The sequence below is a fragment of the Anolis sagrei genome, chromosome 13 (genome assembly GCF_037176765.1).
Source record: "Anolis sagrei isolate rAnoSag1 chromosome 13, rAnoSag1.mat, whole genome shotgun sequence".
Lineage (NCBI taxonomy): Eukaryota > Metazoa > Chordata > Lepidosauria > Squamata > Dactyloidae > Anolis > Anolis sagrei.
Genome location: NC_090033.1, coordinates 12,633,307 through 12,921,664, shown reverse-complemented (window position 1 = coordinate 12,921,664; position 288,358 = coordinate 12,633,307). Strand labels below are relative to the sequence as shown.

The 288,358-nt window shown below is 44.0% G+C and overlaps 2 protein-coding genes across 10 annotated transcripts; one reads left to right on the top strand and one right to left on the bottom strand.

The window, feature by feature from the left end:
* Positions 1-28,885: 28,885 nt before the first annotated feature.
* On the top strand, positions 28,886-69,629 carry DHRS3 (dehydrogenase/reductase 3). Of its 2 annotated transcripts, XM_060758806.2 has the most exons (6): positions 28,890-29,885; positions 49,775-49,918; positions 54,465-54,584; positions 57,347-57,585; positions 57,752-57,877; positions 68,702-69,629. In XM_060758806.2, exons 1-6 carry the CDS (start codon positions 29,664-29,666, stop codon positions 68,784-68,786), a joined length of 936 nt encoding a protein of 311 aa, XP_060614789.2. In that variant the 5' UTR covers positions 28,890-29,663; the 3' UTR covers positions 68,787-69,629. The 2 variants fall into 2 exon arrangements, with proteins under 2 accessions (XP_060614791.2, XP_060614789.2); XM_060758808.2 differs by lacking the exon at positions 68,702-69,629 and having other exon boundaries at positions 28,886-29,885; positions 57,732-57,870.
* A 32,972-nt stretch (positions 69,630-102,601) lies between these two features.
* Positions 102,602-285,748, bottom strand: VPS13D (vacuolar protein sorting 13 homolog D). Of its 8 annotated transcripts, none has more exons than XM_067472783.1 (70): positions 285,649-285,746; positions 281,597-281,759; positions 279,604-279,678; positions 277,616-277,806; positions 274,818-274,898; positions 274,517-274,633; positions 272,026-272,130; positions 270,555-270,725; positions 268,580-268,680; positions 263,459-263,627; positions 261,173-261,265; positions 258,000-258,231; positions 253,665-253,817; positions 251,495-251,625; positions 251,078-251,150; positions 250,342-250,524; positions 247,769-247,899; positions 244,076-244,208; positions 241,803-243,998; positions 237,991-238,139; positions 235,349-236,392; positions 233,074-233,164; positions 232,820-232,946; positions 231,351-231,531; positions 230,952-231,134; positions 229,429-229,633; positions 227,468-227,678; positions 225,216-225,387; positions 223,953-224,059; positions 222,066-222,275; positions 218,320-218,591; positions 214,112-214,245; positions 211,929-212,084; positions 209,948-210,182; positions 209,624-209,698; positions 207,583-207,792; positions 207,351-207,440; positions 202,819-202,959; positions 200,701-200,823; positions 198,109-198,183; positions 195,517-195,622; positions 194,921-195,073; positions 193,657-193,792; positions 191,847-191,894; positions 189,793-189,943; positions 185,315-185,525; positions 182,900-183,147; positions 179,677-179,868; positions 179,359-179,485; positions 179,125-179,267; positions 176,081-176,211; positions 173,917-174,092; positions 173,266-173,389; positions 170,249-170,484; positions 164,212-164,320; positions 162,704-162,867; positions 161,832-161,940; positions 159,364-159,543; positions 157,623-157,730; positions 155,674-155,823; positions 155,378-155,527; positions 153,590-153,686; positions 148,363-148,511; positions 147,880-148,014; positions 146,784-146,951; positions 136,797-136,929; positions 133,517-133,712; positions 110,330-110,461; positions 104,644-104,884; positions 102,602-104,426 (listed from the first exon to the last, which is right to left on the bottom strand). In XM_067472783.1, exons 2-70 carry the CDS (start codon positions 281,691-281,693, stop codon positions 104,295-104,297), a joined length of 13,158 nt encoding a protein of 4,385 aa, XP_067328884.1. In that variant the 5' UTR covers positions 281,694-281,759; positions 285,649-285,746; the 3' UTR covers positions 102,602-104,294. The 8 variants fall into 8 exon arrangements, with proteins under 8 accessions (XP_067328884.1, XP_067328885.1, XP_067328886.1 ...); XM_067472784.1 differs by having other exon boundaries at positions 195,517-195,619; XM_067472785.1 differs by having other exon boundaries at positions 250,342-250,512.
* Positions 285,749-288,358: the final 2,610 nt, after the last annotated feature.

The window sequence follows — 288,358 nt, the reverse complement described above, 5'->3', positions numbered from 1 at the left end:
TAAACAAGCACCTAGGTCTCCCTACGAATTTCCCAATCCTCAAACACTCTCTGCTTCATTCGGACGAATGCTGCACTTGCAGAGCTCAGGCGGTGTTGTATTTCAGTGTCAATGTTGACGTCTATAGACAGTCCACATCTCGCAAGAGTATAGCAGGGTTGGGAGGACATTGGCTTTATAAACAAGCACCTAGGTCTCCCTACAGATGTCCCAATCCTCAAACACTCTCTGCTTCATTCAGAAGAATGCTGCACTTGCAGAGCTTAGGCGGTATTGTATTTCAGGATATAGACAGTCCACGTCTCGCAGGCATATAGCAGGGTTGGGAGGACAATAGCTTTATAAACAAGCACCTTGCTATCCCTACAGATGTCCCAGTCCTCAAACACTCTCTGCTTCATTCGGACGAATGCTGCACTTGCAGAGCTCAGGCGGTGTTGTATTTCAGTGTCAATGTTGACGTCTATAGACAGTCCACGTCTCGCAGGCATATAGCAGGGTTGGGAGGACAATGGCTTTATAAACAAGCACCTAGGTCTCCCTACGGATGTCCCAATCCTCAAACACTCTCTGCTTCATTCGGACGAATGCTGCACTTGCAGAGCTCAGGAGGCGTTGTATTTCAGTGTCAATGTTGACATCTATAGACAGTCCACATCTCGCAGGCGTATAGCAGGGTTGGGAGAACAATAGCTTTATAAACAAGCACCTTGGTATCCCTACAGATGTCCCAGTCCTCAAACACTCTCTGCTTCATTCGGACGAATGCTGCACTTGCAGAGCTTTGGTGGTGTTGTATTTCAGCGTCAATGTTGACGTCTATAGACAGTCCACGTCTCGCAGGCATATAGCAGGGTTGGGAGGACAATGGCTTTATAAACAAGCGCCTAGGTATCCCTACGGATGTCCCAGTCCTCTAACACTCTCTGCTTCATTCGGACGAACGCTGCACTTGCAGAGCTCAGGCGATGTTGTATTTCAGTGTCAGAGTCTTTGCAGTTTGATCTTTCAATCCTCACATCGTGTCAGCTTTTCCAGTTGTTTCTCTGCAATTATTATTATTATTATTATTATTATTATTATTGATGGCCTAACAATAATAACCATTAAAACATTCTTGGGAGCTGAAGCGCTCCACTCCGTCTTGGGAGCTGCGGAAGTGAAATGCAAACTACGGGGCGCATAATAGTGCAACCCCGCATTATGTGGCGTGGCTGAGCCATTGCAGGAATGCATCGCTTGCATTGTGTGCACAATGAGGAACTTCCTGAGCCACTTTGCTTCATGGAAAACTGGTCGCTCCACTCGGGAGGAGCTAGATAAGCTCTACTTGTGTCGCCAAATACCTTCCCACCTCAAAGTGGTTTTGTAGGTCACAACCCCAACAACGTTCCCCATTAACATTACAATAAGCAACACAACTTTTCTTCCTGGGTTGTAAATGTTATAATCCAATCCGTTCTATCACAAAACATGGGGAAAACTAGAGCCAATTGTGCTGCACGATGTCCCTGCCGCCAAAACATTATATATATCATGTTTTGGCGGCAGGGACATCGTGCAGCACAATTGGCTCAAGTTTTTCAAGTTTTTCTAGTTTTTCCAAGCAGAACAACTACTTTCAAAATATGGACTCCACCATTGAACAGAAATTACTCTGGACTGTGCTTTGACCTGCAAGAAGCACTGCTTGGATGTTAGAAACACCCAAGCATACACAGACTGGGCCACAGCAACGCGTGGCAGGGGATGGCTAGTCTATATATATAAAAATGGAAAGGGTGTTCAACGGGACACCAAAACGCGAAAACCCCCCGACGAAAACTCACCAAATTTGCCGTGCACATACCTCAACCCACAAGGTATGCACAACACTCATCAAAATTCCAAACAACATTTCAACAAACTCACAATTACAAAAACCAACTGAGCATGCGCAGTGCCCAGGGGAGGAAGTACACACGCAATGCACTCTGGGAACTGTAGTTCTAGAACGCGGCCTACCCACTGACGCTGAAGCCCCGGCATGGGAGTTGGAGCTCTGCCGGCTGTGCTCGCTGGGGGCACGCCTTCGGCCACCGCAACGCCCGGCCCAGGCCACCCCCGCACACCGCCGTCTGGCTCCGCCATCAATGATGAAGGGGAAGGAGGGAAGGAAGCGGGAGAGGGAAGGAAGGACGGAAATGAGGGGAAGCGGTGTAAATAGCAAGGAAGGAAGGAAGGAAAGAAGGAAAGAAGGAAAGAAGGAAAGAAGGAAAGTGGGAAGGGGAAGGGAAGGTGAAGGAAGGAAGGAAGGAAGGAAGGAAGGAGAAGTTGAGAAGGTATATGAAACAAGAAAGGAAGAAAAGAAAGAAGAAAGGGAGAGAAGGAGGATGGGAAAGAAGGCAGAAAGGAAGGAAGGAAGGAAGGAAGGAAGGAAGGAAGGAAGGAAGGAGAAGTTGAGAAGGTATATGAAACAAGAAAGGAAGAAAAGAAAGAAGAAAGGGAGAGAAGGAGGATGGGAAAGAAGGCAGAAAGGAAGGAAGGAAGGAAGGAAGGAAGGAAGGAAGGAAGGAAGGAAGGAAGAAGAAAGGAGGGAAGGGAAGGTGTATGAAGGAAGTAATGAAAGAGAAGTTGAGAAGGTATATGAAAGAAGAAAGGAAGGAAGGAAAGAAGAAAGGGAGAGAAGGAGGATGGGAAAGAAGGGAGAAAGGGAGGAAGGGAAGGAAGGAAGGAAGGGAGGGAGGGAAGGGAGGGAAGGTGTATGTATGAAGGAAGGAAGGAAGGAAGGAGAAGTTGAGAAGGTATATGAAAGAAGAAAGGTAGGAAAGAAAGAATACAGAGAGAGAAGGAGGATGGGAAAGAACGGAGAAAGGAAGGAAGGAAGGAAGGAAGGAAGGAAGGAAGGAAGGAAGAAGAAAGGATGGAAGGGAAGGTGTATGAAGGAAGTAATGAAGGAGAAGTTGAGAAGGTATATGAAAGAAGAAAGGAAGGAAGGAAAGAAGAAAGGGAGAGAAGGAGGATGGGAAAGAAGGCAGGAAGGAAGGAAGGAAGGAAAGAAAGGAAGGAAGGAAGGAAGGAAGGAAGGAAGGAAGGAAGGAAGGAAGGGAAGGTGTATGTATGAAGGAAGGAAGGAAGGAGAAGTTGAGAAGGTATATGAAAGAAGAAAGGAAGGAAGGAAAGAAGAAAGGGAGAGAAGGAGGATGGGAAAGAAGGGAGAAAGGAAGGAAGGGAAGGAAGGAAGGAAGGAAGGGAGGGAGGGAGGGAAGGGAGGGAAGGTGTATGTATGAAGGAAGGAAGGAAGGAGAAGTTGAGAAGGTATATGAAAGAAGAAAGGTAGGAAAGAAAGAATACAGAGAGAGAAGGAGGATGGGAAAGAACGGAGAAAGGAAGGAAGGAAGGAAGGAAGGAAGGAAGGAAGGAAGGAAGGAAGAAGAAAGGATGGAAGGGAAGGTGTATGAAGGAAGTAATGAAGGAGAAGTTGAGAAGGTATATGAAAGAAGAAAGGAAGGAAGGAAAGAAGAAAGGGAGAGAAGGAGGATGGGAAAGAAGGCAGGAAGGAAGGAAGGAAGGAAAGGAAGGAAGGAAGGAAGGAAGGAAGGAAGGAAGGGAAGGTGTATGTATGAAGGAAGGAAGGAAGGAGAAGTTGAGAAGGTATATGAAAGAAGAAAGGAAGGAAGGAAAGAAGAAAGGGAGAGAAGGAGGATGGGAAAGAACGGAGAAAGGAAGGAAGGAAGGAAAGAAAGAAAGGGAGGGAGGGAAGGTGTATGTATGAAGGAAGGAAGGAAGGAGAAGTTGAGAAGGTATATGAAAGAAGAAAGGTAGGAAAGAAAGAATACAGAGAGAGAAGGAGGATGGGAAAGAACGGAGAAAGGAAGGAAGGAAGGAAAGAAAGGAAGGAAGGAAGGGAGGGAAGGTGTATGTATGAAGGAAGGAAGGAAGGAAGGAAGGAAGGAAGGAGAAGTTGAGAAGGTATATGAAAGAAGAAAGGAAGGAAGGAAAGGAGAAAGAGAGAGAAGGAGGATGGGAAAGAACGGAGAAAGGAAGGAAGGAAGGAAGGAAAGGAAGGAAGGGAGGGAGGGAAGGTGTATGTATGAAGGAAGGAAGGAAGGAAGGAAGGAAGGAGAAGTTGAGAAAGTATATGAAAGAAGAAAGGTAGGAAAGAAAGAATACAGAGAGAGAAGGAGGATGGGAAAGAAGGGAGAAAGGAAGGAAGGAGGAAAGGAAAGAAAGATAGAAAAGAAGAAGAAAGGGAAGGGGAAGGGAAGGTGTCAGAAGGAAGGAAGGAAGGAAGGAAGGAAGGAAGGGGGATTTGGGAAGAGGAAGAGAGGGGGGAAAGCGAAGGAAGAAGAGAAAGGGAGGGAAGAAAAGAAAGAAAGAAAAGGAAGTCTGGAAGTCAAGAGCGAAGGAAGGAAGGAAAGAGATAGAGAGGGAAGAAAGGAGAGAAAGTGGAAGGAAAATAAAAAGGGAGGAGGAAGGAAAGAGGAAGAGAAGGAAGGAGGAGAGAAGGAAAAGGGAAGGGAGGAAACCCGGAGCAAAGGAAGAAGAGAAAGAAGGAGAGAAAGAGGGAGGGAAGGGAAGAAATAAAGAGAAGGAAGGATGGGAGCAAAAAGCTAAGGAAGGAAGTAAACAGGTAGAGAAGGAAGAAAGGAAAGAAGAAAAGGAAATGAAGGAAGGAGTGAAAGAAGGAGAGAAAGAGGGAGAGAAGGTTGGCCACAGCAATGCGTGGCGGGTAAAGCTAGTCATCTATATAAATGAAAATGTCATCTTCGTTTGTGGGATTAACATAACTCAAAAACTACTGGAAGAATAGACACCAAATTTGGACACAAGACACCTACTAACCCAAGGAGTGACCATCACTAAAAAAAATTGATTTTGTTACCTAGGGGTTGTAGTTGCTGGGATTTATAGTTCACCTACAATCAAAGAGCATTCTGAACTCCACCAATGATGGATCTCAACCAAACTTGGCACAAATATTACATATGTCCAAATATGAACCCAGATGGAGTTTGGGGGAAATAGACCATGACAATTGGGAGTTGTCGTTACTGGGATTTATAGTTCACCTACAATCAAATAGCAAGAACTCCACCAAGGATGGAATTGAACCAAACGTGGCACACAGAACTGGCATGACTAACAGAAAACATTAGAAGGGTTTGGTGGGCAGTGACCTTGAGTTTGGGAGTTGTAGTTCACCTACATCCAGAGAGCACTTTGGACTCAAACAATGATGGATCTGGACCAAACTTGGCACGAATATTCCATATGCCCAAATATGAACCCAGATGGAGTTTGGGGGAAATAGACCTTGACAACTGGGAGTTGTTGTTAGTGGGATTTATAGTTCACCTACAATCAAATAGCATTCTGAACTCCACCAAGGATGGAATTGAACCAAACGTGGCACACAGAACTCCAATGACTAACTGAAAACACTAGAAGGGTTTGGTGGGCATTGACCTTGAGTTTGGGAGATGTAGTTCACCTACATCCACAGAGCACTTTGGACTCAAACAATGATAGATTTGGACCAAACTTTGGCATGAATACTTAAAATGCTGAAATATGAATACTGTTGGAAATTGGGGAAAATAGAACTTGACATTTGGGAGTTGTAGTTGCTGGGATTTATAGTTCACCTACAATCAAAGCACATTTTGAACCCCACCAACAATGGAAATGAACCAAACTTGGCACACACACTCCCATGACTAACAGAAAACACTAGAAGAGTTTGGTGAGCATTCACCTTGAGTTTGGGAGTTGTAGTTCACCTACATCCACAGAGCACTGTGGACTCAAACAATGATGGATCTGGACCAAACTTGGCACAAATACTCAATATGCCCGAATGTCAACACTGATGGGGTTTGGGGAAAATAGACCTTGTCATTTGGGAGTTGTAGTCGCTGGGATTTATAGTTCACCTACAATCTGAACTCCACCAACGAAGGAATTGAACCAAACGTGGCACACAGGACTTCCATGACCAACAGAACACACTGGAAGGGTTTGGTGGGCATTGACCTTGAGTTTGGGAGTTGTAGTTCATCTCCATCCAGAGAGCACTGTGGACTCAAACAATGATAGATTTGGACCAAACTTTGGCACGAATACTTAAAATGCCGAAATATGAATACTGGTGGAAATTGGGGAAAATACATCTTGACATTTGGGAGTTGTCATTGCTGGGATTTATAGTTCACCTACAATCAAAGAGCATTCCGAACTCCACCAATGATGGAATTGAACCAAACTTGGCACACAGAACTCCAATGACTAACAGAAAACACTAGAAGGGCTTGGTGGGCATTGACCTTGAGCTTGGGAGTTGTAGTTCACCTACATCCGGAGAGCACTGTGGACTCAAACAATGATAGATCTCGACCAAACTTGGCACAAATATTACATATGCCCAGATATGAACCCAGATGGAGTTTAGGGGAAATAGACCTTGACAATTGGGAGTTGTCGTTACTGGGATTTATAGTTCACCTACAATCAAATAGCATTCTGAACTCCACCAACAATGGAATTGAACCTAATGTGGCAGACAGAACTCCCATGACTAACAGAAAACACTAGAAGGGTTTGGTGGACATTGTCCTTGAGTTTGGGATTTGTAGTTCACCTACATCCTGAGAGCACTTTGGACTCAAACAATGATAGATCTCAACCAAACTTGGCACAAATATTACATATGCCCAGATATGAACCCAGATGGAGTTTAGTGGAAATAGACCTTGACAATTGGGAGTTGTAGTTGCTGGGATTTATCAAATAGCATTCTGAACTCCACCAAGGATGGAATTGAACCAAACGTGGCACACAGAACTGGCATGACTAACAGAAAACATTAGAAGGGTTTGGTGGACAGTGACCTTGAGTTTGGGAGTTGTAGTTCACCTACATCCAGAGAGCACTGTGGACTCAAACAATGATGGATCTGGACCAAACTTTGCACAAATACTCAATATGCCCAAATGTCAACACTGATGAAGTTTGGGGAAAATAGACCTTGACATTTGGGAGTTGTATTTGCTGGGATTTATAGTTCACCTACAATCCAAGAGCATTCTGAACTCCACCAATGATGGATCTCAACCAAACTTGGCACAAATATTACATATGCCCAGATATGAACCCAGATGGAGTTTGGGGGAAATAGACCTTGACAATTGGGAGTTGTCGTTACTGGGATTTATAGTTCACCTACAATCCAAGAGCATTCTGAACTCCACCAATGACAGAATTGGGGCAAACTTCCCACACAGAACTCTCATGACCAACAGAAAATACTTAAGGCCATCCAGTCCAACTCTGTTCACTGGGGTAAGAAAATGCGCAAAAACGACTCCCTCAGGAAACAGAAGACAAAATAGCATATCCACACTCTCTTCCAGACTACAGCTCCCAGCATCCTCTAGACCAGGCATCATCTGAATTATCTCCTCTCTCTCTCTCTCTCTCTCTCTCTTTCTCTTTCTTTCTTGCCGTATTCAAATCCCAGATTTTCTTGGCGTGTTTGTTGCCAGTTCATAAATGAGGCGGTCCTTTTTTTTTTCCACACCAAAACACTAGACTTTTTGTATAAGTTTTTCCACCTCTTTGGGTCTGTTGAGTCTGAGCTTCGAAAAATGTTTGGCCAGGTGGTCCCAGCTCTAAAAATAGTGCAAGAAAATGCATAGAAAGTGCCCCGAAAGGCCTCTGAGGGTGTTGATTCCAAGCTCTAAAAAGGCCTCCAAAGTGCCAATCTCTAGCTGAAAACTACTTACAAACTATCTCCATTCCTAAGCCGCTCACATCCGTGGATTCTGAAATCCAAGTCGAACCCTTCCCAAGCGTCTAGGACTGTATTTTCGAATGATGCGCACAGATCCAAGTCAGGTGGCGTTTTTTTGCAGTGGACATGACGTTGAGGGCATCCCAGACCGCTGCCTTCAAGCTGATCTTCCACAGTTCCTGGATGCCAAGTTGGGCCAAACTGATGAAATGTGCCCCAGCAGCAGCCTCAACCAGGGACTTTACAGTCGTATGCTCTCTCCTAGGCCTGTTTGATCAAGAAAAAATTTGTTTCTAAAATCGATTTGTAATTGGGATGTTTTTTTGTTTCGATATTTAAAATATTCACAAAACTTTCCAAAAAAATGTTTTGTTATTTACGAAATTTCATAAATATTTACAAAACATTTTAGAAACAATTTTTTTCTTGATCAAACAGGCCTAATAACCACAGCTCCATACCATTGAAACAGGAGTTAAAGCAGTATCAAATTGCATCAACTCTACAGTGTAGATGCTCCTCCAGACTCTGCAGGGTGCTAATCCCCCTCCTCCCCATTTTTCCAACCCCATTTCCACGTGTTTTGGCCCCTCACCGCTATCCTTTGCAGCATCCTGCCCCGGAAGCTCCTGCAGGCCGCCTTCACACGTGCTTTGCCAGAGTCCCGCGAGTCACATGATAGCAGGACGGCAACCAATAGCCATGCAGAGAGGCCGCAGGGCGCGGTGGGAAATGTAGTCCAGAGACCTACACGCTTTTGTTTTGTATGTAACTGCTTAATCTAGTCTCAGACATACTTTTTCTCTCTCTTGAATTCCGCCCAAGGTCTTCAGCCTCCTCTGCCAAAGAGTGCTCGTACATCACCTAAGAAGTGCCGGGAGGGGGAGGAGGAGGGCGCAGGAGCGCGCGCGCCATCCGATCGGCTCCGGCTGCTGCGCCCTCCTCCTCCTCCTCCCCCTCCTGGCACTTCCTGCAATACAGCTGGGAGGAGGAGGAGGAGGAGGAGGGCGCAGCAGCCGGAGCCGATCGGATGGCGCGCGCGCTCCTGCGCCCTCCTCCTCCTCCTCCTCCCAGCTGTGTTGCAGGAAGTGCCGGGAGGGGGAGGAGGAGGAGGAGGGCGCAGGAGCGCGCGCGCCATCCAATCGGCTCCGGCTGCTGCTCGCGCCGCCCCTTCGCCCCGCCCACCCCATTTACTGCTGGGGTGCTTGGGAGCGCCGGATTGGCTCCCAGGCACCAGCAGCACAGCAGCCTCCATCCCATTAACGAGACGAGCTGAAGCTCGTAAAAAAAATGGGGCTGCTGTTTCGATATTTTTAAACCCTTCCGGGTTTGAAAATATGTTTTGATATCGCGTCGGATATGGTAAAAATAACGATTAAATTACGAAATAACGAATTAACGAACTAAAACCGACAGGCCTACTCTCTCCTTTCACTCCTTTACTAGCCCCAACTCTGTAACCAATCCCTCAATAAAGATTAATCAAATTGTAACTTTTAAACTTTCCAGCTTGGAAGTCAGATATTATCAAATTCATTTGGAAAAACAAAAAAGCAAGAATTAGTCATAAAATCCTCACAGATGAAAAAAAAAGAGGCGGATTAGGACTACCAAATTTAAAACTATACTACGAGGCATGCAATTTAGTAGCCATCAAAGAATGGTGCACCCTCCAAAACCCCAAATTACTAGCATTAGAAGGCTCAGACCTCAGATTAGGATGGCATGGATATATTTGGTACGACAAAAGAAAAATAGAAAAATCCTTCAACAACCACTACATAAGGGCTGCCCTAATTAAAACATGGGAGAAATACAAACCACGACTCTACAATAAAACCCCCATGTGGATCTCACCAATAGAAGCATTACATAAGAGAGAGATAGGCGGTGAAAAATGGTTAACCTATAACCAAATCCTGAAAGTGGGCGAGGATCAAAAACTACACTTAAAATCCATAGAGGAAATAAAACACCTGAATCCCAAATTTACATGGTTACAGCACCACCAATTATTCCAACATTTTAAAAAAGATGAAAAGATAGGGTTCTGCCGGAAACAAGGAATTTGGGAAACAATACTACAAAAAGGAAAAAAAACTAATTAAAATAGTATATAAACAACTGCTAGGCTGGGAAACGGAAGACGAACAAATTAAGGACTGCCAAGTAAAATGGGCCAAAGATATCGGCCATAACATTTTAACAAGACAATGGGAGGAAATATGGAACACCAAATTAAAGTACACAGTAGCAAGCGATCTCAAAGAAAACTGGCATAAGATGTTTTTTAGATGGCATTACTCACCAGTGAAAATCTCTAAATTCAGTAAAAACTTATCTAATAAATGTTGGAAGTGCCAAAAAGAGACAGGAACGTACTTCCACCAATGGTGGGCGTGCAAAAAAGTCAGGAAATACTGGAGAGGAATACACCTAGCTATACAAAAAATACTAAACATTAATTTCCCACAACTCCCAGAATTGTATCTTTTAGGTATCCCCTATGCCAAATTTAATACCAACCAGGACAAAGTATTTTTTCTACTAAGCACGGCAGCCAGAATAACGCTAGCCAAGCTATGGAAGAAAAAAGAAATACCCGCAACGGAAGATTGGATCTTAAAATCCTTTGAAATAATCCAAATGGACTGCCTATCACAACGTTTAAACAACTCATCTAAGAAGACAAACTGGACGGGCTTTAAGGAATACATCGAAACGAACAAGAAACTAACGCTGTCAATTGACCTAGCCAGCATCTGAGAGAAACACTAAACTTTCTTAAGTCACGCCGTATTATTTCTTCACAAGAAAACAATACCAAAAGACTCTTACCTTTGAAGACTATGGGAAGTCAACCCACTCTGGGACAATCCCCTTCCCCTTCCCCCCCCCTCTTTCTTCTTTCCCCTTCCCCTACCCCCTCCAATCTCAACCCTCCCCCACACCTTTCTCCCTCCCCTCCTTTCAACCTCCTCACTTCCATCTCTTATCCCCTTCGCACCCCCTCACGCCCCATTTTATGTTGTATATATTAAAATCTTCTGCAATAAAAACTATTTTAAAAAAAACTTTCCAGTTTGATACTTTGTGTCCCTTTCTTGCCTGAAACTATCAAGATGCATGAAACTAACCTTTTCCAGGCCGCGGGAGACTGCAGGCCTGCCCAGGATGCCTCCCTGGCCAAACCTGCGCTCCTCCAAACCGCGGATACGGAAACCCCTCGGGGGCCCGTATCCGCGAGATGGCGTATCGGCTCCATTTTGGCGGCTAGGCTTGGGTAACCACGGAAAAATTTGGTTCTAAACTCGTTTTGTTTTTAGTAGGCCTGGGTAACAACGCAAAAATTTGTTTCTAAAATCGATTTGTAATTGGGGTTTTTTTTGTTTCGATATTTAAAATAACTACAAAATTTTCCAAAAAAAAAGTTCGGTATTTACGAAATTTCGTAAATATTTACAAAACATTTTGTAAAGATGGCGCCCTTTTTTTTTCAATGTTTTTTAAATATTTTTTTAATTTAATTATTAATTTAGTAGAATAGGGAGGAGAAATTAAAATTATTATTAAGGAGGGAAGGCAGGCACTCACTCTGGCGGGCCCTAATCCAGGCCTGTCTAATCTAATCCAGGCCTGTCTCGCCCCTCTCGCTCACCGCTCGCTCGCCCCTCTAACAGGCAGAATGGATGAAAAGCGCAATGCATGATGCAGAGGTCCTCCTCTGTCCCAAACTGGTCTCGCTCGAAAGGCTGCCGTGCGACCCCTCTGAGGCCGAGAGAGTGTGATCTAATCCAGGCCTGTCTCGCCCCTCTCGCTCGCCGCTCGCTCGCCCCTCTAACAGGCAGAATGGATGAAAAGCGCAATGCATGATGCAGAGGTCCTCCTCTGTCCCAAACTGGTCTCGCTCGAAAGGCTGCCGTGCGACCCCTCTGAGGCCGAGAGAGTGTGATCTAATCCAGGCCTGTCTCGCCCCTCTCGCTCGCCGCTCGCTCGCCCCTCTAACAGGCAGAATGGATGAAAAGCGCAATGCATGATGCAGAGGTCCTCCTCTGTCCCAAACTGGTCTCGCTCGAAAGGCTGCCGTGCGACCCCTCTGAGGCCGAGAGAGTGTGATCTAATCCAGGCCTGTCTCGCCCCTCTCGCTCGCCGCTCGCTCGCCCCTCTAACAGGCAGAATGGATGAAAAGCGCAATGCATGATGCAGAGGTCCTCCTCTGTCCCAAACTGGTCTCGCTCGAAAGGCTGCCGTGCGACCCCTCTGAGGCCGAGAGAGTGTGATCTAATCCAGGCCTGTCTCGCCCCTCTCGCTCGCCGCTCGCTCGCCCCTCTAACAGGCAGAATGGATGAAAAGCGCAATGCATGATGCAGAGGTCCTCCTCTGTCCCAAACTGGTCTCGCTCGAAAGGCTGCCGTGCGACCCCTCTGAGGCCGAGAGAGTGTGATCTAATCCAGGCCTGTCTCGCCCCTCTCGCTCGCCGCTCGCTCGCCCCTCTCGCTCGCCCTCTCGCTCGCTTGCTCAGCCGGCACCGAGAGAGGAGAGCTCCCAGCAAGCATCGGCAGGCGGCCATCTTACGTATTTCCGAAATGGACGGAAATACAAAATTTTTTGGCGCCTGCCGTTTTGATATTTAAAAATACTTTCAGGTTAAAAAAAAGTTTTGTAATCGTTTCGTAATTCAAAAATTAACGAATTATTTAACGAATTACGAATTAACGAAACAAATTGACCAGCCCTAGTTTTTAGGGGGCCCTTGCGTTTCGTTTTTTAAAGAATTCCGAAATTTTCCTTTAAAAAATTTCGAAATTTACGAAATTTCGTAAAATTACGAATCGATTCGTTAATGGCGGACGAGATTGCACAATATGCTAAAAAAAAACCTCCAAATGGGACAGGAGGAACTTCTGAAGCTTCCCTCTCCCTCTGTTGTTGACTGTTGGTGTGATAAAACAAACAACAACTATAAAACTTGCACCAGGCATGCGGAAATAATTACGAAATAAATTGAAAAAATTGTTTCGAATCTTAATTACTCCTCACACTATTCCTGCATGGCTCAATATTGGATCGTAAGCTAATTTAAATACAAATTAATAACAGTCTGGCCTTGGGGCTTCAGGCTTTGGAGGGATCTATAGTTTCCCAAGGACCAAGGACTAGCCTCGATCTCAGCACTGCAGGACTTCATCCTTTGGCTCAGTGGATATCACCAAACTCCTTTTTGTGACTCTGCACTTTCTGCCAAGTGTTTTGGACTTGTTTTCACCTATGAATTTCCCCTGAATGAACTATGGACACATCTATATATATAAATTTGTTAGGGGCATCCAACGAGGAAACAAAACTCAAAAACCCCCCAACGAAACTTAACCAAAATTCCCATGCCCATAACACAACCCACAAGGTACAAACATATCTACTCAAAATGAAAAACAACACAACAACACACTCACAAAACGGCAAAACAACAAAACTCAAAAATCCCCCAATGAAATCCCCGTGCCCATAACACAACTCACAAGGTACAAACATATCTACTCAAAATGAAAAACAACACAACAACACACTCACAAAACGGCAAAACAACAAAACTCAAAAAAAACCCAACGAAACTTAACCAAAATCCTCATGCCCATAACACAACCCACAAGGTACAAACATATCTACTCAAAATGAAAAACAACACAACAACACACTCACAAAACGGCAAAAGAACAAAACTCAAAAATCCCCCAACGAAACTTAACCAAAATTCCCATGCCCATAACACAACCCACAAGGTACAAACATATCTACTCAAAATGAAAAACAACACAACAACACACTCACAAAACGGCAAAACAACTGAGCATGCGCATTGGCGCCCAGCCGCAAGTTCCCTGGCGCGCGCACATGGCCTTCTGGCCAACGTTCCCTCTGCGGAAACCATGCCCACTCCAAGCCCCGCCGCGCCGCTTCCCACACACACACACCCCCTGCCGCACACACACACGCAACCCCACGCTCCATCACTCCCCCCGCCACCGCATACACACACGCAACCCCACTCCCCCCGCCGCCACACACACACACACAACCCCATGCTCCATCACTCCCCCCACCGCCGCACACACACAAAACCCCACTCCCCCCGCCGCCGCACACACACACAACCCCACTCCCCCCGCCGCCGCACACACACACGCAACCCCACACTCCATCACTCCCCCCGCTGCCGCACACACACACACACAACCCCACGCTCCATCACTCCCCTGCCCCAATCTTACCTCCTTTTACTTCACGCCACCTCCAAACCCCACCCCGCCCCTTCCCGCCCTGTCAAAATCTAGGAAAGACAGGAAGGAAGGAAAGAAGGAAGGAAGAAAGAGAAAGGGAGGTAAAGAAAAAGGGGGAAGGAAGGAAAGTTAGAGGAAGAAGAAAAGGAAAGAAAAGGAAAGATGGAAGGAAAGAAAAGAGAGACAGCAGAAGAGAAAGAAAAAGGGGGAAGGAAGGAAAGAGATAGAGAAATAAGAGGAGAAGGAAAGATGGGAAGGAAGGAAGGAAGGAAGGAAGGAAGGAAGGAAGGAAGGAGGGAGGGAGGGAGGGAAAGAAGGAGAGAAAGAGGGAAGATTGGCCACAGCAACACGTGGCGGGTAAAGGTTGTTATTTCTATGATTATTATGGTGCTATTGTTCCTATGAGACCCTTTTAGGGGGAACGGGAGAGGTGTCAGGTCCCAGAGGCAATGCATTGCATTATTGTTATTGTTATGATGGTGGTGAAATAAAAGGAAATAAAAAGCGAAAGAAGGAAGCAAACAGGCAGGGAAGAAAGGCAAAGGAAGAAAGGGGGAGGGAATGAAGGAAAGAGAGAAGGATGAAACCAAGTAGTGAAAGAAGGAAAGAAAGAAAGAGGTAGAGAAGGAAGAAAGGAGAGAAAGGGGGAGGAAAAGGGGGAAGGAATAGGTAGGGACCTCTCTTTCATGATAGTCCAGATATCTACCTCAACTTTGATAAGTTTTACTATAGGCCACAGCAACGCGTGGCAGGGCACAGCTAGTGTTTTGCTGAAATTAAAACTTTAATCAATTTCTCTGGTAGGTGGCAAAGGGAGAGGGTGGCTGATATGATTTTCTTGTGATTCCTATATTTCCACATGTATTTCCCCTCATGTTTCTGACCTTGCACTGAACCTTTTGCCCCCTTCCCCTCTCTTTGGGGGAAGTCAACAAAGAAGCTGCCCTGGCTCTGAAACGGCAATCAGCAATCACAAAAGAACTCTTATCTTAAAACATGTTTGCATGGAAAATAGAACAGAACATCCCTTTTTGACATCGGAGTTGGGCCATCAAATTGGGGTTTCGCTTGGCAAACTTCTAATCACATAACAATGGGGGCGAGACGACCCTCGAAAAGTCTCTTTCCCCCAACTCCGTTTTATTCATTCAAATCTCTCCACAATTGACATCCACTCCAGCCTCCTCTTTGTGTCATATCTGATTGCGACAGGAAAACCCGGATTAAGTAATCATTACTTATCGCAAACCCATCTAAGGACAATAAAGCTAGTTTCTTTAGAAGGCCGATTCCGGACTCAAGAAGCCCCAGGACATTGAAATCCTATAATCCACGCAAGAAAGCATTGTTTCTTTTCATCCCGCCTCCCTTCTTCCTGATTCGCCAGAACGCCAAGGCGGTAGGAGCTTCCTGATAGGCTCCAGCGCACCGGAGGAGCTCTGTGATTGGCTCTGGCGCAGGGAGGGCAGCTGAGCCTCCTCCCAGCTGTTATCATGCCAGCCAATCACCACCGAGCCGGGAGGGCGGGGAGCGGGAATTTTGAAACTCACAAGCCTGTATTTCCTATAAAAATGCCTCTGTTTTCTGTAATCACATGCTCTGCTTGGTGAATGATTGCTGCATTGCATCCTTTTCAGCTGAATCACTAATAAAAACATCTCGGTGGTTGAGTTTCTCCTGTTGTTTTTCTTCAATGCGGCTGTCACCTGGAATGGCGACATCAATCATTCAAACTTTTTTTCTTTTCCACAATCGTGATGTCTGCTGTATTGTGTTCCAAAACTTTGTCAGTCTGGATTCGAAAGTCCCTCGGTATTTTTGCGCGTCCATTTTCCACTCCCTTTGCAGGTTGATGATCCCTTTACCAGGTCTTTACGACTGGCAGGTGATCCTTGTAACATAAGTTTCAAGTACCTTGGGAAGTCTGATCTGGCCACGGTGGTCCTGTCAGGATTAATTTAGTTATGTATGTGTTTTAAATGTGCTTCTATGTATTGCCAATATGGATGCCACTGTGAATTAGAAATGCTGTTCCGAATGTTTATACTATGAGGCTGTGATTAAGTGAACTTGAGAAAAGTAAGATAAGGTTTGCTCTTTCTGGGAACAGAAGGGAGTAGCCAGTCTCAGCAAGAGAAGATAAGCACATGTGAAGAGGCTTTCGTTTTGACTAGTTCCTGAATTGTAGCTCGCTGTAGTAAGACGTGTCTTTTGAATGTTCTTAGTAAACTTAGTTTCTTTCGTAACTCAAAGCCTGCAGAGTCCTTATTTTGCAACTCAGTGTCTGCTGATCTAGCATTCTTTCCACTGGGCATCGTCTGACTCTGACAGGTCCACACACTGGTTACATCCCAAATAGATTACTGCAACATGTTGTACATGGGGCTGCCTTTGAAAATGGTTCGGAAACTTCAGTTAGTTCAACGGGCGGCAACCAGATTACTAACTGGGGTGGCATACAGGGAGCATACCACCCCCCTGTTATGCCAGCTCTACTGGGTGCCGGTCATCTCCGAGCCCAATTCAAAGTGCTGGTTTTGACCTATAAAGCTCTATACCAGTGGTTCTCAACCTGGGGGTCGGGACACAAGGGGGTGACAGAGGGGTCACCAGAGACCATCAGAAAACATAGTATTTTCTGTTGGTCATGGGGGTTTTGTGTGGAAAGTTTGGCCCAATTCTATCATTGGTGGGGGTTCAGAATGTTCTTTGATTGTAGGTGAACTATAAATCCCAGCAACTACAACTCCCAAATGTCAAGGTCTGTTTTCCTCAATCTCCACCAGTGTTCCTTGTTGTTCATTCGTTCAGTCGTCTCCGACTCTTCGTGACCTCATGGACCAGCCCACGCCAGAGCTCCCTGTCGGTCGTCACCACCCCCAGCTCCTTCAAGGTCAGTCCAGTCACTTCAAGGATGTCATCCATCCATCTTGCCCTTGGTCGGCCCCTCTTCCTTTTGCCTTTTACTTTCCCCAGCATAATTGTCTTCTCTATACTTTGCTGTCTCCTCATGATGTGGCCAAAGTACTTCAGCTTTGTCTCTAGTATCCTTCCCTCCAATGAGCAGTCGGGCTTTATTTCCTGGAGGATGGACTGGGTGGATCATCACCAGTGTTCACATCTGGGCATATTGAGTATCCGTCCCAAGTTTGGTCCAGATCCATCATTGTTTGAGTCCGCCATGCTCTCTGGATGTAGGTGAACTACAACTCCAAAACTCAAGGTCAATGCCCACCAAACCCTTCCAGTATTTTGTGTTGGTCATGGGAGTTCTGTGTGCCACGTTGGGTTCAATTCCATCGTTGGCGGAGTTCAGAATGCGCTTTGATTGTAGGTGAATCCTAATATATCCCAGCAACTACAATTCCTAAATGATAAAAACAATCTCCCTCAACCCCACCAGTATTCAAATCTGGGTGTATTGGGTATTTGTTCCAAATTTGGTCCAGTGCATGAAAATAAATCCTTCATATAGAATTCATAACAGTCGCAAAATTACAGTTATGAAGTAGCAATGAAAATAATGTTATGGCTGGGGGTCACCACAACATGAGGAACTGTATTAAGGGGTCGTGGCATTAGGAAGGTTAAGAGCCACTGCTCTATACTGTTCTGGCCCAGCTTACTTGTCTGAACGCATTCACCCCTACGTCCCACCTCATAAGCTAAGATCATCTTGCAGTTTCTCAAGTCGCTCCTGACACCAGCTCTCTGTCACCACTAGATGGCTTCCAAGGATGGCAAACGAGAAGGGAGAAGCGCTGGTGGGTAAGAGGCCCTTCCTGCTCTTCTCTCCTTGCCATTGAATTCATCCAGTCCCAATAGACTTCTCTCAGTCTCATGTTGTGATTGACACAGATTGCATCCACACAGCCGCATGAACACAATTTGCTCCCACTCGAACCTCCATGGCTCAGTGCTACAGAATGCTAGGAGTTGGAGTCCAACAAAGTCTATCCGACTAACAGATAAGGGTCCTTTCTCCCACCCTCAACATTATTCCAGAGGTATTTATACACTCCACTTGCCTCATTCTGAACAAACTTCTGACGATGCCATTAGCCACAGATGCAGGCGAAACATCAGGAGAGAATGCTACTGGAGCATGGCCATGTAGCCCAAAAGCTCACAGCAACACATATGTTTTGGACGATGGCTCTAGCAAGTTGGCACACTAGTATATGTTTTGGATTACAGCTCTGGCAAGTTGGCACATTGGTTAATACAGTGTTTCCTCGCTACTTCGCGGTTCGCTTTTCGCGGACTCAGTGTGTGGTTAATGTATGGGAATATAGTGTTCCCTCGCTACTTCGCGGTTCGCTTTTCGCGGACTCAGTGTGTGGTTAATGTATGGGAATATAGTGTTCCCTCGCTACTTCGCGGTTCGCTTTTCGCGGACTCAGTGTGTGGTTAATGTATGGGAATATAGTGTTCCCTCGCTACTTCACGGTTCGCTTTTCGCGGACTCAGTGTGTGGTTAATGTATGGGAATATAGTGTTCCCTCGCTACTTCGCGGTTCGCTTTTCGCGGACTCAGTGTGTGGTTAATGTATGGGAATATAGTGTTCCCTCGCTACTTCGCGGTTCGCTTTTCGCGGACTCAGTGTGTGGTTAATGTATGGGAATATAGTGTTCCCTCGCTACTTCACGGTTCGCTTTTCGCGGACTCAGTGTGTGGTTAATGTATGGGAATATAGTGTTCCCTCGCTACTTCGCGGTTTGCTTTTCGCGGACTCAGGGTGTGGTTAATGTATGGGAATATAGTTTTCCCTCGCTACTTCGCGGTTCACTTTTCGCGGACTCAGTGTGTGGTTAATGTATGGGAATATAGTGTTCCCTCGCTACTTCACGGTTCGCTTCTCGCGGACTCAGTGTGTGGTTAATGTATGGAAATATAGTGTTCCCTCGCTACTTCGCGGTTCGCTTCTCGCGGACTCAGTGTGTGGTTAATGTATGGGAATATAGTGTTCCCTCGCTACTTCGCGGTTCACTTCTCGCGGACTCAGTGTGTGGTTAATGTATGGGAATATAGTGTTCCCTCGCTACTTCACAGTTCGCTTTTTGCGGACTCAGTGTGTGGTTAATGTATGGGAATATAGTGTTCCCTCGCTACTTCACGGTTCGCTTTTCGCGGACTCAGTGTGTGGTTAATGTATGGGAATATAGTGTTCCCTCGCTACTTCGCGGTTCGCTTTTTGCGGACTCAGTGTGTGGTTAATGTATGGGAATATAGTGCTCCCTCGCTACTTCGCGGTTCGCTTCTCGCGGACTCAGTGTGTGGTTAATGTATGGGAATATAGTGTTCCCTCGCTACTTCGCGGTTCGCTTTTCGCGGACTCAGTGTGTGGTCAATGTATGGGAATATAGTGTTCCCTCGCTACTTCGCGGTTCGCTTTTCGCGGACTCAGTGTGTGGTTAATGTATGGGAATATAGTGTTCCCTCGCTACTTCGCGGTTCGCTTCTTGCGGACTCAGTGTGTGGTTAATGTATGGGAATATAGTGTTCCCTCGGTACTTCGCGGTTCGCTTTTTGTGGACTCAGTGTGTGGTGCCTTTCAATCTTTCCTCATTTCTGCCTCACCCTCGGAACTCAAAACACATATATATATAGCGTCCCTACTTCGCGGATTTTCACTTTTTGCGGGTGGTCCTGAAATGTAACACCAGTGATAAGTGAGGGAATACTGTACCGCTCTGGCAGGTTGGCACATTGGTTTAAATATGGGAGGGTGGCTTTGGCAAACTGGCACACCAGTAGACTATGGACTGATGGTATGCTTCTTTATGTGTTAGATTACAGTGTGGGTAAGTTGTCACACTGGTATAGGTATGGGACTACGGTTCTGGCAAGTTGATACACTCATCTACGTATGGGACTACATCTCCGGTAAGTTGGAATAATACTAATTTATCTATGGGACGATGACTCTGCCAGGTTTACGTGTCAGCCTATGGTTCTGGCAACGAAGGTTAGAAGGGAGATACCTTGATAGTTTCCCCTTTTTTGAAAAGTGTGATCATGGTGGCATCCTTGAAATTTGCTGGGATTTTCTCGGTCACCCACACTTTTTGAATGAGATGGTGGAGTTGTTGTGTCAGCTCAGGTCCATCCTCTTTAAAAATTTCAGCAGGGATCCCATCAGGTCCACTGGCTTTGTTATTTTATTTTTTTGTTGGCTGATGGCGTTGCTGACTTCTTTCAAGCTAGGCAGTGCTACAAACATGCCAAGAGAAAGGTGCCTCAAGCCAATCCCGACCGGGATTGCCTTCCACCTGGAAACCAATGCCCTCACTGCAGGAGAACACGCAGGTCAAGAATAGGGCTCCACAGTCACCTACGTACCCACCGCCAGGACACCACACTTGGAGGACAATCTTACGAGCGATCACCTAAGGGAGGAAGGAAGGAAGGAAGGAAGGAAGGAAGGAAGGAAGGAAGGAAGGAAGGAAGGTTCTGGCAAGTTGATACACATACTTAGGTACTATACTACGACTCTGGCAAATTGGCACACTGATAGACTATGGAACAATGGTTCTGGCAAGTTGGCCCAAAGGTTTATATGTTTATATAAAGTCTACAAGTTGGCACATTGGTTTACGTATGGGACCATGGCTCATGGAAGTTGACACACTGGTTCCGTTGTTGGACTATGGCTCTAGTCCAGTGGTTCTCAACCTGGGGTCCCCAGATGTTTTTGGCCTGCAACTCCCAGAAATCCCAGCTAGTTTACTAGCTGTTAGGATTTCTGGGAGTTGTAGGCCAAAAACATCTGGGGACCCCAGGTTGAGAACCACTACTCTAGTCCAACCGGGTTGTGACGTGGCTGGTTGGGAGTCAGTTGAATTAAAATCACTACGGACCGAAAGGTCATGAGTTTGGAGCCAGCCCAGTTCAGAGTAAGCTCCATTTGTCTAGCTTGCTGTCAACCTTTGCATCCCGAATGATAGTTGCATCTCTCAAGTAGGAAATTTAGATACCGCTTAGGTGGGGAGGCTAATTTAACTAATTTACAACGCCATAAAATCTCCATCAGTATGCAAAAGAATGAGGAAGTACTGGGTTGTTGTGGGTTTTTTCGGGCTATATGGCCATGGTCTAGAGGCATTCTCTCCTGACATTTCGCCTGCATCTATGGCAAGCAATGAGGAACTGCTCAATCGGTGTCCCAAGTGGACAGTGAAGCGATAGCTCCCCCGGTGGCCGGAATTTGAAGCATACCCTCATAAAGCTGGAAAGTTAAATAGCCTCTGTGTGTCTGTTGTGTGTCTATGGCATTGAATGCTTGCCATGTATGTGTGCATTGTGGTCTGCCCTGGCATGTTGCTGGAAGACTGGCAGATTGGTGCAGGTATTGGACTATGAGGGTTGAATGAAAAGTAATGCCTCCACCTTTGTTCCTTGGGTTTGGATGGGAATATTTTAATAAATCAAACGCAGAAATAATCCTTAGAAGTTGCTCTTTAACTACCACTATTCACTTTTCCACATAATCATCAGCCAATTGGATACGTTCCTGCCAAGAGTGAACAAGTTTTCTGAAGTCGTTGCGGAAGAAGTCGACACTCTGTTTCCACAACCAGCGTCTCACAATTCTCTCATCATGGGTACTCATCGTGCACAGATCTCTCAATGTGTTCATCAGAAGCATAACTATGTCCCCGCAAATCTTTCATTTTCGGGAACAGATGGAAGTCAGACGGTGCTAATTCTGGACTGTATGGAGGATGCCGTACGGTGGTGAGATCCAGTCTCTGAAGTTTCAAGTCTGTGCGCTTTCATTTCAGGCGTCGGCATCCTGAGTACCCATCGTACACAGATCTTCCGATAGCCAAGCAAAGCTATAATGTGACTCACACGTTCTTGTGAAATGCCGATTATGCTCGAAATTTCTCTACAATCGTCCTGAATGAAGTGTCAACCTTTTGCTTGTGAAACTCAGTGGTTGCTGTCACAGGACATCCAACTCTTTGTTTATCACGCAAGTCAGATGTTCCCACCTCGACATCTTTAAACTTACTCGCCCAATGACGCACAGTACTCACATGAACACAATCCCCATAACCAGCTTGAATTCTCTGATGAGTCTCTTTTGGGGTTACACCTTCTGCTGTCAAGGATTCAACGACTGCACGTTGCTTATGTCGCATTGATAGACTGTCTGCGCAGGGTTCCATACTTTGCACTTTAACAACACAACCGTTCAATGCCAAGGCTTCCCGCCAAAATGGAACTGTAGAGGAGAGTCTACTGGACAAGCCAGTACCTGCTGTGTACCCAGGGGCAGCTCAACCCTTATGCAAAGTAAGCATTTGCAGTATAGTTGATTTTACCCAGGGGAGCTCTTGAGGCGCTCTTGGGGGAAAATAGACCTTGACATATGCGAGTTGTAATTACTGGGATGTATAGTTCACCTACAATCAAAGAGCATTCTGAACTCCACCAATGATGGAATTGAACCAAATATGGCACACAGAAGTCCCACGACGAACAGAAAATATATATCAGTGATTGTTTGGGAGGGGGGGGCACCAAAATACTGTTTGCTTACCGTTGAAAATTACCTCTGTGTGTACCAGTACTGCCATCTGTTGAGGAGCTTCGAAGGTGGAGGCATTACTTTTCATTCAACCCTCGTATAACTCTGGCAAGTTGACACTCTGCTTTAAGTATGGGACCACGGCTCTGGCCAATTGGCACCTTGCTTTATGTGTTGGGCTACGGCTCTGGAAAACTGGCACGTTGTTTTACATCCGGGATTCCAAATCTTTGGACTGCTGAAACTACGTGTCTTCTATTCTGAACTAATTGTCTAAGCGAGGCAATTCAGGGACTATATTCCAGCACAGGCAACGTTGTCAGTGCGAGAGGCCAAGGTCTCGTTTTCCTCACCTCAACCAGATTCGATTCAGGGCGGAAAGGAGAGGAAAGGCCCCCTGAAAACCCTAGGCAAAGCAACCAAACAAACAGGATTGGAGAGATACCTATTGCAACACAGCTTCCCCTTCACCCAGAAAAACAACAAAATCCAGGGATTGCAAAAGAGTTTGCTGCACTGTTGTAACACAGTTGCTGAAAGCTTCGACACAGAGGTGGAGATTATATTTATGGGATTGCAGCTCAATGCTATGGAGAACAGAGTTATGGGATCATATCTCAATGCTAGGGAAACATTGAGAATGGAGTTATGGGATCAGATCTCAATGCTATGGAAGCATGGAGAATGGAGTTATGGGATCACTGCTCAATGCTATGGAAATATGGAGAACAGAGTTATGGGATCACTGCTCAATGCTATGGAAACATGGAGAACGTGGTTATGGGATCCTATCTCAATGCTATGGAAATATGGAGAATGTGGTTATGAGATCACCACTCAATGCTATAGAAATATGAAGAATGGAGTTATGGGATCATAGCTCAGTGCTTTGGAAACATGGAGAATGGAGTTATGGGATCACCAATCAATGCTATGGAAACATGGAGAACGTAGTTATGGGATCATATCTCAATGCTATGGAAATATAAGGAGAACATGGTTATGGGATCCTATCTCAATGTTATGGAAATATGGAGAACATGGTTATGGGATCCTATCTCAATGCTATGGAAATATGGAGAACGTGGTTATGGGATCATATTTCAATGTTATAGAAATATGGAGAACGTGGTTATGGGATCCTATCTCAATGCTACGGAAACATTGAGATAGGAGTTATGGGATCCTATCTCAATGCTATGGAAACATAGAGAATGGAGTTATGAGATCCTATCTCAATGCTATGGAAACATGGAGAACGTGGTTATGACGTCACCACTCAATGCTGTAGAAATATGGAGAATGTGGTTATGGGATCCTATCTAAATGCTATGGAAATATGGAGAATGGAGTTATGGGATCCTATCTCAATGCTATGGAAACATGGAGAACATGGTTATGGGATCCTATCTCAATGCTATGGAAATATGGAGAACGTGGTTATGGGATCAGATCTAATTGCTATGGAAATATGGAGGACGTGGTTATGGGATCTTATCTCAATGCTATGGAAACATGGATGCTGCTGATGCTAAAGACAAAGGAGGAAAGTGGGAGGAAGGAGAGAGAAACCAGAAGAGTAAATGGGAGTGTTGCAATGCATGTGTTGTTTTGCATTCAGTGGTGCTTATTGTATCACCTTATTCTCCCCTGGCCTTGAACTCCAGGCAGCCGACAAACATTCAAACAGACAGCCATAAACGTTGGCATCATGACAAACAGCCAGAAGTTAAAATGTAACTAGAAGGTCAACAGAGTCCGAACCACATCCATGTGGAAGACTCCCGATTTGGCTGAAGGTTACGGGTTGCAATAACACTATGTAACATTTCCTAATTGGTTCTGTCGTAAAAACACCGGGAAAAATTGATTAAACTGCAGAAACTTTGTTTTTGCAAGGCATCCAAGTGATGGCATTGATAACCCACGAACAAAAAAATGTGTTGGATAGTGTAATATACTATAATTATAATACATAATAATATAATATAATATAATATAATATAATATAATATAATATAATATTATAATATAATATAATATAATATAATATAATATAATAATATATATAATATAATATAATATAATATAATAATATTATAATATTATAATATAATAATATTATAATATTATAATATAATAATATAATAATATAATATAATACAATCTATATAAATAAAAATGCAATGTTCCTTTGTGGGATTGACATAATTCAAAAAACACTGGATGAATTGACACCAAATTTGGACACAGTCTAACCCATAAGAGAGAGAGAGAGAGAGATTCCTAGTTGGAAGAGACTTCAAGGGCCATCCAGTCCGTCCTATTAGGAATAGAGAGAGAGAGAGATTCTGAGAGTTGGAAGAGACCCCAAAGGCCATCCAGCCCAACCCATAAGAGAGAGAGAGAGAGAGAGAGAGAGAGAGAGATTCCTAGTTGGAAGAGACTTCAAATCACCCCTGACAGATGGCCATCCAGCCTCTGTTTAAAAGCTTCCAAAGAAGGAGCCTCCACCACACTCCGGGGCAGAGAGTTCCACTGCTGAACGGCTCTCACAGAATCAAAGAGTTGGAAGAGACCTCATGGGCCATCCAGTTCGACCAAGAAGCAGGAATATTGCATTCAAATCACCCCTGACAGATGGCCATCCAGCCTCTGTTTAAAAGCTTCCAAAGAAGGAGCCTCCACCACACTCCGGGGCAGAGAGTTCCACTGCTGAACGGCTCTCACAGAATCAAAGAGTTGGAAGAGACCTCATGGGCCATCCAGTTCGACCAAGAAGCAGGAATATTGCATTCAAATCACCCCTGACAGATGGCCATCCAGCCTCTGTTTAAAAGCTTCCAAAGAAGGAGCCTCCACCACACTCCGGGGCAGAGAGTTCCACTGCTGAACGGCTCTCACAGAATCAAAGAGTTGGAAGAGACCTCGTGGGCCATCCAGTTCGACCAAGAAGCAGGAATATTGCATTCGAATCACCCCTGACAGATGGCCATCCAGCCTCTGTTTAAAAGCTTCCAAAGAGGGGGACTCCACCACACTCCGGGGCAGAGAGTTCCACTGCTGAACGGCTCTCACAGTCAGGAAGTTCTTCCTCATGTTCAGATGGAATCTCCTTTCTTCTGGTTTGTTATTTAATAAATTATTAAATTTATTATTAAATTTATTATTAAATTTATTATTAAATTATATTATTAAATTATATTATTATTAAATTATTATTATTAATAAATTATTATTATTATTAAATTTATTATATTATTATTATATTATTAAATTAATAATAACAAGAATTTATTATCATTAAATTTATTATATTATTATTAAATTATTATTAAATTATACTATATTATTATTATTATTATTATTAATTAGGCCAAGAAGAGACCCCTTCCCTCCTTGTTTGGGTAGGGGGCTGCTGGGTGCTGCAGTCCCCATTCCACCTTCCCCAGCCTGCAGAGAAGGAGGTGGCAGCCTGGACTTTGACACCTCGGGAGGGAGGGGAGCGGGAGGGAAGCCTGACACCTCGGGAGGAGAGAGAATTATTATTATTATTATTATTATTAATAATAATAATAATAATAATTAGGCTAAGAAGAGACCCCTTCCCTCCTTGTTTGGGTAGGGGGCTGCTGGGCGCTGCAGTCCCCATTCTACCTTCCCCAGCCTGCAGAGAAGGAGGTGGCAGCCTGGACTTTGACACCTCGGGAGGGAGGGGAGAGGGAAGCCTGACACCTCGGGAGGAGAGGGAATTATTATTATTATTATTATTATTATTATTAATTAGGCTAAGAAGAGACCCCTTCCCTCCTTGTTTGGGTAGGGGGCTGCTGGGCGTTGCAGTCCCCATTCCACCTTCCCCAGCTTGCAGAGAAGGAGGTGGCAGCCTGGACTTTGACACCTCGGGAGGAGAGGGAATTACTATTATTATTAATAATAATAATTAGGCTAAGAAGAGACCCCTTCCCTCCTTGTTTGGGTAGGGGGCTGCTGGGTGCTGCAGTCCCCATTCCACCTTCCCCAGCCTGCAGAGAAGGAGGTGGCAGCCTGGACTTTGACACCTCGGGAGGAGAGGGAATTACTATTATTATTAATAATAATAATTAGGCTAAGAAGAGACCCCTTCCCTCCTTGTTTGGGTAGGGGGCTGCTGGGTGCTGCAGTCCCCATTCCACCTTCCCCAGCCTGCAGAGAAGGAGGTGGCAGCCTGGACTTTGACACCTCGGGAGGAGAGGGAATTACTATTATTATTATTAATAATAATTAGGCTAAGAAGAGACCCCTTCCCTCCTTGTTTGGGTAGGGGGCTGCTGGGTGCTGCAGTCCCCATTCCACCTTCCCCAGCCTGCAGAGAAGGAGGTGGCAGCCTGGACTTTGACACCTCGGGAGGGAGGGAAGGGAGAGGGAAGCCTGACACCTCGGGAGGAGAGGGAATTATTATTATTATTATTATTATTATTATTATTAATTAGGCTAAGAAGAGACCCCTTCCCTCCTTGTTTGGGTAGGGGGCTGCTGGGTGCTGCAGTCCCCATTCCACCTTCCCCAGCCTGCAGAGAAGGAGGTGGCAGCCTGGACTTTGACACCTTGGGAGGAGAGGGAATTACTATTATTATTATTATTAATAATAATTAGGCTAAGAAGAGACCCCTTCCCTCCTTGTTTGGGTAGGGGGCTGCTGGGTGCTGCAGTCCCCATTCCACCTTCCCCAGCCTGCAGAGAAGGAGGTGGCAGCCTGGACTTTGACACCTCGGGAGGAGAGGGAATTACTATTATTATTAATAATAATTAGGCTAAGAAGAGACCCCTTCCCTCCTTGTTTGGGTAGGGGGCTGCTGGGCGTTGCAGTCCCCATTCCACCTTCCCCAGCTTGCAGAGAAGGAGGTGGCAGCCTGGACTTTGACACCTCGGGAGGAGAGGGAATTACTATTATTATTATTAATAATAATTAGGCTAAGAAGAGACCCCTTCCCTCCTTGTTTGGGTAGGGGGCTGCTGGGTGCTGCAGTCCCCATTCCACCTTCCCCAGCCTGCAGAGAAGGAGGTGGCAGCCTGGACTTTGACACCTCGGGAGGAGAGGGAATTACTATTATTATTAATAATAATAATTAGGCTAAGAAGAGACCCCTTCCCTCCTTGTTTGGGTAGGGGGCTGCTGGGTGCTGCAGTCCCCATTCCACCTTCCCCAGCCTGCAGAGAAGGAGGTGGCAGCCTGGACTTTGACACCTCGGGAGGAGAGGGAATTACTATTATTATTATTAATAATAATTAGGCTAAGAAGAGACCCCTTCCCTCCTTGTTTGGGTAGGGGGCTGCTGGGTGCTGCAGTCCCCATTCCACCTTCCCCAGCCTGCAGAGAAGGAGGTGGCAGCCTGGACTTTGACACTTCGGGAGGGAGGGAAGGGAGAGGGAAGCCTGACACCTCGGGAGGAGAGGGAATTATTATTATTATTATTATTATTATTATTATTAATTAGGCTAAGAAGAGACCCCTTCCCTCCTTGTTTGGGTAGGGGGCTGCTGGGTGCTGCAGTCCCCATTCCACCTTCCCCAGCCTGCAGAGAAGGAGGTGGCAGCCTGGACTTTGACACCTCGGGAGGAGAGGGAATTACTATTATTATTATTATTAATAATAATTAGGCTAAGAAGAGACCCCTTCCCTCCTTGTTTGGGTAGGGGGCTGCTGGGGGCTGCAGTCCCCATTCCACCTTCCCCAGCCTGCAGAGAAGGAGGTGGCAGCCTGGACTTTGACACCTCGGGAGGAGAGGGAATTACTATTATTATTATTAATAATAATTAGGCTAAGAAGAGACCCCTTCCCTCCTTGTTTGGGTAGGGGGCTGCTGGGTGCTGCAGTCCCCATTCCACCTTCCCCAGCCTGCAGAGAAGGAGGTGGCAGCCTGGACTTTGACACCTCGGGAGGAGAGGGAATTACTATTATTATTATTAATAATAATTAGGCTAAGAAGAGACCCCTTCCCTCCTTGTTTGGGTAGGGGGCTGCTGGGCGTTGCAGTCCCCATTCCACTTTCCCCAGCTTGCAGAGAAGGAGGTGGCAGCCTGGACTTTGACACCTCGGGAGGAGAGGGAATTACTATTATTATTAATAATAATAATTAGGCTAAGAAGAGACCCCTTCCCTCCTTGTTTGGGTAGGGGGCTGCTGGGGGCTGCAGTCCCCATTCCACCTTCCCCAGCTTGCAGAGAAGGAGGTGGCAGCCTGGACTTTGACACCTCGGGAGGGAGGGGAGCGGGAGGGAAGCCTGACACCTCGGGAGGAGAGGGAAGGAAAGGAGGGAGGGTTTTGGGACTCCCAGGAGTGTCTTTCTGGTTTGGGGAGCTGGGGCGGAGGCTTGAGCTCCAGCCCCAACGTGGCACCAACGAGCAAGTACAGGCTGGCAGGGAGAGAGAGAGAGAGAGAGAGAGAGAGAGAGAGAGAGAGAAGGAAGGAAAGAAAGAAAGAAGAGAGAAGCCGCCTCTGTTTGCGCCTCGGGAGGGGTGGGGAAAGAGAGAAGGAAAGAGAGGGGGAGAGAAAGAGAAGTTGGAGCCACTCAGAGAAGCGGGACCCCCCTCCTCCTCTTCCTCCTCCTCCTCCTCCTCCTTTCCCTCCTTTCCCCTCCAGCCAACTCCACCGGGTATAAAACCCTAGTGAAGCCCAAGTCTGGCTCGTGTGGAGCCAAGAACTCTCCTTTCCTTCCCAATCGAGGCTTCCCAAACCGAGCCTGGCTTGCCGGAGACAGAGCCCGAAAACTGGAGGAGGAAACGTGGAAGGAGAGCCAGGAAAGGCAGGAGAGCCTTTGAGCACATTAGAGAACCCTCGGTGCTTTTTTTTGCGAATAGACTTCACTTCGCCGCCGGGGATTGCTTCGCTTTCTCTTCCCCCTCCCAATCGGATTTGGTTCTTTTTCCACCCTTCTCGGAGGGGAAAGTCTTTGGAGAGTGGGGTCTTGCGCAGAAGGGGGCGTAAAAGGACGTCCCAACTTTCCCCCACCAACTTGGAAGGCACCACTGTTTGGGTTTGGTGAAAGGACTCCTCTGCTTCTGCCTTCTGCTTCTTCGCTTCCTTTCTGCGCGGGGATGATGGGCCCCGGGCTGCCCCGTCCCCGCGGGAGGACGATGGCGTGGGCGCTGCTCCTCTTGGTGGCCCGGGTGGTGGCCCTGGTGGCCAAGGCGGCGCTGGCCTGGCTCCTGCCGCCCAAGAGGAAGGACCTGCGGGCCGAGCACGTCCTCATCACCGGAGGAGGCAGGGGCATCGGGAGAGCCCTCGCCCGGGAGTTCGCCAAGAGAGGAGCCAGGAAGGTGAGGCAACCAGGGGACCTGGGGGGGGGGGGTAGGGGAGGGGAGACCCCAAGGACCAGCCAACACATGGCTTCATAGAATGGGGAAAACACCCAGCCCAACCCTCATCATCCAATGGAGGATTATAGCATTGGAAAGGGTCCCCCAAAAGCCATCCAGTCCAACCCTTCCTGGAAGGATCATGGCCCCATAGAATGGGTACAACATCCAGCCCAACCCTCATCATCCAATGGAGGATTATAGCATTGGAAAGGGTTCCCCAAAATCCCTGGAAAGATAATGGCAGCATAGAATGGGAAGGACATCCAGCCCAACCCTCATCATCCGGTGGAGGATTAGAGCAATGGAAGGGGTCCCGCAAAAGACATCCATTCCAAACCTTCCTGGCATCATAGAATGGGAAGGAAATCCAGCCCAACCCTCATCATCCAATGGAGGATTATAGCATTGGAAGGGGTCCCCCAAAAACCATCCATTCCAAACCTTCCTGGCATCATAGAATGGGAAGGAAATCCAGCCCAACCCTCATCATCCAATGGAGGATTATAGCATTGGAAGGGGTCCCCCAAAAGCCATCCAGTCCAACTCTTCCTGGAAGGATCATGGCCCCATAGAATGGGAAGGACAGCCAGTCCAAGCCTCCTCATCCTGTGGAGGATTATAGCATTGGAAAGGGTTCCACAAAAGCCATTCAGTCCAACCCTTCCTGGAAGGATCATGGCCCAATAGAATAGGTACAACATCCAGCCCAACCCTCATCATCCAATGGAGGATTATAGCATTGGAAAGGGTTCCCCAAAATCCCTGGAAGGATAATGGCAGCATAGAATGGGAAGAACAGCCAGCCCAACCCTCATCATCCGATGGAGGAGTATAGCATTGGAAGGGGTCCCCCAAAAGCCATCCAGTCCAACCCTTCTGGAAGGATCATGGCCTCATAGAATGGGAAGGACATCCAGCTCAACCCTCATCATCCTCATTGGAAGGGGTTCCCCAAAAGCCATCCAGTCCAACTCTTCCTGGAAGGATCATGGCCCCATAGAATGTGAAGGACAACCGGCCCAATCCTCATCATCCAGTGGAGGATTATAGCATTGGAAGGGGTCCCCCAAAAGACATCCATTCCAAACCTTCCTGGCATCATAGAATGGGAAGGACACCCAGCCCAACCCTCATCATCCAATGGAGGATTATAGCATTGGAAAGGGTTCCCCAAAATCCCTGGAAGGATAATGGCAGCATAGAATGGGAAGGACATCCAGCCCAACCCTCATCATCCAATGGAGGATTATAGCATTGGAAGGGGTCCCCCAAAAGCCATCCAGTCCAACTCTTCCTGGAAGGATCATGGCCCCATAGAATGGGAAGGACAGCCAGCCCAAGCCTCCTCATCCGGTGGAGGATTATAGCATTGGAAAGGGTTCCACAAAAGCCATTCAGTCCAACCCTTCCTGGAAGGATCATGACCCCATAGAATGGGTACAACATCCAGCCCAACCCTCATCATCCAATGGAGGATTATAGCATTGGAAAGGGTTCCCCAAAATCCCTGGAAGGATAATGGCAGCATAGAATGGGAAGGACATCCAGCCCAACCCTCATCATCCGGTGGAGGAGTATAGCATTGGAAGGGGTCCCCCAAAAGCCATCCAGTCCAACCCTTCTGGAAGGATCATGGCCTCATAGAATGGGAAGGACAGCCAGCCCAACCCTCATCATTCAGTGGAGGATTATAGCATTGGAAGGGGTCCCCCAAAAGCCATCCAGTCCAACCCTTCCTGGAAGGATCATGGCCCCATAGAATGGGTACAACATCCAGCCCAACCCTCATCATCCAATGGATCATTATAGCATTGGAAAGGGTTCCCCAAAATCCCGGGAAGGATGAGGGCAGCATAGAATGGGAAGGACAGCCAGCCCAACCCTCATCATCCAATGGAGGACTATAGCATTAGAAGGGGTCCCCCAAAAGCCATCCAGTCCAAACCTTCCTGGCATGATAGAATGGGAAGGACATCCAGCCCAACCCTCATCATCCGGTGGAGGATTATAGCATTGGAAGGGGTCCCCCAAAAGCCATCCAGTCCAACTCTTCCTGGAAGGATCATGGCCCCATAGAATGGGAAGGGCAACCAGCCCAACCCTCATCATCCAGTGGAGGATTGTATAGCATCAGAAGGGGTCCCCCAAAAGCCATCCAGTCCAACCTTTCCTGGCATCATAGAATGGGAAGAAGATCCAGCCCAACCCTCATCATCCAGTGGAGGATTCTAGCATTGGGAGGGGTCCCCCAAAAGACGTCCAGTGCAATCCTTCCTGGAAGGATCATGGCCCCATAGAATGGGGAGGACATCTAGCCCAACCCTTATCATTCGGTGGAGGATTATAGCATTGTAAAGGGTTCCTCAAAAGTCCTGGAAGGATAATGGCAGCATAGAATGGGAAGGACATCCAGCCCAACCCTCAACAACCAGTGGAGGATTATAGCCTTCAAAGGGGTCCCCCAAAAGCCATCCAGTCCAACCCTTCCTTGCATCATAGAATGGGAAGGATACCCAGCCCAACTCTCATCATTCAGTGGAGGATTATAGCATTAGAAGGGGTCCCTCAAATGACATCCATTCCAAACCTTCCTGGCATCATAGAATGGGAAGGATACCCAGCCCAACCCTCATCATTCAGTGGAGGATTATAGCATTAGAAGGGGTCCCCCAAATGACATCCATTCCAAACCTTCCTTGCATCATAGAATGGGAAGGATACCCAGCCCAACCCTCATCATCCAGTGGAGGATTATATAGCATCGGAAGGGGTCCCCCAAAAGCCATCCATTCCAACCCCTCTGGAAGGATCATGGCCTCATAGAATGGGAAGGACAACCAGCTCAACCCTCATCATCCTCATTGGAAGGGATCCCCCAAAAGCCATCCAGTCCAACCCTTCCTAGAAGCATCATGGCCCCATAGAATGGGGAGGACATCCAGCCCAACCCTCATCATCCAGTGGAAGATGATAGCATTGGAAAGGGTTCCCCAAAAGTCCTGGAAGGATAATGGCAGCATAGGATGGGAAGGACATCCAACCCAACCCTCATCATCTAGTGGAGGAATATAGCCTTCAAAGGGGTCCCCCAAAAGCCATCCAGTCCAACCCTTCCTGGCATCATAGAATGGGAAGGACACCCAGCCCAACTCTCATCATTCAGTGGAGGAATATAGCATTGGAACGGGTCCCCCAAAAGCCATCCAGTCCAACCCTTCCTTGCATCATAGAATGGGAAGGACACCCAGCCCAACCCTCATCATTCAGTGGAGGATTATAGCATTAGAAGGGGTCCCCCAAATGACATCCATTCCAAACCTTCCTGGCATCATAGAATGGGAAGGACATCCAGCCCAACCCTCATCATCCAGTGGAGGATTATATAGCATCGGAAGGGGTCCCCCTAAAGCCATCCAGTCCAACCCTTCTGGAAGGATCATGGCCTCATAGAATGGGAAGGACACCCAGCCCAACCCCCTTCTGTCATTGGAGGAATTGTAATGCATAGAATTGGAAGGGGTCCCCCAAAGGCCACCCAGTTCCAACTCTTTCTCCTGGAATCATAGCATCATTGAGTTGGTAGGACATCCAGCCCAACCCCCTTCTGCCATTGGAATTATAGCATTGGAAGGGGACCTCCAAAAGCCATCCAGTCCAACCCATTCTGAGGTGATCATATCATAGAATGGGGAATCCATCCAGCCATAGGAAGGGAATCCAAAGAGCTATCCAGTCCAACCTGCTTCTCCCATTGTAGATTCATAGAATTGGGAGAGACCCCCAAGAGCCATCCACTCCAACTTTTCTGCAAGAATCATAGAATGGGAAAGCCATCCAGCCTTTGGAGGGATTATACCATTGGAAGGGCCCCCAATAAGCCATCCAGTCCAACCGTTTCAGGGGGGATCATCACATCATAGAATGGGAAGGCCATTCAACCATTGGAAAAATCCTAGCATTGGAAGGGGTCCTCCAAAAGCCATCCAGTCCAACCCTTCCTGGAAGGATCATGGCATCATAGAATGGGAAGGACATTCAGCCCAACCCTCTTCTGCCAGAGGAGGAATTGGAGATGAACAGAATGGGATGGGATCCCCAAAAGCTATCCAATATAACCCTTTTGGGAAGAATTGTTGCATCATAGAATTGGGACCCCAAAGGCTATCCAGTCCAACAACACCCCCCCCCCCCCCCGAGGAGATCCAGCCCAACCCCCTTCTGCCATTGGAGGTGCAACCCATCTCATCTATCTATTATCTCTTGTGGGTTGGACTACTATGTTGGCCCTAGGGGTTTCTTCCAACTGTAGGAATCTCTCTCTATCTCTATCTCTCTCTCTCTCTCTCTCTCTCTTATGGGTTGGACTGGATGGCCCTCAGAGTCTCTTCTGACTCTAGGTCCTCCCCCCCTCTCTTATAGGTTGGCCAAGATAGACCTTGGCATCTCTTCCGCCTCTAGGAATATCTATCTATCTATCATCTATCTATCTATCATCTCTTGTAGGTTGGACTATGATGGCCCTTGGGGTTTCTTCCAAATGTAGGAATCTCTCTCTCTTCCTCTCTCTTATGGGGTTGGATGGCCCTCAGGGTCTCTTCCGACTCTAGGAATCCCCCCCCCCCCCCCGTCTCTCTCTCTTATAGGTTGGACTGGATGATCTTTGGCATCTCTTCCACCTCTAGGAATCTATCTATCATCTATCTATCTCTATCTATCTATCTATCTATCTATCTATCTATCTATCTCTACTTACCTACCTACCTACCTACCTACCTTACCTATCTACCTATCATCTCTTGTGGGTTGGACTATGATGGCCCTGTAGGAATCTCTCTCTCTATCTATCTATCTATCTATCTATCTATCTATCTATCTATCTTCCTATCTCTATCTATCTATCTATCTCTACTTACCTACCTTACCTACCTACCTTACCTATCTACCTATCATCTCTTGTGGGTTGGACTATGATGGCCCTGTAGGAATCTCTCTATCTATCTATCTATCTATCTATCTATCTTCCTATCTCTATCTATCTATCTATCTCTACTTACCTACCTTACCTACCTACCTTACCTATCTACCTATCATCTCTTGTGGGTTGGACTATGATGGCCCTGTAGGAATCTCTCTCTCTCTCTTCCTATCTCTCTCTATCTATCTATCTATCTATCTATCTATCTATCTATCTCTACTTACCTACCTTACCTACCTATCTTACTTATCTACTTACCATCTCTTGTGGGTTGAACTATGATGGCCCTGTAGGAATCTCTCTCTCTCTCTCTCTTCCTATCTCTCTCTCTCTATCTATCTCTACTTACCTACCTTACCTACCTATCTTACTTATCTACTTACCATCTCTTGTGGGTTGGACTATGATGGCCCTGTAGGAATCTCTCTCTCTCTCTCTCCCTATCTCTCTCTATCTATCTATCTCTACTTACCTACCTATCTTACTTATCTGGTTATCATCTCTTGTGGGTTGGACTATGATGGCCCCCAGGGTCTCTTCCAACTCTAGGAATCCCCCCTCCCCCATCTCTCTCTCTTATAGGTTGGACTGGATGATCCTTGGCATCTCCTCCACCTCTAGGAATCTATCTATCTATCTATCTATCTATCTATCTATCTATCTATCTATCTATCTATCTATCTACCTACCTACCTACCTACCTATCTATCTCTTTAGGGTTGGACTGGATGGCCCTTGGAGTCTCTTCTGACTCTAGCATTCAAACCCAGCTTCCAGCCCCTCCCCTAACCCTCCACCCATCCCGCACAGCCCCAGGGGAATTCTACAAACACTCCTCCACAAAAAGAAACTGTGTGAAGTTCTGGGCGTGGGGCTCGGATGCCAGATTCCCAGGACGGGTGTGAACTTGCAAGCTGCCTTGTGCCCTGGAGACTATACGCTGCACACACCTTTCCCAAAGAAACCAACTCTCCATTTTTTAAAAAAAAAATAATCTAAATGCGTTCTGATCACACTAGGTAACATTTGAAAAATGTCCTGTTCCTGGTTTGCATGTGATATTTCCTATTTAATTGCATGAAAGTAGTTGTTCTACTCCAGAAACTTTGTTTTTGTGGCTGCCGCATTGAAAAAAACTAGAGCAAAATGTGCTGCAGGTTGTCCCTCTCGCAAAAAGTTTTTGCATTTCAGTCCACTTTTCCCATGTTTTTATGACGGGACTAATTAGGAAATGACCTTGATCACTCGGGAAGAAAAATTATGTTATTTATTTACCGTATTTACCGTATTTCTATCTCGTCACTTCTCAGCCCCCGAAGGGGGACTCCGGACGGCTTACAATGGGCACCGTTACGATGCCACTACATAACAATTACAATAATAAAACCGCAATTAAACATAAGTCATAGTTAAAAACAATACATAAGCAATCATTAAAACCATGTTAAAATAATGTACAGTGTTCCCTCGCTATTTTGTGGTTCGTGTTTCGCGACTCGCGTTTCGCGGACTCGCGTTTCGCGGACTCGCGTTTCGCGGACTCGCGTTTTGCGGACTCGCGTTTTGCGGTTTTCTTAAAAAAAAGATGAATTTAAGATATACAGTACAAATAGCGAGGGAACATTGGATGGATGGATCCCCGCGTGGCCTGGATCCAGATCTGGGAGACTTCACAAGGCCGAGCTGGTGGTGGCGGCGGTGGCGGCGGTAGTGGCGCCATAGGCTCAGCCTCCTCCTCCTCCGCGCTTCCCTTCCCACCAACAGACCCCGACGTGCTATTCCCTCTGACGCTTGGGTCTCGCGATGCCTCCGCCACCTCCTCACTCAGAGTGGCAGTGGTCGCCGCGTGTGCTGCTGCTCCAGAAGTCCCCGGAGTGGATGGTCCCGGCGGAGGAGGCTCGTCATCGCCGCCTGAGCCTTTGCCTCTTCTGCCGCTTCCGCCACCCACCGAAGGGAGCCCCCGGAGGGAAGAAGAGCCACCCAAGGAAGGTGGGCCGTGGCCTTCGGGAGCTGCCCCTCCGTGACATTACTACCACCACTACATTCTAGGCTTGGTTGATCAAGAAAAAAATGGTTCTAAACTCGTTTCGTATATAGGGGGCGCTGGCGTTTCGATTTTAAAATTATTTCCCAAATTGGTGATGGGGGGTGGGGCCCCCATGTGACATATGCAGGAGACAAGTTGAAACTGTTCCCTGGTGCCCTCTCTCTTCATTCTGACCCAGAGCGGCAGTTGGAGATGGGGGGAAGGGGTCCCCAACTGATGACATATGCAGGAGACAAGTTGGAACTGTTCCCTGGCCCCCTCTCTTTTCATTCTGTCCCAGAGCAGCTGTTGGTGATGGGGGGAGGGCCCCCCAAGTGATGACATATGCAGGAGACAAGTTGGAACTGTTCCCTGGTGCCCTCTCTCTTCACTCTGGCCCAGAGTGGTAGTTGGTGATGGGGGGAGGGCCCCCCAACTGATTATATATGCAGGATACAAGATGGAACTGTTCCCTGCCCCCCCCCTTCACTCTGTCCCAGAGCAGCAGTTGGTGATGGGGGGAGGGGCCCCCAAGTGATGACATATGCAGGAGACAAGATGGAACTGTTCCCTGGCCCCCTCTCTCTTCACTTTGGCCCAGAGCGGCAGTTAGTGATGGGGGCAGGGGTCCCCAACTGTTGACATATGCAGGAGACAAGATGGGACTGTTCCCTGGCCCCCTCTCTCGTCACTCTGGCCCAGAGCGGCAGTTGGTGATGGGGACAGGGGTCCCCAACTGTTGACATATGCAGGAGACAAGTTGGAACTGTTCCCTGATGCACTCTCTCTTCACTCTGGCCCAGAGTGGTAGTTGATGCTGGGGGGAGGGGTCCCCAACTGATGACATATGCAGGAGACAAGATGGACCTGTTCCCTGCCCCCCCCCTCTCTCTTCACTCTGGCCCAGAGTGGCAGTTGGTGATGGGGACAGGGGTCCCCAAGTGATGACATATGCAAAAGACAAGTTGGAACTGTTCCCTGGTGCCCTCTCTCTTCATTCTGTCCCAGAGTGGCAGTTGTTGATGGGGGGAGGGTTCCCCAACTGATGACATATGCAGGAGACAAGACGGAACTGTCCCCTGCCCCCCCCCCTCTCTACATTCTGTCCCAGAGCAGCAGTTGGTGATGGGGGAGGGGCCCCCAAGTGATGACATATGCAGGAGACAAGTTGGAACTGTTCCCTGCCCCCCCCCCTCTTCACCCTGGCCCAGAGTGACAGTTGGTGCTGGGGGGAGGGGTCCCCAACTGATGACATATGCAGGAGACAAGTTGGAACTGTTCCCTGGCCCCCTCACTCTTCATTCTGTCCCAGAGCAGCAGTTGGTGATGGGGGGAGGGCCCCCCAAGTGATGACAAGTTGGAACTGTTCCCTGGTGCCCACTCTGGCCCAGAGTGGTAGTTGATGCTGTGGGGAGTGGTCCCCAACTGATGACATATGCAGGAGACAAGATGGAACTGGCCGCCTCTCTCTTACTCTGGCCCTGGCCCCCTCTGTCTTCACTCTGGCCCAGAGCAGCAGTTTGTGATGCCGTCTACGGACCCAGGCACGAGACACCACTTCTGGAAGGCCATCATCCTCAAGCTATGAGGGATTGCCTAAGTAATTAAGTTTGCTGCAAGGTCATGGGGGGACTCTGTTGAAGGCCTTCCTAAAATCAAGATATATTGCATCCAGAGCATTCCCGGCATCTACCAAGCTTGTAACTCTATCAAAAATAGAGATGGGATGACTTGTTTTGGAAGAATCCATGCTGACTTTGAGTGATCACAGCATTCCTGCCTCCTTCATGATCTGCTCCAGGATCTGCCCTGGCTTTGATTGAGAAGATCCTGGCGCTGTCCTTGCCGTCTTGATGTCTTTTCTCTTTCGCAGGGATTATGTAACCGCAGCAATGGGCTGGATGTCTCGAGGCTGGCGATCTGTTTTCTTTTGGGGCTTCCTGCTGATTCGCAGCAGGCAGGAAAGCTGGTCTTCTAGGCAAGGCTGGGAGTCGGGCCAAGGAGCCTGCATTCAATCTATGGAAGGCGGGGGGATAAATAACACTGTGTAACAACATTTGGGAAAAAATGTTCTGTTCCTGGTTTGGAAGTGTCATTCCTGTTTCATTGTGCAGTCCTTCCTTTGAATGTAGTTGTTCTACTCCAGAAACTTGGTTGTTTTTGTGGCTGCTACCAACTCGATGAGATGAGATGACCGGAGTGAAGCGAGGGGGGCGGGAAGACAGCTCCACCTTGTCTCCTGCACTGTGCTAATCATATAATATATTACACTATATTATATGATTAGCACAGTGCAGGAGACAAGGTGGAACTGTCTTCCTGGCCCCCTCTCTTATATATACATACTAGTTGTACCCTGCCACGCGTTGCTGTGGCCTATAGTAAATCTTTTCAAAGTAGAGGTAGATATCTGGAGTATTATGAAATAGAGGTACCTACTTATTCCTTCCCCCTTTTTCTCCCCCTTTCTCTTCTTTCTTCCTTCTCTTCCTCTTTCTTTCTTTCTTTCTTTCTTTCTTTCTTTCCTTTTTTCGCTCTTTGGTTTCATCCTTCTCTCTTTCCTTCATTCCCTCCCCCTTTCTTCCTTTGCCTCCTTTCTTCCCTCCATGTTTCCTTCCTTCTTTCATTTTTTATTTCCTTTTCTCCTTCCTTCTTTACCTCTTTCCTGCCTTTCCTTCCTTTTATTTTTCTTTCCTTTCTACTTTCTCTTCTTCCTTCCTTCGGTACCTCTTTCCTTCCTTTTCTGTCCCTTTCTCCTTCCTTCCTTCTCTTCGTCTTTCCTTCTTCCTTTTTTCTTTTCCTTCCCTTTCTCTTTCTTCCTTCTCTGCCTCTTTCCTTCCTTCCTTCCTGTGGTTTTTGTTTCCATTCTTCCTTTTGTCTGTCCTTCCTTCCCCCCTCTTTCTCTTTCTTTCTCTTCCATCCCTCTTCATTTCCTCTTTCTCTCTTTTCTTCCTTCTCTACCTCGTTCCTTCTTTCCTTCACTCTTTGCTTCCGTGTTTCCTTCTCTTTTCCTTCCTTCCGGGGGGGGGGGGGCGAAGGAAGGGGGCGTGTCTTAGCGGAGGGGGGTGGGAGGAGGGAAGGATTGACTCAGGGAGGGAAGGGGGGGTGAAGGAAGGGGGCGTGTCTTACCGGAGGGGGGTGGGAGGAGGGAAGGATTGACTCAGGGAGGGAAGGGGTGTGGGGGGCGAAGGAAGGGGGCATTTCTTACCGGAGGGGGGTGGGAGGAGGGAAGGATTGACTCAGGGAGGGGGAGGAGGGATGGTTTTGACAGGGCAGGCTTGGAGGTGGCGTGGGCGGGGTAAGATGAAGAAGGGGGAGGAGGGGGAGGAGGGCAGGGGGAGGGAGGGGCTGTGGTGTGGGGTGATCGCGCGTGCGTGGCGATGGAGGATGGGGCGTGGCTTGTGCAGAGGGAGCGTTGGCCAGCAGGCCATGTATGCGCACCAGGGAACTTGCGGCTGGGTGCCATTGGACATGCTCAGTTGTTTTGTCATTTTGTGAGTGTGTTGTTGTGTTGTTTTTTTATTTTGATTCGATTTGTTTGTACCTTGTGGGTTGTGGTAGGTGCATGGGAATTTTGGTTAATTTTCGTTGGGGGGGGTTGAGTTTTGCTGTCCCGTTGGATGCCCCTTACAGATTTATATATATAGATAATATTAATAATATTATAACGTAATACAATATAATACTACTACTAATCATACGGTATTATAGTTATATATTTTATATTACATGTAAAATTACTAATAATACTACAGTATAATGGTGTAGAACAATATAGTAATATATAATACTAATATTGTGCTATGGTAATACTATAATAGTACTATATAGTGCTATATTCACCAGAGTGAAGAGAGGGGGCCAGGAAGACAGTTTCACAATATAATACTACTACTAATCATACTAGTACTAATAATACTACAGTATGATGGTGTAGAACAATATAGTAATATATAATACTAATATTGTGCTATGGTAATACTATTATAGTACTATATAGTACTATATTCACCAGAGTGAAGAGAGGGGGCCAGGAAGACAGTTTCACAATATAATACTACTACTAATCATACTAGTACTAATAATACTACAGTATAATGGTGTAGAACAATATAGTAATATATAATACTAATATTGTGCTATGGTAATACTATTATAGTACTATATAGTACTATATTCACCAGAGTGAAGAGAGGGGGCCAGGAAGACAGTTTCACAATATAATACTACTACTAATCATACTAGTACTAATAATACTACAGTATAATGGTGTAGAACAATATAGTAATATATAATACTAATATTGTGCTATGGTAATACTATAATAGTACTATATAGTGCTATATTCACCAGAGTGAAGAGAGGGGGCCAGGAAGACAGTTTCACAATATAATACTACTACTAATCATACTAGTACTAATAATACTACAGTATAATGGTGTAGAACAATATAGTAATATATAATACTAATATTGTGCTATGGTAATACTATTATAGTACTATATAGTACTATATTCACCAGAGTGAAGAGAGGGGGCCAGGAAGACAGTTTCACCTTGTCTCCTGCACTGTGCTAATAATATAATATACAGTATAATATAATATATTGTGTATACATATAATATTGATAATATTATAATGTAATACTATATAATACTACTAATAATAATACGGTATTATAATTATATATTTTATATTACATGTACTATTGCTAATTATATTACAGTATAGTGCTATAGTACAATATAGTAATATATAATCTTAATATTGTGTTGTGCTAATATAATATACTGCATACACATATAATATTGATAATAATATGTAATACAATATAATACTACTACTTATAATACAATATAATAATTATATATTTTATATTACATGTAATGTTACTAATAATATTACAGTACAGTGGTATAGTACAATATAGTAATATATAATACTAATATTGTGCTCTGCTACTAATATAATATATTATATGTACATATAATATTGATAATATTATAATGTAATACAATATAGTAATAATAATACAATATAATAATAATATATTTTGTGTTACATGTAATATTACTAATAATAGTACAATATAGTATAATATATATAATACTAATATTGTGCTGTGCTAATGATATAATACATTATATACACATAAAATGTTGATAATATTATAATGTAATACAATATAATACTAATAATAATGCCATATAATAATGTTATATTTCATATTACATGTAATATCACTAATATTATTACAGTACAGCGGTATAGTACAATATAGTAATATATAATACTAATATTGTGCTGTGCTAATAATATAATATATTGTATGTACATATAACTTGTAAGCCACTCTGAGTCCCCTTTATTTATTTTATTTATTTACGGGATATAAATGTCGTAAATAAATAAAATAAATAAACAATAAATATTATAATATAATAATTAATATAATAATTAATATAATATAATATAACATTTATTATTATATTATAATAATAAATATAATATAATAATAAATATAATATGATATAATATTATAATATAATAATAAATATAATATAATACATTCCATAGTATACAATATAATGATGATGGAGATGATGATGATTATGTTGTTGTTATTGATGATGATGATGATGATATTTGTTGATTTTTATCTCACTTTTTCCCATGAGTGGAATTCAAAGTGGGGACTCGGGGTGGATTACAATGCACATATACATGGCAAACATTCAATACCATAGACATACAACATATATAGACAGACACACAGAGGCTATTTAACATTCCAGCTTTCCGGCTTCATGAGTGTATGCTCGATTCCAGCCACTGGGAGAGCTGCTTGATGGAGTACTTCCTCATTCTTCTGCACGCTGCTGGAAAGTTTTATGGTGTCGTAAATTAGTTAAATTAGTTAAATTAGTTGAATTTTATGGTGTCGTAAATTAGTTAAATTAGTTAAATTAGTTAGTTAAATTAGTTAAATCAGTTAAATTAGTTAAATTAGTTAAATTAGTTAAATTAGTTAATAAAGCGGTATCTAAATTTCCTACTTAACAGATGCAACTGTCTTTCAGGCTGCATAGGTCAACAGCAAGCTAGACTATTAATGGTCCACTTGTGACACTGATTGAGTACTTCCTCATTCTTCTGCACACCACTGGAAGGTTTTATGGCATTGTAAATTAGTTAAATTACCCTCCTCACATAAAGTGGTACCTAAATTTCCTACTTGACAGATACAACTGTCTTCCAGACTACAGAGGTCAACAGCAAGCTAGGCTATTAATGGTTGGGAGCTCACTCCGACCCAGGCTGGCTTCGAATGGATGACCTCTCGGTCAGTAGCGATTTAATGCAGCTGGCTACTAACTAGCTGAGTCACAGCCTTCTTCCCAACTAGAACAACGTCTCCACTAGGCATGGTTCTAAAGTACTTACAAAACTAAAATTCTGGTGGTGAAAACTAGGGGGCACTGGTGCTTTGCTTCTACAGTGTTGCTAAAGTTCCAGTGATGAAAATTTCAGAACTCTTTCAAAATTTGTTAAATCTGTACATCCAAAGCGATATTTCATAATTATTTCGGGAAAAAAATCATTATTATTTTGTTAGATTTCTGAAATTTTCACCACCAGAACTTTAGCAACACTGTAGAAGCAAAAAAACCAGCGCCCCCTAGTTTTCACCACCAGAAATTTAGTTTTGTAAGTACTTTAGAACCATGGATTGCACATGCCTAGTCTCCACACTCTGGACGTCCAACGGGGCCTTCTGTCAAACAGAAAGGCTGGAGTCGTCTACGAAGTCAGTCCAAACGTGGCGTAGTCGTCGTCGTGAATCCAATCCGGGTCGAAGAGGGAGAAGGCAACAAACTCGATAAACCAGTCCAGGTCTTACACAGAGCCAAAACGAAGAACGGCAGCACAGCAGCTAATGCATAAGATCAACACAAAGGCAGTCCAGAGAAAACCCCACAGTTCCAACCCCCACAGCCAAGGATAATCTGGATTAAACTTACGCCCACAGAAGTCTTCCCAAACACGTCTTCTCAAACAGCTCTCACACGAATACCCATCAACACTTTGCCGACTGCAAGAAACCCCATCTCCCAACCCCACTTTTATTCACAAATCATCCTCTGAACTGGAAGCAGCCGACACTCTGTTACCAGCTGACACTCCTACCCCAATTCCTCCTCAGAACTGGAATCAGACAACGCCTCACCAGACCTCCTTTCAGCTGAAGCCCTTTGCTGATCCCTCCAGTCTCGCCATCTTCTATCCAGACCCATAACTCCCCAGGACTCAGCCGGATGCCCACTGTGCCAACCAAAGAACCCTACAAACATGTCGCTACTTGTGGGCTCTTCACAAATGTTCTGAACCTCCTGCACCTTAGTCCAGTCCATTTCTCCATCCTCTGAACTTGCCATACCACTCTCCTCAGTTTCACACCCATTATTCCCTGCGAAGCCCTCAAATGATTAATCATCACTGGATTCCATAAGTATTTCCCTGATCCGCTTTCTCTGTTGCTCCTCATCGGAGACTTGCTCACAAGTAGTCTTTCTTCCCCTCCTAATACTCCCAGTAGTATCACTACTCAAAGACTCCATCACAACACCGGTCCTTTGCTTTGCTTTTTGCCGTAAAAATCAAACCAACTTTGGGAGGGAGCCTTCCGGGATTTACCAAATACAAAAATATATGGGGTAAGCTTCGATTATAACGTTTTTGGGCCACGTGCCGGATATCGCTTTGGACGTACATATTTAACAAATTTCCTTACGACTTACAAAACTTCCGAAAATTTCGCATATTCCCACTAAGGAAGAAGCAGGGTTTGCACAGTTTGCACTTAGACTTGGCGCGGAGGAGGAGGGACCCGGCAGCAGGGATTAACTGCCTCGCTGGGCTGCTGCCCTCGCCAATTTTCTGGTCAGTAACTTCTTGAAACGGAGAGCGTGTCTGCTGCGGTGGGAGGGAAAGAGGGAAAGAAAGAGACAGGCGGGGAGAGGGAAGAAGAGGAAACCTCAACGCTTTCCAGGAAGTCGCGTTTTCCGACCCAATGATGGGCATCTAGAAAAGGTGAAGTGAAGCATTGTGGACTGATGTGGGGAGACCACGTTTGGTTCCCTGTCACGGGAGACATGGCGTTGTCGCTCGTAGAAGCATGTTGGGTCTGGTCACTCACGGCTATAAACTTGGGTACACTTTGGTGTACATGGTGATATACAACCTGATTGACTTCTATGCATAATGCAGGGTGTTATTTTTTATTGATTATATATATATATATATATATATATATATACCAAAAAACGACAATTTTTTTAACAGTAAAAGTGGGAGAACATGATCTTTGTAAATAGAAAAGGAGTAGAAAGAGAGATTTGGGAAGAGAGAGAAGGTGGACGGGGGGAGGGGGGAGAGGGGAGAGGAAGTCCTAATATGATAAAAATAAATCCAAAGGGGGAAAAAATAAGTAAGGGAAAAATTGAAAAAAAGGAAAAAAATTGGAAGAAAAATCCTTTAGGTTTTATGAGAAAAAAAACAAAACAAACAAAAAGAAAGAAAGAAAAAAGGCGACTTCCATCTAGTCTTTGAAGATCTTTAATGTCTTTTTCAATGTATTTGTAAAAAGTTTCATTGTTGGTTTTTCTTTAACTGTGATTTACTTTTTTAAAAATAAATGATCTCTCTTTTCCATTGTCTGAAGTTTTTTTTTACCGAGTCCCAGTTTGTTTGTATCTTTGGAATTCCTTGGTTTGGTGTTAGCCAATGCAGGGCGTTGTTGTTGATGTGTGCTACGATGGTTACTTTTAAGAAAGGAAATAACATATCTATCTATTAGGGCTGGGTAACAACGGAAAAATTTGTTTCTTAACTCGTTTCGTTTTTAGGGGGTCCATTGCGTTTCGTTTTTTAAAAGAATTCCGAATTTTTCTTTTAAAAAATTTCGTTATTTACGAAATTTCGTAAATTTCGAATTGATTCGTTAATGGCGGACGCAATTGCGCAATACGCTAAAAAAACCTCCAAATGGGACAGGGGGGACTTCTGAAGCTTCCCTCTCCCTCTGTTGTTGACTGTTGGTGTGATAATTTATTTTTTTATCACTGATAAAACTAACAACAACTATAAAACTTGCACCAGACATACGGAAATAATAACGAAACAATTTCGAAACGATTTCAAAACGATTTCGAAACGATTTCGAAACGATTTCGAACCAATTACGAAACAATTACGAAATAAATTGAAAAATTCGTTTCGATTTTTAGTTGCTCCTGCATGGCTCAATATTGGATTGTAAGCTAATTTAAATACGAATCAATAATGAATTACGAAATTAACGAACGAAACCACCCAGCCCTACTATCATCTATCTATCTATCTATCTATCTATCTATCTATCTATCTATCCCTCGATCTATCTATTAGGATTGGATAGGAAAAAAAACAAAAATGGAAACTCGGAAAAAAACGTACAAATTTGGACATCCGAATCGGGTTTTGAACCATGTAGGAAAGGAGAATCCGAATTTGAACCACTTTTTTCGGAAATATTCTATAATGTTCGGATGTCTCCCAATGTTATTTTAATTTTCACAACCATTAAAGTTTGGTAAATAGAAGGGAGTTTTTAAAATCTCAGTCTTTCCGCCAGCGCTGCAAGAAGGGAAGCGGTGGGCGTGGCTAATCACAGCCATCGTAACTGTAGTTTGTGAAGGCCAGGACCCCAATGGTAGAGATTGCAAAAGATCTTGCTGTTAAACTACATTTCCCACAATGCACGCCTGCTCATTAGCCAAAATGGCTGAAGGACCCAAAAATAGCTGTCTGTAACAGTCTTCATTTAAATTTTATTTATTTATTTATTTTTATTTACTTTATTTTTATACCGCATTTTTCAGCCTAATTCGGCGACTCAAATCTATCTATCAATCTGTATCTATCATTTATCTATCATTATATCTATCGCAGTGGTTCCCAACCTGTGGTCTGTGGACCACTAGTGGTCTGTGGACCACTAGTGGTCTGCAAGAACTAAAATATGGTCCGTGGCCTCACCATTACTATACCATTGCAACAAGAGCGATTGGTCTTGTGAAGCCCTCTTATAGTGCCGCGACTTATTAAACATGGCGACTACTGGATGGCATATGTTCTGTATCGGAAACTAGAGCTGATGTGGTCTATCCAATGCAATTTTCTGAATCAGCACCCCCAAATAACCAGACCAAATCTCAAGTTGATCAAAAACTGATTCGTAACCCTTTTGGTACTAATGTTGGAGAGTGGTCCCTAGTCAAAGTGGTCCCTGGTCAAGTGGTTCCTGGTCAAAGTGGTCCCTGGTTAAGTGGTCCCTAGTCATGTGGTCCTTGGTCAAGTGGTCCCTGGTCAAGTGGTTCCTGGTCAAAGTAGTCCTTGGTCAAGTGGTCCCTGGTCAAAGTAGTCTCTGGTCAAGTGATCCCTAGTCAAATGGTCCCTGATTAAGTGGTTCCTGGTCAAAGTGGTCCCTGGTCAAAGTAGTCCCTGGTCAAAGTGGTTCCTGGTCAAAGTAGTCCCTGGTCAAAATGGTCCCTGGTCAAGTGGTTCCTGGTAAAACCGGTCCCTGGTCAAAGTGGTCCCTGGTCAAGTGGTCCTTGGTGAAGTGGTCCCTGGTGAAGTGGTCCCTGGTCAAATGATCCCTGGTCAAGTGGTTCCTGATTAAAGTACTCCCTGGTCAAGTGGTCCCTGGTCAAAGTAGTCTCTGGTCAAGTGATCCCTAGTCAAATGGTCCCTGGTTAAGTGGTTCCTGGTCAAAGTGGTCCCTGGTCAAAATGGTCCCTGGTCAAGTGGTTCCTGGTAAAACGGGTCCCTGGTCAAAGTGGTCCCTGGTCAAGTGGTCCTTGGTCAAGTGGTCCCTGGTCAAGTGGTCCTTGGTCAAGTGGTCCCTGGTCAAGTGGTCCCTGGTCAAGTGGTCCTTGGTCAAGTGGTCCTTGGTCAAGTAGTCCTTGGTCAAGTGGTCCTTGGTCAAGTGGTCCCTGATCAAAGTGGACCCTGGTCAAGTGGTCCTTGGTGAAGTAGTCCCTGGTTAAGTGGTCCCTGGTCAAGTGGTCCCTGGTCGAGTGGTCCTTGGTCAAGTGGTCCCTGGTCAAGTGGTCCCTGGTCAAGTGGTCCCTGGTCAAAGTAGTCCCTGGTCAAGTGGTTCCTGGTCAAAGTAGTCCCTGGTCAAGTGGTTCCTGGTCAAAGTGGTCCCTGGTCAAAGTAGTCCCTGGTCAAAGTGGTCCCTGGTCAAGTGGTCCCTAGTCAAGTGGTCCTGGGTCAAGTGGTCCCTGGTCAAGTGGTTCCTGGTCAAAGTAGACCCTGGTCAAAATGGTCCCTGGTCAAGTGGTTCCTGGTAAAACTGGTCCCTGGTCAAATTGGTCCTTGGTCAAGTGGTCCTTGGTGAAGTGGTCCCTGGTTAAGTGGTCCCTGGTCAAGTGGTCCCTGGTCAAGTGGTCCTTGGTCAAGTGGTCCCTGATCAAAGTAGTCTCTGGTCAAGTGATCCCTAGTCAAATGGTCCCTGGTTAAGTGGTTCCTGGTCAAAGTGGTCCCTGGTCAAAGTAGTCCCTGGTCAAATTGGTCCCTGGTCAAGTGGCCCCTAGTCAAGTGGTCCTTGGTCAAGTGGTCCCTGGTCAAGTGGTTCCTGGTCAAAGTAGTCCCTGGTCAAGTGGTTCCTGGTCAAAGTGGTCCCTGGTCAAAGTAGTCCCTGGTCAAAGTGGTCCCTGGTCAAGTGGTCCCTAGTCAAGTGGTCCTGGGTCAAGTGGTCCCTGGTCAAGTGGTTCCTGGTCAAAGTAGACCCTGGTCAAAATGGTCCCTGGTCAAGTGGTTCCTGGTAAAACTGGTCCCTGGTCAAATTGGTCCTTGGTCAAGTGGTCCTTGGTGAAGTGGTCCCTGGTTAAGTGGTCCCTGGTCAAGTGGTCCCTGGTCAAGTGGTCCTTAGTCAAGTGGTCCTTGGTCAAGTGGTCCTTGGTCAAGTGGTCCTTGGTCGAGTGGTCCCTGGTCGAGTGGTCCTTGGTCAAGTGGTCCCTGATCAAAGTGGTCCCTGGTGAAGTGGTCCTTGGTGAAGTGGTCCTTGGTCAAGTGGTCCTTGGTCAAGTGGTCCTTGGTCGAGTGGTCCCTGGTCGAGTGGTCCTTGGTCAAGTGGTTCCTGGTCAAAGTGGTCCCTGGTCAAAGTAGTCCCTGGTCAAAGTGGTTCCTGGTCAAAGTAGTCCCTGGTCAAAATGGTCCCTGGTCAAGTGGTTCCTAGTAAAACCGGTCCCTGGTCAAAGTGGTCCCTGGTCAAGTGGTCCTTGGTGAAGTGGTCCCTGGTTAAGTGGTCCCTGGTCAAGTGGTCCCTGGTCAAGTGGTCCTTGGTCAAGTGGTCCCTGATCAAAGTGGTCCCTGGTCAAGTGGTCCCTGGTCAAGTGGTCCTTGGTCAAGTGGTCCTTGGTCAAGTGGTCCTTGGTCAAGTGGTCCCTGGTCAAGTGGTTCCTGGTCAAGGGGTCACTGGTCAAGAACCATCAAGAAAGTCAAATTACCCTGCATGACATTGAGAGAAGGATAGAAAAGGGGATGAGAAAAAAATGAAGAAGGAAGGAGGGAAGGAAGGAAAAGAAAAGGGGAAAAGATACAAAAGAAGGAAAAGAGAAAGAAAGGACCAAAACAGGAAGTCTTGGATTGTTGAAGGGCGTTGTTAGGATAATAGTCCGCTTCCGTGGATAACTGCATACATTTATTCTGCATTGTCTTGGCTGGGAAACCAATCCAATATTCTACTGATGTGCAAATATCCCAAACCACCCCCATAATGACTTTCCAACCCTTTCTTTGCAGATCATCCTCTGGGGCCGAACAGAGAAGTGCTTGAAGGAAGCCGCCGAAGAGATCCAAGCCATGGGCACCGAGTGCCATTACTTCGTCTGTGACGTGGGGAACCGGGAAGAGGTCTACCGGCAGGCCAAAGCGGTCCGTGAGAAGGTATGTCGGGGCCTCTTCCCTGGAGGGAGGCTGGAGCTCTGGGTTTGAGCCTGCCACTTTTGGACTCTTGCTTGCTGAGGTGTTCTAGCAAGTGTCTCTGTAGATCTTAGAAAACTATTTCTTGATTTAAGTCGTTGACGTGCTGGCTGATACCCAAACAAGGGATGAGCTGGAGATGTCTCTGCCTTGGTCCTTTCACTATTGGCTGCTACTCCTCGGAGAATGTCAGGTGGTGCGATACCGGCTAAATAGTGTAATTTCTCCAGTGGTGTAGGGCACAGACACCCCGTGATAATGCGGCATGTCCCATTAAGAGCCACATCCACTGTTTTAGCGTGGTGAGATGTGTTCCACACTGGGCATGCATACTCAGCAGCAGAGTAGCATAGCACAAGGGCGGATGTCTTCACTGTGTCTGGTTGTGATCCCCAGGTTGTGCCAGTCAGCTTTCGTATGATATTGTTTCTAGCACCCACTTTTTGCTTGATATTCAGGAAGTGCTTCTTGTAGGTCAGAGCACAGTCCAGAGTGACTCCCAGGTATTTGGGTGCGCTGCAATGCTCCAGTGGGATTCCTTCCCAGGTGATCCTCAGAGCTCGGGATGCTTGTCTGTTCTTGAGATAAAAAGCACATGTCTGTGTTTTGGATGGATTAGGGATCAGCTGTAGTAGGCAGTAAGAGCACCTAGAGCTTCGGAGAGCTTCTGTTCTACCATCTCAAAGCTCCCTGCTTGAGCGGTAATGGCACGATCATCAGCATAGATGAAGCTCTCTGTCCCTTCTGGCAGTGGCTGGTCATTTGTGTAGATGTTGAACATGGATGGAGCAAGCACGCTCCCCTGAGGCAGGCCGTTCTTCTGTTTCCGCCATCTGCTTCTCTGGCCCTGGAACTCAACAAAAAAGCTCCTGTTTTGTAGCAGGTTTCCTATGAGGCGAGTGAGGTGGTTGTCCTTTGTGATACTATACATTTTTCTCAGGAGGAGGTGGTGGTTCACAGTATCATAAGCTGTGGACAGGTCTATGAAGACAGCTCCGGTGATCTGCTGCCTTTCAAAGCCATCTTCTATGTGCTGAGTCAGGTTCAGCACTTGCGATGTGCAGCTTTTGCCTTTCCTGAAGCCAGCTTGCTGTGGGATCGGATAGGGGTCTATTTTTTCCGTAATTCTATGCAAAATAAGTCTCTCCAGAACTTTGTAGAGGTGGCACAGCAGGGAGATAGGTCTATAGCAGTGTTTCTCAACCTGGGGGTCGGGACCCCTGGGGGAGGGGTCGCAAGGGGGTTTCAGAGGGGTCACTGAAAATCATCAGAAAACACATATTTCTGATGGTCTTAGGAACCCCTTTGGCATAGTTGTTTGAGTTCACAGTGCTCTCCGAATGTAGGTCAATTCATACCAAATCTGTCCAGTATTTTCTGTTAGTTATGGGGATTCTGTATGGGAAGTTTGGCCCAATTATATCGTTGGTGGGGTTGGAAGGCTCTTTAATTGTAGGTGAACAATAAATTACAACAACTATAACTCCCAAATGTCAAGGTCTAGTTTCCCCAAGCTCTACAAGTGTTCACATTTCGGCATATTGAGTACTCATGTCAAGTTTGGTCCAGATCCATCATTGTTTGAGTCCACAGTGCTCTCTGGAGGTAGGTGAACTACAACTCCCAAACTCAAGGTCAATGCCCACCCTTTCAGTATTTTCTGTTGGCCATGGGAGTTCTGTGTGCCAAGTTTGGATCAACTCCATCGTTAGTGGAGTTCAGATTGCATCCCAGTAACTACATCCCAGTAACTACAACTCCCAAATGTCAAGGTATATTTTTCCCAGGCAGTATTCACATTTGGGCGTATTGAGTATTCATGCCAAGTTAGTCCACATCCATCATTGTTCAAGTCGACAATGCTCTCTGGATGTAGGTGAACTACAACTCCCAAATGACAAAATGACTCCCCCTTCCCCGATCCCATCAGTATTCAGATTTGGCCATATTGGGTATTTGTGTCAGATTTGGTCCAGTGAATGAAAATATATCCTACATATCAGGCATTTACATGACAGGAGCAAAATGACTGCTATGAAGTAGCAACGAAAATAATGTCATGTTTGGGGGTCACCACAACATGCGGAACTGTATTAAGGGGTCGCGACATTAGGAAGGTTGAGAACCACTGGTCTATAGCTTTTTGGGTCATTACGGTCTTTCCCTTAGGTATTGCATCATGATATCTCTTGTTCTTGCAAAAAATCAGTCATCAGATAGTCACATACAACATAGGCAGATATTCACACTGAGTCACACAGGAGAGTGAAAGATGGATACGTTCATCTATATCTATAAATTTCCTACTGGCGTCCAACGGGGAAGCAAAACTCTAAAACCCCTCCACAAAACTCCACCAAAATTGCCATGCCCCAAGGACAACCCACTAGGTACAAACTAATCCAGTCAGAAATCAAAACAACACAACCACACACAGAAAAAACAGCAAAACAACTGAGCATGCGCACTGGCGCAAAGTCCCCAGCACGCACGCACACATGGTCGAACGGCCAACGCACTTCCCTCCCTCCCTCGCCCCGCCCAGCGCGAACACGTCACCGCACTTCCCCACGGCACACACACACACACAAACAACGCAACTTCCCCCCGCCCCCTTCCCTCCACCCCCTCCTTCATCTTACTCCTCCCATGCTGCCTCCAAGCCCCGCTCCGCACACTCCAAGCCTCGCCGCATCCCCACCGGAAAGACACGCCCCCTCCCTTCGCCCCACCCCTTCCCTCCCTGAGACACTCCTGGAAGGAAAGGGGTGGGGCGAAGGGAGGGGGCGTGTCTAACCGGAGAGGGAGGGAGGAGGGAAGGAGTGAGTCACAGAGGAAAGGGGTGGGGCGAAGGGAGGGGGCGTGTCTTCAAAGTCGCCCCCTCCCTTCTCCCCACCCCTTCCCTCCCTGAGACACTCCTGGAAGGAAAGGGGTGGGGCGAAGGGAGGGGGCGTGTCTAACCGGAGAGGGAGGGAGGAGGGAAGGAGTGAGTCACAGAGGAAAGGGGTGGGGCGAAGGGAGGGGGCGTGTCTTCAAAGTCACCCCCTCCCTTCTCCCCACCCCTCCCCTCCCTGAGACACTCCTGGAAGGAAAGGGGTGGGGCGAAGGGAGGGGGCGTGTCTAACCGGAGAGGGAGGGAGGAGGGAAGGAGTGAGTCACGGAGGAAAGGGGTGGGGCGAAGGGAGGGGGCGTGTCTTCAAAGTCGCCCCCTCCCTTCTCCCCACCCCTCCCCTCCCTGAGACACTCCTGGAAGGAAAGGGGTGGGGCGAAGAGAGGGGGCGTGTCTAACCGGAGAGGGAGGGAGGAGGGAAGGAGTGAGTCACGGAGGAAAGGGGTGGGGCGAAGGGAGGGGGCGTGTCTTCAAAGTCGCCCCCTCCCTTCTCCCCACCCCTCCCCTCCCTGAGACACTCCTGGAAGGAAAGGGGTGGGGCGAAGGGAGGGGGCGTGTCTTCAAAGTCGCCCCCTCCCTTCTCCCCACCCCTCCCCTCCCTGAGACACTCCTGGAAGGAAAGGGGTGGGGCGAAGGGAGGGGGCGTGTCTAACCGGAGAGGGAGGGAGGAGGGAAGGAGTGAGTCACGGAGGAAAGGGGTGGGGCGAAGGGAGGGGGCGTGTCTTCAAAGTCGCCCCCTCCCTTCTCCCCACCCCTTCCCTCCCTGAGTCCTTCCCTCCTCCCACCCCCTCCGGAAAGACACGCCCCCTCCCTTCGCCCGACCCCTTTCCTTCCAGGAGTCAATCAGGGAGGGAAGGGGTGGGGCGAAGGGAGGGGGCGTGTCTTTCCGGAGGGGGTGGGAGGAGGGAAAAAGTGACTCAGGGAGGGAAGGGGTGGGGGCGAAGGGAGGGGGCGACTTTGAAGACACAATGATGGATCCGGACCAAAGCATTCAATACGCCCAAATATGAACACAGATGGAGTTTGAGGGAAATAGACCTTGACATTTGGGAGTTGTAGTCACTGGGATTCAGAGTTCACCAACACTCAAAGAGCATCCTGAACCCCACCAACGACAGAATTGGGGCAAACATGCCACACTGAACCCCCATGACCAACAGAAGAGACTCAAGTTTACACACAAGCATAAAGAAGGGGGAGGACGGAGGGATGCCAGAGAGAGAGAGAGAGAGAGAGAGAAAGAGGGGAAAGGAAGGAGTGTGAGAGAGAGAAAGAGGGAAAGAGGGCGAGTGAAGGAAGGAAGAGAGGCCAGGCACAGACTTCAAAACTCTTACTAAAGGCCACAGCAACGCGTGGCAGGGCACAGCTAGTTTTCTTTATATAGCTACTGGCTAACAGGACATCAGTAAGGGACACTGGCTGATCCAACCCCTTTGCAATAACCCTCACATGGTTGGTTATGATTCAGCCATTAACACATTCCCTTAGGTATTGCACCATGACATTCACAGTCAGTACCTATCAATATTCCACATGTCCATCAAAAAGCATTTTTCCATGACTAGAAATGTTGTGTCATTTCAATCTAACACGAGTCTCCTGCTTTCTGCCCCATCCCAGGTGGGAGACATCACCATCCTTGTGAACAACGCAGCCGTCGTTCACGGCAAGAGCCTCATGGACAGCGACGACGACGCTTTGCTGAAGTCACAGCACATCAACACGTTGGGACAGTTCTGGGTATGAAGACATCCGTCCTCCGCCTCCCAGTTCACACAACATTTCCCTACTTTTCCCCTAGCATTTTCCAACAAGGAAGACCAGTCAGATCTTGTGCCTACAAGAAAGACCCTACAAAATGCACGAGGTCACCATAAATCCACAAGTGACTACTTGTGGATTTATGGTGACCTCATGCATTTTTTAGGATCTTCCTTGAACAAGGAAGACTCAAGGGTGGTTTTGCCAATTGAGCCTATAGTATCTTGGATGCATTGGTGGTCCTTGTAGGCTTCCAAAAACGATGATCGTTTTGGACCATGATCATGATGTGTCCAAAGTAGGATAGTCTCAGTTTAGCATGATGTGAGCATGGGCCCACAGTCCTGGGGACCTTGATTTGGACTCGTCCTTTCTGTTGAGGCCTAATTTGAGGAGGAAGAAGGCGGTCCTTTGGTGGGGTCTTGTGCTCCTGAATTGGAGCCCATCACTTCTGTAGTGCCTCAGGGAGAAAGTCGTTCTTTCCTGGATGATGGGCATTGTTTTACAAACAGATCTGCTTTTAGTGAGGATGTTTCCCATGAAACGTTGCCAGAGGCTCTTCTTCCAGAGGCTCTCCCTGACCCTGGGAAAGATATATATCTTGTAAGCCGCTCTGAGTCCCCTTCGAGGTGAAAAAGGTGGCATATAAATGTCGTAAATAAATAAATAAATCAAATAAATAAATGTGAAGGAGGTGGAAGATGCTAGATTATTGCCCATAACTCATTGTATTCAGTTACGGTGACATAGTGCCAAGTGGAGGTAATTAATAGGCTTGGGCGGTTTCGTTCGTTAATTTCGTAATTCGTTATTAATTCGTATTTAAATTAGCTTACGATCCAATATTGAGCCATGCAGGAATAGTGTGAGGAGTAATTAAGATTCGAAACAATTTTTTCAATTTATTTCGTAATTATTTCGTAATTATTTCGTAATTATTTCGTAATTATTTTCGCATGTCTGGTGCAAGTTTTATAGTTGTTGTTTGTTTTATCACACCAACAGCCAACAACAGAGGGAGAGGGAAGCTTCGGAAGTTCCTCCTGTCCCATTTGGAGGGTTTTTTAGCATATTGCGCAATCTCGTCCGCCGTTAACGAATCGATTCGTAATTTTACAAAATTTCGTAAAAAAGGAAAAATTCGGAATTCTTTAAAAAAAACGAAACGCAAGGGCTCCCTAAAAACAAAACGAGTTTAGAACCAAATTTTTCCGTGGTTACCCAAGCCTAGTAATTAAGGTTTTCCCAGTGTTTGAAAGATAAACAGAGGGATTCCGGGTGTTAGTATTTCATTTGGATACCATTCTTGGACTAAGTTTTGTAGATTTTGGCTTCTCTGTCAGTGCGGAACTTTATGTATTGCTTGTTCAAGAATACTCTGACTTGAGTAGCTTATATTTTGGAATGCGTTTTGGAGCCTATAGTTTGGATGTACTTTCACTTTTCGCCTTTTACGTATACCTTGGGAATACTGTTGTACTTTTTACCTCGGAATGTATTTTTGAACTAGGTTTTTTTAATGTAGAACACTCTTTTCTTTAATAAACTTTTAATTAGTTGATTGATTCCTGTTAGCTGAAATATAGTTGGGCTAATTAATAGGCTTGGGTAACCACGGAAAAATTTGGTTCTAAACTCGTTTTGTTTTTAGGGGGCCCTTGCGTTTCGTTTTTTTTAATAATTCCGAAATTTTCCTTTAAAAAAATTCGAAATTTACGGAATTTCGTAAAATTACGAATCGATTCGTTAATGGCGGACGAGATTGCGCAATATGCTAAAAAAACCCTCCAAATGGGACAGGGGGAACTTCTGAAGCTTCCCTCTCCCTCTGTTGTTGACTGTTGGTGTGATAAAACAAACAACTATAAAACTTGCACCAGACATGCGAAAATAATTACGAAATAATTACGAAATAATTACGAAATAATTACGAAATAATTATGAAATAATTACGAAATAATTACGAAATAAATTGGAAAAATTGTTTCGATTTTTAATTACTCCTCACAGTAGTCCTGCATGGCTCAATATTGGATCGTAAGCTAATTTAAATACGAATTAATAACGAATTACGAAATTAACGAACGAAACCGCCCAAGCCTACTAATTAACTCTTAATTTTGGGTGAAAAGCAGAAATTGTACTAGGCTTAAATTGCCTTGAACAGGCAGGATTATTAAATATATATTGCTATTGTGATTTTTATGCTTATATTGTTTTGTTAATTTTATGCTTATGTTGTTTACTCTGTATGTATTGATGATGTCACTTGGAAACCGCTCTGAGTCCCCTCGGGGAGATAGAGCGGTATGTAAATAAAGTTTTGTTGTTGTTGTTAGGCTGTAGTACTTCCATGGAAAGTCATAAAGTGACTACAGTGTTCCCTCACTTATCCTGGGTAAGTTCCAGGACCACCCGCGATAAGTGAAAATCCACGAAGTAGGGATGCTCCTCTTTCCCCTCCTCCTCCTCCTCTTCCCCCGTCCTCCTTCCCTGCTCATGAAGGGAAGGAAGGAAGCAAGCCCTCCTCCTCCTCTTTACCCTCCTCCTTACCCGTGAAACACCGAGTCTGCGGAAAGCGAAACACGAAGTAGTGAGGGAACACTGTATTCTTTCAGCATCGGCCTCTGAACATGCCAAGGAAATAAACAAGTCGAAAGCCAACCACAAAGTCCTGGTTTCTCATGGGGGTTAAGCCTGCTAGATCTCACCCACGTTCCTTGCTGTCTCCCGACCCGCAGACGACCAAGGCCTTCCTGCCGCGGATGCTGGAGCTCCAGAACGGGCACATCGTTTGCCTCAACTCCGTCCTGGCTTTGTCCGCCATCCCCGGAGCCATCGACTATTGCACTTCCAAAGCCTCCTCCTTCGCCTTCATGGAGAGCTTGACGCTGGGGCTGCTGGACTGCCCTGGAGTGAATGCCACCACCGTCCTGCCCTTCCACACCAGCACGGAGATGTTCCAAGGGATGCAGATCAGGTCAGAACCAACACGGGGGACGCCACGCATACTTGGAGATCAGACCTTTCTGTGTTCAAGCTCAGTGAAGGGGGTTGAGGGAGATCTTCCAATCCGTCCTGGGCGGGAAATGTCCTTTGAGAACTTGCGCTTCATCTCTCTTTCAGGGGCTGTGTTTCTCTTTCAGGTTCCCCAACCTCTTCCCCCCTTTAAAGCCAGAGACGGTGGCCCAAAGGACGGTGGAAGCGGTTCGACAGAACCAAGCGTTCCTTCTCCTTCCGTGGACGATGCACATTCTCATCATCTTGAAAAGGTAGGCTTTGGTAGCCTGGTCCTAGTCTTTATAATCTCCCCTTTGTGCCAAAAGGTGAAGGAATAAGAAATATAGTAGGCCTCTATAGTGCTAGAGTGCTGGGATGGAACGAGGATTCAAAAGGTTCAAAATATCCTGTTTGTATTCCTGTGTGTGGAACATTGCTTTTAAGAAACTCAAGTTATAGATCATCCGGAGTTTCGGAGTCCGATGTCATCTGTACGCGGATGATGTCCAACTCTGTCACTCCTTTCCACCCGCTACTAAGGAGGCTGTCGAGGTCCTGAACCGGTGCTTGGCTGCTGTGACGGTCTGGATGGGGGCGAACAAATTGAAATTGAATCCAGGCAAGACAGAGGCACTCCTGGTCAGTCGCAAGGCCGAACAGGGTATAGGGTTACAGCCTGTGTTAGACGGGGTCGCACTCCCCCTGAAGACGCAGGTTCGCAGTTTGGGTGTGATCCTGGACTCATCGCTGAGCCTGGATCCCCAGGTTTCGGCGGTGACCAGGGGAGCATTCGCACAGTTAAAACTTGTGCGCCAACTGCGACCGTACCTTGGGAAGTCTGACTTGGCCACGGTAGTCCACGCTCTGGTTACATCCCGTCTTGACTACTGCAACGCTCTCTACGTGGGGTTGCCTTTGAAGACAGCCCAGAAGCTCCAATTAGTCCAACGGGCGGCAGCCATGATACTAACAGAAGCGGGGCGCAGGGAGCATACAACTCCTCTGCTGCACCAGCTCCACTGGCTGCCAATCTGCTACCGGGCTCAATTCAAAGTGCTGGCGTTGGCCTTTAAAGCCCTAAACGGTTCTGGCCCAACTTATCTATCCGAACGTATCTCAACCTATCAGCCCACCAGGACCCTAAGATCTTCTGGGGAGGCCCTGCTCTCTATCCCGCCGGCTTCACAAGTGCGGCTGGCGGGCCTTTTCTGTGGTGGCCCCTCGGCTTTGGAACACCCTCCCCATAGAGGTAAGATCAGCCCCCTCGCTGATGGTGTTTCGGAAAAGATTGAAGACATGGATGTTTATACAAGCATTCGGTTAATCCGTTGCAACGAATTATGATGACTAAAGGATTGGTAATCATGGACGATGAATTTGGATTGCGACTCCAGTTACGAGATGCATTGGATGGTTATTGGTGGCCCAATAATTTGTATTGTATATGTGTTTTATGCTTTTAAACTGAATATTGTTGTTTTTTAAGTGTTGTAAACCGCAATGAGTCGCCGATTTAGGATGAGATATTAGCGGTATACAAGCGCAGTAATAAATAAATAAAATAAATAAATAAATTCTCTGTAAAGTAAAGCCTGCCAGTTTACTGAAACCATTACGCATCTTTACTGTTTAAGAACCAAATAACTTATTTCTTGTTTTATTTCACCCGAAGACTTTTCTTGAACATTCTAGTGACGGAGGTGGGCTATGAATCAATAAATGGTGGCAGCAAGAGAAATCTTAATTAATAATTAATTGATGGCAGCAAGGGAATATATAATATACAGTTGTAGCCTCCCTCTGTCCTGTCTTGTGTGCTCGAGTGTGTAGGTCCTTTGTCCCTTACGGCCTTGGCTGGGCTATCTGACATCCAGTCATTATTCTAATGAGACATTCAATTCATTGAAAAATTATTGCTGCTGATTTTATCATTGTATTTTTGAAAACTTAATAAAAATATTTATTAAAAAAAGAAAATTAGTCAGAGGAATAAGTTTATTTATTTATTTATTTGCTTTATTTCTATACCACGTTTCTCAACCTAATTAGGTGACTCAATGCGGTTTACACAATGTAAATTAACACAACAATAACAACTAAAACACATCAAACACAATAACAAACTACACAATTACTCATTCATACATAATGCCTCGATCACAAAGCAAAATCCAATCTCATAATCCTTGTGCCATTCCTATGTTCAATTTACCGTCATCCTATGTTTGATTGCGCTGATTAGCCAAACGCTTGCTCAAAGAGCCAGGTTTTAACCTTCTTTCGAAACGCCAGCAGCGAAGGGGCCTGTCTGATGTCAATGGGTAGGGCATTCCATAGCCGAGGGGCCACCACCGAGAAGGCCCTGTCTCTCGTCCCCGCCAGCCGTGCCTGTGATGCAGGCGGGACCGAGAGCAGGGCCTCCCCGGAAGATCTTAGTGTCCGCGTCGGTTCATAGGTGGAGATGCGTTCGGAGAGGTAAGTGGGGCCGGAACCATTTAGGGCTTTGTAGGCTAGCGCCAGCACCTTGAATTGTGCCCGGTAGCAGATTGGCAGCCAGTGGAGCTGGCTCAACAGAGGAGTGGTATGCTCCCTGAGTGCCGCTCCTGTTAGCAACCTGGCTGCCGAGCGCTGGACCATCTGAAGCTTCCGGGCAGTCTTCAAGGGCAGCCCCACGTAAAGCGCGTTGCAGTAATCTATACGGGATGTGACCAGAGCGTGGACTACCGTGGCCAAGTCAGACTTCCCGAGGTACGGGCGCAGCTGGCGCACGAGCCGGAGCTGTGCAAATGCTCCCCTGGCCACCGCCGCGACCTGGGGCTCCAGGCTCAGCGATGAATCCAGGATCACACCCAAGCTGCGAACCTGCGTCTTCAGGGGGAGTGCGACCCCGTCCAACACAGGCTGTAACCCTATACCCCGTTCGACCTTTCGACTGACCAGGAGTACCTCTGTCTTGTCTGGATTCAATTTCAATTTGTTCGCCCTCATCCAGTCCGACACAGCAGCCAAGCAGTTGAAGATAGTTCAAAATCTGTTTTATCTAGGAATGTAACAGTCCTTTTAGAGAAAAGGAAAAGGTTGAATGAAAGTTATACTGAAACATTGTTCTGTAACCACCAAGCATTTGTACCTTTGTAACCATTACGCTCTTGCCTCAAAATGCTACAAATAAAACAGTTATTGTTTCATTTAAAAAAATTATTGCAAAGATGTGCTATAGGAGGATGTCCCACCAAAACGTAAACTTTCCCCATGTTTTTACGACAGAAGCAATTATTCATTTATTTATTTACAGTGTTCCCTTGCCACTTCATGGTTCGCTTACCGGGGATTCGCTGTTTCGCGGTTTTTTCTGCGCGGCCCCCGACATTTTCTTCATGTCCCCCGAGGCAAGCCCAGCGCCCCCACATCCATTCTCCTTCTCCTCACCTCCTCCTCACCTTCCCTCCCACCGTTCTTGCCTTCCTTCTGCGGCCATGGTGCCAGCGGGGCTCCTTCTTCCCAGCCGTTCCCTTGGTGGTGGGAGAAGTTCCAGTGGGGTGGCCAGCCAATGGTAAGCAGACCCTGCTCTCTCTCGATTGGCTGGGCTGGCCACCCTCGAGAGCTCCGGGCCACCTCCAAAAGGCCATGCCAGGCAGCGTGCCTTCCTTGTGTCCAGCACTGGTTTCTCCGGCTGAGGCTGGAAGTGGGTTTGTTAATGTTACAATTAATATAGTGTCCCTACTTTGCGGATTTTCACTTATCGCGGGTTTCTCTGGCTGAGGCTGGAAGCAGTTGGTTAATATTACAATTAATATAGTGTCCCTACTTCGCGGATTTTCACTTATCGCGGGTTTCTCCGGCAGCTGGAAGCGGGTTTGTTAATGTTACAATTAATATAGTGTCCCTACTTCGCGGATTTTCACTTATCGCGGGTTTCTCCGGCAGCTGGAAGCGGGTTTGTTAATGTTACAATTAATATAGTGTCCCTACTTCGCGGATTTTCACTTATCGCGGGTTTCTCCAGCAGCTGGAAGCGGGTTTGTTAATATTACAATTAATATAGTGTCCCTACTTTGCGGATTTTCACTTATTGCGGGTTTCTCCGGCTGAGGCTGGAAGCGGGTTTGTTAATATTACAATTAATATAGTGTCCCTACTTCGCGGATTTTCACTTATCGCGGGTTTCTCCGGCAGCGGCTGGAAGAGGGTTTGTTAATATTACAATTAATATAGTGTCCCTACTTTGCAGATTTTCACTTATCACGGGTTTCTCCGGCCGCTGGAAGCGGGTTTCTCCAGCAGCTGGAAGCGGGTTTGTTAATATTACAATTAATATAGTGTCCCTACTTCGCGGATTTTCACTTATCGCGGGTTTCTCCGGCAGCTGGAAGCGGGTTTGTTAATATTACAATTAATATAGTGTCCCTACTTTGTGGATTTTCACTTATCGCGGGTTTCTCCGGCAGCAGCTGGAAGCGGGTTTGTTACTATTACAATTAATATAGTGCCCCTATTTCGCGGATTTTCACTTATCGTGGGTTTCTCCGGCAGCTGGAAGCGGGTTTGTTAATGTTACAATTAATATAGTGTCCCTACTTTGCGGATTTTCACTTATCGCGGGTTTCTCCGACCGCTGGAAGCGGGTTTGTTAATGTTACAATTAATATAGTGTCCCTACTTTGCGGATTTTCACTTCTCGCGGGTTTCTCCGGCAGCTGGAAGCGGGTTTGTTAATGTTACAATTAATATAGTGTCCCTACTTTGCGGATTTTCACTTATCGTGGGTTTCTCCGGCAGCGGCTGGAAGAGGGTTTGTTAATATTACAATTAATATAGTGTCCCTACTTTGCGGATTTTCACTTATCGTGGGTTTCTCCGGCTGAGGCTGGAAGCAGGTTTGTTAATATTACAATTAATATAGTGCCCCTACTTCGCGGATTTTCACTTATCGTGGGTTTCTCCGGCAGCTGGAAGCGGGTTTGTTAATGTTACAATTAATATAGTGTCCCTACTTTGCGGATTTTCACTTATCGCGGGTTTCTCCGACCGCTGGAAGCGGGTTTGTTAATGTTACAATTAATATAGTGTCCCTACTTTGCGGATTTTCACTTATCGCGGGTTTCTCCGGCAGCGGCTGGAAGCGGGTTTGTTAATGTTACAATTAATATAGTGTCCCTACTTTGCGGATTTTCACTTATCGCGGGTTTCTCCGACCGCTGGAAGCGGGTTTGTTAATGTTACAATTAATATAGTGTCCCTACTTTGCGGATTTTCACTTATCGCGGGTTTCTCCGGCAGCGGCTGGAAGCGGGTTTGTTAATGTTACAATTAATATAGTGTCCCTACTTTGCGGATTTTCACTTATCGCGGGTTTCTCCGACCGCTGGAAGCGGGTTTGTTAATGTTACAATTAATATAGTGTCCCTACTTTGCGGATTTTCACTTATCGCGGGTTTCTCCGGCAGCGGCTGGAAGCAGGTTTGTTAATGTTACAATTAATATAGTGTCCCTACTTTGCGGATTTCCACTTATCGCGGGTTTCTCCGGCCGCTGGAAGCGGGTTTGTTAATATTACAATTAATATAGTGTCCCTACTTCGCGGATTTTCACTTATCGCGGGTTTCTCCGGCACTGGAAGCGGGTTTGTTAATGTTACAATTAATATAGTGTCCCTACTTTGCGGATTTTCACTTATTGCGGGTTTCTCCGGCTGAGGCTGGAAGCGGGTTTGTTAATATTACAATTAATATACTGTCCCTACTTCGCGGATTTTCACTTATTGCGGGTTTTTCCGGCTGAGGCTGGAGGCGGGTTTGTTAATATTACAATTAATATAGTGTCCCTACTTCGCGGATTTTCACTTATTGCGGGTTTCTCCGGCTGAGGCTGGAGGCGGGTTTGTTAATATTACAATTAATATAGTGTCCCTACTTCGCGGATTTTCACTTATTGCGGGTTTCTCCGGCTGAGGCTGGAGGCGGGTTTGTTAATATTACAATTAATATAGTGTCCCTACTTTGCGGATTTTCACTTATCGCGGGTTTCTCCGGCAGCGGCTGGAAGCGGGTTTGTTAATGTTACAATTAATATAGTGTCCCTACTTTGCGGATTTTCACTTATTGCGGGTTTCTCCGGCTGAGGCTGGAGGCGGGTTTGTTAATATTACAATTAATATAGTGTCCCTACTTTGCGGATTTTCACTTATTGCGGGTTTCTCCGGCTGAGGCTGGAAGCGGGTTTGTTAATATTACAATTAATATACTGTCCCTACTTCGCGGATTTTCACTTATTGCGGGTTTTTCCGGCTGAGGCTGGAGGCGGGTTTGTTAATATTACAATTAATATAGTGTCCCTACTTCGCGGATTTTCACTTATTGCGGGTTTCTCCGGCTGAGGCTGGAGGCGGGTTTGTTAATATTACAATTAATATAGTGTCCCTACTTTGCGGATTTTCACTTATCGCGGGTTTCTCCGGCAGCGGCTGGAAGCGGGTTTGTTAATGTTACAATTAATATAGTGTCCCTACTTTGTGGATTTTCACTTATCGCGGGTTTCTCCTGCTGAGGCTGGAAGCGGGTTTGTTACTATTACAATTAATATAGTGTCCGTACTTTGCGGATTTTCACTTATTGCGGGTTTCTCCGGCCACTGGAACCGGGTTTCTCCAGCAGCTGGAAGCGGGTTTGTTAATGTTACAATTAATATAGTGTCCCTACTTTGCGGATTTTCACTTATCGCGGGTTTCTCCGGCAGCGGCTGGAAGCGGTTTTGTTAATGTTACAATTAATATAGTGTCCCTACTTTGTGGATTTTCACTTATCGTGGGTTTCTCCGGCTGAGGCTGGAAGCGGGTTTGTTAATATTACAATTAATATAGTGTCCCTACTTCGCGGATTTTCACTTATCGTGGGTTTCTCCGGCAGCTGGAAGCGGGTTTGTTAATATTACAATTAATATAGTGTCCCTACTTCGCGGATTTTCACTTATCGCGGGTTTCTCCGGCAGCTGGAAGCGGGTTTGTTAATATTACAATTAATATAGTGTCCCTACTTCGCGGATTTTCACTTATCACGGGTTTCTCCAGCAGCGGCTGGAAGCGGGTTTGTTAATGTTACAATTAATATAGTGTCCCTACTTCGCGGATTTTCACTTATCGCGGGTTTCTCCGGCTGAGGCTGGAAGTGGGTTTGTTAATATTAAAATTAATATAGTGTCCCTACTTCGCGGATTTTCACTTATCGCGGGTTTCTCCGGCAGCGGCTGGAAGCGGGTTTGTTAATGTTACAATTAATATAGTGTCCCTATTTTGCGGATTTTCACTTATCGCGGGTTTCTCCGGCAGCGGCTGGAAGCGGGTTTGTTATTGTTACAATTAATATAGTGTCCCTTCTTTGTGGATTTTCACTTATTGCGGGTTTCCCCGGCTGAGGCTGGAAGCAGGTTTGTTAATGTTACAATTAATATAGTCCCTACTTTTTGGATTTTTACTTATCGCAGGTTTCTCCGGCAGCGGCTGGAAGCGGGTTTGTTAATGTTACAATTAATATAGAGTCCCTACTTTGCAGATTTTCACTTATCACGGGTTTCTCCGGCCGCTGGAAGCGGGTTTCTCCGGCAGCTGGAAGCGGGTTTGTTAATATTACAATTAATATAGTGTCCCTACTTCGCGGATTTTCACTTATCGCGGGTTTCTCCGGCTGAGGCTGGAAGCGGGTTTGTTAATATTACAATTAATATAGTGTCCCTACTTTGCGGATTTTCACTTATTGCGGGTTTCTCCGGCAGAGGCTGGAAGCGGGTTTGTTAATGTTACAATTAATATAGTGTCCCTACTTTGCAGATTTTCACTTATCACGGGTTTCTCCAGCTGCTGGAAGCGGGTTTCTCCGGCAGCTGGAAGCGGGTTTGTTAATATTACAATTAATATAGTGTCCCTACTTTGCGGATTTTCACTTATTGCGGGTTTCTCCGGCTGAGGCTGGAAGCGGGTTTGTTAATATTACAATTAATATACTGTCCCTACTTCGCGGATTTTCACTTATCGCGGGTTTCTCTGGCAGCGGCTGGAAGCGGGTTTGTTAATGTTACAATTAATATAGTGTCCCTACTTTGCGGATTTTCACTTATCGCGGGTTTCTCCGGCAGCGGTTGGAAGCGGGTTTGTTAATGTTACAATTAATATAGTGTCCCTACTTTGCAGATTTTCACTTATCACGGGTTTCTCTGGCCGCTGGAAGTGGGTTTCTCCGGCAGCTGGAAGCGGGTTTGTTAATATTACAATTAATATAGTGTCCCTACTTCGATGATTTTCACTTATCGCGGGTTTCTCCGGCTGAGGCTGGAAGCGGGTTTGTTAATATTACAATTAATATAGTGTCCCTACTTTGCGGATTTTCACTTATTGCGGGTTTCTCCGGCAGAGGCTGGAAGCGGGTTTGTTAATGTTACAATTAATATAGTGTCCCTACTTTGCAGATTTTCACTTATCACGGGTTTCTCCGGCTGCTGGAAGCGGGTTTCTCCGGCAGCTGGAAGCGGGTTTGTTAATATTACAATTAATATAGTGTCCCTACTTTGCGGATTTTCACTTATTGCGGGTTTCTCCGGCAGAGGCTGGAAGCGGGTTTGTTAATGTTACAATTAATATAGTCCCTACTTTTTGGATTTTTACTTATCGCAGGTTTCTCCGGCAGCGGCTGGAAGCGGGTTTGTTAATGTTACAATTAATATAGAGTCCCTACTTTGCAGATTTTCACTTATCACGGGTTTCTCCGGCCGCTGGAAGCGGGTTTCTCCGGCAGCTGGAAGCGGGTTTGTTAATATTACAATTAATATAGTGTCCCTACTTCGCGGATTTTCACTTATCGCGGGTTTCTCCGGCTGAGGCTGGAAGCGGGTTTGTTAATATTACAATTAATATAGTGTCCCTACTTTGCGGATTTTCACTTATTGCGGGTTTCTCCGGCAGAGGCTGGAAGCGGGTTCGTTAATGTTACAATTAATATAGTGTCCCTACTTTGCAGATTTTCACTTATCACGGGTTTCTCCAGCTGCTGGAAGCGGGTTTCTCCGGCAGCTGGAAGCGGGTTTGTTAATATTACAATTAATATAGTGTCCCTACTTTGCGGATTTTCACTTATTGCGGGTTTCTCCGGCTGAGGCTGGAAGCGGGTTTGTTAATATTACAATTAATATACTGTCCCTACTTCGCGGATTTTCACTTATCGCGGGTTTCTCTGGCAGCGGCTGGAAGCGGGTTTGTTAATGTTACAATTAATATAGTGTCCCTACTTTGCGGATTTTCACTTATTGCGGGTTTCTCCGGCAGCGGTTGGAAGCGGGTTTGTTAATGTTACAATTAATATAGTGTCCCTACTTTGCAGATTTTCACTTATCACGGGTTTCTCTGGCCGCTGGAAGTGGGTTTCTCCGGCAGCTGGAAGCGGGTTTGTTAATATTACAATTAATATAGTGTCCCTACTTCGATGATTTTCACTTATCGCGGGTTTCTCCGGCTGAGGCTGGAAGCGGGTTTGTTAATATTACAATTAATATAGTGTCCCTACTTTGCGGATTTTCACTTATTGCGGGTTTCTCCGGCAGAGGCTGGAAGCGGGTTTGTTAATGTTACAATTAATATAGTGTCCCTACTTTGCAGATTTTCACTTATCACGGGTTTCTCCGGCTGCTGGAAGCGGGTTTCTCCGGCAGCTGGAAGCGGGTTTGTTAATATTACAATTAATATAGTGTCCCTACTTTGCGGATTTTCACTTATTGCGGGTTTCTCCGGCTGAGGCTGGAAGCGGGTTTGTTAATATTACAATTAATATACTGTCCCTACTTCGCGGATTTTCACTTATCGCGGGTTTCTCTGGCAGCGGCTGGAAGCGGGTTTGTTAATGTTACAATTAATATAGTGTCCCTACTTTGCGGATTTTCACTTATCGCGGGTTTCTCCGGCAGCGGCTGGAAGCGGGTTTGTTAATGTTACAATTAATATAGTGTCCCTACTTTGCAGATTTTCACTTATCACGGGTTTCTCTGGCCGCTGGAAGTGGGTTTCTCCGGCAGCTCGAAGCGGGTTTGTTAATATTACAATTAATATAGTGTCCCTACTTCGATGATTTTCACTTATCGCGGGTTTCTCTGGCAGAGGCTGGAAGCGGGTTTGTTAATGTTACAATTAATTTAGTGTCCCTACTTTGCGGATTTTCACTTATCACGGGTTTCTCCGACCGCTGGAAGCGGGTTTTCCGGCAGCTGGAAGCGGGTTTGTTAATATTACAATTAATATAGTGTCCCTACTTCGCGGATTTTCACTCATCGCGGGTTTCTCCGGCAGCTGGAAGCGGGTTTGTTAATATTACAATTAATATAGTGTCCCTACTTTGCGGGTTTTCACTTATCACGGGTTTCTCCGGCCGCTGGAAGCGGGTTTCTCCGGCAGCTGGAAGCGGGTTTGTTAATGTTACAATTAGTATTGTTTCCCTATTTTGCGGATTTTCACTTATCGCGGGTTTCTCCGACAGCGGCTGGAAGCGGGTTTGTTAATGTTACAATTAATATAGTGTCCCTACTTTGCGTATTTTCACTTATCGTGGGTTTTTCCGGCAGCGGCTGGAAGCGGTTTTGTTAATGTTACAATTAGTATCGTGTCCCTACTTTGCGGATTTTCACTTATTGCGGGTTTCCCCAGCTGAGGCTGGAAGCAGGTTTGTTAATGTTACAATTAATATAGTGTCCCTACATCGCGGATTTTCACTTATTGCCGGTCGTCCTGGAATGGAACCCCTCCAATAAGTGAGGGAACCCTGTATTACGGAGATTTCTTTGCCCTCTTTCTCCAGGACGGACCCAGGGCGACTCACATCACATTAAAAATATACATACAAATAATTACAAACGATAACTAAACAAGTATTAGAGATTCAATAAATCCTTAAAAAACCTTCTGCATTATTAAACATTAAAAGTTAAAATCAGTCTCGAAAATTGACATTGATAACCCAAAAATCACGTTGCCTAGTGTCATGGTCGCAATTTCGCGGAAACGCCTTCTCTGTCTTCCATCTGTAAGGAAATACTTGGCTCATCCTCTTCTTTTCTCCTTGCAGCATCCTTCCGCAGGCCGCCCTCGAGGAAATCCACAAGTTCTCTGGGAGCTACACCTGCATGAACACTTTCAAAGGGCGCTCTTAAACGCCACGAATGGACAGAACGGCATCTTGGGAAGAGCGTCAGCCGGCCAGCCATCTTGCCGCGCCGCAACGAGAGCCACCGCAATGCGGACAAAACGGCTCGCTCGCAGTGAGGCCTTCAAACCGTGGGGCACTTTGGGTTCTAATCCTTTAGGAACGGAACGCTTCCATTTGCAACGTGTTTCCCGATGTATGGCAAACGGGGCCTGTCACGGATCTAGACCAGAAATAGGTCTTTCGGGAGTTTGGGAATGTCTGCTTCTCTTTCTTCTTAAAGGCTTATATGGGAAGATCTGCCAAATTCATATCTGCTTCCCCGTTGTACGTGACTACATATCCCAAATTCGCACATCTTTGCAGCTCCTACACAATGGAAAATGACTCTTTTGTATGTGGACGCAGTGGGTTTGTGGGTACAGGAGACATACAGTTGGCCTCCCCGTTATCCGGGATTGGACATAGGATGTGCATCGGATTCCACTGAAATGGGGGCTGTGCTTGATTTCAAGGGGTCTCCTCTAAGTCTGGATCCAGTCCTTAGGTCTGTGGAGCTCTTACGTCGGGGACAATTGGGTCGCAATGCAAAATGGGTCTTTGTAATGCTGTTCAATGGATTCTGGGTTCCTTCGTCCTCAAGCATAAAGTACTCCAAAACCTATCATCTCGACATTCTTTTGGGTGTCAAGAGACCTTCTCATTTTTACGGAATGGCAAGTTATGCTCAATTTGTCTCTGACAGGCAGTTGGTGGATGGTTGCATTTGTGGGAATTGTCAGGAATGAGGCCTTCATGTCAAACGCAGATGAATAAATCCTTCCAGGAAGACGTCCTGGAGGAGTCTAAAGCTTGTTTGGCTTTCTTTTCTTGCTGCCATTTAGTATGTAATTCCTCCAGACAAGCACAAATCCGTTGGATGGTTGAAGCTGATATAAAGGGTTCGCCAAACAATGCCAACATTGTCTCCGAGTCGACTTGTTTCCTCCAAAAATGCAGGTCACAGCCCAAGTATTCAACGTAGGATTGAATGTCGGGCGTTTCCGCGAAATTGGGACCATCACACTATGCAACACAGATTTTTGTTCCTGAGTGATCAATGTCATTTCCTAATTGGGTCTATCATAAAAACATGGGCAAAGTGGATTAAACTTCACAAACTTTGTTTTGGTGGGATGTCCCGTACAGCACATTTTGCTCGTTTTTCGATAAGAATCTCATCATAGGCCACTGTTTCTTCACCATTATAATACCACGACCCCTTAATAGAGTTCCTCATGTTGTGGTGACCCCCAACCAAGTCTCTACGACAGCATTTCTCAACCTGGGGGTCGGGACCCCTGGAGGAGTCTCAAAGGGGTTTCAGAGGTTCCTAACGCCATGACCCCTTAATAGAGTTCCTCATGTTGTGGTGACCCCCAACTAAGTCTCTACAACATCATTTCTCAACCTGTGGATCGGGACCCCTGGAAGGGTCTCAAGGGGGTTTCAGAGGTTCCTAATGCCGTGACCCCTTAATAGAGTTCCTCATGTTGTGGTGACCCCCAACCAAGTCTCTAGGACAGTATTTCTCAACCTGGAGGGGTCTCAAAGGGGTTTCACAGGTTCCTAATGCCACGACCCCTTAATAGAGTTCCTCATGTTGTGGTGACCCCCAACTAAGTCTCTAGGACAGTATTTCTCAACCTGTGGGTCGGGACCCCTGGAAGGGTCTCAAGGGGGTTTCAGAGGTCCCTAATGCCGTGACCCCTTAATAGAGTTCCTCATGTTGTGGTGACCCCCAACCAAGTTTCTACGACAGCATTTCTCAACCTGGGGGTCGGGACCCCTGGAGGAGTCTCAAAGGGGTTTCAGAGGTTCCTAATGCCACGACCCCTTAATAGAGTTCCTCATGTTGTGGTGACCCCCAACCAAGTCTCTACGACAGCATTTCTCAACCTGGCGGTCGGGACACCTGGAAGGGTCTCAAGGGGGTTTCAGAGGTTCCTAATGCCATTACCCCTTAATAGAGTTCTTCATGTTGTGGTGCCCCCCAACCAAGTCTCTAGAACAGTATTTCTCAACCTGGGGGTCGGGACCCCTGGAGGGGTCTCAAAGGGGTTTCAGAGGTTCCTAATGCCGTGACCCCTTAATAGAGTTCCTCATGTTGTGGTGACCCCCAACCAAGTCTCTAGGACAGCATTTCTCAACCTGGGGGTCGGGACCCCTGGAGGAGTCTCAAAAGGGTTTCAGAGTTTCCTAATGCCACGACCCCTTAATAGAGTTCCTCATGTTGTGGTGACCCCCAACCAAGTCTCTACGACATCATTTCTCAACCTGGGGGTCAGGACCCCTGGAGGGGTCTCAAAGGTGTTTCACAGGTTCCTAATGCCGCGACCCCTTAATAGAGTTCCTCATGTTGTGGTGACCCCCAACCAAGTCTCTAGGACAGTATTTCTCAACCTGGAGGGGTCTCAAAGGGGTTTCACAGGTTCCTAATGCCGCGACCCCTTAATAGAGTTCCTCATGTTGTGGTGACCCCCAACCAAGTCTCTAGGACAGTATTTCTCAACCTGGGGGACGGGACCCCTGGAAGGGTCTCAAGGGGGTTTCAGAGGTTCCTAATGCCATGACCCCTTAATAGAGTTCCTTATGTTGTGGTGACCCCCAACCAAGTCTCTACGACATCATTTCTCAACCTGGGGGTCAGGACCCCTGGAGGGGTCTCAAAGGTGTTTCACAGGTTCCTAATGCCACGACCCCTTAATAGAGTTCCTCATGTTGTGGTGACCCCCAACCAAGTCTCTATGACAGCATTTCTCAGCCTGGGGGACGGGACCACTGGAAGGGTCTTAAGGGGGTTTCAGAGGTTCCTAATGCCGTGACCCCTTAATAGAGTTCCTTATGTTGTGGTGACCCCCAACCAAGTCTCTAGGACAGTATTTCTCAAACTGGGGGTCAGGACCCCTAGAAGGGTCTCAAGGGGGTTTCAGAGGTTCCTAATGCCGTGACCCCTTAATAGAGTTCTTCATGTTGTGGTGACCCCCAACCAAGTCTCTAGGACAGTATTTCTCAAACTGGGGGTCAGGACCCCTAGAAGGGTCTCAAGGGGGTTTCAGAGGTTCCTAATGCCGTGACCCCTTAATAGAGTTCTTCATGTTGTGGTGACCCCCAACCAAGTCTCTAGGACAGTATTTCTCAACCTGGGGGACGGGACCCCTGGAGGGATCTCAAAGGGGTTTCAGAGGTTCCTAATGCTGTGACCCCTTAATAGAATTCCTCATGTTGTGGTGACCCCCAACCAAGTCTCTAGGACAGCATTTCTCAACCTGGGGGTCGGGACCCCTGGAGGAGTCTCAAAAGGGTTTCAGAGTTTCCTAATGCCACGACCCCTTAATAGAGTTCCTCATGTTGTGGTGACCCCCAACCAAGTCTCTACGACATCATTTCTCAACCTGGGGGTCAGGACCCCTGGAGGGGTCTCAAAGGTGTTTCACAGGTTCCTAATGCCGCGACCCCTTAATAGAGTTCCTCATGTTGTGGTGACCCCCAACCAAGTCTCTAGGACAGTATTTCTCAACCTGGAGGGGTCTCAAAGGGGTTTCACAGGTTCCTAATGCCGCGACCCCTTAATAGAGTTCCTCATGTTGTGGTGACCCCCAACCAAGTCTCTAGGACAGTATTTCTCAACCTGGGGGACGGGACCCCTGGAAGGGTCTCAAGGGGGTTTCAGAGGTTCCTAATGCCATGACCCCTTAATAGAGTTCCTTATGTTGTGGTGACCCCCAACCAAGTCTCTACGACATCATTTCTCAACCTGGGGGTCAGGACCCCTGGAGGGGTCTCAAAGGTGTTTCACAGGTTCCTAATGCCACGACCCCTTAATAGAGTTCCTCATGTTGTGGTGACCCCCAACCAAGTCTCTATGACAGCATTTCTCAGCCTGGGGGACGGGACCACTGGAAGGGTCTTAAGGGGGTTTCAGAGGTTCCTAATGCCGTGACCCCTTAATAGAGTTCCTTATGTTGTGGTGACCCCCAACCAAGTCTCTAGGACAGTATTTCTCAAACTGGGGGTCAGGACCCCTAGAAGGGTCTCAAGGGGGTTTCAGAGGTTCCTAATGCCGTGACCCCTTAATAGAGTTCTTCATGTTGTGGTGACCCCCAACCAAGTCTCTAGGACAGTATTTCTCAACCTGGGGGACGGGACCCCTGGAGGGATCTCAAAGGGGTTTCAGAGGTTCCTAATGCTGTGACCCCTTAATAGAATTCCTCATGTTGTGGTGACCCCCAACCAAGTCTCTAGGACAGCATTTCTCAACCTGGGGGTCGGGACCCCTGGAGGAGTCTCAAAAGGGTTTCAGAGTTTCCTAATGCCACGACCCCTTAATAGAGTTCCTCATGTTGTGGTGACCCCCAACCAAGTCTCTACGACATCATTTCTCAACCTGGGGGTCAGGACCCCTGGAGGGGTCTCAAAGGTGTTTCACAGGTTCCTAATGCCGCGACCCCTTAATAGAGTTCCTCATGTTGTGGTGACCCCCAACCAAGTCTCTAGGACAGTATTTCTCAACCTGGAGGGGTCTCAAAGGGGTTTCACAGGTTCCTAATGCCGCGACCCCTTAATAGAGTTCCTCATGTTGTGGTGACCCCCAACCAAGTCTCTAGGACAGTATTTCTCAACCTGGGGGACGGGACCCCTGGAAGGGTCTCAAGGGGGTTTCAGAGGTTCCTAATGCCATGACCCCTTAATAGAGTTCCTTATGTTGTGGTGACCCCCAACCAAGTCTCTACGACATCATTTCTCAACCTGGGGGTCAGGACCCCTGGAGGGGTCTCAAAGGTGTTTCACAGGTTCCTAATGCCACGACCCCTTAATAGAGTTCCTCATGTTGTGGTGACCCCCAACCAAGTCTCTATGACAGCATTTCTCAGCCTGGGGGACGGGACCACTGGAAGGGTCTTAAGGGGGTTTCAGAGGTTCCTAATGCCGTGACCCCTTAATAGAGTTCCTTATGTTGTGGTGACCCCCAACCAAGTCTCTAGGACAGTATTTCTCAAACTGGGGGTCAGGACCCCTAGAAGGGTCTCAAGGGGGTTTCAGAGGTTCCTAATGCCGTGACCCCTTAATAGAGTTCTTCATGTTGTGGTGACCCCCAACCAAGTCTCTAGGACAGTATTTCTCAAACTGGGGGTCAGGACCCCTAGAAGGGTCTCAAGGGGGTTTCAGAGGTTCCTAATGCCGTGACCCCTTAATAGAGTTCTTCATGTTGTGGTGACCCCCAACCAAGTCTCTAGGACAGTATTTCTCAACCTGGGGGACGGGACCCCTGGAGGGATCTCAAAGGGGTTTCAGAGGTTCCTAATGCTGTGACCCCTTAATAGAATTCCTCATGTTGTGGTGACCCCCAACCAAGTCTCTAGGACAGTATTTCTCAACCTGGAGGGGTCTCAAAGGGGTTTCACAGGTTCCTAATGCCGCGACCCCTTAATAGAATTCCTCATGTTGTGATGACCCCCAACCAAGTCTCTAGGACAGTATTTCTCAACCTGGGGGGCGCGACCCCTGGGGGGGTCTCAAAGGTGTTTCACAGGTTCCTAATGCCGCGACCCATTAATAGAGTTCCTTATGTTGTGGTGCCCCCCAACAAGTCTCTAGGACAGTATTTCTCAACCTGGGGGTCGGGACCCCTGGAGGAGTCTCAAAAGGGTTTCAGAGGTTCCTAATGCCACGACCCCTTAATAGAGTTCCTCATGTTGTGGTGACCCCCAACCAAGTCTCTACAACATCATTTCTCAACCTGGGGGTCAGGACCCCTGGAGGGGTCTCAAAGGGGTTTCAGAGGTTCCTAATGCCATGACCCCTTAATAGAGTTCTTCCTGTTGTGGTGACCCCCAACCAAGTCTCTACGACAGTATTTCTCAACCTGGGGGTCGGGACCCCTGGAAGGATCTCAAGGGGGTTTCAGAGGTTCCTAATGCCAAGACCCCTTAATAGAGTTCCTCATGTTGTTGTGACCCCCAACCAAGTCCCTACGACAGCATTTCTCAACCTGTGGATCGGGACCCCTCGAAGGGTCTGAAGGGGGTTTCAGAGGTTCCTAATGCCGTGACCCCTTAATAGAGTTCTTCATGTTGTGGTGACCCCCAACCAAGTCTCTAGGACACTATTTCTCAACCTGGAGGGGTCTCAAGGGGGTTTCAGAGGTTCCTAATTCTGCGACCCCTTAATAGAGTTCCTCATGTTGTTGTGACCCCCAACCAAGTCTCTACAACAGCATTTCTCAACCTGGGGATCGGGACCCCTGGAAGGGTCTCGAGGGGGTTTCAGAGGTTCCTAATGCCGCAACCCCTTAATAGAGTTCCTTATGTTGTGGTGACCCCCAACCAAGTCTCTAGGACAGTATTTCTCAACCTGGGGGTGAGGACCCCTGGAAGGATCTCAAGGGGGTTTCAGAGGTTCCTAATGCCATGACCCCTTAATAGAGTTCTTCATGTTGTGGTGACCCCCAACCAAGTCTCTAGGACACTATTTCTCAACCTGGGGGTGAGGACCCCTGGAAGGGTCTCAAAGGGGTTTCAGAGGTTCCTAATGCTGTGACCCCTTAATAGAGTTCCTCATGTTGTGGTGACCCCCAACCAAGTCTCTAGGACAGTATTTCTCAACCTGGGGGTCAGGACCCCTGGAGGGGTCTCAAAGGTGTTTCACAGGTTCCTAATGCCGCGACCCCTTAATAGAGTTCCTTATGTTGTGATGACCCCCAACCAAGTCTCTAGGACAGTATTTCTCAACCTGGGGGTCGGGACCCCTGGAGGGGTCTCAATGGGGTTTCACAGGTTCCTAATGCCGCGACCCCTTAATAGAGTTCCTCATGTTGTGGTGACCCCCAACCAAGTTTCTACGACAGCATTTCTCAACCTGGGGGTCGGGACACCTGGAAGGGTCCCAAGGGGGTTTCAGAGGTTCCTAATGCCGTGACCCCTTAATAGAGTTCCTCATGTTGTGGTGACCCCCAACCAAGTCTCTAGGACACTATTTCTCAACCTGGGGGTGAGGACCCCTGGAAGGGTCTCAAAGGGGTTTCAGAGGTTCCTAATGCTGTGACCCCTTAATAGAGTTCCTCATGTTGTGGTGACCCCCAACCAAGTCTCTAGGACAGTATTTCTCAACCTGGGGGTCAGGACCCCTGGAGGGGTCTCAAAGGTGTTTCACAGGTTCCTAATGCCGCGACCCCTTAATAGAGTTCCTTATGTTGTGATGACCCCCAACCAAGTCTCTAGGACAGTATTTCTCAACCTGGGGGTCGGGACCCCTGGAGGGGTCTCAAAGGGGTTTCACAGGTTCCTAATGCCGCGACCCCTTAATAGAGTTCCTCATGTTGTGGTGACCCCCAACCAAGTTTCTACGACAGCATTTCTCAACCTGGGGGTCGGGACACCTGGAAGGGTCCCAAGGGGGTTTCAGAGGTTCCTAATGCCGTGACCCCTTAATAGAGTTCCTCATGTTGTGGTGACCCCCAACCAAGTCTCTAGGACACTATTTCTCAACCTGGGGGTCGGGACCCCTGGAAGGGTCTCAAAGGGGTTTCAGAAGTTCCTAATGCTGTGACCCATTAATAGAGTTCCTCATGTTGTGGTGACCCCCAACCAAGTCTCTACGACATCATTTCTCAACCTGGGGGTCGGGACCCCTGGAGGGGTCTCAAAGGGGTTTCAGAGGTTCCTAATGCCGTGACCCCTTAATAGAGTTCCTCATGTTGTGGTGACCCCCAACCAAGTCTCTACAACATCATTTCTCAACCTGGGGGTCAGGACCCCTGGAGGGGTCTCAAAGGGGTTTCAGAGGTTCCTAATGCCATGACCTCTTAATAGAGTTCTTCCTGTTGTGGTGACCCCCAACCAAGTCTCTATGACAGTATTTCTCAACCTGGGGGTCGGGACCCCTGGAAGGATCTCAAGGGGGTTTCAGAAGTTCCTAATGCCATGACCCCTTAATAGAGTTCTTCATGTTGTGGTGACCCCCAACCAAGTCTCTAGGACAGTATTTCTCAACCTGGGGGATGGGACCCCTGGAAGGGTCTCAAGGGGATTTCAGAGGTTCTTAATGCCATGACCCCTTAATAGAGTTCTTCATGTTGTGGTGACCCCCAACCAAGGCTCTAGGACAGTATTTCTCAACCTGGGGATCGGGACCCCTGGAAGGGTCTCAAGGGGGTTTCAGAGGTTCCTAATGCCGTGACCCCTTAATAGAGTTCCTCATGTTGTGGTGACCCCCAACCAAGTCTCTAGGACAGTATTTCTCAACCTGTGGGTCAGGACCCCTGGAGGGGTCTCAAAGGGGTTTCACAGGTTCCTAATGCCGCGACCCATTAATAGAGTTCCTTTTGTCACTTGGGAGTTGTAGTTGCTGGGATTTATAGGGCACCTACAATCAAAGAGTACTCTGAACTCCACCAAATGATGTAATTGAACACAGAACTCCCATGACCAACAGAAAACACTAGAAGAGTTTGGTGGCTGGAGTTTGGGAGTTGTAGTTCACTGAAATTCAGAGAGCACTGTGGACTCAAACAATGATGGATCTGAACCAAACTTGGCACAGGTACTCAATATGCCCAAATGTGAACACTGGTGGAGTTTGGGGAAAATAGACCTTGACATTTGAGAGTTGTATCTACTGGGATTTATAGTCCACCTAGAATCAAGGAACACTCTGAACTCCGCCAACGCTGGAATTGAACCAGACTTGGCACACAGAACTCCCATGACCAACAGAAAATACTGGAAAGGTTTGATGGGCATTGACCTTGAGTTTTGGGAGTTGTGGTTTACTACATCCAGAGAGCACTGTGATGGATCTGGACCAAATTTGGCAGGAGTACTCAATATGCCCAAATGTAAACACTAGGCTTGGTGGGCTTTGCGAGGTGGCCGTGTCGCCAGGGAGGTAGCCACGGCCACCTCGTAAAGCCCACCTTGCAAAGCTGCCGATGCAAAGAGGAAGGAGGTGGGCGTAGGTAAGAACAGTTGTTCCTGAAGGCCACACCCCCAGCATTTACGATTCACTGGCGGAAGTCGTAAGGAAGATGGCGGACGCGCCTTCGATATGGCGAAAACACTTCCGGGTTGCCAAAACGCGTCGGTATCGCTTCAAAAGGTAATTTATTTACGATTTCATTACGAGTTAAGAAACATACGACTTGGATCAACCAACCCTAGTGAACACTGGTGGAGTTCGGAGGAAAATAGACATTGACATTTCAGAGTTGTAGTTGCTGGGATTTATAGTCTACCTACAATCATTGAGCCTTCTGAACCCCACCAACGATTGAATTCCGGTCAGCCTCACGTCGATACCGGGCAAGATTCTGGAAAAGATTGTTAAGGAGGCGGTCTGCAAACACTTAGAAACAAATGCAGTCATCGCTAATAGTCAACATGGATTGATCAAAAACAAGTCATGCCAGACTCATCTGATCTCTTTCTTCGATAGAGCTACAAGCTGGGTAGATGCGGGGAATGCCGTGGATGTGGCGTACCTGGATTTCAGTAAGGCCTTCGACAAGGTCCCCCATGACCTTCTGGCAAGGAAACTAGTCCAATGTGGGCGAGGCAAAACTACGGTGAGGTGGATCTGTAATTGGTTAAGTGGACGAACACAGAGAGTGCTCACTAATGCTTCCTCTTCATCTTGGAAAGAAGTGACAAGTGGAGTGCCGCAGGGTTCCGTCCTGGGCCCGGTCCTGTTCAACATCTTCATTAATGACTTAGATGAAGGGCTAGAAGGCAGGATCATCAAGTTTGCAGACGACACCAAATTGGGAGGGAGAGCCAATACTCCAGAGGACAGGAGCAGGATTCAAAACGATCTGGACAGATTAGAGAGATGATTGGCCAAAACTAACAAAATGAAGTTCAACAGGGACAAATGCAAGATACTCCACTTAGGCAGGAAAAACGAAATGCAAAGATACAGAATGGGGAACAATGCCTGGCTCGAGAGCAGGACGTGTGAAAAAGATCTTGGAGTCCTCGTGGACAACAAGTTAAACATGAGCCAGGAATGTGATGTGGCGGCAAAAAAAGCCAATGGGATTTTGGCCTGCATCAAGAGGAGCCTAGTGTCTAGATCTAAGGAAGTAATGCTACCCCTCTATTCTGCTTTGGTTAGACCACACCTGGAATATTGTGTCCAATTCTGGGCACCACAATTCAAGAGAGATATTGACAAGCTGGAGTGTGTCCAGAGGAGGGCGATTAAAATGATCAAGGGTCTGGAGAACAAGCCCTATGAAGAGCGGCTTAGGGAACTGGGCATGTTTAGCCTGAAGAAGAGAAGGCTGAGAGGAGATATGATAGCCATGTATAAATATGTGAGAGGAAGCCACAGGGAGGAGGGAGCAAGCTTGTTTTCTGCTTCCTTGGAGACTAGGACACAATGGAACAATGGCTTCAAACTACAAGAGAGGAGATTCCATCTGAACACGAGGAAGAACTTCCTGACTGTGAGAGCCGTTCAGCAGTGGAACTCTCTGCTCTGGAGTGTGGTGGAGGCTCCTTCTTTGGAAGCTTTTAAGCAGAGGCTGGATGGCCATCTGTCAGGGGTGATTTGAATGCAATATTCCTGCTTCTTGGCAGAATGGGGATTTCCAGATTTCTATTTTGTTTCGTTCTGCTTCACTCTACTTGAGAAATATATATGTATGTGTGTTTGTACATATATATCTCTCTCTCACAAAAATCCCCAAAAAGAGAACATTCCCTCATTCTCGCAATAGCGTAACGGCACCATCTTGCAGCCAGATGTCAACCACATCTGGAAGAGATTGGAGCCAAGGGGTTTTTATGTTGATTGCTTCTCTGGGAGAGAAAGAAAGGCAAGACGAAGTGCCCGACTGCGTATACGAGCAAGAGGGAGAGTGCTCGGGTGTCTTGGTTCCATTGTGCAAGAGTGCCATTCAACGCAGGCGCTGCACGATGTCATGTCTGTTCGCCACGAATGCATCACTATATATGTTCAAGATTTCCAACGTAGGATCTTGGGAAAATTACACATGTTGCGATATATATCGCTGTACCTGCCACGCGTTGTTATGGCCAACCTTCCCTCTTTCTCTCCTTCTTTCCCTCCTTCCTTCACTCCCTCTTTCCTTCCTTCCTTCCCGTCTTTCTTTCTCTTCTTCCTTCCTTCTCTCTTTCTTTCCTCCCTTTTTCTTTCTCTTCTGCTGACTCTCTTTTCTTCCTTCTCTCTTTCCTTCCCTCCCTCCTTCTCTACATCTTCCCCCTTCCTTCGCTCCCTCTTTCCTTCCTTCTTTCCCGTTTTTCTTTCCTTCTCTTCTTCCTTCCTTCTCTAACTATCCTTCCCTTTTCTTTCCCTCCCTCTTTCCCTCCTTTCTTCCTTCTCCACCTTTTTCCTTCCTTCCTTCCTTCTCTCTTGGCTTCCATGCTTCCTTCTCCCTTTTCTTCCTTCTTTCCCTTTTTTCTTTCCTGCTCTTACTTTCCTTCCTTCCCCCTTTTTCTTTCCCTCCCTCTTTCTCTCCTTTCTTCCTTCCCCACTTCCTTCCGTCCCCACTTCCTTCCTTCCTTCTCTTTTTGCTTCCATGCTTCCTTCTCGTTTTCCTTCCTTCTTTCCTTTTTCTTTCCTTCTCTCCTTCCTTCCTTCTCTAACTTTCCTTCCTTCTCTTTGCTTCCATGCTTCCTTCTCCCTTTCCTTCCTTCTTTCCCTTTTTTCTTTCATTCTCTTACTTTCCTTCCTTCCCCCTTTTTCTTTCCCTCCCTCTTTCTCTCCTTTCTTCCTTCCCCACTTCCTTCCGTCCCCACTTCCTTCCTTCCTTCTCTCTTTGCTTCCATGCTTCTTTCTCATTTTCCTTCCTTCCTTCCTTTTCCTTTCCTTCTCTCCTTCCTTCCTTCTCTAACTTTCCTTCCTTCTCTTTGCTTCCATTCTTCCTTCTCCCTTTCCTTCCTTCTTTCCCTTTTTTCTTTCCTTCTCTTACTTTCCTTCCTTCCCCCTTTTTCTTTCCCTCCTTCTCTTCCTGTCTTTCCTTGCTGAGACTAACTAAAAATGGCTCCCTTCCCTTCCCAATTGCCCTGAGCAAGGGGCGGGACCAAACTTAATGATGATGGACAGGTGACTTGCCCTATGACTGCAACCAAAAGAAGTCACCTATCTGCAGAGTCCCTGAAACCCAGGACTGCAACCAAACATTTACTACAAAGCAAATAAAGTTGGAGCTCCTGGTACAGCTGTACCAGAACAATGATATAACAATATAATAATAAAGACAAAAAAATCCGATGAAGACAAAAATGCGCTGCAGCGTGACGTTGACTTCGTCTGCGTTTCCGGCCTCCGGGAACAGTGGAAACACTGACATGCCACACAAGGTTTTGTGGCTGGGCATGCCTTCCATTGGTCGCAAAGCACGGTGTGTGTTGGGGCCCCAGGTATCCATCCAGTTCTTTCCTCCGAAATCTATTTCGTTTGGAAAGTCTGGCAGGCAGGCCAGCAGCCTGGACGGCCTCCAGCGCTTTGGGGAGATGGAAATAGAAACACACTCTGTGCTTACGATAATAACAGCCGTGGCCCGTTTTTCTCTGCACCAGGTCGACAGCAAGCTGCATTAGTTTCCCCAGCTCTCTTTCTTTAAGCAAGGCTTGTCCAACCCTCGTCCTGTGGGTTTCCGCATTGCACCGTTTTTGCTGAAGCGCCGCTGGAATCCTCTACAATGGAACTGTAGAGGAGAGTCTACTTAACAAGCCAGTACATGCCGCATAGCAGTACTGCCATTTGTTGAGGAGTTAAGAAAGTCCATTCAATGCTAAGGCTTCCCGACAAAAAGGAACTGTAGAGGAGAGTCTACTGAACAAGGCAGTACATGCCGCGTACCAGTACTGCCATTTGTTAAGGAGTTACAAAGGTACGTTCAATGCTAAGGCTTCCCACCACAATGGAACTGTAGAGGAGTGTCTACTGAACAATACCAGTACTGCCATTTGTTGAGGAGTTTCAAAGGTCAATTCAATGCTAAGGCTTCCCGCCAGAATGGAACTGTAGAGGAGAGTCTACTGAACAATACCAGTACTGCCATTTGTTGAGGAGTTTCAAAGGTCAATTCAATGCTAAGGCTTCCCGCCAGAATGGAACTGTAGAGGAGAGTCTACTGAACATGCCAGTACATGCCGCATACCAGTACTGCCATTTGTTGAGGAGTTAAGAAAGTCCATTCAATGCTAAGGTTTCCCGACAAAAAGAAACTGTAGAGGAGAGTCTACTGAACAAGCCAGTACATGCCACGTACCAGTACTGCCATTTGTTAAGGAGTTACAAAGGTACATTCAATGGTAAGGCTTCCCACCACAATGGAACTGTAGAGGAGAGTCTACTGAACAATACCAGTACTGCCATTTGTTGAGGAGTTTCAAAGGTCCATTCAATGCTAAGGCTTCCCGCCAGAATGGAACTGTAGAGGAGAGTCTACTGAACATGCCAGTACATGCCGCATACCAGTACTGCCATTTGTTGAGAAGTTACAAAGGTCCATTCAATGCTAAGGCTTCCCGCCAAAATGGAACTGTAGAGAAAGTCTACTGAACAAGCCAGTACCTGCCGCATACTATGACTGCCATCTTTTGCGGAGTTACAAAGGTGGAGGCATTACTTTTCATTCAACCTTCGGAAAATGGAATGTTGGAGGACAGGAAAAGAGATTTCAAGATGGGCTCAAAGCTAGCCTTAAAAACTGTGGCATAGACACCGAGAACTGGGAAGCCCTGGCCTTTGCGCACTCTAGCTGGAGGTCAGCTGTGACCAGCAGTGCTGCAGAATTGAAAGAGGCACAAATAGAGGAGAAAATAGAGAAATGTGCGAAGAGAAGGCACGTCAAGCCAACCTTGACCAGGACCAGCTTATGTTTGGAAACCGATGTCCTCAATGCAGGAGAACATGCATGTCAGGAATAGGGTTCCACAGCCACCTACATACCCACAGCCTGAAAATACAACACTATGCGAAGCTCCCTAAAGGGGATCTGGCCCGTTTCCCAATTCTCTGGCCCACTTTGAGCCCCTTGGCCCATTCCTTGTTGGGCTTGGCCGGAGACGGAGAGAGAAGGAAGAGCAGAAAGGAAGCGAGGAGGCAGCCGTGGCTGCTTTGGCCAGCTGCCTCTGCCCTGGTTGGCCCATTACTCTTGTTGATTGACACTTTAATGAGGGTACGAGGGGTCACCCCCCTGCCGGGGGGCCGGTTCATGCCCCGTTTATCTCTCTCGCCGCCCGCCCACCCGAGCCCAAAATAGCCTCGCTTCACCGGCCTGTGACCCGGGAAACCTCCCATGATGGATTGAGTGGCTGAGGCAAGTTGGCAGCTAAAGTGTGGAGGAACAGTTTCTTTCTGTCAGCACAACACAATGGATGGTCCGGTCCCCAGGCTTTCCCTCAGAGGCCGCCTCCACCAGCTGGACTGGAGAACCTATACTGGATAGAAGGATGGAAGGAAGGAAGGATGGATGGAGAGGTGGATCAATAAGGAGATGATAGAGAAAGGAATGGATAGGGAGATCAGTAGAGAAAGAGAGGAACATATTGGTGAATGGATGGATCCATGATCAGATGGATGGGTTGGTAGATAAATAAGTAGATGATAAAGAAAGACAAGTGAATAGACAACCTAAAAGAGAAGAGGATGGATGGAGAGGTGGATCAATAAGGAGATGTTAGAGAAATGAATGTATAGGGAGATCAGTAGAGAAAGAGAGGAACATATTGGTGAATGGATGGATCCATGATCAGATGGATGGGTTGGTACATAAATAAGTAGATGATAAAGAAAGGCAGATGAATAGACAGATAAAGAGAGAAGATGGATGGAGATGTTGATCAATAAAGAGATGATAGAGGAAGACAGAGAAAGACATGGATAGGTAGATAGATCAGTAGAGAAAGAGAGGAACGTATTGGTAAATGGATAGATCCATGATCAGATGGATGGGTTGGTAGATAAATAAGTAGATGATAAAGAAAGATAGAGAAATAGACAGATAAAAAGAGAAATATATCAGTGAATGGATGGATGGAGAGTTGGATCAATAAGGAGATGAGGAAGACAGAGAAAGGAATGGATAGGTAGGTAGATCAGTAGAGAAAGAGAGGAACGTATTGGTGATTGGATGGATCCGTGATCAGATGGATGGGTTGGTAGATAAATAAGTAGATGATAAAGAAAGACAAGTGAATAGACAACTAAAAAAAGAAATGGATGGATGGAGAAGTGGATCAATAAAGAGATGATAGAGGAAGACAGAGAAAGACATGGATAGGTAGGTAGATAAGTAGAGAAAGGGAGAAACGTATTGGTGAATGGATGGATCCATGATTAGATGGATGGGTTGGTAGATAAATAAGTAGATGATAAAGAAAGACAAGTGAATAGACAACTAAAAAGAGAAATGGATGGATGGAGAGGTAGATCAATAAGGAGATAATAAAGGAAGGCGGAGGAAGAAATGGATAGCTAGGTAGATCAGTAGAGAAAGGGAGAACCGTATTAGTGAGTGGGTGGATCCATGATCAGATGGATGGGTTGGTAGATAAATAAGATAAGATAAAGAAAGACAGACGAATAGACAGATAAAGAGAGAAATGTATCAGTGAATGGATGGATGGAGAGGTGGATCAATAAGGAGATGATAGAGGAAGACAGAGAAAGGAATTGATAGGTAGATAGATCAGTAGATAGATCCATGATCAGATGGATGGATCCATCCATCTGATGGATGGATGGAGAGATGGATCAATAAGGAGATGATAGAGGAAGGCAGAGGAAGACATGGATAGGAAGGTAGATCAAGAGATAAAGAGGGAAATGTATTGGTGATTGGATGGATCCATGATCAGATGGGTGGGTTGGTAGATAAATAAGTAGATGATAAAGAAAGACAAGTGAATAGACAACTAAAAAAGGAATGGATGGACAGAGAAGTGGATCAATTAGGAGATGATAGAGGAAGACAGAGAAAGACATGGATAGGTAGGTAGATCAGTAGAGAAAGAGAGGAACGTATTGGTGATTGGATGGATCCGTGATCAGATGGATGGGTTGGTAGATAAATAAGTAGATGATAAAGAAAGACAAGTGAATAGACAACTAAAAAGAGAAATGGATGGAGAGGTGGATCAATAAAGAGATGATAGAGGAAGACAGAGAAAGACATGAATAGGTAGGTAGATCAGTAGAGAAAGGGAGAAACGTAGTGGTGAATGGATGGATCCATGATCAGATGGATGGGTTGGTGGATAAATAAGTAGATGATAAAGAAAGACAAGTGAATAGACAACTAAAAAGAGAAATGGATGGAGAGGTGGATCAATAAAGAGATGATAGAGGAAAACAGAGAAAGACATGAATAGGTAGGTAGATCAGTAGAGAAAGGGAGAACCGTATTAGTGAATGAGTGGATCCATGATCAGATGGATGGGTTGGTGGATAAATAAGTAGATGATAAAGAAAGACAAGTGAATAGACAACTAAAAAAAGAAATGGATGGATGGAGAGGTAGATCAATAAGGAGATAATAAAGGAAGGCGGAGGAATAAATGGATAGCTAGGTAGATCAGTAGAGAAAGGGAGAACCGTATTAGTGAATGGGTGGATCCATGATCATATGGATGGGTTGGTGGATAAATAAGATAAGATAAAGAAAGACAGACGAATAAACAGATAAAGAGAGAAAATTATCAGTGAATGGATGGATGGAGAGGTGGATCAATAAGGAGATGATACAGAGAAAGGAATGGATAGGTAGATAGATCAGTAGATAGATCCATGATCAGATGGATGGATCCATCCATCAGATGGATGGATGGAGAGATGGATCAATAAGGAGATGATAGAGGAAGGCAGAGGAAGACATGGATAGGAAGGTAGATCAAGAGATAAAGAGGGAAATGTATTGGTGAATGGATGGATCCATGATCAGATGGATGGGTTGGTAGATAAATAAGTAGATGACAAAGAAAGGCAGATGAATAGACAGATAAAGAAAGAAATATATCAGTGAATGGATGGATGGAGAGGTGGATCAATAAGGGGATGATAGAGGAAGACAGAGAAAGGAATGGGTAGGTAGATCAGTAGAGAAAGGGAGAAATTGGTGAATGGATGGATCCATGATCAGACAGATGGGTTGGTAGATAAATAAAGAAAGACGGAGAAATCGACAGATAAAGAGATAAATATATCAGTGAATGGATGGATAGAGAGGTGGATCAATAAGGAGATGATAGAGGAAAGCAGAGAAAGATATGGATAGGTAGGTAGATCAATAAAGAGAGAAACGTATTGGTGAATGGATGGATCCGTGATCAGATGGATGGGTTGGTAGATAAATAAGTAGATGATAAAAAAGACAAGTGAATAGACAGATAAAGAGAAAAATATATCAGTGAATGGATGAAAGAGGAAGGCAGAGAAGTGGAGAGGTAGATCAATAAGGAGATGATAGAGTAAGACAGAGAAAGGAATGGATAAGTAGGTAGATCAGTAGAGAAAGGGAGAAACATATTGGTGAATGGATGGATCCATGATCAGATGGATGGGTTGGTAGATAAAGAGGAGACTAGGACACAATAGAGCCATGGCTTCAACTCCAAGAGGAAGACGCGTCAAGCTAACCTCGACCAAGACCGCCTTCCACCTGGAAGCCAATGCCCTCACTGCGGGAGAAGTTGCAGATCAAGAATAGGGCTCCACAGTCACCTACGGACCCACCGCCAGGACACCAAACTTGGAGGACCATCATCCTCGGACTATGAGGGATCAACTAAGCTAACCCCGACCGAGACCGCCTTCCACCTGGAAGCCAATGCCCTCACTGCAGGAGAAGTTGCAGATCAAGAATAGGGCTCCACAGTCACCTACGGACCCACCGCCAGGACACCAAACTTGGAGAACCATCATCTCGGACTATGAGGGATCAACTAAGCTAACCCCGACCGAGACCGCCTTCCACCTGGAAGCCAATGCCCTCACTGCAGGAGAAGTTGCAGATCAAGAATAGGGCTCCACAGTCAACTATGGACGCACCGCCAGGACACCAAACTTGGAGGACCATCATCTCGGACTATGAGGGATCAACTAAGCTAACCCCGACCGAGACCGCCTTCCACCTGGAAGCCAATGCCCTCACTGCAGGAGAAGTTGCAGATCAAGAATAGGGCTCCAAAGTCACCTACGGACCCACCGCCAGGACACCAAACTTGGAGGACCATCATCCTCGAACTATGAGGGATCGCCTAAGTAAGTAAGTAAGGCTTCAAACTACGGGAAAGGAAGGAGATTTCACCTGAACATGAGGAAGATCTTCCTGAATGTGACAGCTGTTCAGAAGTGGAACTCTCTGCCCCGGTATGTGGTGGAGGCTCCATCTTGGGAGGCTTTTAAGCAGAGGCTGGATGGCCATCTGTCGGGGGTGCTTTGAATGCAATTTTCCTGCTCCTTGGCAGAATGAGGTTGGATTGAATGGCCCGCCAGGTCTCTTCCAACTCTAGGATTCTAAGGCTATAGCCCCGCCCCCTCTCCCCATGATAGAGAATGCAAAAGGTCCTGCCTTGACCTACATTTCCCAGAATGCAGTGTTCAGTATCAGAAAGCCGCAATGGCACCAGTCGTTTAGAGTCAGTCTAATAATAATAAATAAATAAAAATATTGAATCCGCAAAGCAGACTAAAGTATAGTTGGTGAAAAATTCACTCCTGTAACGAGAGTAACGAAATTTTGTGGGGAAACTTCATGGGCTCCTTTCTCCCTCATTTTTAAAGCTATTGGGGTGAAACTTGCCACAATGATAGAACACATTGACCACTGTTAGCCCGCCAAATTTCAGAATGTTTCACTTACATACTAATTTTTAGTGTGTAAGTAATGGTATAAAGCTGTGCTAAGTTGTAGTTCTGTGGTTGTGTGTCATAAAGACAGACAGGCCTTCAAGGGGGTTGTTGTTCTCGCTTTTTTTTGGGTGGGACGGGGGGGGGGGAATAAATTGTTTTGTTCTAAACTTTTAAAAAACTTTTTAAAATCCCCAAAAAATCTGTTGATGTGTGAAACTTTCTGAAACTTCCAGGGATGGATGCCCTGGGAATCTTGATACAAAATTCAAGAAGATCCCTCTTGTAGATCTTGTTTATAAAAACTTTAAAAATTCGCCAAAAATCAGTGTGTACACGAAACATTCTGAAATTTGGTGGGCTAACAGTGGTAAATGTGTCCTATCATTGTGGCAAGTTTCACCCCAATAGCTTTTAAAATGAGGGAGAAAGGAGCCCATGAAGTTTCCACACAAAATTTCGTTACTCTCGTTACAGGAGTGAATTTTTCACAAACTATATTATTTATTTTATTTATTTAGAACTTTTATATACCAGTCTTCTCAGCCTCTGCAGAGGGACTCAGACCGGTTCACAACAAAAGATTCATAAACAATAGTTGAAAACATCACATCCCACTAACACATTAAAATACAATCATATAATTATATAAGGCCAAGTCATCAGAATGAGATTCATCACCATCCGTCCGTGTGGTCAAGAGTTATTGACTCACTCATCAAATGCTAAATTCCAGAGCCAAGTTTTCACCAGTTTTCTAAAAGTCAGGAGAGAAGGGGCAGTTCTAATCTCCAGTGGGAGAGAGTTCCAGAGCTGGGGGGCCACCACCGAGAAGCCCTGTCCCTCGTCCCCACCAGACGCGATTGCGAGGGTGGTGGGACCGAGAGCAGGGCCCCTCCAGAAGATCTTAACAACCTTGATGGTTCATAGGGGAGAATCCGTTCGGACAGGTAAACTGGGCCGGAGTCGTTTAGGGATTTATAGGTCAACACCAGCACTTTGAATTGTGCTCGGAAGCTAATTGGCAGCCAGTGGAGCTGGTGCAACAGAGTAGTAGTATGCTCCCTGTACTCCACTCCTGTTAGTAACCTGGCTGCCGCTCATTGGACTAATTGCAGCTTCCGGGCAGTCTTTATTTATTTATATTTATTTATTACTGTGCTTGTATACCGCTATTTCTCAGCCTAAATTGGCGACTCAGTGCGGTTTACAACACTATAAAAATCACAATATTCAATTTAAAAGCATAAAAAACACATATACAATACAAATTATTGGGCCACCAATAACAATCCAATTGCATCTCGTAACTAAAATCGCAATCCAATCTCATCGTCCATGATTACCAATCCTTTAATCATCAAACTCATTGCACCGGGTTAACCGAATGCTTGTTCAAACATCCATGTCTTCAATCTTTTTCGAAACACCATCAGCGAGGGGGCTGATCGTACCTCTATGGGGAGGGCGTTCCAAAGCCGAGGGGCCACCACAGAAAAGGCCCTGTCTCTCGTCCCCGCCAGCCGCACCTGTGAAGCCGGCGGGATAGAGAGCAGGGACTCCCCAGAAGATCTTAGGGTCCTGGTGGGCTGATAGGCCGAGATACGTTCGGATAGATAAGTTGGGCCAGAACCGTTTAGGGCTTTAAAGGCCAATGCCAGTCTTCAGAGGTAACCCCACGTAGAGAGCGTTGCAGAAGTCTATACGGGATGTAACCAGAGCGTGGACCACCGTGGCCAAGTCAGACTTCCCAAGGTATGGGCGCAGCTGGCACACAAGTTTTAATTGTGCAAAAGCACCCCTGACCACCGCCGAGACCTGGGGTTCCAGGCTCAGCGATGAGTCCAGGATCACTCCCAGGCTGTGAACCTGCGCCTTCAGGGGGAGTGTGACCCCATCAAGCACAGGCTGTAACCCTATGCCCTGTTCGGCCTTTTGACTGACCAGGAGTACCTCTGTCTTGTCTGGATTTAGTTTCAATCTGTTGTCCCTCATCCAGTCCGTCACAGCGGCCAAGCACCGGTTCAGGACCTGGACAGCCTCCTTAGTAGCAGGTGGGAAGGAGTGACAGAGTTGGACATCATCTGCGTACAGATGACACCGCACCCCGAAACTCCAGATGATCTCTCCCAACGGCTTCATGCATATGTTGAACAACATAGGGGACAGTTAGGGCTGGTCAATTCGTTTCGTTAATTCGTAATTCGTTAAAAAATTCGTTAATTTTTGAATTACGAAACGATTATAAAAATTTTTTTTAACCTGGAAGTGTTTTTAAATATCGAAACGGCAGGCGCCAAAAAATTTTGTATTTCCGTCCATTTCGGAAATACGTAAGATGGCCGCCTGCCGATGCTTGCTGAGAGGGGCGAGCGAGAGGGGCGAGCGAGCGGCGAGCGAGAGGGGCGGAAGCACTCTCTCCTGACATTTCACCCACATCTATGGCAGGCATCCTCAGAGGTTGTGAGGTCTGTTGGAAACTAGGCAAGTGGGGTTGATATATCTGTGGAATAATGTTCAGGGTGGGAGGAAGAACTCTTGTCTGCTGGAGGCAAGCGTGAATGTTGCAGCTGGCCAGCTTGATGAGCATCGAATGGCCTTGCAGCTTCATGGTCTGGCTGCTTCCTGCCTGAATGTTGCAATTGGCCAGCTTGCTTAGCATTGCCTATTAATAATAATAGCGAGCGGTGAGCGAGAGGGGCGAGCGAGCGGCGAGCGAGAGGGGCGGAAGCACTCTCTCCTGACATTTCACCCACATCTATGGCAGGCATCCTCAGAGGTTGTGAGGTCTGTTGGAAACTAGGCAAGTGGGGTTGATATATCTGTGGAATAATGTTCAGGGTGGGAGGAAGAACTCTTGTCTGCTGGAGCGAGAGGGGCGAGCGAGCGGCGAGCAAGAGGGCCCGCCAGAGTGAGTGCCTGCCTTCCCTCCTTAATAATAATTAATAATAATTAATCCCTATTCTACTAAATTAATAATTAAATTTAAAAAATATTTAAAAAATATTGAATAAAAAAGGGCGCCATCTTTACAAAATGTTTTGTAAATATTTACGAAATTTCGTAAATACCGAAACTTTTTTTTGGGAAAGTTTTGTAATTATTTTAAATATCGAAACAAAAAAAAACCCCAATTACAAATCGATTTTAGAAACAAATTTTTGCGTTGTTACCCAGGCCTAGGGACAGTACTGAATCCTGCGGGACCCCACAGTACAATGGCCATGGGGTCGAGCAGGAGTCCCCTAGCGACACCTTCTGGGAGCAACCCTCGAGGAAGGACTGGAGCCACTGCAAAGCAGTACCCCTGAGGCCCATTCCCATGAGGCGTCCCAGAAGGATACCGCGGGCGAAGGCTGATGAGAGGTCCAGCAGAACCACAGGGACACACTCGACCTGTCCAGTTCCCGGTGAAGAGAGATGGGCCAAAACTAACAAAATGAAGTTCAACAGTGACAAATGCAAGATACTCCACTTTGGCAGAAAAAATGAAATGCAAAGATACAGAATGGGGGACAATGCCTGGCTCGAGAGCAGTACGTGTGAAAAAGATCTTGGAGTCCTCGTGGACAACAAGTGAAACATGAGCCAACAATGTGATGTGGCGGCAAAAAAAGCCAATGGGATTTTGGCCTGCATCAAGAGGAGCCTAGTGTCTAGATCTAAGGAACTAATGCTCCCCATGCTCTATTCTGCTTTGGTTAGACCACATCTGGAATACTGTGTCCAATTCTGGGCACCACAATTCAAGAGAGATATTGACAAGCTGGAATGTGTCCAGAGGAGGGCGACTCAAATGATCAAAGGTCTGGAGAACGAGCCCTATGAGGAGCGGCTTAGGGAACTGGGCATGTTTAGCCTGAAGAAGAGAAGGCTGAGAGGAGATATGATAGCCATGTATAAATATGTGAGAGGAAGCCACAGGGAGGAGGGAGCAAGCTTGTTTTCTGCTTCCTTGGAGACTAGGACGCGGAACAATGGCTTCAAACTACAAGAGAGGAGATTCCATCTGAACATTAGGAAGAACTTCCTGACTGTGAGAGCCGTTCAGCAGTGGAACTCTCTGCCCCGGAGTGTGGTGGAGGCTCCTTCTTTGGAAGCTTTTAAGCAGAGGCTGGATGGCCATTTGTCAGGGGTGATTTGAATGCAATATTCCTGCTTCTTGGCAGAAGGGGGTTGGACTGGATGGCCCATGAGGTCTCTTCCAACTCTTTGATTCTATGATTCTATGATTCTAAGATGATCCAGTAAGGCGACCAAGGCTGTCTCAGTACCATGTCCCAGCCTAAAGCCAGACTATAATTTAGAAACACTTTAGAAATGAAATGCCCTCCAGTTTTGTAATGACCTCTGAACCATTTTTTTTTTACGGATCGCACATCCCAAATGACTGGTGCACTCCAATCCCAAAGTACAATTGATACCCGGCTCGTTTAGGAGCCAATGGCGATGGGAAGTTCTTGCAGTCTTTCCTCCCATCCATCTTTGTTCGTCCTCCTTCTGCATCCACTTTCCTTTCGGCCCAAAGGTCAGAGGTCCGGCGGAAAACCAGGGAGGGTTTGGCAGACGCCTCCGGGTTTGACATGAACTCTCTCAGGAGAGGTGCCTCGGGTTCAGAGCAAGGTTAGCCAAAGAGCAGATAAATTAACTGGGAGGGACAGGCAGCCGAGCGTGCTGTGCCGCGGCGGCTGCTGCTGCGGGTGAACTTTTCACCGGAGCTCGGCAAACTGCTCCCTTCTTGGCCTTGCCGGAGTCGGAGAGAGACGGGACCCCTTGCCGTCTCTCCGCTTTCCTCTGAAATCAAAGCCGAGGCTCAAGCTGGGAGGACAGGAAACATGTTATATCAATATATCATACAATACTACTATTATCTATAATAGTAGTATTATAGATAATAGTAGTATTATCCATAATATTATCCATAAACTTTGACATACGACAACAGCTATGTAAATCGGAAGCCCATCCACCCAGGCTTTATGGACTCCCGAAAATCCATAAGGACTCCACCCCACTCAGACCCATCGTGAGTGCCATTGGATCCCCCACATACGACCTAGCAAAATTTCTTGCTGCACAGTTACAAAGCCATATTGGGCTCACAACACACTACATCAAGGACTCAGCCCACTTCATAGAAAAAATCAGCAATCTCAAGCTAAATACCAACGACAAACTGATCAGCTTCGACGTGGTATCTCTATTTACCATGGTCCCGGTAGCAGACACCATGGCACTCATTAACCAGAGGTTCCCAGAAGACATCACGGCTCTGTTTCACCATTGCCTTACCACCAGTTACTTTCAGTGGGACAATGAATTCTACGAACAGAAAGATGGAGTAGCTATGGGGAACCCTCTCAGCCCGGTCATAGCTAACTTCTACATGGAACACTTTGAAGAACAAGCCCTGGAAACAGCAACCAAATAGCCCACGATATGGTTCAGAGATGTGGATGACACTTTCACCTTTTGGAGCCATGGAGAAGAAGAACTCAACAGGTTCCTGGACCATCTGAACAGCATCCACCCAAACATATGGTTCAGATATGTGGATGACACTTTCACCTTTTGGAGCCATGGAGAAGAAGAACTCAACAGGTTCCTGGACCATCTGAACAGCATCCACCCAAACATATGGTTCAGATATGTGGATGACACCTTCACCATTTGGAGCCATGGAGAAGAAGAACTCAACATGTTCCTGGACCATCTTAACAGCATCCACCCAAACATATGGTTCAGGTATGTGGATGACACCTTCACCATTTGGAGCCATGGAGAAGAAGAACTCAACAGGTTCCTGGACCATCTTAACAGCATCCACCCAAACATATGGTTCAGATATGTGGATGACACCTTCACCATTTGGAGCCATGGAGAAGAAGAACTCAACAGGTTCCTGGACCATCTGAACAGCATCCACCCAAACATATGGTTCAGATATGTGGATGACACCTTCACCATTTGGAGCCATGGAGAAGAAGAACTCAACAGGTTCCTGGACCATTTTAACAGCATCCACCCAAACATATGGTTCAGAGATGTGGATGACACCTTCACCATTTGGAGCCATGGAGAAGAAGAACTCAACAGGTTCCTGGACCATCTGAACAGCATCCACCCAAACATATGGTTCAGATATGTGGATGACACCTTCACCATTTGGAGCCATGGAGAAGAAGAACTCAACAGGTTCCTGGACCATCTGAACAGCATCCACCCAAACATATGGTTCAGATATGTGGATGACACCTTCACCATTTGGAGCCATGGAGAAGAAGAACTCAACAGGTTCCTGGACCATCTGAACAGCATCCACCCAAACATATGGTACAGATATGTGGATGACACCTTCACCATTTGGAGCCATGGAGGAGAAGAACTCAACAGGTTCCTGGACCATCTCAACAGCATCCACCCAAACATATGGTTCAGATATGTGGATGACACCTTCACCATTTGGAGCCATGGAGAAGAAGAACTCAACAGGTTCCTGGGCCATCTGAACAGCATGCACCCAAACATATGGTTCAGATATGTGGATGACACCTTCACCATTTGGAGCCATGGAGAAGAAGAACTCAACAGGTTCCTGGACCATCTTAACAGCATCCACCCAAGCATATGGTTTAGATATGTGGATGACACCTTCACCATTTGGAGCCATGGAGAAGAGGAACTCAACAGGTTCCTGGACCATCTTAACAGCATCCACCCAAGCATATGGTTTAGATATGTGGATGACACCTTCACCATTTGGAGCCATGGAGAAGAAGAACTCAACAGGTCCCTGGACCATCTTAACAGCATCCACCCAAGCATATGGTTTAGATATGTGGATGACACCTTCACCATTTGGAGCCATGGAGAAGAAGAACTCAACAGGTTCCTGGACCTTCTTAACAGCATCCACCCAAACATATGGTTCAGATATGTGGATGACACCTTCACCATTTGGAGCCATGGAGAAGAAGAACTCAACAGGTTCCTGGACCTTCTTAACAGCATCCACCCAAACATATGGTTCAGATATGTGGATGACACCTTCACCATTTGGAGCCATGGAGAAGAAGAACTCAACAGGTTCCTGGACCATCTGAACAGCATCCACCCAAACATATGGTTCAGATATGTGGATGACACCTTCACCATTTGGAGCCATGGAGAAGAAGAACTCAACAGGTTCCTGGGCCATCTGAACAGCATGCACCCAAACATATGGTTCAGATATGTGGATGACACCTTCACCATTTGGAGCCATGGAGAAGAAGAACTCAACAGGTTCCTGGACCATCTTAACAGCATCCACCCAAGCATATGGTTTAGATATGTGGATGACACCTTCACCATTTGGAGCCATGGAGAAGAGGAACTCAACAGGTTCCTGGACCATCTGAACAGCATCCACCCAAACATATGGTTCAGATATGTGGATGACACTTTCACCATTTGGAGCCATGGAGAAGAAGAACTCAACAGGTTCCTGGACCTTCTTAACAGCATCCACCCAAACATATGGTTCAGATATGTGGATGACACCTTCACCATTTGGAGCCATGGAGAAGAAGAACTCAACAGGTTCCTGGACCTTCTTAACAGCATCCACCCAAACATCCAGTTCACTATGGAAAAAGAAAATGAAGGAAGACTGCCTTTTCTAGATGTCCTAGTCATCCGCAAACCAGATCAACAATTGGGTCACACCGTCTACAGAAAACCCACACACACAGATAGATATCTACATCAAAACTCCAACCATCACCCAAGTCAACAAAGAAGCACCATCAAAGCCTTGGCAGACCGGGCAAAAAGAATCTGCGAACGCCAACCTCCTCCAAGATGAACTGAACCACCTCAACTGGGCTCTCCAGGCCAATGGAGACTCCACCTCAGACATCAGAAGAGCTGCAAGACTGAGAACAAGCCACGAGAGTCAAGATGAAGATCCACCAGAGGAAAAGTGTTCTTGCTATACATCAAGGGAACCACTGACCGCAGAGGGAAGCTGATGAGGAAACACAACATACAAACAATCTACAAACCCACCAAGAAAATCCAACAAATGCTTCGTTCAGCAAAGGACAAGAGAGATCCTCTCACCTCTGCAGGAGTCTACCACATACCATGCAGCTGTGGACAAGTCTACAGAGGGACCACCAAACGCAGCATTGCCCAGACACAAATCAAGGAACATGAAAGGCACTGCAGACTACTCCAACCAGAGAAGTCAGCCATAGCAGAGCACCTGATGAACCAACCTGGACACAGCATATTATTTGAGAACACAGAAATGCTGGACCACACCAACCACCACCATGTCAGACTACACAGAGAAGCCATTGAAATCCACAAGCATGTGGACAATTTCAACAGAAAGGAAGAGACCATGAAAATGAACAAAATCTGGCTACCAGTATTAAAAAAACTCTAAAATTATAACAGCTAAACAACAGAGAGGAAAAAACCAGGCACAGATTAACACCTCCCAGCAACAGATTTTCCCAGGCTCAGGCAGGCCTTTAAATGCTAATGAAGGTGATCAGCTAAACATTCACACCTAACTGCAGCAGGGAAGAGCTCTTTGCCCCACCCCAGTCATTCCACAGATATATAAACCCATTTTTCCTACTTCCAACAGACCTCACAACCTCTGAGGAAGCTTGCCATAGATGCAGGCGAAACGTCAGGAGAAATGCCTCTAGAACATGGCTCTATAGCCCGAGAAAACCCACAAGAACCTATTATCTATATTGTGGCATAACAATATAGTACAATATAATGTACGAGGGTTGAATGAAAAGTAATGCTTCCACCTTTGTAACTCCTCAACAGATGGAAGTACTAGTATGCGGCAGGTACTGGCTTGTTCAGTAGACTCTCCTCTACAGTTCCATTTTGGAGGGAAGCCTTAGCATTGAATGGTTGTCTATTTATTTATTTATTTACTTTGCTTATATACCGCAATTCTCAGCCCAGGGGCGACTCACTGCAGTGTACAACATAGAAAAACAAGGTGCAAAATACAAGACACAGTATAAAATAATCCACAGTTCATCAATATCAAAAAACATCCTCATCAAAAACATCATCGTTCCTACAAAAGCCATTCCGTGTCGTCTCATCGTCAAAACCACAATCCAGTATCATTTTCCGTTGTTCCATTCCTATGGTCAATTACCAATTGTAAAGAGGAGCGTATATGCCACCAATTTGTAACGTCTTAGGAGAGAGGAGGGACGATTTATCATTTATTACTCTTAATGGTGCCACCAATGTGTGATGTGAGGCACTATTGGGAGATATGGCACACTGGACGCAGAATTAATGGAGGTGAGGCAGTCTTCAAACAAAAGTTAACAAGTTTATTGAGCACAAAGCGTGTGGTTGCAAATTGTAACTTTTCTTATAGAACTCAGAATAATGCTTGGTTAGTTGAATGTTACACTTTTTCAGGTTATACAGTATCTTCCTGAGGTCAAGCACTTATTACAGAACAAAGTTCCAATACAGGGATGTCTCCCTTATCTGATCCTCCCTTGATCAGATACTTAATAAGCTTATTCTTTAGCCTTTCTTTAGACTAACGGAATACTGGTTATGTTTCCCTTATCAGACTCTCTGGCTAAGAAACTTCCAGTAGCTTAATCTGGCTTTCCAAAGCCTCGAAACTTTGCTTCACAATTCACTCTTTTACAGCTATAACCTCCTAATCTTTCCTCTACCAATTCCTCACCCTCCAATCTTAACTCCTGACTGCTCACTCCTCTAACCCTAAACCCTAACTCTGACTGTTCACTCCTCTGAACCTAAACTCTAACTCTGACTGAACATAAACTGACGTTTTTTAAACTCTCCCCTCTAAGCTCCTCCCACTTCTCTACAGCATCGTCTCCATGGTAACACACTCCTCTCAGCTAGGCCGCTCCAGCATTAGTGCAGCCAATCTAAACACAAATACAGTTAAAGTCATACAATTTATAATCAACTTCTTTACACCAATCATTGCACTTCTTGTTCGAACGCCTTCTTAAACAGCCAGGTCTTTAATTTCCCGCGGAATATCATCAGAGAGGGAGCTAGTCTGATGTCCACGGGGAGGGTATTCCACAGCCGAGGAGCCACCACCGAGAAGGCCCTATCTCTCATGCCCGCCAGCCATGCCTGTGAAGCAGGCGGGATTGAGAGCAGGGCCTCCCTGGAAGATCTCAAAGTCCTCGTGGGCTCATAGGTCGAGAGGCGGTCAGTTAGGGATCTTGGGCCAGAACCGTTTAGGGCTTTATAGGCCAATGCCAGCACCTTGAATTGAGCCCGGTAGCAGATCGGCAGCCAGTGGAGCTGGTACAGCAGAGGAGTTGTATGCTCCCTGCGTCCCGCTCCTGTTAGTATCATGGCTGCCGCACGTTGGACCAGTTGGAGCTTCCGGGCCGTCTTCAAAGGCAACCCCACGTTGTGTTGTTAAAGTGCGAAGTATGGAACCCTACGCAGATGGTCGGTCAATGCGACGTAAGCAACGTGCAGTCATTGAATTCTTGACAGCAGAAGGTGTCGCCCCGAAGGAGATTCATCAGAGAATTCAAGCTGTTGATGGTGATTGTGTTGATGTGAGTACTGTGCGTCGTTGGGTGAGAAAGTCTAAAGATGTTGAGGTGGGAACATCCAAGTTGCATGACAAAGAGTTGAACGTCCTGTGACAGCAACCACCAAGTTTCACAAGCAAAAGGTTGACGGACTGATTCAGGACGATTGTTGTATCACTCAGAGAGAAATTGCAAGCATAATTGGCATTTCACAAGAACGCTTTGCTTGGCTATCGGAAGATCTGTGCACGATGGGGACCCAGGATGCTGACGTCTGAAATGAAAGCGCACAGACTTGAAACTTCACAGACTGGATTTCCATAGAGTCCAGATTTAGCACCGTCTGACTTCCATCTGTTCCTGATAATGATGGTAATGAAAGAAGATCTGCGGGGACATCATTATGCTTCTGATGAAGACGTTGAGAGTACTGGGAGACGCTGGTTGCGGAAACAGAGTGTCGACTTCTTCCGTGACGACTTCAGAAAACTTGTTCATTGTTGGCAGAAATGTATCCAATTGTCTGGTGATTATGTGGAAAAGGGAATAGTGGTTGTTCATTGTTGGCAGAAATGTATCCAATTGTCTGGTGATTGTGTGGAAAAGGGAATAGTGGTTGTTCATCATTGGCAGAAACGTATCCAATTGTCTGGTCATTATGTGGAAAAGGGAATAATGGTTGTTCATCGTTGGCAGAAACGTATCCAATTGTCTGGTGATTGTGTGGAAAAGTGAATAGTGGTTGTTCATCATTGGCAGAAACGTATCCAATTGTCTGGTCATTATGTGGAAAAGGGAATAATGGTTGTTCATCGTTGGCAGAAACGTATCCAATTGTCTGGTGATTGTGTGGAAAAGAGAATAGTGGTTGTTCATCGTTGGCAGAAATGTATCCAATTGTCTGGTGATTATGTGGAAAAGGGAATAGTGGTTGTTCATCGTTGGCAGAAATGTATCCAATTGTCTGGTGATTGTGTGGAAAAGGGAATAGTGGTTGTTCATTGTTGGCAGAAATGTATCCAATTGTCTGGTGATTATGTGGAAAAATGAATAGTGGTTGTTCATCGTTGGTAGAAATGTATCCAATTGTCTGGTGATTGTGTGGAAAAGGGAATAGTGGTTGTTCATCGTTGGCAGAAATGTATCCAATTGTCTGGTCATTATGTGGAAAAGGGAATAGTGGTTGTTCATCGTTGGCAGAAATGTATCCAATTGTCTGGTGATTGTGTGGAAAAGGGAATAGTGGTTGTTCATCGTTGGCAGAAATGTATCCAATTGTCTGGTGATTATGTGGAAAAGGGAATAGTGGTTGTTCATCTTTGGCAGAAATGTATCCAATTGTCTGGTGATTGTGTGGAAAAGGGAATAATGGTTGTTCATCGTTGGCAGAAACGTATCCAATTGTCTGGTGATTGTGTGGAAAAGGGAATAATGGTTGTTCATCGTTGGCAGAAACGTATCCAATTGTCTGGTGATTGTGTGGAAAAGGGAATAATGGTTGTTCATCGTTGGCAGAAACGTATCCAATTGTCTGGTGATTGTGTGGAAAAGGGAATAGTGGTAGTTAAAGAGCACATTCTAAGTTGACCAAAACTGTAATGTTTTTAGTCCCTGGTCAAAGTGGTCCCTGGTCAAAAAACCTTTTTGGTCTCTGGTCAAAAAAAAAGGTTGGTAACCACTAGCCTAAAAAGAGCATTGAGAGCACAAATACAAAACTGCAATCCGGATCAGTGACAAATAAATTACTAGGAAACCAAAATCATGGTATTGGTCAAAAGACCCAAGAGTCATTCCTGGATCATAGACAGACATAACATCAAGTGCGTCCCATGTCTCAAATATCTGGGTGACCTCTCCTTTGCCCTCCATTCGGTCGTGGAAACCATCCAGACCACGTTTTCTCAGCCTCGGAGGGAAAGCACAGGCCGTACAATCACCTTGGAACAAACATGATCCAAACCATGGGCTATATAGTATACTCGGGGAGGTGGGCGGGGCTAGCCAGGAGTAAAATGTTTTTTCTTTCTATTCTAGAAGGTTCCGAAAGCTGTGCTGCGCAGGCGCAGAGATACCAAATGTGCGATTCACAGGGACTGCGACAGGAAAATTGTGTTTCCACAAAATTGCAACCATAAAATTGCTATGAAATACAGAACCCTTTTTGGGGGGGGATTCGTGCATACAAAAGTCATTCCAAAGAACACCAGAGGTCGGAAATGACTCGGATTCCTTTTGCACCGAGAGCGATGGGGTCGGGCTTGGGGCAAACCGGCTTAAGCAAACAGGCTTCTCGATCCCCGCCGCCATCGCTTTCTGCAAAAATGTATGATTCGGGCAAAAAGAAAAGCTTCGCTGTGAGGCTCCTGTTGATCTTGGACGGGAGCTCGGTCCCATTGCTTAAGCGAATCAGATTCCAAGGCCTGTTGCTTAAAATATCTCCTCCTCTCCAAACTTCACCCAACCCTCCCATTTTCAACCCATTTTTTCCCTTCAGGAAATATGTCGTATTTGGTTTCTTCTCCTCTCTCCGCAACCAAAAGGCAATTGCACCGGAGCAGAGCTTGCCAGACGAAAACCCAAAGCCATTGCAAACGAACGAATTGCCTTCGCCACAGCCTATTGCCGAATGTTATATACTCGTAATTTATTACGAGCAAGAGATCAGACAAACACAGCTCACTGCGTTTTGTAAAGGTCTGTTTCTGTTGGCCGGCCATTAGATTATCTATCTATCTCCAGTGTTGCCTGGGTGTCTTTGTGGGCCACTGCCTGTCTGCTTTCCCCCTTCTCCGGCTCTAGGAAAGCCTTCCGCTCAATGTCTGCATGCCAAATCTCTTTGGAACAGCTCTCTCGGTGGCTCTTTCTTTTCTTTCCTCCACACACTTTCTCCCTTCCTTTCTTGGCTTTCCCTTATACACTCCCCTCATCTTTCCTTTCTCTGCCCTCCTTTTCCTTTCTTGCTTTTTCCTTCCCTCCTTTCTCTTTCTTCCCATTATCTTTCTCTGCCTTTTCTTTCTTTCTTTCCTTCTCCCTTTCTCTCCTTCTTTTTCCCTCTTCCCTCCCGTCTTTCTCTTCCTTCCCTTTCTCTCTGCCCTTCTTTTTCTTTCTTCCTCACTCCCTTTTTTTCTTTTCTCTTCCCTTCTTTCCCCCTCTTTGCTACCTTTTGTGGCCTTTTTCTTTTTTCCCTACTCCCTCTTCCCTTCTTCCTTTCCTTTTTCTATCTTCCCCACTCCCTCTTCCCTTCTTCCCTCCTTTTCTCTTCCTTCCCCATGCCCTCTTCCCTTTCCCTTCTTTTCTCTTCCCCTCTTCCTTTCCTTTTTCTTTCTTTCCCACTCCCTCTCCCTTTCTTTCCCCCTCTTTCTTCTTCCTATGGTTTTTCTTCCCCACTCTTCCTTCTCTCTTCCTTTTCTCCTTCTTTTCTCCTCTTCCCTCCTTTCTCTTCCTTCCCTTTGTCTCTCTGCCCTTTTTCTTTCTTCCTCACTCCCTTTCTTCTTTCCTTTCTCTTCTCTTCCTTACCCCTCCTTGCTTTCTGTGGCCTTTTTCTTTCTTCCCCACTCCCTCTTTCCTTCCTTTTTCTTTCCTTCTTTCCCCCCTTCCCTCTTTCTTCCCCACTCCCTCTTCCCTTTCTTTCTCTTCCCCTATTCCCTTCCTTTTTCTTTCTTCCCCACTGCCTCTTCCTTTCTTTTCTTTTCTCTTCTTTTCCCGTCTTCCTCCTTTCTCTTCCTTCCCTTTGTCTCTCTGCCCTCCTTTTTCATTCTTCCTCATTCCCTCTTCCCTTTCCCTTCCTTTCACTTCCCTTCTTCCTTTCCTTTTTCTTTCTTCCCCACTCCCTCTTCCTTTCTCTTTTCTTCTTTTCCCCTCTTCCCTTTCTTCTTTCTATGGCCTTTTTCTTTCTTCCCAACTCCCTTTTCCTTTCTCTTCTCTTCCCCTCCTTTCCTTTTTCTTTCTTCCCCACTCCTTCCTCTTCCTTCCTCTTTTCTCTTCCGTTTTTTCTTCCCCACTCCCTCTTCCTTTTCCCTTCCTTTCTTCTCCCCTCATACCTTTCCCTTTTCTTTCTCTTCCTTTCTTCCATTTTTCTTTCTTTTCCCTCCCTTCCATTCCCTCTTTTCTCTTTTTTCCTTCCTCCTTTTGCTTTCCCTCACTCTCCCCTTTCTCCTTCCTTTCTCTTCCCTTCCTTTTTCTTCCCTCCCTCTTTTCCTTCTTCCCTTTATATCTTTCCCTTCTTTCTCCCCTTTCCTTCCTTCTTTCCTCCTAGCAACAGTCAATCCACTTCCCTCCCCTCTGTCATAGAGGGCCACTTCACCTAGCAACAGCCTATCCTTCAGCTAGCCATACCCAATTGCTATAGGTCAACAACCAACAACAACAACAATTGAAGGCAAAATAGCAGCAGTAGTATTTTATTAATCCACAGACTACAGGACTGCAGAATTCAACTTTATAAACTCCCAATTCCATTCACCGATGTTGCGATTGTCGAAATCTTCCTCTTCTGCCCCATCCCTTTGCTCTTTAAAGAAAGGAACTCTGGTCCAATTGATTTTTAAGGCTAACACTTTGTGCGCGTTTTGTGTTTAATGCTTCCCCGCTTTCCTGCGCCGAAAGACGAAGCTTCAAGGCAATGGTTCCTTCCCACTGCTGCTGTATAAAGCGAGCAGAACACATCGGACATTCAATTTTCCATATATATATATATATATATATATATATATATATAGAGTGGACCTACTGTCGCAATCTTCCAGTGTGGATCGGCACCTCAGTACGTGCAAAATAATAGTATTTATTATTCTATATGTATGTGCTGTTTGGAAACACTTCAGTGCAATAGAAAACTCCATATAACTCTTCCACAGGATAGACCTTTATACACTTCCGCCAAAACCCTGTGCCCTTTTCTTATTTACACATATCGCAATTGTACACACATATACATATATACGTATGTATAGAGAGATATATATATATGTAGAGGTATGTATATATACAGACACACAAAACAGTAAGAAAATACAGGGCTGAATGTATACCAAAGGAGTCTTTTGAGCGTAAAAAGTGCCAAAACTGGGGTCTCTTCAAGTTATATAAGATTGCAGAAATATTCCGGATCTATTCCGGACATCCGAGAAATAATCCGGACACCCAAGAAATATTCTGAATCTGTTCCAGGCACCCGAAAAACATTCCGGATCTATACTGGACACCCAAGAAATATTCCGAATCTATTCCGGACATCCGAGAAATATTCCGGACACGCAAGAAATATTCCGAGTCTATTCCAGACATCCGAGAAATATTCCGGACACCCAAGAAATATTCCAAATCTGTTCCAGGCACCCAAAAAACATTCCGGATCTATTCCGGACACCCAAGAAAAATTCCAAATCTATTCCGGACATCCAAGAAATATTCTGGACACCCAAGAAATATTCCAAATCTGTTCCAGGCACCCGAAAAACATTCCGGATCTATTCCAGACACCCAAGAAATATGCCGAAACTATTCCAGACACCCCAAAAATATTCCGGATCTATTTCAGACGTCTGAGAAATATTCAGAATCTATTCCGGACACCCAAAAATATATTCTGGATCTATTTCAGACACTTGAGAAATATTCCGGATCTATTTCAGACGTCTGAGAAATATTCCGGATTTATTCCGGACACCCAAAAAATATTCCAAATCTCTTCCGGACACCTGAAAAATATTCTGAATCTATTCCGGGCTCTTGAGAAATATTCCGAATTTCTTCCGGACACTTGAGAAATATTCTGGATCGATTCTGGACACAAGAAAGATTCCGAATCTATTCCAGACACCCAAAAATATTCCGGATCTATTTCAGACACTTGAGAGATATTCTGGATGAATTTCAGACATCTGAGAAATATTCCGAATCTAATCCTGGAACCTGAAAAATATTCTGGCCCTATTTTGGACACTCGAGAAATATTCTGGATCTATTCCGGACACCTGAAAAATATTCCGAATCCATTCCGGGTTCACGAGAAATATTTCGGATCTATTCCGACACCCGAGAAATATTCCGGATGTTTTCTGGATGCTCGTTTCATCTCAGGCATCGAGCTCCAGTTGTTCTTGGTGCTCGCTGGGCCTCAGCATCAGCTGCTGCTCGTAGAAGAGGCTTTTTGCATAGTTGATTTCCTGAGACAGCTTCACCGCCAGCTCCTCGGACGCGACGTGGACCTGCAGGGAAAAAACAGAAAAGTCGTTTTTCTAGAAAGGAAGGACTATTGGGTTTCAACCTTGCTCTGCTCAAGCCTGTTGTCCTCAAGAAGTAGTTACATAGCATTAAGGCTATGTAAAATTACCCTAAATATAAGATAGCACCCACAAACAAGCGGGATATAAAAGTTGAGGAACAGACCCCCTAAACATGAGCAGGCGCCCTCCGCCTCCTTACCATGGGCTTCTGATGGGACGGGCCTGGCATGGCGACACCGCTGCTGGAGTTGACCGCCTTCTTGGTCAGCTGCACGTAGACCTTCCCGTGGTCCTTGGAAACGAGGCAGTGGTAGAGGTCGTCGTACTTGACCTCCAGGAAGATGGCCTCCCGGTCCATGGCGTCCCCGCTCTTGAGGAAGTAGACGGCCTTGGAGGTGATGATCACGCAGTAGCTGTCGATGTTTTCCACGGCGATGAAGCTGCAAAGGGCGAGATGATAGGCTGAGGACTCACGTGTGTGGACACGTTCTGGGTTTCAGGCATGGGGCTTTCTCATATGAAATATTAGGAGATAGTTTAATCACATACTCATGTACATACCCTGCTTTTATCTTCCTTCCTTTTCACTACTTTTTCCCTTCTCCAGCTCTGAAAGGGTCTACATTCTCCCTTCTCCAGCTCTGAGATGGTCTACTGCAGTGGTTCTCAACCTGTGGGTCCCCAGATGTTTTGGCCTTAAACTCCCAGAAATCCTAATAGCTGGTAGACTGGCTGGGATTTCTGGGAGTTGTAGGCCAAAACACCTGGGGACCCACAGGTTGAGAACCACTGGTCTACTGCCTAGCTTCTCCAGCTGAGAGGGTCTACTTTCTCCTTTCTCCAGCTCTGAGGCCCACTTTCTTCAGCTCTGAGGAGGTCTGCTTTCTCTTTTGTCCAGTTCTGAGGCCTACCTTCTCCAGCTCTGAGAAGGTCTACCTTCTTCAGCTTTGAGGCCTACATTCTCCAGCTCTGAGAGGGTCTACTTTCTCCAGTTCTGAGGCCTACCTTCTGCCTTCTCCAGCTCTAAGAAGACTATTTTTCTCCCTTTTCCAGCTCTGAGAGGGTCTACTCTTCCTTGTCCCCAGCTCTGAGGAGGTCTCCAGCTCTGAGAGGGTCTACTTTCTTCTTGCTCCAGTGTTGAGGCCTACCTTCTACCTTCTCCAGCTAAGAAGACTAATTTCTCCCTTCTCCAGCTCTGAGGAGGCCTACCTTCTCTAGCTCTGAGAGGGTCTACTCTCTCCTTCAGTTCTAAGAAGGTCTAATTTCTCTCTTCTTCAGCTCTAAGTAGGCCTACCTTCTCCAGCTCAGAGAGTCTACTCTCCCCTTTCTCCAGATAGAAATTAGACCTTTCTCCAGCTCTGAGGCATACCTTCTGCCTTCTCCAGCTCTAAGAAGACTATTTTCTCCCTTTCCCAGCTCTGAGAGGGTCTACTCTTCCTTGTCTCCAACTCTGAGGAGGTCTCCAGCTCTGAGAGGGTCTACTTTCTTCTTGTTCCAGTGCTGAGGCCTACCTTCTACCTTCTCCAGCTAAGAAGAGTACTTTCTCCTTTCTCCAGCTCTGAGGCCTACGTTCTCCCTTTTTCAGCTCTGAGAGAATCTATCCCTTTTCCCCAGCTACAAGAAGACTAATTTCTCCCTTCTCCAGCTCTGAGGAGGCCTACCTTCTCTAGCTCTGAGAGGTTCTACTCTCTCTTTTCTCCAGCTCTGAGAGGGTCTACTCTCCCCTTTCTTCAGTTCTAAGAAGGTCTAATTTCTCTCTTCTCCAGCTCTAAGTAGGCCTACCTTCTCCAGCTCTGAGAGGGTCTACTCTCCCCTTTCTTCAGTTCTAAGAAGGTATAATTTCTCTCTTCTTCAGCTCTAATTAAGACTACCTTCTCCAGCTCTGATAGGGTCTACTCTCCCCTTTCTTCAATTCTAAGAAGGTCTAATTCCTCTCTTCTCCAGCTCTAAGTATGCCTACCTTCTCCACCTCTGAGCGGGTCTACTCTCCCCTTTCTCCAGTTTTAAGGTCTAATTTCTCTCTCTTCTCCAGCTCTAAGTAGGCCTACCTTTTCCAGCTCTGAGTCTACTCTCCCCTTTCTCCAGCTCTGAGAAGGTCTAATTTCTCTGTTCTTCAGCTCTAATTAAGCCTACCTTCTCCAGCTCTGAGAGGGTCTACTCTCCCCTTTCTCCAGCTTTGAGAAGGTCTAATTTCTCTCTTCTTCAGCTATAAGTAGGCCTACCGTCTCCATATCTGAGAAGGTATAATTTCTCCCTTCTCCAGCTCTGAGGAGGACTATTTTCTCCAACTCTGCGAGGGTCTATTCTCCCCTTTATCCAGCTCTGAGAAAGACTACTTTCTCCTTTCTCCAGCTCTTACGAGTGTCTGCGTCACAACATCTCCACGAAAACATGGTTCTCTTTGTGGCTCTTTCCCTCATATAGCAACATTGCCTTTCTTTCACAGAGGGCTAAGCACGGATGCGTTTTGCAACAAGTAGGCGCAAGATAGAGTGTGAACCCTGGATTTGTTGGGAAATCCGTAACGTTGTGTTGCCTGACGGCTGAGTCACACGCCATTGTTCCTCTAATCTCTCTCCTCCCTCCAAGATCCCTTGCCAAACCTTCTTCTCCTGAACCTTGGACGACCGCAGGGAGGGATGAGGAGCTCCAGCAACCCCTCCTTCCACCTTCTTTCCTTCCCAAAAGCCCTACGTTTCGGCCAACTGGACTAAAAACACAACCCAAAGCAACAAAGTTTTCCAAAACGCCGATGCCCAAACCACAAAGGGCCAGAGCACACCATTTCCAGGGAACAAAGCAGAAGCAGCGAGACCTCTGGGGAAGCGCATGGCTTGGTGCCTCCGAGCTCCGAGTACATCAGGAAGTCATCTAATTGCACAACAATGTTTTCCAGAAGTGAAACAGTGGGGGAAAAATATGGAAGCGTTTAGCTCAAACACTACAGCAAAGGCATTGAAGGGCTCTTTTTTACGGATTTAACTCAGAGGGAAAAATATGGAGAACGTCAAAATCCTTCCAATCAGCGTACCGTCAAAACCTTATACTACAGTGTTCCCTCGCTACTTTCTGCGGACTCGCTGTTTTGCGGGTTTTTGCTATTCCGAGGTTCGCTTTTCATGGACTCATTGTTTTGCAGGTTTTTGCTACTTTGAGGTTTGCTTTTCACGAACTCGCTGTTTTGCGGGTTTTTACTACTTTGCGGTTCGCTTTTTGCAGATTCGCTGTTTTGCGGGTTTTTGCTACTTTGAGGTTCACTTTTCACGGACTTGCTGTTTTGCAGGTTTTTGCTACTTTGCAGTTCGCTTTTCATGAACTCGCTGTTTCGCAGGTTTTTGCTACTTCAAGGTTCGCTTTTCACGGACTCGCTGTTTCGCGGGTTTCTGCTACTTTGCTGTTTACTTTTCGCGGACTCGCTGTTTCGCAGGTTTTTGCTACTTTGAGGTTTGCTCTTCACAGACTCGCTGTTTTGCGGGTTTTTGCTACTTTGCGGTTCACTTTTTACGGACTTGCTGTTTTGCAGGTTTTGCTACTCTGCGGTTTGCTTTCTACGGACTCGCTGTTTTGCGGGTTTTTGCTACTTTGCGGTTCGCTTTTCACGAACCTGCTGTTTCGCGGGTTTTTGCTACTTTGTGGTTCGCTTTTTACAGACTCGCTGTTTTGTGGGTTTTTGCTACTTCGAGGTTCGCTCTTCACAGACTCGCAGCTTCACGGGTTTTTCCTACTTTGCGGTTCACTTTTTGCACACTCGCTGTTTCACGGGTTTTTCCTACTTTGCAGTTCGCTTTTCACCAACTTGCTGTTTCGCGGGTTTTTGCTACTTTGTGGTTCGCTTTTCACGGACTCGCTGTTTTGCGGGTTTTTGCTTCTTTGCGGTTCGCTTTTTATGGACTCGCTGTTTCATGGGTTTTTGCTACTTTGCGGTTCGCTTTTCGCAGACTCGCTGTTTCACGGGTTTTTGCTACGTTGCGGTTTGCTTTTCACGGACTTGCTGTTTTGCGGGTTTTTGCTACTTCGTGGTTGGCTTTTCGCAGACTCGCAGTTTCTTGCTACTTTGCGGTTTGCTTTTCACGGACTCACTGTCTCACGTTTTTTTGCTACTTTGCGGTTCGCTTTTTACAGACTCGCTGTTTCATGGGTTTTTGCTACTTTGCGGTTTGCTTTTCGTGGACTCGCTGTTGGTTGCCGTTGCCCAGAGCAGTGTTCTAATCCCTCCTCCTGGCAATGGAGTGTGGAAGGGGGTTTCACCGTCCCTCTCAAGAGAGATTGCAAAGCAAAACAGAGATAGCTAGCCCCCCAAAAAAGTGTGTGGTGGCTCGATATCTCACCTTTGGAATGCGATATACATATAGCATCCCTACTTTGCGGATTTTCACTTTTTGCGGGTGGTCCTGGAACGTAACACCCGCAATAAGTGAGGAAACACTGTATCTGGAAGAAGATAACAAAATTTGGAAATAAAAAATAAAAAATGTGTAATATGATCACATGTTACACATTTTTTATTATGATCACAATTTTGCGGAAATGCCCTTTCAACCTACGCCTTTGATATGTAGCGTTATCAAAGGTCTGGAATCCAAGCCCTATGAGGACTGGCTTAAACAGTTGAGTATATTTTAGCTTGGAAGAGAGAAGGTGGAAAGGGGGCAGGCAGCCATGTTCAAATATCGGAAAGGATGTCCCATTTATGGTAGAACCAATTAGGAAATGATACTGATAACCCAGGAAACACAAATCGTGCTACGTAAAATGTACTATATTATAATACTATAATAATATACAATTATAATAATATAATCCAATGACAATATAACAATAATTATAATCGAATATTATATAACAATAAAATATATTAATAAAAATATAAATATAATTAAATAATAATAAAATCTAATAATATAATAATAAATAATATAATAATATAATATTACTAAATATAATAAAATAATATAATCTAATAGTAAATAATATAACTAAACAATACTATTATATAACAATATATTTATAAATATAATAAAATAATAATATAATCTAACAATAAATCGAACTAAATAATATTATATAATAAAATAAATATGATAAAATAATAAAATCTAATAACTAAATAATAATGTTATATAACAATATATATAATTAAATAATATAATCTAATAATAAATCTAACTAAATAATAATATATAACAATATAATATTATTATATTATAATATAATCAAATAATAAATATAATGAAATCGTATGTTATAACAATATAATAGCTAATTTAATTAAATAATAATATAATCTAATAATATAACCAAACATAATAAAATAATATAATAAAATAAGCATGCAAGAATGACATTCCTGGAATTTAATCTTGTTTAATTAAATAACAATATAATTAATTAATAATAAATATAATAAATAAAATAAAATAAACATCACAATAAATATAACTGAATAATTGAATGATAATAATATAATAAATAATATACTTTAATATATAAATATAATGAAACATTAATATAATATAATAATTCATGCAGCAAGCAGAGGGGAAACTGACTTTCCAGAAAATTGCTAGATCCACCGTGCAACTCGTGGATGTTCCCCCCAGAAGTTACCATGGAGTCGTGTTCGAGAACCCAGCAAATTCCACAAAAGGATATTATTATTATTATTATTATTATTATTATTATTAACTTTATTTATACCCCGCTAAAATCTCCCGAAGGACTCGATACGGCTTACAAAGGATATCTTTTAATGTCTTCCAAATGTTACTCTATGTTATGGTGGGCGTGGGAAATGTATTTATTGTCCCCCTGTTCTAGGGTTTCTGTTAATAGAGGGACGTAGTTACCCCCAAACCACCAGGACAGCAAAGGGGTTTGATGCTTACAACTCATCCTGTACGTTGTCGGTCAGTTTGTAGTGCAGCTCCTGCCCTTCGGCCTGACTCTCCGAATATCGGGGAAGGAGCCCTTGCGGACCCCGGCAGCACCGCGGCTTCCGCACCCGCTCCGCTTGCGTCCTGGGAAGAAAGGGAAAACGCTGAGAGTTGGAGGAACCAGGGTAGGAGACACGAAGGAAGGTGGGAAAAGACTCCGATCCTAAAGTCAAAACCCAAGCCAATACCGCGACGGGACTGGCCGCCTGCCCGGGAAACACGAAGGTTGTCATTGCTATTGAGACTCCCACTACTCAGGAGACACCAATGGCCCTCCCTCCAATGACATTGCAGGTTAGAGTGAGCGCCATAAACAGGTCCAAGAACCCTGCCAATGTCCTCCACCAACACCACACTGCCCACCACCCAAGGGAAGGCTTTCACTTCCATCCTAGATTGTATGTGTTTCCTCCACCACAGACATCCCGGTGTTTCTTACTCTCTCCACCTGTGTGGAATTTGCATGACCCCGCCCACTGCCTCTCCCATAGGGAGCGCCATGAACATGTCCAAGAGCCCTGCCAATGTCCTCCACAAACACCACACTGCCCACTGCCCAAGTGAAGATTTTCATACTTCCATCCTAGATTTGTAAGTTTCCTCCACCACAGACATCCCAGTGTTTTTTACTCTTTCCACTGGTGTGGAATTTGCATAACCCCGCCCACTGCCTCTCCCATAGGGAGCGCCATGAACATGTCCAAGAGCCCTGCCAATGTCCTCCATCAACACTACACTGCCCACCACCCAAGGGAAGGCTTTCATACTTCCATCCTAGATTTATGTGTTTCCTCCACCACAGACATCCCAGTGTTTCTTACTCTCTCCACTGGTGTGGAATTTGCATGACCCCGGCCACTGCCTCTCCCATAGGGAGCGCCATGAACATGTCCAAGTAAAGGCTTTCATTCGAGGACCATTTCATCCTAGATTGTATGTGCTTCCTCCACCACAGACATCCCCGTGTTTCTTACTCTGTGGAATTTGCATGACCCCGCCCACTGCCTCTCCCATAGGGAGCGCCATGAACGTGTCCAAGAGCCCTGCCAACGTCCTCTACAAACACCACACTGTCCACCACCCAAGGGAAGGCTTTCATACTTCCATCCTAGATTGTATGTGTTTCCTCCACCACAGACATCCCAGTGTTTCTTACTCTCTCCACTGATGTGGAATTTGCATAACCCCGCCCACTGCCTCTCCCATAGGGAGCGCCATGAACATGTCCAAGTGAAGGCTTTCATTCGAGGACCATTTCATCCTAGATTTCATGTGCTTCCTCCACCCCAGGCATCCCAGTGTTCCTTTCTCTCTCCATTGGTAACCCTTTCCTACTCTTTTCTATGGCGCACAACAAAAAGAGGAATTGATTGGCAACTGGATATAATAGAGAGGTTCCGCCATGATTTATAGGAGTTGTAGCTCCTGGGATGTATAGTTCACCAAATCTAAGAACTGCACTCTGAACTCCACCAAGAGTGGACCTGGAACTAACTTGGCAAACATGACCAACAAAAAATACTGGAGGTCTTTAGAGGAGTTGTAGTTCACCTACATCCAGAGAGCACTGTGAACCAAAACAATGATGGATCTGGACCAAACTTGACATGCATACCTGATATGCCGGAATTTCATTTCTGGAGGGATTTGGGAGGAAAGGACTTTCCTTTCTGGGAGTTGTAGTTCAGCCACAACCAGAACCTTCTTTTTTCTCCACCTCTGAGAAGTTCTATTTATCCTCCTTATCCAGCTCTGAAAAGGATTAGATTCTCCCTCGTCCAGCACTGAGAAGGTCTACTTTCTCCCTTCTCCAGACCTGAAAAAGGCCTACATTTTCCCTTCTCCAGGTCTGAGGTCTACTTTCTCCCTTCTCCAGATCTGAAAAGGCCTACATTTCCCTTCTCCAGTTCTACTTTCTCCCTTCTCCAGATCTGAAAAGGCCTACATTTTCCCTTCTCCAGGTCTGAGGTCTACTTTCCCCCATCTCCAGATCTGAAAAGACCTACATTTTCCCTTCTCCAGGTCTGAGGTCTACTTTCTCCCTTCTCCAGATCTGAAAAGGCCTACATTTTCCCTTCTCCGGGTCTGAGGTCTACTTTCTCCCTTCTCCAGACCTGAAAAGGCCTACATTTTCCCTTCTCCAGGACTACTTTCTCCCTTCTCCAGGTCTGAAAAGGCCTCCATTTTCCCTTCTCCGGGTCTGAGGTCTACTTTCTCCCTTCTCCAGATCTGAAAAGGCCTATATTTTCCCTTCTCCAGGTCTGAGGTCTACTTTCTCCCTTCTCCAGCCCTGAGAGGGGGTTCCTTACAATGTCTCCGGGGCAACATGGCTCTTTTGATGGCTCTTCCTTCCTTTCTCTCATACATGACACCTTTCTTTCCCAATGACACCACAGAGGGCCACTTCACCTAGCAACAGCCTTTGTGGTGTAGACATACATTGACACACACACACACACACACACACACACACACACACACACATCCACATTCAGGTTTATTTTTGGAATTTTTTACAGTAGTGGATTTTTGAATCTGACTGTAATTAAGAATTCATCAAAAGGTATAGGAATGAGGGGCCCTCAGAGCTGGAGAAGGGAGAAAGATACCTCTGCTTGTAATATCGAAGGGCGGTGAGGGGGAAATAGAACTAAAAACATTGCGCTACACCAAGAACTTTTTGCTGAAGCTGCTTGGCAACCGCATGGCCGACTGCACGGCCGACGGACGGACGGACGGAGGGGCTTCTTGCAGATGTTTCCTCCCGGGGCTCGTTTCCTCCCGCTTGGCTCCACAGCCCCTTCTCCTTGAGGCCCGGCTTTCATCTGCACGCGCTCCACCCTTTCCATTTGGCGACACCGACAGTGTTCTTTCTTTCCCTTCTTTTTCTCTTTCCTTCCTTCTTCCACTCTTACTTTCACCTGCTTTCTACCTTCTCTCGCTCGGAGAAGTCCTACTTCCTGCCTTCTCCAGCTCTAAAAAGGCCCATTTTCTCCAGCTCTGAAAAGGCCTACTTTCTCCCTTCTCTGGCTCTATGAAGTCCGACTTTCTCCCTTCTCTGAGAAGTCCTAATTTCTCCTTCTCCAGCTCTGAAAGGGCTTACTTTCCCCCTTCCCCAACTCTGAGAAGTTCCACTTTCTCACTTCTCCTGCTTTAAAAAGGCCTATTTTTCTCCCTTTTCCCACCCTGAAAAGGCCTACTTTTTTCCAGTTCTGAAAAGACCTACTTTCTTCAGTTCAGAAAAGGCCTACTCTCTCCAGATCTGAAAAGACCGACTTTCCCCCTTCTCTCGCTCTGATAAGTCCTACTTTCTCCTTCTCCAGCTCTGAAAAGCCCCACTTTCTCCACCTCTGACAAGGCTTACTTTCTACCTTCTCTATCTCTGAGAAGTTCCACTTTCTCACTTTTCTAGCTCTAAAAAGGCCTATTTTCTCCCTTCTCCGGCCCCGAAAAGGCCAGCTTTCTCCCTTCTCCAGCCCCGAAAAGGCCAACTTTCTTCCTTCTCCAGCTCTGACAAAGCCTACTTTCTGCAGTTCTGAAAAGGCCTATTTTCTCCAGTTTTGAAAATGCCTACTTTCTCCAGCTCTGAAAATGCCTACTTACTCAAGTTTTGAAAGGCCTACTTTCTCCAGCTCTGAAAAACTTACTTTCTCCCTTCTCCAGCTCTGAAAAGGCCCACTTTTCCACCTCTGAAAAGGCTTACTTTCTCCCTTCTCTCGCTTTGAGAAGTCCTATTTTCTCCTTTCTCCAGCACTAAAAGGGAGCCCGGCCTCCTCTGCACCTGCCAGAGTGCTGCTGTCTGAGGAAGCACGTCTTGGGGGGGGGGGGGGGGGAGGGGGACTCACCCTTCTCCACACCCCATAGTTTGAGGACCCCTGATGTAAAGGATAGTGACAGGGTAGCAGGCCTGCGGGGATGAGGGCTTTTCCTCCAGCTCCTGATGCGAGGGCCTCCATGGGAGCCTGCTGGGCATGCGCACTCGCTGCTGGCCATGCATGTTCACTCCTTCCTTCCCTCCCCCTTCCTCCCTGAGGCTTACAGTTGAAAGTCTTTCTAAGGGGGGGGTGGGGGGAGGGAGGGGGAAGTGTTTTTGGGGGGGGGGGGGTTGAGTGGAGAACATACATTGGGTTGTTAGGTGTATCGTGTCCAAATTTGGTGCCAATTCCCCCAGTGGTTTTTGAGTTCTGATGGTATCACAAACGAACATTACATTTTTATTTATATAGATGGTCATTTGTATGTGAACTCTGGGCAACTGTGGCTAATGCTTAACGCACTATGTTCAGGGCTCAGCCTTTCCATTTCTATTTCATTTACCTCGCCATTCCGAACATGATCTCGCCTAGGTCGAATTGGTGCAAAAAAAGGGAGGAAGGGAATAGTAGTAGTAGTAGTAGTAATAATAATAATAATAATAATAATGAAAGCCAATCCGGCCTTGACTCCTGCGGCCCACTCCTGCAGATGGATGAAGCATTGCTTCGGATGCCAAACATGTGAAGTGGCGCAGCGCATGTTTTGCAGCCGAGTAACTAAGAATAGCTTTGGAATAAACAACACCAAGCCCTCGAGTGCAAATATGATATTCAAGCCCTTGGAGGAGCAGGACTCCCCTGGAGTTCAAAACATTGGATTCTGGCTCCAAGTTGCCGGTGGCCAACTGTCCACTGTTTATTATCTCTTGTCGGGAGTTTTTTGATGGTACACCCTTGGGTTTCTTGTTTTTTACTGCTTTGCTATGATGCTCAACCTGGCAATAGTACAAGGGGAGTTCATGAAAGACTTCCTCCCCTGACCCCCTTCCTGAGGGCTGAGAGCAATGAAACTTGGCCCACATGAAGCCTAGTATGACCCAGTGATCATCAGACCCTTTGCTAGGAACTCCATCCATCGGACTCCGTGCTGGTCCCAAAATCCTGTGAGCATGGCCTTGGCTTCCGAGAGTTGGGCCTGTGCCTTCTTTGGAGGCGGGGAGTCAGGATGCTTCCATGGCATTGACTGGACTTGAGTCTCTGGATCAGAGGGATGGACAGGGTAGCAGGCCTGCGGGGATGAGGGCTTTTCCTCCAGCTCCTGTCTGTTGAAAAAGTCCCCTGGTTTCCATGGTACATCCTCGTCAAGAGAGACGGAGAGCATTCGACTCGTTCCTGCTACTGAAAAGGTGTGAGACCCCGCGAGCGAATACCAAGATGGTCTTGGGTGATTTTTTCCCCACGGACCCCACATTCTTCTCGACATTTTGGGCTAGGAGGCGAATGGTTACGCATCGATCTTCCAAAATGGCGCCCTCCACTTACTGGATGGTATGTCCATCAATAGCAGATTGCCCTGGAATTGCCGCTGTTTCCACCAAAGTCTTACCACGTCGGAATTGACAATGCCAGTTCATGACTACATCCTAAGATGGGGAATAATCACCATGAACCTCTTGCATCTCAAAGGACTTCTCCTTTGAGAAGTCCATTCCAGGAAGGGAACTTGGTGTCTGTATTCCACTGGGTCCATTCTCAAAACTCACACCACTTCCGCACCTGTCACATCAAGACTGTCATCAGTTCCAGGTTGCAAATTGGCATGTAACCTATAGAGACTTATATCATGACACATGTGCAGTTTCAGCATCCTATGACAAACAGAAGTGGGTCAGGGGAAATCTTTACTGCGAGGAAAATCCGCGAAGTAGGGACACTCCACTCAAGTGGGCAGTGTGTCCCTACTTTGCAGCGGCCTCTTCTCACCGCATCTGCTGCTCCCCACCTCGGAGCCCCTTGGGCGTCCAGTCTGGCGAGGAAAATCTGCGAAGTAGGGACGCTCCACTCAAGTGGGCGGTGTGTTCCTACTTTGCGGTGGCCTCCTCCTCCTCGCCGCATCCGCTGCTCCCCACCTCGGAGCTCCTTGGGCATCCAGCCTGGTGAGGAAAATCCGCTAAGTAGGGACGTTCCACTCAAGTGGGCGGTGTGTTCCTACTTTGCGGTGGCCTCCTCCTCCTCCTCACCGCATCCGCTGCTCCCTGCCTTGGAGGACCCTTGGGTGTCCAGCCTGGCGAGGAAAATCCACTAAGTAGGGACGCTGCGCCCACTCAACTGGGAGGTGTGTCCCTACTTCGCAGTGGCGGCCTCCTCCTCACCACATCCGCTGCTCCCCACCTCGGAGGCCCCTTGGGCGTCCAGCCTGGCAAGGAATATCCGCAGAGTAGGGACGCTCCACTCAAGTGGGCAGTGTGTTCCTACTTTGCGGCGGCCTCCTCCTCCTCGCCACATCCACTGCTCCTCGCCTCGGAGGCCCCTTGGGCGTCCAGCCTGGCGAGGAAAATCCGTAAAGCAGGGATGCTCCACTCAAGTGGGTGGTGTGTTCCTACTTCGCGGTGGCCTCCTCCTCCTTGCTGCATCTGCTGCTCCCCGCCTTGGAGGCCCCTTGGGCGTCTAGCCTGGTGAGGAAAATCCGCAAAGTAGGGACGCTCAACTCAAGTGGGCAGTGTATCCCTACTTCGCGGCAGCCCCCTTTCCTCCTCGCTGCATCCGCTGCTCCCCGCCTCGGAGTCCCCTTGGGCGTCCAGCCTGGTGGGGAAAATCCGTAAAGTAGGGACGCTCCACTCAAGTGGGCAGTGTGTCCCTACTTTGCGGTGGCCTCCTCCTCCTTGCTGCATCTGCTGCTCCCTGCCTCGGAGGCCCCTTGGGCGTCCAGCCTGGTGGGGAAAATCCATAAAGTAGGGACGCTCCACTCAAGTGGGCAGTGTGTCCCTACTTTGCGGTGGCCTCCTCCTCCTCGCTGCATCTGCTGCTCCCTGCCTCGGAGGCCCCTTGGGCGTCCAGCCTGGTGGGGAAAATCCGTAAAGTAGGGATGCTCCACTCAAGTGGGCAGTGTGTCCCTACTTTGCGGTGGCCTCCTCCTCCTCGCCGCATCTGCTGCTCCCTGCCTCAGAGGCCACTTGGGCGTCTAGCCTGGCGAGGAAAATCCGCAAAGTAGGGACGCTCCACTCAAGTGAGCGGTGGGTCCCCACTTTGTGGCGGCCTCCTCCTCCTCGCCGCATCTGCTACTCCCCGCCTCAGAGGCCCCTTGGGCGTCTAGCCTGGCGAGGAAAATCCGCGAAGTAGGGACACTCCACTCAAGTGGGCGGTGTGTTCCTACTTTGCGGTGGCCTCCTCCTCCTCACTGCATCCGCTGCTCCCCGCCTCGGAGGCCCCTTGGGCATCCAGCCTGCCAAGGAAAATTCGAGAAGTAGGGATGCTGCGCCTACTCAAGTGTGTCCCTACTTCACGGTGGCCTCCTCCTCGTCGTCGCATCCTCGCCAGGCTGGACACCCAAGGGGCCTCTGAGGTGGGGAGCAGCAGATGTAGCGAGGAGGAGGAGGCTGCCGCGAAGTAGGGACACACTGCCCACTTGAGTGGAGCGTCCCTACTCCACGGATTTTCCTCGCCAAGTAGGGATGCTGCGTTCACTCAAGTGGGAGGTGTGTTCCTACTTCGCGGCAGCCTCCTCCTCCTCGCTGCATCCGCTGCTCCCTGCCTTGGAGGCCCCTTGGGTGTCCAGCCTGGCGAGGAAAATCCGCTAAGTAGGGATGCTCCACTCAAGTGGGCGGTGTGTTCCTACTTCGCGGTGGCCTCCTCCTCCTTGCTGCATCTGCTGCTCCCTGCCTTGGAGGACCCTTGGGCATCCAGCCTGGTGAGGAAAATCCACGAAGTAGGGACGCTCCACTCAAGTGGGCGGTGGGTCCCCACTTTGTGGCGGCCTCCTCCTCCTCGCCGTATCTGCTACTCCCCGCCTCAGAGGCCCCTTGGGCCTCTAGCCTGGCAAGGAAAATCCGCGAAGTAGGGACGTTCCACTCAAGTGAGCAGTGTGTTCCTACTTTGCGGTGGCCTCCTCCTCCTCGCCGCATCTGCTGCTCCCCGCCTCAGAGGCCCCTTGGGCCTCTAGCCTGGCGAGGAAAATCCGCGAAGTAGGGACGTTCCACTCAAGTGAGCAGTGTGTTTCTACTTTGCGGTGGCCTCCTCCTCCTCGCCGCATCTGCTGCTCCCCGCCTCAGAGGCCTTTTGGGCATCCAGCCTGGCAAGGAAAATCTGCTAAGTGGAGACGCTGCGCCTACTCAAGTGTGTCCCTACTTCACGGCGGCCTCCTCCTCGTCGTCGCATCCTCGCCAGGCTGGACACCCAAGGGGCCTCTGAGGTGGGGAGCAGCGGATGTGGCGAGGAGGAGGAGGCTGCCACGAAGTAGGGACACACTGCCCACTTGAGTGGAGCGTCCCTACTCCACGGATTTTCCTCGCCAAGTAGGGATGCTGCGTCCACTCAAGTGGGAGGTGTGTCCCTACTTCGCGGCAGCCTCCTCCTTCTCGCTGCATCCGCTACTCCCTGCCTCGGAGGCCCCTTGGGCGTCCAGCCCGGCGAGGAAGGAGCGGGGAGCAGCTATACAGTTTTCTCTTGCTGCTCCCCGCGAATTAGTGAGTCCGCAATAAGTGAACTGCGAAGGAACACTGTAGTACTAAAAGCGAGAGCAGCAGTGGCTTCCCCATCCTTTCTCTCCATCTCTTCCTCTTCTTCCATCTCTATTCCAAATGATGCCCTGCCCTTCTTAACATGGCCTATACCAATTGTCGCAGGCCATCGGCTTCTGGCAAATTGGTCTGTTTGGTCTGGATAGCAGGCGATATTCCACTCAACTTGATTTTTTATTATTTTTCCCCTCCATTTGCTCTGCCATCTCGAGTTACGTTCTGTAAATAACCAGCCACACCGATGACATTTGAAAAAAGCTCCAAAGAAAAACCCGTCCGCAAGAGCAGAACGAATGGTGCTGTGCCCACATCTGTGTCCCATTAAACCCGACTGTAGACTCGACACGTCGGCTGATTTGCTTTTAATAGGCACACAAAAGCGAGACAAGGCCGAGAATGCCCCGGTGCCTGCCCATCACAGCGGGGAAGAGTGGCGCTGAATGAAGGCGCAAAGAGATCGGGGATCGTGCCAAACGTGTCGGGGACCTGGGCGGCCACGATCCAAGACATGGCTGGAGACTAGAAACGTTCCCGTTACCAGACTCCGATACCTGATTACAATGAGACACAAGGGTCCTGGGAATCTCCCTTGTTGGAGAGGGAGGTCAACGCGAAGTACTGTTGACGGCTAAGTAGCGATATTGCGGAAACACCCCTTCAACCCATGCCAAAATTCAAAGTTTGTTCAATAGTGTGATGATCGCAATATCGCAGAAATGCCCTTTCAGCTCATTTAAATTTTGTTACACAATGAGATGGTTGCAGTATCGCGGAAACGTCCTTTCAATCCATGCAGAAATTCAAATTTTGTTACAGCATTTCTCCGAATGAAACACAAGAGTTTGAGGACCGGGACATCCGTAGGGACACCAAGGTCCTTGTTTATAAAGCCCCGAGCTCTGCAAGTACAGCTTTTTTCCGAATGAAACACAGAGGGTTTGAGGACCGGGACATCCGTAGGGACACCAAGGTGCTTGTTTATAAAGCTATTGTCCTCTATACGCCTGTGAGATGTTCAATGTATTGTCGAAGGCTTTCATGGCCGGAATCACTGGATTGTTGTAGGTTTTCCGGGCTATATGGCCATGTTCTAGAGGCATTTTCTCCTGACGTTTCGCCTGCATCTATGGCAAGCATCCTTTTTCCAATTTCCGTGTGTCTTGGAACAGTTTCTCCCCGTAGAGATGTTCAATGTATTGTCGAAGGCTTTCATGGCCGGAATCACTGGGTTGTTGTAGGTTTTCCGGACTATATGGCCATGTTCTAGAGGCATTTTCTCCTGACGTTTCGCCTGCATCTATGGCAAGCATCCTCTTTCCAATTTCCGTGTGTCTTGGAACAGTTTCTCCCCGTAGAGATGTTCAATGTATTGTCGAAGGCTTTCATGGCCGGAATCACTGGGTTGTTGTAGGTTTTCCGGGCTATATGGCCATGTTCTAGAGGCATTTTTTCTTGACGTTTCGCCTGCATCTATGGCAAGCATCTTTTTTCCAATTTCCATGTGTCTTGGAACAGTTTCTCCCTGTAGAGATGTTCAATGTATTGTCGAAGGCTTTCATGGCCGGAATCACTGGGTTGTTGTAGGTTTTCCGGACTATATGGCCATGTTCTAGAGGCATTTTCTCCTGACGTTTCGCCTGCATCTATGGCAAGCATCCTCTTTCCAATTTCCGTGTGTCTTGGAACAGTTTCTCCCCGTAGAGATGTTCAATGTATTGTCGAAGGCTTTCATGGCCGGAATCACTGGGTTGTTGTAGGTTTTCCGGGCTATATGGCCATGTTCTAGAGGCATTTTCTCCTGACGTTTCGCCTGCATCTATGGCAAGCATCCTTTTTCCAATTTCCGTGTGTCTTGGAACAGTTTCTCCCCATAGAGACGTTCAATGTATTGTCGAAGGCTTTCATGGCCGGAATCACTGGGTTGTTGTAGGTTTTCCGGGCTAAGTTTTTGGATATCTTAGCCATTTGCACGTCAGGAACAGAACTTATTTTTTTCCAAATAGCGTGGTTGTCGCAGAGGGAATATCCGCGAGCCGCGCGCCTCGTCGGTGTCGGAGCCCAAGGCCTGCTGGGACGGGGTTTTACACTTGGGCTGTCCTTTTGCCCTTCCCCTGAACTCTCTTCATTTCAGTCGTGAGCAAACAGCCAGTGCCTGAACTAACAACCTCGCCGTCCTCCGAAGCACGTCCTCGTCTCGCTTACAGCACCAAACAAAGGGAGGCCCGCGCGGGCCAGCTCCCAGCCAAGGAATGCTGCGGCTTGCTTCGGGGCTTCTGCTCCATAAATTTAACCCATAGCGACAACAACAACAACACAAAAAAAACCCAATGGAGGAGATCATCTGCAACCTTCGTGATGATGATCCCGGGAAAGGTTGATGATTGTTTGGAAAGGGGGGAGAGAGAGAGAGAGAGAGAGAGAAGTTTGCGTCCCATTGATTGTGGTCTGGCGCGAGGCCAAGCCCCGGGCCTGACCGAGAGTTGAACCGTATCGTCAAGGCATGTAATACCGCTGGAGTTTTTGTACGGCGGCCAATGAGTACATATCCAGAGGGCAAAAGTTTAGGAAATCGTGGAGGCCGGGCCGTTTAACCCTCTCGGGCCGCCCGCAACGCCCGCCGAGGGAAACGGCTGCAATCCCAGCAGTTGAATACCACTTTGCAGCCCAAGGAGAAACACTGTTTTCCAGCCCAAGAAGAAACACATTTTTTGGTCTGGCTTATCAAGTTTGCAGATGACACTAAATTAGGACAGGATCAGGGTGTCAACAAGGACAATTCATAGAATCATAGAATCAAAGAGTTGGGAGAGACCTCATGGGCCATCCAGTCCAACCCCATTCTGCCAAGAAGCAGGAATATTGCATTCAAATCACCCCTGACAGATGGCCATCCAGCCTCATAGAATCATAGAATCAAAGAGTTGGGAGAGACCTCATGGGCCATCCAGTCCAACCCCATTCTGCCAAGAAGCAGGAATATTGCATTCAAATCACCCCTGACAGATGGCCATCCAGCCTCATAGAATCATAGAATCAAAGAGTTGGGAGAGACCTCATGGGCCATCCAGTCCAACCCCATTCTGCCAAGAAGCAGGAATATTGCATTCAAATCACCCCTGACAGATGGCCATCCAGCCTCATAGAATCATAGAATCAAAGAGTTGGGAGAGACCTCATGGGCCATCCAGTCCAACCCCATTCTGCCAAGAAGCAGGAATATTGCATTCAAATCACCCCTGACAGATGGCCATCCAGCCTCATAGAATCATAGAATCAAAGAGTTGGGAGAGACCTCATGGGCCATCCAGTCCAACCCCATTCTGCCAAGAAGCAGGAATATTGCATTCAAATCACCCCTGACAGATGGCCATCCAGCCTCATAGAATCATAGAATCAAAGAGTTGGGAGAGACCTCATGGGCCATCCAGTCCAACCCCATTCTGCCAAGAAGCAGGAATATTGCATTCAAATCACCCCTGACAGATGGCCATCCAGCCTCATAGAATCATAGAATCATAAAATCAAAGAGTTGGAAGAGACTCATGGGTCATCCAGTCCAACCCCATTCTGCCAAGAAGCAGGAATATTGCATTCAAAGCACCCCTGACAGATGGCCATCCAGCCTCTGTTTAAAAGCTTCCAAAAAAGGTGCCTCCACCTCACTCTGGGGCAGAGAGTTCCACTGCTGAACGGCTCTCACAGTCAGGAAGTTCTTCCTAATGTTCAGATGGAATCTCCTCTCTTGTAGTTTGAAGCCATTGTTCCGCGTCCTAGTCTCCAGGGAAGCAGAAAACAAGCTTGCTCCCTCCTCCCTGTGGCTTCCTCTCCCATATTTATACATGGCTATCCTATCTCCTCTCAGCCTTCTCTTCTTCAGGCTAAACATGCCCAGCTCCTTAAGCCGCTCCTCATAGGGCTCGTTCTCCAGACCCTTGATCATTTTAGTCGCCCTCCTCTGGACACATTCCAGCTTGTCAATATATCTCTTGAATTGTGGTGCCCAGAATTGGACACAATATTCCAGATGTGGTCTAACCAAAGCCGAATAGAGGGGTAGCATGACTTCCCTAGATCTAGACACTAGGCTCCTATTGATGCAGGCCAAAATCCCATTGGCTTTTTTTGACGCCACATCACATTCCTGGCTCATGTTTAACTTGTTGTCCACGAGGACTCCAAGATCTTTTTCACACGTCCTGCTCTCGAGCCAGGCATTGTCCCCCATTCTGTATCTTTGCATTTCGTTTTTCCTGCCAAAGTGGAGTATCTTGCATTTGTTGAACTTCATTTTGTTAGTTTTGGCCCATCTCTCCAATCAGTCAAGATCATTTTGAATCCTGCTCCTGTCCTCTGGAGTATTGGCTATCCCTCCCAATTTTGTGTCATCTGCAAACGTGATGATCCTGCCTTCTAGCCCTTCATCTACGTCATTAATAAAGATGTTGAACAGGACCGGGCCCAGGACGGAACCCTGCAGCACTCCACTCGTCACTTCTTTCCAGGATGAAGAGGAAGCATTGGGGAGCACCCATTTAACCAATTACTGATCCACCTCATCGTAGTTTTGCCTAGCCCACATTGGACTAGTTTGTAAGATACTCCACTGAGGCATACACGAAATGCAAAGATACAGAACGGGTGATGCCTGGCTCCACAACTATACTTATTTAGGCAATCCCTCGTTGTCCGAGTAGGATTGTCTTCCAAGATTGGTGTCCTGGCGGTGGGTCCGTAGGTGACTGTGGAGTCCTATTCTTGACTTGCATCTTCTCCCACAGTGAGGGCATCGTTTTCCAGGTGTAAGGCGGTCCCGGTTGGGGTTGGCTTGATGCGCCTTCCTCTTGGCACGTTTCTCTCTTTCAGCCTCCATCTGTGCCTCTTTAAATTCTACAGCACTGCTGGTCACAGCTGACCTCCAGCTGGAGCGCTCAAGGGCCAGGGCTTTCCAGTTCTCGGTGTCTATGCCAGAGATTTTAAGGTTGGCTTTGAGCCCGTCTTTCAATCTCTTTTCCTGTCCACCAACATTCCGCTTTCCGTTCTTGAGTTTGGAGTAGAACAACTGCTTTAGGAGACGGTGGTCAGACATCCGGACAATGTGGCCGGTTCAGCAGAATTGATGGCGGAGGACCATCGCTTCAGTGCTACTGGTCACTTGTCCGCTTGTCTTTCCAAGAGATTTGCAGGATTTTTCAGAGGCACCGTTCCACTGCTGAACGGCTCTCACAGTCAGGAAGTTCTTCCTCGTGTTCAGATTTAGTTTGAAGCCATTGTTCCTTGTCCTAATCTCCATGGAAGCAGTAAACAAGCTTGCTCCCTCCTCCCTCTGGCTTCCTCTCACATATTTATACATGGCTATCATATCTCCTCTCAGACTTCTCTTCTTCAGGCTAAACATGCCCAGTTCCCTAAGCCGCTCCTCATAGGGCTTGTTCTCCAGACCCTTGATCATTTGAGTTGCCCTCCTCTGGACACATTCCAGCTTGTCAAGATCTCTCTTGAATTGTGGTGCCCAGAATTGGACACAATATTCCAGGCAGAGTGACCTTGTTTGCTGTGGACTCATCTTGTTGTGTTTCAAATCTATATAAATAAATATGTAATGTTCATTTGTGGGATTAACAGAGGAATAGAGCATGGGGAGCATGACTTCCCTAGATCTAGACACTTATGCTCCTCTTGATGCAGGCCAAAATCCCATTGGCTTTTTAACCACCACATCACATTGTTGGCTCATGTTTAACTTGTTGTCCACGAGGACTCCAAGATCTTTTTTACACGTACTGCTCTCGAGCCAGGCATTGTCCCCCATTTTGTATCTCTGCATTTCGTTTTTTCTGCCTAAGTGGAGTATCTTGCATTTGTCACTGTTGAACTTCATTGTGTTAGTTTTGGCCATTCATCTCTCAAATCTGTCAAGATCGTTTTGAATTCTGCTCCTGTCCTCTGGAGTATTGGCTCTCCCTCCCAATTTGGTGTCATCTGCATACTTGATGATCCTGCCTTCTAGCTCTTCATCTAAGTCATTAATAAAGATCCTGAACAGGACCGGGCTCAGGACGGAACCCTGTGGCACTCCACTCGTCACTTCTTTCCAGGATGAAGAGGAAGCATTAGTGAGCACTCTCTGTGTTCGTCCACTTAACCAATTCCAGATCCACCTCACCATAGTTTTGCCTAGCTCACATTGGACTAGTTTCCTTGCCAGAAGGTCATGGGGGACCTTGTCGAAGGCCTTCCTGAAGTAGAGAAAGGGGGAGAAAAGGAAGAAAAGAGAGAAAGAAGGATGAAACCAAAGAGCGAAAGAAGGAATGAAAAAAAGAGGTAAAGAAGGACGAAAGGAGAGAAAGGGGAAGGAAAAGGGGGGAAGGAATAGGTAGGTACCTCTCTTCCATAATAGTCCAGATATCTACCTCTACATTGAAAATTCTTACTATAGGCCACAGCAAGGCATGGCAGGGCACAGCTAGTAATAATAATCATCATTGTCTTTATTTATATCCCAACCACTCTCCAAAAGGACTTGGGGTGACTTAGAATAAATAAATATACAACCAGGTAAGAAATCGCCAATGCTTTCCTACAGAAAATTCAATGATCCTACAGGTGTATGTCTCCGAAATCTCCAATGTTTTCCTACAGAATGGTCTCTACCAATTCAGGTGTATGTCTCCGAAATCTCCAATGCTTTTCTACAGAATGGTCTCTACCAATTCAATGATACTACAGGTGTATGCCTCCGAAATCTCCAATGCTTTCCTACCTAATGATCTCTACCAATTCAATGATCCTACAGGTGTATGTCTCCGAAATCTCCAATGTTTTCCTACAGAATGGTCTCTACCAATTCAATGAACCTACAGGTGTATGTCTCCAAAATCTCTAATGTTTTCCCTACAGAATGGTCTCTACCAATTCAGGTGTATGTCTCCGAAATCTCCAATTCTTTCCTACAGAATGGTCTCTACCAATTCAGGTGTATGTCTCCGAAATCTCCAATGCTTTCCTACAGAATAATCTCTACCAATTCAATGATACTACAGGTGTATGTCTCCAAAATCTCCAATGTTTTCCTACAGAATGGTCTCTACCAATTCAATGATCCTACAGGTGTATGTCTCCGAAATCTCCAATGTTTTCCTACAGAATGGTCTCTACCAATTCAATGATCCTACAGGTGTATGTCTCCGAAATCTCCAATGTTTTCCCTACAGAATGGTCTCTACCAATTCAATGATCCTACAGGTGTATGTCTCCGAAATCTCCAATGTTTTCCTGCAGAATGGTCTCTACCAATTCAATGATCCTACAGGTGTATGTCTCCGAAATCTCCAATGTTTTCCCTACAGAATGGTCTCTACCAATTCAATGATCCTACAGGTGTATGTCTCCGAAATCTCCAATGTTTTCCTGCAGAATGGTCTCTACCAATTCAATGATCCTACAGGTGTATGTCTCCGAAATCTCCAAAGTTTTCCCTACAGAATGGTCTCTACCAATTCAATGATCCTACAGGTGTATGTCTCCGAAATCTCCAATGCTTTCCTACAGAATGGTCTCTACCAATTCAATGATCCTACAGGTGTATGTCTCCAAAATCTCCAGTGTTTTCCCTACAGAATGGTCTCTACCAATTCAATGATCCTACAGGTGTATGTCTCCGAAATCTCCAATGTTTTCCCTACAGAATGGTCTCTACCAATTCAATGATACTACAGATGTATGTCTCCGAAATCTCCAATGTTTTCCCTACAGAATGGTCTCTACCAATTCAATGATCCTACAGGTGTATGTCTCCGAAATCTCCAATGCTTCCCTACAGAATGGTCTCTACCAATTCAATGATACTACAGGTGTATGTCTCCGAAATCTCCAATGTTTTCCCTACAGAATGGTCTCTACCAATTCAATAATCCTACAGGTGTATGTTTCCGAAATCTCCAATGTTTTCCTACAGAATGGTCTCTACCAATTCAATGATACTACAGGTGTATGTCTCCGAAATCTCCAATGTTTTCCTACAGAATGGTCTCTACCAATTCAGGTGTATGTCTCCGAAATCTCCAATGCTTTCCTACAGAATGGTCTCTACCAATTCAATGATCCTACAGGTGTATGTCTCCAAAATCTCCAGTGTTTTCCCTACAGAATGGTCTCTACCAATTCAATGATCCTACAGGTGTATGTCTCCGAAATCTCCAATGTTTTCCCTACAGAATGGTCTCTACCAATTCAATGATACTACAGGTGTATGTCTCCGAAATCTCCAATGTTTTCCCTACAGAATGGTCTCTACCAATTCAATGATCCTACAGGTGTATGTCTCCGAAATCTCCAATGCTTCCCTACAGAATGGTCTCTACCAATTCAATGATACTACAGGTGTATGTCTCCGAAATCTCCAATGTTTTCCCTACAGAATGGTCTCTACCAATTCAATGATCCTACAGGTGTATGTCTCCGAAATCTCCAATGTTTTCCTACAGAATGGTCTCTACCAATTCAATGATACTACAGGTGTATGTCTCCGAAATCTCCAATGTTTTCCTACAGAATGGTCTCTACCAATTCAGGTGTATGTCTCCGAAATCTCCAATGCTTTCCTACAGAATGGTCTCTACCAATTCAATGATCCTACAGGTGTATGTCTCCAAAATCTCCAGTGTTTTCCCTACAGAATGGTCTCTACCAATTCAATGATACTACAGGTGTATGTCTCCGAAATCTCCAATGTTTTCCTACAGAATGGTCTCTACCAATTCAATGATCCTACAGGTGTATGTCTCCGAAATCTCCAATGTTTTCCTACAGAATGGTCTCTACCAATTCAGGTGTATGTCTCCGAAATCTCCAATGCTTTCCTACAGAATGGTCTCTACCAATTCAATGATCCTACAGGTGTATGTCTCCGAAATCTCCAATGCTTCCCTACAGAATGGCCTCTACCAATTCAATGATACTACAGGTGTATGTCTCCGAAATCTCCAATGTTTTCCCTACAGAATGGTCTCTACCAATTCAATGATACTACAGGTGTATGTCTCCGAAATCTCCAATGTTTTCCTACAGAATGGTCTCTACCAATTCAATGATACTACAGGTGTATGTCTCCGAAATCTCCAATGCTTTCCTACAGAATGGTCTCCACCAATTCAATGATCCTACAGGTGTATGTCTCCGAAATCTCCAATGCTTTCCTATAGAATGGTCTCTACCAATTCAGGTGTATGTCTCCGAAATCTCCAATGCTTTCCTACAGAATGGTCTCTACCAATTCAATGATCCTACAGGTGTATGTCTCCGAAATCTCCAATGTTTTCCCTACAAAATGGTCTCTACCAATTCAATGATCCTACAGGTGTATGTCTCCGAAATCTCCAATGTTTTCCCTACAGAATGGTCTCTACCAATTCAATGATACTACAGGTGTACGTCTCCGAAATCTCCAATGATTTCCCTACAGAATGGTCTCTACCAATTCAATGATACTACAGGTGTATGTCTCCGAAATCTCCAATGTTTTCCCTACAGAATGGTCTCTACCAATTCAATGATCCTACAGGTGTATGTCTCCAAAATCTCCAATGTTTTCCTACAGAATGGTCTCTACCAATTCAGGTGTATGTCTCCGAAATCTCCAATGTTTTCCCTACAGAATGGTCTCTACCAATTCAATGATCCTACAGGTGTATGTCTCCGAAATCTCCAATGTTTTCCTACAGAATGCTCTCTACCAACTCGATGATTTGATGGTCCTACAGGAGGATGTCTCCGAAATCGGCAACGTTTTCCGGACAGATCTCCCCAAGCGAATCCCCCCTTGTTGGCCTTCTCCCTCAGCACCAGTAACGCCCCACGTTGCTTCACCTGACATTCATCCCTGCCCCTTGGCAAGACGTCCTGCCTTCCACAGGTGCGGGCTAAGTTCCCGTGACGCACTTGTCCGACAACAATTCCTCGAAGAAAAAAAACCCGTCCGATTGCAGGCAGGTTGGTTTCATTGCCATGAGGACTGTTGGCTGAACTCCGCTTGTACCCAGAAGCATATCGCTTAGAACAGACGCGAACAATCACGCTCCGATTACCTGCGTTAAGGCAGGAGGGTTCAAAGCAAGTTCGCGTCCGGTCGCCGCCCCGCTTCGGCCACCTTTCAAACGGTTCCTGCTCGTAAACGTGACGCTTCGTTCGGTTCCTGTTCACACGCTCTCGTGGGCCCCAGGAAAACAAAGCAAAACACATATCTTTGTCCATTTCGGGAAGCAGCGCCTCAGAGATGGAGCGTTGCTGCTTTCGGCCCATCGGAGGGCAAGGAGGCTTCCGATCGGTGCAAGGATACTATGTAGTAACACTATGATTTTTGTTCCTGGGTTATAAATGTAATTTCCTAATTGGTTCTATCATAAAGAACACCGTTTCCATCCTAAATATCTCGGTGTCACCTTACATCGAACACTAGCATATAGGAAACACTGCTTGAACAACAAGCACAAGGTAGCTGCACGCAATAACATCCTGCGGAAACTTACTAGCAGCACATGGGGTGCAGATCCACAATTAGTAAGAACATCAGCCCTGGCCTTGTCTTACTCAAATGCCGAGTATGCCTGCCCTGTTTGGCATGAGGCTGCCCATGCAAAACAGGTGAACATAGCATTGAAGGAAACATGCAGAATAATCACAGGATGTCTTAGACCTACACCTGTTGATGAACTCTACTCTACATGCAGAATAATCACAGAATGTCTTAAAGCTACATCTGTTGATAAACTCTACTATACATGCAGAATAATCAGGGGTGTCTTAAACCTACAACTGTTGATAATCTCTATATACAGAATAATCACAGGATGTCTTTAACCGACACCTGTTGATAAACTCTATTCTACATGCAGAATAATCACAGGATGTCTTAAACCTACAACTGTCGATAAACTCTACATGCAGAATAATCACAGGATGTCTTAAACCTACAACTGTTGATAAACTCTACACGCAGAATGATCACAGGATGTCTTAAACCTACACCTGTTGATAAACTACTCTACATGCAGAATAATCACAGGATGTCTTAAACCTACAACTGTTGATAAACTCTACACGCAGAATAATCACAGGATGTCTTAAACCTACACCTGTTGATAAACTCTACACGCAGAATAATCACAGGATGTCTTAAACCTACACCTGTTGATAAACTCTACATGCAGAATAATCACAGGATGTCTTAAACCTACAACTGTCGATAAACTCTACATGCAGAATAATCACAGGATGTCTTAAACCTACACCTGTTGATAAACTCTACATGTAGAATAATCACAGGATGTCTTAAACCTACACCTGTTGATAAACTCTACATGCAGAATAATCACAGGATGTCTTAGACCTATACCTGTTGATAAACTCTACATGCAGAATGATCACAGGATGTCTTAAACCTAAACCTATTGATAAACTCTGCAAGCTAGCTCGCATGTTGCGGACTCCACTTTGAGGCCCCATTCCTACTGACCGACCGTCTGCGCAGGGTTCCATACTTCACGCTTTAACAACACAACCGTTCAATGCTAAGGCTTCCCACCACAATGGAACTGTAGAGGAGAGTCTACTGAACAAGCCAGTACATGCCGCATACCAGTACTGCCATTTGTGGAGGAGTTTCAAAGGTCCCTTCAATGCTAAGGCTTCCCGCCAAAACGGAACTGTAGAGGAGAGTCTACTGAACAAGCCAGTACCTGCCGCATACCCGGACTGCCATCTGTTGAGGAGTTATGAAGGCGGAGGCATTACTTTTCATTCAACCCTCATTCTTTCAAACCAGGAACAGAACATTTTTCAAATTTTGTTACACAGTGTTATTAGTGACGGCCCTCGATTTTTAATTTTTTCCTTTGGAAAGTGATGCGTAATACTTCCCCTCTCGGTCATGTTAGAGTGGACGAGTCGGTTTTCCGTGTATTTTTTGGAGGGGGAGAGAAAAACCCAATCATAATAACCACAGTTAATCCCATTGCTTTCCGCGTGTACAAGATTTCCATTCCATTAGGAGTCTCATGAAAGCTCTCATAGGGAACAAAAACCCCATTCACTCCGGTGACGAAATCCACCAAGGCTCGGAAATCTTGCCTCCAAGAAGCTTAAGGAAAAGAGGATTTCCAAGGGAAAGGAATGGGATTTGCGTTCTTTCGTTCTCCTCCAGATCCGGTTAAGAGCCTTACATAAGTGTCACCAGAATTCAGAGTCCAGAGTTCAGCCAGCGTTTACTGCATTTCCGAGAGAGTAAGAGCTTGACCAGATTGGGTCCATGAAAGCCTATCTCCCTCTCATCTAGCTATCTATCTATCTTGCTATCTATCTATCTAGCTTTCCTTCCTTCTCTCTTTCCTCCCTCCCTTCTCTCCTTCTCCTTCCCTTCCATCCTTTAGTCCTTCCTTCCCTCTTTCTCCTTCCTTGCCTTTTGTCTTTCCTTCCTTCTCTGTTTCTTTCCTTCCTCTTTCTACTCCCCTTTCACCTTTTCCTTCCTTCCTTCCCTCTCTCCCTCTTTCTCCCTCCTTCCTTCCCATTTGTCTTTCTTTCCTTCTCTCTTTCATCCCTCCCCTTCCTCTTTCTCCTTTCCTTCCATTCTTTCAACCTTCTTTCCCTCCCTCCCTTTTTGTCTTTCCCTCCTCCTTACCTCCCTCCCTTTCTCCTTCCATTCTTCCCTTCCACCCCCATTCGTCCTTCCTTCCCTCCCTCTCTTCTCCTTCCTTCCCTTTTGTCTTTCCTTCTTTTTCTCTTATCCTTCCCTTCTTTCCACCCTTTTCTTCCTCCCTTTTCTTCTTTCACTCTCTCATTCTTCCTCCTTCCCCTTTTGTCTTTCCTTCCTTCCCTTCCCTTCCTCCCATCTTCCCTCTCTCCCTCCATCCTTCTCTTCCTTCCTTCCCTTTTGTCTTCCCTTACTTCTCTCTTCTCTTTATATTTCCCTTCCACTCCTCCGTCCTTCTTTCCCTCCCTCCCCTTTTGTCTTTCCTTCCTTCCCTTTCATCCCTCTTTCCCTCTCTCCCTCCATCCTTCCCTTCCTCCCTTTTGTCCTTCCTTCCTTCTCTCTTTCATCCCTCCCATTCCTCTTTTTCCTTTCCTTCCACTCCTTTGTCCTTCCCTCCCTCCCTTTTTGTCTTTCCTTCCTTCTCTATTTCCTCCTTACCTCCCTTCCCTTCTCCTTCCATTCTTCCCTTTCATCCTTCCTTCCCTCTTTCTCCTTCCTTCCCTTTTGTCTTTCCTTCCTTCTCTATTTCCTCCCTCCCTCTTTCTACTTCCTTTCCACCTTTTCGTCCTTCCTTCCTTCCCTCTCTCCTCTTTCTCCTTCCTTCCTTCCCTTTTCTTTCCTTCCTTCTTTCTTTCATCCTTCCCCTTCCTCTTTCTCCTTTCCTTCCACTCCTCTGTCCTTCCTTCCCTCCCTTTTTGTCTTTCCTTCCTCCTTACCTCCCTCCCTTTCTCCTTCCATTCTTCCCTTTCACCCTTTTGTCCTTCCTTCCTTCCTTTCCTCCCTCTCTTCCTCGTTTTCCTTCCTTCCCTTGTCTTTCCTTCCTTCTCTCTTCTCTTTATCCTTCCCTTCCTTCCACCCCTCCCTTCCAACCTTTTTTCTTTCTTTCTTTCTTTCTTTCTTTCTTCCTTCCTTCCTTCCTTCCTTCCTTCCTTCTCTTTCCTCCCTCCTTCCCTTACACCCTTTCAATTTTCCTCCCTCTCCTTTTGTCTTTCCTTCCTTCCCTTTCATCCTTCTTTCCCTCTCACGCTCCATCCTTCCTTCCTTCCCTTTTGTCTTTCCTTCCTTCCTTCTGTCTTTCATCCCTCCCCTTCCTCTTTCTCCTTTCCTTCCACTCCTTTGTCCTTCCTTCCCTCCCTTTTTGTCTTTCCTTCCTTCTGTCTTTCCTCCTTACCTCCCTCCCTTTCTCCTTCCATTCTTCCCTTCCACCCTTTTGTCCTTCCTTTCCTTTCCTCCCTCTCTTCCTTGTTTTCCTTCCTTCCTTCCCTTTTGTCTTTCCTTCCTTCTCTCTTCTCTTTATCCTTCCCTTCCTTCCACCCTTCTCTTCCTCCCTTTCTTTTCTCTCTTTCTTTCTTCTTCATCATCATCATCTTTAATTATTTATTAATTGCCCTCCATCCGAGATGCTCCAGGCAATTTCCTTCTCTCTTTCCTCCCTCCTTCCCTTCCTCTCTTTTGTCCTTCCTTCCTTCCTTCCTGTCTTTGCGGGAGGGACATCACCCCGCAGCATATTTGGCTCTAGTCTTTCAATGGATATCTCATTATCGCGTCTCAACCCATTCCACTTAATTTGTGGCAGCCACAAAAACGATGTTCCTGGAGTAGAACAACTACTTTCAAAGGAAGTATCGCACAACTAAACAAGGGTAACACTTTCAAACCAGGAACAGAAACATTTTTTGAATGTTGTTACATAGCGTTATAGTCGCAATGTCGCAGAAACGCCTTTCAACCGGTACCGACACTGACAATATTTTTACATAGCGTTATCAGGTTGTATACTTGTTTTATAGACATATGAAATGGAACGGGATTACGAGTTAAGAAGCGCACGTTCTAACCTACCCGCACAGGTGGTTGTGACAAAGAAAAAGGAAGGGTTGGTCTATAAACAAAAGACTCAGCTCACCTGGGACCGGTGAGCGTAGCCGTCTCTCTCACCGCCTGGGCCGTTTCGGAGGCGAAATCCAACGCGCCGGCCACCGGTTTGGTGACAGTCCCGACGAGGCCTTTTCCGAGGCCGGAGATGAAGCCGCTGACGCCACCTTCCGTTTTCACCCCTTCCACCGTCGAGGTGATGACGCTGGTTAAGCCGCCAAGGATACCTGTCCAGAAAAAAGAAAGAGAGAGGCTCAGAAAACGCAGCTGGAACATTTCCCAAGAAAAATGGCAGGCCACTAAATCTATATAAATAAAAATGTAATGTTAAGTTTGTGGTATTCACAGAACTCCAAAACCGGTGGGCGAATTGACACCAAATTTGGACACAAGACACCATTCAAGGCAATCTATGTCCTGCACTCAAAAAAAATTTCCTCCCAAAAAAACAATAAGACCTTAAAATTTTTACTAAGAAAAAATAGAACAATGCGCATGCCACGCCATGCGGGCACAGCCAGCACCAGAGGCACCAACGACCATCCTCCCTCAGTGTTGGGGTTCAGCCTGAGTTTGAACCTGATTCTCTGTTTGTACCTCCTGATGCTAATGAAAATATATTTACTGATGCTAATGAAAATGTACTTCTTGATGTCAATGCTCCTGAAATTAGTGGCAATGCTCCTGAAATTAGTGAGGAAGAAACTTCTGTAGATTTGGAAAACGAAAGTACCAGTGTTCATGAGAATGTTTCAGAGGGAAGCCATGACCTTTCACTCCCTTCTGCACCTGGGATCTTTAATGAGAATAGAAGGGGGCAGATCTGGCAAGACAGGAGTAAATCACTCAGCTTGCGAAGGTCTTCGAGATTAAAGGAAAAACAAACAAGGGCTTCAAAGCAGGGAGGCGTATCACGAAACCAATTCCTCGGCTTTAAGTGCCTTCCACCGGCCTGACTTTCTCAGTTCAGGCATCGTTTTAGATTGATGAGTACCTTGGCAGTTCTCCCGGTTTCCTTGGCCATCGTCTTGAAAGATTTCTAGGACACCAAGTGCGGTTAGTGGATTGCTAACAGGTTCCAGTATTTTACAGTGTGGCTTTGGGTTTTGATCTTGTTCATGGACATTCATGTTTGCTGATTTTGCTGTGGTTTTGACTTTGCATTTTTCCTTTATTTTGTAACCATTTTTCATCAATAAAAAAGGATTGTTTTTTCACAGTCAAGTGTGGTGGATAGTTATCTTAGAGCCTCGTTTTCTGCTCTGGGTTGCAACACTCAGTGCTCATTAGCATATGCAAATTCCCCCCAATTCCCCCCATCCCAGACCCTTCTGAGGCCAAGGCGTGAGGAAACCCAGTAAAAGAGAGTGACACACTCAAGCTGGCAGCCACGGGAGACCTCCTCCTGCTATAAGCCACTGAGGGGAATGAGACGCTTGACGTGGTGACGTTAATCCGCCATCTTGGGTGTGACCAAACGGCACAACAGGTAAAGTTACACACCCAAGATGGCAGCTACGGGAGTCCTCCTCCTGCTACGGCCCACTGAGGGGAATGAGACTCTCGACCTGTCGACGCGAATCCGCCATCTTGGGTGTGGCGCTTAGTCCAAAGTTCAGTCAGGAAAGGGCCTTTTTCTCCTCAACTGGAACTCTTAGTTCTGGGTTTGTATAATAATCATAATAATCATAATCATAATAATAGACTTAATGTCAAGGGAAAATCTTTACCATTACTTAGTGCAGTGTTTCTCGCAAGAATGAGAAAGTTCTCCAGCTGCTTTTACAAGCGCGGATTAAGAGAACTGTCGGCTAGCCCCACCCATGGGCTATATATACTCGAGGGAGATGGGCGGGGCTAGCTGGGGACTAAAATGTCTTTTTTATCTTCTAGAAGGTTCCGAAAGCTGTAATGTGCAGGCGCAGAGATACTAAATGTACGATTCACAGTGACTACGACAGGAAACTGTCAGTTGGAATTTTTGTTTTGTACCATAATGTATGCTTTTAGAAATAAAGCCTTCCCACTTTGTTTGTGAGGTACTTTCTTTGCCAGAAAGCTACAGATCCAGACACAAGGAGACGCAAAACGGCTATCTATCGATAACTAGGGACTACGACAGGAAACTGTCAGTTGGAATTTTTGTTTTGTACCATAATGTATGCTTTTAGAAATAAAGCCTTCCCACTTTGTTTGTGAGGTACTTTCTTTGCCAGAAAGCTACAGATCCAGACACAAGGAGATGCATAGCAGCTATCTATCGATAACTAGGGACTGCGACAGGAAACTGTCAGTTGGAATTTTTTGTTTTGTACCATAATGTATGGTTTTAGAAATAAAGCCTTCCCACTTTGTTTGTGAGGCACTTTTCTTTGCCAGAAAGCTACAGATCCAGACATAAGGAGACGCAAAGCGGCTATCTATCGATAACTAGGGACTACGACAGGAAACTGTCAGTTGGAATTTTTGTTTTGTACCATAATGTATGCTTTTAGAAATAAAGCCTTCCCAATTTGTGAGGCACTTTTCTTTGCCAGAAAGTTACAGATCCAGACACAAGGAGACGCAAAGCGGCTATCTATCGATAACTAGGGACTACGACAGGAAACTGTCAGTTGGAATTTTTGTTTTGTACCATAATGTATGCTTTTAGAAATAAAGCCTTCCCACTTTGTTTGTGAGGTACTTTCTTTGCCAGAAAGCTACAGATCCAGACACAAGGAGACGCAAAGCGGCTATCTATCGATAACTAGGGACTACGACAGGAAACTGTCAGTTGGAATTTTTGTTTTGTACCATAATGTATGCTTTTAGAAATAAAGCCTTCCCACTTTGTTTGTGAGGTACTTTTCTTTGCCAGAAAGCTACAGATCCAGACACAAGGAGACACAAAGCGGCTATCTATCGATAACTAGTGACTACAACAAGAAACTGTCAGCTGGAATTTTTGTTTTGTACCATAATGTATCCTTTTAGAAATAAAGCCTTCCCACTTTGTTTGTGAGGCACTTTTCTTTGCCAGAAAGCTACAGATCCAGACATAAGGAGACGCAAAGCGGCTATCTATCGATAACTAGGGACTACGACAGGAAACTGTCAGTTGGAATTTTTGTTTTGTACCATAATGTATGCTTTTAGGAATAAAGCCTTCCCACTTTGTTTGTGAGGCACTTTTCTTTGCCAGAAAGCTACAGATCCAGACACAAGGAGACGCAAAGTGGCTATCTATCGATAACTAGTATTAGAATGTATCATCATCATCATCATCATCAGCCGTTCCTCACAAAAGCAGGCTTAAGGTGTTTGTTTACCGTGAGCCAGTCCTTGGATGCCAGCCACCAAATGCTCTCCACTGGTCGCTGCGTGGTATCGGATGTACTCTCGCTCCGTCTGATGCCGGTTGTCCATCGTCTTCCCCAAACCGTCAGACAACGTCCCCGTGAACTGTCAAAGAGAGCAAGAAGCATCATGGGAACACGTGTCAAAACGCGAAATATTTGCAACAGAGAACTCCCAGAATGTGTTTTAGGAGGATGGGAGGAAAAGAAAACAGCTGCCATTCCATACAAAGCTTCTCCTTTGTTCTGTTGACTTAAAAGTGGATGCTCCATGCAATCTATATGTTGTCATAGCTAAGCCCATAGGATTAATGCTGCGGGAGAAGAAAGCTGGTGCCACACAAAAGGTGAAAGCACGCAAAGTTAGCCAGGGAATCTCAAGCTGGTGGCAAAGAGATAGCCATGTTCATCTGTCCCTCCCTTCCTTCTTTCTCCCCTTCCTTATCTTTCTTTCCTCCTCTCATACTGTTTTCCCTTTCCCTTCTCTTCCTTCATACCCTCCTTCTCCTTGGACTATTAAGCTTCTGAGCAGTCTTCAAAGGCAGCCCCACGTGAGTGCGTTGCAGTAGTCTATCCTAGATGTAACGAGAGCATGGACCACGGTGGCCACCATGGCCAAATTATAGCAGGACTAAGTGTGTGTGTGACTTCACAGGCAACCCCACATAGAGTGCGTTGCAGTAGTCTATCCTAGATGTAATGAGAGCATGGACCACCATGGCCAAGTTATAGCAGGACCAAATGTGTGTGTGTCTTCAAAGGCAACCCCACGTAGAATGTGTTGCAGTAGTCTATCCTAGAGGTAATGAAAGCATGGACCACCGTGGCTAAGTTATAGCAGGACCAAATGTGTGTGTGTCTTCAAAGGCAACCCCACGTAGAATGTGTTGCAGTAGTCTATCCTAGATGTAATGAGAGCATGGAGCACCATGGCTAAGTTATAGCAGGACCAAGTGTGTGTGTGTTGAAGAAAAAACTTATGGTGTTAATTCTTATGTACAGCTGGTAATGTAGGTCAACCAGCAAGCTTGGACCACACTCAATGGGGAATATCTGTATGGTTTTTTTTTTAGAATACAGTGTGGGAGTGGGTGGTGGAGAGCTTTTTCTCTGAGGAGATCTAAGCTCCAAGGCTTTGCTCTGGTGAGCAGCACAGAGAAGCTACTCTCAAGGAGGCTATGGTGGAATAGCTATTTACTCAAGGTTTATGTTTTGCTCTCTCATTTGATGTAAGATGAAGATGCCTTATTTTGTGTTACTTACAAGGACTATGTAAGTTTCTCGCACTGTTTTGATTTTTGTATGTATACTCTGGGGAGTAAAGAATAAAGATTTGTCTGTATTGTCAAAGGCTTTCATGGCCGGAATAACTGGGTTGTTGTTTGTTTTTTCTGGGCTATATGGTCATTTTCTAGAGGCATTCTCTCCTGACGTTTCGCCTGCATCTATGGCAAGCATCCTCAGATATAGTGAGGTCACTATGCTTGCCACAGATGCCGGCGAAACGTCAGGAGAGAATGTCTCTAGAACATGGCCATATCGCCCGAAAAAAACTGCAACAACCCAAAGATTTTTCTGTTCATTTTGAAAGGGTCTTTGAGCGAAATTTGCAAATTCTAAGTAAGGGGCTTTGAATGAAATAAAAAACAAAAGAGAAACATACCCTTTCTCTGTAGAAAAAGAGCAACACTGAAGAAAATGTTTTTAAGAAACAAGATGTGACATGTAGAGGTACAAGAAGGTACTTTCTTACACAGGATGTGTTGTGGTTAACTTCAAAGGTTGTGGTAAAGTTTTTAAGAAACAAGATGTGACATGTAGAGGTACAAGAAGGTACTTTCTTACACAGGATGTGTTGTGGTTAACTTCAAAGGTTGTGGTAAAGTTTTTAAGAAACAAGATGTGACATGTAGAGGTACAAGAAGGTACTTTCTTACACAGGATGTGTTGTGGTTAACTTCAAAGGTTATGGTAAAGTTTTTAAGAAACAAGATGTGACATGTAGAGGTACAAGAAGGCACTTTCTTACACAGGATGTGTTGTGGTTAACTTCAAAGGTTATGGTAAAGTTTTTAAGAAACAAGATGTGACATGTAGAGGTACAAGAAGGTACTTTCTTACACAGGATGTGTTGTGGTTAACTTCAAAGGTTATGGTAAAGTTTTTAAGAAACAAGATGTGACATGTAGAGGTACAAGAAGGCACTTTCTTACACAGGATGTGTTGTGGTTAACTTCAAAGGTTATGGTAAAGTTTTTAAGAAACAAGATGTGACATGTAGAGGTACAAGAAGGTACTTTCTTACACAGGATGTGTTGTGGTTAACTTCAAAGGTTATGGTAAAGTTTTTAAGAAACAAGATGTGACATGTAGAGGTACAAGAAGGCACTTTCTTACACAGGATGTGTTGTGGTTAACTTCAAAGGTTATGGTAAAGTTTTTAAGAAACAAGATGTGACATGTAGAGGTACAAGAAGGTACTTTCTTACACAGGATGTGTTGTGGTTAACTTCAAAGGTTGTGGTAAAGTGCAGAGTCTGCATGTACAAGAAGGTACTTTCTTACACAGGATGTGTTGTGGTTAACTTCAAAGGTTGTGGTAAAGTGCAGAGTCTGCATGTACAAGAAGGTACTTTCTTACACAGGATGTGTTGTGGTTAACTTCAAAGGTTGTGGTAAAGTGCAGAGTCTGCATGTACAAGAAGGTACTGTCCATCAAAAGGTCAAGGGAGAGGGGCTGGAAAGAGAGTACTTTCAATGACAAAAAATGTTCTTGTTTACTTGAGATTATATAATGGTGGTCAAAAGCTAAGGGGGGACGGCAGTCACTTGAAGGGTAGCATCTACGTATGCTCCCAGGCTGTCCGTCTTCTTCATGAAACTAAAAATAAACTTTTAAAAATCTTTTTTGGGACTTTCTCCATCCTTTCGTGCTCCCGTGATGTGGACCTAAGAAGACCCAATTTAGGGTCTCTAACAATTTTTGGTATAATAATACTGCTAAATGCAGCAGGTGCTAAGAATGCCTGTTTTTTGGATTTCTTGACCTAGGATTACCAGGCAATGCCCAAGCCTTTAGTGACTGTAAAAAAAGGGAGGAGTCCAGCAAGAGAGCTCTATGCAGGGAAATGGAATAGACCAACTTATTTATTTATTTAGAAATTTTATATACCGGTCTTCTCGACCTCCAAAGAGGGACTCAGGCCGGTTCACAAAAAAAGATTAATAAACAATAGATTAAAAACATCACACCCCATAATAGACTAATACATAAAATACATTAAACTACAATCATATAATTACATAAGGCCAAGTCGTCAGAATGAAATCACAATTCATCGCCATCCGTCCGTGTGGTCAAGAGTTATTGACTCACTCATCAAATGCTAAATTCCAGAGCCAAGTTTTCACCAGCTTTCTAAAAGTCAGGAGAGAAGGGGCAGTTCTAATCTCCAGTGGGAGAGGGGCCACAACTGAGAAGGCCCTGTCCCTCGTCCCCACCAGACGCAATTGCGAGGGTGGTGGGACTGAGAGCAGGGCACCTCCAGAAGATCTTAACAACCTTGATGGTTCATAGGGGAGAATCCGTTCGGACAGGTAAACTGGGCCGGAGTCATTTAGGGATTTATAGGTCAACACCAGCACTTTGAATTGTGCTCGGAAGCTAATTGGCAGCCAGTGGAGCTGGCGCAACAGAGGAGTCGTATGCTCCCTGTACCCCGCTCCTGTTAGACCCGTCGCAAACTCTGTTCCTGCGGGAGCAAACCTTGCTAGCATGTCCCTGACGTCATGAGACTCTGACTCTCGCCCCGCCCCTTTCTCCACCTCTTTCTCCTTGCGAGAGTGGTTTTTCCTTTGCTAGGGCAGCATTGCCAGCATACTCTCTCAGTTGGCAGAATTCAACTGAGAGAAAATGCGGGCAATGCTGCCCTAGCAAAGGAAAAACCACGCTGGCAAAGAGAAAGGGGCGGAGAAAGGGGCGGGGCGAGAGGCGCAGGCTCATGACGTCAGGGACGTGCTAGCAAAGTTTGCTCCCGCAGGAACAGAGTTTGCGGCGGCTCTTAGTAATCTGGCTGCCGCTCGTTGGACTAGTTGAAGCTTCCGGGCAGTCTTCAGAGGCAACCCCACGTAGGGAGCGTTGCAGTAGTCTATACGGGATGTAACCAGAGCGTGGACCACCATGGCCAAGTCAGACTTCCAAAGGTACAGGCGCAGCTGGCGCACAAGTTTTAATTGTGCCAAAGCTCCCCTGACCACCGCCGAGACCTGGGGTTCCAGGCTCGGCGATGAGTCCAGGATCACTCCCAAGCTGCGAACCTGCAACTTCAGGGGGAGTGTAACCCCGTCAAGCACAGGCTGTAACCCTATACCCTGTTCGGCCTTTCGACTGACCAGGAGTACCTCTGTCTTGTCTGGATTTAGTTTCAATCTGTTGGCCCTCATCCAGTCCGTTACAGCGGCCAAGCACCGGTTCAGGACTTGAACAGCCTCCTTAGTATCAGGTGGAAAGGAGTAACAGAGTACAGATGACACCGCACCCCGAAACTCCAGATTATCTCTCCCCCAACGGCTTCATGCATATGTTGAACAACATAGGGGACAGTACTGAACCCTGCGGGACTCCACAGTACAATGGCCGTGGGGTCGAGCAGGAGTCCCCTAGCAACACCTTCTGGGAGCGACCCTCGAGAAGGACTGGAGCCTGAGACCCATTCCCGCGAGGCGTCCCAGGAGGATACCGTGGTCGACGGTATCGAAGGCCGATGAGAGGTCCATTTCCCTGGCCATTTCCCTGTATAGAGCTCTCTTGACGAAAAGGCAGTGCCAAGATTTCACAAGAATCAGGAAGCTTTGAATTTTGTAGATTTGATTGTTCACCGATTTCTCCAGTGTGACTCAGTGTGGTCACCTTCCTCCAATCACGCTTGAGGACGCAGAGATTTATAGAGGGAACCCATTTAGAAGATGGCCAGCTTTGGTATGCATTGTATACCATTTGGAATGCATTGCATACCGTTATGTTTCATCTCTGGGGAGTAAAGAGTAAAGATTTTTCTATTCATTTTTACTCTTGTCTATGAGTCCATTGCATTTGGACTTCGGGCAACAGGTCGTTGGCGCTGCAAAGCCTGACCCCTCGGTGACACGGCCCCAGCGAAACCCACGAAATTAGCTCACGTCTCTACGTGAACCCGGCCCCCTAATGCGTTCTGACAACCGCATGTGGCCGCCGAACAATCCTCAAACCCTCTGAACGAGTCGTCCACATCGATGTTGGATCGGTCCGGAGGATCCGGAACAGGGTAATGAAGTAGTTGGGGAAACGGGGGTCCCGTTGCCTAATGTGAAATGGGACGGAGAGGGCAAGCTGCCCAACGGGGGGCCCGAGAGCAATAGTTTTGTGTTACCGGCTCTGAGCGAAGGAACGAGCGATCCCCGCAGGAGCAGTCGGCTGTTTTCACATACACAGAAGGCAGTCAAAAGTCCACGGGATGAACTTGGAATGACCCCAATTGGGAGAGTCACTGGAGGGTTCACCGAGAGGCCAGGCTACACTTTATTAAACAACTAATACCGCTTTGGGCAGATAAACTTCTCTCTCGTTCTCTCTCTCCCGGGAAAGAGAGGGGCATAACATGCGCTCTCTCCCCTCCTCATCTCCAACGGGTTCGCTGGGAGAGGAAGAGATGTCAAGGAGACAAACAAACAATAGAAACGTTGCCCAAAATGTCTCCCAAACAAGGCAATACCGATTCGAGTGGAAAGAAAATGCCTAGAAACGGATGTCAGATACTCCTCGGAGAGAAAAAAATGGGGTCCAGGAACCCCGCAATATGTCCCGTGCCACCTCTTCCTGTTTGTGGCCCTCAACTAGCGGAAGTGATTTCAGAACCACTGGAAATCGTCTTTGAGAATTCTTGGAGGACGGGAGAAGTCCCAGCAGATTGGAGGAGGGCAAGTGTGGTTCCTTCAAGAAGGGAAAAAGGGAAAGAAAAAAGGAAGGAAGGAAAGAAGGAAGGAAAGAGGAAGGGAAGAGGTAGTGAAGGAAGGAAGGAGGTAGAGAAGAAAGGAAGGAAGGAAGGAAGGAAGGAAGTAAAGAAGGAAAGAGGTAAAGAAGGAAGGAAGGAAGGAAGTAGGAAGAGAAGAAAGGAAGGAAAGAGGTAGAGAAGGAAGGAAGGAAGGAAGGAAGGAAGGAGAGAAGGAAGGAAGGAGCTAAACAAGGAAGGAAGGAAGTAGGAAGAGAAGGAAGGAAAGAAGGAAGGAAGGAAGGAAGGAAGGAGGTAGGGAAGGAAGGAAGGAGGTAGAGAAGGAAGGAATGAAGGAAGGGAGGAAGAAAGGAAGGAAGGAAAGAGGTAGGGAAGGATGGAAGTAGGAAGAGAAGGAAAGAAGGAAGGAAGGAAGGAAGGAAGGAAGGAAGGAAAGAAGGAGAGAAATAAGGAAGGAAGCAGAGAAGGCAGGAAGGAGGTAGAGAAGGAAGGAAGGAAGGAAGGAAGTAGGAAGAGAAGGAAGGAAGGAAGGAAGGAAGGAAGGAAGGAAGGAAAGAGGTAGGGAAGGAAGGAGGTAGAGAAGGAAGGAATGAAGGAAGGGAGGAAGAAAGGAAGGAAGGAAAGAGGTAGGGAAGGATGGAAGTAGGAAGAGAAGGAAGGAAGGAAGGAAGGAAGGAAATAGGCAGATAAAGAAGGAAGGAAGGAGGTAGAGAAGAAAGGAAGGATGGGAGAAAGGAAGGAGATAGAGAAGGAAGGAAGGAGGTAGAGAAGAAAGGAAGGAATGAAGGAAGGGAGGAAGAAAGGAAGGAAGGAAAGAGGTAGGGAAGGATGGAAGTAGGAAGAGAAGGAAGGAAGGAAGGAAGGAAAGAGGTAGAGAAGGAAGGAAGGAAGGAGGTAAAGAAGGAAGGAAGGAAGGAAAGAAGGAGAGAAAGAAGGAAGGAAGGAGAGAAGGCAGGAAGGAGGTAGAGAAGAAAGGAAGGAAGGAAGGAAGGAAGGAAGTAGGAGTAGGGAGAGAAAGAAGGAAGGAAGGAAGGAAGGAAAGAGGTAGGGAAGGAAGGAGGTAGAGAAGGAAGGAATGAAGGAAGGGAGGAAGAAAGGAAGGAAGGAAGGAAGGAAAGAGGCAGAGAAAGAAGGAAGGAAGGAGGTAGAGAAGAAAGGAAGGACGGGAGGAAGGAAGGAGATAGAGAAGAAAGGAAGGAGGTAGAGAAGAAAGGAAGGAATGAAGGAAGTAGGAAGAGAAGGAAGGAAGGAAAGAGGTGGAGAAGGAAGGAAGGAAGGAGGTAGAGAAGGAAGGAAGGAAGGAAGGAAGGAAGGAAGGAAGGAAGGAGGTAGAGAAGAAAGGAAGGAATGACGGAAGGGAGGAAGGAAAGAAGGAAAGAGCTGAAGAAGGAAGGAAGTAGGAAGAGAAGGAAGGAAAGAGGTAGAGAAGGAAGGAAGGAGGTAGAGAAGAAAGGAAGAAATGAAGGAAGGGAGGAATGAAGGAAAGAAGTAGAGAAGGAAGGAATGGAGGAAGGAGGTAGAGAAGGAAGGAAGGAAAGAGGTAGAGAAAGAAGGAAGAAAGGAAGGAAGAAAGGAAAGAGGTAGAGAAGGAAGGAAGGAAGGAAGGAGAGAAGGCAAGAAGGAGAGAAAAAGGGAGGGAAGTTTGGCCACAGCAATGCATGGCGGGTACAGCTAGTAAATAAGTAATAATAGTCCGATGAGGAACTTGAATGCACCGGACTCTGTTATAAACGATGAAAACCAAAAGCCGTTCTCGGCTGTCTCTTTGCGGCAGGCGAGTCTCTTCCTGACCCTACTTAAATAAACATTGACTTGGGGAAGAAAAGCCAAAACGAGAGGAGAAAAGGCTCCTGAATGCTTCCTTCTCACGAGGGACAGAGCAAGCTGTTCCTTTTTTGTGTGCTGGGCTTCAGAGCCATCCTTCACGGGGAATGCCATCGAAAGGAGGCAACGGGCCGCTTGCAAATGGACAATGCGCGTTATGTAACGCACGCGGATCCTGGGAGCTCAATGTCCGTACGGAATTAGTCCCGGAAAGCCAGGCTGAACTGAAGCAGAACGGCACCTCCTGTCCGCCCCAAAGTATAATAACAATAATAATCAAAAAGAGAGAAGGCTTTTGACAACTCACAGAGGAGCCCGACTGTGACGAGACGTTTGCAAAAGCAACCTGCTTGCCAAAAGGAAATCTCTTCTAGGCCGATTTCCTGTCTAGGCCTGGATCTGCTTTGTCCTTACTCTGGCCCCAAATCTCTCTAATTTCACATGTCGATGCAAACCCGCTCCTTTCGGGCCTCCTGATTCCTCAAACAGACTGGCCTTTCTTCCTTCCTAGACCTTATATGCCTCAAGAGTCTCCGCCAAACATTTCAGGACACACCATGAGCAGACGCACCTATTTTTTGTGAATATTTTTATGAATATATTTTGCTGAATATATTTGCAAATATATTTCTCAATATTTCAGGAAATATTTTATATATATAGTGAATATTTTAATGATTTTTTGGAGAATATTTGTTATGAATTTTTTGATTTTTTTTGTGAATATTCCTGCAAACATTTTTGGTGAATATTTTTACGAATATATTTTGGTGAATATTTTATGAATATTTCTGTGATTTTTAAAAGATTTTTGATGAATATTTTAATAAATCTTTGTGAATATATTTACGAATATATTTTGCGAATATTTTTGCATTTTTTCTGAATATTTCAGCAAATATCATATATATATATATATATATATATATATGAATATTTTTATGTTCTGCGAACATTTTTGGTGAATATTTTTACAAATATATTTTGGTGAATATTTTTCTGAATATTTCTGTGAATATTTTTGCATTTTTTCTGAATATTTCAGCAAATATATATATGTGTGTGTGTATATATATATATATATGAATATTTTTATGAATTTCTAGATTTTTTGTGAATATTTCTGCGAACATTTTTGGTGAATATTTTTACAACTATATTTTGGTGAATATTTTTGTGAATATTTCTGTGAATATTTTTTATATTTTTGTGAATATTTTAATAAATCTTTGTGAATATATTTATGAATATATTTTGCGAATATTTTTGCATTTTTTCTGAATATTTCAGCAAATATTATATATATATGTATATATATGTGTATGTATATATATATATGAATACTTTTATGAATTTCTAGATTTTTTGTGAATATTTCTGCGAACATTTTTGGTGAATATTTTTACAAATATATTTTTGTGAATATTTTTGCATTTTTTTCTGAATATTTCAGCAAGTATTACATATATATGAATATTTTTATGAATTTCTAGTTTTTTGTGAATATTTTTACGAACATTTTTGGTGAATATTTTTAAGAATATATTTTGGTGAATATTTTATGAATATTTCTGTGATTTTTTATATTTTTTGCGAATATTTTAATAAATCTTTGTGAATATATTTACGAATATATTTTTGCGAATATTTTTGCATTTTTTCTGAATATTTCAGCAAATATTATATATATATGAATATTTTTACGAATTTCTAGTTTTTTGTAAATATTTCTGTGAACATTTTTAGTGAATATTTTTACAAATATATTTTGGTGAATATTTTTGCATTTTTTCTTAATATTTCAGCAAATATTATATATATGAATATTTTTATGAATTTCTAGATTTTTTGTGAATATTTCTGCAAACATTTTTTGTGAATATTTTTCTGAATATTTCTGTAAATATTTTTTGTGAATATTTTTTATATTTTTGGTGAACATTTTGATGAATATTTTTGGTGAACAGTTTTGGCGAATATTTTGAGCTGTACCATAAGCTAGTAACTAATTACCAAATTAGTAACTAGTATGGATAGATAGATTTTTTTTGACAGAATCTGGGAAGCCAAACATTTCAGGACATCAGCATCAACACCATGAACAAACACACCAAGTGCTCCCTGTTGTGATAACCAAAGACATTCCTACCTTTGCGGCTGAGTTGGACACTCCGTGGGCGACGTTCCGAAAGAGCCCCCCGACATTTCCGTACTTTATCAGCCCCGTCACCCCTTCCGAGACATCACTGATGAGACCCATGGGGTTGCCGAGGAAGTCGACGGAGCTCAGGATCCGGGCTGCTTGGCTTAGCAACTCCTGCAACGAAACACCGAAAGATGTTGCCGCCGGATCCCTCACCACATAGTTCAGTATAATGCAAAGAGTGCCAGAAAGTGCAACATTAGATAAGGAGTTGGGCGAAGAGACCTCACAACTTCCGAGGATGCCTGCCATAGATGCAGGTGATACGTCAGGAGAAAATGCTTCTAGAACATGGCCATATTGCACACCCTTTGCAATATGCTGACTTGCAAATTGTGGTGCTTCAAGGTTGGTCAGAGGAGCCAGAAAGTGCAACATTAGATAAGGAGTTGGGCGAAGAGACCTCACAACTTCCGAGGATGCCTGCCATAGATGCAGGTGACACCTCAGGAGAGAATGCTTCTACAACATGGCCATATTGCACACCCCTTACAATATGCTGACTTGCAAAGTGCAGGGCTACAAGGTCAGTCAGAGGAGCCAAAAACTGCAACATTAGATAAGGAGTTGGGCAAAGAGACCTTGCAACCTCTGAGGATGCCTGCTATAGATGCAGGCGAAACATCAGAAGAGAATGCTTCTGGAATGTGGCCATATTGCACACCCTTTGCAATATGCTGACTTGCAAAGTGTGGGGCTTCAAGGTTGGTCAGAGGAGCCAGAAAGTGCAACATTAGACAGGGAGTTGGGTGAAGAGACCTCACAACTTCCAAGGATGCCTGCCATAGATACAGGTGATACGTCAGGAGAGAATGCTTCTAGAACATGGCCATATTGCACACCCCTTTCAATATGCTGACTTGCAAAGTGCAGGGCTACAAGGTCAGTCAGAGGAGCCAGAAACTGCAACATTAGATAAGGAGTTGGGCGAAGAAATCTTACAACCTCTGAGGATGCCTGCTATAGATGAAGGCGAAACGTCAGGAGAGAATGCTTCTGGAACATGGCCATACTGCGCACCCCTTGCAATATGCTCACTCACTTCTTGGAAGTGCTTCAGAATATCGTTGACGATGAATTCCTTTGTTTCGTAAGGGTGGACTCTGGTGAAGGGATCCAGGTTGATCACCGCATCCTCGAACCGGACCAGCGGGAAGCCCAGCGTGCTCTTCAGCGCCTGCATCGAACACAACCAACAGATTAACGCTTCCCGCATTACACCTTCAGTGAAATTTTATTTATTATTTTATCTATTTACAGTATTTATATTCCATCCTTCTCACCCCGAAGGGTCACAACGCACGTATACATGGCAAACATTCAATGCCATAGTCACAAACATATATAGACAGAGATACAGAGGCTATTTAACATTCCAGCTTCGTGAGGGTATGCTTTTTGAATTCCGGCCACCGGGGGAGCTGTCGCTTCACGGTCCACTTGTGACACTGATGGAGAGCATTTTTCAGATTGTAATGGGAGCGATCATCCTATATTGTCTGCTGAGGAAGCAAAGAAGGCTTACCTTCAGATCTAAAGGCAGCTTGCTGGAGGTGAAGACACTCAGCTTGATCTGCGGCATGCTGATTTTGAGGTTTTCAAAGTAGTATCGTTTCTGGGCTCCGCCTTGGTCGGCAGGCCGTTCGTGGACGTTCTCGTCATAACTTTCGACCTCTATGGTGCAAAAGACATCCGTTAGGATAAATGTCGGCATACCGTGCTTGAATTGTCATGGAAAATGACACCAGAGAAGGTGAAGCTCCATCCGGAGATGAGATGGGTTATGGGTCGCTAAAGGAGAGCGATCCAAAGCAGTGGTTGCCAACCTTTTTTTGAACAGAAACCACTAGACCAGGGACTACTTTGACCAGGAACCACTAGACCAGGGACTACTTTGGCCAGGGACCTCTTGACCAGGGACTACTTCGGCCAGTGATCACTTGACCAGGGACTACTTTGATCAGGAACTACTTGACCAGGAACCACTAGAGCAGGGACTACTTTGACCAGGAACCACTAGACCAGGAACTACTTTGACCAGGAACCAGTAGACCAGGAACTACTTTGAGCAGGAACCACTAGACCAGAGACTACTTTGATCAGGGACTACTTGACCAGGAACCACTAGACCAGGGACTACTTTGGCCAGGGACCTCTTGACCAGGGACTACTTTGGCCAGGGACTACTTTGATCAGGGACTACTTGACCAGGGACTACATTGACCAGGAACCACTAGAGCAGGGACTACTTTGACCAGGAACCACTAGACCAGGAACTACTTTGACCAGGAACCAGTAGACCAGGAACTACTTTGAGCAGGAACCACTAGACCAGCGACTACTTTGATCAGGGACTACTTGACCAGGAACCACTAGACCAGGGACTACTTTGGCCAGGGACCTCTTGACCAGGGACTACTTTGGCCAGGGACTACTTTGATCAGGGACTACTTGACCAGGGACTACATTGACCAGGAACCACTAGAGCAGGGACTACTTTGACCAGGAACCACTAGACCAGGAACTACTTTGACCAGGAACCAGTAGACCAGGAACTACTTTGAGCAGGAACCACTAGACCAGCGACTACTTTGATCAGGGACTACTTGACCAGGAACCACTAGACCAGGGACTACTTTGGCCAGGGACCTCTTGACCAGGGACTACTTTGGCCAGGGACTACTTTGATTAGGGACTACTTGACCAGGGACTACATTGACCAGGAACCACTAGAGCAGGGACTACTTTGACCAGGAACCACTAGACCAGGAACTACTTTGACCAGGAACCAGTAGACCAGGGAACCACTAGACCAGGAACTACTTTGACCAGGAACCAGTAGACCAGGAACTACTTTGAGCAGGAACCACTAAACCAGAGACTACTTTGATCAGGGACTACTTGACCAGGAACCACTAGACCAGGGACTACTTTGGCCAGGGACCTCTTGACCAGGGACTACTTTGGCCAGGGACTACTTTGATCAGGGACTACTTGACCAGGGACTACATTGACCAGGAACCACTAGAGCAGGGACTACTTTGACCAGGAACCACTAGACCAGGAACTACTTTGACCAGGAACCAGTAGACCAGGGACTACTTTGACCAGGAACCACTAGACCAGGAACTATTTTGACCAGGGACTACTTGACCAGGGAGCACTTTGGCCAGGGACCTCTTGAGCAGGGACTGCTTCAGCCAGGGATCACTTGACCAGGGACTACTTTGACCAGGAACCACTTGACCAATGACTACTTTGACCAAGGACTACTTTGACCAGGAACCACTTGACCAGGGACTACTTTGAATATGGACTACTTGACCAGGAACCACTTGACCGGTACCCACTTTGACCAGGGGCTACTTTGACCAGGGATTACTTTGACTAGGAACCACTTGACCAGGGGCTACTTTGACCAGGAACCATTTGACCAGGGACTACTTTGAACAGGGACTACTTGACCAGGAACCAATTGACCAGGGACTACTATGACCAGGAACCAATTGACATGGGGATACTTTGACAAGGGACCACTTGACCAGGGGCTACTTTAAGAATAATAATAAATACAGTAAATTAATAGAGTAAAATAATGTAAATATAATAATAATAATAATAATAATAATAACAACAACATAATAAGTGTAATAAAATAATACGAATAACAAGAATAAAATAATAAATAACCTTAAGTCAAGTATAAGCTGAGGGGAGCTTTTACAGCCTAAAACAGGGGGTTGAAAAACTAGGCTTATACTCGAGTATATACAGTATATTTAGGATTGGATATATTTGATATATATATATTCATTGAGCTTTCCTTCCTAAAAGTGAAACATTTACACAGCCCTATCCACACTGCCACATAATGCAGTTTGAAGCTGTTGACTCCTATAAGGTAGAGATAAAGGTTTCAGTATAGTCAAGTCTGACTCTGGGAGTTGGTGATCATCTCCATTTCTAAGCCGAAGAGCCGGCTTTGTCCATAGATGCCTACAAGATCATGTGGCCGGCATGACTGCATACAGCGCCGTTACTTTACCGCCGGAGCGGTACCTATTGATCTACTCATACTTCCATACCCGCCCAACTCCTTATCTAATGTTGCAGTTTCTGGCTCCTCTAAACTCTGAAAATGGGGTTTATATATCTGTCGAATGATGTCCAGGGTGGGAGAAAGGACTCTTGTCTATTTGAGGCAAGTGTGAACAGACCTCACAACCTCTAAGGATGCCCGCCATCTTCAGAGGTTACCTTCCCACAGAAGTGGTTCCTATTGATATACTCATATCTGCATATCTGCCCAATTCTTTATCTAATGTTGCAGTTTCTGGCTCCTCTAAACTCTGAAAATGGGGTTTATATATCTGTCGAATGATGTCCAGGGTGGGAGAAAGGACTCTTGCCTATTTGAGGCAAGTGTGAACAGACCTCACAACCTCTGAGGATGCCCGCCATCTTCAGAGGTTACCTTCCCACAGAAGTGGTTCCTATTGATATACTCATATCTCCATATCTGCCCAACTCCTTCTCTAATATTGCAGTTTCTGGCTCCTCTGATCTCTGAAAATGGGGTTTATACATCTGTTGAATGATGTGCAGGGTGGGAGAAAGGACTCTTGCCTATTTGCCCACCATCCTCAGAGGTTATCTTCTCGCAGAAGTGGTTCCTATTGATCTACTCATATCTCCATATCTGCCCAACTCCTTATCTAATGTTGCAGTTTCTGGCTCCTCTGACCTATGAAAATGGGGTTTATACATCTGTTGAATGATGTGCAAGTTGGGAGAAAGGACTCTTGCCTATTTGCCCGCCATCCTCAGAGGTTACCTTCCCACAGAAGTGGTACCTAATGATCTACTCATATCTCCATATCTGCCCAACTCCTTATCTAATGTTGCAGTTTCTGGCTCCTCTGACCTATGAAAATGGGGTTTATACATCTGTTGAATGATGTGCAAGTTGGGAGAAAGGACTCTTGCCTATTTGCCCGCCATCCTCAGAGGTTACCTTCTCGCAGAAGTGGTTCCTATTGATCTACTCATATCTCCATATCTGCCCAACTCCTTATCTAATATTGCAGTTTCTGGCTCCTCTGATCTCTGAAAATGGGGTTTATACATCTGTTGAATGATGTACAGGGTGGGAGAAAGGACTCTTGCCTATTTGCCCGCCATCCTCAGAGGTTACCTTCCCGCAGAAGTGGTTCCTACTGATCTACTCATATCTCCATATCTGCCCAACTCCTTATCTAATGTTGCAGTTTCTGGCTCCTCTGACCTATGAAAATGGGGATTATACATCTGTTGAATGATGTGCAGGGTGGGAGAAAGGACTCTCGCCTATTTGAGGCAAGTGTGAACAGACCTCACAACCTCTGAGGATCCCCTCCACCCTCAGAGGTTACCTTCCCGCAGAAGTGGTTCCTATTGATCTACTCATATCTCCATATCTGCCCAACTCCTTATCTAATGTTGCAGTTTCTGGCTCCTCTGACCTCAGAAAATGGGGTTTATATATCTGTTGAATGATGTGCAGGGTGGGAGAAAGGACTCTTGCCTATTTGCCTGCCATCCTCAGAGGTTACCTTTCCGCAGAAGTGGTTCCTATTGATCTATTCAGATCTCCATATCTGCCCAACTCCTTATCTAATATTGCAGTTTCTGGCTCCTCTAACCTCTGAAAATGGGGTTTGTATATCTGTCGAATGATGTCCAGGGTGGGAGAAAGGACTCTTTGGCTATTTGAGGCAAGTGTGAACAGACCTCACAATCTCTGAGGATGCCCGCCATCTTCAGAGGTTACCTTCTCGCAGAAGTGGTTCCTATTGATCTACTCATATCTCCATATCTGCCCAACTCCTTATCTAATGTTGCAGTTTCTGGCTCCTCTGACCTATGAAAATGGGGTTTATACATCTGTTGAATGATGTGCAAGTTGGGAGAAAGGACTCTTGCCTATTTGCCCGCCATCCTCAGAGGTTACCTTCCCACAGAAGTGGTACCTAATGATCTACTCATATCTCCATATCTGCCCAACTCCTTATCTAATGTTGCAGTTTCTGGCTCCTCTGACCTATGAAAATGGGGTTTATACATCTGTTGAATGATGTGCAAGTTGGGAGAAAGGACTCTTGCCTATTTGCCCGCCATCCTCAGAGGTTACCTTCTCGCAGAAGTGGTTCCTATTGATCTACTCATATCTCCATATCTGCCCAACTCCTTATCTAATATTGCAGTTTCTGGCTTCTCTGATCTCTGAAAATGGGGTTTATACATCTGTTGAATGATGTACAGGGTGGGAGAAAGGACTCTTGCCTATTTGCCCGCCATCCTCAGAGGTTACCTTCCCGCAGAAGTGGTTCCTACTGATCTACTCATATCTCCATATCTGCCCAACTCCTTATCTAATGTTGCAGTTTCTGGCTCCTCTGACCTCTGAAAATGGGGATTATACATCTGTTGCATGATGTCCAGGGTGGGAGAAACTGCTAGGTTGACAGGAGCTGGGGCTAAAAGCGGGAGCTCACCCCTCTCTTTGGATTCGAACCACCAACCTTTCGGTCAGCAAGTTCAGCAGGTTAAGCGGTTCAACCCGCTGCACCACCCGGGGACCCTTGACCCCGATAACACAGTTAAATAGAGTTCAGTTGCGTCGTACTAGTTTATAATGACAATATAATGAGATATCAAATAAATCAAGGACCCCTTTCCTTTATTTATAGGTTTGTGACAGAGGTTTCGCATACCTGACTCTGCCTGATCGTAGCCAAAGAAACTCAGTAGTTTAAGGAAGAGTTTCTCCTCGATTTGTACGGTGAACTTGCTAGCCGTGATCATCAAGTGCTGCAAGGAGAATAAATAATAATAATAAATAATAATAAATAATAATAATTTTATTTCTCATCTGCCCCTCCTTGAGGCAGGTGACAGCACAGTCAAAACACATAAACATTGCAAAAATTCTATAAACGCACATATTAAAATGTAATTCTATAAAAAGTTACATGTGGGAATGTATTCCTACAAAACAATGCAATATAATAATATTAATTATATATTACATATTACATGCAATATTATTAATAATATTACAGTATAGTGGTATAGTACAATATAGCAACATATAATACTAATATTGTGATATGCTAACGATATAATATATTGTATGTACATATAATATTGATAATAATATTATAATAAAATATAATATTAATAATCTATATAAATAAAAATGCAATATTCGTTTGTGATACCATCAGAACTCAAAAACCACTGGGGGAATTGACACCAAATTTGGACACAAGACACCTAACAACCCAATGTATGTCCTCCACTCAAAAAAATTGATTTTGTCATTTGGGAATTGTCGTTGCTGGGACTTATAGTTTATCTACAATCAAAGAGCATTCTGAACTCCACCAATGATGGAATTGGGCCAAACTTAGCACACAGGGCTCCCATGACCAACAGAAAAAACTGGAAGGGTTTGGTGGACATTGACCTTGAGTTTGGGAACTGTAGTTCACCCACATCCAGAGAGCACTGTGGACTCAAACAATGATGGATCTGGACCAAACTTGGCACGAATATTCCATATGCCCAAATATGAACACAAATGGAGTTTAAGGGAAATAGACCTTGACATTTGGGAGTTGTAGTTGCTAGGATTTATAGTTCACCTACAATCAAAGAACATTCTGAACACCAATGATGGAATTGAACCAAACATGGCACAGAGCACTTCCATGACCAACAGAACACACTGGAAGGGTTTGGTGGGCATTGACCTTGAGTTTGGGAGTTGTAGTTCACCTACATCCAGAGAGCACTGTGGACTCAAACAATGATGGATCTGGAATAAACTTGACACAAAAATTCCATATGCCTAAATATGAACACATATGGAGTTTGGAGGAAGTAGAGCTTGACATTTGGGATTTGTAGTTACTAGGATTTATAGTTCACTACAATTAAAGAGCATTCTGAAACCCACAAATGACAGAACTGGGGCAACCTTCCCACACAGAACCCCCATGACCAACAGAAAATACTTAAGGCCATCCAGTCCAACTCTCTTCACCAGGGCAAGAAAATGTCATCACAGCCCTCCTGACAAAGAGCCATCCAGTCATCAATATAGATAGATAGATATGATTGTCTCTCACACACACAGATATAGTATCATAGATTTGAAAGAGACCCTTAAAGTAGGATTATGGTATGTTGCATGTTCCAGAGTAGTCAAACCAGACACTCTCCACATCAACACTGACAAAGAAACAACAAGAAATACTGTTTACTCACAAGCAGAAAGGAATTCCATAGATTAGAAACCAACACTTTCTCATTACTTTATTTTCCAGATCACCAGACTGGGCCACAGCAACGCATGGCAGGAGACAGCTAGTTATATATATTACACCGAGACCCCGGTGGCGCCAGCAGGGACACAAAGAGAGTTTCTTTCATTCCGATTTTTCTAACATTATTTCAACGACTACCAGAACGGACATCCATCCGGGTTGCGGGATTACCTTGTAGATATCAGTTAAAGGGCTCTTACTGGGGAATTTCATGGCATTCAACTGAACCGCGGGGCCCGTCTCGGCGGCTTCGCTTTCGCCCGTTTTTGGGGTCAGGAAAAGCATGAACGGCTGCGTCGTGCGGAGAAGCTGGTTGTCCACCTATAGAGACAGAGAGAGGGGACAAGGAGATTTCGTTTTGGCAGACTATGGGAAATAGCGCCCTGATTAGGTTGGAGTAGATGGCCCATGCGGTGTCCTTCAACACTACGATTCTATATGCGAATGAGAAAAGGTGCACCACTTACCTGCACATCCTGTATGCTCAGTTCGAGCACTTGGCTCGTCGACAGTTGCATGAAATGGACGTTGATGCCAGTAAAGCTCGCAAAGATGAGCTCTTCAGGGACTTTGTTCACCAGGGATAAACCTATCCCGCCTTCGAGTTTCAACTGGACCTGGGAACGGAAGAGCACAGATGTGAGGGATTCCTCCTCTTCGGAAGAGGAAGGGGGGCATGGAATTGGAGGCAAAAGAAGAATCAGACAATAAGGGTTTGCAAGTGCCCACATTTCTAGAGAGACGAAAAGAGACAGAGCACAGATGGCATTCAGCTAGAATAGCTGCTACAAACGCTGAGCTAATTGGGAGACACCCTAGCACCTCCTGCATGAGGAATTAAGGGCTATAAATCAGTAGCAGGAGCAGTTAGCTTTCGCTGGTAACGACGACCCTGATACTGATGTTTTCACTCCAATGGAATCTGCTTTGTGTCTGCTGCTGAGGACTTAGTTCGTTTCTAGAGAAACGAAAAGAGACAGAGCACAGACGGCATTCAGATAGAATAGCTGCTACAAACGCTGAGCTAATTGGGAGACGCCCTAGCACCTCCTGCATGGGGAATTCAGAGCTGTAAATTAGTAGCAGGAGCAGTCAGCTTTTGCTTGTAACGACGATCCTGATACTGATGTTTTCACTCCAATGGAATCTGCTTTGTGTCTGCTGCTGAGGACTTAGTTCGTTTCTAGAGAAACGAAAAGAGACAGAGCACAGACGGCATTCAGCTAGAATAGCTGCTACAAATGCTGAGCTAATTGGGAGACACCCTAGCACCTCCTGTGTGGGGAATTCAGGGCTATAAATCAGTAGCAGGAGCAGTCAGCTTTCGCTGGTAATGATGACCCTGATACTGATGTTTTCAGTCCAATGGAATCTGCTTTGTGTCTACTGCTGAGGACTTAGTTCGTTTCTAGAGAAACGAAAAGAGACAGGGCACAGACGGCATTCAGCTAGAATAGCTGCTACAAATGCTGAGCTAATTGGGAGACACCCTAGCACCTCCTGCGTGAAGAATTCAGGGCTATAAATCAGTAGCAGGAGCAGTTAGCTTTCGCTGGTAATGACGATCCTGATACTGATGTTTTATCTCCAATGGAATCTGCTTTGTGTCTGCTGCTAAGGACTTAGTTCATTTCTAGGGGAACGAAAAGAGACAGAGCACAGACGGCATTCAGCTAGAATAGCTGCTACAAACACTGAGTAATTGGGAGACACCCTAGCACCTCCTGCATGGGGAATTCAGGGCTATAAATCAGTAGCAAGAGCAGTCAGCTTTCACTGGTAACGACGACCCTGATACTGATGGTTTCACTCCAATGGAATCTGCTTTGTGTCTGCTGCTGAGGACTTAGTTCGTTTCTAGAGAAACGAAAGGAGACAGAGCACAGACGGCATTCAGCTAGAATAGCTGCTACAAATGCTGAGCTAATTGGGAGACACCTTAGCACCTCCTGCATGGGGAATTTAGGGCTATAAATCAGTAGCAAGAGCAGTCAGTTTTCGCTGGTAACAGCAACCCTGATACTGATGTTCTCACTCTTAATGGAATCTGCTTTATGTCTGCTGCTAAGGACGTAGTTCATTGTCCGTATTCTGATGGAAGACTGGTGTTTCTTTTGGGACTTTGTAAGAGACTTTAATTTGTGTCTGGATTAAGACTTCCTTGCTTTCTTTTGCACTTTTCAACTGCATCTGCTTAGTCTTTGTGTTTGCTGAAATAAAGTATTTTTCTTTTACTTTCAACATTGTCTAAAGGCTGGTTTTGAAGGGCAACTCGGGACAACAGACCACAAAGATGCTTCAAGTTGTAGATGGCGAACATCACAGGTTGATTTGAGATGCCAAACCTGAACGAGAGAACCAATCATCTCGGAGACGGATGTGGGAAAACGCCACACAGAGCATGTCAAGGACTCACTTCCAGCTCCTGCTCGGTGTCCGGGTTTTTCAGCCTCTGCAGGTCTTGCTCCAACTCTTCCCCTTCGTACGAGAATCGATCATTTCTGCGTTGGTTGAAGTCTGTTATCTAATACAGAACGTACTATTAAGATTCTTTCCCCCCTGGCAACCAAATCCCATTGAATTGAAGACCCGTCTCTTCCGGCACAAGAAGGCCGACTCAATCAACTTTCAATCATGAGATCTGATTTGCATTCGACCACTACTATATGTTAATTCTGTAGCTGGGTTTGGTAGAAGTTTTCATATAAATATTATATATATACATATACATATATATATATATATATATATATATACACACACACACACACACACAGTGTTCCATCGCTACTTTTCGGTTCGCTTTTAGTGGACTCGTCATTTCATGGTTTTCAAAAAAAATTATACATATACATACATACCTAAATATAAATATAAATGTATATATATATATATACACACACACACAGTGTTCACTTGCTACTTTGCGGTTCGCTTTTAGCGGACTCGCCGTTTCATGGTTTTCAAAAAATATTAATTTAAAATATATATCGCGGTATTTTCGCTGTTTCACGGGTTTTCGCCGCAGCCACTCTCAGAGGTGCTTTCCCTCCTCAGTCCTCCTTCGCTCCCTCCAGCCTTGAAGGACCTTTCCTTCCTTTCCTTCACTTTATTTTAAATGTATAAAGACTTAAAATAGTATAACTACTAAAATAATGTATAAATATTAAAATAAATATAGCGTCCCTATATCGCCGTTTTTCACTTATTGTGGGAAGTCCTGGAATGGAACAATAGGTGGTCAACATACCATACCATAACCACAATAAAATAATAAATAAAATAAATAAAAAAAATTGTAAAAATCCTCACAGTCCAGAACGCTAGTCAAAGATGAAGAGAAATGACATGCACAAGAAGTGGAAAAAGGGAGAAATAACCAAAGAAGAATTGAAACAAATAGCCAACACCTGATTCTATGATTCTATGAGAGAAAGATTCCTAGTAGCTGCAATGGCGGTGGATGAAAGGATCTGGAGGTAGTAGCCCCTCCCACTGGCTATATATACTTTCAAGGGGAGAGTGGGCGGGGCTACTACCTAAAAGTGTCTAATAAGTTTTCTAGAAGATTCCGAACTGTCTGCGCAGGAAATACCATATGTGCAATTCATAGTTGACCACAAAGGGAAAATTTACATTTTTATGGTTTCCCTTATGTTGTTTGGTATATGTTTTCATATTTACATACATACACAAACACACACCAGTGTGGGAGCTAGGATGATCGGTAAGGCTAGCACTCCAACTGAAGCTCTTTCCGCACTCTGAACATTTTAATGGTTTCTCTTATGTTGGTTTTGGTATATGTTTTCATATATATATACACACAAGCCGTCCCCTGCCACAAGTTGCTGTGATCCAGTCTGTGTATATGTGTTTTGTGTGTGTATTTATGTGTGTGTATATATATTTGTGTATGTAGTTTTGTGCATGCGTTGTAATGTATATTTTTTGGCTTTTATAGTCTCTTCCACTGTGTTTTTCAGTGTTTTTCTGATTGATGGTCACTCATTGGCCTGATGGGTATACTCTATGGAAGTAGATCCATCCTCAGTTGGAAGGGATGGGGGAAGTAATAAGTATTGCAGGAAGCAACTCCACCCAATGAGGAAAGTCAAGGCATAGGAATCCAACGGGAGCCCGCCCCTCCCGGTCACCTGGAGGACTCTGGTGGGGCCATCGGGGATGACCCGGACGACGAGAACGCCCGAGCCCGGTCGCATCTTCTGGTTGACAAACTGCTGCCCCGGAGGAACTGGGCCCAGCATCTCCATGGCCGTATCCGGACCAAGGACCACCTCGGCTCCGTCGCGCAGCCCAGACAGGCCTCCTTTCACCTGGATTTCCGTAATAATATTTATTATATTTATTATTATTTATTAATAATATTTTTTTATGATTAAAAAATTCACCAAAAATTAAAGGTGGTCCCAGTGGTGATCGGCACACTGGGTGCAGTGCCTAAAGACCTTGGCCTGTACTTAAACACAATCGGTGCTGACAAAATCACCATCTGTCAGCTGCAGAAGGCTACCTTACTGGGATCTGCACACATTATTCGCCAGTACATCCCCCAGCTCTAGACACTTGGGAAGTGTCCGAAATGTGAGCCAATACAACAGCCAGCAGAGTGATCTTGTCTGCTGTGGACTCATCTTGTTGTGTTTCAAATAATAATAATAATAATAATAATAATAATTTTTAATAACCACAGCACCCTTGAATTGATCTTAAAAACAGCGGATGAAGAGAACTGCTGGCTAGCCCCGCCCACGGGCTATATTTATTTACTATTTATTTACTATTCTTGTATACCGCTGTATCTCAAGCCCGAGGGCGACTCACAGCGATTTCCAGAAAGCAAACAACAGAGACAGTAAAAACAGCAGTAATCAATATATCATAACAGTTAAACTACACAATTCCATTTCTAGCAATAAACAAACATCAATACACAGTTATCACAATATATATATATATATATATATATATATATATATATACTCGAGGGAGGTGGGCGGGGCTAGCTGGGGCCTAACTGTCATTTTTTATTTTCTAGAAGATTCCAAATGCTGCACTGCGCAGGCGCAGAGATACCATATGTACGATTCACAGTGACTACAACAGGAAACTTAAAATATATCTGGAGAGATAGAAGAGAGCTAGAGATGGGGGGGGGGGGTTGATGGATAGAATAGGATAGATGGATAGAATAGAGATGGATGGATACAAAGAATATTATAGGTGGAAGGATAGAGATGGACAGATAGAAAGAATATTATAGTTAGATGGATAGCATAGACAGAGATGGATGGATAGGAAGAATAGTATAGATGGATGGATAAAATAGGTAAGAGATGGATGGATTGAAAGAATAGTATAGATGGATGGATAGAATAGATAGAGATGGATGGATGGAAATAATATTATAGATGGATGGGTAGAATAGATAGAGATGGATGGATAGAAAAAAATAGTATAGATGGATGGATAGAAAAGATAAGAGATAGATGGATTAAGAGAAAGATTCCTAGTTGCTGCAATGGCGGTGGATGAAAGGAACTGAAGCAGTAGCCCCACCCACTGGCTATATATACTCTCAAGGGAAGAGTGAGCAGGGATACCGCCTAAAAGTGTCTAATACGTTTTCTAGAAGATTCCAAACTGTCTGCACAGGCGCAGGAAATACCATATGTGCAATTTACAGGGACCACGCTGGGGAAATAATATTATAGATGGATGGATAGACTAGAGAAGAGATAGATGGATTGAGAGAAAGATTCCTAGCTGCTGCAATGGCGGCGGACGAAAGGAACTGAAGCAGTAGCCCCACCCACTGGCTATATATACTCTCAAGGGATGAGTGGATGTGGCTACCGCCTAAAAGTGTCTAATAAGTTTTCTAGAAGATTCCAAACTGTCTGCACAGGCGCAGGAAATACCATATGTGCAATTCACAGGGACCACACTGGGGAAATATTATAGATGGATGGATAGAATAGATAAAAGATAGATGGATTGAAAGAATAGTAAAGATGAATGGATAGAATAGATAGAGATGGATGGATAGAAAAAATAGTAGAGATGGATGGATAGAATAGATAAGAGATAGATGGATTGAGAGAAAGATTCCTAGCTGCTGCAATGGCAGCGGATGAAAGGAACTGAAGCAGTAGCCCCACCCACTGGCTATATATACTCTCAAGGGGAGAGTGGGCGGGGCTACCGCCTAAAAGTGTCTAATAAGTTTTCTAGAGCATTCCAAACGGTCTGTGCAGGCACAGGAAATACCATATGTGCGATTCACAGGGACCACGCTGGGGAAATAATATTATAGATGGATGGATAGAATAGATAAGAAATAGATGGATTGAAAGAATAGTATAGATGGATGAATAGATAGAGATGGATGGATAGAAAAAATAGTATAGATGGATGGATAGAATAGATAAGAGATAGATGGATTGAGGGAAAGATTCCTAGTTGCTGCAATGGCGGCGGATGAAAGGAACTGAAGCAGTAGCCCCACTCACTGGCTATATATACTCTCAAGGGAAGAGTGGGCGGGGCTACCACCTAAAAGTGTCTAATTAGTTTTCTAGAAGATTCCAAACTGTCTGCCAACCTGGACCACGAGGCCATGCATGCCGCAGACCAACTTCCCGTCCCGGAAACTCCAGGTCTGCGTGGTGCTGCGCCGTCGGTCTGGTTTTCTCAGCATCAGCGGTTCGTATCTGGAAATAAATCAAAAGCTTACAGGTCGTTTTCTTGGTGTTTTGCAGGAATAAAGTGTAAACTCTTCAAACGGATGGCCTTTGGGGGTACCTTCCAAATCTGTAATACTATATCTATCTCATAGATAGATAAATAGATAGATAGGCTGTCCTGGAGTTACAGCTCCTAGTTAAGAACAGGGTTGGCCTGGATGACTTTTGGGGATCCCTTCCAAATCTATGATACTATATTTATCTCATATATAAATATATGTATACACACAGGCTGTCCCTGAGTTACAAACACCCGATTTACAAGCGACTCCTAGTTAAGATCGGGGCTGGACTGGATGGCCTTTGGGGGTCCCTTCCAAATCTATAATACTATCTCTATCATAGAGCGATCGATAGATAGAGGCTGTCCCTGAGTTACAAACTACCGACTTTATCCCTAATCCTTGTTGTTAATAAAACCGAAAATACTTGATCTGTGGGAGGGACATCATCCTGCGATAGCACATCTTGTTAGAGTTTTCCAGTGAATATCTCATTATCGAGTCTCAACCGATTCAGACACAAAAACAAGGCTTCTGGAGGAGAACAACTCCTTTCAAAGTCAGGATCGCAGAATTAGAATGCTTTCAGACCAGGAACATAATTTTTTTTTTTTTGGTGACATGGTTGCAATATTGCGGAGACGCCCGGTTTCCCAGATTTTGCACACAGCGTTGTTATTAATTCTACGCAATTTGAGAGGCTGGTAGAAGGTCTCCCGCTTGCGTACCTGTTATCGGTGACGGCGGCCAGGCCGGCAATGTCCAGGATCATGGAGGATTCTGCGGAGCGAGGCGGAGAGGGCTTGTTGGGCGGGTGGGGGACCGCCGAGCCCTCGTGGCACAGCATGCCGGCCCCCGTCATCCGCCACAGCTGCGAACGCTTCCCTGGCTCCTGAGGGACACAAACAGGGAATCACAAAAGACTGTGTGAGCCCATCCAGTACAGCCTCCTTCTACAGGCAAAGCTCAATCAAAGCACCCCTGACATGACTTGGCCACGGTGGTACACGCTTTGGTCACATCCCACCTCGACTACTGCAACGCTCTCTACGTGGGGCTGCCCTTGAAGACGGCCCGGAAGCTTCAGCTAGTCCAGCGCGCGGCAGCCATGTTGTTAACAGGAGCAGGACGCAGGGAGCATACAACGCCCTTGTTGTCCCAGCTCCACTGGCTGCCGATTTGCTACCGGGCCCAATTTAAGGTGCTGGTGTTACTACCTCTTCCTATCTTCTGTGATGTGGAGGCAAAAAAAGACAATGGGATTTTGGCCTGCATCAAGAGGAGCCTAATGTCTAGGTCCAGGGAAGTAATGCTACCCCTCTATTCTGCTTTGGTTAGACCACATCTGGAATATTGTGTCCAATTCTGGGCACCACAATTCAAGAGAGATATTGACAAGCTGGAATGTGTCCAGAGGAGGACGACTCAAATGATCAAGGGTCTGGAGAACAAGCCCTATGAGGAGCGGCTTAAGGAGCTGGGCATGTTTAGCCTAAAGAAGAGAAGGCTGAGAGGAGATATGATAGCCATGTATAAATATGTGAGAGGAAGCCACAGGGAGGAGGGAGCAAGCTTGTTTTCTGCTTCCCTGGAGACTAGGACGCAATGGAACAATGGCTTCAAACTACAAGAGAGGAGATTCCATCTGAACATGAGGAAGAACTTCCTGACTTTGAGAGCCGTTCAGCAGTGGAACTCTCTGCCCCGGAGTGTGGTGGAGGCTCCTTCTTTGGAGGCTTTTAAGCAGAGGCTGGATGGCCATCTGTCAGGGGTGATTTGAATGCAATATTCCTGCTTCTTGGTAGAATGGGGTTGGACTGGATGGCCCAGGAGGTCTCTTCCAACTCGTTGATTCTATGATTCTTCTTTCCTCCTCCTTTCTTTCCCCTTCTTATCTTTCTCTTCCTTCCTTCCCTTCTTTCATCCTCCCTTTTTCTTCTTTCTTTCTTTATTCCTTTCCTTTCTTCTCCTCTTCCTGTCATACACATATCACCTACCAGCAGCCAGCCCACTTCACTCCCCTTTCCCCCCCAGTGACTTCACCCGGCCACAGCTTCAAACCCTTCCATTATTTCAAGCTGGATCAGGAAGGGTCTGTGTACCCAATTCTGGTCCGAATCCATCAAACCATGGAGGAACTTTTGTGCTGCAAGCCTCCAAACATACATACACCCACAGTCTGATGTATAGATATAAATATACAGAAATAGACATTAACATTAATGGAGTTTCCTACCTTTTTCTTTAATATGACCCTCTGCGTTTTCAAGGATACATCCAGGACGAGCTCGGCACATTCAACGTCTTTATTCGTAGCCACAGGCCTCCCGCTCTCCTCCTGCAAACTTCAAAAACGATGAAATATTGAAGCAGGTGATGGCTTAGTGGGGCCGAGGCAACTTATATTAAGGACCGCAGATAGGACCTCGACATAGGTTGGATGGCCATCTTTCGGGAAGGCTTTGATTGTGCTTTTCATGCATGGCAGGAGATTAGACTAGATGGCACCTGAGGTCTCCCCTTGAGCAGAAAGAGCGGCTTAGAAATTTAAAGAAATATTATTATTATTATATATTATTACTAGCCGTCCCCTGCCATGCGTTGCTGTGGCCCACTCTGGTGGTCATGGGGGTTCTGTGTGGGAGGTTTGGCCCAATTCTATCGTTGGTGGGGTTCAGAATGCCCTGTGATTGTAGGTGAACTACAAATCCCAGCAACTACAACTCCCAAATGTCAAGATTCTATTTTCCCCAAACTCCACCAGTGTTCATATTTGGGCATATTGAGTATTCATGTAGAGTTTGGTCCAGATCCATCATTGTTTGAGTCCACCGTGCTCTCTGGATGTAGGTGAACTACAACTCCAAAACCAAAGGACACTGCCCACCAAACCCTTCCAGTATTTTCTGTTGGTCATGGGAGAACTGTGTGCCGAGTTTGGTTCAATTCCATCTTTGGTGGGGTTCAGAATGCTCTTTGATTGTAGGTGAACTATAAATCCCAGCAACTACAACTCCCAAATGACAAAATCATATTTTTTTTGAGTGAAGGACATACATTGGGTTGTTAGGTGTATGCTGTCCAAATTTGGTGCCAATTCGCCCACTGGTTTTTGAGTTCTGTGAATACCACAAACGAACATTACATTTTTATTTATATAGATTACATGATGATGATGATGATGATGATTATTATTATATGGCAATGTCTATGTTGAAAGGAAGTTGTGGAGAATACCTACATGGATGTTAGTTTTACTATATTTCCTCAACTCTCCCCTCAAATATACACAGTCACGCGGGAAATAAGTGGCTCTGCCGGAGTGCATGTCTTGAGGGGTTATTGTGGGGATGACCTTGCATGTGCATTCATTCCACTACATTTTCACAACTCCACACACCCATACGCACTCACTGTTGCTCTGCCAACATGTGTATGTTGCCAAGTTGTAAAAGACAGATAGATAGAATGATTTTCAGTTCATATAGCAGTTCCAAAACACGCAAATGTGAGTAGAGCAATAGGTACCACTCTGGCAGGAAGGTAAGGGCGCTCCAAGCAGTCATGCCAGTGGCCACATGACTTTGGAGGTGCCTATGGACAATACTGGCTCTCTCTCTACCTCTCTCTCTCTAGCTCTCTCTCTCTAGCTCTCTCTCTACCTCTCTCTACCTCTTTCTCTCTACCTCTCTCTCTATCTATCTCTCTCTCTCTACCTCTTTACCTCTCTCTCTACCTCTCTCTCTCTACCTCTTTACCTCTCTCTCTACCTCTCTCTCTCTACCTCTCTCTACCTCTACTTCTCTCTCTCTACCTCTCTACCTCTCTCTCTCTCTCTACTTCTCTCTACCTCTCTCTCTCTCTACCTCTCTCTCTACCTCTCTCTCTCTCTACCTCTCTCTATCTCTCTCTACCTCTCTCTCTCTTTCTACCTCTCTCTACCTCTCTCTACCCCTCTCTCTCTAGCTCTCTCTCTCTCCCTCTATCTCTCTACCTCTACCTCTCTCTCTCTCTCCCTCTCTCTCCCTCTCTCTACCTCTCTCTCTCCCTCCCTCTCTCTACCTCTCTCCCTCCCTCTCTCTACCTCTCTCTCTCTCTACCTCTCTCTCTCTCTCTACCTCTCCCTCTCTCTCTCTTCCTCTCTCTACCTCTCTCTCTCTCTACCCCCTGGGCTGTGCAAGGCGCGCTCACCCCTCTTTCCCATGCTTCCTTCTTTCTTTCCTCCCTTCTTCCTTTCTCTCTTTCCTCCGTTGCCACAGCAGGCAAGGAGGAAGGTGAAGAGAAAGGGGTCATGGCGCCATGGAGATCGCCTGGGACGTTGAAGGGGAAGGAGCGAGGGAGAGAAGGAAAGAGGCAGGAGAAGGAGGAATGAGAAGGAGAGGAGATTTCTTCCCCCCTCTCTCTCACTCACACACAACCGTCAGGGCGAAATGCCTCTTTTGCGCCTGCTTGCCTCACCTTTAAAAGAAAAAAGCAAAGGGCAAGGGGAAGGCAAAGTTGTGTGTGTGTGTGTGGCCATGTGTGCGGGATAGGCTCCCGAGTATGCTGCCGTGAGGGAGGGAGCTCGGTGCTGCTCGCTGTGCCAGTTCTGTTTATATGGCTGTGCGTGCGCACGCACTTGGCTCTCAATGCTGTAATGGCAGCTCTTCCCTTGTGTGGGTTTTTGGGGTTTCTGCTGTTTCTTTGGGGGTTTTTTGAGTGGAGAACATACGTTGGGTTGTTAGGTGTCTTGTGTCCAAATTTGGTGTCAATTGGTCCAGGGGTTTTTGAGTTCTGATGGTATCACAAACTAACATTACATTTTTATTTATATAGATTATTAATATTATATTTTATTACATTATAATATTATTATCAATATTATATGTACATACAATATATTATATTATTAGCATATCACAATATTAGTATTGTATGTTGCTATATTGTACTATACCACTATACTGTAATATTATTAGTAATATTGCATGTAATATATAATATATAATTAATATAGGGGTCTGGTATTTGTTTCTTTCATCTTTGATGAAATGAAAGGTAAGAGGGAACAGTAAACATTCTGTCGGCTGATTTTCAGGTCCTGCTAATCAAGTTTGCAGATAGAACTAAAAGGCTGGATGGCCATCTGTCAGGGGGGCTTTGATTGTGCTTTTCATGCACAGCAGGAGATTGGACTAGATGGCCCATGGGGTCTTCCAACTCTGTGATTTTAAGATGGGCCTCTGCACATTGTAAATCTACTCCAAGGTGGGCTGAATAATAATAATAATAATAATAATAATAATAATAATAATAATAATAATAAACAGAAGCAGGAGAGACAATTGCAGAACGCATATCTAAACCCTTCGGTGACACCTAATGGCCAAGATGTGAACTGCACAATCACATACACCACATTTCTCCTTTTGAACTTTAAAAACACTCAGGTAGAACCCAACCGTATTATTTTTAGCGGGATATAAATAAATATATTAACTACAACTACTAGTATTACTACAATAAACATGTTTAAAAAACCCAGGAAGAACTCTATTATTTTAGCCAGATATAAATAAACGTAATAATTGTAAGCATACTAATAATATTAATAATATTAATAGTAATACATCATTAAAAGTAAAAACCCATTATTTTGTATCCCACTAAAAACTATTATTTTAGTAGGATGTAAACACTGATAATAATGTAGAAAATCCCAGGTAGAACCCAACCCTTTTATTTATTTTTTCCCTGATGGTATATCTGATAAATAATATTATTGTCAATATCAATATTATTCATAATGTTGTTAATATTAATATTATACTATTAATAATATTATATTTATATTATCAACAACAACAATAATTAATGTGTAAAAAACCAGGCAGAACCCAACCCTATTATTTTTAGCGGGAGATAAATAAACATAATATTAGTAATATATTGCAGACAACGATCACTTTAACTTATTGGAATCGCCACATTTTTATATTCTTAGATTGTATACCGATCTTAACGGCTTAATGTGTTACTTATTAGGCCTGACAAATTACATTTTCTTGCTAAGGTTTTTTTTTTAAAAAAAATGTTCATTTTAGTTCATTTATTTTAACTGTGATTTTTAATTGTTTATTTTGCTTGCCTATTTTTGCTTATTGTGATACTGCACATGGCATTGAACGTTTGCCATTTTGAATTTGGAAGCAGTATAATTAATATTAATATTCATGTAATAATATTATATTTACATCAATATTATTAATAATATTATTAATATTAGTATTATTAACAAACTGATCAGCTTCGATGTGGTATCTCTATTTACCATGGTCCCGGTAGCAGACACCATGGCACTCATCAACCAGAGGTTCCCAGAAGACATCACGGCGCTGTTTCACCATTGCCTTACCACCAGTTACTTTCAGTGGGACAATGAATTCTACGAACAGAAAGATGGAGTAGCTATGGGGAGCCCTCTCAGCCCGGTCATAGCTAACTTCTACATGGAACACTTTGAAGAACAAGCCCTGGAGACAGCAACCAAAAAGCCCACCATATGGTTCAGATATGTGGATGATACCTTCACCATTTGGAGCCATGGAGAAGAAGAACTCAACAGGTTCCTGGACCATCTTAACAGCATCCACCCAAACATCCAGTTCACCATGGAAAAAGAAAATGAAGGAAGACTGCCTTTTCTAGATGTCCTAGTCATCCGCAAACCAGATCAACAATTGGGTCACACCGTCTACAGAAAACCCACACACACAGATCTACATCAAAACTCCAACCATCACCCAAGTCCAAAAAGAAGCACCATTAAAGCCTTGGCAGACCGTGCAAAAAGAATCTGCGAAGCCCACCTCCTCCAAGATGAAGTGAACCACCTCAACTGGGCTCTCCAGGCCAATGGAGACTCCACCTCAGACATCAGAAGAGCTGCAAGACAACCAAGGAGAAGCCACGAGAGTCAAGATGAAGATCCACCCAGAGGAAAAGTGTTCCTGCCAGGCATCAAGGGAACCACTGACCGCAGAGGGAAGCTGATGAGGAAACACAACATACAAACAATCTACAAACCCACCAAGAAAATCCAACAAATGCTACGTTCAGCAAAGGATAAGAGGCATCTTCTCACCTCTGCAGGAGTCTACCGTATCCCATGCAACTGTGGACAAGTCTACATAGGGACCACCAAACGCAGCATTGCCCAAACACGAATCAAGGAACATGAAAGGCACTGCAGACTACTTCAACCAGAGAAGTCAGCCATAGCAGAGCACCTGATGAACCAGGCTGGACACACCATATTATTTGAGAACACAGAAATGCTGGACCACACCAACATCCACCATGTCAGACTACACAGAGAAGCCATTGAAATCCACAAACATGTGGACAATTTCAACAGAAAGGAAAAGACCATGAAAATGAACAAAATCTGGCTACCAATATTAAAAAACTCTAAAATTGCAACAGCAAAACAACAGAGAGGAAACAACCAGGCACATCTTAACACCTCTCAACAGAACATTTTCCCAGGCTCAGCCAGGCCTTCAAATGCTAATGAAGGCGGTCAGCTGAAACATTCACACCTAGCTTCAGCAGAGTAGAGCTCTTTGCCCCACCCCAGTCATTCCACAGATATATAAACCCATTTTCCTATTTCCAACAGACCTCACTACCTCTGAGGATGCTTGCCATAGATGCAGGCGAAACGTCAGAAGAAATGCCTCTAGAACATGGCCCTATAGCCCGAAAAAACCTACAAGAACCTAGTCCTCCTTGCACTGGCCACTTGCTTTCCCTGCCCCCACTGGCTTCTCCTCATCGCCGAAAGAAGCAGCAGCCGGCAGGGAAGGGAGATAGGGAGGAAGGAGGAGGAGGATGAGCCTGACAGGTCAAGGCCACCCCTGAGCATCAACAGAGTGCCTCAAGAGAGTGGGGCGTGTTGGTGGGGGCAACTTTACAGCCCTTGAGGCCTTTTATGAAGGGAAAGGAAGAGACACCCCTGTAGAATTACAGGCAGTCTTCAACCTACAAACAAGATCCATTTTCTAGGTTTGCTCTTTGGTTGCATTTCACAGCCCTATGGTATTTGTTTCTTTCATCTTTTCGTTTTGTTTCATACCGTTCATTCGGATAGCACCAAAAGTACACCCCCTCTTGTTTGGAAAAATTGGTGAAACAAATGGCAACCATTCGGTCAACTGATTTTCCGAGCTCAGAGCGCTCAGCTATAGGCCCTGATGGTCTATCTGTTCTACCACATCGAAGGGAGGCGTTACCCGGAGAAAGTATAGGTGGCTGCGATGTAAATGAAGTTCTCGTAGTAGAGCTGCTTGCTGTCTTGGAAGTTGTCCATGCAGCAGGAGACCTCGGAGGAGCCGGCCCCCTTGACGGTCAGCGTGACGTAGGGCACAAGGGTGGGCTCATCCCAGGCGTAGTCCAGAGAGGCGCCAGGCTTGACTTCGGTGCTGAGGCGGGGCTCGGCCACGCCGTGCTGGCTGAACACAATGGGGACCTGCGGGCAAAGAAAGCAAAGTGGGCGAAAGAACCGGCACCAAAGTCAGGGGACGCCCAAGGCAGAGAGAGGCACGGAGCTGCCTTCACGTCAAAAGGAATCCTTCGCAATCGTGCCGTTGTGGGGTGAAGAGACAACCGTATTGACCTGAGTCTCATGCACCATCAAGTGTAATGCGCACCTCAATTTTATTCGTGTGTAATGCTAATATTTAAGCAAGCACTTACTCAAGTCTAATGCTAATATTCACTCAAGGATTTACTCAAGCCTACTCAAGTGTTTATTTGAGCCTAATGTTAGTATTTACTTTAATGTTTACTTGAGTCTAATGCTAGTATTTACCCAAGTGTTTACTTGAGTCTAATGCTAGTATTTACCCAAGTGTTTACTTGAGTCTAATGCTAGTATTTATTCGAGTACTCAAGTCTCATGATAGTATTTACCCAAGTGTTTACTCGAGCCTAATGCTAGTATTTACCCAAGTGTTTACTCGAGTCTAATGCTAGTATTTACCCAAGTGTTTACTTGAGTCTAATGTTAGTATTTACCCAAGTGTTTACTTGTGTCTAATGCTAGTATTTACTCGAGTACTCAGGTCTCATGATACTATTTACCCAAGTGTTTACTTGAGTCTAATGCTAGTATTTTCCCAAGTGTTTACTTGTGTCTAATGCTAGCATTTACTCAAGTACTCAGGTCTCATGATACTATTTACTCAAGTGTTTACTTGAGTCTAATGCTAGTATTTACTCGAGTACTCAGGTCTCATGATACTATTTACTCAAGTGTTTACTTGAGTCTAATGCTAAAATTTACTCAAGTGTTCACTCGAGTCTAATGCTAGTATTTACTCGAGTGTTTACTTGAGTCTAATGCTAGTATTTACCCAAGTGTTTAATCGAGTCTAATGCTAGTATTTACCGAAGTGTTTACTCGAGTCTGATGCTAGTATTTACCCAAACGTTTACTTGAGTCTAATGCTAGTATTTACCCAAGTGTTTACTTGAGCCTAATGCTATTTACTCGAGTATTTACTCAGGTCTCATGATAGTATTTACTCGTCTAATGAGCCACCAAATCTAATGCACACCTCAATTTTAATCGAGTCTAATGTGAGTATTTACTTGAGTCTAATGCTAGCATTTACCCAAGTGTTTACTCGAGTCTAATGCTAGTATTTACCCAAATGTTTATTTGAGTCTAATGTTAGTATTTACCCAAGTGTTTACTTGAGCCTAATGCTATTTACTCAGGTCTCATGATAGTATTTACTCGTCTAATGAGACACCAAATCTAATGCACTCCTCAATTTTACACAAGTCTAATGTTAGTATTTACCCAAATGTTTACTTGAGTCTAATGCTAGTATTTACTCAAGTGTTTACTCGAGTCTAATGCTAGTATTTACCCAAGTGTTTACTCGAGTCTAATGCTAGTATTTACCCAAGTGTTTACTTGAGCCTAATGCTAGTATTTACTCGAGTATTTACTCAGGTCTCATGATAGTATTTACTTGTCTAACGCGCCACCAAATCTAATGCACACCTCAATTTTACTCAAGTCTAATGTGAGTATTTACTTGAGTCTAATGCTAGTATTTTCCCAAGGGTTTACTTGAGTCTAATGCTAGTATTTACTCAAGTATTTACTTGGGTCTAATGCTAGTATTTACTCAAGTAATGCACCATTAAATCTAATGCATGTCTCAACATTTTATTCAAGTCTAATGCTAGTATTTACTCAAGTATTTATTCAACTCTAATGCTAGTATTTACTCAAGTCCAATGCTAGCATTTACTCTAATCTAATGCACCACTTGAATCTAATGCACACCTCATTTTTATTCAAGCCTAATGCATGTAATTACTTGAGTCTAATGCTAGTATTTACGCAAGTATTAACTCGACTAATGCTAGTATTTACTTAATTCTAATGCGCCATCAAATCTAATCCACACCTCAATTTCACTTCAGCCTAATGCTAGTATTTACCCAAGTATTTACTCAAATCTAATGGATCATCAAATCTAATGCCTGCTTCCAGTCTAATGCTAGTATTTACTCAAATCTAATGCTAGTATTTAGTCAAGTCTAATGTGCCATCAAATCTAATGCAGTAGGCTCAGTTTTACTTGAGTCTAATGCTAGTATGTACTCAAGTATTTACTCAAGCCTAATGTATCATCACATCTAATGCATGCTTCTAGTCTAATGCTACTATTTACTCATGTCTAATGCACCATCGAATCTAATGCGCACCTCAATTTTACTCAAGTCTAAGTATTTACCCAAGTATTTACTCAAGTCTAATGTATCACTGAATCCAATGCACGCCTCGATTTTACTCGAGTCTAATGCTAGTATTTACTCAAATCTAATGCACCACTTGAATCTAATGCACACTTCAATTTTACTTGTGTAATGCAAGTATTTAGTCGAGCATTTACTCGAATCCAATGCTAGTATTTACTCAAGTCTAATGCGCCATCAAATCTAATCCACACCTCAATTTTACTTCAGCCTAGTGCTAGTATTTACTTGAGACTAATGCTAGTATTTACTCGTCTAATGTGTCACTGAATCTAATACACACCTCGATTTTACTCAAGTCTAATGCTAGTATTTACTCAAATCTAACGCACCACTTGAATCTAATGAGTCTAATGCTAGTATTTACTCAAGCTTAATGCTAGTATTTACTCAAGTATTAACTCCAGTCTCATGTGCCATCGAATCTCATGTGAAAGGAGAATGATTGTATTACAGATGAAAGAGTTGTTACCTTAGAGAAGTTGTCGATGCGGAACGGAGGCGGGAGCTGGTCGGTGTCGCTAAACGACACACGGAACGTGGCACCTTTGAGCGTGATCTCGACCCGCAGGAAGTAGCATCTCCCCAGGGTGTCCCTGTGAGATTGTGAAATAGGAAAACAGTCCCAATGGGATTTGGGAAAAGCCCCAGTTTCCCAGCCCATGTTGCACTGTGGAGCGCAAAGACACAATGTGCAAGAGGACGAAAGAGCGCAAATAGGGATCCGAGTCCTCCGGGAGATGGTAGCAGGGTATAAATAAATTATTATTATTATTATTATTATTATTATTATTATCCTATGTACGATGCGCAACATCTTGACTTCCGGTTCCACAGAATTGGAAGTCCATACTGTACCATATTGACTCGAATCTCATGCTCACCTTTTTGCGGGGCCTAAATTGCCCTCCCAAAATTTAGGTGCGCATTAGATTCGATGCTGCATTAGACTCGAGTCAATACGGTGTTTTAATTAATAGGGGTCAACTGAGACTGTGTCAAAAATCTGTACACGCTACAGGATATAAATTGCCTTCCAACCAAAAGAACCCCAAGAGCGAGAAAGTATGGATTTCATTCTGTGTGTATTTTTGGAATATGAATGGGAAGTGCTTTCAAATACCTCATATTGATGTGAAAGGAATTGTTCTTGTTGACCTCGAAGCCTCCGGACCAGATGCAGTTCGGGACGTCCATCAGCCGGACACACAGCAGCTGGTCGTAATCATTGCGCGGCCAATGGAAGACCACACTGGAGCCTGGCAGCGTGGAGATGTAGCCCTCGGGATTCGTAGTTCCCTAAGGGCAAAAGGGGGGAAAGTATTGGTGAGAAAAACAACCTGGTCTACCTTTATCTCTGGGATTAATGTATAAATATGTGAGAGGAAGCCACAGGGAGGAGGGAGCAAGCTTGTTTTCTGCTTCCTTGGAGACTAGGACGCGGAACAATGGCTTCAAACTACAAGAGAGGAGATTCCATCTGAACATGAGGAAGAACTTCCTGACTGTGAGAGCCATTCAGCAGTGGAACTCTCTGCCCCGGAGTGTGGTGGAGGCTCCTTCTTTGGAAGCTTTTAAACAGAGGCTGGATGGCCATCTGTCAGGGGTGATTTGAATGCAATATTCCTGCCTCTTGGCAGAATGGGGTTGGACTGGATGGCCCATGAGGTCTCTTCCAACTCTTTGATTCTATGATTCTATGATTACTAAATCCAAAAGACCGAATCTGTCCTAAACTGCCTTCCAATGGGGGCTGAGGTAGCAAAAAATTATCCAAAAAAATAAGCAAAAAATTATCCAAAATATTGCATATGTAGGCTAGATTAATATGATGTACGCGAAACATATATGGATTTCATGTTCAACCTTTCTATCATCTCCAAAATGCCTCATTATAGTATACTAGCTGTACCCGCCATGTGTTGCTGTGGCCAAACTTCCCTCCCTTCCTTCCTTCCTTCCTTCCTTCCTTCCTTCCTTCCTTCCCTGTCTTTCGTTCCTTCTCTCCTTCTTTCCCCTCTTTTTCCTTTCACTTTTTTATTTCCTTCTCTCCTTCCTTGCTTTTCTTTCTTTCTTTCTTTCTTTCTTTCATAGAATCATAGAATCAGAGTTGGAAGAGACCTCATGGGCCATCCAGTCCAACCCCATTCTGCCAAGAAGCAGGAATATTGCTTTCTTTCCTTTCTTCTTTCCCTCCCTCGTCTCCTTCCTTCCCTCTTTCCCTCCTTCATTCCTTCCCTCTTTCCCTCGTTACTTCTTGACTGTACCTTCCATTTAATTTGTATTATATAGTAATATAATAGTAACATTATATAGTAATCTATATAACAATATATAAAATATTGTACTTATATCTTACATAGAAAGAAGGAAAGGAAGAAGGAAGGAAGGAGGGAAAGAAGGGAAGGAAAAGAAAGAAGGAGGGACAGGAAGGGACAGGAATTATTATGATTATGCGATTTGATCCTATATGCTTGGGATGCTATATTTGTAGAATCAATGGTGTCTTCCTGCCTGGCAGAATGGGGTTGGAATTGGATGGCCATCTGTTGGGAGGGCTTGAATGGGGTCTTCCTGCCTGACATGAATAGGGGGTTCTGTATTCTGAGCCTGGGTTATCAATGGATCTGCTCTGAGCTTGATTGCTTTTGCTTCCGCAGAGTTTCCTTTCTCCCGAATCCATCCCATCGGCAGTAATTAGTCGGGTCTGGAGAGATATTTTAAGGCAGGCCTGCGGGAATGAGGGCTTTTCCTACAGCTCCTGAGCAGAGAGCCTCCTCCCGTGGGAGCCTGCTGGCCATGTACGTGCACTCCTTCCCTCCCCCCTCCCTCCCTGAGGCTTACGTTGGAGTCTTTCTGAGGGGGGAGGGAGGGGAAGTGTTTTTTGGGGGTTTTGTGAGTGGAGAACATAGCTTGCTTGAGATAGTGTCTAGTGTCCAAATTTGGTGTCAATTCCCCCAGTGGTTTTTGAGTTCTGATGGTATCACAAACGAACATTACATTTTTATTTATATAGATAATTATAATAGAATTAATAATATAATGTAATCTAATCTAATCTAATATAATATAATATGCTATAGCAGGATGTCCCTCCCGCTGAGTCTAATACACTTTTTCCATGTTTCTATGATAAAACCAATTACGAAATCAGATTTATAACCCAGGAACTGAAATTGTGTTATAGTCGCAATTTCGCGGAAATGCCCTGTTGAAATGAAGGCGTTCTGACCCAAGCGGATCTGGAAAATGCCTTCGTTGGTAAGAGAGAATGGACACTTGCTTACCTGTCCTCTGGCAAATGCCCGCTGGGCAAAGGCAAGTTTGTGCTTGGACTTATTATCCAAAAGGTAGCGAGGGGCAAAGTTCACAATGCAGGTGTCAATGTAGCGGCCTCTGCCTTTCTTGACGTCGATGCCTGTAAACAAAGCAAAAAGGGGTACAACCGTCAGAGTCTCTAAACACTTCCCCACTAATATTTTCTGACTAGAGCACCCATTGATTGTTGAGTCCAAAGACAGACAAACCGTGGTTAGTTTTAACTATGCTTTGAGGAAGTAAACAAACCAACTTGAAACCATGATTTGCAGGAATAAGCAAACCAATGTCAAACTGCACTTTGAGGAAGCAAACAAATCGACTTCCAACTACACTTTATGAAGTAAACAAACCAACTTCCAACTACACTTTAGGAAGTAAACAAACCGACTTGAAACCATGATTTGCAGGAATAAGCAAACCAATGTCAAACTACACTTTGAGGAAGTAAGCAAATCGACTTCAAACTTCCCTTTGAGGAAGGAAACAGACAGACTTGAAACCATGATTTGCAGGAATAAACAAACCAATGTCAAACTACCCTTTGAGGAAGTAAACAAACTAACTTCAAACTACCCTTTGAGGAAGTAAACAAACCAACTTCCAACTATACTTTGAGGAAGTAAACAAACCGACCTGAAACCATGATTTGCAGGAATAAGCAAACCAATGTCAAACTACACTTTGAGGAAGTAAGCAAATCGACTTCAAGCTACCCTTTAAGGAAGTAAACAAACCAACTTCCAACTACACTTTAGGAAGAAAACAAACCAACTTCCAACTACACTTTAGGAAGTAAACAAACCGACTTGAAACTATGACTTGCAGGAATAAGCAAACCAATGTCAAACTACACTTTGAGGAAGCAAACTGACTTCAAATTACCCTTTGAGGAAGTAAACAAACCAACTTCCAACTACACTTTGAGGAAGTAAACAAACCGACTTGAAACCATGATTTGCAGGAATAAGCAAACCAATGACAAACTACACTTTGAAGAAGTAAGCAAATCGACTTCAAATTACCCTTTGAGGAAGTAAACAAACCAACTCCAAACAGGGTTGCTCTGAATTTCCGGCTTGTCTGGCCATGTTCCAGAAGCATTTTCTCCTGACATTTGGCCCCTATATGGCAGGCATCCTCAGAGGTTGCGAGGTGTGTTGGAAACTAGGCAAGTGGGGTATACCTGTGGAATTAATTAACGTTGAGGTATAATCTAGCCGGGAAAAGGGAGAGGAATGAGATTCCCGAAAGTTTTACTGTGACTTCAGTGTCAAATCTGAAGCAATAAAAGTGGGAATTTGTATTCAAGGTCAGTCAGAAAGACTGAGGTGGACTTGCTTGTCGGGAAATAAATATTCCGTTGATTTATAAGTAAAGTGAAGAAACCACAAAAGAGAAGGATGAAGATCCTACGGAACTGAAGACAGTTTTGAGGCATTGGGTTACACATATTAAAAAGGCACAAACAAAAGTTTTTAAAGTATTCTCTCTCTCTCTCTCATACAAATCTCAGCCAAGGCTCTAACCAAGTTTATAACTGGTGGCAGCGGTGGGATATAAAAAAAACAAGATCCATCCTGCCACATAAATATTGGCCATGGCCTCTTCTTTAGTTAGAGATCTTATTTACATAATTGGTGGCAGCGCTACATATTAAGAGGTGTGTGTGTTACATATTAAGTGGTGGCAGCAGTGGGATAGGAAAGAAAGGTTCCCCACTGCCATACAAAGTGACCAGTGCCCCCACATAATTTATATTGATTGGTGAGTGTTACAATTAGCATTTAACTGGACCAAAAACCAAGAGCTGTTCACCTGATTGCAACATTGCTCTCACAAAGGATTATACCAGCAGAAACCACATTAAAAGGCCCCAAATTGGGCCTTGGCCACGGTAGTCCACGTTCTGGTTACATCCCGTTTAGACTACTGCAACACTCTCTACGTGGGGTTGCCCTTGAAGACGGCCCGGAAGCTTCAACTGGTCCAACGTGCGGCAGCCATGATACTACCAGGAGCGGGATGCAGGGAGCATACAACCCCCTTGTTGTACCAGCTCCACTGGCTGCTGATTTGCTATCGGGCTCAATTCAAGGTGCTGGCGTTGGCCTATAAAGCCCTAAACGGTTCCGGCCCAAGATACCTATCCGACCGCATCTCGACCTACGAGCCCACCAGGACTTTAAGATCTTCCGGGGTGGCCCTGCTCTCGATCCCACCTGCCTCACAGGCACGGCTGGCGGGGACGAGAGATAGGGCCTTCTCGGTGGTGGCTCCCCGGCTGTGGAACACCCTTCCCGTGGACATCAGACTGGCTCCTTCCCTGTTGATATTCCGCAGGAAATTAAAGATGTGGTTGTTCAAGAAGGCGTTCGAACAAGAAGTGCAATAATTGGTAATGACGAGAGGAATGGAACAACGGAAAATGATACTGGATTGTGGTTTGGACGATGAGACGACGTGGAATGGCTTTTGTAGTAATGATGATGTTTTGTGATGATGATGTTTTTTGTTAATTGTTGGACTTTGGCTATTTTAGATTGTGTTTTGAATTTTGAACCTTGTTCTTTCTATGTTGTACACCGCTGTGAGTCGCCCCCGGGCTGAGAACAGCAGTATATAAGCAAAGTAAATAAATAAATAAATAAATAAATCCCTCCCATAACATCATATCTCGCACACCTGCTTTTCCTCCCCTAATTCTCTGAGAAAAGAGACGCTGTCTTTGTTGCATGCCCTGTCTTCGCAATTCCAATCGCCTTAACTGAGACAAACATTTATCTCCCACATTTCTCTCAGCCGGCACTTCTGGAAGGTTCTCATGAGAACTGATCTCACTTTCTCCAGCCTTGTGAGAACTGGCAGCAGGTTCTAAAACAACTTTCTCCAGGCCACTTCTATCCTTCTCTGGGCCCTCTGAACATATCCCAGCATCTCCTTCCTCATCTTCTGAGCACTCAGTATCTGACCAGGCTACAACACTTCGATGACAAGCTCTACTCGTATGTACCAATGTTGTAAATGAGTCCAGGTCGGTTTCCTTGCTGGATGACCTTCAGAGCTCTCACGCCGCTTCCACCGTCCAGTGAGAATCCCTGGCACCAGCCAGGCATCCCGTCCGGGTGGATCCCTCTCCCGACTCGCATTGTGCATCTGCAAAAAGGTCAAGAAAGGACACGGTTGTCAACAACGTGGATGCATGTCATACAACTAATGTGCTGTTTCCCTTGTTACAAGAACTTACAGGTTCGGCTGCTCTTTGTCAGCATAGCAAAAGAGGAGAGGGCTCAAACTCCGGGCAAGCTCATGCTCTTCAAACTGGCCGGCCGCATCTATCTTGGCATTGTCCTGCCTGAAGATGAGTGGCAGCCCTTCGAAAACACAGAGACAAGGACATAAATGTCAACAGAAAGAAGGAAACAATGGAAATTTCCACATTTAACGTATTAACTATAAAACTATACGAATTTGTCAGAGTCCACTTTGTTATCTTTCCAACTTTCCAAATGACAGCGGGATCTCCCATCACCGAGGCATTTTGTGCAGTTCCGGTTCTGCTTACCCGTTTTATTGACGAGCCAATATGGCGCGGAAATGAAGATCTTCAAGGACCCTTCGGCCCGGCACACAATCCGGATGGTGAGGTTCAAGAGCCGCTTGTTGACATCGTAGAGCCGCATGCGGACAATGTAGTTCTGGGTCCCGGGCGGGATCAACAGCTCCTTACAGCGCGAGAAGTTCTCAAAAGAGACTCCTGGATATTGGCGGAACAGTACAAAGTGTTGGATTTGACCTCTGAAACATCGAGACTCACTGCTGCATCCCTTCTAAAAAGCAACCCCGAAACCTCTAAGGCGGCTATCAAACAAGAAACGAAGAGGTGAGAAGATCGGGTACAACAGGTTTATTTGATCAAATCTCTCTGTTGGGTCTGCAAGTACAATACTCTGAGGATACACCTCAGAGGGGGTTATAGCCAAAGGTTTTAAGAATGCATTGTGCACCCAAACTATTTCATTCACAGTTTTGTTCTCTTCTGATGCCCCCCTTATCAGCAATTGACAGCAGCAACTGATCACAATTCCCCCCTTAAGTGTTCTTCTTTGAATTCTCTTCTCTTTATCCTCTTCCACCTAACTCCTCCCTTTGTTGCTTTGACAATGTTTGGCCAGTTTAATCAACTTTTCCCTATTTCAACAATAGAACCTACTAGGAAATGACATTGACAACCGAGGAAAAATTGTGTGGCATAGTGTTATATACTATCATATTTAATTATATACCTCATGATATACACACACATAGCATACATATCTCATAATCTTTAACTACAGTGTGTGTGTATGTGTATGTGTATATATATATAATTATAGTATATATATGTGTGTGTATATATATATGCAAGTATATATACATACATTATATATATCATATTTAATTAAAAACATACATATATCACATATTTAATTATATATTAAATATTATGATATATATACACTATATAATACATATATCACATATTCATATTTAATTCTATATATGATATATTATGATACATATTATTAAATATTATGATATATATATACATACTGTTGCTCTTCATCATAGTCTTGCTAGCGAGTAGTTTTCCTGCCTCTCCTAATACAACTAGTGTTACTATCACTGCCGGCAGACTCTATCACAACAACATACATACATATACATACAGTATCTATATAAATAAAAATGTAATGTTTGTTTGTGAGATTAGCATAACTCAAAAATCACTGGACGAACTGACACCAAGTTTGGACACAAGACACCTATCAGTTCAATGAGTGACCATCACTCATAAAAACACTGAAAATCATAGTGGAAGGGACTTAAAAAGCCAAAAAATAAAAAATACATTACAATGCATGCACAAAACCACATATATATATATGTACGCAAACACACATATACACAGACTTGGCCACAGCAACGTGTGGCAGGGGACAGCTAATATATATCTAATATTTAATTATAAAACATATACATATATCACATATTTAATTTTATATTAAATATTACGATGTATATTCACGATTATATATCACATATTCATATTTAATCACATATATATTTAAATATGATACATATTAAATACTATGATATATATACAGTATATATATATATATATAGCAAATATGGAAAACACAAGAATGGCCATCAGACTGGAAAAAATCCACTTATATCCCCATACCAAAAAAGGAAAATGCGAAAGACTGCTCCAACTTCCGTGCAGTGGCCCTTATTTCTCCTGCCAAGAGGGTAATGCTCAAGATCCTGCAAGGAAGACTCCAGCAAGACATGGAGCGAGAGTTGCCAGATGTTCAAGCTGGGTTTAGAAAAGGCAGGGAATGAGAGACCAGATTGCCAATATCCGGATGCTGGATAATGGAGAAAGGCAGGGAGTTTCAGAAAAACATCTACTTCTGCTTCACTGACTATTCTAAAGCCTTGGACTGTGTGGATCATAATAAATTGTGGCAAGTTCTTGGTGGGATGGGCATCCCAAGCCCCCTTCCCTCTCTCCTGAGGAATCTGTACAAGGACCAAGGAGCAACAGTCAGAACTGACCACGGAACAGGAGACGGGTTCAAGATTGGGAAAGGTGTACGGCAAGGCTGCATCCTCTCACCCAACCTTTTTAACGTGTATGCAGAACACATCATGCGAGGATGTGCGGGGCTTGAGGAATGCAAAGCTGGGGTGAAAATGCCTGGAAGAAACATTAACAACCTCAGATATGCAGATGACACCACTCTGATGGTCGAAAGCGAGGAAGAGCTGAGGAGCCTTCTAATCAAGGCGAAAGAAGAAAGCGCAAAAGCCGGGTTGCAGCTAAACATAAAAAAACCAAGATTATGGCAACAAGAACGATTGACAACTGGGAAATAGAGGGAGAAATGGTGGAGGCCGTGACAGACTTTGTATTTCTAGGTGCAAAGATGACTGCAGATGCAGACTGTGGCCAGGAAATCAGAAGACGCTTCCTTCTTGGGAGGAGAGCAATGTCCAGTCTCGATAAAATAGTAAAGAGTAGAGACATCAGACTGGCAACCAAGATCCATTGCCTAGTCAAAGCCATGGTATTCCCTGTAGTCACCTACGGATGTGAGAGCTGGACCTTAGGGAAGGCTGAGTGAAGGAAGAGAGATGCTTTTGAGCTGTGGTGTTGGAGGAAAGTGCTGAGAGTGCCTTGGACTGCGAGAAGATCCAACCAGTCCATCCTCCAGGAAAGAAAGCCCAACTAAAGCTCATTGGAGGGAAGGAGACGAGAGACACAGTTGAAGTCCTTTGGCCACATCATGAGGAGACAGGAAAGCCTGGAGAAGACAATGATGCTGGGGAAAGTGGAAGGTAAAAGGAAGAGGGGCCGACCAAGGGCAAGATGGATGGATGGCATCCTTGAAGTGACTGGACTGACCTTGAAGGAGCTGGGGGTGGTGACGGCCGACAGGGAGCTCTGGCGTGGGCTGGTCCATGAGGTCATGAAGAGTCGGAGACGACTGAACGAATGAACAACAACAACAATATATATATACATATACATACATATATATATAATGAAATATATACACACATTTAATTATAGTATATATTATAATACAATATGGCCCTCTGGGTTTTATATGAGCTTAAACGGGCCTGAACCCGACTAGTAACCGTCACCACCTTGGAGTCCTTTCCATTGGCCGCCTGGAAGAGACCCAACAGCGAAACCTAAATTTTGACCCCAAAGGTGCGCTATGCGGCCTTACCGAGCTCGATGTTTTGCGCAGTGTCCGCCGTATGCAGCACGGCCTCTTTGCCAGGCTTGAGGGTCCCGGAAATGGGCGTCCCTTTCACGTAAAACTCCAGTTCGAAAGGCAGCAAGTTGACCAGCACCACCGTCGGCAGAAGGAAGATGGTGTGGCCTGGCTGCCTAAAGATCTGCTTGGCACTGTCAGAAAAGATGCTGGAAGGCATGTAATCCGGGTAATTCTCTTTCTTGATGGCCACGCAAAACCTACAATAATAATAATATAACAATATAATGTAGTATGCTGCATTTCCATGTTTTTATGGAAATGGCATTTGTAACCCAGGAAAAAAAATCATATAACACAGCGTAATACATTATAATAATATAATAATATAATAATTATGCTTTAGTTTATCTGTATATTGATTCTCATCGGAGGTCGAGAAGACCGGGTTATAAAAGCTCTAAATAAATATAATATAATATAATATAATAATAAATATAACGAATATAATTATTATACAATACATACAATACAAAATAATGTGCTGCATTTCCATGTTTTTATGATAGAACCAATTGGGAAGTGACATTTATAACCCAGAAACAAAAACCATGTTACACAGCGTAATATATTGTAACTATAATATAATAAGAAATATAATTATACTATAACGCAATAACATATAATAGAATAATATAAGAAATATTATAATAAATAAATGTTAATAAATATATCCATATAATATGATACAATAACAATATGTTGTTGTTATTATTATTATTATTATTTATTCATTTCCATCCTGTTTACTATATTATATCTATTGATATTTATATTTATTATTATATTTATATTAATTATGTTATATTGAATCCCACCCATGGGAAAAAAGCAGGATAGAAATGAATAATAACAATAATAATGATAATAATTTATTGTTATTGTGTTATATCATATGGTCATATTTATTAACATTTATTTCTTATAATATTTCTTATATTATTCTAATATATGTTATTGTATTATATTATTATAATTACATTTCTTATTATTACATTTCTTATATTATATTATTATATTATAATCATTAATTTTGTTGTTACATTTATTATAGTATTATATTATTGTACTATATTATTATAATATTTATTATGATATTTATATTATATTATATTTATTATATATATTATATTATATGAATACCACCCATGGGGAAAAAGCAGGATAGAAATGAATAAATAAATAATAACATGTTATTATTGTATTATATTGTATGGATATATTTATTAACATGTATTTATTATAATTCTTATAATATTATTCTATTATACGTTATTGTATGATATTATTATAATTATATTTCTTATATTATATTGTTGTACTATATTATTCTGATATTTATTCTGATATTTATATTTATTATATCATGTTATATTATATTAATACCAATCATGGAAATGAATAAATAATAATAATAACATGTTATTATTGTATTATATTGTATGGATATATTTATTAACATGTATTTATTATCATTCTTATAATATTATTCTATTATATGTTATTGTATTATATTATTATCATTATATTTCTTATATTATATTGTCGTACTATATTGTTCTGATATTTATTATGATATTTATATTTATTATATCATGTTATATTATATTAATACCAATCATGGAAATGAATAAATACTAATAATAACACATTGTTATTGTATTATATTATATGCATATACTTATTAACATGTATTTACTATAATTCATATAATATTATTCTATTATACGTTATTGTATTATATTATTACAATTATATTTCTTATATTATTTCTTATATTATGTTGTTCTATATTATTCTGATATTTATTATGATATTTATATTTATTATATCATGCTATATTATATTAATGCCAATCATGGAAATGAATAAATAATAATAACACATTGTTATTGTATTATATGCATATATTTATTAACATGTATTTATTATAATTCATATAATATTATTCTATTATGCATTATTGTATTATATTATTATAGATATAATATAGTAAGTATATAGTAATATACCCATAAATATAAAAAGAATAAATATATTATATATAGAGAGAGAGAGAGTACAATAATATAATAATATATTATATTAAATATATTAATATAAATGCTTTTAGAACATGGCCATATAGCCCGAAAAAAACTACAACAACCCAGGAAGAAAAACTGTTAAGAACCGTTGAAAGAGAGGAGTCCAGCAGCATCTCCTTCTCCAGAGGTTTTCCAGCCAAGGCCGGATGGCCATCTGTCAGGAGTGCTTTGATGGCATGACCAAGTGAGATTGGACCAGACAGCACTAGAGCCGCCTTCCGATCCTAGGATCCTGCAGTTGTGCTTTCCCTCGACAGAAGGGACGTGAGGGCCGTCTCACCTGAAGAAGCGGCTGTTTTCGGAGCCCATGGCGTGACACTCGCGCTTGCTGCTGCTGACCTCGGAGGCCTTCTGGACGTGGGTCCAGTGGATGGGGGACTTGCAGAAGAAGACGCCCATGCCTTTGGGCCGGGCCTGGAGACGCCAGGAAGTCAGGTGTAAGGGGACGGCAAAGGAGTCTCCCGGCATCACCGACGGCAGCACCACCGGCTCTGGAGTGAAAGAGAAGGAATGGAAGACGAGCGATGCATTCCCGTTCCCAATACTTCCATTTTTCTTCCCATTTCCCCATTTCCCCTGTTTTTTTCCCCATTTCCCCTGCTTTTTAAAAAAAAATAATCTTTATTAAGGGTTTCTTTATGTTACAAAGCATATCATAGGAAAATAGAATATGAGAAAGAAATAAAGAAAAAGAGGAGAGAGGAAAAAAGGGGTGAGGGGAGAAGAGGAGAGTGCAACAGAAGAAGATAGAAAAGAGAAGGAAAGAGAAAAGAGAAAATAGAAAATAGCTGGTGAAAAGGTAATAGATCATAGAAAAGAATAAAGGTTAAAAACCAATAAAAAAATTGGAGACAGATGTTGTATGTCTCTCTCGTTGACTTCCTTCATGTCTTCCAAGTGGGTTTTCCTTTTCCTTCTTCTGTCCTTCATTTTTTATTATTATTATTATTATTATTATTATTATTATTATTATTTAAACTTCTATGCGGCCACTCCCCTGGGGCTCGGAGCGGCTTACAAGAATAGCTAAAATCTAACAAAGTTTAAAAGCAATTTAAAACAATTTAAAAACAACAGTATCAAACATTAAAAGCCTGTCGGAACAGGTATGTCTGACATGCCCTGCGGAAAGCTGGTAAGTCCCGCAGGGCACGGACTTCGGGTGGCAGAGCATTCCAGACTGATGGCGCCACTGCTGTGAAGGCTCTGCGTCTGGTTGCTGTTAGACGCAAGGTCTTGACACTGGGAATTTCCAACAAATCTTGGTCCTCAGAACGGAGGGATCTCTGGGGTTGGTAGGGGGTGAGACGATCCCTCAGATACATTGGCCCCAGACCATGCAAGGCCTTCAAGGTGAGTCCCATCACTTTGAAAATGATCCGGTGCTCAATTGGTAACCAATGCAGCTGTAGTAAGATTGGTGTGATGTTGTATCTCATCAGAATTCCCGCAAGAAGCCGAGCAGCTGCGTTTTGTACCAACTTGAGCTTCCGAATCACCGACAGAGGGAGGCCAATGTAGAGGGCGTTACAGTAGTCCAGTCTTGAGATGACCGTGGCCTGGATCACCGTAGCTAGGTCGTCCCTGGACAGGGAGGGGGCCAGCCGTCTAGCCTGCCGCAGGTGAAAGAAGGCGGTTTTGCTCACGGCGGAGACCTGGGCCTCCATCGTCAGCAGAGGGTCCAAAAGGACTCCCAGACTCTTTACCAATGATGACGGGCGTAGCGCCTCGCCATCCAGGGTAGGCAGCTGGATATCCCCACTGCCCGGTCGACCCAGCCATAGGATCTCCGTCTTTGCTGGATTCACCCTCAACCTGCTGGCACGCAGCCATCCAGTCACGGCCTCGAGGCACTGATGGAAACAATCGGGTACAGAGTCCGGTCGGCCTTCCATCTTCAGCACCAGCTGAGTGTCATCGGCATACTGATACCACTCAAGCCCAAAACCTCGAACCAGCTGAGCAAGTGGTCGCATATAGATGTTAAACAACAGAGGGGAGAGAATGGCCCCCTGAGGAACCCCACAAGAGAGAGGGGACCTCTCAGAGACCAGGCCTCCCCTCTCCACTCGCTGTCCACGGTTGTGAAGAAAGGAGGACAGCCAGTTTAAAGCTGTCCCCCTGATTCCAGCAACAGCAAGGCGGTGGGTCAAGAGATTGACTTGAATTTCATTTCTATTTTCTCTTCTACTTAGTCCTCTGTGTTATTATTTGTTTGGTCAATATAATTTGTCACCTTTGTCCAATCAGTTTCTTTATTTTTAGATATCAAATATGTTAATCTATCCATATTTCTGATCTCTAATATTTTTTCTATCCAGTCTTTTGTTTCTGGGACTTCTTCTTTTTTCCAATGTTTCGCGAAGCATATTCTTGCAGCTGTGTTCAGTAAGAAGAGGAGTTTATCTGTATTTCTTTCCATTTCTGCATCAAATATTCCTAGCAAAAATACCTCTGGATTGAATGGCAATTTCATATTTAGTATTTCCTGTGTTATTTTATAGATTTTTTTTTCCAGTATACTTTTGCTTTTGGACATGACCCTTTTCCCTCCCAGGACTTCTCATCTCTCCTGAGCACATACCCATATTGTAATTATATCATAATATAATATCTATATAAATAAAAATGTAATGTTCGTTTGTCGTATTCACAGAACTAAAAAACCACTGGGGTAATTGGCACCAAATTTGGACACGACACACCTAACAACCCAATGTATGTTCTCCACTCAAAAAAATCCACGAAAACAAAAAGCATTTAACTCCCTCCCTCCCTCCCTTCTCTCTCTCTCTCCTATTAACATCTAGCCTCTGCCACACTCCACTCCTTCTCTCCCTCACTCCCTTCCCTTCTTTCCTCCCTTTCTTTCCTTTTCTTCCTTTTCCTTTCGTTCCCCCCTCCTACCTAGCTGTACCTCGCTCCTTCCTTCTCCTTCCTTCTCCTTCCTTTCCTTCTTTCCCTCCTTCCCTTCCTTCCTGTCCCTTTTTCCTTTCCTTCCTCCCTTCCTTTCCTACTTCTTTCCCTTTCTTCATTCCCTTCCCCTTAATTTCCTTCCCTCCCTCCTTTCTTCATCCCCCCTTCCTTTCCCTCTTCCTTCCTTCCTTCCTTCTCCTTCCTTCCTTTTTCCTTCATGTTTTTATCACAGACCCAATTAGGAAATGACACTTATAACCCAGAAACAAAGTAGTGTGTTACACAGTGTAATATATTATTATTGTTGTTGTTCATTCGTTCAGTCGTCTCCGACTCTTCGTGACCTCATGGACCAGCCTACACCAGAGCTCCCTGTCGGCCGTTACCACCCCCAGCTCCCTCAAGGTCAGTCCAGTCACTTCAAGGATGCCATCCATCCATCTTGCCCTTGGTCGGCCCCTCTTCCTTTTGCCTTCCACTTTCCCCAGCATAATTGTCTTCTCTAGGCTTTGCTGTCTCCTCATGATGTGGCCAAAGTACTTCAGCTTTGTCTCTAGTATCTTTCCCTCCAGTGAGCAGTCGGGCTTTATTTCCTGGAGGATGGACTGGTTGGATCTTCTCGCAGTCCAAGGCACTCTCAGAACTTTCCTCCAACACCATTATTATTACATACTAATAATACATACTTTAAGCTGTGTTTGGAAGCAGTGATGAGTTGGCTACGAGCAAGCAGACTAAAATCCTACAAAAACTGAGATCCTCTGGCCTGGCCAGACACCAGAATTAACCCAGTCCCTGCCTGATTTCAATGGGGAAGCTCTGGTTCCGTCTGCCACTGTTCAAAGCCTTGGGGTTGTGTTGGATTCATTGCTGACGATGGAGGCCCAGATCACGGCCATAAGGAAGCAGGCCTTTTTTCATCTCCGCCAGGCAAGGAAACTGGCATCCTACCTTTCGGTAGAAGCATTGGCAACGGTAATCCACGCAACAGTCACCACGAGGTTGGACTATTGCAACACCTTATATGCCGGCCTTCCGAAGTCAACGATCCAGAAGATTCGAATGGTCCAAAATGCGGCAGCCAGGCTGCTAGCGGGATCATCTATAAGATCCCATATTACACCGATTTTGCAACAACTGCATTGGCTACCAGTAGAACATCAGATCTCTTCCAAGATCCTGATCCTGACATTTAGAGCTCAAAATGGCCAAGGACCTTTCTATCTTAGGGTCCGCCCCATTCCTTTTCCCCATCAGTGGTCACCTTGATCCACCCAGGAAAATCTCCTATACATACCGGGCCCTAGGGAGGCACATTTGGAAGCTACAAGGCGTAGAGCTTTTTCGACCTATGCTCCAATTCTGTGGAACTCGTTGCCTCCATATATTAGAGCCATGTCGGAGTTGCAACCTTTTGCAAAGGCGCTCAAGACTTGGCTGTTTGGTTGTGCATTTAAGTAACCGGATCAAATTTTGCCATAGTCACTGCTGAATGTTTTTATGTTGAATGTTTTATGTTGAATGTTTTATATTGAATGTATAAACTGTTTTAAATTGTAAGTCGCTCGGAGCACCTTGGTGGAGAGCGACTAATTAAGAAATAAAGTGATGATGATGATAATATAAAATTATAATAATATCATATAATAATAAATATAATTATAATACAATAATATAATATAATATAATATAATATGCTCTAGCAAGATGTCCTTCCCGCTGAAACAAAGTTTTGGCACTTCAATTGATTTTTTCCATGTTTTTATGACAACCAATTAGGAAATGGCATTTATAACCCAGGAACAAAACCTTGTGCTGCATAGTGTAATGACGCACACTTACTATCGGGAGCGGAAGGGCTGTCGAGCCGGAGCTCCATGGGGATATCCAGCTTGTTCTTGACAATCAGGGCCGAGCGCACTGTGATCACCTTCCGGGCGCTGCCTTCCATGGTGACGGCAAACACCACTCGAACTGGAGGCAATGAAGAAAACTGTAAAAATATTATTTTTCAAATTAAAATTAAATAGAATCCAAATATATATATGTGTGTGTGTGTGTGTGTGTGTGTATGTTTTCCCCTCCCCAGGCCTTCCCATCTCTACTGAGAACATACCCAGTGTAATATATAATACTTATATAATTATAATAAAATACAATTATAATACAATATAATATTAAAATTAGAATGAACTATTATAATAAATATAACTATAATATAAACGGATGTAATAATAAAATACATGATATAATAAATAAGCATAAATTTATTTATTTATTTATTAATGCGCTTGTATACCGCTAATATCTCAGCCTAAATCGGCGACTCATTGCGGTTTACAACACTTAAAAAACAACAATATTCAGTTTAAAAGCATAAAACACATATACAATACAAATTATTGGGCCACCAATAACCATCCAATGCATCTCGTAACTGGAGTCGCAATCCAAATTCATCGTCCATGATTACCAGTCCTTTAGTCATCATAATTCATTGCAACGGATTAACCGAATGCTTGTTTAAACATCCATGTCTTCAAATATAATACAGTGGTCCCTCGCTACTTTGCGGTTCGCTTTTCGCGGACTCGCTGTTTCGCGGTTTTTCAATATGGACTTAAGAATCCAAATATATATATAAGTTTTTTTTTCCTCCCCAGGACTTTCCATCCCTACTAAGGACATACCCAGTGTAAAATAATAATAATAATAATAATAATAATAATAATAATATATTTATAATAAAATGCAATTATAATGCAATATATTAACATTAAAATGAAATATAATAAATATAACTATAATATAAATAAATATAATAATAATAAATATACATGATATAATATAATATAATAAATATAAATATAATACAGTGGTCCCTCACTACTTCGCGGTTCGCTTTTCGCGGACTCGCTGTTTCGCTGTTTTTCAATATGGACTTAAGAATCCAAATATATATATAAGTTTTTTTTCTTCCCCAGGCCTTCCCATCCCTACTGAGGACATACCCAGTGTAATATAATAATAATGATAATAATAATAATAATAATAATAATAATATATTTATAATAAAATGCAATTATAATGCAATATAATGTTAAAATTATAATGAAATGTAATAAATATATTTATAATATAAACCAATGTAATAATAATAATAATAATAATAAATATACATGATATAATGCAATTATAATGCAATATAATGTTAAAATTATAATGAAATATAATAAATATATCTATAATATAAAACAATATTATATATATATATATATTCCTCCCCAGGCCTTCCCATCCCTACTGAGACATACCCAGTGTAATATATAATAATAATAATAATAATAATAATAATAATAATAATATATTTATAATAAAATGCAATTATGATGCAATATATTAAAATTATAATGAAATATAATAAATATATAATATAAACCAATATAATTATAATAAATATACATGACATAATATATATAATAAATATAAATATAATACAGTGGTTCGTTTTTCACTGTTTTTCAATATGGTCTTAAGAGCGTTTGTCTGTATGGAGAGGCTACCTCTGTGGATAAAGCCGGAGCCGAGGATTACGTAAACAACACAGTCAAGGAGGGTTATGTAGTGTATGGGGAGGGTTTATAAAGACTTAAAATAGTGTGTAACTACTAAAATAATGTATAAATATTAAAATAAATATAGCATCCCTACTTCACGCATTTTCACTTTTCACGGGTGGTCCTGGACCGTAACATCAACAATAAGTTTTTGTTCCATAATGTATTTGAAAGGATGGAGGAGGAACGGGGCAAATGCCTTTCTACATGATTTTACGAATAGCATCTCAATCTATGTTGGCCGTAACATGAATATGAGGAAGGAGAAGTGTCACTCACGTAAACATGGGGATGGATGATGTTTGTTCTGTTCACTGGGCTGCCGATCTAGGAAATAAATATTTTTTAAAAATTAGGAAACCTGTCTGTTCAATCTCGTTGCGTAGTATTTTTAATTTACATTAATTACAGTATTTATATTTTGCCCTTCTTATGCCAGAGGGGACTTTGAGTGGATCACAGAACACATAGACTGCAAACCTTCAATGCCGTTATACACTGCCTAGACAAACAACTGTACATAGATAGAGGTATAGATTGGCTTTCCCATCTTTGGCATCTTGGAGGCTGTGCTTGGTTCTGGCCACGGGTTATGTGTGGATGTGGATGTGCTACCGCTCCACGTTCCCTCCTTGATCAAATCACCAGCATTTTTCTCGCATTTCCTCTATCTATCTCAATATCTATTTCAGTATCTCAATATCTATCTATCTATCTATCTATCTATCTATCTATCTATCTCAATATCTATATATTTCAATATCTATTTCTCTCTCTCTATCTCAATATCTATCTATTTCAATATGTATCTCTCTCTCTCTCTATCTATCTTAATATCTATCTATTTCAATATCTAGGTTCTTGTGGGTTTTTTCGGGCTATAGGGCCATGTTCTAGAGGCATTTCTCCTGACGTTTCGCCTGCATCTATGGCAAGCATCCTCAGAGGTAGTGAGGTCTGTTGGAAATAGGACAATGGGTTTATATATCTGTGGAATGGCTGGGGTGGGGCAAAGAGCTCTTCTCTGCTAGAGCTAGGTGTGAATGTTTCAACTGACCACCTTCATTAGCATTTGAAGACCTGGCTGAGCCTGGGAAAATCTTCTGTTGAGAGGTGAATGATTGTGCCTGGTTGTTTCCTCTCTGCTGTTTTGCTGTTGTAATTTTAGAGTTTTTTTAATACTGGTAGCCAGATTTTGTTCATTTTCATGGTCTCTTCCTTTCTGTTGAAATTGTCCACATGCTTGTGGATTTCAATGGCTTCTCTGTGTAGTCTGGCATGGTGGTTGCTGGTGTGGTCTAGCATTTCTGTGTTCTCAAATAAAATGCTGTGTCCAGGCTGGTTCATCAGGTGCTCTGCTATGGCTGACTTCTCTGGTTGAAGTAGCCTGCAGTGCCTTTCATGTTCCTTGATGCGTGTCTGGGCAATGCTGCGTTTGGTGGTCCCTCTGTAGACTTGTCCACAGCTGCATGGTATACGGTAGACTCCTGCAGAGGTGAGAGGATCCCTCTTGTCCTTTGCTGAACGTAGCATTTGTTGGATTTTCTTGGTGGGTTTGTAGGTGGTTTGTATGTTGTGTTTCCTCATCAGCTTCCCTATGCGGTCAGTGGTTCCCTTGATGTATGGCAGGAACACTTTTCCTCTGGGTGGATCTTCATCTTGACTCTCGTGGCTTCTTCTTGGTCTTGCAGCTCTTCTGATGTCTGAGGTGGAGTGTCCATTGGCCTGGAGAGCTCAGATTGGGTGGTTCAGTTCATCTTGGAGGAGGTGGGCTTCGCAGATTCTTTTTGCACGGTCTGCCAAGGCTTTCATGGGGCTTCTTTTCTGACTTGGGTGATGGTTGGAGTTTTGATGTAGATATCTATCTGTGTGTGTGGGTTTTCTGTAGACGGTGTGACCCAATTGTTGATCTGGTTTGCGGATAACTAGGACATCTAGAAAAGGCAGTCTTCCTCCATTTTTTTTTCCATTGTGAATTTTTCCATTGTGAATGGAAAAGAGGAAAAGTGTCCCTGGCATACATAATAATAATAATAATAATAATAATAATAATAATAATAATAATAATAATGTAAATAAATAAACTTACTGTAGAGGAAGAGGTGCTCTTGTCTGGAGCCGCGTACCGGAAGAAGATCCCAACTTTGTCCACCGACACGGGACTCACTTGCTCCCACCCATTGACCCTCACCTGTAGTTGGTGAATGCGGAGATCGTGTGTGTGCCTGTCAGATTGTACATTGAAAACAGTCCAATTAACATCTGTAATTTTGTAATTTTCCTGCCCTCCCCGTGTAATAATAATACATAACTTTTCTCCTTTTCTTTCTCCTCTTTCCCTCCATCCTTCCTTTGGCTTTCTTCTCCCCTCCCTTCTTTCTCCTTTCCTTTCTTTCTTTCTTTCTTTCTTCCTTTTTCTTTCTTCTACCTTCCCTCCCTTCTTTCCCTTCTTCTCCTTCTTTCCATCCTTCCCTTTTTTTCTCCATTTTCTTTCTTCTCCCCTCCCCTCCTGTCTTTTTCCTTTCCTTACTTTTTCTTCCATCTTTCCTTTCTTCCTCCTTTTGCTTTATTCTCCTCTCCTTTTCCGTCTCATTTCTCTTCTCTTTCTTTCCTCCTTTCCATCCTTTCTTCCCCCTTTGGTTTTTTTTCTCCCCTCCCTTCTTTCTCCTTTCCTTTTTCTTGCTTCCTTCTATCTTTTCTTTCTTTCTCCCTTTGCTTTCTTCTTCCTTTCTTCTTTTCTTTCTCCTTTCTTTTGTCTTTCTTTCCTCCCTTCCATCCTTCTTTCCTCCTTTGGCTTTTTTCTCCCCTCCCTTCTTTCTGCTTTCCTTTCTCTTGCTTCCTTCTATCCCTTCTTTCATCCTCCCTTTGCTTTCTACTCCTCTCCCTCCATTCCTTCCTTTCTTCTTTCTTTCTTTCCTTCCTTTTCTTTCTTCTCCTCTCTTCTTTCCCCTTTCCTTTCTCTTCCTTTCATCCTCCCTTTGCTTTCTTCTCTTCCTTTTATCCTTCCTTTCCTTTATTCCTCCCTTTGCTTTCTACTCCTCTCCCTCCATTCCTTCCTTTCTTCTTTCTTTCTTTCCTTCCTTTTCTTTCTTCTCCTCTCTTCTTTCCCCTTTCCTTTCTCTTCCTTTCATCCTCCCTTTGCTTTCTTCTCTTCCTTTCATCCTTCCTTTCCTTTATTCCTCCCTTTGCTTTCTATTCCTCCCCTCCATTCCTTCCTTCCTACTCTTTCTTTCCTTCCTTCTTTTTCTTTCTTCTCCCCTCTCTTCTTTCCCCTTTCCTTTCTCTTCCTTTTATCCTCCATTTGCTTTCTTCTCTTCTCCCTCCATTCCTTCCCCGACCCACTTCATCCTCACCTGTGCCTGAGTTTCCCTTTGGCTTCGAATGCGAACGGGATCTCTTCCCCAGGAAGGACTTCGCGCCACTCGCTGACTCTGTGCATGCCTTCCAGGAAGGTCCCGTTCCCTTCGGGGATCACGCCGGGGCTCCCGCTGTGAGAGAGTGCCGCCCTGAAAGCAAGGGTCACATCGGAACTATCACAAAATTTGGCTACCGGTATTGAAAAGCTCTAGAATCAACCACCCGGACACAGGAGGCCTCCGGGCCGTGTTCTGGCAACATTTTCTCCTCCTGACATTTGGCCTGCATCTGTGGCTACAACAGGCATCGTTTCAAATTTTGGTCCAGATCCATCATTGTTTGAGTCCTCAGTGGTCTCTGGATGGAGGTGAACTCTCAAACTGAAGGACCACATGTCCATTAGAACGGTATTTTCCCACACAATGGAGGTACATGCAATGCATTCCGATCTGAAGGACCACATGTCCATTAGAACGGTATTTTCCCACACAATGGAGGTACATGCAATGCATTCCGATCTAATAATATGGCATTTTTTTCTACCTGACAAGATTTTCACTTTCCCGTCCTTCCTGCGATCCAATTTCCTTACCGGGTCGGGGTTGTCGTCAAGGTGGCGAACCACAAGGTGCATCCGGTGTGGTTGCGCAGCGCAAAGGGCACAAAGGGCTGCCTGCGTTTGGGGGTCTTCATTTCTGCTGCAAAGGACCCAGAGGAAAACGTTGAGGCTCATCAGTGCTTCCCCCCCCCCAAAAAAAACCCCCTCAAAATCAGACACTAGAGGCGAGGAGATTAAATGCAATTGCTTAATTTGCAGAGCAAAGCCATCGGGTGGCGAGGGGAATAAATGCCACGAAGCTGAGACGTATCGTCTGGTTTTACAGTCAGTCCTTTTTGAGAATGTGCTGCTCTCCCTTCCTGCTGAGCCCTCAGTATTTTTCCCTTCAAGGACCTATCACACCCTTGCAGGTCATAAAATCCATAAAATCCAGCAGGACCGAAAACCGACAGGTCACAGGTTCAAATTTGGGGAAAGCACGGATGAGCTCCCTCTGTCAGCTCCAGCTCTCCATGCGGGGACATGAGTGAAGCCTCCCACAAGGACAGTAAAAACATCAAAAACGTCCTGGCGCCCCATGGGTAATGTCCTCGCAGAAAGGCGAATTCTCTCACACCAGAGGTGACTTGCAGTTTCTCAAGTCGCTCCCGATACAAAAAAAATGGCCGAAATCACTGGGTTGCTGTAATTTTTACAGGTTGTATGGCCATGTTCCAGAAGCATTCTCTCATGACATTTTGCCTGTATCTAAGAGAAACATCCTCAGAGGTTGTGACGTCTCACATACTCCGAAGATGCCATAATTATCTTGTGCAGCGGGTAATGTAGGTCAACCAGCAAGCCTGGGCCATACCCGATGGTGTATAACTGTATGAGTTTTTAATTCAGTTCAGGAGAGCTTTACGAGAGCTTCTGGAGAGCGTTTTCTCTGAGGAGATCTAGGCTCAAAGGCTTTGCTCTGGAGAGCAGCATGGAGAAGCTACTCTGAAGGAGGCTATGGTGGAATAGCTATTTACTCAAGGTTTATGTTTTGCTCTCTCATTTGATTTAAGATGAAGATGCCTTGTTCTATGTTTCTCTATGTTTTTCCTCTTGTCTGTGAGTCTATTGCATTTGGACTTTGGGCACTGGGTAAAATCCGCTGCTGCACAACACTCACAACCTCTGAGGATGCTTGCCATAGATGCAGGCGAAATGTCAGGAGAGAATGCTTCTAGAACATGGCCATATTGCACACCCTTTGCTATATGCTGGCTTCAAGGTTGGTCGGGGAGCCAGAAACTGCAACATTAGATAAGGAGTTGGGTGAAAAGACCAAAAAACCTACAACAACCTAGTTTGTAAATTTCTTCGTGCCCTGGATAAAATGTAGAATTGCCCCGCCATGCCTCAGGCTGCCAATCTGCTGGGGTCCGTGGAGGCCAAGTTGCGGGAGGGCAAGCAGAGCTGTCAGAGTCCCGGCCCGCAACACCAGCCCCCCTTACTGAGACTCATTGCAATGTAAATATTTTATATTAATACTAGCCGTCCCCTGCCACGTGTTGCTGTGGCCTTCATGGGAGTTCTGTGTGGGAGGTTTGGTCCAATTCTATCATGGGGGGGGGGGGGTTCAGAATACTCTGTGATTGTAGGTGAACTATAAATCCCAGGAACTACAACTCCCAAATGTCAAGATTCTATTTTCCCCAAACTCCACCAGTATTCACATATGGGCATATTGAGTATTTGTATAGAGTTTGGTCCAGATCCATCATTGCTTGAGTCCACAGTGATCTCTGGATGTAGGTGAACTACAACTCCAAAAACCAAAGGACACTGCCCACCAAACCCTTCCAGTATTTTCTGTTGGTCATGGGAGAACTGTGTGGCAAGTTTGGTTCAATTCCATCATTGGTGGGGTTCAGAATGCTCTTTGATTGTAGGTGAACTACAACTCCCAAATGACAAAATCAATTTTTTTTAGTGACGGACATACATTGGGTTGTTAGGTGTCTTGTGTCCAAATTTGGTGTCAATTCGTCCAGTGGTTTTTGAGTTCTATTAACCCCACAAACGAACATTACATTTTTATTTATATAGATTAATTTAAAAAATCGCGAAATGAGTCTGCGTAAAGCGAACCGCGAAGTAGCGAGGGAACACTGTACAGACTCAATGAATCACAAAGCTGGAAGAGACCACAAGGGCCTATCCAGTCCAACCCCACTTCTGCCATGTAGGAACTCAAATCACATACAATCTGTCATATATTACGCTATGGAACAAACCCATTTCAGTGCTGAATGTTGGAATGGGTTGAAAGGGTGTTTCCGCGGAGGGGAGAGTGGGCGGGGCTACCGCCTAAAAGTGTCTAATATGTTTTCTGGAAGATTCCGAATTGTCTGCGCAGGCACAGGAAATGCCATATGTGTGATACACAGGGACCACAATGGGGAATAGTCACTGCGAAACTATAGTAGGATGTCCCTCCCACAAAAAAACACAAACTTTTAGGAGAATCTCCCTCCAGAATCAATGCCCCCGAAGTGCCATGCAAAGAAGTCGTAAAACGACTTGAAGCAAACTAGCGGCACAAGGGATTTCTGGGAAAACGGCAACGTTATCTCAGTTCTGCAAATACAGTACCTCTAGCATACATCTGGTGCTCTAGGTTAGTCAGACTGGCTGTGCTCCTAGTTCTAAGGTAGACAAGAGGAAGGCCTGGCGGACAGGAAAGACACCGTTAGCGAGGAAAGAAGGAAGGAAGGATGGGAAGGAAAGGCAAATTGATACAGGCAAGATTATTATTATTATTATTATTATTATTACTACTACTATTGTGCGTACAAAAACACCAGCAAGCTTAAAGGATACACCAGCAGCAGCGACAGAGGCTCCCCCAAGCAATACTGAGATATTTGCGGGAAGCAAGACCGGGATACTGGCGGAGGGAAAGTTACAGGAAGCGTATCGAGGTTTGTTTTTTTGGAGAAACTCATATAGTAGTAGTAGAGGCAAAGCTCGACTCGGAAGGAATCGTAGAATTTTAGAGTCGGATGGGGCCCCCAAAGGCCATCTATTATGATTATTCTGCATACAAAAACACCAGGAAGCATAGAGGACACACCACCAGATAGTGTTCCCTCACTTACCGTGGGTGTTCCATTCCAGGACCACCCACAATAAGTGAAAATCCGTAAAGTAGGGAAAGAGGAGGAGGGGAGGGGGAGCCAGGTGCTGGACCTTACCCTAGGGCTTGTCTCCGGGCTCATCGGCGGTGGCCTCCTCTTCCTCACCGCCTCTGTTGCTCCCTGCTCCTTCCTCGGAGGCTTCACCCCAGCCGGCAGCACCATCAACGGCATCCAAGGGTCGTCTGAGGCCGGGAGCAGCGGAGGCGGCGAGGAGGAGGAGGGTGCTGTGAAGGAGGAATACTCCGCCCACTCCTCGCCCTCCACTACTCCCAGAGTCAGAGGCTCCTTGGGCGCCATTGATGGTTCTGCCAGGCTGGGCTGAGGCCTGGTCTGAAGTCTCAGCCCAGCCTGGCACTGCCATCACCGGAGCCCAAGCGCTTACGAGGCCGGGAGCAGCAGAGGCAGCGAGGAGGTGGAGGCTTTCACCGAGTGGTCAGAGTGTCTCTACTTCGCAGCGCCCTCCTCCTCCTCGCCTCCGCTGCACCCGGCCTCAGAGGCCTTTGGGACGTTGTTGATGGCACTGCCAGGCTGGGCTGAGGCCTCCGAGGAAGGAGCGAAGAGCAGCGGAGGCGGTGAGGAGGAGGCCGCCACTGAATGGTTGGAGTGTCCCTACTTCGCAATGCCCTCCTCCTCCTCACCTCCGCTGCACCCGGCCTCAGAGGCCCCTGGGACGTCGTTGATGGCACTACCAGGCTGGGCTGAGGCCTCCGAGTAACGAGCGGAGAGCAGTGGAGGCAGTGAGGAGGAGGCCGCCGAGTGGTTGGAGTGTCCCTACTTCGCAGTGCCCTCCTCCTCCTCGCCGGCCTCAGAGGCCCCTGGGATGCCATTGATGGTGCTGCCAGGCTGGGCTGAGACCTCCAAGGAAGGAGCGGGGAGCAGCGGAGGTGGTGAGGAGGCTGCCGCTGAGTGGTTGGAGTGTCCCTACTTCGCAGTGCCCTTCTCCTCACTGCCTCCGCTGCATCTGGCCTCAGAGGCCCCTTGGACGCCCTTGATGGCACTGCCAGGCTGGGCTGAGGCCTCTGAGGAAGGAGCAAAGAGCAGCGGAGACGGAGAGGAGGAGGCCGCCGTCGAGTGGTTGGACTGTCCCTACTTCGCAATGCCCTCCTCCTCCTTGCCTCCACTGCACCCGGCCTCAGAGGCCCCTGGGACGCCGTTGATGGCGCTGCCAGGCTGGGCTGAGGCCTCCGAGTAAGGAGTGGGGAGCAGCAGAGGTGGTGAGCAGGAGGCTGCCGCCGATGAGTCCAGAGACAAGCCCCAGGGTAAGCGTTAGCACTTTGCTCCCCCTCCCCTCCTCCTCTTCCTTCCTCCTCATCGAAACCCGCGAAATAGCAAGTCTATAATAAGAAAACCGCAAAATAGCGAGGGAACACTGTACTGGGATATCACCCGGAAGCAAGACCGGAATATTGGCTGAGGGAAATGTTATAAGCATGTTGAGCTTTGCTTCACTGAATTTGTTTTGGAGGAAGTCATTATCGAAGGAGAGGTAAAGCTCAACTAGGAAAGAATAATAGAATCCTAGAGTCGGAAGTGGTCCACAAAGGCTATCTAGTCCAAACCCCTTCTTTCATGCAGTCAAAGCACCAACCAATGGATGGACATCTAGTTTCTCTCCAAAGAAGGAGCATCCAACACCAGAGTTTCAAAGGTGACACGGGAGAGGAAAGCATGGAGTTTGGGTTCAATATTGGGGTAAAGAGAAGCATTTGGGATTGTAAGGATTTTTCACAATGGTGATGACATGAGGGGCAGACAATGGCGTGTAATTTTTCCACTTTGAAACACAATTAACCCCAAAATAATTCCATGGCTGAAAATAGCAGTTCCTAAACTGTGCTCCGGAAAAAAAATATGGGGTTTTCCAGTTTTTTTCCACGCCTTCCCATCTCTAAATAAAATAAAGTTTTGCGAACTATTTCCAAACCTACTATGTTCTACACGGGAGGAAAACCATTAGTAACGGGGGCCCTGAACCTTCTACTGAAAGGATGGTATGCTAGCCAATATCACAAAAGGGAGGATGTCGGCCTAAAAGCAAAACTCCTACTTTGTCCAAAGGAAGGCGGATCGACGGAAGAGCCCATCCATTCCTCCGACTCGGTTTCCTCCGTCGCATTCTCGTGCTTGCAGTAATCCTCCATCCAGGACTGCTTTGTGCTGGTATACAGTTCTGGAGAAAGGAAACACAAGAGATCCAGAGTCATGAGATTGAATGGATGGTGTCAAGAAAGAAAACAATCTGCTTCCGGTATTCCTTTTAAGAAATGGTCATTTCGTCCAGTGGTTTTTGAGTTATGTTAATCCCACAAACAAAAAAACATTACATTTTTATTTATATTGATAATAATGTAATTATAATGCTATAATACAAGAATAATAATATGATATTAAATTAATATGATAATATAATAATCCTAACTGCTGCGAGAGCGGCTGAGGCAAGGGGGAAAGACAAGCTTCCTCACCTCTGAGGAAGCTTGCCATAGATGCAGGCGAAACGTCAGGAGAAATGCTTCTAGAACATGGCCATATAGCCCAAAAAAAACCACAAGAACTGAGTGATTCCAGCCATGAAAGCCTTCGACAATACAAAAACCTCTTTGCTCTTATACTGATTCAGTTTCTTCTTTTATATTGGCTGGGACTTCCTGCGTGCTGTTAAACCTTCGTATTTTTATTCACAGGCAATGAGACACTCTTGTGTATAACGAAGTAACACCGTTTATTTATAACTTCTGGCTCCAACGCTTGTGGTTACATTGGGGTTTTGTTGCAATCTTGAGGCTTACAATCAGTATCATTTACTTGGTTTACTTTTCTGAATAGACTTTCAATGTTTCACATTCACAAACATGTTACTTGCTTTACACACTCTTGGCTGAATTATATTCTGACTAAAACAACACTGGCTTTCTTTATATTCCTTGAAACTCGAGCTCTATTTAACTGCTTCTCTATATTAGAAGTCTTTAACACATCTTCATAACTGCTTATTTCTAACAGGCACTCAAAAAAACCCAACTATCCTTTTCACACACAGATTCCTGTCATTTTCAAACTCTCTCACTCTAACTGCCTCTTTCAAAACCTTGGCTCCGCCCCTATGGAATGTTCAGCTCTGCTCTCCCCAACTGTCATTTTGGCCTAGCAGCCTTTTCAAATCCTGGGACTACGCTAATCTGCATATGACCAATCGGCTTCACATATGCAAATGACTCCTATCTCTGCTGTTGCTACCCTGTCTGTGCCTATTCTTCCCTATCTGCCACATGTAAACAAAGAGCTATACACCAAAAATTTAACATAGAGTAGCAATTTCACTACAGCGGCAGATGAAAGGAACTGAAGCAGTAGCCCCACCCACTAGCTATATATACTCTCAAGGGGAGAGTGGGCGAGGCTACCACTTAAAAGTGTCTAATAGGTTTTCTAGAAGATTCCGAACTGACTGCGCAGGCAAAGGAAATACCATATGTGCGATTCACAGGGACCACGATGGGAAAGTGCTGATTTTCTATGCTTTTATGATAGATCAATTAGGAAGTGACGTTGTTAACCCAGGAACAAAAATCATGTTAGGGTGAGGGTTAGGGCTAGGGTTAAACCTCACTCTAACCCTAACACTAACATGATTTCGTCGGGTAGGCTTTCAAAATTGATATTATAATGTAATACAATATAATACTACTAATATATTATAATTATATATTTTATATTAAATGTAATATTACTAATAATATTACAGTATAATGTTATACTACAAAGTAATATATTAATATTGTGCTATGATAATAATATTTTGTATTTACTTTTTACTTGTAAGCCGCTCTGAGTCCCCTTCGGGGTGAGAAGGGCAGCATATAAATGTTGTAAATAAATAAATAAATAAATAAAATAAAGGGCCGTTGACTCCATGAATGGAGAATCCATGGAGACAGAAGGCTAACTATGGTCTTTTTACATAGTGGTCAGTACTCTTTAATTTTTTCCCAGTTTGGGTCCCCAGGTGGTATTGACGACAACTCCCATGATTTTGGATTACACCATATAACACAATGTGAAACTCTGAACAGAACTAGGCCCAGGACTGAACACTCTTTTTGCAGAACTCCACTAATTAATTCTTTCCAGGAACATTTAGTACTTTCTCAGGCATCCGACCCACCGAGTAACACGGACGTGACATTGATGTCCAGCCGATGCTTGGCTTTCACCTCCACCTTCAGCCGCGGAGGGTGAAGGCGGCTGGCCGACTGCTGCTGCCAGGACACCGAACACGGCCAAGGCTCGATGAATGGCTCCCAACCTGAGGCAGGAAGAAGAGCACGGGCATCAATCAACCCTGGTTCAAACATGGACACTGTGCTGGGATCCTGTGTTAGGTAGATAATATTATGGCATTGTCTGTTAATGCCATTGTGTATTATGGCATGAAGAAATACAGTTCTAATGGACATGTGGTCACAGGACATTCCACAGGTGATATTCCACCTGCTCTAGACATGGATCTAGAGCAGGCATGAGCAAACTTCGATCCTCCAGGTGTTTTGGACTTCAATTCTCACAATTCCTAACATGCCTGAACTAGACGGACAGCTGACAGGCATGTGACTGACCATGTGACAGACATGATGAGAACGGTATCATTTTCTGTGCTTTCTATTAGGCCTAGGTAACAACGGAAAATTTTGTTTCTAAAATCGATTCGTTTTTTGGGGGTTTTTGTGTTTCGATATTTAAAAGAATTCCGAAATTTTTCTTTTAAAAAGTTCGATATTTACGAAATTTCGTAAATGTTTAAAAAATTACGAAACATTAACGAAACAAATACGAAACAATAACGAATCGATTCGTTAATGGCGGACGCGACCGCGCAATACGCTAAAAAACCTCCAAATGGGACAGGGGGAACTTCTGAAGCTTCCCTCTCCCTCTGTTGTTGACTGTTGGTGTGATATTATAATTTTTTTTCACTAATTAAACAAAAAACAAGTATAAAACTTGCCCCAGACATGCGGAAATAATAACGAAACGACCTCAAACCGATAACGAAACGAATACATAACAAATCCGAAGCATTTACGAAAAGAATTTAAAAATTTGTTTCGTTTTTAAGTTGCTCTAGAATGGTTCGTTATCGCTTCGTTATAAAAAAAATAACGAATTTTTAACGAATTACGAATTAATGAAACGAAACCACCCAGCCCTACTTTCTATGGGTATAAAAGTGAGTGGCAGGCATTTGCGGATCTTCTTGCAATGTGGAGCCTTTGCCATGTGCACGCGTCTTGCCATGGTCGTTTGTTGTTGTGTTGCTGTGAGTATATCTCAGCATATACTCATAGCAGACCTGAGGGTAAACAGTAGGGATATGCGATCCATTAAAAATGGTTACAAAACTGGGGGTCAACGGTGTTTCATTTCTAAAGTGTTTCCAAAGTATAGTTAGTGAAAAATTTGAGACTATAAAAACTACACAATATCTGAGTCAAGCAAGATGCACACCTCTAGTATATAGTTGTACATAGGCAACTCCTTAAAAAGTCTGGATGAAAGCCACAGCTCAAGTATGCTTATTAAAGTAGTGAGCAGCAAACGAGGTCAGAGGCTGTAAATCTGCTAACTACAGATAAAGACTCTGCTGTGTTTATGTTTTGATCTCACTGCTTGCCTTGAGACAATCAGTCCCATGCGCAGAATAGGGAGGATTCGAGAGAAGGAACTAATTTACGTACCTACCCAGAGGGTGTTTATTTACTCCAATACTGTGTCCCTCTTTCTTTTTGGCCCAAAAAAACCTTCTAGGGTTTCTAACCAATCGGACACTAGGAGCGAGGGGGTTGTTCGATAGGTTTATTTGACCAAGTCACCCTGCTCGGTGGAGCAACAAAAGAAAAATGCCACACCAAAACTTAAGACACAGCTTAGCTATATACTCCAAACTTGGAGCATACTATTCGGTAAATATGCTCCAAGTTTGGAGTATATAGCTAAGCTGTGACTACATCTCCACTGAAAGAAGAATGAAATATACAAATGGACATCTGAAGGAGAACTGGGAGAGTATTGATGGAGTAAAAGGGAAAGGGAAATGGCAAGGAATTGAATCAGACAATCTTCTTGATTTCTTGATTGAATCATCTTCTTCATCGACACTAGGAGCGAGGAGATTGTGCTATAGGTTTATTTGGCCAAATCACCCTGTTGGGTGGATCAACAAAAAAAATGGGCCATACCAAAATTAAGACTGGTAGGGGTCTAGAGGGTTTGATAATTGATCAATAGATAGATAGATATAGAGAGAGTGAATGCATGTATGTTTGTATGTATGTATCTTTGTACGTGGTGGTATATGTGGCAGTTTTCTGGTTTACTCCCACTTCCACAGGCCGCTGCAACCAGCACGGGTGGCGGACCTGGACCAAACTTGGCATACATAATCCCCACGACCCCCTTTACATCCTGGTGCGGTTTGGGGGAGGATGGACGATGGATGATGGGATTTGCAGTACTTTCAAACGCTTCGGCTCCCACAGATCACTGTGGCCCCAACCAATGACAGATCAGGACAAAACTTGGCACACAGACCCTCCCCATGACCCACTTTACATCCTGTTGCAGTTTGGGGGAGGATGGACAGTGGATGATGGGACTTTCAGTACCTTTACTCACTTCCTGAGGGGTCTAGACTAAACTTGGAGCACAGACAAACAATGCCTTTCTCAAATAACCCGGCCACCACTGGGTTCCCAATCTAGTAAATGCGAATATTCTCTTTTCTATTACCATTAGAGAATTCAAACTGAAGGGTCTGGTAAGATGGTAAGATGGTACCAGGACATGAACAAAGGGAAAGAGGAATGTAAACCACCCTGAGTCACCCTCGGGCTGAGAACGGCAGTATAGAAATATAGTAAATCTATATATATAAAAATGCTCTGTGCGTCATGAGTACCTTAAAAACAAAAGAACCAATGAACGAAATCACACCAAATTTGGCAACAAAACGTCTCATAACACAAGGAGTGACCATCACTCAAAAATTATGATTTTATCATTTGGGAGTTGTAATTGCTGGGATTTATAGTTCACCTATAATCAAAGAGCATTCTGAAGTCCACCAACGATGGAATTGAACCAAACTTGGCACACAGAACTCCCCTGACCAACAGAAAACACTAGAAGAGTTTGATGGGCACTGAGATTGAGTTTTGGAATTGTAGTTCACCTCCATCCAGAGAACACTGGATGGATCAAACAATGATGGATCTGGACCAAACTTGACAGGAATACTCAATATGCCCAAATGTGACCACAGACAGAGTTTGGGGGAAATAGACCTTAACATTTGGGAGTTGTAGTTACTGGAATTTATAGTTCACCTACAATAAGAGTGTCTCAAACCCCACCAATGATGGAATTGGGCCAAACATCCCACACAGAACCCCCATGACCAACAGAAAATACTGTGTTTTCTGGTGGTCTTGGGTGACCCTTCTGACACCCCCCTGGTGACTCCCCCTGAGGTCTTGACTTTCCAGGTTCAGAAAAACTGCTGTTGGGGTTCAGAAATACTGCTGTTGGGGTTCAGCCTGCGTGTGAATCTGAACCTGATTCTCTGATTGCTGAACCTGATTCTCTGATTGTATTTCCTGATGCTACTGGACATGTATTTTTCCCTGATGGTAATGAAAATGTTGAGTCTGATTCTGAGGTCAGTGGTTTGGAAAGTGAAACTGTTTCAGAGCCAAGCGGTGATAGCTCTCCAGAGGAGCTAACACCTGGCTTCCTTAATGAGGATGGAAAAGGACAGATTTGGACAAACAGGAGTGAATCGCAGAGTCTGCGAAGGTCAAGCAGATTAAGCGAAAGGGAAGCACAGGCTTCAAAGCCTGGAGGTGTGTCACGAAATAGTTTCTTCAGTTTTAAGTGCCTCTCGCCGGGTTGTCTCGTTAGATCAGGCATCGTTTAGACTGAGGCATTACCTTGGCAGATTTCCCTGTTTCCTGTGACCTACATCCCAAGAGGCTTCTAGTGTTCCAAGTACCATTAGTGAATTGCTAACAGGTTCCAGGTTTTTACAGTGTTGCTTTTGGAATTTTGACCTAATTCATGGATATTCCTGACTGCTGAATTTTACTGTGGCTTTTTGACTTTGCATTTTCCTCTATTTTGTAACCGTTTTTATCAATAAAAAGGGATTGTTTTTTCCCACAGTCAAGTGTGATGGATTGTTATCTTATGGTCTCGTATACTGCTCTGGGTTGCAACAGCTGCCTTAAGGCCATCCAGTCCAACTCCCTTCACCAGGGCAAGAAAACATAATCAAAGCCCTCCTGACAAAGGGCCATCCAGCCATTCACACATACACATATGTGTATATGACAGATGCAGTATCAAAGATTGGAGAGGGACCCCTAAAGAAGGACAATGATATGTTGCCTGTTCCAGAGTAGGAAGACCAGACACTCTCCACATCAACACCAACAAAGGAAGAGCAAGAAATACTGTTTACCCTCAAACATCAAGACATTACATAGATTAGAAAGCAACACCTTCTCATTACTATTTTTTCCAGATCACCAGACTGGGCCACAGCAACGCGTGGCAGGGGACCGCTAGTAAATAAAATAAAAATGTGGAAGGAAATTGTGTGTGTACTTCCAAATATCTCCCTAGATACCCGCATATTCTTACCCGAAAGCTCACGGTTATAGTAATCTCCGGAGAGAGTGAAATGAGCATAGCCTTCGGGGCTCGTCCTAAGATGCTGGAGGAAATTTAAACCTGTAACGAAAGTCAACACAGGAAATTGGAGGAAAAAAATTCAATTACTGTCAAGCCGCTTTCAACAAGCAAAACACACAAAACACGTGTGTCTTTGGGTCTCATCGTGGCCGCGCAATGCGAAGAAACATTTTTTATTTACGTGAAAATGTTAACTCCGCCAAAGGGACGTCGCAGTCCATGCAGTCGTCGATGAAGCAGATGCAGATGCTTTCGGCTTTGATGTCAAGGCCGGAGACCCAGCGCAAGGCCGAGGAGGGGCCGAGGGAGTCGTGGGCGTTTGGGTCGGGCGGGAGGCGCTTCAGCGGCTCCGCATTCTTGAACAGCCAGCTCGCCGCCTTTTTCAGCTGACCTAAAGGTAAGAAAGGCGGTGGGTTCGTTTGTGGCTCTTAGCGCCGCACATTTCCTTTCGAACAGGAAACATTTGGAGCATAAAGTTCTGGTGCAAAAATATGCTTTAACTCAAGAAACGCGCAACGTCCACCACCAAGTTCAGAATCTTCTAGAAAACCAATTAGACACTTTTAAGTGATAGCCTCGCCCACTCTCCCCTAGAGTACATATAGCCAGTCGGTGGGGCTACTGCTTCAGTTCCTTTCATCCGCTGCTCTCGCAGCAGTTAGGGTTATTCCACCAAGTTAACCTCCCTTATATCACATCGGCAATCGGCAATTTCAGCAGTGTTTTTAAATAAGGCAGATGTAAATATTACATAGATAAAAATAATACATAATTAAAGAGATTGTAAAGAAATAAACTGGATTTATTAAGTGTAGAGTATGCATTTTCCTTCAAGATCAGACTACTTCTACTACTCTTAATCCGACTACTACTATTCTACTCCTCCTCCTAATCCTAATACTTCTACTATTACTCCTAATCCTGCTAATATTTTGACTACTCCCAATCATACTACTTTTACTACTACTCATAATCCTACTACTTCTACTAGTACTAATCCTATTACTATGTTTGCTACTACTCCTAATCCTACTTCTACTACTAATCCTATTACTATTTCTACTACTTATAATCCTACTACTTCTACTACTATTTCTACTAATCCTACTACTATTTCTGTTCCTCCTCCTAATCCTAATACTTATAGTATTACTCCTAATCCTACTATTTCTGCTACTCCTAATCCTACTATTTCTACTACTACTCATAATCCTACTCTTAATCCTCCATCTGAACATGAGGAAGAACTTCCTGACTGTGAGAGCCGTTCAGCAGTGGAACTCTCTGCCCCGGAGTGTGGTGGAGGCTCCTTCTTTGGAAGCTTTTAAACAGAGGCTGGATGGCCATCTGTCAGGGGTGATTTGAATGCAATATTCCTGCTTCTTGGCAGAATGGGGTTGGACTGGGTGGCCCATGAGGTCTCTTCCAACTCTTTGATTCTATGATTCTATACTACTAATCCTATTACTACTATGTTTACTACTACTCCTAATCCTACTTCTACTACTAATCCTATTACTATTTCTACTTCTAATCCTCCTATTTCTACTTCTAATCCTACTACTACTATTACTTCTGCTCCTCCTCCTAATCCTAATACTATTACTCCTAATCCTACTACTATTTCTACTACGCCTTATCATACTGCTTCTACTACTACTCCTAATCTTACTTCTACTACTACTCCTAATCCTATTACTATGTCTACTCCTACTCCTAATCCTACTACTTCTACTAATCCTATTATTTCTACTACTAATCCCACTACTTCTACTACCAATCCTACTACTACTTCTAATCCTACTAGGTCGCCCTGAATCCCCCTTTGGGGGGAGAAGGACGAGGTATAAATATAGGCAATAAATAAATACTACTAATCCTACCACTACTTATACTATTCCTCATTATCCTACTACTACTCCTAATCCTACTACTACTACTTCTACTACATTTTTCATCCTTCCCTTGGACTTGAGGGTTCTTTATCCTATTTTGCCACAAAACGTTTATTTTCCATGAAAAGGATCAACGGCAAACAACAGCCGAAAAGGGGAAATGACAACAACGTAGGAATTACTGATCTCTGTGTCTAAAACTGGTCAAATACAATAGAGATGAAAATTAGGGGGTAGGCTGCAGGGGGACCATAGTGCCGACACAGAAAATGTTTATTGTGAACTCTTCGGGAGACGTATTATGGACTCTGTGCAAAGTCACAATACCTTGGCAATCCAGGAGAGCTTTCCGGCAGTCGTCGAGGCTGAAGCCCAGTTCCTGCAGTCGGGCAAGCTGCACTTCTACAAGGGAGAACATGGCAAACCTAAATCCATGCTCATACCCCAAAATATTTTTCATGAAAGTGATCACTGGCAAACATAAGAAATTAGCACCACCACCACCACACCCCATCAATACTTGAAGGGGCTCCAGCAAGTCTTAGCTGAACAAGATTGTCTAAACAATCATCAACAAAAACAACAAGTTGGCTGAATCTTATGCCCAAGGGTCGCTAATCAACAAGCTTAGTCTTAAAAGGAGGCGTGTACCAAGAACGGGATCCAAAGTGTGCCTCGATGTCTCCGCGACTTCCAGCCCCAGCCCGGAGATCTCCTTCGCCCGGGTGGAACCCGAAGGAGAAGCAGAAGTGTCGGTTCCCAAGGGTGAGGAACAAGGTCCGGCGGCAGTGCTGCTTCCGGTCTGGCCGGGAATGGACTTGGCAATGGCCAGGAAGAGCTGGACGTCGTTGTAAGACAGACGGATGTCCAGGGCTTGCAACTGGATCTGGAAAAGGCAAGGGCAAAAAGTGGACTTTGCCAGATGGATCTCTTTTGATGATCCATCTGGTATTCTTCTTCCTCTCCACTAATCTGGTATCACGTCGGGATCACCAGAATGATGTAGCGGCAAACAATAGGCTGTCCGTTTGGACACAAATGGCGTGGAACAACAACACCGTGGGATATTTCTCTGTAGGTCTCTCTGTCCGTACCACAAACACTGTTGCTAGGTAATAATCTAGTGGCCTTTGTACGATCCAAATAAAAAAATAGTAATTTAAGTTGCCTTTTATGATGTCACAGGATTGCTAGATGGAGTGGCCTTCTGTGATGTCACTGGGAAAGAAAGGTGGAAGGATGGAAGAAAAAAAGGAAAGAGCCACAAAGAGAGCCATGGAGACATTGTGATGTAGGCCCTCTCAGAGCTGGAGAAGGGAGAAAGGGAAGGGTAAGGAAACAAAGAAAAAGAAGGGAAGCAGAGCACAGCAAAGCAAAGGGGAAAGGAGGGAAAGGAGAGAAGAAGGGGGAGGACGGAAAGTGTCATGAAGATAGACAGGTTGCCTTGGAAACATTGGGGGGCAGGCCATTCTCAGAGCTGGAGAAGGGAGGAAGAAGAGTGGAAGGAAGGAAAGAAAAAAAGGAAGAAAGCAAAGGGAAAGAAGAGAAGAAGGGGGAAGGAGCTACAAAGAGAGCTGTATGTTGCCCTGGAGACATTTAGAGGTAGGCCCTCCTAAGAGCTGAAGGGAGAAAGAAGAGTGGAAGGAAGGAAAGAGGTGAGGGAAGGAAAGAAGTAAAGAGAAAAAGAAGGGAAAGAAGGGAAGGGGGAAAGAGAGAAAAAAGAGAGAAGGAAGGAAAGAAAAAAGAGCAAAAGAAAGGGAAGTAATGAAGAGAAAGGAAAGGGGGGAAAGATACGAGGTGAGGGAAGGAAAGAGAAAAGAAGGGAAAGAAGGGAGAGAGGGGGAAAGAAAAAAAGAGGGAAGGAAAGAAGGAAATAGAAAAGAAGGGAAAGAAAAACGAGAAGGAAAGAAGGAAAGAGAAAAAAGGGAGAGAAGGGAGGGGGGGAGATAAAAGAGAGAAGGAAGGAAGGAAGGAAAGAGAAAAGAAGGGAAAGAAGGGAGAGGGAGGAAAGAAAAAAGAGGAAAGAAAAAGAAGAGAAAAGAAGGGAAAGAGGGGGAAAGAGAAAAAAGGGAAGAGAAAAGAAGGGAAAGAAGGGAGAGGGAGGAAAGAAAAAAGAGGAAAGGAAAGAAGGAAAGAGAAAAGAAGGGAAAGAAGGGAGAGAGGGGGAATGAAAAAAGGGGGAAGAAAAGACGGAAAGAGAAAAGAAGGGAAAGAAGGGAGGGGGGAAGAGGGAAGGAAAGAAGGAAAGAAAATAGAAGGGAAAGAAGGGAGAGGGGAAACGAAAAAGTGGGGAAGGAAAGAAGGAAAGAGAAAAGAAGGAAAAGAAGGGAGAGAGGGAAAGATAAGGAGGGAAGGAAAGAGAAAAGAAGGGAAAGAAGGGAGGGGGAGGAAAGAAAAAAGAGGGAAGAAGGAAAGAGAAAGGAAGGAGAAAAGGGAGGGGGGAAGAAAAAAGGGGAAGGAAAGAGAAAAGAAGGGAAAGAAGGGAGAGAGGAGGAAAGAAAAAAAGGGGAAGGAAAGAAGAAAAGGGAGGAAGTATGAGGTGAGGGAAAGAGAAAGAAAGGATAGAAGCAGGGGGTAACATCAGGTAGATATCTTAGTTTAGGGTATTTACGGCAAATGAAACATCCCTCACCTCTAGGATGGGTGGGAAGTCCTCGCTGTTAAAGGCGTCCAGCAATCCCGACCCGCTCGGATAGGAAGAGCTGCCCACGAGCTCCACCTGGATGAGCGCAGGGTCGATGATGGAGAGGGCTGTCTCCTGCTCATTTCCCAGGCGGCACGAGAAAACCTACGGAAGGGGAAGAGAGGACTCAAGCGCTCGGCCCTTTGCTGAGAAAGCGGGTGCAAGCACAGAAATCCCGGACGCAACCCCAAATAACTTCCCAGACACCTCTTTTTCAAGCTTTTTCAGTATTCCTGCTGGTTCGCTTCTCCAATCTTATGCTTATGAGCGATTTTTTTCTACTGCACAGGTTCTCGTACAGAGAGATCAGGGATTTGTAAAATGGCACAAAATGTAAATTCGTGCCAATTACTAGGCTTAGATTGTATTCATTTCCAGTCTCGTACGACATCTGCATATGAGACACGGACCGGGAGAGAGAATGAAAATCCGTAAAATGGCAGGAGGCATAAGGAAGGGGTGTTATTGATTTATTGATTTATTGATTTACGACATTTAAATGCCTCCCTTCTCACACCAAAGGGGACTCAGAGCGGCTTACAAGTTATATGTAAATAAAATATATTATATTATTAGCATAGCACAATATTAGTAGCATACATTCCCATATTGTACTACACCAGTATACTGTAATATTATTAGTAATATTACATGTAATATGAAATATATAATTATATTGTATTATTATATTGCATTACATTATAATATTATTATCAATATGATATGTGTATAATAATAGTAGTAATAATAATAATATTCTTTATTTATACCCTGCCACCATCTCCCCGAGCCCCCGGTGGCGCAGTGGGTTAAACCCCTGTGCCGGCAGGACTGAAGACCAACAGGTCACAGGTTCAAATCCGGGGAGAGGCGAATGAGCTCCCTCTATCAGCTCCAGCTCCTAATACGGGGACATGAGAGAAGCCTCCCACAAGGATGATAAAAACATCAAATCATCCAGACATCCCCAGGGCAACGTCCTTGCAGACGGCCAATTCTCTCACACCAGAAGCGACTTGCAGTTTCTAAAGTCACTCCTGACACGACAAAAAAACCAAAAAACAAACATCTCCCCGATGAGGACTTGGAGTGGTTCACATGAGGCCAAGCCCAAACAACAATTACAATAAAGAAAAACCAAAAACACAAGCAATAAACAGTAACATCATAGTTACATAGTATACAATAGATTATATTATTACCACAACATAACATTCATATTATGTATTACTATATTGTACTACAACACTATACTGTAATATTATTAGTAATATTACATGTATTATAAAAATATTATTATTATTATTATTATTATTCTATTGTATTACATTATAATATTGTTATCAATATTATATGTGTATACAATAGATCATATTATTATCACAACACAATATTAGTATTATTTATTACTATATTGTACTACACCACTATACTGTAGTATTATTAGTAATATTACATGTATTATAAAAATATAATTATTATTCTTATTCTTAATATTATTATTATATTGTATTACATTATAATATTGTTATCAATATTATGTGTATACAATCGATTATATTATTACCACAACACAATATTAGTATTATGTATTACTATATTGTACTATACCACTATACTGTAATATTATTAGTAATATTACATGTAATGTAAAAATATTATTCTTATATTTATTATTATATTGTATTACGTTATAATATTGTTATCAATATAATATGTGTATACAATATATTATATTATTACCACAACATAATATTAGTATTATGTATTACTATATTGTACTACACCACTATACTATAATATTATTAGCAATATTACATGTAATATAAAAATATCATTCTTATATTTCATTATTATTATATTATAAGAGATGGGGAGATGGAGCGGTATATAAAGTTATTATTATTATTATTATTATTATTATTATTATTATTTTAACTGAATTTTTTATAATAGATAGATTTGTTTATTGATTAGTCCTCTGACAATATCAACAATAAATGACAAAAGAGACAATACGAGATTGGGGAGGCCCTGCTCTCAGTCCTACCTACTTCACAGGTACAACTGGTGGAGACAAGAGACAGGGCCTTCTCAGTGGTGGCCTATAGAGCAACACAGTGCTGTCTCACCTCAATGCCAGACAAACTGCCGGAGAAGGGGTGATCAACCAGCTTGGGTTTGTACGTGAGAACGGTGGTCCCTTTGAGAATGATGGCGTTGGTGTCCACGCAGGACATGTCCTCAACCACCACGAATTCAGTATCTGCATGAACACAAGGAAGGAAGGTGATGTGTGAATGAGAAGAAGGGAGGAAGGAAAGGAAAAGATAATGAAGGGGGCGAATGGAAGGGGGGAAGATGGATGAAGGAAAACAAGCAGGAGGAGAAGAAGGAAGAGGAAGACAGGAAGAGGTGGTGAGAAAAAGAAGAAGAAGGAAGAAACAAAGGGTAGATGAGAAGAAGAAAGAAGGAGTAGGAGAAGGAGAAGGAAAAATGAAGGGGAGGTGAGAAAAAGAAAGGAGAAAAATGCGAAGGAAAAAATAAAGAGAGGGTGAGAAGAAAGGAGGAGGAGAAGGAAGGAATTAAGAGGTGAGAAGAAGAAAGAACATGGAGAAGGAGAAATGAAAGGGAGGTGAGAAGAAGAAAGAAGGAGGAGAAGGAGAATGAAGAAATGAAGGGGTGAGAAGAAGAAAGACGGAGGAGGAGGAGATGGAAAAAATGAAGAGGGGAGAAGAAGAAGGAGAAGAAGAAGGAAAAATGAAGAGGGGAGAAGGAGAAATGAAAGGGAGGTGAGAAGAAGAAAGAAGGAGGAGAAGGAGAAGGAAATGAAGAGGTGAGAAGAAGAAATAAGGAGGAGGAGAAGAAAATGAGAGGTTGCTTACCTGTAACCGTAGTTTCCCTAGTGTTGTGTAGGAAGATATGAAGGGGAAGTCAGAAGGAGAAAGAACAAGGACAAGAAAAAAGGAATGAAGAGGTGATGAGAAGAAAGAACATGGAGAAGGAGAAGCGAAGGGGAGGTGAGAAAAAGAAAGAAGGATAAAAATGTGAAGGAAGAAATGAAGAGAAGATGAGAAGAAGAAAGAAGGAGAAGGAAGAAATTAAGAGGTGAGAAGAAGAAAGAACATGGAGAAGGAGAAATGAAAGGGAGGTGAGAAGAAGAAAGAAGAAGAAAAAGGCGAAGGAAGAAATAAAGAGAAGGTGAGAAGAAGAAAGGAGGAGGAGATGAAGGAGAAAGAAGAAATGAAGAGTACAACAACAAAAGGTTCTACATAAGGAGATCATTTGACTTTCCCAAAGTGTGCCATATCTGCAAGGAATGCAACATTTGAACACTTGCCTCCTTCCCAAGAAGCCTGATCAATGGAATGAAGAAGGTTGGTGAGTATGAATGAGTGGATGAATTGACTAAGAGTGAAGAAGGGCGGTATGAATGAGTGAATAAATGGACTATGAATGAAGAAGGACGGTGAATATAACAACTGAATCAATGGATGATGACTGAAGAATGATGGTGAGTATGAATGAGTGAATGACTGGAAGATGAGTGAAGAAGAATAGTGAGAACAAATGAGTGAACAAGTGGGCTAACAATGAAGAATGATCGTGAGTATGAATGTGAATGAATGGATGAATGAAGAAGGAAGGCGAGTATGAATGAGTGAACGAGTGGACTAAGAATGAAGAAGGGTGGCGAGTATGAATGAGTGAACGAGTGGACAAAGAATGAAGAAGGGTGGCGAGTATGAATGAGTGAACGAGTGGACAAAGAGTGAAGAAGGGTGGCGAGTATGAATGAGTGAACGAGTGGACTAAGAGTGAAGAAGAGTGGCGTGTATGAATGAGTGAACGGGTGGACTAAGAATGAAGAAGGGTGGCGAGTATGAATGAGTGAATGAATGGACTCTGAGTGAAGAAGGGTGGCGAGTATGAATGAGTGAATTAATGGACTCTGAGTGAAGAAGGGTGGTGAGTATGAATGAGTGAACGAGTGAACTAAGTAAAGAAGGGTGGTGTGTATGAATGAATGAATGGACGCTGAGTGAAGAAGGATGGTGAATATGAATGAGTGAACGAGTGGACTAAGAGTGAAGAAGGGTGGCGAGTATGAATGAGTGAACGAGTGGACTAAGAGTGAAGAAGGGTGGCGAGTATGAATGAGTGAATGAATGGACTTTGAGTGAAGAAGGGTGGTGAGTATGAATGAGTGAACGAGTAGACTAAGTGAAGAAGGGTGGTGAGAACAAATGACTGAACGAGTGGACTAAGAATCAAGAAGGGTGGTGAGTATGAATGAATGAACGAGTGGACTAAATGTGAAGAAGGATGGTGAGTATGAATGAGTGAACTAAGTGTGAAGAAAGGTGGTGAGTATGAATGAGTGAACGAGTGGACAGAGTGAAGGGTGGTGAGAACAAATGACTGAACGAGTGGACTAAGAATCAAGAAGGGTGGTGAGTATGAATGAATGAACGAGTGGACTAAGTGTGAAGAAGGATGGTGAGTATGAATGAGTGAACTAAGTGTGAAGAAGGATGGTGAGTATGAATGAGTGAACTAAGTGTGAAGAAGGGTGGTGAGTACGAATGAGTGAACGAGTGGACAGAGTGAAGGGTGGCGAGTATGAATGAGTGAACGAGTGGACTAAGTGTGAAGAAGGATGGTGAGTATGAATGAGTGAACGAGTGGACTAAGAGTGAAGAAGGGTGGCGAGTATGAATGAGTGAACGAGTGGACTAAGAGTGAAGAAGGATGGTGAGTATGAATGTGTGAACGAGTGGACTAAGAGTGAAGAAGAGTGGCGAGTATGAATGAGTGAACGAGTGGACTAAGAGTATGAATGTGTGAACAAGTGGACTAAGAGTGAAGAAGGGTGGTGAATATGAATGAGTGAACGAGTGGACTAAGTGTGAAGAAGGATGGTGAGTATGAATGTGTGAACGAGTGGACTAAGAGTGAAGAAGGGTGGCGAGTATGAATGAGTGAACGAGTGGACTAAGAGTGAAGAAGGATGGTGAGTATGAATGTGTGAACGAGTGGACTAAGAGTGAAGGAGGGTGGCGAGTATGAATGAGTGAACGAGTGGACTAAGAGTGAAGAAGGGTGGCGAGTATGAATGAGTGAACGAGTGGACTAAGAGTGAAGAAGGATGGTGAGTATGAATGTGTGAATGAATGGACTTTGAGTGAAGAAGGGTGGCGAGTATGAATGAGTAAACGAGTGGACTAAGAGTGAAGAAGGATGTGTGTATGAATGAGTGAACGAGTGGACTAAGTGAAGAAGGGTTGTGAGTATGAATGGGTGAACGAGTGGACTAAGAGTGAAGGAGGGTGGTGAGTATGAATGAGTGAACGAGTGGACTAAGAGTGAAGAAGGATGTGTGTATGAATGAGTGAACGAGTGGACTAAGTGAAGAAGGGTTGGAAGTATGAATGGGTGAACGAGTGGACTAAGAGTGAAGGAGGGTGGCGAGTATGAATGAGTGAACGAGTGGACTAAGAGTGAAGAAGGATGTGTGTATGAATGAGTGAACGAGTGGACTAAGTGAAGAAGGGTTGTGAGTATGAATGGGTGAACGAGTGGACTAAGAGTGAAGAAGGATGGTGTGTATGAATGAGTGAACGAGTGGACTAAGAGTGAAGAAGGATGGTGAGTATGAATGAGTGAACGAGTGGACTAAGAGTGAAGAAGGAGGGTGAGTATGAATGAGTGAATGAGTGGACTAAGAGTGAAGAAGGATGGCGAGTATGAATTGGTGAACGAGTGGACTAAGAGTGAAGAAGGGTGGCGAGTATGAATGAGTGAACGAATGGACTAAGAGTGAAGAAGGGTGGCAAGTATGAATGAGTGAACGGGTGGCCAAAGAGTGAAGAAGGGTGGCGAGTATGAATGACTGAACGAGCGGATTAAGAGTGAAGAAGGATGGTGAGTATGAACTGGTGAATGAGTGGACTAAGAGTGAAGAAGGGTGGCGAGTATGAATGAGTGAACGAGTGGACTAAGAGTGAAGGAGGGTGGTGAGTATGAATGAGTGAATGAGTGGACTAAATGAAGGAGGGTGGTGAGTATGAATGAGTGAATGAATGGATGATGAGTGAAGAAGGATGCTGAGTACAAATGAGTAGAAGGTGTTTATTAACCTTATTATTATTGTTACTATTATTACTATTATTATTATTATAGCTGTATAGAACTATACAATTTGTACAATGTTACAAATTCCTTCCATCTAACCAACTAAATTCCTTAAAGTCTTTATATCTAACCAAATAAAAATATTTAACTTAAAAAAAGAATTCTATCTCTCGCTTTGAGTCTACGGCACAAAATGGCAACGCACCCGTCACGTTGATCTTGACTTCCAGTTGCTTTTCGGCGGAGAGTTGAAGGGAGGAGCGCTTGGTGACGATACCGCTCTTGACCGCCTTGGGGACCACCGCCACGGCCGCCTCGCTGCTGGAATGGCGCTGCCGCAAAGGGCCGAGGCCGGGCTGCTTTCTCGCCTCGCTCGGCGTCCGGAGGAAGTCGTGCACCATCACCAGCCAGTCAAAGATGAGGAAGACCCGGAGGTTGTTCAGGACGACCGTGAAGAAGGAGGAATCCTTGGTGGACCTGGTGGAGGGGAAAGGACGGCACGCTAGCGACACTGTTCCCTCAATTATTGCGAGGGTTAAATACTGCCAAATAGCGTGGAAAAGAGAACTGTCGGCTAGCCCTGCCCACGGACTATATATACTCAAAGGAGATGGGCAGCCCCGCTAAAATGTTATTTTTATCTTCTAGAACAGCGGTTCTCAACCTGGGGGTCGCGACCCCTCAGGGGGTGGTTTGGCCATTTTCTGGGGGTCGCGAAGCCGCATTGGCTGGCCACGCCCCCTCCAAAATGGCGGCCGACCCCCTGAGCCACTGGCACTCATGCGCGAGAAGCCATCCGCCTGTCCCTCATCTCCTTCTGATGGCAAAAGGAGGCGAGGGATGGGCGAGTGGCTCCTTGGGCACCTCTCACGTGGTTTGCTCTCCCGCTGGCAGGCAGGGGAGCGGAGCCGGCGGGGGCCTTTGGTGAACTATAAATCCCAGCAACTGCATTTCCCAAATGTCAAGGTCTATTTTCCCCAAACTCCACCAGTGTTCACATTGAGGCATATTGAGTATCTGTGCCAAGTGTGGTCCAGATCCATCATTGTTTGAGTCTGCAGTGCTTTCTGGATGCAGGTGAACTACAACTCCCAAACTCGTCAGTGCTCACCAAACCCTTCCAGTATTTTTCATTGGTTGTGGGTGTTCTGTGTGCTAAGTGTGCTCCAATTCCATCATTGGTGCAGTTCAAAATGCTCTTTAATTGTAGATGAACTATAAATCCCAGCAACTACAACTCCCAAATGACACAATCAATTTTCCCTCCAACCCCACCAGTATTCAAATTTGGGCATATTGGGTAACGTAAGGTAAAAGTTTTCCCCTGACATTAAGTCCAGTCGTGTCCAACTCTGGGAGTTGGTGCTCAATTTCTGGGCCAAAGAGCCGGTGTTGTCCATAGACACCTCCAAGGTCATGTGGCTGACATGACGGCATGGAGCGCTGTTGTTGGATATTTGTGCCAAATTTGGTCCAGTGAATGAAAATACATCCTGCATTTCAGATTTTTACATTATGATTCATAACAGTAACACAATTATAATTAGGAGGTAGCAATAATAATAATTTTATGGTCGGGGGTCACCACAACGTGAGGCACTGTGTTAAGGGGTCGCGGCATTACGAAGGTTGAGAACCACTGTTCTAGAAGGTTCCGAAAGCTCTACTGCGCAGGCGCAGAGATACCAAATGTACGATTCACAGTGACTACGACAGGAAAGTGAAAAACCACAAAGTCGGGACACCCCCTCCCCTTCCCTCCCCACCCTCTTTAACTTCATCTTCCTCCTCCATTTGGGATCTTTAGTAGCAATCCCAAAAGCAATAGTTTGTTCCTATCCTTAAAACCCAGAGTCGCCTGTGCACAACATAAACATACTAGCAAATCTATACCCGGGACTGGTGGGTGTTGCAGGGGCTGCTGCTTTCATCCCTTCTTTCTCTTTTTTTTTCCATTTCCTTCCCTCCTTTTTCTTCCTTTCCCACTCCCTATCGTTCCATTAGAGTGTTGCCTCACTACTTCACGGTTCGCTTTTCGTGGACGCACTATTTTGCGGGTTATTGCCTCCTGACAACGGTGGTGTGTGGAAAGGGGTTTCACACACACCCCTTGGGAGAGAGGCAGCCAATCATAAAAAAGCAGAAAGAAAAGAGATGCAAAGCAGTATGTAAATCACGGCCTTATAGCCCCTTCCTTATACAGTGTTCCCTCATTACTTTGTGGTTTACTTACCGCGGACTTGCCGTTTCACGGTTTTTAAATCTATCTATCTATCTATCTATCTATCTATCTATCTAAATGCTTTAAAAAGGGGGGGGGGGAAGGATCCCCCAATTAATCTAACACCAAATATCAATGTATATCGCGCCACTGCACACCAATATAAAGGATCAACCGATATACTACAATATATCCCACAGCTAAACACCACTGTAAAGGATTACATGTAACTAGCTGTCCCCTGTCACCCGTTGCTGTGGCCCATATGGGGGTTCTGTGTGGGAGGTTTGGCCCAATTCTATCGTTGGTGGGATTCAGAATTCTCTGTGATTGTAGATGAACTATAAATCCCAGCAACTACAACTCCCAAATGTCAAGATTCTATTTTTCCCAAAGTCTACCAGTGTCCACATTTAGGTATATTGAGTATTTGTGTAGAGTTTGGTCCAGACCCATCATTGTTTGAGTCCACAGTGATCTCTGGATGTAGGTGAACTACAGCTCCAAAACCAAAGGACACTGCCCACCAAACCCTTCCAGTATTTTCTGTTGGTCAGGGGAGTCCCGTGTGCCAAGTTTGGTTCAATTCCGTCATTGGTGGAGTTCAGAATGCTCTGTGATTGTAGGTGAACTATAAATCCCAGCAACTACAACTCCCAAATGACAAAATCATAATTTGTGAGTGATGGTGCTCCTTGTGTTGTGGGACGTTTTGTTGCCAAATTTGGTGTGATTTCATTCATTGGTTCTTTTGTTTTTAAAGAACTCATTATGCACAGAACATATATATATATATATAGATAGATAGATAGATAGATATAGATATATATAGATATAGATATATATATAGATATAGATACAGATATATATAGATATAGATAGATATATAGATAGATATATGTACACACACATAGCCGTCCCCTGCCAGACGTTGCTGTGGCCCAGTCTGTGTATGTTTTGTGTGTTTATATGTGTGTATATTTGTGTATATATGTATATGCGTGTTTGCATATATATGTGTGTGTGTGTATGTGGTTTTGCGCATGTGTCGTAATGTCATTGTTGTTTTTTGGCTTTTTAAGTCTCTTCTGCTGTGTTTTACAGTGTTTCTATGAGTGATGGTCACTCACTGGCCTGACAGGTGTATTGTGTCCAAATTTGGTGTCAATTCGTCCAGTGGTTTTTGAGTTATGTTAATCCCACAAACGAACATTACAGTTTTATTTATATAGATACACACACACATAGCGTCCCTACTTCGCGGATCTTCACTTTTCGCGGGTGGTCCTGGAACATAACACCCGCGATAAGTGAGGGAACACTGTATACACCTTCTCCCTTTCTTTTTTCTTTCTTTCCTTCTCCCCTTGCTTTCCTTCATACACCTTCCCCCTTTCTTTCCCTTCTCTCCCTTCTTGTTTTCTTCCCTCCCTCACTTCATCCTCTTCCTGTCTTTTTTTCTCAAATTTTCCTTCTTTCCCCTCATATCTTTTCCTCCTTCCTTTGCTCCTTCCCTCTTTTTTTCTTCCTCCTGCCCTTCTTTCCTTTCTACTTCTTTCCTTCCTTTAACTTCATAGCTACTGATAATAAAACATTTTGAGCCTGATCCTTGCATGAATGGATAACCCCTTTAAAAAAATGTATATCAAATGGAAACCAGGATCCAAATAAAACCTCCAGACCCATATCAGCCTCTTTGATCAATGGGAGCTCGCGAGGCCGCCCCATACCTGTAATGCAGCTCGATCTGGATGGCTCCCTGTGAACTGCTGTTCTTGGATGACTGGAAGATGCAATGGAAGACGTTCGGCATCCCGGACGTCACTCTCTGCCCAGCGTAGCGCGTGTCAAAGGCCATCATGGAATGGGAGACCAAGTTGATCGATTTGGTTTGGTTCGAAAAGCTCTCAAAGAGCAGCTTGGACTTCTTGAAGTCAAACCTAAGGAAGGAGACAGGAAAGCCAGGTCAACAAATCAGCACCGCCTCGACACAAGGGTCGTTCCCAGATGGTGAAGCTGGGTGACACCTGCTTGGACCCCTGGCCTTTGACCTGTGGGGTCCCGCAAGGTTCCATTCTCTCCCCCATGCTTTTTAACATCTACATGAAACCGCTGGGAGAGGTCATCTGGAGTTTTGGAGTTGGGTGCCATCTCTATGCAGATGACACACAACTGTTTTAGCCCAGATGGAAAAATCCCTTGCTCCAACGATACACAGTATACCTGTATATTGACGATTGGTTGATAGTAGCCAAGTCCAAAGAGAAACTTATCTATACACATAATAAAAGTGAAAATCTGTATGTGTTCATACAGACAGCCTCCAGCCTCCACAAACAGGCTATTGTTTTCAGTGCTGAGAAGACAGCAAGTCACTCTCTCAAAGGACATTGCAGGTTATAGCAAGCACATCCCAGTGTTCCTTTCTCTCTTCATTTGTATGATCCCACCCACTGCTTCTCCCTTATCCCATTCCAACCCTTTCCTATGGCACACAGCAGAGGAATTGATCAGCAACTGAACATACTGGAGAGGACTGGAGAGAATTCACAATGGTTTATAGGAGTTATAGGGACTGGGATGCATAGTTCATCTGCAATCTAAGAGCACTCTGAACTGCACCAAAGATGGACCTGGAACTCACTTGGCACACAGACCCACCATGGGCAATTGTCCATACTCGCAGAGTTTAGGGGTGATTACCCTGAGAGTTGTAGTTCACCCTTATCCAGAGAACAGTGAACTCAGCCAATGATGAATCTGGACCAAATTTGGCACACAGAACCAACATGGCCAATTGCGCATAATGGCTGAGCTTGGGGGTGATTGCCCTGGGAATCTGGGAGTTGTAGTTCACCGTTACCTAGATATCACTGAACCCAGCTGCTGTTGGATCTGGACCAAACTTGGCACACAGATCCAACATGGCCAACTTTAAGTAATGGCAGAGTTTGGGAATTACTGACCCACGATTCTGGAAATTGCAGTTCACCCACATCCTTATGCATTTTCTAATGGGAGCATTAATTAAAAAACAAAAAGAAAGACTGTCTTTTTTTTAATAAATAGCATCACACATTACCAAACTGATATTACCAAACTTCACAAAACAAATAATGCCTTCTCAAATAACCCGGGCACCGCCGGGTCCCCAAGCTAGTACAATAATAAAATAATAATAATAAAACTTTATTTATACCCTGGTCCATCTCCCCCAGGGGACTCGGGGCAACTTACATGAGGCCATGCCCATCAGTACAATAAACACAATATTACACAAAAACGTAACAAAACCAGAAAATAAAATATATAAAATGCAAAACCAATATAATAGACGACACAGCAACAAAATCAAACATTAAAACACAGGGGAATTTCACTGGGCGGGGCCAAATTCAAGGATAAAATTCAAAATTTAAAACACTGGGAGAATTGGCAATGTAAAATTGTCAGGAACTTATTACAACCTAATAAAAAAATCATTAAAAAAATATCTCTTCCTTTCCCTTCTGTTAAGGTGAACATTGAAAAAACATAGTTGTACACACAAGAATGTCCACAGAGGAGAGCAGGAAGAAGGGAAACACAAGAGAAGACATGGACGGAAGGACACATACCTGGCGAGGGAGCCATGCTTCCCTTGCGGATTCGTCAACTCCAGGCTTACGTTGACCATGTCGATGAGGAAAGACATGCAAGTGTACACCTCTCCGCTCAGAACCGTCTGCAAGGAGAGAGAGGAAAAAGCACTTTTGTGAGGATTCTTGATCTCGGCATGAGCATCACAATTGTACTGATTGATATACTGTATATACTCGAGTATAAGCCTAATTTTTCAGCCCCCTTTTTAGGCTGAAAAAACTCTCCTCGGCTTCTTCTCAAGTCAAGGTTATTTGTTATTTTACTCTGTTATTAGTATTATTAGTAGTATATTAGTTTTATTTCATGTATTATTTTACTCTATTATTATTATTACTACTACATTTATTATTTTACACTATTTATGCTTATTATTACATTTATTATTTTACTCTATTATTACACTTATTATTGCATTTCCATTATTTTAATTTATTATTATTACATTCTTTATTTTACACTATTTATGCTTATTATTACATTTATTATTTTACTTTAATATTGCATGTATTATTTTACTCTATTATTAAATTTATTATTTTACTCTATTATTACACTTATTATTGCATTTCCATTATTTTACTTTATTATTATTATTACATTTTTTATTTGGCACGGATACTCCATCTGCCCAAATGTGAACACTGGTGGAGTTTGGGGAAAATAGACCTTGACATTTGGGAATTGTAGTTGCTGGGATTTATAGTTCACCTACAATCAAAAAGCATTCTGAACTCCACCAATGATGGAATTGAACCAAACTTGGAACACAGAACTCCCATGACCAACAGAAAATGCTGGAAGGCTTTGGTGGGCATTGACTTTGAGTTTTGGAGTTGTAGTTCACCTACATCCAGAGAGCACTATGGACTCAATAAATGATGGATCTGGACCAAACTTGGCACAAATACTAAGTATGCCCAAACGTGAACACTGGTGGAGTTTGGGAAAATAGACCTTAACATTTGGAGGTTGTAGTTGCTGGGATTTATAGTTCACCTACAATCAAAGAGCATTCTGAACCCCACGAACGATGGAATTGAACCAAACTTGGCACACAGAACTCCCATGAGCAACAGAAAATACTGTGCATCCTGATGGTCTTTGCTGACACCTCTAACACGCTGCTCATGACCCTCAGGTTGAGAAACGCTCGTCTACGGGATGATGAGTATGGGCATGCTTTAAGCCTTGGGGCTGATGACAAACAGACAAGCCAACAGACAAACAGGCCCTCTCACGTGTATTCTCGGGTCTTGCAAATCGTACGGCCGCATGAATTCTTCAATCGGTTCCCCCAAATTGTTCTCCAGGAGCCCTCGGATCAGCTTGTATTTGTCCAGATCCAGGGAGCAAAGGACCGAGGACAGGATGCCGTGAACGGAGATATCCGGAACCATGTGACTTATCTCCCTAGAAGGCGAAGGATTTGAAGTGCGTGAGTCGCTAAACCTGACAACAGTCCCTGAACTGCTAATAGGGAAAAAGTTTTGAGATGACAACCATTTTTCTCAGGAATACAATGAAACCTTGACCTACAAGTGACCCAACTTATGAGTTTTATTTTTTAAATTCTTTTTCACGTATCACTTTACTCCCCTTGCAATTTGATCCCATTTTACCAAACTTATTGTTTAATCGAGTTTTATTGTGTTTTTAATTTATTTTAGTTAAAATATCACAGGTGTTACTGTTTGCTTGTGTATTTTTGTCTTTTACCTTATAAACAATAAACAGATCTATCTATCTATCATCTATCTGTTGTCTATGTTGTGGCTCAGCGTCTTGACAGTGAAGCTACTACCGGTTGTAGGAGAAGGAGGAGTGATGCTGAGTCTGAGCTGGATCAGCGTCAGCTGAAGCGTATTCGAGATATATTCTTGGCACCTAGCGACACGGAAGATTTTGCAGGGTTTGGACCCGAGGATCTGGAAGTAAGGGATTACCGGGGAGTAAAGCGGTTTGCCAATGAGCCTGATAGTGATGAGGAAACTTTGAGTAAACGGCTTAAAGATACAGCTGACAATTCCAGTGCAGATGAACTGGAAGCCAGTAATGAGGAGATGGAGGAGGAATTGGACTGGACTCGGGTTAGGGAAATTCAAGACATATGCAATCAACCCACGTCCAGTGACAAGTTCGAGGGATTCCAAAATACATGGCAGTAAGGTACATCTTGGCAGGATCCTGGACTAGATCAACGATGGCAGCATTGGCGAGGTAACGAGCCAGCAGCTGAGGGAGATGACCCAGATGATAGCGATGATAGCCAATCAAGCGATAGTGACTGCTAATAAAAATGGGAGCTCTGGGTTGTGTAGCTTTGCAGAGGACAAAGCATTGTATCCGGTCTTTGTGCTGCCTAACCTCTGTTTGGGTCCTGGGTTTCCAGTTATTGTGTCTTCTTGTGCCTTGACTTCGGATTGGACTACGTGAGTGACTTCTCCTTGCCCCTGACTTTGGAAACGTTCCTGGACCACGCAACTGTTTTCTGGACTTTGTTTACTGCTCTTGCCTGTGTATGACCAAGGACCGTTTGACTCCGTGTTTATCAACACCATCGTTTGCTCCTGCTTTCCTTTTTCCCTGAGTTTGAGTCCTGGGATAATCTGGCTTTTCTCCCTCCTTTGTTTACTTGCCTGAAGGCCTTTTGTTTTGTTAACTAGCACTGCTGTTCAAGTGCTGTTAGTCTACCAGAGACTCATTAAATACTTTTGCTAACCCTTAAACTGCTGTGTGAGACAATTTTTGGTGCCCAGTCACAACAGTCTATCTATCTATGTCAAAGTATTTCTATCTGTTCATCTGCCTGAACCACAAAAGCTATACCTTTGTCTATTTTTATTTTTGTCTTTTATTGTTGACTAGCTGTACCTGCCACGCGTTAATGTGGCCAAACTTCCCTCCCTCATTCTTTCCTTCCTTCCCTCTTTCCTTCCTTTCCTCTATTTCTTTCCCTTCCTATTTCTCTTCTTTCTTCCATCTCTACCTGTTTCTTTCCCCCCTTCTTTGCTCTTTGGTAGCATCCTTCCTTCTTTCCTTCCTTCCCTGTCTTTCGTTCCTTCTCTCCTTCTTTCCCTCTCTTTTTCCTTTTACTTTATTTCCTTCCCTCCTTCCTTGCTTCTCTTTCTTTCTTTCCTTTCTTCTTTCCCTCCCTCCTTGTCTCCTTCCTTCCCCCTTTCCCTCGTTACTTCTTGACTGTCCCTTCCATTTAATTTGTATTATATAATATTATCTATCTATCTATCTATCTATATATATATATATATATATACACACACAATAGTAACATATTATATAGTAATATATATAACAATATATAAAATATTGTATTTATGTCTTACATAGAAAGAAGGAAAGGAAGAAGGAAGGAAGGAGGGAACGAAGGGAAGCAAAAGAAAGAAGGAGGGAGAGGAATACGTCAAAACCATCTCCCATCTATCTTCCATTTTCGATTTTTAAGATGAAATTAAGAGAGCGGCGTATCACTCACTTGTCCAAGTTCCTTTCGACTTGCAGCTTGAGCCGGAAAGGTTCGGTCAAGAGGCTCCCACCCGCCTGACGGATCACAAAGGACGGGAAGGTCAGGTCAGCCTGGGCCTCTTCCGTGGCCTCGGAATATTCCCGGGAGAACCGTTCCGCAGTGAAAATATCCATGTCCTGAAGGTCCACCACAATGCAGTCTAACAGACAGACGTGCTCCTCTGCGAAAGACAAATTCGGAAACGTGCGGCTTACCCTACATTCTCTGCAACAGTCTTTTCAGCTTCTAAAAAAGCCAATGGGATACTGGGCTGCATCAAAAGATGTCTAATGCCCAGATCCAAGGGAAGTTATGGTGCCTTTGGTTAGACTTCTTTCCCTGGAATCACACTATGTCCTGTTCTGGGCCCTACAGTTCAAAAGAGAAACTGGTTGCATTCCAGCCCAGAAAACCCTCTGACTTTAAACACCGCACAGCTGTGTAAAATGCAAGCCGTTTATTGAAGATATTTAAAAGCAATAGCAGTAAAAAGCAATCCACAAAAATAGGTAAGTCCAATTAGGTATAAAGATAGATAGGAACAAATAGTCCAGGAAATTAGTCCATCAGTTCATGAAAATAAACACTGGAACTTCCAAGGGAAAACCCCAAAACTTGAGTATGACTCAAATAAGACACTTCAGCATGGAAATTATGAGGCCCTTACCACAGGAATCTATCCAAGGCAAGGCTTCCAGGGACCTGAGATAAAGTCTTGACTCAATTCCAACTTTGCTTCGTCTGACTACAGATTCTGTACTTGGTACTTTTATCCCTTAATCTACTCTATATCCCAAGCGGCCAGGAATGGATTTCTTCTCAGCCTTGAATCTGCTATCAGTCGCTCCTGCAATCTGGCAGAGCGCCTAGTTTGTTTTTATTTGCTGACTGAAAGCACTTCTCCTATCTACTGGCTCATTAATTTCTGCAGCTGGAGGAAGGGAAGGATGGAAGGAGAAAAGACGGAGAGAGGGAAGGAGGGGGGAAAGAGGGAAGGAAGGAAGGGAGGAAAGGAAGGGGAAGGAAGGATGGACGAGGGGAAGGAGGGAGGAAAAAGAGAAGGAAGGAAGAAAAAGGAGAAAAGAAGGATGGTTGGAAGGAAGGGAAGGCTAAAGGAAATAGAAAAAGAAGGAAAGACAAAAGGGAAGGAAGGAGAGAGAGGGGGAGAGAGAGAGAGGGAAGGAAGGAGGGAAGAGGGAAGGAAGGAAGGATGAAAGGGTGGAAGGGAAGGATGGAAGGAGATAGAGGGAGAGAGGGAAGGAAGGAAAGAAAAGCAAAGGAAGGAAGGATGGAGGGGAAGGAGGAAAGAAAAAGAGAAGGAAGGAAGGAAGGGAAGGATAAAGGAAATAGAGAAGGAAGGAAGAAAGGGAGGATGGGAAGGATGGGAAGGATAAAGGAAATAGAGTAAAGGAAGGAAAGACAAAAGGGAAGGAAGGAAAAGAAGGAGAAAAGGGGAGAGAGAGAGGAAAGCGGGAAGGAAGGAAGGACGAAAGGCTGGAAGGGAAGGATGAAAGAAGAAAAAGGGAGGGAAGGAAGGGAAGGACGAAAGAAAGAGAAGGAAAAAAATAGGATGGAAAGAAGAAGAAAGAGGGAGAAAGGGAAGGAAGGACGAAGGAGGAAGGGAGAAAGAGGAAAGAGACTAAGGAAGGGAAGGAGGGAGGAAAGAGAGGAAGGACTAAAATTGTGTTCCTAAACCATTTCTGCTCATTCTTCTTCCCCCTCCCATCTCATTGGGTCAACTTTCTGTAGAAGAGAAACTACTTTCAAAGTAAGGACTGCACAATTAAACAGGAAATCACACTTTCAAACAGAAACAGAACTTTTTCAAAAACTTTGTTGCATAGAGTTATCAAGTGGTGCTCAACGAGAACCGGAGAAGCACCAGGGACGGAAGGACCAAGAGAATCCACTTCCGGCTCTCGTCAACTTACCAGGACTTGCTGGGGCTGGCAAAGCGGGAGATTTGGGTGGTTTATTCGCACCGACTGCTGCGGACTCACTTTTCGGTCTATTCAGATTTGGTCCCGAGGATGACGATTTCATGAACAGACCATCCGCCTTGGACTCGTCAGCGCTCGGGGTTTTCTTCATGCTGTGTTTGGGGGTCCCCAGTGGCGAAGAGAGTGGAACAGAATCCTGGTGTAAAATGAGAGGAAGGGGAGGCTCTGTGTCCAAATACTTCTAGTAACTATTTCCAATCAGATCATTTAATTTGCAGAATAACAATACTTAAAGGGTGGTTGCCAAATTGCAAATGTGGAGCGCCAGCCTTGACTAATCTAGAGTCAGATGAAGGTAAACATGCACACATGCAATCAAACTTCCTTTGCCCTCTTTCCTATCTGCACTTTTCCCCCTCTCAGCTCTATCCTTCAATTCGGCATTTCTCTAACCATTAAATTCAGCATCCCTCTATCCTTCGGTATCTCTCCGTCAATTCGGCATCTCTCTAGCCATAAATTCAATTTGGTATCAATCCTTCAATTCGGCATCTCTCTATCCGTTAACTCGGCATCAATCTATCCTTCAATTCGGCATCTCTCTATCCGTTAATTCGGCATTTTTCTATCCTTCAATTTGGCATCTCTCTATCTGTTAATTCGGCATCTCTCTATCCTTCAATTCAGCATCTCTCTATCCTTCAATTCGGCGTTTTTCTATCCTTCAATTTGGCATCTCTCTATCCTTCAATTCGGCATCTCTCTATCCTTCAATTCAGCATCTCTCTATCCTTCAATTCGGCGTTTCTCTATCCTTCAATTCGGCGTTTCTCTATCCTTCAGTTTGGCATCTCTCTATCCGTTAATTTGGCATCAATCTATTCTTCAATTCGCCATTTCTCTATCCTTCAATTCGGCATCTCTCTATCCGTTAATTCAGCATCTCTCTATCCTTCAATTCGGCATCTCTCTATCCGTTAATTCGGCATCTCTCTATCCTTCAATTTGGTGTTTCTCTATCCTTCAATTTGGCATCTCTCTATCCGTTAATTCGGCATTTCACTATCCTTCAATTCGGCATCTATCCATTAATTCGGCATCTCTCTATCCGTTAATTCAGCATCAATCTATCCTTCAATTTGGCATCTCTCTATCAGTTAATTCGGCATCTCTCTATCCTTGAATTCGGTGTTTCTCTATCTTTCTATCTTTCAATTTGGCATCTCTCTATCAGTTAATTCGGCATCTCTCTATCCTTCAATTCGGCGTTTCTCTATCTTTCTATCTTTCAATTCGGCATTTCTCTATCCGTTAATTCGGCATCTCTCTATTCTTCAATTCGGTGTTTCTCTATCCTTCAGTTCGGCACCTGGGCATCTCTCTATCCTTCAATTTGGCACCTGTAAATTCGGCATCTCTCTATCCGTCATTTCAGCATTTCTCCTTTCATTCAGCAGCAGTCTTTGATGTGAAATATCTGCAACAATAAGCAATGAGCCGTAAACAAGCCTCACCTTATCTTTGAGGGAGAAGGTGCCGGCGGTCCCTGCAAAGAGGAACCGGTTCTTGACCTTCAGCTTCCCGAGGTTGGCGACGATGAGATGATTGGACCTAGAGCTTTCTGGGATGAGGAGGACGGGAGCCCCGGCTTCAATGTCCAAGAGGACCCTGGAGGCGCGCTGGGCCTGGTCTCTCACCTTGGGGACAAAAGATCGGGTCATTCGTGACAAACAAGTGAAGTGGGATCTAAACGGGGAAGGAAGAGAAGGTAGGAGGAAGGTACCAGATGATTCCCAATTACTACTGTAACAGAATTAAGATGAATTTCATGGACGTTTGCAATCGATGAAGGAACTGGGAGTCAGACAGTAGGTCAAGGAAGGAGTTAGGAGTCAAAAGGAGATATACTGTACCATCTGTCCCTCGATAGCTGCTCTCTGGCGGCCCAAGACATCCTGAAGCTGAGTGAAGTGCTGGATGAAAGACACCACTTCCGCTTGGAAACGCTGTGTGTGGACGTACCGCACCGACGCCATGCGCAGGCTGATGCGCACATCGCAATCCCTCTGAAGCAAAGGATCGGGCCGGCCGTACCTTGAGGGATGACAAGGCAACTCATGTGTTCTGCAGTTGGCCCACCACTGTTTTGGCATTTGTGGATGTGATTATTATTCACATATTTGATTACAAGGTTCTCTCTATGGGTTTCTAGCTCTTCTATGGTCAATCTCTGCTAGAGGGCTGAGATTCTGAGAGGGAATCCCTCTCCAGTTCCTCCAGTATGATCCAACAGAAGAAACTAGACCAGCGTTTCTCAACCTGGGGGTCGGGACCCCAGGTGGGGTTCCGTGAGGGGGTGTCAGAGGGGTCGCCAAAGACCATCAGAAAAAAAACAGTATTTTCTGTTGGTCATGGGGGTTCTGTATGGGAAATTTGGCCCAATTCTATCATTGGCGGGGATCAGAATGCTCTTTGATTGTAGGTAAACTATAAATCCCAGCAACTACAATTCCCAATTGTCAAGATCTATTTTCCGCAAACTCCACCAGTGTGGCATACTGGGTATCCATATCAAGTTTCGTCCAGATCCATCATTCTTTGAGTCCACAGTGCTCTCTGGATGGAGGTGGACTACAACTCCCAAACTCTAGGTCAATGCCCACCAAATCCTTCCAGTATTTTCTGTTGGTCATGGGAGTTCTGTGTTCCAAGTTTGGTTCAATTCCATCACTGGTGGAGTTCTGAATCCTCTTTGATTATAGGGGAACTATAAATCCCAGCAACTACAGCTCCCAAATGACAAAATCAACCCCCCAACCCCACCAGTATTCAAATTTTGGTGTATTGGGTATTTGTGCCAAATTACATCCAGCAAATGAAAATACATCCTGGATATCAGATATTTACATTACGATTCATAACAGGAGCAAAATGACAGTTGTAAAGTAGCAACGAAAATAATGTTATAGTTGGGGGTCACAACAACATGAGGAACTGCATTAAGGGGTCCCAGGATTTGGAAGGTTGAGAAACACTGAACTAGACATTCCTGGATATCAGGTATTAACATTACGATTCGTAACAGGAGCAAAATGACAGTTGTGAAGTAGCAACAAAAATAATGTTATGGTTGGGGGTCACAACATGAGGAACTGCCTTAAGGGGTCCCAGGATTCGGAAGGTTGAGAAACACTGAACTAGACATTCAGAGGGCTAACTGTACAATTCAGGCCTATTGTGGGCATCGAGGTAAACTCGGACCACAAAAAGTCTTGACTAGAATGCCATCCCAGGACATTTTTTATTCACTTTCACTTGGCCTGTGAAATTAACCCTAGCAAAAGTGGATGCAATCAAACAATGAGAAATCTCCACCGCCTACTTGTATACTTGGAAGATGAAGGCCTCTTCCCCACTGGTGGTGAAGCGTTCTCTGTAAAGCTCTCCGTGCGACGTTAGATCGCTTAGGGACAAGCTCCCGATGCTTCCGTGGAGGGACAGGTCCCCTTCTAATGTAAACACAAGGACACAAACAGCATTCGGACACCCAGGCGGGATAGCAGAGCTGCCGAAGGACATAACCGAGAGCAACGTCCTTACGAAAACCAACTACTTCTAAGATATAGGCAGACTCACCAATCATGTCCACGTGAGTGATCAGTTTGGAGACGTTGGCCTTGGCCAGTTCGTTGGTGGCCTTGTTCAGAACCAAGGAGAGCGAATGGACCTGATTGAGAAGAAAGAATGAAGAATAAAAACGTCTAAAAATATACGTATGCTACAGATCTGCAAGAAAATTGGCTAAAAATGCTACATTGCTGGTACACAACATCAAAAAAATTAGGGACAATGTACAAAAACATGGATAAAAATGCTGGAAGCGTAAGACACATAAAGGGTCTTTCTATCATATGTGGTGGTCCTGCGATAAAATAATAATAATAATAATAATAATAATAATAATAATCTTTGTTTATACCCCGCCACCATCTCCCCGGTGGGGACTCATAGCGGCTTACATGGGACCAAGCCCGGACAACATATTACAGCAACATATTATAAAATCAAAACATAAACAACAAAAAACAACATCATCAGAATACATCTATATAAATAAAAATGTAATGTTCGTTTGTGGTATTCACAGAACTCAAAAACCCCTGGATGAACAGACACCAAATTTGGACACGATACACCTAACAACTCAATGTATGTCCTTCACTCATAAAAACACTGAAAAACACAGCAGAAGGGGCTTAAAAAGTCCCAAAAAGCTAAATGAGGAAAAGCTAAATGACAATACAGAAAAAAGGGAAGAGAAAGGGAAAGGGAGAAAAAAAAGAAAGAAAGAAAGAAAGAAAGAGGAAGGGCAAGAAAGAAGGAAAGGGAGAAGGAAACATGGAAGCAAAGAGAGAAGGAAGGAAAGAGGTAGAGAAGGAAGAAAGGGGAGAAAGAGGGAGGTAAAGAAAAAGGGGGAGGAAGGAAAGTCAGAAAAGGAAGGAAGGTGAGAAGGAAAGAAAAAAGGGAAAGAGGAAGTGAAGGAAGGGGGAAGGGGAGAAGATGTAGAGAAAGAGGAAGGGAAGGGGAGAAGGAAAGAGAGAAGGAAGAAAAGAGAGACAGCAGAAAAGAAAGAAAAAAGGGGAAGGAAGGAAAGAGATAGAGAAGGAAGAAAGAAGAGAAAGAGGGAGGGAAAGAAAAAGGGGGAAGGAAGGAAAGTTAGAGAAGGAAGGAAGGAAAGAGGGAAAGAGGAAGTGAAGGAAGGGGGAAGGGGGAAAGATGTAGAGAAAGAGGGAGGGAAGGAAGGAAAGAGAGAAGGAAGAAAAGAGAGACAGCCGAAGAAAAAGAAAAAGGTGGAAGGAAGGAAAGAGATAGATTAGGAAGAAAAAAGAGAAAGAGGGAGAGAAAGAAAAAGGGGGAAGGAAGGAAAGGAAGGAAGGAAGGAAGGAGAGAAGGAAAGAAAAAAGGGGGGAAGATGTAGAGAAAGAGGGAGGGAAGGAAAAATTAAAGAGGGAAGAAAAGAGAGACAGCAGAAAAGAAAGAAAAAGGGGGAAGGAAGGAAAGAGATAGAGAAGGAAGGATGAAGAGGAGGAAAGACGGGAAAGAAGGAAGGAAAGAGGGAGTGAAGGAAAGAGGGAAAGAAGGAGAGAAAGAGGGAAGGTTGGCCACAGCAACGCGTGGCGGGTACAGCTAGTTAATAATAATAAGAAAAAAATAGTCATAAAATAAGATTCTAATAAACACTATCACAATAACGATAACAGTGTGCGGGCCACATGTACAGGATAAAACAATTTAAAAACTGTGATGAGATAAAATAGGAGCAAGACATTTACGGGGAACTCATAAAACACATGGATTTATGAGGTTGAACTTCCCATTTGGGGGGCGCGAGCTCCAGTAGGAGAAAAACATCGAGGGGTGCAAAATGTCATGGTGTGCACCTACTCACCAAAGGCACAGCGGAAGAGCCAGGTTTTAAGGTTCTTTTTAAATGTTTCTAGTGAAGGGGCTTTCCTGATCTCTCCAGGTAAAGAGTTCCAAAGTCGGGGAGCCACCTCCAAGGAGAAGGCTCTCTCCCTTGTACCCACAAGATGGGCTTGTAAAATATTGGGAAATGATACATTTCAACTGACCACCTTGATTAGCATTTAATGGCTAGAAACATTCACACCTAGCTCCAGCAGACAAAAGTCCTTTGTCCCACCCCGGTCTTTCCACAGATATATGAACCCATTTTCCCATTTCCAACAGACCTCACTACCTCGGAGGATGCTTGCCATAGATTCAGGCGAAACGTCAGGAGAAAATGCCTCTAGAACAACAACCCAGTGATTCCGGCCATGAAAGCCTTCAACAATACATATAAAGCAATAATTTAGGAAGTCTAGGAAGGAAGTTTGCTGCCTCCTACCTTCAGGTCGACTTTGGTATTGACGGTATCCTGTGCCTCCAAGGCAGGTGAGGCACTGGCTTCCGACTTGACGGGGAGCTGGATGTCTCCGGGCTGCGACTTCATGCTGTGATTTTCCGCGGTAGACCCAATCCCAAAGAAGTCCAGGATCACCACCCAGGTCTGCAGGGTGATCAAGACGTCCAAGCAGTTGAAGTCGATGTCCACGCTGCGGCTAATTTTGCCGTAGGATGTGGCAAACGCCGGGTGCTTCTTGTCCACCAGCAGGACGTTGATGTGGACCAAGGAGTCGTCGAAGTCGCTCTTTCCGGACGGCAGGCGCGACTCATCCGCTGTGGGAGAAGGGGGAGGCGTCAATGGACAACCCAAACCCTCGTCTTCCTTGAGCTTCTTGTGGGGGCCCCACGTGGGCCGCTGGTAAAACTGGAAGACGTTTGGGGCCTCCTCCATGTGTGAAGGAAGGGAGCGGGGCATGTCGGGATACTCAGCGTTGGAGACCGAGGGGCAAGACTGGGACAAGTACTCCTTGTGGGCCAAGCCGGACGGTTTGGGTGCCCCCCGCGAGACCATGAGGTTCTTGTACTGCGAGTCTGGGTTCTTCTCCAGAAGGTCCTCCATCAGAAGGGAACGTAAGGCAATCTGGATGGATAAGGTCTGAGGGTGGTCCTTAGAAAACTCAATGTCAAAATCTTGGAATTTCAAGCTAACCAAGCCTTGGGCTCCGAGGGTCAGGTCGCCGCTGAGCTGGACCTGGAGCTCAGAGATATGGAAGGTGGCTTGGATCTGGGTGAAGGACGGCGCAGTTTCCTTGACAGGGGCAAACTTGTTAGTCGGCGTGCCGAAGCCGGAATGACTGAAGAGCCCGTTTTCCTTTCTCTCGAGGGGAAAATCGGAGCTTGTGCTGCCAAGTAACGCCGACGGAGAATCAGAGCTGGGGCATTTAGACGACGGAAAGCTGGATGGCGGATTGGTCAAATCTTCATTGCAAACCAAGTTATCAAGAGTCTGTAAGACTTGCTCGTAAACGTGCTTGGCCAAAACCACCTGGATTAAAGGAGGGGGAGAGGTGAAATAAGCTCAAGATGACACTATGTGACAGGATGATTTCTGTTCCTGGGTTATACATGTTATTTTCCAACTGATTCTATCATAAAAACATGGGAAAAGTTTATTAAACTGCAGAAATTTGGGGTTTTGCAGGAAATCCTTCTATGGCACATTTATTTATTTATTATTTACGACATTTATATGCCGCCCCTCTCAACCCAAAGGGGACTCAGAGCGGCTTACAAGTAAAAAGTAAATACAATATATTATATTATTATCACAGCACAATATTAATATTATATATTACATTGTATTATTAGTAATATTTAATATAAAATATATAATTATAATATCATATCACAATTATTAGTGATAGTATATTGTATTACATTATAATATTATCAATTTTATATATATATATATATATATATATATATATACACACACACACAATATATTATATTACATTACATTACATTACATTACATTACATTACATTACATTACATTACATTATATTATATTATATTATAAGCACAGTGCAGGAGACAAGATGGAACTGCCTTCCTGGCCCCTCTCTTCACTCTGATCTCATTTGGCTATAGATTTTAAATGAATGAAGCCACTTTGAGCCTCCTTGTGCAGAGAAAAAGCAGGGTATAAATAAACATAATGATTATAATGATGATGAGTCTATATAAATAATAATGTAATGTTTCTTTGTGGGATTAACATAACTCAAAAACCACTGGACGAATTGACACCAAATCTGGACACTGTGTGGGAAGTTTGCCCCAATTCTGTTGTTGGTGGGGTTCAAAATGCTCTTTGATTGTAGGTGAACTATAAATCCCAGCAACTACAACTTCCAAATGTCAAGGTCTATTTTCTCCAAACTCCACCAGTGTTCCTATTTGGGCATATTGAGTATCCGTGCCAAGTTTGGTCCAGATCCATCACTGTTTGAGTCCACAGTGCTCTCTGGATGTAAGTGAACTACAACTCCCAAACTCAGGGTCAATGCCCACCAAACCCTTCTAGTGTTTTCTGTTGGTCATGGGAGTCTTGTATGCCAAGTTTGGTTTAATTCCACCATTGGTGGAGTTCAGAATGCTCTTTGAGTGTAGGTGAACTAGAAATCCCAGCAACTACAACTCCCAAATGAAAAAATCAATTTTTTGAGCGATGGTCACTCCTTGCGTTAGTAGGTGTCGTGTGTCCAAATTTGGTGGCAATTCATCAAGTGATTTTTGAGTTCTGTTAATCCCACAAACGAACATTACATTCTTATTTATATAGATATTACATGTAATATAATATATATATAATTATAATATCATATCATTATTATTAGTAGTATTATTATATTGTATTATATTATAATATTATAAATATTATATGTATATACAATATATTATATTATCTGTTATAGCGGCTAGTACTATAAAACACTTCTAAGTACAGACAAATATAGACAAGAAATTGGGATTTATAGACATGCATACCTTCTGGGACAAAATAACGACTGTCTCCAGAACACACATCTAACTCCATTCCCATAGTCGGAGGAAAAGCAAAACCGAGGTCTTTCCATACCTGCAAAGGGTTGACAAATTTCCCCTCGATCCGCATCAGGCTGGAAATCTCGACATCCTCTTCCGCGGAGAAAGCCAGCTCGGCGTCCCGCTCCACCGGGATTTTCTCCAGCTCAAATTGGATGGTTGCGTTGTTCAAAATGTGGAAAGCTACGTTTAAGGAGATACAGACAGGACGTAAAGTTTCCCCTTGACATTAAATCGAGTCGTGTCCGACTCTGGTGCTCGTTTCGAAGCTGAAGAGCCGGCGTAGACCATAGACGCCTCTATAGATGTGGCCAGCATGACTGCATGGAGCGGCGTTACCTTCCCGCCAAGGCGGTACCTATTGATCTACTCACATTTGAATGCTGTCGAACTGCTAGGATGGCAGAAGCTGGGGCTAACACTGGGAGCTCACCCCACTCCCCAGATTCGACCCGCTGACCTTTCAGTAAGCACGTTCAGCAGCTCAGCCGTTTAACCTGCTCTACCACCGGAGGCTCAACATGTTTATTTATTTATTTATGACACTTATATGCCGCCCTTCTCACCTCGAAAGGGGCCCCAGAGCAGCTTACAACTTATTTATTTATTTATTTACTTACTTTGCTTATATACCGCTGTTCTCAGCCCGGGGGCGACTCACAGCGGTGTACAACATAGACAGAACAAGGTACAAATTCAAGACACGATCTAAAATAATCAGTCCAGCATTAACCAAAAACATCATCATCCAACTAATATGTAAATACAGTATATTATATTATTACCATAGCACAATATTAGTATTATATATAACTATATTGTACTATACCATTATACTTTAGTAGTATTAGTAATATTACATGTAATATAAAATATATAATTATAATACTGTATTATTATTATTATTAGTAGTAGTAGTATATTGTATATACAATATATTATACTATACTATATTATATTATATGATACTATTAGCACAGTGCAGGAGACAAGATGGAACTGTCTTCCTGGCCCCCTCTCTTCACTCCGGTCCCAGAGCAGCAGTTATAATACAGTACTATAATATTATTACCATAGCACAATATTAGTATTATACAATACTATATTGTACTACACCATTATACTGTAGTATTATTAAAATGTAGTATTATAAAAATGAAATGCAAAGATACAGAATGGGTGACGCCTGGCTCGAGAGCAGTACGTGTGAAAAAGATCTTGGAGTCCTCGTGGACAACAAGTTAAACATGAGCCAACAATGTGATGTGGCGGCAAAAAAAGCCAATGGGATTTTGGCCTGCATCAAGAGGAGCATAGTGTCTAGATCTAGGGAAGTCATGCTCCCCATGCTCTATTCCGCTTTGGTTAGACCACATCTGGAATATTGTGTCCAATTCTGGGCACCACAATTCAAGAGAGATATTGACAAGCTGGAATGTGTCCAGAGGAGGGCGACTCAAATGATCAAGGGTCTGGAGAACAAGCCCTATGAGGAGCGGCTTAAGGAGCTGGGCATGTTTAGCCTGAAGAAGAGAAGGCTGAGAGGAGATATGATAGCCATGTATAAATATGTGAAAGGAAGCCACAGGGAAGAGGGAGCAAGCTTGTTTTCTGCTTCCTTGGAGACTAGGACGCGGAACAATGGCTTCAAACTACAAGAGAGGAGATTCCATCTGAACATGAGGAAGAACTTCCTGACTGTGAGAGCCGTTCAGCAGTGGAACTCTCTGCCCCGGAGTGTGGTGGAGGCTCCTTCTTTGGAAGCTTTTAAGCAGAGGCTGGATGGCCATCTGTCAGGGGTGATTTGAATGCAATATTCCTGCTTCTTGGCAGGGGGTTGGAGTGGATGGCCCATGAGGTCTCTTCCAACTCTTTGATTCTATGATTCTAGGATTCTATAGAATATAAAAAATATAATTATAATACCGTATTATTATTAGTAGTATTATATTGTATTACATTATAATATTATCAATATTATATGTATATACAATATATTATACTATTAGCACAGTGCAGGAGACAAGATGGAACTATCTTCCTGGCCCCCTCTCTTCACTCTGGTCCCAGAGCAGCAGTTATAATATAGTATTATAACATTATTACCATAGCATAATATTAGTATTATATATTACTATATTGAACTACACCATTATACTGTAGTATTATTAGTAATACTACATGTAATATAAAATATATAATTATAATACCTATTATTACTAGTATTATATTGTATTACATTATATTATCAATATTATATGTATATACAATATATTATATGATTAGCACAGTGCAGGAGACAAGGTGGAACTGTCTTCCTGGCCCCCTCTCTTCACTCTGGTCCCAGAGCAGCAGTTATAATATAGTACTATAATATTATTTCCATAGCATAATATTAGTATTCTATATTATTAGTATTCTATAATATTAGTATTCATAATATTAGTATTCTATATTACTATTTTGTACTACACCATTATACTGTAGTATTATTAGTAATATTACATGTAATATAAAATATATAATTATAATACTGTATTATTAGTAGTATTATATTGTGTTACATTATAATATTATCAATATTATATGTATATACAATATGTTATATTATTAGTACAGTGCAGGAGACAAGATGGAACTGTCTTCCTGGCCCCCTTTCTTCACTTTGGTCCCAGAGCAGCAATTATAATATAGTACTAAATTACAATTGTATTATAAACTTTGTCTTTACAGGAGGATCATCTTGCAGCATAGATTATATATTTATTATTATATTATATTATTTTGGTGTCCCCGGTGGCGCAGTGGGTTAAACCGCTGAGCTGCTGAATTTGGCCATGTTCTAGAAGCATTCTCTCCAATCAGGAACAGCTAATCATCTCTCAACAAAGGATTCCCCCAGGCAGTAACAAGCTACACCTAAAACCTGCCATCAAGGATGGTTAATTGAAACATTCACACCTGCCTCCAACAGGCAAGAGTTCTTTCTCCCACCCTGGACATCATTCCACAGATATATAAACCCAATTTTCCAGTAATATTGTATTATATTATAGTACAGTGCAGGAGACAAGATGGAACTGCCTTCCTGGCCCCTCTCTCACAACTGGAACAAACCTCACAACTTCTGAGGATGCTTGCCACAGATGCAGGCGAAACATCAGGAGAGAATGCTTCTAGAACATGGCTATACACCCCAAAAAACCTACAACAACCCAGTGATTCCGGCCATGAAAACCTTCGACATTATTAGCACAGTGCAGGAGACAAGGTGGAACTGTCTTCCTGGCCCCCTCTCTTCACTCTGGTCCCAGGGCAGCAATTATAATAGAATACTATAATATTATTACCGTAACACAAGTAACGTATGTTACTTGTTTTATTCGACAGCTCCCCAAATAACAAAGGAATGGCTACGAATGAATCTGAGCTCTTGACAACCAATAAGGAAGTAGTATCTGATAGTCACGGGCCCGATATTTGTCCCATTCGTTTCATTCGTGTTTCCGTTTTGTTCCGTCCATTCGGATGGCCCGAAACGGAAAGGCGCTCCTAAAATGAAAATGCAATCGATACAAAAGGCGGACGGGACTGCACAGAGCCTGACTCCTTACTCAGCGCTCGGGTGCAGGCTCGGATACGTAGGTCCAAGACCTTCACCCGTCGACCCTAACCCAGGCACTTTGGGCCTACGGGTGAAGTCCCCCCCCCAAAAAAGAAGAAATAATGAACCTGAAAATGAAAAAACAAATATCTAACTAATATTTTAGGAAGTTCAGATGAAAACAGATCAGGGCCCCACCAAACAGATCAAGGGAAGTCCCGAATGCATCTGATGTAACGTACCATGGCCTTTATGTAAGGATTCAAAGAAGTCATGCCGAGTGAATTGCGGGTCATCCTGACTGCTGTCACTCCCGCCGCCGGCGACCGAGGAAGCGCGCGGCACCTCTGACAAGCTTTCCTTCTTCCCCGTTAAATGGCTGCTGTTGAGCGAATACAACCGGATATCCCGGATTTCCACCTGCAGCCGGTCGTTTCTCAAGTTGTCTTCTCCTGCCACAAAGTTCTGGATCGAGATCTGCCCGAGATGTCCAACCAGCAGCTCAGGACTTCCAGGCTTCCGGGGTATCGACACGACCGGGGACTCGATGTTTACGTTCAGAATGAGTTTAATGGGCTCCGTTTTGGAGCGCGCCGGAACAAACTCCTCTCCTTCGCTGTTTTCCAAATTGAAGGGGTCCCTTGACCGCGGCGCCGTGTCAAACAGAGACACCATCTCGCTGTATTCGGCGGTCTTGGTGGCCAGGACAGTGGTCACGCGCGTCGCTGCGGTCTTCAGCATGCCGCGGAAGTTGTCCTCCAACTCGTCCATGGATAAGGCGAGCTCTTTCAAAAACTTTGCCGAGTGGTTGTAATGCAGCGAGGCCATCTTGAGATGGAGGGAACACTCCTCTTTCGACTGCTCGGCGAAAGTGAAGCTCAAAGCATCCGGAAGGTTCCCCGCATCATCGAACTGAAGAAACGCAGGCTTGAAACAGCTCACGTCCCGGATCAGGTTCTCGTACCGTACTGTATTCCCGATGCTCACAACATATTGGTTTTTAACATCCTGGGTCAAGTCCATCAGGTGCAGGCAGCCAAGAGATCCGTTGACGTCCAGCTTACTGCCCATGGAGACATTCACTTTGGTGCCACCGATGCTCGCCGTCGCGATCTTCCGGCCGAGTTTTTCCCCATTCATCACCGTGACGGTCCTAAGCAACAGGACGTTCAACCAGTGGATATCCACGGTGACTTCCGTATTTTGAGAATGGGTGAACTGGAAGGTTTCTATGTCACTGAGATGCCTCTCGGCCTCGGTCATCAACGGCTGAGGACTGGAATGGTCTTTCTCCTTTGGGAAGGACTTCTGGAGGAATCCAATCAACTCCACGATCGTTTCCGGATTGAGGATGATGTCCAGGTTGTTCATCTGCACCGATATCACTTGCAGAGAGCTGTCCAAGTTCATCGACGGGCACTCCGTGCTCACAAACTGGTATTCTAGTTTGATCAAGGACTCGTCGTGCGGAACGGAACGGCCCGTAGGCTCGCTCGCTGTGCCGGGATGTTTCCCATCCAGTGGACGGGCCTTTCCGGGCCCACCGACAGGGTACTGCGTCCGACTGTCCCGCAAACTCCCCGTCGGTACGTCCAAGCTGAGGTTCTTATGGGAAGCCACCAAAAGGTCAAAATCCGAGCCGTACGTCTGCATGGTGTCGACCAAAAGCAAGCCATGGACCGTGAGCGAGACCTCAGCATCGTAGGGCCGCTTAATGAAATGGGCGTTGGTGCCGAACACTTTGAGGACCGAGATGTACCGCCCATTGCTTTCCACTCCCAGCTGCATGCAGTTGACTTGGAACTCGGCGAGGAGGAGCTGGGATTCGACCAGGACTTCTTTGGTGTGTTGCTCCACCACCATCACGCTCTGGGTCAAGTTCATCACAGAGCTGTGCAAGCTTCCCCGTTGGTCCAGCTCAGTAGAGCTGGCCTCCTTCCTGGCCTGAGAAGGACTCGAGGTCCCGGAGTCGGACGCGCTCAGCCTCCCGAAGCAATTGCTCAGCGCCACGATTTTATCCTCGTTGATGTGGATCTTCAGGTCTGGCAAGTGCCCCGACAGGACCGCTCCAGGGTACTTGGGGTCCGACGTGTAAATCAACCTCCGCTCCAGCTGTAAATGGACGTTGAATTTCTCCACCACGTGGGTGGGGCCGACCGCGATGTCTTGTGCGTACTTCCAGTTGTCCCTCACACGCCCGACCATGATCTGAAGGTCCATGAAGGACAGGTTGTAAGTGTCGTACATTTTTTTGCTCATCAGGTGAGCCTGGAGCTGCTCTTCGCTGATTTCGACCCCTGCGAAGTCAAACTCCTTGTTCTCCGCGGATTCGGGAGGGGGGCTGCTGGGAGGGGTGGCGAGAGGCGTCTTGTACTCGTCGTCGCTGAAGTCGCTCAGCTCCAAGGAGGGGCCGCCCGAACTCTTCTTCTTGTGCTCCTCTATAAACAGAATGAGAAGAGATCATTAAAAAGAGATCACCCACAACTCCTCCAACTTTCCGCCTTCCTCCCCGTACCTTGAGAATTGGTAAGCAGCATTCTCCCCAAGTCAATCACAACCAAAACTGGGTCAGCAAATTTGAAATCGTCGGGGAAGATGACTTGCGGGGCGGAGATGTCCAGGCACACCGTCCAGCGTTTGCTGTCTTCCTAGAAAGAGAGTGAATACCTTTTTTCAAAAACGCAAGTTCTGTGCCTGGATTGAGTAGGCACGCATCCCACTCCGAAAACATCACCTTTCTAAAGATCTAAAAAATGGATTCCAAACATTCTTCAATCTGACATGCGTGCTGGAAACCATCCTTATTTTACACTAGCTGTACCCGCCACGCATTGCTGTGGCCAACCTTTCCTCCCTCTTTCTTTCCTCCCTTCCCTCTTTCCTTCCTTTCCTCTTTTTCTTTCCCTATCTCTCTTCTTTCTTCCATCTCTACCTGTTTCTTTCCTCCCTTTCTTTGCTCTTTAGTTACAGCCTTCCTTCCTTCCATATCTTTCGTTCCTTCTCTCTTTCCTTCCCTCTCTTTTTCCTTTCACTTTTTTATTTCCTTCTCTCCTTCCTTGCTTCTCTATCTTTCTTTCTTTCCTTCTTTCCCTCTCTCCTTCTCTCCTTCCCTCTTTCTCTCGTTACTTCTTGACTGTCCCTTCCATTTAGTATTGTATTTATATCTTACATAGAAAGAAGGAAAGGAAGGAGGGAGGAAGGAAAAAGGGAGGGAGGGAATGAAAGGAAGGAAGGAAAAGAAAGAAGGAGGGACAGGAAGGGAGAGAGGAAGGAGGGAGGGAAAGAAAGGAGGGGGATGAAGAAAGGAGGGAGGGAAGAAAATGAAGGGGAAGGAAATGAAGAAAGGGAAAGAAGGAGGAAAGGGAGGGAGGGAGGAAAAGAAGGAAAGGAAAAAGGAAGGAGGGACAGGAAGGAAGGAAAAAGGAAGGGAGAGAGGGAAGGAAGGGAAGGAAGGAAAAGAAAGAAGGAGGGACAGGAAGGGAGGGAGGAAGGAAGGAAGGAGGAAGGAAGGAGGGAAAGAAAGGAGGGGGATGAAGAAAGGAAGGAGGGAAGGAAATGAAGGGGAAGGAAATGAAGAAAGGGAAAGAAGGAGGAAAGGGAGGGAGGGAGGAAAAGAAGGAAAGGAAAAAGGAAGGAGGGGCAGGAAGGAAGGAAAAAGGAAGGGAGGGAAGGAAGGAAGGGAAGGAAGGAAAAGAATGAAGGAGGGACAGGAAGGGAGGGAGGGAGGGAGAAAGGAGGAAGGAAGGAGGGAAAGAAAGGAGGGGGATGAAGAAAGGAGGGAGGGAAGGAAATGAAGGGGAAGGAAATGAAGAAAGGGAAAGAAGGAGGAAAGGGAGGGAGGAAGGAAAAGAAAGAAAGGAAAAAGGAAGGAGGGAGGAAGGAAGGAGGGAAAAAAAGGAGGGGGATGAAGAAAGGAGGGAGGGAAGGAAATGAAGGGGAAGGAAATGAAGAAAGGGAAAGAAGGAGGAAAGGGAGGGAGGGAGGAAAAGAAGGAAAGAAAAAAGGAAAGGGACAGGAAGGAAGGGAAGGAGGGAAAGAAGGAGAAGGAAAAAAGAAAAGGAAAGGGAGGAAAGAAGGGAAGGGAGGGAGAGAAGGAAGGTCCTTCATTCAAGCACCGTGGACTTTCCTTGCCTCCTCCTCCTCCTCCTCCTCCTCCTCCCCTTCTTCCTTGCGTGGAGCACTCTATTGCTGCTGCTGGCACTTTCCAACAGGGAAAGGAGAAGGAGGAGACTGCTCTCCTGACATAGGAGGGGAAGAGAAGGGGCTCCATGCGGCAAGCCTCCCCCTCCACTCCACTCGCTTGTGTGTGTGTGTGGCTTTAACAGCCGGCTGTTTCCCCATGAGGAGGAGGAGGAGGGGGGCGTGGCCATGGGTAGACATGCAGTTTCTCCTTTGTGGACATGCAGTTTAGAAGTCCTTTCTGCTTTATGTTTTCATTGGGGTTTTTTTTGAGTGGAGAACATACATTGGGTTGTTAGGGACATCGTGTCCAAATTTGGTGTCAATTGCCCCAGTGGTTTCTGATTTCTGTGAATAGCACAAACGAGCATTACATTTTTATTTATATAGATCTACTCAAACTGTAGGTCAGCATTTCTCAACCTGGAAGTCGGGACCCCTGAGGGGGGTCGTGAGAGGGCGTAGAGGGGTCGCCAAACACCATCAGAAAACACGTATTTCTGATAGTCTTAGGAACCCCTTTAGCAGAGAAGGTTGAAGATCTCTCTGTCTGTCCTCCTCTTCCTTTTTGGAAGCATTTTCTATTGGTCACAGGGGTTCTGTATGTCATCAGTTGGGGACCCTTCCCCACAGCACCAACTGCTGCACTGGGCCAGAGTGAAAAGAGAGGGGGCCAGGAAGACAGTTCCACCTTGTCTCATGTGCTATGTTAATAATATAATATATTGTATATACAGATAATATTAATAATATTATAATGTAATACAATATAATACTACTAACAATAATATGGTATTATAATTAAGTACATATAATATTTATAATATTATAATGTAATATGATATAATACTACTAATAATGATATGATATTATAATTATATATATATATATATATCTTAAATTGCATGTAATATCAATATATATAAAAATGTTCTGTTTGTTTGTGGGATTAACATAACTCAAAAACTACTGGACGAATTGCCGCCAAATTTGGCCACAAAACACCTACTAACCCAAGGAGTGACCATCACTCAAAAAAATATATATTTAATTTTGTCATCTGGGAGTTGTAGTTGCTAGGATTTATAGTTTACTTACAATCAAAAGAGCATTCTGAACTCCACCAATGATGGAATTGAACCAAATGTGGCACACAGGACTCCCCTGACGAACAGAAAATACTGGAGGGGTTTAGTGGACATTGACCTTGAGTTTGGGAGTTGTAGTTCACCTACATCCAGAGATCACTGTGGACTCAAACAATGACGGATCTGGATCAAACTTGGCATGAATATTCCATATGCCCAAATATGAAGACAGATGGTGTTTGGGGGAAATAGACCTTGACATTTGGGAGTTGTAATTACTGGGATTTATAGTTCACCTACAATCAAAGAGCACTCTGAACACCACCAACAATGGAATTGAACCAAACTTGACACACAGGACTCCCCCGGCCCAACAGAAAACAGTAGAAGGGTTTGGTGGGCATTGACCTTGCGTTTGGGAGTTATAGTTCACCTACATCCAGAGAGCACTGTGGACTCAAACAATGATGGATCTGGATCAAACTTGGCACGAATATTCCATATGCCCACGTGACACTATTTCCTGTGCTGGTCAATGACCGAAATAAATGTTTTGATTTGATATTCCATATGCCCAAATATGAAGACAGATGGTGTTTGGGGGAAATAGACCTTGACTTTTGGGAGTTGTAGTTACTGGGATTTACATGATGATTCATAACAGCAGCAAAATTACAGTTATGAAGTAACAACGAAAATAATGTTATGGTTGGGGGTCACCACAACCTGAGGAACTCATTAAGAAGGTGGAGAACCACTGCTGTAGGTGAACATCTAACACGCAGAAGTCCGTTTTGGGGTATTTCTCAACAGCAGCACCTATTTCTTGTACGACACAAGCGCCCAACCTGTTGGCCCTCCTTTTTGCACAGCGGAGTTTGACTTTTTCCACACATGGTTTGGTGAAAGGACCAAGTCGTCATTCTCTCCCGTTCACTTACAATGAAATCCCCCACAAGCAAACGGTCGATGGTTTGCCGGATCTCCGCTTTGGTCTGCATTTTCAGCTTGTTGTACTGCCTCCGCGCGGCTTCCGCCACTCGCAACTCTAGTTCGGACTGGCATCCGAAACCTTAAAAAAATGTGCAGGCGTTACAATAGAATTAAACATTGAAACTACTAAAAATATTTATTTATTTATTTATTCGCAACATTTATATGCGGCCCTTCTCAGAGGGACTCAGAGCGGCTTACATTAGTTGGGAGCACACACACACCCCCAGCACCAACCGCTGCTCTGATATCAGAGTGAAGAGAGGGGCCAGGAAGACAGTTCCATCTTCCCTCCAGTATCATCAATTGGGAGCCCCCGCCCCCTCCAGCACCAACCGCTGCTCTGATATCAGAGTGAAGAGAGGGGCCAGGAAGACAGTTCCATCTTGCCTCCAGTATCATCAATTGGGAGCCCCCCCCCTCCAGCACCAATTGCTGCTCTGATAGCAGAGTGAAGAGAGGGGCCAGGAAGACAGTTCCATCTTGCCTCCAGTATCATCAATTGGGAGCCCCCCCCCGCCCCGCCCCCCAGCACCAACTGCTGCTCTGATATCAGAGTGAAGAAAGGGGCCAGGAAGACAGTTCCATCTTGCCTCCAGTATCATCAGTTGGGAGCCCCCGCCCCCTCGAGCACCAATTGCTGCTCTGATATCAGAGTGGAGAGAGGGGCCAGGAAGACAGTTCCATCTTGCCTCCAGTATCATCAGTTGGGAGCCCCCCCGCCCCTCCAGCACCAACCGCTGCTCTGATATCAGAGTGAAGAGAGGGGCAAGGAAGACAGTTCCATCTTCCCTCCAGTATCATCAATTGGGAGCCCCCGCCCCCTCCAGCACCAACCGCTGCTCTGATATCAAAGTGAAGAGAGGGGCAAGGAAGACAGTTCCATCTTGCCTCCAGTATCATCAATTAGGACCCCCCCACTCCAGCACCAATTGCTGCTCTGATATCAGAGTGAAGAGAGGGGCCAGGAAGACAGTTCCATCTTGCCTCCAGTATCATCAGTTGGGAGCCCCCGCCCCCTCGAGCACCAACCGCTGCTCTGATATCAGAGTGAAGAGAGGGGCCAGGAAGACAGTTCCATCTTGCCTCCAGTATCATCAGTTGGGAGCCCCCGCCCCCTCCAGCACCAACCGCTGCTGCTCTGATATCAGAGTGAAGCGAGGGGCCAGGAAGACAGTTCCATCTTGCCTCCAGTATCATCAGTTGGGAGCCCCCCCCCCGCCCCCCCCAGCACCAACTGCTGCTCTGATATCAGAGTGAAGAAAGGGGCAAAGAAGACAGTTCCATCTTGCCTCCAGTATCATCAGTTGGGAGCGCCCCCCCCCCCCCCCGCATCAACCACTACTCTGATATCAGAGTGAAGAGAGGGGCCAGGAAGACAGTTCCATCTTGCCTACAGTATCATCAGTTGGGAGCCCTCCCCCCCCAGCACCAACCGCTGCTCTGATATCCAAGTGAAGAGAGGGGCCAGGAAGGCAATTCCATCTTGCCTCCATTGTCATCAGTTGGGAGCCCCCCACCCCACCCCCCGCATCAACCACTACTCTGATATCAGAGTGAAGAGAGGGGCCAGGAAGACAGTTCCATCTTGTCTCCCGCACTGTGCTTATAATAAAATATAATTAATATAATATATTGTATATACATATAATATTAATAATATAATGTAATAAAATACTAATACTAATAATATGATATCATAATTATGTATTTTATATTACATTTTATATTACTAATAATATTACAGTATAATGTTATAGTACAAAGTAATGTATAATATTAATATTGTGCTATGGTAATAATATATTGTATTTACATTTTACTTGTGAGCCGCTCTGAGTCCCCTTAGGGATGACTCATCCTGAAGGGGACTCGGAGCGGCTCACAAGTAAAATGTAAATACAATATACTGTATTATATAAATGTCGTAAATAAATAATTAATAAATAAATATATACATACAATATATTATATTTTTAGCATAGTACAAGGTCAACATTGTATATTACTATATTGTACTATACCATTATATTGTAGTATTATTAGTAATATTACATGTATTATACATAAATATATACATACAATATATTATATTTTAGCATAGTACAAGGTCAGCATTGTATATTACTATATTGTACTATACCATTATTTTGTATCATTATTAGTAATATTACATGTAATATAAAATATATAATAATATTGTATTATTATACATGAATATATACATACAATGTATTATATTTTTAGCATAGTACAAGGTCAGCATTGTATATTACTATAGTACTATATCATTATATTGTAATATTTTTAGTAATATTACATGTAATATAAAATATATTATTATTATTATTATTATTATTATTATTATTATATTGTATTACATTATAATATTATTACCAAAGTCAATATCGGTTGACATAGAATTTGTTCTATTTCCAAGCAATACATTAAGGGAAACAGAAAAATAAAATGCATGCAGGCAGGATAGGGTAAAAAAAATGAGAAAGGGAACGTAAACAACCTGAGGTGTGAACCCTTCCCTTGTAGAAGAAATCGGCCACTTTGCGAATGGCTTGTGGGTTGTAAATAATATTCAGTGGCTGGGTGCTGACTTCCAGGCGCCGCTCAAAATGGCTGCGGACGGGATTTGTCTCGTACAACATCTCGAAAACTGGGACGGTGGGATCGGTGGCTGAATCGGTGGCTGAATCAAGGCAGAGCACAAAAAGACATCACAAAACTTATATAAACAAGCAAATTTGGACTATATGAAATAACCCCACAATCGCTAGATAAAATCATCCCAAGACAAGGGGACGGCAATATTGGTGTATGTGCTTTACTAATAATATAATATGATAATATTGTATATACATATAATATTTATAATATTATAATGTAATACAATATAATACCACTAATAATAATACAATATTATAATTAGGTATTTTATATTACATGTAATAATTCTAATAATATTACAATATAATGGTATGGTACAAAATAGTAAGATACAATACTGATATTGTACGATGCTAATAATTTAATATATTGTATGGATATGTATCTGGTAAGCCACTCTGATTCCCCTTCAGGGTGAGAAGGGCAGCATATAAATCTTGCAAATAAATAAATAAATGTGTGTGTGTGTTTGCGTGTATGTATATATATGTGTATATATATGTGTGTGTATGTATATATATATATATATATATATATATATATACTATTATATTTGCAAAAATGCAAAGACTTACCAGTGCTCTGCTTATTTGCATCTGAAGAGGAAGCCTGCAGGCCAATGGAAGAGGCGCAACCAACCTCTTTTTGCTAAAAAGAACAAAACAAAGACATAATTACTTATTATTTCATCAACACTTTTATCAATATTAATATTATTTATTATTAACAATAATATTAATTAATTATTTTTATTAATATAATTTTATTAATACTAATATTATTACTTAATAAAATTAATTAATATTAATTGAGATAACTGTATCCATGTTAATGTTACTATTAAATAATAATATAAATTAATTTTGTTAATTCAGATAATTTTATCAATATTCTTGTAAGATCAATTCTTATAAGATCAACCATATAATGCATTTCAAATCCCAGTTCTGCACTCATTCAAAGCCGTGTATCAATGCAACTCAACAACGTACGGGGTTGGGGAAGACGAGGACGGGGAAGATGGTGCCTTCGGTGGCCAAGTCGCGAAGGAAGAGGCTGCCAAGCTGGACCCTGAAAAGGGAGGAGTTCCTGCGCGGGAGAGTTTCCGCCAAGATGGTGACGCCTGGGAAGTAAACGACAAAGAGGCGCAAACGTCATCTACGTATTGCCTTTTATCGTATGGGCAAAGCAGCAGGAAAGAGAACTTCTGACACCAGAATGAGATAGTGATGCCTTCGACTTCATGGTGATCTATCGATTGATCCACATAAGTCAAAGTCTGTTTTGGACCACAAAAGCTGTGGAGAGGTGGAGTGGCCCTCTGTGACGACACGGGAAGGAGGGAAGGGAATAAGGAAGGAAGGAAGGAAGGAAGGAAGGGGAAAAGGAGGGGCAGGGAAGGAGGGGGGAGAGAAGGTAGAAGGAAGAGAAGGGGAAGGGAAGGAAGGGAAGGTGGAAGGGAATAAGGAAGGAAGGGAGGGAGGGAGGGGAAACGGAGGGGAAGGGAAGGAGGGGGGAGAGAAGGTAGAAGGAAGGGAAGGGGAAGAGAAGGAAGGGAAGGTGGAAGAGAAGGGAATAAGGAAGGGAGGGAGGGAGGAAGGGGAAACTGAAGGGAAGGGAAGGGAGGGAAGGCAGAAGAAAGGGATGGGGAAGGGGAAGGAAGGAAAGGTGGAAGGAAGAGAAGGGAATAAGGAAGGTAGGTAGGTAGGAAGGGAAGAAGGGGAAACGGAGGGGAAGGGAAGGGAGGGAAGGCAGAAGAAAGGGAAGGGGAAGGAAGGAAAGGTGGAAGGAAGAGAAGGGAATAAAGAAAGAAGGAAGGAAGGAAGGAAGGAAGGGGAAAAGGAGGGGAAAGGAAGGAGGGAGGAAGGGAAGGCTGAATGAAGCGAAGGGAAGGGAAAGGAAGGGAAGGGAAGGGGAAGGAAGGAAAGGTAGAAGGAAGAGAAGGGAGGAAGGGAGGAAGGGGAGGGGAGGTAGAAGGAAGAGAAGGGAATAAGGAAGGTAGGTAGGTAGGTAGGTAGGAAAGGAAGAAGGGGAAACGGAGGGGAAGGGAAGGGAGGGAAAGTAGAAGAAAGGGAAGGGGAAGGAAGGAAAGGTGGAAGGAAGAGAAGGGAAGAAGGAAGGAAGGAAGGAAGAAAAAGGAGGGGAAGGGAAGGAGGGAGGGAAGGTAGAATGAAGCGAAGGGAAGGGGAAGGAAGGGAAGGTGAAGGAAGGAAGAAATGTAGAAGGAAGAGAAGGGAGGAAGGGGAGGTACAAGGAAGAGAAGGGAATAAGGATGGGAGGTAGGTAGGTAGGAAGGAAAGAAGGAAGGAAGGAAAGGAAAACGGAGCGGAAGGGAAGGGAGGGAAGATAGAAGAAAGGGAAGGGGAAGGAAGGAAAGGTGGAAGGAAGAGAAGGGAAGAAGGAAGGAAGAAAGGAAGGAAGGGGAAAAGGAGGGGAAGGGAAGTAGGGAGGGAAAGTAGAATGAATCGAAGGGAAGGGAAGGGGAAGGAAGGGAAGGGGAAGGAAGGAAAGATAGAAGAGAAGGGAGGGAGGAAGGGGGGGAGGAAGGGGAGGGGAGGTAGAAGGAAGGGAAGGGAATAAGGAAGTGAAGGAGGGAGGCAAGGAAAGGGAAATGGAGGGGAAGGGAAGGGAGGGAAGGTAGAAGGAAGGAAGAGAAGGGGAAGAAGGAAGAAAGAAAAGTAAAAAAAAAAAAAAGGAAAGAGCCACAAAGGGAGCTATGTTGCCTTGGATTCATTGTGAGAGATGTCCTCTCAAGAGCTGGAGAAGGGAGAAAGGAAAGGAGGAGGAAAAAGAAGGAAAAGAAAAGGGGGTGGAGGGAGGGGGAGAGAAAGAAAGAAAGAAAGAAAGAAAGAAAGAAAGAAAGAAAGACAGACAGACAGACAGACAGACAGACAGAAAGAAAGAGGAAAAAAGAAGGAAGGAGAATTTCTTAAGGGGCCCAACAAGTACAGATGGATGGATAAACATCCATTTTTTCTATACGGAGATTGATTCATTTATGTCCTTCCTTCCCCACCCCCACCCCCACCCCCCACCCCCACCCCCGGTTTGCAACTCAAAAGCTGGTAAGGCAACACAATCAAACACAGTTAACAAAAAGTCCCAGGATGCTCTTGATGGTACTATTCAAATGGGCTGAAATGGGAGTAGAAGTTTTCATACCGGCAAACTCCAGCTGCATGAAGGCGCTATCGTCGGCGTGCAGCAAAGTGACGGAGCCGCCCTGGAGCTGGAGGTTCAGCTTGGCCAAGACGTGGTCCCGCTTCAGGAAGGCGTTCAGGTTGGAGACGTCAGCCGTGGGGTCAAAGAGCTCATCTATTTCAAATGGGAGTAAAAAAAAGCAGAGAATGAGACATAAACGTTGTGTGGTGGGGTGAAATCTGGAAATATGGGTGAGCAAATTCGCTGTCTGACATTGCGGCACAATCGCTATTTGGCAGCTAAATGTGCTGCCTGTAAATCCACTAGAGTCGTGTTCTCTATCTATCATCTATCGATCAATCACCTATTTATCTATCATTTATCTAATTCTTAGGGGTTTGGACTGGATGGCCTTTGGGGTCTATTTATTATTATTATTATTATTATTATTATTATTATTATTATTATTATTATGTGTATTTATACCCAGTTTTTTCTCTCCATAAGGAGACTCAAAGTCTCATTATAGGGTTGTAAATATTTTTTGAGTTCTAGTCCAACACTCAAACCACTAACACTATGGCAGCTCTTGAGAAGTTGACAGAAAAAGTTCTTGAGAAGTTGACAGAAAAATCGACAGACTGGCAAATAGATAGACAGACTGATGGATAGATCGATAGACAGACAGACAGATCAATAGACTGACAGATAGATATACAGATAAACTGACTAACAGATAGATAAACAGATAGTCTGACAGATAGACAGATATAATCAGACTGACGACAGATTGACAGATAGACTGTCAGATAGATAGATCAATAGACAGACTGACAGATAGAATTACTGACAGATAGGTAGTTAGATAGACAAAGAAGTAGACAGACTGACAGGGATTGTGGCACAGCTGGCTGAGTGTCAGCTGCATTAAGATAACTCTGACCAGAAGGTCATGAGTTTGAAGCCAGCCCGGGTCGGAGTGAGCTTCTGGCCAATTTTGTGTTAGCTTGTTGTCGACCTTTGCAACCCGAAAGACAGTTGCATCTGTCAAGTAGGAAAATTAGGTACCACCTATGTGTGGGGAGGCTAATTAACTAATTTATGAGGCCATAAAAAGACTCCAGCAAAGCACTCCAGCAGGGAAGCATGCGGGGAATGCGGAAGTGCTTCATCAGTGTCGCAGATGGACGATGAAAGCGACAGCTCCCCTGGTGGCCAGAAAAAGTTAAATAGCCTCTGTGTATGTCTATATACGTTGTATGTCTAATTGGCATTGAATGTTTGCCATATATGTGTACATTGTAATCCGCCCTGAGTCCCCTGCGGGGTGAGAAGGGCGGAATATAAATACTGTTAATAAATAAATAATGATTGAGAGATAGCTAGACTGACAGATAGATAAACTGACTGGCAGACAGATAGGCTGACAGATTGACAGACAGACTGACTGACTGACTGACAAATAGGCTGGCTGACAGACAGTTTATCTATCTGACAGACTGACAGAAAGACAGACAGAAAGACTGACAGATTGACTGACAGAGACTGACAGACAGTTAGATAGTCCGACAGATAGACTGACAAACAGATACTTAGATGGGCAGACAGACAGAATGACTGACAGACAGTTAGTTAGACAGACTGATAGACAGATAGACTGACAGACAGATTCACTGACAGACAGATAGATCAATAGTTAGACAGACAGACTGACAGACAGATACGTTGACAGACAGAAAGACAAACAGACACTCACTGAGAGATAGACTGACTGACTGACTGACAGACAGACCGAGACATAGACAAATAGTTAAGATATTAGATATGCGTTGTGATATTATTGTTATTGTTTTTGCTTTGTTTATGAGTTTATTTGAGTCGCCGATTTAGGCTGAAAAATGCGGTATAAAAATAAAGCAAATAAATAAATAAATAAATTTATTGTTGTATTGTTGTCGTTGTTGGTTTATTGATGTATTTGGGCTCGGCCTCTTGTAAGCTGCACCGAGTCCTGCGGGAGATGGTAGCGGGGTATAAATAAAGGTTTATTATTATTATTAGACAAGACAGAGGTGCTCCTGGTCAGTCGCAAGGCCGAACAGGGTATAGGGTTACAGCCTGTGTTAGACGGGGTCGCACTCCCCCTGAAGACACAGGTTCGCAGTTTGGGTGTGATCCTGGACTCATCGCTGAGCCTGGAGCCCCAGGTTTCGGCGGTGACCAGGGGAGCATTCGCACAGTTAAGACTCGTGCGCCAACTGCGACCGTACCTTGGGAAGCCTGACTTGGCCACGGTAGTCCACGCTCTGGTTACATCCCGTCTTGACTACTGCAACGCTCTCTACGTGGGGTTGCCTTTGAAGACGGCCCGGAAGCTCCAACTAGTCCAACGGGCGGCAGCCATGGTATTAACAGGAGCTGGGCGCAGGGAGCACACAACTCCTCTGCTGTACCAGCTTCACTGGCTACCGATTAGCTACCGAGCCCAATTCAAAGTGCTGGTTTTGACCTTTAAAGCCCTAAACGGTTCTGGCCCTACATACCTATCCGAACGTATCTCGGCCTATCAGCCCACCAGGACCCTTAGATCTTCAGGAGAAGCCCTTCTCTCTATCCCACCTGCTTCACAGGTGCGGCTCGTGGGAACGAGAGATAGGGCCTTTTCTGCGGTGGCCCCCCGGCTTTGGAATGCCCTCCCTACTGAATTAAGATCAGCCACCTCGCTAATGGCATTTAGGAAAAACCTAAAAACTTGGATGTTTGAGCAAGTCTTCAATTGATCTTCATCGTGATGTTTCATCTGACCATGGATTAGCAATCAAGACAACGAATTGGATGATGATTTTAACCATGAGATGTCCCGATCTGTATTGGTGGCCCAATACTGTGTACGTTTTTTGTATGTTTTTTAAAATTTTAGTTTTCTATGCTTAGTGAATTGTATATTTTAACATTGTATATTTTTAACATGTTGTAAACCGCGATGAGTCGCCGTACGAGCTGAGATATCGCGGTATACAAGCATACCAATAAATAAAAATAAATAAATAAATAAATATTATTATTATTATTATTATTATATTATTAGATAGACAGACAGATAGAAAGAATGACAGAGGGAGAGAGACAGATTGACAAATGGATAAATATATTGACAGATAAATAAGATATATTGAGAGATAGACTGACAGCAGGCATGTAGCCGGGGGGGGGGAGCTTGGGGGGCTTCACCCCCCCCCCCCAAATTCTCATGGTGGTCCGCGAGAAGGTCTTACTGGTACGTTATTTAAACTGTTATGTTTATTCATATCATGATCTGATCACCATGCTCAATATATCCCATATGCATGGGGGTATTGGGGTAACGATACAAAAGGTTTGCTAGGGTAGTGTTCCGTCTCCCAGGAGTATGGGTTCTGCATTACCTTTAAGTTGCTGGAAACAGCCTCTCCTTGTGTTTCTCCCAGGCTGCTGCAGCCTCTGCAAGGCCTAAAAAGTTAGCAGCCAGAAGCAGGAAAGCCAGTTTGCAGGCCCTCTGCAATGATTGGCCAAAGAGTAGCTCTTTGGACCTGCCCCTGCTTCCAGGGTAGAAGCAGCCATTTTGGAGGTCTCCCTGCCCCTTCAGTTTTAGGAAGAATCCATGATGTGCTGTTGGCAGACAGGTACCTCCACAGATACCATTGTAAAAACAATTTAGTTTAATTGAGTAATTTAGTTTAATTGAGTAATTTAGTTTAATTGAGTAATTTAGTTTAATTGAGTAATTTAGTTTAATTGAGTAATTTAGTTTAATTGAGTAATTTAGTTTAATTGAAACCTATAGATTATAGATGATAGATGATTGATAGATAGATAGAGATAGATTTATTGAGAAATTGAGTTTAATTGAGTCACAGATAGGGAACAATTGAATATAGATAGAATTTATTAATATAGATGGGGTTTATTACTTATTGATTGTTTTGTAATATTGATAAGCTGAGCCAAGTCTACCAGGACTTCGTGAATAAATACCCTGTTTAATGTTTCTTGAAGTAGACTCAGTTATTCAAGAAAGCTCAATCTGCCTAAAGAAAGACCCCAGCAGTTTCGCCCAGACATAGATAGCAGCACGTCAAAGTTTTATTTTAAAGCGTCTGCGTGTAACGGCACAGGTAGACCCTCTTTCACTCAGACTCAGCCCCTTCACCCCCGAATCAAACTCAGCTTCCCCCAAAACAAAATCCTGGCTACGGGCCTGACTGACAGATAGACAGACAGATACTGATCGATCAATCAATCGATAGATAGTTGGCTAGCCCCCCCCCCCCACAGGACCCCCGCTTCTCCACCCACGGGCCCCGATGTGCCCCATACCGGCTGCCTCTTCCGGCCTCCACTTCTCCGACGTTTCGGAGAGCAGCTCCTCGAAGGTGTCGGCCGCGTCCATGGCTCCCCCCGGGGACTCCCCGTACCACCCTCCCCATCCGGGGAACCAGGACTGGAGGTACTGCAGCATCCCGCTCCTGCTCCCGCTGCTGGTGGCGGCCGAGGCCAATTCCGCCTCCGACTCAGCCTCCAAGGCGTCCGACAAGGGCTCCTTGATGCTCTGCGGGAAAGGAAGAAGCACACCGACATTCTCCTAAGCCAAATGCATCAGACTCAAGTTGGGAAAGCAGGGCGGGCAATCAAACGGGAAAGTCGTCAATAACGGGAAAAACATATTTAACATTATGTAACAAAATCTGAATGATTTTGCAGTGTTATTTCCAATTTAATTGTGCGGCCCTTAGTTTGAAGGTAGTTGTCCTACTCTATGATGAGATACTCACTGAAAAAGTAGAGCATAATGTGCTATAAGAGGATGTCCCTCCCACAAAAACAAAGTTTAGGCAGTTTAATCAATAATAATAATAATAATAATAATAATAATGACAACAACAATTTAATTTCTTACCCGTTTCTCCAACAACAACAACCATTTAATTTCTTACCCGTTTCTCCAACAACAACAACCATTTAATTTCTTACCCGTCTCTCCAATAACAACAACCATTTAATTTCATACCCGCCTCTCCAACAATTTAATTTCTTACCCGTCTCTCCAACAACAACAACAATGTAATTTCTTATCCGTCCCTCCAACAACAACAATTTAATATCTTACCCATCTCTCCAACAACAATTTAATTTCTTACCCGCCTCTCCAACAACAATTTAATTTCTTATCAATCTTTCCAATAACAACAATTTAATTTCTTACCCGCCTCTCCAACAACAATTTAATTTCTTACCAATCTTTCCAATAACAACAATTCAATTTCTTACCAATCTTTCCAATAACAATTTAATTTCTTATCTGCCTTTCCAACAACAATTTAATTTCTTACCCACCTCTCCAACAACAAGAATTTAATTTCTTACCCATCTCTCCAATAACAATTTAATTTCTTACCCGTCTCTCCAACAACAATTTAATTTCTTACCCGTCTATCCAACAACTATTTAATTTCTTACCCGTCTCTCCAACAACTATTTAATTTCTTACCCATCTCTCCAACAACTATTTAATTTCTTACCCATCTCTCCAACAACTATTTTATTTCTTACCCATCTCTCCAACAACTATTTTATTTCTTACCCATCTCTCCAACAACTATTTAATTTCTTACCCGTCTCTCCAACAACTATTTAATTTCTTACCCGTCTCTCCAACAACTATTTAATTTCTTACCCATCTCTCCAACAACTATTTAATTTCTTACCCGTCTCTCCAACAACTATTTAATTTCTTACCCGTCTATCCAACAACTATTTAATTTCCTACCCGTCTATCCAACAACTATTTAATTTCCTACCCGTCTCTCCAACAACTATTTAATTTCTTACCCGTCTCTCCAACAACTATTTAATTTCTTACCCGTCTCTCCAACAACTATTTAATTTCTTACCCGTCTATCCAACAACAATTTAATTTCTTACCCATCTCTCCAACAACAATTTAATTTCTTACCAGTCTCTCCAACAACAACAATTTAATTTCTTACCCATCTCTCCAATAACAATTTAATTTCTTACCCATCTCTCCAACAACAATTTAATTTCTTATCAATCTTTCCAATAACAACAATTTAATTTCTTACCCGCCTCTCCAACAACAACAATTTAATTTCTTACCAATCTTTCCAATAACAACAATTTAATTTCTTACCAATCTTTCCAATAACAACAATTTAATTTCTTATCTGCCTTTCCAACAACAATTTAATTTCTTACCCGTCTCTCCAACAACAACAATTTAATTTCTTACCCATCTCTCCAATAACAATTTAATTTCTTACCCATCTCTCCAATAACAATTTAATTTCTTACCCATCTCTCCAATAACAATTTAATTTCTTACCCATCTCTCCAACAACAATTCAATTTCTTACCCATCTCTCCAACAACTATTTAATTTCTTACCCGTCTATCCAACAACAACAATTTAATTTCTTACCCACCTCTCCAACAACAACAATTTACTCAGTTCTTGTGGGTTTTTTCCGGGCTATATGGCCATGTTCTAGAGGCATTTCTCCTGACGTTTCGCCTGCATCTATGGCAAGCATCCTCAGAGGTGAGGATGCTTGCCATAGATGCAGGCGAAACGTCAGGAGAAATGCCTCTAGAACATGGCCATATAGCCCAAAAAAACCCACAAGAACTGAGTGATTCCAGCCATGAAAGCCTTCGACACTACAACAACAATTTAATTTCTTATTTGCCTCTCCAACAACAACAACAATTTAATTTCTCTCCAACAACAATTTAATTCCTTACTCGCCTTTCCAACAACAACAATAATTTAATTTCTTACCCGCCTCTCCCTGCAGCTCGAGGCAGGTTACAACAAGTAAACAACACAAACATTGCAAATATCCAACAAATATATACATTTCTATAAAAGATTTGTCAGGATTAATTTAGTTATGTATGTGTTTTTCAATGTGCTTCTATGTATTGCCAAGATGGATGCAACTGTGAATTGAAAATGCCATGCAGAAATGTTTATACTTTGAGGCTGTGATTAAGTGAAGTTGAGAAAGTAAGATAAGGTTTGTTCTTGCTGAGAACAGAAGGGAGTTGCCAGTCTCAGCAAGAGAAGATAAGCAGATGTGTAGAGGCCTTCGGTTTTGATTAGTTCTTTGTGTTTTTCCTGAATTGTAGCTCGCTGTAGAAAGACGTGTCTGATGTATGTACTTAGTAAACTTAGTTTCTTTTGTAACTCAAAGCCTGCAGAGTCCTTATTTTGCAACTCAGTGTCTGCTTGATCTAGCATTCCTTCCGTTGGGGATCGCCAATCTCTGACAAGATTCACATTAAAACGCCATTTCTATAAAATACATATTAAAGTACACAAAAAAGACATCAAACAAAAGACATCAACTTTTCCCATTTTTATGATAGAAACAATGAGGAAATAATGACATTTCACCCAAGAACAAAAATCATGTTGCATAGTGTTATATTAATTTCATTTCGCTGTTTTAACTGACAAAGAGTCCCACCTCGGCCAACTCTCGGATCTTCTTGTAAACGATTTCGCGCAAGATCTTCAGCTCTTCGAAGGTTTGTTCGTCCTCGATGCGCTCCATTTCATCCTTGGAAGGACCAAAGCAAAACACTGGGTGAGGAGTCAGGGAAATTGTGCAAGATGCAATGGGATTCCTGCGTGCATAGCGTAACATCTGGATGCTTGATACTACCTCCACCCGCCACTGTTGACTGTATGTGAGTGAATGCTGAGCATATGTGATGTTTCCACTTTTTCCCCTTTTAGTTATTACAAAAACCCAGTACTGGTGTCGTATCTACTTCTTTCTCCTTTAATTGTTTTTTAATCTCCTCGATTCCTAGTCTTAATGGGGCCTTGGGCATCGACATAGTCTTGGCGCCCAATTTAACCTGAACGATGGACCCTCAAATACTCTATCCCACTGGAAACGGGTTAAAGAACATTTTGAAGGTTCACAAAATATTCCCGACAGTCTTTCCAAAGAAAAAGGCAGGCAAAAATGAAAATCACATATGAGAAGAAAGATGAGAATGGTGGAGTCACTCTTTCCGTCCTCAAAGGAGGGAACGATGACATCCCTTCTTTGCCAAGACGGGTTTGTTTCCCCGATGTCTCACAATACCTGTTCCCCTTTCTCTACCTTTCTATCTATTCACATCCTTGAAGTGACTGGACTGACCTTGAAGGAGCTGGGGGTGGTGACGGCCGACAGGGAGTTCTGGCGTGGGCTGGTCCATGAGGTCACAAAGAGTCAGAGACGACTGAACGAATAAACAACAACATCCATCCATCCAACCAACCATCTATTGCTCTATCTATCCAACCATCCATCCAACCATCAACATTGCTCTATCTATCTATCTATCTATCTATCTATCCATCCAACCAATCATCTATTGCTCTATCTATCCAACCATCCATCCAACCATCAACACTGCTCCATCCATCCATCCATCCAACCAGGCATCTATTGCTCTATCTATCCAACCATCCATCCAACCATCAACATTGCTCTATCTATCCATCCATCCATCCATACATTGCTCTCTTTATCTATCACTGTCTATTATCCATCTATCTATTCACCTGTGTCTTTATCTACCTACCAATCCATCAATTCACCAATCCATCAATTCACTGTCCATCCATCCGTCCGATCATCCATCCATCCAATCCATCCATCCACTTATACATTGCTCTCTTTCTCTATCTATCTATCTATCTATCTATCTATCTATTCACCTGTGCCTTTATCTACCTACCAATCCATCAATTCACCAAACCATCAATTCACTGTCCGTCCGTCTGACCATCCATCCATCCAATCCATCCATCCACTTATACATTGCTCTATTTCTCTATCTATCTATCTATCTATCTATTCACCTGTGTCTTAATCTACCTACCAATCCATCAATTCACTGTCCGTCCGTCCGACCATCCATCCAATCCATCCATCCACTTATACATTGCTCTCTTTCTCTATCTATCTATCTATCTATCTATCTATTCACCTGTGTCTTTATCTATCTACCTACCAATCCATCAATTCACCAATACATGCCTCCCTTTCTCTCTTTATCTATCTCTTCACCTGTCTTTTTCGATCATCTACCTATTTATCCACCAACCCATCTATCTTATCATTTATCCATACATCCACCAATTAAATTTCTCTTTCTCTTTCTGTCTATTCCCCTGCATCTTTCTCAACCTATACATCCATCCATCAACTCATCCATTCACCAATACATTTCTCTTTATCTATCTATTCATCTATATCTATCTATCTTACTACGAATCCATCCCTTCATCTATTCACCAATACATTTCTCTCTATTTCTCTACCTCTTCACCTGTCTTTCTCTGTCTATCTATCTACCAATCCACTGATCCCTCCATCCATTCACCAATAGATTTCTTTTTCTCTGTCTATTCACCTGTGCCTTTTTCTGTCTATCCATCAATCAATTAACTACTCTGAGTCGACCAAGGGCTGAGAAGAGTGATATACAAATATAGTAAACAATAGATTTCCTCTTTCTATTCATCTGTGTCTTTATCTATCTACCTATCTATGCATCCCCCCATCCATTCACCAATACATTTATCTCTTTCTCTCTCTATCTCTTCACCTGTGTTTTTCTCGATCGTCTACCTGTTTATCAACTGCGGAGAGCATTCATTTTTGTGATAGGATGGACAGTGACAATAAAGTTATTGTATCCTATCCTCTGCATTTAAAGGATGGTTTTGTCTCCCCGACGTCTCGTAATACCTGCTCCTCTTCGAAGAGCTCCACCTCTTTCAACTTCTTGCCGTAGAGATCGGTGTACAGAACGGCGTCCCGGGCCCGATGCAGCGCAAACGCCCAGGAAGACCGCTCTCGCCGCTCTCGGATCCCCGCAAGGTGCGCGTTCAGCACAAACCTCCACCACTCCCGGCAGCTGGAAGAAGAGCCCAAATGAACGGCGTTTTCAGATTCCAGAAGAAGAAAGCTCCCCACCGAGAGCACTTTTTAGACTTCCATCTATGCGGCAGAGCCAATACATAATGGGAATGCCAACACGGGACTGGAAAGGACAGGGTTCAAATCCTCCCTTATTGCATCTCAAATAGAGAAACTGACCAAACGGCATTCCTTAAGGTCCCTGGAGAAAGAGTGGGATACAAGCCTGGGTCTAAATCCAATTTTTAATCCCAATCCACGAAACTGGCATTTGTTTATTATGTTGTGTTCCTACTGACTGAATACATTTACTTTAGCTGAGAGAAACAATAAGGTTAGGAATTCATCTATTGAGGTCTCTTCCAAATCTATTATTATTATTATTGTTATTATTATTATTATTGCTCCTACTGTATTTCTTTATACTCCTCTTTATCCCTCCCGGAGGAGACTCAAAGCAGCTTAACATAAAAGCATTAGTATACAATTTAAAATATGCAAATATGCAAACATTAAAACAGAATTAAATATAAATAGTATTTTAAAAATCATTGAAACATATTCAAGTTTATTTATTTATTTATTTTATATTTGTCGTGTCAGAGCAACCAGTCCATTATATTACATTTCTAACAGAACAGAGCAAACAGACAGAAAAATACACATCTTGTGAGTTTGGTAGTTGGTTAAATGTCCTTTGACCAGTATCTGGCCACTTGGAGTGCTTCTGGTGTTGCTGCAAGGAGGTCCTCCATTGTGCATGTGGCAGGGCTCAGGTTGCATTGCAGCAGGTGGTCAGTGGTTTGCTCCTCTCCGCACTCTCATGTCGAGGATTCCACTTTGTGCCCCCATTTCTGAAGGTTGGCTCTGCATCTCGTGGTGCCAGAGCGCAGTCTGTTCAGCGCCTTCCAAGTCGCCCAGTCTTCTGTGTGCCCAGGGGGGAGTCTCTCATCTGGTATCAGCCATTGGTTGAGGTGCTGGGTTTGAGCCTGCCACTTTTGAACTCTCGCTTGCTGAGGTGTTCCAGCAAGTATCTCTGTAGATCTAAGAAAACTATTTCTTGATTTAAGTCGTTGACGTGCTGGCTGATACCCAAACAAGGGATGGGCTGGAGATGTCACTGCCTTGGTCCTTTCACTATTGGCTGCTACTTCCCGGCAGATGTCAGGTGGTGCAATACCGGCTAAGCAGTGTAATTTCTCCAGTGGTGTAGGGCGCAGACACCCCGTGATAATGCGGTATGTCTCATTAAGAGACACATCCACTGTTTTAGCATGGTGAGATGTGTTCCATACTGGGCATGCATACTCAGCAGCCAAATAGCATATCGCAAGGGCAGATGTCTTCACTGTGTCTGGTTGTGATCCCCAGGTTGTGCCAGTCAGCTTTCATACGATATTGTTTCTAACGCCCACTTTTTGCTTGATGTTCAGGCAGTGCTTCTTGTAGGTCAGAGCATGGTCCAGAGTGACTCCCAGGTATTTGGGTGCGCTGCAATGCTCCAGTGGGATTCCTTCCCAGGAAATCCTCAGAGCTCTGGATGCTTGTCTGTTCTTAAGGTGAAAGGCACATGTCTGTGTTTTAGATGGGTTGGGGATCAGCTGGTTTTCCCTGTAATAGGCAGTAAGAGCACCTAGTGCTTCGGAGAGCTTTTGTTCAAAGCTCCCTGCTTGGGCGGTGATGGCACGATCATCAGCATAGATGAAACTCTCTGTCCCTTCTGGCAGTGGCTGGTCATTTGTGTAGATGTTGAACATGGATGGAGCAAGCACGCTCCCCTGAGGCAGGCCGTTCTTCTGTTTCCGCCATCTGCTTCTCTGGCCCTGGAACTCAACAAAAAAGCTCCTGTTTTGTAGGAGGTTTCCTATGAGGCGGGTGAGATGGTAGTCCTTTGTGATATTATACATTTTTCTCAGGAGGAGGCGGTGGTTCACAGTATCATAAGCTGCTGACAGGTCTATGAAGATGGCTCCTGTGATCTGAATACATACTCCTACTGACTGAATACATTTACTTTAGCTGAGAGAAACAATTAGGACTTCATCTATTGAGGTCTCTTCCAAATCTAGGATCTATTATTATTATTATTATTATTGCTCCTACTGTATTTTTTTATACTCCTCTTTATCTCTCCCAAAGGAGACTCAAAGCAGCTTAACATAAAAGCATTAGTATACAATTTAAAATATACAAATATGCAAACATTAAAACAGAATTAAATATAAATAGTATTTTAAAAATCATTGAAACATGAAATTCAAGTTAAAACCATGGACAGCAGGACAAAGGGACAACCTAGTGGCCACAAGCACCACAATGGTAACTGTAACACTATACCAGAGTTCTGTGAAAACGCTCAACTATCCATCTCTTTATTTATTTACGGCATTTCTATGCCGCCCTTCTCACCCCGAAGGGGACTCGGAGCGGCTTACAATATATATATTTCATACAATATATTATATTATTAGCATAGTACAATATCGGTATTATATATTACTATATTGCACTATACCATTATATTGCAATATTTTTAGTAATATTACATGTAATGTAAATATAAGATTATAATTATAATATCATATTATTATTACTAGTATTATATATTATCTATCTATCTAGTTCTTATGTGTTGGGCTGGATGGCCCTTGGTGTCCCTTCTATATCTAGGAATCTATCTATCTATCTATCTATCTATCTATCTATCTATCTTGTATTCCTATTCCCTATCCATCCATCCATCCATCTATCTATCTTGTATTCCTATTCCCTATCTATCCATCCATCCATCTATCTTGTATACCTATTCCCTATCTATCCATCCATCTATCTATCTTGTATTCCTATTCCCTATCTATCCATCCATCCATCCATCCAACTATCTATCTTGTATTCCTATTCCCTATCCATCCATCTATCTATCTATCTATCTATCTATCTATCTATCTATCTACCTACCTACCTATCTATCTATCTATCTAGTATTCCTATTCCCTATCTATCTATCCATCTATCCATCCATCTATCTTGTATTCCTAATCCCTATCTATCTATCTATCTATCTTGTATTCCTATTCTCTATCCATCCATCCATCCATCCATCCAAATCTGTATCTATCTTGCTATCTGTCTATCTTTCTATCTGTCTTCCTATCTCTCTCTCTGTCTCTCCCTCTCTCACATACAAGATGGATTGGATGGTCCTTGGGGTTCCTTTCAACTCTATTACTATCTATCTATCTATCTATCTATCTATCCATCCATCCAAATCTGTATCTATCTTGCTATCTGCCTATCTTTCTGTCTTCCTATCTCTCTCTCTCTTTCTCTCTGTCTCTCCCTCTCTCACACACAAGATGGATTGGATGGTCCTTGGGGTTCCTTTCAACTCTATGACTATCTATCTATCTATCTATCTATCTATCCATCCATCCATCCAAATCTGTATCTATCTTGCTATCTGTCTATCTTTCTATCTGTCTTCCTATCTCTCTCTCTCTTTCTCTCTGTCTCTCTCTCAGACACACACAATATGGATTGGATGGCCCTTTCAATTCTAGGACTATCTATCTATCTATCTATCTATCTATCTATCCATCCATCCAAATCTGTATCTATCTTGCTATCTCTCCATCTATCTGTCTTCCTATCTCTCTCTCTCACTCTCTCTCAGGATGGCCCTTGGGGTCTCTTCCAACTCTAGGAATCAACATGACCGACTTGAAATGTAGGAGCAGTGAGGAGAAAATATAATAATAATAATAATGAAGATTACAATAATTTAGAATTAAAATAAGTCTTAAAATCCTATCTGACTGTTCAGAAGGGAAACACCTCAGAATAGAACCTGTTAAAGACCTCAGAATAGAACAGCCGGTACTGATTTTCCATTGAAAATGGCAGGGCCTTGGCCAGTGTTTATTCTAGCCAGTGTTTGCTTAGATAAGATGGCCAGCAGAGGAATTTGACAAACTTGTGAGATTATTATTTTTTGGTTGTGTCAGGAGTGACTTGAGAAACTGCAAGTCGCTTCTGGTGTGAGATCGATATTATCGATCTAACTCTGTCAACATGACTCAGAACATCTAAGGTCATATAGTGAGAGAGCGCCATCTTCTGACCACTTCATGTAAATAGCAGGCATTTTCTGAAAGCATTATTCTATTGATTTCTATTGATTTTCATATTAAGGAATGAGTTATAATGAAGTTTTCAAAGTTGAATTAACTAAAGGAGATTGCCTTGTTATAAACATATGAAAGTTATAATTCAATTAGAGATTTAAGGATTTGAACTTTAAGAGTCACCTAATGGAAAACATGTTGTATAAATCAGCAGATGTTGAGTTCACAAAGCGTTTGCCAGATTTGATAAAGATGTTCTTGGCAACTATATATTTGAACACCTGTTAATCATCGTACTAAGTAAACGTCAGATACTGACTGCGCATGTACGGGAAAGCTGATTTTATGCTATAAATACTGAAGCAATTGAGACTTCAAGGTGTGACAGCCCTTTGCTAGCTGTTCACCTATACTCTGCAGAGATAGTAAAGCCTGGAAATCGACATGCTGTCTCCATTCTCTTCCTTCTTCTAAAGCAATCAAATGAATCAGGGTAACGTATGCCGGCAACAGAAATACTGGTGGGTTTTAGAGAGCAATGACAGAGGATGATGGGAGTTGTAAGTTGCCTACAAACCTTCTAATGGGATCATTTGTAAAATCCAAAACCAAACAAAGAGTATTTCTATCCTTGCAAAATCTCTCAACCAGGTACCTAAGCCAGTCCTAAATAAGTCTGAGTCTGCAAGTGGGGGAAATGAACAGGAAAGGAAGATGGCAATGCTGACCACCTGATCTCAAATATGGGCCCATCGCTACTGCTTCTTGTGAAGCAAACATTATTATAAAGAGGATTGTTATTCTGTTACGGAGGCAGAAGCCATACTTTTGGGAGACGGCAACCTTCGGCTTCCACCGTCGAAACTTGAGCTGCCTTTCCTTCCGATCCAGTTCCTTCAAGAAATCCATGACTTGGCGGTACTGCGTCTGTGAGGACGAAATAATACACTGTAGTGAAGGGGTCAACAGAAAGGCACTAACAGAGTTTTGGAGCATGAGATTCCTGACCTCACAATTGTGTTGCTATCCGAGGCGATGGAAGAATGGACGGGAAGCAACTGTAAAACCTGACACGATATGAGGATTTAAAGATCGAACTGCAAAGACTCTGCACAAGCCAGTCAAGGGGGTCCCAGTGGTGATCAGCACACTGGGTGCAGTGCTTAAAGACCTTGGCCTAGACTTAAAAACAATCAGTGCTGACAAAATTACCACCTGTCAGCTGCAAAAGGCCACCTTACTGGGATCTGCAAGCATTATTCACCGATACCTCACACAGTCCTAGGCACTTTGGAAGTGTCCGACGTATTATCTGATACAAAAGCATCAATACAATGATCTTGTTTGCTGTGGACTAATCCTGTTGTGTATCAAACAATAATAATAATAATAATAATACCTAATACACTAATATCCTAGGCCCTTGGGAAGAGCCCAATATTCAGAGATGAATCACAGACACTTGGACATAATAATAATAATTATTATTATTATTATTATTTTATAATTATAATAATAATAATTTTATAATTATAATTATAATTATAATTATAATAATAATAATAATTATTATTATTATTATTATTATTATTATGTCCAAGTGTCTGTGATTCATCTCTGAATATTGGGCTCTTCCCAAGGGCCTAGGATATTAGTGTATTAGGTATTATTACACTAACAATTGGCACTGACAAGATTACCATCTGTCAGTTGCAAAAGGCCACCTTACTGGGATCTGCACGCATCATTCGCCGATACATCACACAGTCCTAGACATGTGTCCAACGTATGATCCAATTCAACAGCCAGCAGAGTCTGCTGTGGACTCATCTTGGTGTGTTTCTAATAGTAGTAGTAGTAATAATAATAATAATAATAATAATAAATACATCACACAATCCCAGACACTTGGGAAGTGTCCGACGTGTGATCCAATTCAACAGCCAGCAGAGTGTCTGCTGTGGACTCATTTTGTTGTATTTCTAATAATAATAATAATAATAATAATAATAATAAATACATCACACAGCCCCAGACACTTGGGAAGTGTCCGACGTGTGATCCAATTCAACAGCCAGCAGTGTCTGCTGTGGACTCATCTTGTTGTGTTTCTAATAATAATAATAATAATAATAATAATAATAATAATAAATACATCACACAGCCCCAGACACTTGGGAAGTGTCTGACGTGTGATCCAATTCAACAGCCAGCAGAGTTTCTGCTGTGGACTCATCTTGTTGTCTTTCAAATAATAATAATAATAATAATTATTATTATTATTATTATTATTTATTATTCGAACTTATATGCCACCACTCCCCTTGTGCTCGGAGCAGCTTACAAGAATGGCTAAAATCTAACACAATTTAAAAACAATTTAAAAACAGCAATATCAAAAATCAAAGGCCTGTCGAAACAATAATAATAATAATAATAATAATAATAATAATAATAATAATAATACAACCAGCAGAGTGATCTTGTCTGCTGTGGCCTCATTTTGTTCTGTTCCAAATAATAATAATAATAATAATAATAATAATAATAATAATAATTTACTTATTACCCACTTCTGTTCTGGTCAAGTTGGGACACAACCTAGTTAAATACATCTCTAAAATCACATATGAAAACATAGCTAAAATACAACCATAAAAATTACCTATGAAAACATACACCTATTGAAATACCCGACACGAGAGTTCGAACATAGTAAACACAGAATGGGGTAAACACAGAATAGTGAATGCTGGCTGGGTCAGTCTAGATGACTATCTTCCCAAAAAGTAAAGCTTTACCTGGGAAAGCTTCAGCGGGATGGTCTCCAACTGGATGTCAAATTCGAGTCGGGGAGCGTTCCTAGACCGGAGGGGTTCCTTGGAGCAGTTGCGCTTGAGCAGCGCAGAAGCGCACACCGGCTCCACCATGTAGCGGTGGGAGCCGCTCTCCATGCTCCGGTCCATCGCTTCCTGTCAAGTGGGAGAAGGGCGGGGTAAAAATGTTTTAAATAAATGTAAATAAATAAATACATGTGGTTTCTCCTGGGAACCCTGCTTATCACACAGCTCTTCACTCAATTCCTTATCTGCTGTTGCTACTTCTGGCTCCTCTGACAGACCTTGAGGCCTTGCAATTTCCGAGCCAGTTTTCTCACAGAGAGAACTATTATTTCCCAGAACTGAATGTCCCAGACTTTTGTTGAACTCTGTGGTTTCTCCTGGGAACCCTCCTGATCATTCAGCTCTTCACTCGATTCCTTATCTGCTGTTGCTACTTCTGGATCCTCTGACTAGCCTTGAGGCCTCCACTTTCTGACCCAGTTTTCTCCCAGAGAGAACCATCATTTCCCAGAACTGAATGTCCCAGACTTGAGGGCTCATCACTTTGTGCCACAGGAAAGCCCACAATCCTCTAAATCATCAGTTAAACCATCAGCAATAGGTAATAACCAAACAATAATCCAAATGTCTCATAAAGTTCCAGAGGTGGCAAAGTCCACAAACAACCAGAAATCACAGGTATAGTATAAGTCCACAAGCAAGAAGGTATAACTAGTAGAAACCTGAACAGGAATACATGAACAGGAACACAGAACACTTCCAGGATATTAAAATCCAAAACCAAGGCTTGACTTGAACCAGGAAAAAGAGAACTCAGGCTTAGCCTCTCCCTCTAATTCAGTATTGCCTGAACTACCCTTAAGGTAAACAGCTTGTTATTTAATAGACACCCATGAATGGACACCCAGCATTCCGTGGACACAGATACTAAAAGACAAGGGAGTTACGGATGGATGGGAATTTCTCAAGAATGAAATACTCAAGGCGCAATTGCAAACTGTGCCAACAAAGAGAGAAAAATAGGACAAGTACAAAGAAGCCAGGATGGATGTCCAAAGAACTTCTAACTGTGCTAAAACACAAAAGAGACATGCACAAGAAGTGGAAAAAGGGAGAAATCACCAAAGAAGAATTCAAACAAATAGCCAACACCTGTAGGGAAAAGGTCTGCAAGGCTAAAGCACAAAACGAGATCAGGCTGGCCAGGGACATTAAAAACAATAAAAAGGGCTTCTTTTCTTATGTCAGTAGAAAAAGGAAAAACAAGGAGGCGATAGGGCCTCTTCAAGGAGAAGAATTTCCCGGACTTGAGGACCCATCACTTTGTGCCACAGGAAAGCCCACAATGCTCTCTAAACCATCAGTTAAACCACTGGCTAATCTACAACATACGCCTCCGCCTTTGGCCCCAATACAATATTGTCCCTACCTGCAGCTCCCCGGGCGGCAGGTCCCCCAAGAGGACACAGCCTGGGTCCCAATAGATGCTGAAGTCCGCAATGTCCAGCTGCTTTTTCTTCATCCGTTCCTCCACCTTAAAAGGACCCAAAAAGAAGCACTGCAATTCTTCATAAATACTGTTCCCCACCCAATATAAAAAAATATTATGAAGCAAATAGGTTGAGATTAGTAGAGGGGGTGATAAATAAGGAGGATTTCGAATGGTTAAAAGTGGATTCGGAGGAAATAAGAGAGGAAATTTTTTTTTAAAGATTTAACAAGAAAGGAAATTAGAGAGATTGAAAACCCAATGTTGAGTGATGTGTTAGAAATTTGGAATAAATATAGGATAATGTTAATGACAGAAGGCTCAATAATCACTCCAATCCCTCCAAAATTTGAAAAATATATTGGATAAAAAATTCTTTTTATCCAAGATATCGCTTCTTTTCCTTTCTTGCTTTCCTTTTTCTCCCTTACTTGCCTCATTCCTTCCCTTCCTTCATACCTTTTCTTTCGCCTCCCCTTTTCCTTTTTTCCTTTCTTCCCTCCTCCTACCATTTCCATTTTCCGGTCTCTTCCTTCTTCCTCCTTCCCTTCTTTTCCTTTATTTTTCCTTCCCTTTTCTCCCTCCCTCCCTTTCCTTCCTTCTTTCCACCCCTCATACCTTTTTCTTCCTTCCCTCCTTTCTTTCTTTCCCTCCCTTTTTCTATTTCCCAACTGTCCTCCATCCTTTTCTTTTGTTTTTCTTTCTTTCCTCCCCTCTCATGCATTTTTCTTTCTTTCGTTCCTTTTTTTCCTCCCTCGCTTTTCTTTTCCTTTTTCTCCCTCCCTTCCCTCATTTCTTCTCTCCCTTCATACCTTTCCTTTCCTCCTTCATCGTTCTCCATCCTCCCTTTTCTTTTCCATTCTTTTTCTTTCTTCCCTTGCTCAAACTGTTTCCACTTTCCTTTCTCTCCCTTCCCTTATTTTTTCCTTCCTCCTTTCTCTTTTCTTTTACTTCTTCCCCTCCTTTTTCTCCCTCCCTCCCTTTCCCTTCCTTCCCTCTTTCCTCCTTTCATGCCTTTTTCTTCCCTCCTTTCCTTCTCTTTTCCTTTCTCCCAACTGTTCCTCCATTCTTTTCCTTTCTGTACTTTCTTTCCTCCCCTCTCCTCATACCTTTTTTCTTTCATTCCCTCCTCTTTTTCCTTCCTCCCTCCCTTCTTTTTTCCTTTCTTTCCTTTTTTTCCCCTCCATTCCTTTTCCTTTCCTTTCCTTTCTGTTTTCTTTTTTCTTCCTTCCCTCCTTTCTTTCTTTCCCTCCCTTTTTCTTTCTCCCAACTGCCTTCCATTCCTTTTCCTTTTTGTTTTTCTCTTTCCTCTCCTCTTCTCATGCATTTTCCTTTCTTTCATTCCCTCCTTTCCCTTTTCTCCCTCCATTTCCCACCCTTCCGTTTCTTCTCTCCTTTTATACCTTTCCTTTCCTCCTTTATCGTTCTCCATCCCTCTCTTCTCTTTTCCCTTCTTTTTCTTTCTTCCCTCCCTCATACTGTTTCCACTTTCCTTTCTCTTCCTTCCCTTATTTTTTCCTTCCTCCGTTCTCTTTTCTTTTATTTATTTCCCTCATTTTTCTCTCTCCCTACCTTTCCCTTACCTCTTTCCTCTCCTCATACCTTTTTATTCCCTCCTTTTTCTTTCTTCCTCCCTCCCTCCCTTCTCATTTCCTTTTTTCTTTCCTTTTTCTCCCTTTCCTTCCTTTCCTCCCTTCATTCCTTTTCCTTGCTGTTTTTTCTCTTTCCTCCCCTCTCTTCATACCTTTTTTCTTTCATTCCCTCCTTTTTCTTTCTTCCTCCCTCCTCTTTTCCTTTCTCTCCTTTTTCTCCCTCCCTTTCCTTCTTTCCCTCCTTCATTCCTTTTCCTTGCTGTTCTTTCTCCTTCCTCCCCTCTCCTCATACCTTTTTTCTTTCATTCCCTCCTTTTTCTTTATTCCTCCCTCCCTCCACTTTTTCTTTCTCTCCTTTTTCTCCCTCCCTTTCCTTCCTTCCCTCTCTTCATTCCTTTTCCTTTCTGTTTTTTTTCTTTCTTTCCTCCCCTCTCCTCATATCTTTTCTTTCCTTCCCTCCTTTTTCTTTCTCTCTCCCTCCCGTCCCTTTTCCTTCCTCACTGTTCCATCCCTCATTCCTTTTCCTTTCTGTTCTTTCTCCCTCACAATGTCTCTAGAACGTCTCTTACCTTCCTTCCTTCCTTCCTTCCTCTCTCATAACACACATACATGCATCCCCTTTCTTGCCCAATGACATCACAGAGGGCCACTTCACCTAGCAACCGTCTTTGTGGAACAAATACACGCTGACTTTCGTATATATAGACGATATACTCATGTATAAGTCGAGGTCGGTTTCGTGGACCAAAACAGCCATTCGGAACCAGAGAAAAAGCGAAGGACTCTAGGACTCTCCCCTAATTCAAATCACAATCTCTAAAGGTATATAATCAATTCACCGGCTCGTTGATGGCATTTTGCACCGAGAGGTTTTTAATGCAGACGCCGAAGGCAAACGGCTGGGAAGGGTTTGTGACGCCGTCCTCAAACCGGAGGTGGACATCCTGGATGTTTAACTGAAGGAGGAGAAAAAAGAGAGTTTTCTTTAAGAAACTCGATTTAAACATTCAATAACACAAACGTTAGACGTTGGCCTCTTTTGCAACTCCCTCTGCAACCCAACAAACGATGCGGACGTTGACTTCAAATGCAGGAAGCTTCGAGTATTATTATTATTATTATTACTCCCAGCCCACTTACTTCAATGTTCTCGACAATCCGTGTGACCACAGAGGCAGTGACTGAATACCAATAGGATTCTGGGGTTTGCTCCCGTTCTTTCTGGAAAAATAGAGAGATGTTTGTTTTATGCATTTAAAGATGACACGAGGCCTATTTATTTTATTTATTTGCTATATTTGTATACCGCCGTTTCTCAGCCTCACCGGCGACTCAACGCGGTTTACAACATAATATAACAAACACAGTATACAGTTAAAAGCATAAAAAACATAAAACACAATTCATACATCAATACCAATCCAGTTCGACTCTTAACTAAAAACGTGATCCAGTTCGTCGTCCATATTGCCAGTCCTTTAGTCAATTACCATTCGTTGCACTGAGTTAACCAAATGCCTGCTTGAACATCCAGGTCTTCAGTCTTCTTCGAAATGCCATCAATGAGGGGGCTGATCTTACCTCCAAGGGCAGGGCGTTCCATAGCCGCGGGGCCACCACAGAGAAGGCCCTGTCTCTCGTACCCGCCAGCCGCACCTGTGAAGCAGGCGGGATAGAGAGCAGGACCTCCCCAGAAGATCTTAGGGTCCTGGCGGGCTGATAGGCCGAGATACGTTCGGATAGGTAAGTTGGGCCAGAACCGTTTAGGGCTTTAAAGGCCAACGCCAGCACTTTGAATTGAGCCCGGTAGCAGATCGGCAGCCAGTGGAGCTGGTGCAGCAGAGGCCTAAGCATGGCTAATTTTATTTATTTATTTGCGACATTTATATGCAGCCCTTGTCACCCCGAAGGGGACTCAAGAGTGGCTTACAAGATGTATATATATACACACACACACACACACATACAATATATTATATTATTAACATAGTACAATATCAGTACTATATATTGTACTGCACCATTATATTGTAATATTATTAGTAATATTACATGTCATATAAAATATATAATTATAATATTGTATTGTTATTATTAGTTTTATATTGCATTACATTATATTATCAATTTTATATGTATATACATTAGATTAGATATAGACTTAGAAAGGACTAATAATTATAATAATACATTATAATTATATATATATAATGATAATATTGTATTATTATTATTATTAGTTTTATATTGCATTACATTATAATATTATCAATATTATATGAATATACATTAGATTAGATATAATATAGACTTAGAAGGGACTAATAATAATACAATATTATATATATATATATATATATATATATATATATAATATTGTACTATTATTAGTTTTATATTGCATTATATCATAATATTATCAATATTATATGTATATACATTAGATTAGATTAGATATAATATAGATAGATTCCTAGACTTAGAAGGGACTAATAATAACAATATTATTACAATTATATATTTTGTGTATGTATGTGTGTGTGTGTATGTATGTATATGTGTGTGTGTATTATATATATATAATATTGTATTATTATTATTATTTAAAACTTTTATATCTTGATCTTCTCAACCTCCGTAGGGGGACTCAGACCGGCTTATTATTAGTGGTTTTATATTGCATTACATTATATTATCAATATTATATGTATATACATTAGATTAGATTAGACATAATATAAATAGATTCCTAGACATAGAAGGGAGTAATAATAATAATACAATATTATCATATATATATATATATATATATATATAGTATTATTATTAGTTTTATATTGTCTTACATAATAGTATTATCAATATTATATGTATATACATTAGATTAGATATAGATATAGATAGATTCCTAGACTTAGAAGGGACTAATAATAATAATACAATATTATCATTATACATTTATTTATATATGTGTGTGTGTGTATATATATATATATATATATATATAATTATTATTAGTTTTATATTGCATTACATTATAATATTATCAATATTATATGTATATGTATTAGATTAGATATAATATAGATAGATAGATTCCTAGACTTAGAAGGGACTAATAATAATAATACAATATTATAATTATATACTTTATATGACATGTAATATTACTAATAATATTAGAATATAATGGTGTAGTACAATATAGTAATACATAATACGGATATTGTACTAACATTATAGTACTATATTATAATTGCTGCTCTGGGACCAGAGTGAAGAGAGGCGGCCAAGAAGACAGTTCCACCTTGTCTCCTGCACTGTGCTAATAATATAATATATTGTATATACATATAATATTGATAATATTATAATGTAATGTAATATAATACTACTAATAATAATACGGTATTATAATTATATATTTTATATTACATGTAATATAACTAATAATACTGCAGTATAATAGCATAGTACAATATAGTAATATATAATGCTAATATTGTGCTATGGTAATAATATAATATATTGTATTTACATATAATATTGATAATATTACAATGTAATACTATATAATACTACTAATAATAATAATACAGATAAATAAATATAATAAATATAATACTACTAATAATACGGTATTATAATTATATATTTTACATTACATGTAATATTACATATTTTACATATATATATATCTTCTAAGCCGCTCTGAGTCCCCTTCGGAGTGAGAAGGGTGGCATATAAACGCTGTAAATAAATATATACCTGTTTAGGGTTGGGCTGGATGGCCTTTGAAGTCCCTTCCAAGTCTAGGAATCTATCTCTCTATCTTTTATCTATTTATCTATGCATCTGTCTACCTATGCATCCATCAACCAAAAGTAAAAATATGTTTGTATGCATATATATTTGCATATCAGAGTCAATGGACTCACTTTCCACCTCTCTTCCAACTCCAACAAAAGAGCTTTCTTGTTCTCTTTCTCCAAAAGCTTCTCTCCTTCATCGTCAAAGTCCTTCTGCTTTTCCGGCGAGCCAATCAGGTGCAGCTTCGAGATGGAGATCACCCACGGGTCGATATGGGGGCGGTAGAACGGGATCTGGAGCGTGATCTTCCCAATGAATCCTACACAGTTCCGGGAGAACAAGGTGGGCATTCGAGCATTACAACAGGCTCCACTTACAGTTAAAAGTATGACCACATAATTCAAAATATACCAATATGCAACCATTAAAACTGAATTAAACATAGCAATAGAGGAGAAGGAAGAGGAGAAGAAAGAGGAGAAGGCAGAAAAAAAGGATGAGGAGAAGGAGATGAAAGAGAAGGAAGAGAAGGAAAATGAGAAGGCTGAAAAGAAAGGGAAGAAGGAGAAGGAGGAGAAGAGAGAGAAGAAGAAAAGAGAGAGAAAAAATAAAAAAAGGCAGAAAAGGAAGGAGAAGATGAGGAGGACAAGGAGAAGGTAAAGAAGGCGAAGAAGGCAGAAAACGAACAAGAGGAGGAAAAGAAGGAGGAGGTGGAGAAGGAAGAAAAGAAGGAATAGGAGGAGGAGGCCAAAAAAAAAATAGAACAAGGAGGAGGAAAAGAAGGAAGAAAAGAAGGAGGAAAAGGATTAGGAGGAGGTGGCAGAAAAGATGGGGGAAAGGAGAATGAACAGGAGGAAGAGAAGGCAAAAAAGGAGGAGATGATGATAGAGAAGGAAGAGAAGGAAAATGAGAAGGTTGAAAAGAAAGGGAAGAGGAAAAGGAGAAGGAGGAGAAGAAAGAGAAAAAGGTTTTAAAAGGCAGAAAAGGAAGAGGAGGAGGAGAAAAGAAGGAGGAGGTGGAGAAGGAAGGGAAGGAGGAGGTGGCAAAAAGGAGAAGGAAGAGAAGGAAGAAAAGAAAGAAGAAAAGAAGGAGGTGGTGGCAGAAAAGATGGAAGGAAAGGAGGATGAACAGAAAGAAGAGAAGACAGAAAAGAAGAATGAAGAAAATGGGAAAAGAAAGAGAATGAAGAGGAAGAGAATGCACAAAAGAAGGAGGAGGAGAAAAAGAGGAGAAGGCTGAAAAGAAGGATGAGGAGATGAAAGAGAGAGAAGAGGAGGAGAAGAAACAGAAAAAGTTGAAAAAGGCAGAAAAGGAAGAGGAGAAGGAGGAAAAGGAGGTGGAGAAGGAAGAAAAGCAGAAGAAGGAAGAGGTGGCAAAAAAGGAGGAGAAGGAGGAGAAGAAAGAAGGAAGAAAAGAAGGAAGAAAAGGAGGAGGTGGTGGCAGAAAAGATGGAGGGCAAGGAGGATGAACAGAAGGAAGAGAAGGCAGAAAAGAAGAATGAAGAAAATGGGAAAAGAAAGAGAAGAATGAAAAGGAAGAAGAGAAGGCAGAAAAGAAGAAGAAGAAAGAAGAGGCAGAAAAAAGGATGATAAGGAGATGAAAGAGAAGGAAGAGGAGGAAGAAAAGAAGGAAGAGAAGGTGGTGGTGGTGGCGGCAGAAAAGATGGAGGGAAAGGAGGATGAACAGAAGGAAGAGAATGCAGAATAGAAGAATGAAGAAAATGAGGAGGAGGAAATGAAAGAAGAAAGAGAAGGAAGAAGAGAAGGCAGAAAAGGAGGAGGAGGAGAAGAAAGAGAAGGCAGAAGAAAAGGATGATAAGGAGATGAAAGAGAAGGGAGAGGAGGAAAATGAGAAGGCCGAAAAGAAAAGGAAGAAGGAGAAGGAGGAGAAGAGAGAAGAGAAGGAGAAAAAAGAGAAAAGGTAGAAAAGGAAGGGGAAGAGGAGGAAAAAAAGAAGGAGGTGGAGAAGGAGGAGAAGCAGGACAAGGAGGTCAACAAAGGAAGAGAAGGAAGAAGAGAAGGAGGAAAAGAAGAAGGAGGGGGAGGTGGGAGAGAAAGAGAAGAAAAGGAGGAAGAGAAGGCAGAAAAGAAGGAGAAGAGAAGGAGAGCATGCATACCAGCTTTGACTTCAAAAGGCAACAACTCTTTCAATGCATCTTTCTTTAGCGGTAAATTTTCCAACTCTACGGCACCTGAAGGGGGAAAAAAAGATATCAGGGCATCAAAACTGACAGAGAACAAAACAACTAACATCTCAAGGATGTATTCAGCACCTAAGAGTCATCATTCAAGAAGCACCAACATATATCCCACTACTACACCAACAATGTTACTACTCCAGTAACAATGCAGGTTATAGCGTCCCTCCTAGATTGTATGTGTTTCCTCCACCACAGACATCCCAGTGTTTCTCACTCTCTCCATTGGTGTGGAATTTGCATGACCCCGCCCACTGCCTCTCCCATAGTGAGTGCCATGAACATGTCCAAGAGAACACATGCCTGTGTTCTCCACCAACACCGCGCTGCCCACCACCGAAGGGAAGGCTTTCATACCTTCATCATAGATTTATGTGTTTCCTCCACCACAGACATCCCATGTCCTCAATTGGTGAGGAGTTTGCATTACTCTGCCCACTGCTTCTCCCTTAACCCTTTCCTATTCTTTTCTATGGTAAACAGAGGAATTAATGAGCAATAGAGGTTTGGGGAGAATTCACCATGATTTATAGGAGCAGTAGGTCCTGGGATGTATAGTTCACCTGCAATCTTAGAACACTCTGAACTCCACCAATGATGGGCCTGGAACTAACGTGGCACACAGAATCCCTATTAGCACCAAAACATACTAGGGGTCTTTGGAGGGATTTATGGGAGTTGTAGTTCACCTCCATCCAGAGCGCACTATGAACCCAAACAATGATGAATCTGGACCAAACTTGGCGTGCATACCCAATATGCCCAAATTTGGTGGGTTTTGAGGGGAATTGGACTGGACATCTTCGAACTGTAGGTACTGGGATTTATAGTTCACCTGCAATCAATGAGCACTCTGAACTCCACCAAAGATGGAATTGGAACCAACTTAGCATACATGACCATGAAAAAATACTGGAGATCTTTGGGGGAAATTCACCTTGATTTGGGGGAATTGTAGTTCACCTACATCCAGAGAGAATTGTTAACCCAAACACTGATGAATCTGGACCAAACTTGGCACACAGACCTGATATTTATTTATTTATTTATTTATTTACAGTTCTTATTTTCTGGTATGCTGAAATTTGATAACTGGAGGAGTTTGCGGGAAACTGGCCTTCCTTTCTGGGAGTTGTAGTTCACCCACAACCACCAGAGAAACTGTGGCTCCCACCAATGATGGATGTGGACCAAACTTGGCACAAAAAACCTCCATGACTAACTCACCCTACTGGAGGAATTTGAGGGGACTGACTCACCATAGTGGGAGTTGTAGTTTACCCTAAAGCCAGAGAGTGAATGATGCATCTAGAGCAAACTTTCCCATCATAACAACCTTTAAGTACTGATGGAGTTGCTACTGGTAATATTTTTTAGTATTTACATAAAACTATAATTTAAATTAAGACTGTCCAATTTTGATTAAACTATTATTCTAATCTTCTTCAATGGAAATGTGTTTACGTATCCTTCCAATAATAATAAAGAGGGTAAAATAATAAATTAATAAAAATAATAGAGTAAATAATGGAAATTTAATAATAACAGTAATATTAGAGTAAAATAATAAATGTAATAAAACCAATAATAGATTAAAATAATAAATGTAAAAAATAGTACAGTAAAATAATGTAAATGTAATAATAACAGAGTAAAATAATAAATATAATAAAACCAATAATAGATGTAATGTAATACAACCAATAATAGATGTAATAAATGTAAAAAATAGTACAGTAAAATAATGTAAATGTAATAATAATAAATAGAGTAAAATAATAAGTAATAAAACCAATAATAGATTAAAATAATAAATGGAAAAAATAGTACAGTAAAATAATGTAAATGTAATAATTATACAGTAGGAATTATACTACATCACAAAATATGAAAAATTAGTCACACATCTCACCTTTCAGGAGAGCGACCGAGAGTTGATCCGTGTTCAAGTTACTGACATATTTGCCCAGGTAATTGTTGAGAACCCAGGCGACCAATCCCTCCAACATGACGAAGGTGACAAGGGCGCCTTGGTCATTCCCGGCTGCTTTCTTCCATTTTTAAAGGGTGACCAGCTTTAAAGAAAAAAAAGGGAAAGGGGTTGAACATCTCAGAATTAAATATTAGGCCCGTGTGATCAACGAAAAATATATTTCAATACTCATTATGAAATTGCATGGGGTCTGTATAATAATATAATGATGCGACTACTTTTCGTTAAGTAATTGTGCCAATGAGGAACCTTCAGGGGAGCCTTTCTCCTTCATTCTTAGAGCTATTGGCATGGAACTTGCTGTGAGGATTGAGCTCATTTACCACTGTTATCCCAGCAAGTTTCAAAATGTTTGGATCATTCACTGATTTTGGGGGAAAATTGAAGTTTTTACAAACACCTTTAAAAAAACTAACTCCTTGAATTTTCTACACAATGACACAAGGCAAGAGGGCACCATTCTCTACAAGTTTAGGAAATATTCACATATTTACTGATTTCTGAGATTTTTTTTAAAGTTTGGACAAAAACGGTTTGCACACCTCTATCTATCTAGTCTATCTACCTATCTACTCAAGCTCCCCATCACAAGCTTGATTCCATCACAGACAGAGTCTAATGGCCAGATTGAGATATAGATAGATAGATAGATAGATAGAAGTTGAAAGAGACTCCAAGGGTCATCCAGTCCAACTATTATTGATTGATTGATTGATTGATTGATTGATTGATAGATAATCAGATAGCTAGATAGACAGATTCCTAGAGTGGGAAGAGACCCCAAAGACCATCCAGTCTAACTCTTAAGAGATAGATAGATAAACAGATAGATATATAGACAGAGATATAGATAGATTCCTAGCGTTGAAAGAGACCTCAAGGACCATCCAGTCCATCCCATGATAGATAAGAAGATAGAAAGATAGGAAGATAGATCGATAGACAGACAGACAGAAATTCCTAGATAGATAGATAGATAGATAGATAGACAGATAGGAAGATAGATAGATAGATAGAGATTCCTAGAGTTGAAAGAGACCCCAAGGGCCATCCAGTCCAACTGTTAAGAGATAAAGATATGGATAGATTGATAGACAGACATACAGACAGATAGAGATAGATAGATAGATAGAGATAGATAGAAATTGGAAGAGACTCCAAGAGTCATCCAGTCCAACTCTTAAGAGATAGATAGATATCCAGACAGAAATATAGACAGATAGATTCATAGAGTTGAAAGAGACCCCAAGGACCATCCAGTCCATCCCATAAGAAATTGATAAGAAGATAGATAGATAGATAGATAGATAGATAGATTTCTAGAGTTGAAAGAGACCCCAAGGGCCATCCAGTCCATCCCATAAGAGACAGATAAGAAGATAGACAGATAGGAAGATAGGAAGATAGACAGACAGACAGACAGACAGACAGATAGACAGACGGTGGAAGAGACTCCAAGAGGCATCCACTCCAACCCTTAAGACATTGATAGATAGATAATCAGATAGAGTGGGAAGAGACCCCAAGGGCCACCCAGTCCAACCCTTAAGAGATAGATAAGAAGATAAACAGATAGGAAGATATTGATAGATAATCAGATAGATAGATAGATAGATAGATAGATAGATTCCTAGAGTAGGAAGAGACCCCAAGGGCCATCCAGTCCATCCCATAAGAGAGAGATAAGAAGATAGACAGATAGGATAGATAACTAGATAGATAGACAGACGGTGGAAGAGACTCCAAGAGTCATCCACTCCAACCCTTAAGATATTGATAGATAGGAAATAATAACCAGATAGATAGATAGATAGATAGATTCCTAGAATGGGAAGCGACCCCAAGGGCCATCCAGTCCATCCCATAAGAGATAGATAAGAAGATAGACAGATAGGAAGATAGATAGATAGATAAGATTCCTAGAGTTGAAAGAGACCCCAAGGGCCATCCAATCCATCCCATAAGAGATAGATAAGGAGATAGACAGATAAACAGATAGGAAGATAGATAGATAGATAGATAGATAGACAGACAGACAGACAGACAGACGGTGGAAGAGACTCCAAGAGTCATCCACTCCAACCCTTAAGATATTGATAGATAGATAATCAGATAGAGTGGGAAGAGACACCAAGGGCCACCCAGTCCAACCCTTAAGAGAGAGATAAGAAGATAGACAGATAGGAAGATAGATAGATAGATAGATAGATAGACGGTGGAAGAGACTCCAAGAGGCATCCACTCCAAACCTTAAGATATTGATAGATAGATAATCAGATAGATAGATAGATAGATTCCTAGAGTGGGAACAGACCCCAAGGGCCATCCAGTCCATCCCATAAGAGATAGATAAGAAGATAGACAGATAGACAGATAGGAAAATAGATAGATAATCAGATAGATAGGAGGATAGATAGATAGATAATCAGACAGATAGATTCCTACAGTTGAAAGAGACCCCAAGGGCCAGCCAGTTCATCCCATGAGAGATAGATAAGAAGATAGACAGATAGGAAAATAGACAGATAGATGGTGGAAGAGACTCCAAGAGTCATCCACTCCAACCCTTAAGATATTGATAATCAGATAGAGAGAGAGAGAGAGAGAGAGAGAGAGAGAGAGACAGTGGAAGAGACTCCAAGAGTCATCCACTCCAACCCTTAAGATATTGATAATCAGATAGAGAGAGAGAGAGAGAGAGAGAGAGACAGTGGAAGAGACTCCAAGAGGCATCCACTCCAACCCTTAAGATATTGATAGATAATCAGATAATCAGATAGATAGAGAGAGAGACAGACAGACAGACAGACAGTGGAAGAGACTCCAAGAGGCATCCACTCCAACCCTTAAGATATTGATAGATAGATAATCAGATAGAGGGGGAAGAGACCACAAGGGCCACCCAGTCCAACCCTTAAGAGATAGATAAGAAGATAAACAGATAGGAAGATATTGATAGATAATCAGATAGATAGATAGATAGATTCCTAGAGTAGGAAGAGACCCCAAGGGCCATCCAGTCCATCCCATAAGAGAGAGATAAGAAGATAGACAGATAGGATAGATAACTAGATAGATAGACAGACGGTGGAAGAGACTCCAAGAGTCATCCACTCCAACCCTTAAGATATTGATAGATAGGAAATAATAACCAGATAGATAGATAGATAGATAGATTCCTAGAATGGGAAGCGACCCCAAGGGCCATCCAGTCCATCCCATAAGAGATAGATAAGAAGATAGACAGATAGGAAGATAGATAGATAGATAAGATTCCTAGAGTTGAAAGAGACCCCAAGGGCCATCCAATCCATCCCATAAGAGATAGATAAGGAGATAGACAGATAAACAGATAGGAAGATAGATAGATAGATAGATAGATAGACAGACAGACAGACAGACAGACGGTGGAAGAGACTCCAAGAGTCATCCACTCCAACCCTTAAGATATTGATAGATAGATAATCAGATAGAGTGGGAAGAGACCCCAAGGGCCACCCAGTCCAACCCTTAAGAGAGAGATAAGAAGATAGACAGATAGGAAGATAGATAGATAGATAGATAGATAGATAGATAGTAGAAGGGACTCCATGAGTCATCCACTCCAACCTTTAAGATATTGATAGATAATCAGATAGATAGACAGATAGATAGATAGATAGATAGATAGATAGACAGATAATCAGATAGAGTGGGAAGAGACCCCAAGGGCCACCCAGTCGAACCCTTAAGAGAGAAGGGGGGAGGCTCCTGGAGTTGGAAGAGAGAGGCCTACAGGGAGCGAGTGAGGCCTGCCCGCCTCCGTCCTCCTCGAGAGGCCCAAAGTCAACTGGGGCACAACCACAGGCCTCTTGGCGGCCAACTGGGCCTCCCTTGTTCGCCACGGAGGGAAGCCAAGGGCCAGAGGGGACTGGGGAGCCAACACAACCCCCAAAACCACCACAACTCCCTCTCGACGCCTCCTCACTCACCTGCTTCGCTTCCCGGCCCTGTTCTGACCTGCGCCGGAACGCAGAGCGGCGAGGAGAGCGCAGAGACATCGATCGCTTCTGCCCTAGAAAGGCCGCTTGCTTCCCGTCTTCTCAGCGCGCGCAGGTTGACGAGGAGAACGCCGAGAGAGCGATTGACGGTGCTCTGGGTCTTTTTAGCGAGCGCAGGGGCGGCAAGCGGAGCGCCGAGAGGTCGATCGACTTGCTCAACGCGAGGAGAGCGCCGAGGCATCGATCGAAAGGCAGCCCGGAAGAGCGTCCCGTTGCCACGGCAACGAGGCCTAGACGAGCAAGGCGGAGCCTAACTGTCACGCGGTGCAGAAAAAAACCATAATATATATATATAATATATAAATTTAAATAAATATAATTTTTATGCATTATATTAATTCTATACAATATATTAAAATATCTGTTAGATATATACATAGATATTAAATAAATAAATATTATATTATATTAAATATCTGTTATATAAAATAATATAATATATATATATTTAAATAAATACTATTTTATGCATTATATTAATTCTATACAATATATTAAAATATGTGTTCAATATATACATATGTAAAAGATAGATATTAAATAAATAAATATTATATTATATTAAATATCTGTTATATAAAATAATATAAAATATATACATTTAAATAAATATTATTTTATGCATTATATTAATTCTATACAATATATTAAAATATCTGTTCAATATATACATATATAAAAGATAGATATTAAATAATTATTTTTATATTTTCTACATTATATGAAAATATATAAATATCTGTTATATAAAATTTTATAAAATATATAGATTTAAATAATTATTATTTTTATGCATTATATTAATTATATTAAAATAGCCGTTAAATATATACATATATAAAAGATAGATATTAAATAAATATATTTCTACGTTATATAAAAATATGTAAATATATGTTATATAAAATTTTATAAAATATATAGCTTTAAATAAATATTATTTTATGCATTCTATTAATTATATATAATATATTAAAATATCTGTTAAATATATACAGATATAAAAGATATTAAATAAATAAATATTATATTATATTAAATATCTGTTATCTAAAATAATATAAAATATATAGATTTAAATAAATATTATTTTTATGCATTATATTGATTCTATACAATATATTAAAATATCTGTTCAATATATACATATATAAAAGATCGATATTAAATAAATATTATATTTCTACATTATATAAAAATATATAAATATCTGTTATATAAAATTTTATAAAATATATAGATTTAAATAAATATTATTTTATGCATTATATTGATTCTATATAATATATTAAAATATCTGTTAAATATATACATATATAAAAGGTAGTTATTAAATAAATATTATATTTCTACATTATATATTAATTATATGTAATATATGTAATATATATAAATATCTGTTAAATATATATATGCAGTCGAACATGACCCTCCCCCCCCCCCCCCATAAAAGATAATAACATAGTTTTGCTAAGGATGATACCGATCGCAGCCCAGGCCCCTGCTTTCAAGTTAATTTGACCTGCAGCGGGGAGTTCCACAGTTCCTGGATGCCCAGTTGAGTCCAAACAGATTAAATGTGCCTCAACCTCAGTCTCAACCAGGAACTTTCTCTCTCATTGAACCTTTCTGCTTCATTTCTTTTCCCCAGTCCCAACATTGTAACTAACCCTGAATAAACACTAATTGAATTGTATCCCTCACCTCTCCAGACTGATACTTTGTGTCTCTCTCTTACTGAAACTGTTCCAATGCACGAAATCACCCTATTCCGAGCCGCGGGTGGCCGCCGGTTCACCTGGGATGCCTTTCTGGAAGCTGCATGTCTTCAAACCGCGGATACAGAGACCACTCGGGGGCCCCGTATCCGCGAGTTGACGGATCGCCTCCATTTTGGTGTCATATTTTTCCTAGCTGAATTCTAACCCTATCTGCTATTTGCATTTACTCTCCCTGCGCTCAGGAAATAATCATTGGATTTTTAGTATTATTTTAAAACAAAGAAACAGCTGTATTGTCAAAGGCTTTCATGGCTGGAATCACTAGGTTCTTGTAGGTTTTTTCGGGCTATAGGGCCATGTTCTAGAGGCATTTCTCCTGACGTTTCGCCTGCATCTATGGCAAGCATCCTCAGAGGTAGTGAGGTCTGTTGGAAATAGGAAAATGAGCTTATATATCTGTGGAATGACTGGGGTGGGGCAAAGAGCTCTTCTCTGCTAAAGCTAGGTGTGAATGTTTCAGCTGATCACCTTCATTAGCATTTGAAGGCCTGACAGAGCCTGGGAAAATGTTCTGTTGAGAGGTGTTAAGATGTGCCTGGTTGTTTCCTCTCTGTTGTTTTGTTGTTGTGATTTTAGAGTTTTTTAATACTGGTAGCCAGATTTTGTTCATTTTCACGGTCTCCTCCTTTCTGTTGAAATTGTCCACATGTTTGTGGATTTCAATGGCTTCTCTGTGTAGTCTGACATGGTGGTTGTTGGAGTGGTCCAGCATTTCTGTGTTCTCAAATAATATGCTGTGTCCAGGCTGGTTGATCAGGTGCTCTGCTATGGCTGACTTCTCTGGTTGGAGTAGTCTGCAGTGCCTTTCATGTTCCTTGATTCGTGTCTGGGCAACGCTGTGTTTGGTGGTCCCTCTGTAG

Bases quoted from the DNA above. Each gene is read 5' to 3' on its own strand.
- DHRS3 (XM_060758806.2), top strand. From the start codon at position 29,664: ATGATGGGCCCCGGGCTGCCCCGTCCCCGCGGGAGGACGATGGCGTGG. The intron at 54,585-57,346 runs GTATGAAGACAT...CCCGACCCGCAG, and splicing joins ACACGTTGGGACAGTTCTGG to ACGACCAAGGCCTTCCTGCC. The intron at 57,878-68,701 runs GTAGGCTTTGGT...TTCTCCTTGCAG, and splicing joins ATTCTCATCATCTTGAAAAG to CATCCTTCCGCAGGCCGCCC.
- VPS13D (XM_067472783.1), bottom strand. From the start codon at position 281,693: ATGTTGGAGGGATTGGTCGCCTGGGTTCTCAACAATTACCTGGGCAAA. The intron at 270,726-272,025 runs GTAGGGACAATA...CCCACTTGACAG, and splicing joins TGCCGCCCGGGGAGCTGCAG to GAAGCGATGGACCGGAGCAT. The intron at 193,793-194,920 runs GTGAGGATGAAG...ACAATCTGACAG, and splicing joins AAAGGGAAACTCAGGCACAG to GCACACACACGATCTCCGCA.